General features: G+C 35.2%; 25 protein-coding genes, 1 long non-coding RNA gene and 1 other non-coding gene across 39 annotated transcripts; 17 read left to right on the forward strand and 10 right to left on the reverse strand.

Moving 5' to 3' along the window:
• The first annotated feature begins 1,002 nt into the window (after window positions 1–1,002).
• On the forward strand, window positions 1,003–5,092 carry LOC127794544 (nuclear transcription factor Y subunit C-1-like). Its single transcript, XM_052325720.1, has 3 exons — window positions 1,003–1,903; window positions 4,267–4,299; window positions 5,002–5,092. The coding sequence occupies exons 1-2, from the start codon at window positions 1,257–1,259 to the stop codon at window positions 4,268–4,270; spliced, it is 651 nt and encodes a 216-aa protein (XP_052181680.1). The 5' UTR covers window positions 1,003–1,256; the 3' UTR covers window positions 4,271–4,299; window positions 5,002–5,092.
• Window positions 5,093–7,690: 2,598 nt separating this feature from the next.
• On the forward strand, window positions 7,691–11,520 carry LOC127796013 (uncharacterized). The gene is made up of 3 exons (XM_052328043.1): window positions 7,691–7,917; window positions 9,803–9,959; window positions 11,228–11,520. The coding sequence occupies exons 1-3, from the start codon at window positions 7,915–7,917 to the stop codon at window positions 11,272–11,274; spliced, it is 207 nt and encodes a 68-aa protein (XP_052184003.1). The 5' UTR covers window positions 7,691–7,914; the 3' UTR covers window positions 11,275–11,520.
• A 744-nt stretch (window positions 11,521–12,264) lies between these two features.
• On the forward strand, window positions 12,265–14,765 carry LOC127796012 (protein transport protein Sec61 subunit gamma-1-like). The gene is made up of 3 exons (XM_052328042.1): window positions 12,265–12,668; window positions 12,764–12,879; window positions 14,596–14,765. Exons 1-2 carry the CDS (start codon window positions 12,575–12,577, stop codon window positions 12,877–12,879), a joined length of 210 nt encoding a protein of 69 aa, XP_052184002.1. The 5' UTR covers window positions 12,265–12,574; the 3' UTR covers window positions 14,596–14,765.
• A 9,663-nt stretch (window positions 14,766–24,428) lies between these two features.
• On the reverse strand, window positions 24,429–25,312 carry LOC127796014 (protein indeterminate-domain 16). The gene has a single exon (XM_052328044.1). The coding sequence runs from the start codon at window positions 25,091–25,093 to the stop codon at window positions 24,617–24,619; it is 477 nt and encodes a 158-aa protein (XP_052184004.1). The 5' UTR covers window positions 25,094–25,312; the 3' UTR covers window positions 24,429–24,616.
• A 2,295-nt stretch (window positions 25,313–27,607) lies between these two features.
• On the reverse strand, window positions 27,608–27,688 carry TRNAL-AAG (transfer RNA leucine (anticodon AAG)). Its single transcript has one exon. It is a non-coding gene; the product is annotated as a tRNA-Leu (tRNA).
• An 839-nt stretch (window positions 27,689–28,527) lies between these two features.
• LOC127796015 (ribonucleoside-diphosphate reductase small chain) lies at window positions 28,528–30,144 on the reverse strand. Its single transcript, XM_052328045.1, has one exon. The coding sequence runs from the start codon at window positions 29,680–29,682 to the stop codon at window positions 28,687–28,689; it is 996 nt and encodes a 331-aa protein (XP_052184005.1). The 5' UTR covers window positions 29,683–30,144; the 3' UTR covers window positions 28,528–28,686.
• Window positions 30,145–38,545: 8,401 nt separating this feature from the next.
• Window positions 38,546–43,221, forward strand: LOC127796016 (F-box protein At5g50450-like). Of its 2 annotated transcripts, XR_008021905.1 has the most exons (5): window positions 38,546–38,887; window positions 38,986–39,148; window positions 39,255–40,064; window positions 40,335–40,459; window positions 42,657–43,221. XR_008021905.1 is itself a non-coding variant. In XM_052328046.1 (4 exons), exons 1-3 carry the CDS (start codon window positions 38,736–38,738, stop codon window positions 40,032–40,034), a joined length of 1,095 nt encoding a protein of 364 aa, XP_052184006.1. In that variant the 5' UTR covers window positions 38,546–38,735; the 3' UTR covers window positions 40,035–40,064; window positions 40,335–40,557. The 2 variants fall into 2 exon arrangements, 1 of the variants encoding a protein (XP_052184006.1); XM_052328046.1 differs by lacking the exon at window positions 42,657–43,221 and having other exon boundaries at window positions 40,335–40,557.
• A 2,163-nt stretch (window positions 43,222–45,384) lies between these two features.
• Window positions 45,385–50,327, forward strand: LOC127796017 (uncharacterized). 3 transcript variants are annotated; one of them, XM_052328047.1, is made up of 6 exons: window positions 45,385–45,696; window positions 46,166–46,201; window positions 47,063–47,311; window positions 47,695–47,773; window positions 49,566–49,644; window positions 49,993–50,327. In XM_052328047.1, the coding sequence occupies exons 1-6, from the start codon at window positions 45,433–45,435 to the stop codon at window positions 50,054–50,056; spliced, it is 771 nt and encodes a 256-aa protein (XP_052184007.1). In that variant the 5' UTR covers window positions 45,385–45,432; the 3' UTR covers window positions 50,057–50,327. The 3 variants fall into 3 exon arrangements, with proteins under 3 accessions (XP_052184007.1, XP_052184008.1, XP_052184010.1); XM_052328050.1 differs by having other exon boundaries at window positions 45,429–45,696; window positions 46,159–46,201; XM_052328048.1 differs by lacking the exon at window positions 46,166–46,201.
• Window positions 50,328–55,319: 4,992 nt separating this feature from the next.
• On the forward strand, window positions 55,320–55,911 carry LOC127795549 (nucleotide pyrophosphatase/phosphodiesterase-like). The gene is made up of 2 exons (XM_052327309.1): window positions 55,320–55,464; window positions 55,607–55,911. The coding sequence occupies exons 1-2, from the start codon at window positions 55,449–55,451 to the stop codon at window positions 55,909–55,911; spliced, it is 321 nt and encodes a 106-aa protein (XP_052183269.1). The 5' UTR covers window positions 55,320–55,448.
• Window positions 55,912–60,796: 4,885 nt separating this feature from the next.
• Window positions 60,797–67,352, forward strand: LOC127794541 (probable inactive purple acid phosphatase 27). The gene is made up of 12 exons (XM_052325718.1): window positions 60,797–61,293; window positions 61,978–62,069; window positions 62,295–62,364; window positions 62,462–62,584; window positions 62,837–62,929; window positions 63,731–63,860; window positions 64,561–64,642; window positions 64,727–64,859; window positions 65,438–65,643; window positions 65,736–65,861; window positions 66,032–66,341; window positions 66,795–67,352. The coding sequence occupies exons 1-12, from the start codon at window positions 61,021–61,023 to the stop codon at window positions 67,098–67,100; spliced, it is 1,944 nt and encodes a 647-aa protein (XP_052181678.1). The 5' UTR covers window positions 60,797–61,020; the 3' UTR covers window positions 67,101–67,352.
• Window positions 67,353–67,445: 93 nt separating this feature from the next.
• LOC127794542 (uncharacterized) lies at window positions 67,446–76,150 on the reverse strand. Of its 2 annotated transcripts, none has more exons than XR_008021697.1 (7): window positions 75,726–76,150; window positions 73,138–73,324; window positions 72,770–73,020; window positions 70,863–70,977; window positions 69,360–69,452; window positions 68,512–68,690; window positions 67,446–68,104 (listed from the first exon to the last, which is right to left on the reverse strand). XR_008021697.1 is itself a non-coding variant. In XM_052325719.1 (7 exons), exons 1-7 carry the CDS (start codon window positions 76,088–76,090, stop codon window positions 67,988–67,990), a joined length of 1,272 nt encoding a protein of 423 aa, XP_052181679.1. In that variant the 5' UTR covers window positions 76,091–76,150; the 3' UTR covers window positions 67,446–67,987. The 2 variants fall into 2 exon arrangements, 1 of the variants encoding a protein (XP_052181679.1); XM_052325719.1 differs by having other exon boundaries at window positions 68,512–68,655.
• A 4,711-nt stretch (window positions 76,151–80,861) lies between these two features.
• Window positions 80,862–86,812, forward strand: LOC127793817 (uncharacterized). Of its 6 annotated transcripts, none has more exons than XR_008021494.1 (7): window positions 80,862–81,199; window positions 83,400–83,570; window positions 83,664–83,753; window positions 83,911–84,030; window positions 84,157–84,229; window positions 85,600–86,263; window positions 86,364–86,812. XR_008021494.1 is itself a non-coding variant. In XM_052324558.1 (6 exons), exons 1-5 carry the CDS (start codon window positions 81,017–81,019, stop codon window positions 84,181–84,183), a joined length of 591 nt encoding a protein of 196 aa, XP_052180518.1. In that variant the 5' UTR covers window positions 80,862–81,016; the 3' UTR covers window positions 84,184–84,229; window positions 85,600–86,812. The 6 variants fall into 6 exon arrangements, 3 of the variants coding, with proteins under 3 accessions (XP_052180518.1, XP_052180519.1, XP_052180517.1); XR_008021495.1 differs by having other exon boundaries at window positions 85,600–85,837; window positions 86,157–86,811; XR_008021496.1 differs by having other exon boundaries at window positions 86,157–86,263; window positions 86,364–86,810.
• Window positions 86,813–90,008: 3,196 nt separating this feature from the next.
• LOC127795526 (exocyst complex component EXO70B1) lies at window positions 90,009–95,181 on the forward strand. Of its 2 annotated transcripts, none has more exons than XM_052327274.1 (2): window positions 90,009–92,207; window positions 94,836–95,181. In XM_052327274.1, the coding sequence occupies exon 1, from the start codon at window positions 90,245–90,247 to the stop codon at window positions 92,183–92,185; it is 1,941 nt and encodes a 646-aa protein (XP_052183234.1). In that variant the 5' UTR covers window positions 90,009–90,244; the 3' UTR covers window positions 92,186–92,207; window positions 94,836–95,181. The 2 variants fall into 2 exon arrangements, with proteins under 2 accessions (XP_052183234.1, XP_052183233.1); XM_052327273.1 differs by lacking the exon at window positions 94,836–95,181 and adding an exon at window positions 94,409–94,734.
• Window positions 95,182–98,946: 3,765 nt separating this feature from the next.
• On the forward strand, window positions 98,947–110,089 carry LOC127795122 (uncharacterized). Its single transcript, XM_052326580.1, has 6 exons — window positions 98,947–99,187; window positions 101,860–101,905; window positions 108,064–108,190; window positions 108,358–108,434; window positions 109,385–109,488; window positions 109,721–110,089. The coding sequence occupies exons 1-6, from the start codon at window positions 99,071–99,073 to the stop codon at window positions 109,757–109,759; spliced, it is 510 nt and encodes a 169-aa protein (XP_052182540.1). The 5' UTR covers window positions 98,947–99,070; the 3' UTR covers window positions 109,760–110,089.
• A 1,192-nt stretch (window positions 110,090–111,281) lies between these two features.
• On the forward strand, window positions 111,282–114,164 carry LOC127795120 (60S ribosomal protein L17-2-like). Its single transcript, XM_052326579.1, has 7 exons — window positions 111,282–111,414; window positions 111,537–111,573; window positions 111,736–111,776; window positions 112,933–113,163; window positions 113,280–113,382; window positions 113,447–113,514; window positions 113,849–114,164. The coding sequence occupies exons 1-7, from the start codon at window positions 111,412–111,414 to the stop codon at window positions 113,912–113,914; spliced, it is 549 nt and encodes a 182-aa protein (XP_052182539.1). The 5' UTR covers window positions 111,282–111,411; the 3' UTR covers window positions 113,915–114,164.
• A 1,763-nt stretch (window positions 114,165–115,927) lies between these two features.
• On the forward strand, window positions 115,928–121,991 carry LOC127796059 (UPF0235 protein At5g63440). The gene is made up of 7 exons (XM_052328110.1): window positions 115,928–116,095; window positions 117,437–117,551; window positions 119,222–119,375; window positions 119,790–119,886; window positions 120,712–120,800; window positions 120,906–120,974; window positions 121,719–121,991. The coding sequence occupies exons 1-7, from the start codon at window positions 115,981–115,983 to the stop codon at window positions 121,776–121,778; spliced, it is 699 nt and encodes a 232-aa protein (XP_052184070.1). The 5' UTR covers window positions 115,928–115,980; the 3' UTR covers window positions 121,779–121,991.
• Window positions 121,992–133,065: 11,074 nt separating this feature from the next.
• On the reverse strand, window positions 133,066–137,040 carry LOC127793709 (elongation factor 1-delta). Of its 2 annotated transcripts, none has more exons than XM_052324394.1 (8): window positions 136,892–137,040; window positions 135,173–135,283; window positions 134,956–135,072; window positions 134,714–134,801; window positions 134,310–134,433; window positions 133,698–133,811; window positions 133,393–133,554; window positions 133,066–133,257 (listed from the first exon to the last, which is right to left on the reverse strand). In XM_052324394.1, coding segments are annotated over exons 2-8 (693 nt in total). In that variant the 5' UTR covers window positions 135,259–135,283; window positions 136,892–137,040; the 3' UTR covers window positions 133,066–133,255. The 2 variants fall into 2 exon arrangements, with proteins under 2 accessions (XP_052180354.1, XP_052180355.1); XM_052324395.1 differs by having other exon boundaries at window positions 136,864–136,965.
• Window positions 137,041–141,827: 4,787 nt separating this feature from the next.
• Window positions 141,828–170,951, forward strand: LOC127793889 (uncharacterized). The gene is made up of 28 exons (XM_052324668.1): window positions 141,828–142,035; window positions 142,179–142,365; window positions 142,474–142,592; window positions 142,734–142,850; window positions 143,059–143,202; window positions 143,354–143,743; window positions 143,855–144,012; window positions 154,456–154,577; window positions 154,689–154,780; window positions 155,003–155,249; window positions 155,342–155,405; window positions 155,858–156,006; window positions 156,099–156,169; window positions 156,261–156,434; window positions 158,330–158,401; window positions 164,967–165,068; window positions 165,146–165,235; window positions 166,065–166,140; window positions 166,250–166,343; window positions 166,444–166,513; window positions 166,650–166,829; window positions 168,113–168,235; window positions 168,335–168,418; window positions 168,524–168,708; window positions 168,804–168,942; window positions 169,035–169,094; window positions 170,189–170,293; window positions 170,408–170,951. The coding sequence occupies exons 1-28, from the start codon at window positions 141,940–141,942 to the stop codon at window positions 170,519–170,521; spliced, it is 3,624 nt and encodes a 1,207-aa protein (XP_052180628.1). The 5' UTR covers window positions 141,828–141,939; the 3' UTR covers window positions 170,522–170,951.
• Window positions 162,104–163,619, reverse strand: LOC127793891 (uncharacterized). Its single transcript, XR_008021501.1, has 3 exons — window positions 163,584–163,619; window positions 162,935–163,185; window positions 162,104–162,191 (listed from the first exon to the last, which is right to left on the reverse strand). It is a non-coding gene; the product is annotated as an uncharacterized LOC127793891 (long non-coding RNA).
• Window positions 170,952–171,651: 700 nt separating the features above from the next.
• Window positions 171,652–172,254, forward strand: LOC127794278 (RING-H2 finger protein ATL8-like). Its single transcript, XM_052325258.1, has one exon. The coding sequence runs from the start codon at window positions 171,652–171,654 to the stop codon at window positions 172,252–172,254; it is 603 nt and encodes a 200-aa protein (XP_052181218.1).
• A 145-nt stretch (window positions 172,255–172,399) lies between these two features.
• Window positions 172,400–180,095, reverse strand: LOC127793890 (cycloeucalenol cycloisomerase). The gene is made up of 8 exons (XM_052324669.1): window positions 179,955–180,095; window positions 179,662–179,810; window positions 178,668–178,749; window positions 177,978–178,021; window positions 175,736–175,846; window positions 175,448–175,639; window positions 173,436–173,533; window positions 172,400–172,926 (listed from the first exon to the last, which is right to left on the reverse strand). Exons 1-8 carry the CDS (start codon window positions 179,959–179,961, stop codon window positions 172,737–172,739), a joined length of 873 nt encoding a protein of 290 aa, XP_052180629.1. The 5' UTR covers window positions 179,962–180,095; the 3' UTR covers window positions 172,400–172,736.
• Window positions 180,096–188,099: 8,004 nt separating this feature from the next.
• Window positions 188,100–194,567, forward strand: LOC127793794 (argininosuccinate synthase, chloroplastic-like). Its single transcript, XM_052324527.1, has 10 exons — window positions 188,100–188,352; window positions 188,686–188,744; window positions 188,865–188,925; window positions 189,879–190,017; window positions 190,323–190,371; window positions 191,263–191,445; window positions 192,743–192,817; window positions 192,905–193,090; window positions 193,588–193,676; window positions 193,775–194,567. The coding sequence occupies exons 1-10, from the start codon at window positions 188,280–188,282 to the stop codon at window positions 194,319–194,321; spliced, it is 1,461 nt and encodes a 486-aa protein (XP_052180487.1). The 5' UTR covers window positions 188,100–188,279; the 3' UTR covers window positions 194,322–194,567.
• Window positions 194,568–196,746: 2,179 nt separating this feature from the next.
• Window positions 196,747–201,570, forward strand: LOC127795020 (probable adenylate kinase 7, mitochondrial). The gene is made up of 4 exons (XM_052326419.1): window positions 196,747–197,222; window positions 198,180–198,320; window positions 199,391–199,621; window positions 201,144–201,570. Exons 1-4 carry the CDS (start codon window positions 196,833–196,835, stop codon window positions 201,252–201,254), a joined length of 873 nt encoding a protein of 290 aa, XP_052182379.1. The 5' UTR covers window positions 196,747–196,832; the 3' UTR covers window positions 201,255–201,570.
• A 398-nt stretch (window positions 201,571–201,968) lies between these two features.
• On the reverse strand, window positions 201,969–206,231 carry LOC127795019 (probable inactive leucine-rich repeat receptor-like protein kinase At3g03770). Its single transcript, XM_052326417.1, has 7 exons — window positions 204,250–206,231; window positions 203,962–204,095; window positions 203,512–203,755; window positions 202,854–203,065; window positions 202,700–202,725; window positions 202,503–202,614; window positions 201,969–202,402 (listed from the first exon to the last, which is right to left on the reverse strand). The coding sequence occupies exons 1-7, from the start codon at window positions 205,583–205,585 to the stop codon at window positions 202,172–202,174; spliced, it is 2,295 nt and encodes a 764-aa protein (XP_052182377.1). The 5' UTR covers window positions 205,586–206,231; the 3' UTR covers window positions 201,969–202,171.
• Window positions 206,232–212,379: 6,148 nt separating this feature from the next.
• On the reverse strand, window positions 212,380–214,021 carry LOC127795963 (uncharacterized). Its single transcript, XM_052327955.1, has one exon. It carries the CDS (start codon window positions 213,977–213,979, stop codon window positions 212,600–212,602), a length of 1,380 nt encoding a protein of 459 aa, XP_052183915.1. The 5' UTR covers window positions 213,980–214,021; the 3' UTR covers window positions 212,380–212,599.
• Window positions 214,022–215,721: 1,700 nt separating this feature from the next.
• LOC127794956 (adenylate kinase 4) lies at window positions 215,722–220,485 on the forward strand. The gene is made up of 6 exons (XM_052326295.1): window positions 215,722–215,972; window positions 216,662–216,807; window positions 216,895–217,014; window positions 217,119–217,286; window positions 217,683–217,772; window positions 220,169–220,485. The coding sequence occupies exons 1-6, from the start codon at window positions 215,861–215,863 to the stop codon at window positions 220,268–220,270; spliced, it is 738 nt and encodes a 245-aa protein (XP_052182255.1). The 5' UTR covers window positions 215,722–215,860; the 3' UTR covers window positions 220,271–220,485.
• A 514-nt stretch (window positions 220,486–220,999) lies between these two features.
• On the reverse strand, window positions 221,000–233,511 carry LOC127794955 (probable aspartyl aminopeptidase). Of its 2 annotated transcripts, XM_052326293.1 has the most exons (11): window positions 233,301–233,510; window positions 233,000–233,135; window positions 227,116–227,194; window positions 226,794–226,996; window positions 226,616–226,685; window positions 224,650–224,772; window positions 224,325–224,480; window positions 223,762–223,935; window positions 221,925–221,999; window positions 221,700–221,840; window positions 221,000–221,464 (listed from the first exon to the last, which is right to left on the reverse strand). In XM_052326293.1, exons 1-11 carry the CDS (start codon window positions 233,389–233,391, stop codon window positions 221,243–221,245), a joined length of 1,470 nt encoding a protein of 489 aa, XP_052182253.1. In that variant the 5' UTR covers window positions 233,392–233,510; the 3' UTR covers window positions 221,000–221,242. The 2 variants fall into 2 exon arrangements, with proteins under 2 accessions (XP_052182253.1, XP_052182254.1); XM_052326294.1 differs by lacking the exons at window positions 226,794–226,996; window positions 227,116–227,194 and having other exon boundaries at window positions 233,301–233,511.
• Between the last annotated feature and the right edge of the window lie 2,947 nt (window positions 233,512–236,458).

Genomic DNA, 236,458 nt, shown 5'->3' on the forward strand with positions numbered 1-236,458 from the left:
ACTTAAGCTTGGTTTCAAGGCTTGAGCTCATACAAGTACTCATTTGAGTTCAGCCCAGGTTCATCGAAGCGAAGCTCGGCTCAATGGCAACCCTATTATCTCATTTTTTTTTTTTTCATTTCTTTCTTTCCATCCTAGCAACTTGAATTATTTCTATTTGTTAGGGTAGGTTGTTACCCCGGTTTGTTTTGAACTCTATTTTTCTGTTGGTACGAGTCTAATGGTTGATTTTTATTTTGTTTGTTTTCAATTAACCTGGTTCTAGCCTGTTTGTAAATGAGTTTGGTCTTGGTCCGAGTGTGTTGGGTCTGGATTGGGTTTGGCCCATTTACAGGGCCGTGGACCCACAATATGGCTCACAGCCCACTGCTTGAAAAAGGGGCAAAGTGCCATTTGAACTCAACTATAAACTAGTAGGGCTTACCAGAATTTTGGTGCTGTATTTGGAGCTTAATGGCTCGTAGATAAAAATATTTGTTCGATTAATATTAAAAATATTTTATTTTATAAGACAAAAGAATTATTTTTAAATTAATTAGAATTATTCTCCCAATAAGACTTTTGCGAGTCTCTGTAAATACAATAAAAAAAAAAAACTACAAAAAATGTTATTTTGTCATTTTGTGTTTCTCTGTCGAATCATAATGTCACTTAAATATAACTAACAAAAATTAATTTGAATTCTATAATAATATTATTATATACCGTAGTTAAATATCTTATAATAGGTGTTGTAGTAAATTTAATTAAATTAAAAGAGAGAATAGAAGAGCAAGTGCAAAATGTTTTTTTTTTTAAATAATAAAATAAGTAGAAAAATGTAAGTTTTGAATTCGGAATGGCTGAATCTTTAATGAACCAATAATGGTTATTTTGTACCATTAGATCTATAATAATAATAATAATAATAATCATTGTTTGAATAACACTCTAGCTAGTAAAAGGGATTAGGATTATTAAATAATGATGAGTAAAGTTAGAAGATGTTTTGCTTGAAATATCTTTGAATAATGAATGAATGATTATGGATCCGACCCGAATAAAGAGATCAAATGAAATGAAATAGGCTTTTGCCTTGCCTTGCTTTTTTTTGTCATTTTGGCCTGTGGCTTGAGGGGGTGAAGTGTTGAACAAGAAGACGACAAAAAATAGGGGTGCAAGAGGAGCGAAGCGGCACGGCACGGCTACTAGAGTTCCTCCTCAAATACAATCCTTATCTTCTCTCCATCTCTCCCAATCACATTCCCAATCCCAGCATGGACAACGACCAACAACCTCCGCCCCCTCCACCGCCCGCCGCGGCCCCCCCGTCCTCGGCGTACCAGCACCTGCTGCAGCAGCAGCTTCAGATGTTCTGGACCTACCAGCGCCAAGAAATCGAGAAGGCCACCGACTTCAAGAACCACCAGCTCCCCCTTGCCCGCATCAAGAAGATCATGAAGGCCGACGAGGATGTCCGCATGATCTCCGCCGAGGCCCCGATCCTCTTCGCCAAGGCCTGCGAGCTCTTCATCCTGGAGCTCACCATCCGCGCCTGGCTCCACGCCGAGGAGAACAAGCGCCGCACGCTCCAGAAGAATGACATCGCCGCCGCCATCTCCCGCACCGACATTTTCGATTTCCTGGTAGACATTGTACCTCGGGACGAGATCAAGGAGGAGGCGGCCGGTATTGGGCTGGTTGCCCCCCCGGCGAGCGGGGTGCCCTACTTCTACCCTCCAATGGGGCAGCCGGCGCCGCCGGGGGTGATGATTGGGCATCCGGCGGTGGATCCCGCCGGCGGCATGTACGTGCAGCCGCCATCGCAGGCGTGGCAGTCCGTCTGGCAGGCGGCCGATGATGGGGCGTTTGCCGTTGGTGGGGGGAGCTCTGGACAAAGCAATCTCGATGGCCCACAACAAGGGTAACCTTATTTTTTCGCTTCTTCAACTATTTTCAGATCTGATTTTCAGCCATACAATTTTTGAAATTTTTTCCTTCATGCTGGTTAATTGATCATGTAGAGATTACTGACCTATTTCTCTTGGGGTGTTGGGTGCTTAAAGGACTGGAATTTCTTTTGTAGATTGTGGAATGTGCATTCCTTTTCTTGCCAAAATAGTTGAATACTTGAATGTTCTTGTTCCAGGTCCCTTTGGTGACAATGAAAATTTTCGTATATATAATGGTTGAAGGCAGTCCCTGTTCTGTTCTTTGGTTCCTTGAACTTACATTACTGTTATTTTCAAAGAGCTGCAGATTAGACATATGCGAGTTTGTTGTATAAGGTACTCTAGCAGATGTCTTATAATTGACACAGGAAAGTGCTTAGAATCATTTCTTTGGGTGGTTGTTACCTACACTGGAGCACTTTGGAAACCATGAATAAAACATTGGATTTGTTTTCCATGGTAGCAATATGGCCTTTCTAAACTTGCCCTCCCCACTTCGCCCCTAGCCCCCAGTGTTGGTTTCAAGAATGATCAGTTCTGGTTTTTGATAAGTTAAAATGTCAACTTAATGCATTTGTGTGTGTACGTACACTTTTGGACACTTGTGCATGATAGCGACAAGGAGGAGTGGAGTCGAGGAGACAGAGAATGTCTTTGTAGTTTACCTATTGGTTTGAAACATCAGAGATTCTCAAATAACGGTCGCATGTCTGTTAGTGACAAAGAAGTTTCTATTCTTTGTCTACTTTATATATTTCAAGTCCTTGTTGCATTCAGTCAATTATAAATGCTTCAGCTGCATTATAGCCCTGGTACATGAAGGAGGTGCAATAATACATGTGATCCTGCAATTGGCAAGAGAAGTGATTTTATCAACAAAGTTGATTTTGTTGTTTTGTGATGTTTTTCTTATTTTTCTAAAAAAAGGGAGGCTGATTCTGACAACCTTGTGTGGACATAACCATAGTAATCTCTTACAATTGGGTAATTGGACTTAGAATGCAGAGCCTCCTGACCATGGCTCTGCTAAATCTAAAGTCCCCACAACGCAACTGATGCATGAGATAAGAACTAAAGCTCTAATAGTAATTGATGGAAAATCCTATGAGTATGCCTTAGACCACTCAATCAACCCTCTTTGTAGTTGTGATTTGACCTCTTATTTTGGTCAATTCTTTCTTATAGATGCTCAGATCCGTCCAGAAGTAGAGCTTTTGAAAGCATGTTTTCTTTACTAACTTGTATCCAACTCCAAGGTGTCACAATGGAGATTTTAATTTTTTTCAGCCACCATAATTCCTTTCCATTGGCAGTTTAGTGGTTTATAGATCTTGGGCAAGCTATTCACCCGTCCTTGGATTTGATGATTCTTAAAAGGGTAGACTGAATGTGGACCTGATCTTTGGCACACTATGTACAAAGTAGCTCCTCTACAACTTGAAACCCTAATGATCCAAGCATTTATAGCACAAAGTGAGGGTACACTGATATGGTTGGAGGTTGCTTGATGGTATGAAGCATGGATGCCTTGAAAAGGTTCTATGTGCAAGACTTATTGGATACAATATTCGTTTGGACATGTTAATGTAGGACATGGCACCCTGTGAGTTCAATGGTGGTGATTTAATATATCTTATAATCGGACTTTCTCTCTTTGATGATTACTTCTAATTACTGAAATTAAATGCATCACTAGTGGTAAAAAGGCATAACTACTTCTAAGATTAGTAGTTTATTTTGTATGTTAAAGAATGTTTTAATATATGGATTGGATCTCATGATGTTTTAATATATTGCAACTGTAGCATACCGAACAAAATATGGAAAATCATGATTTTTCTTCTTATATCCATTCCATATCTCATTTTTATCAAATCTCTGAGTGCATATCCATATCCATGTCATCTGTGCTGAATAAGACTTACTGGAAAACAACTCCACGTGATGCATGACTGATGTCATAATCCTCCTGGTCACTCGACCAAGATAAAGTTGATATAAAAGCGCCCCCCCCCCCCCCCCCGCATTAGATTCCTGCATTAAGTCAACGGGTTGTAAAACCCTTTTACTGCATCGTCATAGAAAAGCACAATAAATACCCTGACAAAATATTTCTTTGCAATGGCATTGGCACCGTGAATTGCACAACTGTTGAATCTATATCTCCCCGTCCAGTTTGCATCTGATGGATTTAGGCTTATGAGTATAATGTGTCACTAATTATGCAGATACAATTCTCCCTATTGTTGTATCTACCAGTATCCTGTTCTGCCTTCTTGATTCCTGAAACATATCAAAAACGTGTTCTCACACTTGACATTCTTCTCTTGTGCAGATAATCGGCTCAGGTCCCAGATGCTGCAATGCTGTAAGTCACATAATGGAAGCGTGCTTGCCTTGCCCTTGCATTCTGGGTTTTCGTTGTTAGTTCAACTATAAACGACCCGACTGGTTCTATTTCGGACCAGTGATCGTGTCGTACTGTTAATACCCCTATGAAATCTGGATCGTGTGCAGTGTTAGAGAAATGCTTCTAGGACTAGTCCTATCATAATTAATGTGCAGTTATGGATTTTGAGTCCATATAATCTCTTTTTTTTGTTTTGTTTTTACTTTCTCATTTGTGATGATCTATCGTCTGAAAGTTGTCTGTTATTCTGCATTCATAAGCATCCCCTGTTCACATCCAACAAGTAGCATGGTTGCATTTGTTTCATTTTGTGTGTGTATATACACACACATGGGTGGATTTAACAGGTAGTTTCATACAGAAAAGACTCCATGTATTCTAACAATTTTGTTCAAAGCATGCCCAACTAAGTTTTTGTTCTTCCTGGGATATCATCACAGAGGATATAGTAATGATAGATATTTAGAATTCATGTAGTACTCCATCTTGACAGATAGAAGGCTTATGATTGTTGTTATGCTTCGTGGGATATTATTATGGGCCATTTCTCCTTGCAACTGTTGTTGTACATTTTATTTTTCATGGTTTTAGATTCCATGTAGCTATGAATCCCAATTAGTAGAAATTAATGAGTTGGCGATTTTGTTGTAATTGTCTCAGGATTGATGATTGTACCACATCTCTGTACATTTGTGTTTTCACGGCTTTAGATTTTATGTTGCTGATAATTAATAAAATTAAGGTTTTGTGATTCCTGGTGTTATTATTATTGTAGGGTTGATTAATTAATGTACCATTTCTCCGTACATTTATATATACATGATTTTATTATATTTATGCGGTGTTTGGAATGGTGTTTGTGGAAGGAGGAAAGGAAAGAAAAAATTATTGTTGTGCTGTGCATTCAAAGTTATGTTCTTTTCTTTGTATTAGATTTCTGTATATAAAATTGTTATAAAAAAAAAAAGATCTGTTTCTTTCAATCTAAAAATATCTTTTTATATTGATTGGTTGACAGTTTTAAAAAATAAATAAATAAAAATGTTAATTTTGTGTTAGTACATATATTCATATTTCATGTATCATTCTTAACATGGTTAATGTGTGTAGCATCATACTTTAAAAAAAAAAAAAAAAATTAAACCACAACCTCATTTACTGCCCTATCTATGTTAACATTTGGCACGGTCAAACTGTGAAATTGACTTTTTTGGACTTGTCATTTAAGCTACAAAGTGATTGTGAGAAAGACTGAAAGTTAATAATGTAAGGGCATATTAGGAATCTAAATCATTATTTTAGATTAAATATATAAAGAAAAAAACATGATAAAAACACTAAATAGACGAGATTTGAAATTTTGTATAAATCTTAGAAAGTTAGTTTTGACTGCATAAAACATAATAACAATTTTTCATTCTATTCGTTCCCTTTCTCTAAGAGATCAAAAAAATAATTTAAATACAAATGAAGAGAGAGACTTCTCATTAGTAATGTTATATTTTAGAAGTTATATAATTTTAAATGTTTTTTAAAAATAATAAATAATATTTTTTGTAAAATTATTAATTACTTTTAAAAATTATAAATATTTTAATTTTAAAAACATTATTAAATTAATTAAAAATATTTATAAATTTCTAAATGTGAAATTTAATATTTTGTGTCAGCCTTGTTATATCCATATTCATTCCACATCACATGTGGCCTTCGGGCAACATTGATTTTTTACCATGAGTCGTATAATATGTTAAAATGAGTAAGTTAATAGAGTATGAAGATAAGATTAGAATATTGTTTAGATCAAAATATGAAATATTTTAGATAAAAATAGAAAGAATTACAAGATTTATGTTAGATTATTTGTTACTTTTTTTGCGATATATGTTAAATGCATATGATAAGAATCAAGATGAGAAATAATTTAGATAAAATTAGAAAGGATGACAAGATTTATATTAAATTATTTGTTATATTTTTCAATATGTGCCCCACAGTCATAGCCTAGCGATTGAGACCATACACGAGTTAGAATCTAAGGAGTCCTGGACTTTAGTTGTTATATAGACAGCGTTAGGTCCCGTGTTCGAATCTTGTTGCTGAATTTCGTGATTTACCTTTTCGACTGTAATCTTAGGGTTAAGCTACGGAGACCCTTAAAGTGAGGACTTCACCTTTTGGAACCTAAAATAAAAAATTTTTACAAAATATTCTTATTATCAAATTCATTCAAAACTATATGTTAACATCAACAATAAATTTATAATTAAAATAATATTTTATAATTAATGTGAATTGTCAAAAAATAAAAATGAAAATTAATATTTTATTTTCTAATTTTATGTTTGAAAATATATACTAAAAAGACTCAACAAGTAAAAATAATTATTGGTGGAATTACAATCATTCCACATAGATAATTAAAATTTTTTTAAATATATTTTCATAATAGATAATAAAATATAAAATTAAATAAAATAATTTAAAAATAGATTAAAGGAATTTATATTAGATAATAAAATATATAGAGAGAGAAATTTAAATTTTAAAAATTTGTGAAAAGAATAATATTATTTAAATTTTAAAAATTATCAAAATATATGATAATTTAAAAATGTATTAAATAACATTAATTATAATATTTAAATAAATAAAGTCTTTTAAAATTAATTTTATTTTAAAAATAAGACTTAATAAATTTAAATTTTAAAAATATATTAAATGATATTAATTCTATTACAAAGGTCATATAGATAATTTAGTCAATAAAATATCAGATAAATTTAATTAGATAAGAGTAAATAAATTTATCTATAAAAAATAGAATTAATTACAACGATAATTACTCAACTTTGCATTCTGTTATTATTTAATTACTGAACCTTAAAATGTTACCTATTAGTTACTGATATTTTAAAAGTATTATTGTTTAGTCACTGAACTTAAAAATGTTACTTGTTAGTCACTAAACTTTAAGTTCAAGAGTGAAGGATGAGAAATAATTTTGAAATATTAATGATTAACATATAACATTTTAAAGTTTAGTAACTAAACAGTAACAGTTTTAAAATATTAATGAGTAACAGATAATATTTTAAAGTTTAATGATCAAAGAATAACAAAATATAAAGTTAGCGATTATTAATGTAATTAACTCATAAAAAATTATATAAATATTTAAAAAAACAAATATTCAAAATAATTTTTCTTCTTCTGACCTCATATATTAATTAATAAATATTACTTTAGAGAGGGAAAAAAAAAAAAAAAACAGAAAAAGCGCCACCTGTTTTGGTACAAGAAAAACAAAACGCCAGTTGTACGCGTAAAAGATAGATAGATAGGTAGACAGATTAGGAGGAGAATGGTTCAGTTGCGATGCCAGTTGTTGTCCAGAACTTGCTCTGAATTGGACGGCACGCATTTAACGTTCTGCTATTCAACACCACCGCTCTCTATCGTAGAAGCCGACCAAGAAACAAAAATCTCCGAACCGCTCCCCAGAAAAAAGGCAAGAAAACCAGAAAAAATCCCTCCGGCTTCCCACTGCAGATCTCCATTACCGTCTCAACCATGGTAACCTCTCTCTCTCTCTAGTCGCAGTCGAATTCATGTTTTGTCTCGGTCTTAATCGCAAAATTCCAGTTGAATTTTCGTGTACAGATCAGTCAGATCTGATGAATCTTTTATGATCTGGCTCTGTTTTTCTTCCAGTCATCGATTCCTTTTTCTTCCCCCTATTTTATCCATGAATCTTTTATGATCAGGCTCTGTTTCTGTTTGCATGTTGAATTGATGATACCGTAATGAGAAGCATTCACCGAATGCTTGTGTGGCAGGGTTTTATTCGGGGAGATATAGCATGTTTGTATTTGCTTGGAGATTGATATTTAATTTTGAATTGTAGATGGATGTTGGTGATCTATTGATTGCATTCAATTGATCATATTTGATATTCGTAAGGTTGTCAGGAATTTCTATCGAAATTATATTTGACATCGAGTTCTGTAAAACTGTTTATGCATAAGAGTGTGCAGGAACTAAAGTTAATCTTCTATACAAGATAAGAAATTCTCTGCAGTGCACACATCGATATTTAGTGGGATTTAAGGGTTGTAGTTGTTGTTGTACAACTATATCCATATTTCTAATGAGATGAAGTTCACAAGATTAGAATTATCTCCTTTCTCATCCTTTGACAGATTATCTTACTCTATTGTATATTTGTATTCTCAGCTTTTCTTCCTTCATTTGGAAATTGATATATCACAACCAACAGCCGTCTGCATAAAGCAGATGGCTTAGTTTTGATCACATTTGGTTAAAGGGCAATTAATGTCATCTCTTTTTTAGATGTTTCATATATTTGGAAATGAGATGTTGGACAAGTAATATCTTAATTCTCCATTGAGTATATTTTCATGACCCTGGCTTCGATGCCAAGGCCTAAATGAAGAGAATTTGTCATGAGTTAATGCTAGTAATCAGTGTACTCAGGAGTCATGGGTATATCACAGTTTTTAGGATCTCAAAAAAATAATTCAACTAATTATTTTGGGTGAAGGTTGTGGTGATGCATCATGCATGATGGCTCTTGTGGTTAATAAGTAGTCACCCCAAGAACCAGTTCTTGTAAGTATTGTCTATTGAGATTTTTGCTGAAATTTTACTTAGGGCTTACTTCTTCTTTGAGTGTATGTGCACAATTGAGCCAGTATGCGAAGATGCATACTCGCAAGCTATATTATTTACTTCTGAGTGCCTCACTTTTTAAATGCTCACTGTATTCTTTGTAACTTGAGTGCCTGGTTCTTCACCACTCAATGCACATAGCTCATTTTTATCCTTCATAATTCTACCATCCGGGTCTTCACCACTCCATGCACACATGTTCCTTATAGTGACAAGGGTGATCATGGAATTCTCATCCATATGTCAGTGTATTAATTCTGCATCATTCCTTCAAAAGAAGTTCTCATGGAGTCATGGTGCACCTGAATTTCAAGTTCATGGCATTAAATTGTTAAACGTTATTCAGAGCCCAACCCCACACATTCTCTACACAATGAAAACAAATGTGCAGGAGGTTTCTGTGTACCTTTAGTGATGATACGTGGGCTATTTGAAGGTTTTGTGTTTTATTTTGTTATTGTTTTTGTTCACCTCTAATATCTTTTACAAATTAGAACAAGTTAACTTGCTTCATATGTTTGTCTATCCTGGAACAGAGTTCACTGGGAAAAAGACAAGACTGCATTTACCTGTTTATTCCATTTTTTATATATTGCTAGTGCTAGTTGAACCTCAATATTTTTGCTGTGCTATTATTCACAAACCTTAGAAAAACTAAGGTTATTTTCCTATTCCATTGGGTTCTGCCATAGTTTTTTCTTATACCAACTATTTGTCAGCTCTTATTTTTTCTAATGCATTTGCTTTCTCTCCTTTGCTACATCTATAGACAACCTCAAGGCGACTTGCAGATAGGAAGGTGGAGAGATTTGAGAAGAACATCAAGAGGAGAGGTGCAGTTCCGGAAACATCAACAAAGAAAGGAACCTCTTATCCAGTAGGGCCTCTTGTGCTGGGGTTCTTTGTATTTGTTGTCATTGGATCCTGTAAGTTTCTTTCTTGGTTAAACTGTAGTAGTGTTCTAATGTTGATGCGCCACTGTGTATGTGATGTGATACACAAAGTTTATTTTACATAAAGCAATAATGAGGTGTGCATTAGCCTCCCATTGTTGATAGAAAATGTGCACCCGTTAGCCTTAGCATTTATGCGTTTGACAGTTTGTATTATCCAGGAAACTCGCATAATTCTGAATAGGAGGGTCCACTTTGCCCAATGTCCAACTAACAAATATCTCAAAAATTCATTATTTGCACAATTAAAATTGCTAACTTGTCTATAGGTCAGTTATTCCCTTCTCCCTGATGCACCTCCTGAAGTGCCAGGGACCTTCAGACTCTGCCAGTATCCTTTCTTGCTCAAATTACACCTTCTTGAACTTTGAAGAACCTAGCTATAGTAAGCACTTTGTTCAAACTTTCATGAAAAGGGTTTATATTAGGATCCGAATTTTTACTCAATTTAACCCATATTTTGTATAAATACGGAAGTGCCATTGTCTCTCTAAACCTTTGATGTAGACAGCCAGATTCACTCCAAGGATTTCATCCAACTGTATGTGGGAGAACATATGTTTAACTTCAACCAACCTGGAATTGAAATGCATCAACACATGTCATACGTGGTTTCCCATACATTTGCCTGCTGCTGTTGGACCGAGTCCCAGGATAAAGGTGCCATAAATATATATATATATATATATATAAAATATAAGTAGAATGTTCATTAAGGTGCTTTTGTTCAAAAATTGAAATTAATTCCTATAGTGGGGAAATCACCTGCTAGTTCCTATATCTACTGACTACTGGATAAGCCTGGGGGATGTCAAAGAAATCTCTAGTGGTGGATTTGTTGTGACCTCTGAATCTGTGGAAGAATCGCTCTGATGCATACGATGGAATTTCACTACTTTCTGTGTTGGCTGTGACTCTTAAGATGCGACAGAGAAGAAGTTTCGGTATCATATCAACTTTTTGGTTTAGGGGATTGTTAGAATAGTTAAATTCACTACCCACTCTCTTCATACTTCATTTTGCTTGTAGGTTATTCTGAAACATTTTCCTCTTGAACACACAATCTCTTCATACATAAATTTGCTTGAACCTTTTACTGCTAATAATTTGTCTAAGGAAACCAAACGTGGGACTTTCATTGCTCAAGTAAATGGTTCACATACATTTGTCAGTTTGTCCTGTTTATATAGCAACCGTTATGGTTTAATTGATTGGAGTTTCTCTTTTTTCCTGTGTGCCAGCTTTGTTTCAGATAATTAGGACAGCAACAAGTGGAGGCATGGCTTGAATGATAAATCTTCCATACGTAGGAAATGTTTGCAGCTTTGGGCTCGTGTTGTCTGGCCATCTCTTGGTTTTGTGTAGGATCGACATGAACTTTTTCCCCTAGTTTACTTGTTCTTGTTATGTAGTGAATGATTAATGTGATACCGGGAGTGCATGCCTCTCCTACTGGGGAAGCTAAATAAAGTATGTGTTCCTCCCTTGCAACTAAACCCCTTTTGCAACTACTAATTAATCGTTATTGTTCTCATACGGCCCCTTAAACAAGACTTGCTTTGGTAATTAATGTCGAAACATATCTCCCTCTAATATTACGGACGCTTGATTATGACAGGTGAGCACTAAAGCTTTTTACCTAACAAAGAAAACAAAGTACTAATAGTTCGGCCAAAGTTGAGGTTTTGATTTCAAGCGCAAATTTCAATTGCACGCACATAAGCTTCTTGTGATGGTTTAAAGTGAAGAGCAGTGCGCATATAGACCTACAGCTACAAGTGCACCCCCGATCCCATTAACATTTTTACATCATTTATGTCAATTTATTAATTACTAGAATAAATAGAGAATTCATAGCTTCACAGTCAAATCAAAATTCAAAATTTTATAAATAATTATAAAAATTTTAATTTTTGTTTGAGTGATCGATTAAATTGGCAGTTTATCAAAAATTAAAATTCAAAACAGACTACTTTGATTGATTTTTAAATTTGTTAAATCATAATTGATCGCTCCTTTTACAGGATCTTATTTCGAGTTAATTTGATGTGATAAATTTAAGTGAACATTTTTTTATGGCCCGCCTCTATCAACTGTTATTTTTGTGTTATTGAGGAGAACTCATAATTATGTGACTTGAATTAAAATAAAACTATGAATATGTGCAGCAGGGAGATAATAATGATGGGACTTCCATCTCATTTGATCTGATTTTCGGACCGACTAACATTAGTCGGAAACTATTAAAGTTCATCATGAACCGCGTGCGATGATATTCTGTGAGCCTGAACCTGATGCCAGCATCCATTTGCCCTCATACAAGGCCACGGCGATAATTGGGTCAAACTAGAAATAGCCTCCAATTTTGACTTGGAAGCTTCTTTGATTTCCATTCCATCAATATATCTCCCGGACCTAGACGGTGACGGTTTTAAGCTGACCTGTTGTTTGTATTGTTACTCACGGCTTTAAGCTGACCTGTTTGTCACTTACACGTTTATATAATTATATTGCCGTCTCTCTCGATCTCGATCTAGATCTAGATCTGGGGTTGCGGCATCATTTCCCGGCGATTGAGGCAGAGAGAAATGGACGCGTTGGACTCCGTCGTCTATCCATTGCGAGAGTTCGCGAGGGACAGCACGCGCCTTGTCAATAAGTGCCACAAGCCCGATCAGAAAGGTAACTGAATCTCCTTCCTTCCTCTTTTCCCCCATTTGTGGATTAATTGATTAATCTCAGTCTCGGCTTCTGATTTGCTGCGTCATTTTGTGTAGAATTCACCAAGGTCGCGTCCCGTGTTGCCGTCGGCTTCGTCGTGATGGGGTTCGTTGGTTTTTTCGTGAAGCTGATCTTCATCCCCATCAATAACATAATTGTCGGCGCTACATAGGTGAGGAAGTGTTGTCTACGTTGTCATATTGTTGTTAAAACTCACTGTTTTGTACAATTTGAGTCTTGTTTGTTTATAATTGCTCATTGATACGGTATATCTCGGCTTACAGACCTGATTTGGGATAAAATCTGGATCCTTTTGTTCTTTCTCTTTTTTGTTGGGATAAGCTTATCGTTGAATATATTCTGGGGACCAATGAAAAGAGTGATTTTGTTAGTGATGTTTATCAGCTTCCATTCCATGTGATAGAATTGCATCTTACATAAAAGGTATATATGGATGATACGTGACCACTTAAATTTTCATGAAACTAGGGAGAAAAATGTTATCTGAATTTTGTATTCTTGTGCTAGAGAGAATATTAGGCTAGAAGCTCAGAAGCAATCAATTTTAGGTGTAAGCATGTTCAAGATCTTTTTGCAGTCATAGACGATACAGAATACTGCTAAGGTCTTCTTTGTTAGATAAATGCACACAAACAATTTCACACTAGTGCTCAGACACGTTGATAGATACAAGAAGATATTATCTTACTTCCTTTGCAAGCTTATAAGTTTCTTACGTATCTATAACTGTTGTCTTGCGAGGGTTGAATAAGCCAAGAACAGGATTTACTTTTACAAATTTGAGACAACGTTTACACTGTGGTTTCAGTAGGCTGATTTTGCATTTAAAATACAATCTTGAATATTAGAATCATTGATATTTTGAAGATATCTCCAAGTGAAACAAAAATCAGGTCAGTCCAATTGTTGCCTTGCTCTTCCCTTCATTCTTTGTAAACCATGGGTCCTTGGTTCTTGTTCTTCAACCCTCTTCTTGGTGCAAGCAACAGATGGATTAATTGAATTAGGAGTTTGAGATTGATGATAAAAATGTGTGAGCGTTTGAATATTTGATTTTAGAATAACTACCTTCTCAGAATTAGTTTAAGGTAAAGTTGTCTCTTGGTTTTACGTGCTTAGTTTGTGTTTGAACCTAGTCAGCCCAAACAACCAGAAATGCCAAATGCCCTTTATATATTTGCCATCAAATTGCTCAATCATTTAATAAGTTTTTGATTGCTTGCTGCCTTTATCTAAAGGAAGACTTTATTCTTGAAGCGAGTTCTTTTTTTCCCCCCTTTTCTTACCCCCAGAATTTTGTTGCTAATTTCTCTAGCTAATTTGGGATTTTTTAAATTTTTATAAATAAATTAGGCAATAACATTAAGTTGTTTATCAACTTTATGGTTGGACACAGGGAGCGTGAACAATTAGGATGCTATTATGCTAATTTTTTATTGATTTAGCTATTGGTGGTATATATTGTAAAACAGGGCAATCATTGGATGGCAAAGATAGTTTATCTACATCTGATCTGTTAAATTGCTTATGGAATTACAGAATTTATGAAACCACTTTTGTGGTGGCATGCAGCCTTGACATTCTAGATTAAGTTTCTACCATAATTGTGTTGTTTTTGAATCATTTTTCTGGCATTTCTTTAGAACATGTACAGAATCTGCTTAGTAAAAACATGAAAAACCAATATCACAAGCTAAGGAATGAGACTTCTTATTTGATTGTGTTAAGTGGATAGTTCAAATGAAATGCTTCGTTATGCCGGTTTGTGAATGGAGATCAACAGGGTTATAGTTGTCATAATATTTCTTGCATGTATGATCTCTGACTCAAAATGGGTCTGAATTAATCCTTTTAATTGAATACGCAGGCCTTTTGGACTATGAATTTTGCAGAAGGATGGCAGGTTTTAATTGAGTGCGCATTGGGAAGAAAAGGTTACCACCGTAGATGTTAGGCTTTATATACATTCCTACTTTGATTATATCATGGAAAAATGAAGAGAATCCAATTTCAATTTAATATTCTACACTTTCAGTATCATTAGCTTCCTGAATTGTTAGTATGGATTAGTTGATGGACCTTTGACTATCCCGCATCCAATCTTGGGGTGGTGCTTACCTGTCTGGTATCTTGTGGCACTTTCTGTTTGCCTAATGGCACCGAGGCAACCCACCAGACACCCACACCCTTGAGCTCTGACTTGAGGGTTTAGTTCAGATGGAGCCCTGTGGTGGTATTGGCATATGAAACTATTGAGTTCTGGCTGTTTCAGTTCAAATTTTTTCAGAGCTGAACCATTAAGATTATGAATCCACAAATTTTGATGGGGCTGACACTGTGGTAACCGTCACCTGGGAGACAATGTGCTCACATTATTTGCATTTTGAAATTTTGTTATGGTCATAAAAGCAGTTAAGTTTCTGACTGTTGAAAATCAGGCTTAAGAGGTTGCATCTATTTTCTGTTTGTCGATGCCTTGAGCTAATCATAAAGAGTTCTTTTTTTTGGTATGATTTAGTCACTAGCAAAAGCAGAATCGTTTTTCATAAGGGAAAAGGTTTTTTGCTTATGCTGTAAAAGAAATCATAAGGCAAAAAGTAAAATTAGTTTGGATGAAGTGTCAGTGGTCGTGTATTTTGTTCTGGGTCAAATTGATCTCTTATTATCAAAAAATAAAAAAGTCAATAAAATCCTTCTACTTTCAAGCTATGGGTTACTTTGGTCTTTAGCCCCTCCACATATTTGGCACAAACGACGTTTAAACGCCTTCTAAGGCCGTTTGAGATCCTCTTTCGGGTAGCAAAGACGATGGCACGGGGACCTATACTAGGTCCGACCATGATTTTTAAATTGACGGTGCTAGTTTTACTTTTTTAGTGGAATCGAAATCGAACCATCTCTTTGTCATCTGAAGAGAAAGAAAAAAAATAAATTAAATTTTTTTACGTATTCTTTTAAAATTTAAAGGTATTAAAATGTATGTAGTTCACTTACTATTTGAATTTATAATTTTGTTATTTTAATTAAAATTATTTTTAAAAATATCAATTATCTTTTTGATTTTGATTCAATTTTTAAAATAACAATTTCGATTAAAGAAAACGATTCGATTCCCGACCCAAATGAACCGAGGTTAGGACTACTCTGGCAGGCAGCACCTAAGTAAAGTCTCCTTTGAACAATGGCGATGTCTTTGTTGTGGAACAGTGCCACAGGCCCACAGTGGTCTTTTACGTATAGTAGCTATCATCTGGCCGACTTCCATATGACTTTTGACTTTTCCACAACCGCGGACAACGAAGCTCAACAACCATCTTCCGCAAGAGTAGTGGATTTGCAACAGCAAGGGTCCACAATTTGGCTGACTGACTCGTCTCTTCTAATTTCCTCCGACGACTGCAACACAGCATCAAGACGATTTCTCTAATCGCTACTGATTTGTTTTCCATCAATGACGACGATGAATCTTTATCCCCAGACCTCCTCACGGTTGCAGCGATGGATATCATATCGGCGTCTTCAACAATGACGAGCTCTCCTCCTCCCTTCCAATGCAATGACCTGGATGGAGGCTTTTGGTCTCGGCTTAATTTGGATTTGACTATGGTCCATGGACTCTCATTCTCTCTAGTCTGGCGGCGAGGCGATGATGCTCTTCCTCTCCAGGGCTGGCGACCTCCTCCTCCTCCCCTAGTCGTATTCCCCAGTTCCAGATGTTGGCCGGAATGGTGCCTTCTCTGCTGGCTGCGATGGGTTTCCCACACCTGGAGCCCCTCTAATTACAGTAACAAAAGTAAATAGATAATAAATTGCTTTTACAAACTAAGATTAGGAAATTGTTTTCAAGATACTCTATTTCTAGAAAATAACAAAAACTAAAAAAAATATCTTTATTAGTAAAAATTATTTACCCTACATAAATAAAAATTCCATAAAAAATTATTATAATTTTGAGTTTCAAAAGGCAGGCGATGAAAATAGAGAACAAAAATAGAGAAATTATGCTTATGCAGGTGTTAAAGTACTTGAGTTTTACATAAATATCGAGATTCGAATAAGTGTGATAACTTAAAAGACAATATTTCATTAAAAGGTAGTACTAAGGTTGGAAGATAAGTCTTCGCATAGACTGCGTTAAATGTCTCGCTCTAAGTGTGTATCTACGTCCGCATTTGAATTTACTCAGGAAATGCATCAAGGAGAAATGTCACTTAACTCTGAGGATTAATTAGACAAAAGTCGAATACTCCAAGTGAGTAAAAAAAATCATGATCAATCAAACAATTTCACAAGTATTGAGTATGGGTTGCCCCTAGGGACATAACTCAGTGGTCAGGATGAGTATGGAAAAAGATTTTTCTCTTTCATAACTCAGTGATCAGGATGAGTATAGAAAAAGATTTTTCTCTTTCATGTTTGTGATGTGTCAGTGTTCGAACCATAAGTGTTACGATTCCTTCATTTATATCCTGCGCTTAAATTGTGGGGTAGAATAATGAAAGTATCCACGATGAAACATCATCTAAAAAAAAAAAAATTATTGGGCATGAGCCAACCAACAAGGAAAATGATGAAATAATAACAAAGGACCTTGTTTGGCTCCTTGGGAAATGCAGCTGGATATTGCAGTATATGTGGAGGAGGAGGCTTGTGATGTAAACCTATTAACATTTAATTGCCCGTTTCTTTTTGGCAAGAAGCCTTTGGCCTTACATGGATATTGGTGTCGTTGTCAACTACTTGCGTTGCAGTCATTTGTGTTGGTGAATTATGATTTGTACTTACATATCTTCAAAAGATTATGATTGTGGCTTTTCATTTATAACCAAAATAATAACAAGCGCAATGTTAAACTTTGGTTCTCATTTATATTCAAAGTTGTGGTTTTTTATTTATTTTCTTTTAAGTGCAATAAATATATTTTATTCTTATATAATATGTATTTATTAAACTTTATCTTCAGTCTGAAAATAATTTTATTGATTGACAAATTATTATAAATTATGAAGCGTTTATTTATCAACCATTAAGGGTATTTTAGAGTTGAAATTAATATGTAATAAATATACTTTCTTTAACAATAAAATATATATATATATATATACTGCACCTTAACTACTGTTCTTCCACACTACTAATAATAATGTAGAGTTGTAATTAATTTGTTTAGGCTTTTAATTTTTCTTTCTTTCTTCGTTTGGGAGAGTTGTAATATTAATAATTATAGGATATTCAATTCACAATAGAAAAAAAAAATATGTATATATATATATATTGGCGAATATACCTTAATTTGTTGCTTGAACATGGAGGTGAAACAACAATGCAGATTTACCTTTGCTTCATGACATAAGGATTCACAGCCGCCTGATCTATCTATGTTACATAACATTTAATAAAATATCATATTTGGCCAAATAAATCTATATATGACACAAGGGTGATCATAATTCGCATGAGTCAGTCAATTTTAGCCTGGTGCTCATACTCGTGCGTATATATATGCTTTAATTTGATATATATATATATAATGTTCAGAATAATTATAAATTTAAATAAATAATACATGTTTAGTATCATTAAAAATGATTAAAGAACAACTAACTCATATATATATATATAGTTCAATAATTAAATCACAAAATTTTATTATCATGCATGTGTGGAAATAAAATACATCAAACAATCTTACATATTGACGTAGCACCACCTAAAATTACCAAAATACCCCTACGCGTCAATAGTCTTACCCTGTCACGTGGATTGCTTGAGAGACTGACACGTGGCAAGTCAACAATCCGGAGCGGAGCCCGAAAAATTCGAACCAGGCCGCAAGACCCGTTCTAACTTGGTCGAGATCCTCGGGAGTCGTGCCCCCGCTCATCACGGGTTTATCTTGGGTACCTCATAACGGGTCTGCATATAAAAGACAAGAGTCCTCACCAGGTATGACCAAACTCTACAGCTCTCACAGTTATTACAACTTACGTTTATTCTATTGATTTGAGACGTCGGAGTCCACTCCGGGAGACCCTAGCCCTGCCACTCCATTGTCTTGCAGGTCCTATCACCGAGGTCTGACATCGCCAAGTCCGAGGTACGATTCCCGAAGTCATTCGTAGAGATGACACGTGGTGGTCAGTCCCAAAAACCATCATCACATATATATATATATATTTATACTCATTTTAATTAATAGAGCATGGGTGGGTTCTAGCTAATTTATAAGATCATCAAAAGGAATTAACTTGATCATCGAGACACCACCAATCAAGTCACAAGCGAAAGCAAAAGTGACATATCCAAGATTTGAAACCACCCCCGTTAATCACTTGACCACTATCTAATTAATTAGCAATCATACCCTTCATTTCAAATACAATTAAATAGATGTTGTTTTTAACCATAACAAGCAGCATTTTCAAATTATTACTAATCAACCATAAATCATCTACCTATATATATATATATTGAAAAAATTGTGAAGCTCCCACTAAACCTTTTCGGTCGCACGCAAAATGGTCTCGATCCTTTTCTTTTTTCTTTAGGCAAGTTTAACAAATTTGACAGTATCGAATAAATATAAAAGTAAATAAAATCAGATTGGAGTTTTGCATGCACGGCCATGATTATGAGTGAAATTGAGTTCGATTAGCATCTTAATAATTTTCTTAGTGAGCTAGCTAGCTAGCTAGCTCAGCTAAAATTAAAAGTCCCTAAGGAGGCCTTCCGCAATTGCCAATTCAACGAGACTGGCTAAGTACGGACCCTTAAAAGCTCTCACTCAGTGCCACTTTAGATGACAGAACATCTGGCGATGGCGAATTCCTATGTATCTCAAAGCAACACTTTCACTACTGTTACCCAATGTAGATACTGGAAACACAGTACTCAGGGCTGGAGAGCCCTAAAAAGCTTGGTTTTGTTGGTGCCAAGCATGATTGGAAGATTACAACTTTTCTACTCTTTTTTGTGGATATCACTTTTCTTTTTACCCGGATTTGATTGTTGCAAAAGATGATAAAAGTTACAAAGGCAACTGTTAGATCTCTGGCAAACGTTGTGGTGGAATTATTCACATCTTGCAGGGGCTGGCCTGGCCTAGAGATCAGCAAGAGTTTTGTTTTCTGAAGATCCCAACTTTCCCACAACCCAAAAGCAACTCTCCCCTTTTCCCTGCTGGATTTCTTCTCTTGAAATGACTTGAGACTGAAGAATCTTGCTTGACCACCCATTCAATTATATCTTCCTTCTGTAATTGGTTGCCTGGAAAGACATCACCCAGTTGGTCTAATTCTTTATGGAAACACTAGTTAATCTCCTTCCACATTATACCTCAATTATAAACTGATGACCTGCTGAATCCTCACGTGAAGAAAGAAAATCCTCCACTATTCTTTGTCCCTTCTTTTTTCCTTCATGTCCCACTGCCACCGTTCAAATCCTTATCACAATCCAAATTCTCACTCTATCATATCCATATATATATATGGGTTTTTTCTGCCCTTTTCTCTCTTCATCCGTGAACAATATTTGAAGAGATTATCATATATATATATATATATAATGCCAGCTTACAAAATTCAAAAACTTTCATGCAATAGAAAATGTATTGTGTATTGGGTTCCAGTTTGTTATTCAATAAATGATGACCATTTGAACATCTTTGAGGTGTTCTTACTTCTTACTCGGTCGTGAGTTTCCATCCAACCTTTGATTCTCTACCTAATATTTGAGACTATATATTAATCAGGTAACCAAGAACTAGTATAAAATTTATTGGATCAAATATCAAAATAAATATAAAGTTAATACATATAATTTTACAAAATAAATTGAGCAACCCCATCAAATATCAAAATAAATATGACGCTAATATATATAATTTTACAAAAGAGATTGAGCAATCTCACCTCAGGCGGCTCTTATATATGTAGGGAACACTAGGAGGTGCTAATTAATTAGGCAGTAGTGATGTCCATAGAGACAGACAATATGGAAGGACAAATGTTAGGTAGTCAAGAATTAGTGTAAAATTCGTTGAATTAAATATGAAAATAGATGCGAAGTTATATTATTTTACGCAAGAGATTGAACAAACTTACTCAAATTTTAGTTGAAACGTCAAGAAACAATAGAATAACTATATATCAGACAATATATATAATTAAGAAAGAACAAATGTCGATCGAGCTGGGGGTTTGCGTTAGCTAAATAATAATTGATATTATTCAGCGTAAGTCTCATTGACTCAAAGGTCAAAAGTAGATCCGAAAATTGCGTTATTTTTATGGATGGCATTGAACAATGCCCACCTCAAATTCGATCCTAGTAGGGAACAGAAAGAGTAGTAGTATATTGAGCACTGACATATATAGGGACAATATGAAACAACAAATTAATGCTAAGAAAGAAGGTTCAATTAGGTACTCGATCGATAGCTAACATAAAAGTCGTAGGATTAAAAATCAAAGTAGATCATGCAAAGTTGCATTATACCTCATCAAATTAATTCTAGTACGTACTGGGTACACACGTAAAACTAACTAAGAATATTTAGTAGATTAATTAGGCACTTACATATATATAGGAAAAATAAGAAATAAAGAACAAAGAATGAATGAATTAATCGACATATATAAAACTTGTCAGATGAATTAATTAATTAGATGCGGAATTGCATTATTTTTTACAGAATGGTGGAAGAAAGCCCACCTCAGATTTGAGTAGGGAACCACAAGAGTGGTAGTAGATTAGTCACTGACATAGGGACAATATGAAAGGACAAATGTTAAGGATTTATCATAATAACCGGTTTGAAGATTGCTCCCGCCAAGAGGTCCTACATCTCTTTTCTTAGTGCTCAACTTTCTGCAAGAATTGATGGCTCTTGTATTTCTCTGCGTGTATCCAAATGGAAGATAAACGACAAGGAATCTGGAATATGTATGTTGTTGCACTCATTACCCCAACCTTGCATTCAATCATCAACATGATAATTAATCCACATCTTCCACATAAATATATATATATATTGCTTCCATTTCTTTAATTTTGATCAAAAAGTGTGAATCTTCATCACTTGCCATCCAACTTAATTATAATTTTCTATGCAGAAATTAAAGCATATATATATATATATAGATGAAGTTGCATGCAGTGTAAAAAATTAATGATCAAAACATTTTAACTTCTTCCTATTATTTTCCGTTTCTCCATGTTAAAAATTTGTTGGTGTAGCTCTGATTGCGAAAAGGGCTGGTGTTTCCTCTCGATCCTGACCATTATTGTCCTTTTTGCTAGATGTAGAGAAAATAAATAAGATTATGATTTACATGTAAACAAATTAATTAAATAATGTTATGATATACATGGTTTGACATATATTGTGCATATTTTTAATATTAGAAAGAGAGTTTTGATATATTAGTATTTTACTACCAAGATTAATTTAAACCTTAGGAAATGTCGTTAATTGATTTTTTAGAGATTTTATATGCGATGTCAAGATTTTTTTAACAAGAACGAACCTAAACTTTGTTTCGAACTCCCAAAAAAAAGAAAAAAAAAAAAAAAAAGGATGTTGGCAGAGAATTTTTTCCAAATTTTTTTTACCTTTTCCTCCAGATATACAAAACATTTAAAAAAAAAATGCTTAAGATATATAGTAGATTGAGTAGAAATGAGAACAAAGGGCCAAATACAATTAATTCCTCCATGGAAGCCCCTTAATATTATCATATCAAATAAGGGTGACGCAGTTTGCAAATGTGACTTTTCACAAGACTTGATATATGATTCCTCCATGGAAGCCCCTTAATATTATAATATCAAATAAGGGTGACGCAGTTTGCAAATGTGACTTTTCACAAGACTTGATATATGAACACTTTTCAGATCTTTTACCCCACTACTAGATTTATGTGACGGACCAAATGAATGAATTATTGGAGCCACCTCTACAAGATTTTCCACCTCCTCCAGGTATTAGTCTGCCTGCAGGTAGATGACAAAGAAGAAAAAAAGATGTCTTCCATACACGAAACAGTTTCTTATAAGTGTCGAGAGTAAGATGATTTTTTTTGTGTGCAAGAAGTTGTTTCTCAAACATAAATATGTTGTAATTTTCTATTCACAAAGAAGCAATCTTACCTTTACTAATTGTTAGGGGGAACAAACATGATCAACCGGCCGGCTGACTGGACATCTTGAATGGAATGCATGCACTGGTGGCTTCCAGCGAACACTGATCCGTCCTATATGTATGTATGTATGTATAATGTATGTATGCAAAGACATGAAAAGTAAAGAAACTAGGAAAAATAATTTGTTTGCTTCTGGGTTGGATTCCAGACATGAACAGTCGGTGTTTGGTGGCTGAGGAGCTATAAAGTCGAAGAAGCCGAGTACAGAGGTTGAAAGCAAAGCCGTCTTCTTCTTGATGAATTTGCTTGCTTTTTGTTCTGATTCATTTGCCTTTTCTATCGACATCTAGGTTCTGAACTTCACTCTTGTCCACATCACAACCGAAACAGATCATAAAAAGGAAGAAGAAATCTTGCATCTATGTTCCAAGTGCTGCTGCTGGATGCTGAAAGCCTACCAGATTGAAATGATCTTCTGGTTTTACCAGATTTGCAGCCTTTTCAACATTGATGCTTGAATATTGAGACTGTTTGTTTTGTTTTCTTCATGAAGCTTTGACTGCCAGATTTGGCTCATGAAAACTCCACACACACACACACACATATATATCCTTAGAATTCAGTGCCATGGCATGAAGATTTATATATATATAGGGTCTTTGATGATGATCAATTAATGTGGGCTTGGTTCAATTTGTTAACTTTGAAGGCAGATGTCCTATCACCCCCAACGCGGGAATGAAAAGATATCGGTTTGCGTTAAGGATCGGATTACAAAAGGTCAACAAAATGGAGTCCCTCACGAGTTCAGACTTTGAGCATTCTCCATATGGGTGTGTGTGTGTGTGTGTTATGATTAAGAATTTTTACGGAGTTTTCTTTTCTTTTTTTTTTCTCTCTATTATGTTATAAATTTCTTCTATTCTATTCATTTGTTATGGCCTACAAAATAAACATATAAAAAGATTTGAGGAGTTATAAGGTTTTATCATCAACTAATCTGTGGTCCTTAATAAATATTGGCCGGTTGTATGGGAATTATCTATTAAAATATATATAAGCATTGCCCATAAGTTAATTATATAATAATATATGCATGTAATTAAAAGTAATACATACCAGCAAATCTGATTAATTAATATAAGAACTAACAAAAACCCATAACGTTGATGAGACCAGCTAACTTTATCATGTTTACATTCAAAAAGCTCTGAAGCAGATATTAAGAGAAATAAGTATTTGCGCTGCCTGCAGTGTGAAGAATTATGAAAAACAGTGTTGCGTTGTTTCTGCAATCATGACCCAATAATTTTAATGGGATTTTTTTCTTCGGAATGCATGAATTAATATGATCGTGAAAACTATATATACAACTACTTTAATTATTACCCAAATAATGAATTACTGCAACTAATGCAAAATGCAGCTCTCAGAGCTAACTGAAATTTAAAATATTTTTCATCCCAAAATGACTTGAATTAAGCTGAAATATATGATGGTATTGGTAACTATAAAAAATATATATATATCAATGTGATAATCAGTCGATCGGAAATCTTTGAACTTTTTGATGGAAAGAGAAGGCATGAGAATGACAATCCAGGCAATCAATGGATTGATAGCGCTTGTTAAAGATGGATGCCAAGTTCCAACCCAAAGTTTATTAGTTATTCTCTGTCAAATTGGAAACATTACAGACTTACAATTAAACCCCAGCTGGAACGCTCTCTGGATCTCATTAATTCATGGCAGGAATTTTTGCCGGCAAGCCTGGCAAGTGATCTCCATGCCGGTGGAGTCTAGCCTCCTAGTCGCCTTCTCCTTCAACCGCTCGGCCTTCTCCACTTCCTCCCTCGCCCTCTCCCACATCTGCCTCGCCCTGGCGAACTCCGACTGCGCCATCTCCATCTCCCGCCGCGTCAGCTCCCTCACCCGCTCCGCGTACGCCTTCTCCACCGCCGCCAGCCGTATTTGCTCCGCCGCCTGCCACTTCACAGTTTCCACCTCCGCCGTGTACTCGCACAGCGGATTCATCAGCACCCCTTCCAGCGCCGCCGGCCTGCTGATTGGCCGCACGCTGATTGACAATTGGAGGTCCAGCGATGGCTCCCCTGCGGCTGATCTGAATTTGGGCAGTGGCTCGGCCGGCCACGGGCGGGATGATGAAGCTGTGGGATGTGCAGTGGGGAGAAGCTGAAGTTCCTTTAGATCTTCTTCCATTGGAGTCTGGAGAGTAGTAGCAGTAAGGTGGTGGAGGTGGCTGAGCTTTTCTATATATAAACAATGGATAGTGGCATATATGTAATTTCATACACAAAATCTCTTCCGGAAAAACATGTGAAGGAAAGAAATTGAATTTTCATAAATAAAGAGAGAGTGTGAGTTTTCATTCAAGTATGTATGTATGTATGAATATGAATCATATGGTGACTCTCTCTCTCTCTCTCCCTCCCCACCTCACTAGCAGCAACGTGGTGGTAGTACCAGTGCTTACCATTGATAGAAGATATCCATGAATTCCAAAATTGCCCACTTCTCCTATCCATAATTACTTAACCAACTCAAGCAAATGACAAAAATACCCCTCCCTTATACCAATGAATTCACAAGTAAAAATCTGATATTTAAAAAAATGCAAAAACTTTATCTATTTATTTTTAAATACAAACATAATTATATTTAAATAATATTTTTATAAAACATTTCTAAGAATGATTTTAAACGAAGGGCCAAGTTCACTTCTGGACTTTTCAAAATAATTCAAGTTGTTCTAAAATTCTTAATTTTGATTTATTTTGTCCCTAAAAATACTATTATTTTTTTCACAAATTTGTCCTTAAACTAAACCATTGAAAAGATTGAAATTTAAGCCAAAAAATTCTAAGAAGTGAATTAATCCTTTTTTTTTTCCAATAATTTTATTTTGTTTTATGAGGGCAAGGAGGAGGAGGGAGAGTAATAATTACGAAGGCACGTGCGAGGGAGGTTGCGTTGGGCCTTTTAGAAGGTGGGGGCTGGCTTTATGGTGGGCCTCCAGCTGTCGGCCCTCAATTTACAAAGCCATTAAAAAAAAAAAAAAAAAGAGCTTTGAACTTTCTTTCTCGCTCCAAGCCCACTCTCCGGGTCAGGCTCGGCACGTGGGAGGCGCTAGCCTGTGACGGGGGTACCACCGAGTCCGCGACTTGGACCGTTCATCACGAGGGTCCCACCCGCCACAACTTTAAATCATAGCGGTGATTTAGGATCAGAACAATATCTCCCCTTACACGTGGCGCTGATCGGCAAAATCGAGCGGCGATTCTGCGCCGCTGCAACCATACCCATTTTAGTGTAAGCCCCTCGAAGTATCGACAAAAATGGTTTTCATTATTTGTTGGGGGCTAAATCTATTGTACTCGCCAAAACCACGCCCCCTCGCCTCTCTCTTTGGGGTAAATTTATGGGTGGGTCCACCTTAATTGTTTCTTTTATTTATTTATTTTGGAGAGGGGGGGGGGGGGGGGGGGGGGGGGGGTGTTATTACGATGATCTTAAGTGGGGTAAAACAAGAATAATTGACAATTTGCAAGTGAAGTGACGGAGTCTGAAAGACATGGAGCCTAAATAGATTTTCATTCTGGTTTGGTGGTGAAAGAATTTTCATGTACTAGCAAAAACCCACTCCTCTTTTCTTCTCCTTTTCAAGAAAATTTATGGGCCCACTTTACAAAAATGCTGACACTGAAATCTTAGTAGACTAAGATTTAAATTGCAATTAGGATCAAGGAGTCTTATGTTCTTTCTAAACCGATTCTTTTCTTATTGTTTACAACTCTAGTAGTAGTGTTGTTGTATTACGAAACACTTTCTATTACAACGAAATTATAATAGAGAAAAATGATGACTATAATTGAGTATATCAAAATAAATAGATCCAAACACTTTTGTTTTGGTAGTATGAGAGTTTATTTCATTATTAAATGAGTTAAGAAGAAGAGGGAGGACTATATATATATATATATATATATAAAATTTAGGAACTAAAAAGGGATGATCCAAGGAATGGTATTGCTAGCTAGGGGATGGATGGCGCAAGTGGGGATTAGGATTACAACAACTTTTGGGAAAAGTCATAGCTTTAATTTTCTAAGAACTTTTATGGGCCAAGCTGCGATGTTCTTCAATAAAGCTTTTTTTTTTATGATGCATGAAGATTTAGAGAGGCCTAAAAAGTGGAACGAACATGTGACGGGAGAAACTCGGGTCGGGATAAATGAAATGAAATGAATCCAGCCATCAGCACTCAGAAGCATGCAGCAGCAGCAGCAGCAGTTAGGAATGCCCTTTTTAATTATGTGTGTGTGTGTGAGGTTGGCAAAGCTCTTAAAGACTCCAAAGCTGTCTGCTCTTTCTTTGCTTTTTAAATGTGTCGTAGTAGAAATATGTCTGATTTTGGATCATCCATCCTCTATTTCTACCCAATCATACAAGACTTGTGTCTTTAAAAGCTGCGAGAGATCGATGATGCTTAGGATACTACTGATATGATTTTTTTTATTATTTTTTTTTTTTGGTAATTTTAAAGTATAGAATTTAATTTAATTCCAGTTCAATAAGCAGAGAAGTTGTACGGAACATTCTAGCCCAGTCCGCTGCAATAAATATTGCTTTACAAAACATTAACTTAATTTCATAAATAAATCCTGTTGTGTTAACCAAATGAAAAAAAAAAAAAAGAAAATAGCACCGGAAAAATGTGGAAAGTGGGATTTGAACCCACGCCCTTTCGGACCAGAACCTTAATCTGGCGCCTTAGACCAACTCGGCCATCTCCACGACTTGACCAGTGGGGGGCAACTCAAAATGTTAAGCTCGTGACTGGTTATGACTACACCATTACACTCGCATGACATGACCCCCGCCTTTCTGTCCGACTTCTCTCAAAGGCTGCTAAACTGCATCGCATGCATAATATGCGTTGCATTCCCCCCAGCAGTAGTACGTTTCGTTTAATGCACATGTATCGTGTATGTATGTTTTGCCTCCTTTGCAGGCCAAATACATATTTTATTTTTTATATATTTGTATATTTTTTTATTTAGACATTCAAATTTTTTATTATTTTAAAAATACTTTTAAACCATACAATTTCAAGTTAATTACATTCTTAATTTTTTTGTTATTTCAATTACACTCTCTAACTAAACAATTTTGAGTTAATTATACACTTTAATAAATTTATTATGTAATTAAAATAACAAAAAATCAAAAATATAATTGAATCAAAATTACAAGTTCAGATATATATCTTTAAAATAACAAAAAAAATTAACTATTTAAATAAAAATAATGTACAAATATATAGTTTAAAATATATATTTTGCCTACTTTGGTATTTAAAAATACTCACTTACCATTCCCTACATTCAATCTAACCTTTCATTAATAGTTTATGGCCGCAGATGGTATGGAGAAATAAAATCACTCTTATTTATTACTTGCCCTAGGAATAAATGCTTTTGTCATTTTATTTTTAGTAAATATTATAGTTATCAAAAATAAATTGAATTTTGATTAACTTAGGTTATACAATAAGTAATTGTATTAATTTAGTAAAAAAAAAAACATGCAAAAGTAATAGATACACATTCTCATCAATCTAAAAAAAAAAAATAAAAACACAAATATTCATCATAATATTAATAATTACAATTTACAAAACATCAAGGTCAAACCCTACAATTAGAAGAAAGCTATTCCTTTTACTTTTACCTTTCTCAATTAAAACAATCAAGAGAAAAAGAGATTCAAAAATTTAAAAACAAATTATAAATCTAAAAATCTTCATCAAGCTTGAAGACGTGGGCCCCACCACCATTGCCATTCAAGCTGGACATGACAGAAGCCTTCTGATACTCCCCAACCCTCTTCTCGAAGAAATTGGTTTTACCCTTCAAGCTGATGAGCTCCATCCAATCAAACGGGTTCCGAGCATCGTAAATCTTGCCGTACCCCAATGCCCCCATCAGCCGATCCGCCACGAAATCGATGTACTGCCTCATCAGATCACCGTTCATCCCCACCAGCGCGCACGGCAGCGCGTCGCACACGAACTCCCTCTCTATCTCCACCGCCTCCCCCACGATCCCCCTCACTCGCTCCTCGCTCGGCCTCTGACTCAGCAACTCGTATAGCAAGCAGGCGAAGTCGCAGTGCAGACCCTCGTCTCTCGAGATCAGTTCGTTCGAGAAGGTCAGCCCCGGCATCAGGCCCCGCTTCTTGAGCCAGAAGATGGCGCAGAAGCTGCCGGAGAAGAAGATCCCTTCGACGCAGGCGAAGGCGACGAGCCGCTCGGCGAAGGACTCGGATCCGTCAACCCATTTCAGCGCCCAATTGGCCTTCTTCTCGACGCAAGGGATGGTCTCGATGGCGCGGAAGAGGCGGTGCTTCTCCGTGGGGTCCTTGATGTAGGTTTCCAGGAGGAGGCTGTACATCTCCGAGTGGATGTTCTCGATCGCGATCTGGAAGCCGTAGAAGGCTCGGGCCTCGGCGACCTGAACCTCCTTCATGAAGCGGCCGGCAAGGTTCTCGAGAACGATGCCGTCGGAGGCGGCGAAGAAGGCGAGGACGTGGGTGATGAAGTGCTTCTCGTCGGCGGTTAGGGTTTCGTCCCAGTGGCGGAGGTCCTGGGAGAGGTCGACTTCCTCGGCCGTCCAGAACGAGGCCTCCGCCTTCTTGTACATCTCCCAAATTCGGGGATACTGGATGGGGAACATGCAGAAGCGATCTGGATTTGGGGCGAGAAGAGGCTCCTGCGGAATCGACGGCATTTTTTCCGATGAATTCACGGACAAATTCGAGAAGACGTGAAAGAGATTTATACAGAATTGTTTTGGGGTTGGGGGCGGGGCGGGGGATTTAAATGCGGCGAAAGCTTGGCGGGGAAGTTGAAAAATTTGGAGAAGCAACTACTACTATTACTACTACTACTACTACTACTACTACTATAAAAGTAGCAGCAACTAGCAAGCAAAGGAGGCAAATGCCGAAATTTGATTTGTTTTGAATTTTGAGTTTGGAGTGAAGAGGCGGGTGGGAATGGGATTTGGAGGCTTCTGTGTCTGTTGGAAGAATATTTGAAGCGGCAAATTTGTGTGAGTGAGTGAATAGTGATGTTTCAGTTTCGCAAATGTTTGTGGTTGGCTTTGCTTGGTAGTTTCTTGCTTGCTTGCTTGCTTTTCTATCTTTCTCTTTGTTTGCCAATTGCCATGTTCAGATAGGATGATGAGCATTTAGAAGAGAAACCACCGTACCGTGCAAGGCAATACCAATCTTTTGAGTCATGCCCACTTCTATCTCTCTCTCTCCAAATTTTGATTATTGGTGGTCAACAAACTACCAAATAATCAATCTTGTAATCAAACCCAAATAATTGTGCAAAATTGTTATCTTATATATTCAAATTAAACAACATAATATTTATAGGAGATCAAAATCAAAGAGGGGCATGACATGAGTCTCACCCCTGCTGCATGCCCGCGTCAGATTATACCGGCAGAGAATATTTCTCCATAATAATTGTGTTAAAACCAAATAAAAAAGCAAATTTCTTTTGATTCCCAAAATTGATTTCACTTTTAATAAAATAATAATAATAATACTCTCCCTTCCTCGGTAACTGAAAACTTCACTGGTGGTCAAGATAATTACATAAATCACCTTCAACTTTATTGCTATTCCCTGCTGTAATTAAATTAATAATAATTTATGGAATTTGTCTTTGAGGTAACAGTGAGGGCTTTACAATGAATGAATGAATGCACTTTGGTTTCAAGTTTCAACCAAGCACGTAAAGGCATCTTAGATGAGTCTACTATGAACCTTCCAGGCCCAGACACGTTAGGTTCAATTGGGGCCATCCATTATAAACCCAAGACGAATTACAAATCATGGGAACCTGGAAAAAGAACGCACATATATATATATATATATATAAATAAATATGATGGAAGTCGTCGAGTCATGCATTTGAATATTTATACATCTGCAATTAATTCATTCATTCCTTCCTTTTATTAGTAAAACACTACTACACATAATAATAAAATTTAAGAAATGTTTTATGTATTTAAAAATTTAATTAAAATCGGTATTTATGTAATTGGATCTATCTATCTCCTTTAAAATTACTTATTATAGAAAATATAGTGATGAATAAAAATATATAAAATTTATGTAACTGATGAGCTGCTGCTGCTGCTGCTGGTGGAGCCAAATAGTGAATTGGATTAAAACTTAATATTATTAATATGGTATTATGAATGTGGTTGGTTTGAATTGAGGCTGTCTTTTAAATGAGCAAGTTCTTGGTTGCAGTGCATGAAAGCTTAATATTGAATTTTAAAATGAATGTAAATAATTAATTTATCCTTCTCCTTGGATACCCTACCCTACCCTACCCTACCCCTTCCTGATGAGTGGAGTGATGACTCCATTGGCCATTGGGTATCTTAAAGATGTCTTTAACTATGGAGTGGTTATTAGTTTGGTGATTATTATGGATTAATACTCATTCATGTTGGCTAATTAACAAATTACTTTTGCTACTCATTAAGCTGTTGTTGGTACTGTTGGATGATGGATGGCCCTCTCTCTCTCTCTCTCTCTCTCTCTCTCAAAAGCTAAGCGTAACATGGCGCCGACGGTGTTAAAGTAAAGCCACATGGTCTCATACAACTGTTTTGTTTGCTAATTTGGAAGATTTGGGCTCTTATGAAAGGTGGGGATCAGATTTATTTAGCTGTAATAGTAAAAAAAAATATTAACATTTATAAATTTAAATTATAAATGTTAATTTATAATTTTGGGAATATAAAATTATAAATTTAAATTGTAAAATTAACATTTTATAAAATAAGATAATAATCCCAAAGTAATTTAAAACAAATAGATGGATCCGTGGAGTGGAGCCGTGACACACTTTTCAATTGTTATAAGAGAGCATGTTCATTTAAAATTAAACCAAATCTAAATATTCGGACAATTCTAAGATACGCATATATAGGCTACACCACACACTCTTTTTTAATTATACTACACCCCCCCCCCCCCCCCCCCCCCCCCCAATATTCAATAAATACTGTAGTCGCTGCCTTATCAAGAAGATTCATACTGATTTCTAGTAATGTGTTAATTTATTATTTGATTTCTTTTAAGATTTGAGAACCATGTGTACACATTTAATTGTAAATGATTTTTTTAGGGTAACTTCTGGTAATAAAAATAAAATTATTTTTTTGGAAAATAAAAAATTATGCATTTAAAATGGAGAAATAAGGCTTAAAGACTAAAAGTGTTAGGGTATTTTTGTGTTATTTAATGAAGTCATATAAACAATGCACTATATTTGCTCCTCACTGCTCTGCTCTTGTCCTCTTCTAATGTTTTAAATTTATTGTTGTAATTAAATACATTAGAGTTTGATTAAAAAAAAAAAGTTTTTTGGATTTCAAATGTGCATAAACTTTTTGGATTTCAAATGTGTAACGTAATAATGAACCTATTTAAACATATACTTTTTTTTATTTAAAAGATAATAAAAGGGTAGATTTTTGCAACGTTACAATATAACTTCAACTATTCTTATTTCTTATTCTTACTAGAATTTGGGGGATGGAATATATACAAGTCTGTTACCAGCACAAATTACACAATATTGCTAAAGTAGATGGTTTTTGAAATATTTTTTTACGAGGAAGAATGATTAAATTTTAATAAATACACTTTGTTTATATAAGGTGGAGTATTTTATTTTCAGCTTCATCATAATTATGGTCAAGCCTATATTTTTTAACTTAAACTTTATATAAAAAGCCTATCAACCCCCGGGGGGGCAAGAACTTCAAATTTGACTTAAATACTTAACTTTTATAATTTATACATATTAATTATCTAATTATTTAATTAACATTAAATGTGTAATAAATAAATTATTAACCACTTAGGGTGTGTTTAATTGCACACATTTACCATATAACATACGATATGTTATAGTCCACTATAAGGTATGGGACTTGTGCCACATTAAAAGTTCAGCCTTCTGGTGTGGGGTTTATAATCTCTTAGATACCCTCCCCTTAACAGCTAACTTTTGAGAGTGAATTATACTTGAGAGTTGTAACAGTGGTATCAGAGCCAGCCCCATGGCTCCCAGTGCAAGCGAGCAGCGACGGAGGTGACGTTGGTATTACAGTGTTCACCTGAGACCACCAAAGGCTAGTGCATAACCTGCCGTCATGGGCCTGGGTTGCAGAGCGTGGTGGTATGTTATGGTCTACTGTAAGGTATGAGACTTGTTCCACATTGAAAGTTCAAGCTTCTGATGCGAGGTTTATAACCTCTTCGACACTCTCCTCTTAATAATTAGTTTTTGAAGATGAGTTCTACTCGAGAATTGTAACACAATCGTGACTCACAATTCATCAATCGAAGCAAAGAAAAAAAGTTGGGATTGGTCAAGACAATGACAACTGACAAAATACTCGATTCTTTTATTCGAGTCAACAAGAGTAAAGACAACAACTGAAAGTGATGGAAAATGTGGAAAGAATTTTTTTTTTTTCTTTTCTTCTATTTTATTTCTTTCCAACTCACTTTACCTGCAAACTCACGTATTATTTTAGATAGTCAATAGATATAAATTATAAAGGTTAAATCTTTAATAAATCATATTTAAAATTTAGGGGTGATAAGTTTTTTATATAAAGTTAGGGAAAAAAATATGGGTTTGGCCTAATAATTATATTAGTTGATAAAATATTTGAGATATTTATTACTTTAATAATAAAAATAATATATCTTATTTAAAAATAATGTTAATCATTATTCTTACAATAGTAATTATTAAAACTTAATAAATAAAAAATAAACCTCATAATTATTTATTTTTCAATAATTTAAAGGAATAGAAAATAGTTCCGTGTACTGACAAATTTTTATAACTTGGTATAAAAAGATTTTGGAAAGTCAAATTTGCTTTCAGAACAAGTTAAATCAAAATTCTTACTATTTTGACAAGTAATTACACACAGATGTGCACACAAAATATTGTTAGAGTAATCCTATTTGAACGGGAGGAGTTTCACATGTGGGTTTATAGGTGCAATATTATCGCGATAAATTGGCGATATTTTAGATCTAAATTGGAGCAATTTCTCATAATAAATTTGAATGACCTATTTTGCCATTTCCTCTCATCTCTCTCTCTCATCTTCCCCACCAACAATTGCCTCTCATTGCCTTTCTCTCACACAGTGGCGAAGATGCAACAGCGAGGCGATGAGAGAAATAAGAGATGGAGGATCCAGCAAAGACGGAAGAATAGGAGAGAGATGAGATGAAGATGTTGCCTAGTTGATCGTTGCGGAGAGGAAGTATGCAAAGGTGAGGCAGTGGCGACAAAAGGAAGGCAGTTAGAAAAAGGAGAGATGGAGGATGCGGGGGAGAGGGAAGAAGGAGATGGATAATGCAGCGAAGATGGAGGATGCGAGGGACAGGAAGGAGGGAGAAAGGAGATGAAAGGGCCGTCGTAGAGAAAGAGGAAGGAGAAAAGAGATGAAAGGGTCGTCGCAGAGAGGGAGGAATGCGAGAGGAATGAGAGAGAGAAGATAAAGGGGTTTCCTTGCCAACTGCTGCAGCGGGCGATGAGAAGAAGAGGAGAGTGAGGATGCAATGAAGAGGGAGGAAGAGGAAAGAGGAAAGAGGAGAGAGAAAGGGGTTGCCTTGCTGACCACCGCATAAAGAAAAGGATGCAGCAATGATGCGGTGGCAATGAGAGGAAGACGGTGAGAAGAAAGGGAGAGGGATAAGACAGAAGAGGAAAGGACAAAATGGTTATTCAACTCACTTGTAAACCAATATTTCAAACTCTTTATATACAAATAGCATATCTCATATTGTTAAATCTTTTAGTGAAACACAGCAATGGTGAATTGAAATATTTAACTTTAAAGTTAAGACGGGAAGTAATTTCTCTTACCAAGCATATTTGATTTCCAACTAATTATAAGTAATTGATTAAAGTGGAAATGTCGTGCATGTCAATGAATTAGCCAAAATACTTGCCTCTACATAATGGCTGAATTGAATAGATATTTGGGTGATACTAAATAAAAATTTATTATTTTTTATAAAATAAATATACATAACATTTAATATATTACGTCTTTTAAGCTCAAGAATAACATGTATAAATTATTTTAACATAAGACAAATAGAGTTATAAACTTTAAACAAATTAAAAGCTTGGTATTAATATTAAATAAAAAGAATTTGGTACATAATTAAAAAATAAGTAGTCTATTTTTTATAACTAATTTTTTTGTATATTAATTTACTATGCATAATTAATAAATTATTATATTATTGTGGGTTTGCTTAGTTTGAGACTTGAGATGGAAGGGGAGAGTGAAAGATTTATGCTGCACCAACTCCACATCTTGCAACCTTATCCAAAACCCTACTTTCCAATTGAACATAATGTATGATGATATATATAGATATATAGATATAGTAGAGGCAGCTGATTCCTTTTCTTTTGTTTATGGGTACCCACAAATATCTCCCTTTCCTTTAGCTTCATTTGCAAAATTCTCAAAACTTGTCAACTTGGCCTTGTCACAAGTTGCCCCCCGTGCGTAGCCGTAGCCATTGCCATTGCCATTGCCATTGCCATTGCTTTGCAATAGATGATAGTGATATGATCCCGCGCGCACACCATTGTGATTTGTGGTGTTTACCTACCTTAATCATACTCTCTTTTTCTTTGCACAAGACTCGTACAAACATGATTATGTGTTGAATTTATTTTATTGTTTTAAACGTGGCTTAGCTTGCATTATAGTAATTGGGACAATGGATTGCGTTTGCACTAAAAATCCCTTCTCTCAGTCTCCGACCTGCTTTCTTCTTCTCCATGTCCCCCTTTTCTGTTGGGTAATGGTAGAGAATTTGATTAGTACTGGTTTCGTAATTATTGTGGAGTAATGAAGTACAAAACATAGTTCACAAAGTATTATAGACACAAATTTCATTTAAATTTCAAAAATTTATACGATAAATATTTTAAAAACCCTTAAAAAAATACTTAAAACTTAAACGTTAAACCTTAAAGAGTTGTTGACGGAACCATTTAGTAATCTATTTTGTCGTTCTATTTGGGAGAATTGAAACTAGCTTACTTTAAGAAAAAAATTTCGAGAACACAATGGGTTTCCAAAGCCAATTAAAATTTAATAAATTTTAATATTTAATAATTAATTTTAAGACTTGCTACTTAAAATTTATTAAAATATAACATCTAAATGATGACGCAAATATATTTTTAAAAACTCATTAAATACTCCAAATTTAAGTATCACTCGCATAATGTCAAGAAATGGGGTCAATTGATGTAAGAGGCTAATTAAATTGTTATTCGATGTGTCTAATATTATTTGTGAACATTAGGTTTGACTCTTTTGATATTTTAATTTTATCTGCGACCCTTTATCTTATTCATACACAAAACTTAATTATAGTTATTTTTTTTATTGATGATTAGATATAACAATTAATTTATTTATATTAGAAGAATATCACGGTCAAAATTTACCAACGACTTGCGAGGAAGAAAATTGATGAAAGAAAAAGACAAAATGAATTTGAGAGACCATTTAACTTTTTCTTAAATCGACTATTGGCTCGACAATTGACTAACCTCAAGAGGCCATTCTTTTTTTTATTTAACATTATATTTGTTTTTCAAAAGTTAAGGAGATATTTTGTGAAATATTTATTAAATAAAGAAAATATTTTTTTTTTCCACGTGACAAATTATCATCCAATTTGGGAGGCACGCCTCTGCGGGAACTTTCCCTCACTGTCTTCACGCCTACGACCAAATTGGAGATTGGTGGATTCACTCTATTGAAAGAAATTAAAAATTCATGAAATTTATTTAAAAAAATGATATTGGTTTTGGCATATAACAAAGGATATATATATCATATATGTTGGGTTGGGTAAATTGCTTCGTTTGAATGAATTTTTCTATTTTGGATAATGAGTATAAATGTGTAATTTAAGATAAATACAAATAACATATAGTTTGTTAATTTTTAATTGTTTGAAAGGCATAAAAAGTGATAAATATAATAAAAATATTATGTTATTCACGTGGATCGAAACATCATAACATTTAACATTTACCCGATGTAAATAAAATGAGGGGAGGGGCATAGACCCCACCCCTTCCTTTCTTACATGTTCACGTCAACTAAATATAAATTTAACGCACTTAGAAGAATAAATTTATAAAATGTAAATAAGGATCATATAATATAATTTTATTTGATAGAATCATTTCGGATGCTACGTGCTAAGCTAGTAGCACACCACCATCCCTGCACTTCGTCTCTGGCCTCCACCTCCATCCAAAAAAATAAAATAAAAAATAATTAACAAATAATATATATATATATATATACACACGTTCATAGTCATGGACTTGCCAATGGAGCTTCAAAGAATCTCTTAAATAATAACGATATATAATAATAATAATAATAATACAATGATTTGACAATTGAGACCACCCATTTCTATCAAAATTATATAATACAAAATCCAATCAGGTGAAAATTTTAAAATGTTGATTGAATTAATTAAAATATAAACATTAGTCAATTAAATAACTGACATTCAGAAAGTTTAATGAAAATTTACATTCACACTAACTTCAGAGTATAATAATGACATTTTTAAATATAATTAAAAAATTAGTAATTTTTTTTGTAAAATAATAATATTACGTTTCCATTTATTTAGTTAAAAAAATGAAACATTAATATAAAAACTGGTTGTAACATATTATTTATTTATTTTATTATATAAACAAATAAATTATAATAAATTTATTAAATCTTATTTTTATTTTAACTTTATGTTTTATTAAAAAAAAGAAAAAAAAGAAAATTGATATAAGATAACGAGTCATTGTTTAAAAGAAGTAATTAAAGATGATTTATAAATCTATATTTATTTATATATATATATATCAAAAATATAAAATTTAGTCATATCTCATCAGAAATTATTGTGTTCTAATATTAGACGTGGTGTTGGTAAAATTAGAAATTTTATATTTTAATTTTATTGGATTGCACCCACAGGACACGGAGTGATTTTGAGGTGAAGTAATATAAAATATTAATTAAATATAATTTATAGATTTATAATAATATATTTAAAATTTGGTAATAAAGTACTAAATGCTAAGTTGAATTGTGAGATAGATTGGATTTAATAAGAATGAATGTGCGTAAACTCCAAATAGGGCAGGGGGAAGGGAATGGGGGCAGTGGTGGGGTATGGTCCAACCTCGGCTGACCGGTGCTTTGCCTTTCTTAACACGAAAACTTAAATCAATAATGTCAATTCGGATTATTTTTACCTAAATAAATCAGGAATCCGATTAAAATTCTCCACAAGTTCAATTACCATTTCGCCCCTGAAGGAGTGGTTAGTGGAATTCTAGGTTTTCCTTCCTTTCTTATTAAAAATAAAAAAAAAAAAATTGTATTTTATGTTTTAAATTCCTTTTCTTTTTTAGTAATTTACGTTCGTGGGTCTCGCCGTGGTTTCTGTTTTTCGATTCTTTTTCCTTCTCTCTCTCTCTCCCTGTATAAAAGCCGTCCTCTGATTCCGCAAAAGAAGAGAGATAGAAAAGAAGGGGAAGACGAGAAAGAGAAGATGAAACTGTAAAGCCGAACAAGCAGGGTATGTTACGTATTCTCTGAGAGAGAGAGAGAGAGAGAGCCAAGAACAGTAGAGCCAGAAAGAAGATATGTTTCAGCGGAAAGAGCCGAGGAGTCTCCGTGAAAGATCTGAATCATCTGATCTCTTTGACGGTTTACCTGATGACATCGTCATCTCTATCCTCGCCAAGCTCAGTTTCTCCGCTTGTTCCCCTTCGGATTTCGTCTCTGTTCTCTTAACGTATGTAGAATATTTTACGTATAATTGTATAAATGTATAGTCATATATATTTATGTAGTTGCTAGGGCCATGGAAACTAAGCTTTCTTTGCTGGCCAGATGCAAAAGACTGAACCGTCTCGGTTTCCACCCTCTGGTTCTGTCCGTAGCCGGTCCGGAGGCACTCGCTATCAGAGCCGGAAACTGGTCGCACCACGCTCACCGGTTCTTGCAACAGTGCGTTAACGCCGGCAACATTGAAGCGCTCTATACTCTCGGAATGGTTAGTTTATATGATATATATTTGGATATGATTCTTTACATGTACTTGGAAATGGTTTGAAGACGCGCTTGGAGTTCTGAGATTTCTGCTTTAATCAATGGCGCAGATCCGATTTTATTGTCTACAAAATCGAGGGAGCGGATTGTCGTTGATGGCGAAGGCGGCGATTAGGTCACACGCGCCGGCGCTGTACTCCCTCGCCGTGATTCAGTTCAACGGCAGCGGCCGCTCGAAGACCGGAAAAGACCTCCGAGCCGGCGTCGCCCTGTGCGCCAGAGCCGCCGACCTCGGCTACAACGACGCCCTGCGCGAGCTCGGCCACTGCCTCCAAGACGGTTACGGTGTGCGTCAAAACGTCGCCGGTGGCCGCCGGTTCCTCTTCCAGGCCAACGCCCGAGAGCTCGCGTGCCTCTTACGCGCCGTCGAACCGGCGGCGCATCCCTCGCTGACGTGGCAGCCACAGGACGACTCTCAGCGTAGTGGAGCTCCGGAAGGCTCTCCTCCGGGTCTGGGCCTGAGCGTCGAGGTCCCTCTGCTGAGGTACTTCGGGTGCGACGTGTCGGCGCGTGTGGCCCACCCGGTGAACCGATTCTTGCGGGATTGGTTCGGGCTGCGGCCGGGCAACGAGGGGCTGAGGATGTGCTCGCACTCGGGTTGCGGACGACCCGAGACCCGGCGGAGCGAGTTCCGGAGGTGCTCGGCGTGCGGGACGGCGAACTATTGCTCGCGTGGGTGTCAGGCCCAGGATTGGAAGCTGCGCCACAAGGCCGAGTGTACGCCCATGAACGAGTGGTTTAATCGAGACGGTGGTGATGATGGTGCCGACGCTGATGATAATCCAATGGCCGTGATTGAAGAAGCGGCCTTTGGTGGGGCCGACGGGTGATCCATGAATATGACTGTGACTATGGGCAAGGCAAGCCTTAAAACCTTTCGATTTCAATTCGGTTCTTCTTTTAAACGTTTCTGTACAGATCAGATCTCGAATCAATTTTGGAGCGTCAGAAATTGCGTATGGAATGGAAATTGCATCATCTATATAATAATAATAATAATAATAATACAAATTAACAAGGCATAACTTAAAAAGAGTATGACGTGTAATTTTTATAAATTAAAATTAAGAGTAGTAAATATTTTAGAAGAATATTAATTTATTTTTTGTTTGGATTGAGGTCATAATCAGGTGGCACGTGAGGGGGGGGAGGTTGAGGTGGGCAGGTCACGCAAGGCAAGCCCCTCTCATCAACTACAGCCAACGCCTATGTGGCCGCGGCCGCGGCCGCACTTCTCGCACGCTCCACCTTCCAGGTTTAAACTAGGAATAATGAATTTTGATTATTATTATTAGTGCCTTCAAGATATCACTCATTTAGCGGTTATTTATTATCCATAACAGTTTAATTGTTTGTTTGTTTTGTTTTTTATCTTTGAAAAATACGTTTTTTCATAATATATATATATACTAGTGTATACTTAGTGTATACGGTGTAAATAATATTAAGATTAAAATATAATAATATTTATTAATATTATAAAAATATATATATAAATATATTTAATTTTATCACCATCACACACATACACTCCTTGGCGTTGGTTTACACCAACTTATTTTATGACACCGAAAAGTAAGTTATTAGGTATCAACTTTTTTATTTACTCAAAATTTAAGCCAAACACCCTCTTTTCCAAGTCATCGACAGCGATGACTTGTGGGGAGCGGGTTGGTTGCTGCTGGGGACTTGAGTGACTCTTTAATTAATTAAATGATGACACCAGATGTTACTGATTGAGATTCCAAGTAAATACAAAAATACAAAGGTAAATCTAAAATAAATATAGTTACGATTAACCCGTTTGCCCTTTTCTGCAAAAATTACTTGATGATAGGCATAGAGTCCATCACATTAGGCTTAGTTTGGCGTGACTACTTTTCAACAATAGTAGAGAATTTGATTATTATTAAAAATAAATAAATAATTTAGAAAAATAATAAACAGTACTCGTGGAATAAGGTGAACAATAATATATGTCTTCTGAAAGAGTTGCGTAAAATATAAAAATCTATCCTATCTCCTTTCAAATTTCAATACAGTGATTGTGGCCTTTTCTTTATTATTATTTAGTGATAAAGGCTTATGGTTTTTAAGTGTTTTGTGATTCGATCAAACTTACAAACTTAATAAATAAATAATTTATTCTAAAATTATAAGACCTAAAGCCTCGTTCCATTTTAAAAAATGTTTTTTTTTTAACTTTTATTTTATAACTAAAAATATGGTAGCATTCTCATTTTTATAAAAAAATTAGAGAACATTAAAAAGAATGTTTAAAAATTTATAGTATAAAGTTAAAAAATTAAAAAAAAATCTAATTTCTAATAAAAATTAGAGATAAAAATATAATTATTTTTATACAACTGAACAAGCTGAAAAAGTTCAATTTTTTTTTTTTTTTGACCTTTTTTGATACAAGCTTTATATTTGAAAGTTACAAAAATAACAACCAATTGGACAGCATCTCTTAAAGTGACAAAAGGCCTGTTTGTTGCAGCTAAAAAGTTGTAATTTTTAACTTTTAACTTCATAAAAGTTGGGATGTAGTGTTTGTTTTAGTTTATAGAATTCTAATTTATAGTTTATACTAGCTTTTAAAAGGGGTAGAAGTTGGTTTTTTCAAAGTTAGGGTATCCCAGCTTTTACAATTTCTGTTTAAATTATTACATTTTTATGATAATTTTGCCCTTATTTTTAACAAAAAATTACCCTCTTGTCTACGCAATCATGGGTTTTTCTTCTCCACCACCATCTCCATTTTTAGATCTCTTCCTCTCTCTCTATACTTTAATTAATTTTTTTATAACACTTGAAATTTATACATATACACTAATTAATTTTTAAATTTTCATTCTATAATTACTAAGGGTATTATGGACAATTATACAAAAATAAGTTATTTTATAGTTTATGATATCAAACACCACAATTACTTAACTACAACTTCTAAGAAGGTGCAGCAAACAGGTTCACAACTTATTCTAAGTTTTAGAAGTTATAATTTAAGAAGTTAGAAGATATAATTTCTTTAATTAAGCTGCAACAAACAGGGCCAAAGAGGCGTTTGGCTAATCCTTTTTTTTTTTTAAAGTAGTTTTTAAGCTGTTTAGTTTTTAATTTGTAAAGTTGAAAGGTTGATTAGCGTGTTAACTTATTTGAACAAATATATTTTAAGTTATTAATTATATAATTATGTGTTTAGTTTAAAAGAATTGATAAATTATCAAAATTTAACAAAAAGAACAAAATAGATATGTTAAATAATATAAATAAAATGTATCAAAATATTATTTTTTAATAAAAATAAATTATAAATTGATGTCTAACTAATAAAATTGTATCATTAAATATTAATAAATTATATATAATTATTAAAAATATAAATTAATGTAATGTTTTATTAAAATTACTTTATATTGTGTTATATATATATATTTATATATATGCAGTGAAAGGTGGTCGGTAATGACATTAGGTTAGAGACAACAATGAATTCTCCATAAAAGAGGTGACCAGAGAAGGAGATGGGAAAAGATCAGAAGGAAGTGGCAACGACGCAAACCAAATAAGGGGATGATGAACGGGTTGGCCATGAAAGAGGCAACCGAGATAGGAGATGATGAGAGTGTAAATATCACAATTGTGTAAGGACAATTTTGTAATTTATTTTGTCAACGCAATAAGTTGTTAAGAGCTTATTTGGAGAAGTTAGGAAAGAGATTTTGAAAAATGCTATTAAATTAACTTAAAAACTAGATGGCATTTAAGTTCGTAAATGCTACTAAATGCACAACAAAAAAAAAAGTTACATTAACTTATAAGTTATTTCACTGGTAAGCCAAACACCCTCAAAGTTATTTTAGGAAAAAAATAATAGAATGAACCAATAATAATATAAATATTGTTAGACCAAATTGAAATATGTCACACGTTTGGCATGATGGCTGAGGGATGATATTTTTCATATTATTTTATTTTTAAGGGTATGAATTTATTAATTTTTGATTAATTTATTTAATATATGACCAAAACATTTAGATTAAATATATATTTGGATAGTGTTTGTTAATCAAAATATGAAATAAAAAAGTAACAGATGTAAAAAGTATTTTGGATGTTTGTAATTTCTAATGTATTTGTTAAATTTATTTAATGACTCTTAAAAAAAGAAGTCACTTGATTTCTTATCTTGATTTTTTTAATTTAGTTCTTTTATTTCAAAATAAGCATATTTTAATCTTTACATATAAAAAAAAATTAATGCTTATGTATTCTAAGGCATTTCAAAAAATTTAAGAAATCGTTTGATAAAAAAATTAAAATATTTTTTAGTTTTATTTTGATTATTTTATATTTTAGTTAATCCAAAAAATATTCTGAGGTTATCTTATCAATTGTTTATCTTACCAGCCTTAAAATAAAATAAAAAAAATGACGCGTGAATATCATCGTAGGTAAGACATATCATCACAAGCAGCTCATTAATACATAGAGCACAAGGTGAAGGAGCTCATAATTAATAACGCCAGGGTTGCACGCACTTTGCCTTGTCCCGTGCCTCTCTCTCTCTCATTGCAAAGCGGGCTATATTGTGCGTGTAAATACTAACTAAATTCAAAATCAAATTTTTACTTAAAAATCCAACCGAAATTTATAAATTAACTAAAAATAACTGATTTAAACAGAATAATAATACTCACTCTTCGATATGCGTGCATTTTAATTTCTTGGGCGTAGATAAAAATGTACATTTTCAGGTGCCATGTAATTTAGAAAACTGTAATCACCTGAGATTGTCCTAAAAAAACAAAACTTTTAATGCATATTTAAGCAACTTTCTGTATTATTATTATTATTATTATTATACATTCTGTGAGAAGATACAATGATGATTAGGTATATAGTTACGAATGATTAATTCAATTTAGACTTGACAAAAATATGGATCGTTTGTATTATTATGTTATGAAAAGTTCTTGTTATTGCGAGTCTCTTTTTAATGATTTATATTCCGCCGATCAATTATTAAAAGTCCAACCTCTATATTTTCATAATTATTAGTTGTCGAGTGTAGTGTAGTTAGCCTCTAACCAATCCAATGAGATGGATGACTTAGTGCTTATTTTAAAATAGGTCTTTGGTACCAAGTCAAAAGGGATTGATAAAAGTTGCAAATTCATTTATTAATATTGATGGAATGCACACACAGAGAGAGAGAGAGTATTTAGATATTTTGAGATATCGCATTTGTAGAGTCATTAATTCCATGGTAATTTTTGTGAGTTTGATGTGTTGGACAAAAGTGTTGAGGGCTAAGACAACACCTAGATCTTGCTATCCTTATCCTAAATTACACAAATATATTTACTTGCTTGATTGTTAATCTTCTAGTGATATGATCTCCGTCCTTCTTAATTTTAATCTATAACTTATTACATGGGTTTTATTGTGTGGACAAATATTTATTATGTGGATAAATTTGATGTGTTCTTCTATTTAGGTATCGGTATTCTTAGTGTTAGATTTGAAATGAGTGGTATGATAAAAAAAAAAAAATAGGAAGAAGTGCACTTTAACTTAATTGCTAAATTAGTTGTTACTATACTTTAATGAGGACCAAATAAGTTATTATATTTTTATATTTAAAGATATTGTGAATATTGTACTTTAATAAATGTTAAATAAATTATTATACTTTTAATTTAAGGATTATTTTAACTATTATAGTAATTTTTTTAATATTATTCAATAATATTTTAATTCTATTCACAACGCTAATCTTAAGTTCTATTTATATACTTGTAATTTGTGTATTTTCAAAATATATATAATAATCAATGGGTCCTCGTTGTTAAAGTACAACAACTTATTAAACATTTTTAAATATATGCAATAGCTTATTTGGTAATTTACCTGAAAATGATATGCGGAAAAATCATTAAATGATTAATAATATTTGATAAAAAAAATCAAGATATTAAATAAAAGCTTTGAAAATATAATACAAAACTTGAAATACTAATTTAATAAATTATAATGACTATTTAAGTTTTTTTTTTTTTTAAAGCTCGCATATAAATAATTAGATAAAGTTTTTATTTTTTATTTATTTTTGGTTTTGGCGAAATTCTTAATTCATCCCATTTTACCTCAAATGGGTTGCTTTTCGTTCATTAGAGCTCCGAGTCACTGTTGTCAAACTGAACACGAGAGTTTCAATCTTCGATGCCGGACCCCGAAAACCTAACCCTAGAACGCCAGACGCCCGATCAGAACCCTAAACTTGGCGAAGCAGACCAACAATGGGAGGCAAGGGTTCGAGCTTGGCTCTCGACGATCCCGGAGGGCAAGACGGTGACCGTGGATGAGTTCGAAGCTTGGATCAACGCCAACCATGCCCTTCTACCTGACCAACTCAAGTCCATTCCCTTACCAGTGCTCTACGAGCGCTTCATCCCTATCCAAAACAGCACGGGACCATCCGTCGAGGTGATTTTGTCTTGCATTGTTTATAGATGTTAATTGTGATACTTTTATTTGGCATGGGCGTAATTGCACGCATATATGTGCATATTCTTATTTGGACGACAATAGAGAATATCTCTGAGAAATTATGTCCATTAGGCAGGGGAAATGGAGCCTGATGTGAAAGAATTAGAAAGCTTGGTTGGTAAGAAAATGAAGGAACACAAGATTCTTCAGATGTTGTGTGAAGGGTGTAGTTTTATTTGTATGGCTATAAGGCTGGTCATAACTTCTGCATTATCAATTTCTTGTGATATGAGCGGATATAAACAGTTATATTGTTTACTACGAGCTGGTAATTGCCGTTTGTTTCGATTATGATATTTATTTGTGCTCATGTCTTTTTTTTTTTTTTTTTTTTACCTTAATGCGTATGTGAAGGCGAGCCTTGATAGCAATTTAAGCTTGTTCCTTTGTAATTGAAAGATTGCAGGTTCCAGTTGTGAAAACAACCTATTTACCAAGCAAGGTAAGGCTGCTGACAGAATTGATCCTCCCCAACCTCACAAACTGGTAGAATCCAATATTTCCCATGCAAGGCCAGAAGGTCCCCCACTCTTGTAACAAAGGAAAGAAAAAAAAAATTAGGAATAAATGAAAGCAAGAGAAAGAAACTGCTGTACAATCAACTGGCTGCATTTTTTAGTTAGATTTCCAGAGTAATGATCTGTGGAAGGACTGTATTTGTGTTACTTATCATTCACTAACAATGACTTAAATTTGAATTGAACAAGGATTTCTTTTTTTTACAATATTTACTAAATCAATAAATTTTAGTAACTAGAGAGTTTGCATGCAGAACTGCATCACCAGTTACACTGTTTTCAATAAGAATTTAAGATTTAGGCATCTTTGTCTAAGATAAATGAACAGAGAGGAAAGTGAAATAGATTGTCTGTTTTTTCTCTAGAACAAGTTTCTTCTAATTAGCATGATTCTTTTGCTTTCTAATGTGATGTTTAAGGATTCCCATTTGTTGATCATTAATAAACTGCAAAAGTTATATACTTAATGAAGCATAATTTAGCTCTGTTCTATGTTGGACAAAGTTTAAGGTATCAAAAGAGGCAGAGGTCTTGAACATGCTGTCACGTTGCCTTGATGACTAAAATGTGGAGGAAAGCAGACCTTGCTATGTCTATCCAGCTTCTTTGAGCTCTTCACTTTCCTTTTTTTTTCCACTTTGTGTTTCTTTTGTTTCCGCATCTGTTTTTTTCGTGGGAGTTGGGCATTGGAGGGTGCTAGGATTACTGTGTCTGTGTAATGTTTTGGTGCACTTGTAGTTCTGCAGAGAAGTAAGAAAAACATTTTTCTCACAAACACATTACAGGGACAAGCTAGTAATCTAGTTGATCCTCATCATGCTCGATTTCAACGTACTGACCAATGGATGCCAGTTTATTCCTGGTTAGAATCATTGGATACAGATGAGGTGGTCAAGACAAAAGATATTTTAGATTGGTTATCTGAAAATCCAGAGGTCAAAGAGCAGTTGTACTCAAGGCATTCCCGTTATCATTTGATGCACTACGTCAAGAAATGCCATGTTAAAATACTGAAGAGAAAAGAGAAGAAGAAGGTATGAATTGCTTCTTCCGCTGCCTACTATTTTAAGATCTGTTGTTAATGTTTATGCTATCTGGGTTGTATACGGGGCAAAGGCAAATTAGTTATCCATGCATGCTTATGTCGAGTTTTATGGTTGTCGTATTAACTCTACTACTCGTTGCTGATTAAATGACCTTCTTGGATCTGTTGAATGACCTTGCCTCTGTGTGCCTTGCATCTAGGCGTGCCTTTGATAACTATGGTGTACCATTTATTTTCTTTGTGCTCTTGGTGCAGGCTCCGAGATCCATGTTTGCAATTCAATACTTGTGTTATAACTGCTAGTTGCACTTGAATTTTTTATGCGTTAATTTTATTATTTCACTAATCATGTAGTCCATTTTTCTTGAACAGGGCTTGCAACCAATCAACAAAACAAATTCTGTACAGGTTCAAAAAACTGGGGACGCAATAGTACCAGTACCACTTCCATGTATGACTCGTTTACTGTGTTTTTTCATTTGTTTTATGGCATATATCACATCCAGTATCAAAGCAACAGATCTATACTGTTTCAAGTGTGGTTCTTGGGCAAGTCAACTGGGATCACTGGGTCTCAAGTACAGCTGTCTACTTGAGACTATCTGATATAACTGGTGTGTCTTATATAATAATGCATGCTGGCAGACATGTTAATGTTACTGTGTTTGCCTGTTCTATTAACTCACTAAGAATATAGATACATACTTTTTAGATATGTATCCTAATTTTTGTATATATCTAAACCTGGACGACATAGATTAAATAAAAAGTGGTTAAACTAAAATTCCAAACTCTGTTGTCTCTTGATTATAAGAATCTCTTTATTAAATGGATTAGACCAGCATGGTTATGCAAGGTTTCTTGAAATAATCATAAAAACAGATTGGTCATATGAGTATGCTGCAACTCTTGCCTAAAGTTGCTTCATGCTAAACCTGAAGGAGCATAAGGTCATAATTATTGGTTTACTGATCCCCAAAGCAGGACAATCAATCTCAGGCATTTGCAGACATAATCCCTATAACTAAAGGTGCTGTCACAAGAAATAGTGTCATTACCTAATTCACTTTGGAAGCTTGAAATGCTGTTACTTGAAATGATATAGATGCTTATATTATATTGTTTCATCTCAATAGATATGTATACACTAAACAGTGGATGGCAGGGTAGTTGCCTTCTAGGTTATGCAAGTGCATGGTATGATATTGTTTCTTTTATAAGAGGCTAAAACATGTATTTCTGTCTCTGAAGTCCAATCTATGTTTTAGTACAGCAGCATAGGAATGTTACTTTCTTTATGGCTCTTTTTCTTGCTGTCTTACTCTCTTTTTTTATTTCTGAGAAGTGAAAGTAAGGTTGTTTAGAAACTCCATTCTATGTTTGTTATTGCATGTAGATTCTTTTGTTTTTTGTTATTTTGTTGGTGGTGTCCGTATAATTATTTTAAGTATATTGCAATCTACGGTTAAGCCTTTCTGTTTGGAGTGTAAGAAGTTCAAGAATTTGTATACTCTTAATCACTATTCTGGCTGTATCTTCAATAATAGTTTTGTATTCTTATCTACAGGTCGAGAGGTTGTAGCCTTTTCCGCTACAGAAACCTAATTTTGATCACTAATTAATGCTTCTCCCATGTTAGAAGAAAAGGCAAAGTTGCCATCAGTTTGCTCCCTTTTCCTCCGCTTTTTTTCTCAACTCTTTCCATCCCAGCCTCCTGTCGTTCATTTTCCTCTCCTACTGATGAGGACACTTGAACTTTTTCTAGCGTTTTCTTGCCCAACCTACTAGCTGTCCATTGAAATTAGGAGGCTGCTCAACCCACAGTCACTATCTTGTGTTTTGACTTTTCATTTATGTTCTCATCTTCTGGCGAAACATACAATCTAGGAAATTTCTGAGCCCTGTAGGGATTATGTCCGGAATTTTTGGACGGTTTTTCTTTCACAAGTCCTGTAAGGCATAAGCTAATCCACGCCGTTGTGTATGTTCTTGGGAGTGTTTTTAACTCCCTATTTATGAGATCCAAGAATTAGGCAGTCGGCTTGGGTGCCCCGAGAGAGAGAGAGAGAGAGCTATCGTTTTGGATTAGACAGCCGGAAAATATTAGACTTTACTGCTTTCTTTTAACTTTTTTTAGTGTTCACCTTTTCACCAAGTTTTTCAGGTGGCTTTCTTCTAATAATGTGCTTAGTATTTATTGGTTACTCGATATTGCCCCATTCTCTCACGAATCACTTATGCAGGCACTGCTTTAAGCCATTTGCCCAAAGATGGCGACTTGTATATGGCAAAACGAAGTGAAGCGCTTCGCAAGTACGAAATGTAAGTCGATATAATAATCTATATGCAATTTTAGATAAACATAAAAACATTTGTTTTCTTTTCCTTCCACATAGTGTTAGTGTGAGCAGTGAGTCTTGGTGGTAACAATAAAGTTATTTTTTTTGTGACATGAGGTTGACGGGTTCTAGTTGTAAAAATAACATAGTTACAAAAAAGCAAGGGGAGGGCTATGTACAAATATGACCATCTCCGGACTCTCAATGAAGTGGGGAATCTTATGCATTGGGGACACCCTCGTTTTAAATCTAAGATAGAAACATTGGTTGTTTGCAGTTTTCTGGGCAGTAATTCTAAATAGGATTTTTTTTTTTAAATCTTATTTCATAGTCTGCTGGAGTTGGAGAAGGAGCTTTACACCATCTTGCCAAACTGTGAAAGGGCCAAGCAGTAACTCAAGGGGTCATGATTCAGTGGAAATTTATGTGGAAGAAGATATGCATAGAGCTTTGGTAGGGGAGTTAGTTGTATAGCAGCCTTTTGTAATCAACTGAGCCTCTCTGTGATCTGATGATTCTGGTGGATCCCTCTTTTTCCTTTCTTTCTGATCTATCTGTCTTAAAAATCATCAGAGTATGCGTTTTGGTAGTTGGTTATGTAGTTTTTTTTTTTTCCTTTTCTTTTCATTTCTGTTATTTTAAAAATAAAAATAGGATTGATGTTTTCATTACTTGTTTTTGTTTCAAAAGTTGTAAAAAATTCGAAAAGAAATTCAAAGAAGAAAATGATTTTTTTACTGTTTGATACGAATAGAAATTTATTATATCTTTGTATTTTAAAATAAAAATAAATGTTCTGAAGTATAAAGAATTTATTTTTAGCTATGGAAAAAGGCATAAAATTGAATTTTCTTGCAAAAATATTGTTTACATATATGCCTACCGTGTAGTGCAACAAATTTTATTATGTTATTACTATTTTATTTTTGCAATTGATGAGAAGATGTAATTATACCTAATAGAGCCCAAAAATAAACTCAATAAATATGCCCAATAGTGGTTAAAAATTATTTATACTTGGTTCACGGTGTGTCAACCTTGGGGCGTCAACTTTTATTGTCTCAATTATCACGATTTAATGGATTAAAGGTCTAAAATATAATGAGGGTCCATTAGAAGGTTTTATTTAGATGTAATGGAATCTCACCAAAATACCGATAATGTTGAAATTATTTATTTACTTATTTAATTTCTAAAAAAAGTCAAGTCCCAAAAATCGCAGGTAATCCGAGAAACCTGTGACAAAGTTAGAACACTATCCAACCGGGGGAGTTAGGAAATCGAGGGAATATACTGATGGATATCTGGCGTTAAGTAATAGTTTGTTTGCATTGCACCCCATCCCGTCGCAATCACATCACATATCCAAAATCTGGAATCCGAACGGGCGGTGTGGTGTCCATCTCCGTCATCAACCAACAGGACAACAACTAAACATATGCTCTCAACAAATCCGCCGCTCTTCAGAGAAAGGAGGACGGCAATGGCCGGCACGCAAGCTGCATCAACAACTATTCAAGCTAATTCCACGACCTCTGTATTGGGTTTTGGAAATTCATTCCATTTCCAGTCCAGAGATGGGTGGTAGCTTCTCTTCCCTGAGGCTGAGATTCCTATTGATCAGGCTATTGTTGTTACAGTGCCAACCCAACTGGGGGGGTGCCATTGCAGCAGCTCAGGGTGAGAGACATGGCGGTGGTGAGCAGCCAGCCACTCTCCTAGATTGCAATCCACAGGGCCGTTTATGCCCTCGATGCCTCTGCCCCATGTCACAGCCTACCCACTTGTCCTTGGACAAAATGTACATTTGTTCTTATAAATCTTCCTCCCAAGTCGATATTGCAACACAATGAAACCCCTACTACTTTTTTTTGTTTCCCCATATTACCGAGCACAAGTCACTATCTTTCAATTATGTATTGAAAAACTCATCGAGTATACACACATTAAGTAAGCGACATAAATTTTAAATGATTCAAAACTTTAAATCTTGCAAAGAACACTACTATAATCTCTTATTATTAGGTCAACCCATAAATCTGATCTTATATAAATCTGATCTTATATATTCTTGATAAGATTGCAATCCACAAGGCCATTTATGCCTTTGCCTCAATCGCAGCCTGACCAGTTGCCTTGGGGAAGTAAGTACGCAGGCGCTCGTATAAATCTTCCTCCCAAGTAGATATCCCAACACAAGGAAACTCCCAGTAACATGTAAGGCAATTCCACTATTAATGACCTAGCTTGTCTCTTGAGAAGCAAAATTAATTATCTCTTTATCACAAACAATGAGCAACTGTATCGTTGCGGTCATGATCTTTATTTTTTTCTTCAACGTTGCCTTATTTCATGTCTTTCTTGAACTGGAAACACTTTTTTTTAATGTATCACAGTATGCACGATAATGATATTCTACATTTTTGTAACTAAGCCTTGACTTGCTTCACACTTTATCTTTACCTTTTGGACCTATACTTTTACTTCTCCCCTATCTTCAATAATAAAAACCTCGGATTGCGAAGGCAAAATTTGAGATCTTCTTCTCATATCTTCATTCAAAACAACACCCTTAACAAATTCTATCATCACTATACTACTATGAGCGGAGTTATAAAGAGACATTCTGAATGTCTCTCAAGAGTCTGGTAAAGTACCGAGCAATCATAAAACTTGAATCTCATCGTTAAACTTTACACCCATAGAAGACAACTGCTAAAAAACTCATTGAAAATCACTCAAATGATCGAAGATGGTACTATCCTCCTTGTAGTGTAAATTCATCATCTTCTTAATCAAGAAAAGCTTGTTTTTGCCAGTCTTTCGAGCATATAGAAATTCAAGTTTCTCCCACAACAATTTGGCATATGTCTCATCACAAATATGATTGACCACGTTATCATCTATTCTGTAACGATCCGTTAGTGAGTCTAGATTATTTTGGTATTTTGGTATTATTTCCATGTGCGCTATATTGTGGGCACGAATTGATTTAGATGATTAAAGAGATGTCCCCATATGTGAACTTGTAATTCGAGGTTGGTTGTTCAAGGTTCAGGATGTTTCTACACCATTATTTATGATGATCTTTTCACGGATCTTCTATGCTAGCGGGGGCTCCAGGAGATGGGTCGTCACATATCCATTGCTAAATAAAACCACATACTTGGGTGTGTCCGAATTCTCACTCTTCATCGATTTTTGATTTGGGCTTTTGTGTTGTAAATATTGGTAGATGTCAACTTTTCACATAAATGAGATTTTTCATTTTTCCCTTCCATACATAATAGTTGGTTCTGTTTAGACTAATAATTTTGCTTGTACTAACCCTTATCAAATTTAAACTAGGCTTCTACTATTCATTATGAATAGTAACTATATACTAAAAATGTGTGTACATAAATAATACACCAGGTAAGTTTCCAAAAAAGAGAGGTGAGTCACAAATAAATACACTTAAATATCAAATCTTTACTTGGTCATAACTTTTCATAGACATGCACTTCCACACATCACACTTAAATCCAGTATCTGAACATACAAAAAAGATGCTTTTAGCTAAGATAATTCTTTTTTGATGTGGAAGATTAAACAATGTTGCGACCACAGAACATACTAAGAATTTCCTAAAAAAGACTGATACTTTCACAACCAAAAGCTCTGATACCATTTGTCGGGAAAATTAGATAAAGATTTGATAAACTGCGAAATTATTTTTTTTCCACCACATCACATAATATAATACAAATAAAAATACAAGAGACATAATTTTAACGTAGAAAACCCTTCAATATTGAGGAAAAAATCACGGAGTAAACTCCAAGAAATATTCCACTATAATGAGGATAATTACAAATATCCTTACACACTTTACTCTCTTTCAAGTGATACAAAAAATATAGTGGTACACTCTCAAAGACCCTCACTTTGAAGCCTTTGGCTTTCTTGTCTCTCATCTACCTTAAACTTGTTTTTGCTTCTTGGATCCTCAAATTTGGATGCATAAATCTTATGAAAATGGGGGTATTTATATTTGGGATTACCGCCCTTGCGCTATCATCCGTCGCTCGTGCTCTCAATATTAGCAGATGAGGTAAATTACAGATAAACCTTCGACCCTTGTCTAAACTAAGTATCGAATTCGTGATCTACTAATATTAATCCCAATGTATCACTTATCCACTATTTGACTTATGCACCATGGGCAATAGGAAGTATTTATGCTTGAAGCTTAAGTTGGTGGCTACCTAACCTTTTGACAATTTAGGCACAATTAAGTTGGATACCAACACTTCAATGTGAAAAACCTCCTGCAATTTTGGTGGCTACCTAATTTAGGCCGGATCCCAACAAGTTCCAGGTCGAGGAAATACTTGATATCATTAAGGTAGTGAGCTTAATTTCCTGGATCATCAAAGAGTTAATAAACAGGGTTCAAAGTGAGGGCTTTCCCCTCAAATGACCAAACCGATGAATTGCAGGCTCCACTCTCCCTGTCTCTCTCTCTCTTCATTGCTCCCCTATTGGGATGGGGTTTGGTACTGGTTTTAAAATCTGAATTGGAAGAATGAAAAATCTCATACACAGGCTAAAGAATTGGAAGAATTCTTTTGTGGTACTTGATGTGAAGCTTTACTCTAATTAATATATGCGTACAAAATGTTGCTGAACAAAAGGCCACTCTACGATGGGAGCAAGTTGCTCTTCCTCCCTGTTGCTACCAATGATGAATGGAATTCATAGTTTTAGTTTTACTCCCTGTTGCTGCCTGGTGAGTGTTCAAACTCTTGAAACTCCATGGAAGAACTTTCAAGACACCATAGTTACAAACCAACTGCTGGAGACATCTTTAGACGCTAAGGGTGTGTTTTCTTTGCTTTTTAATTTTTAGTTTTGAGTTTTGAATTCATTTTCAATTTTCTGTTTTGCCAGTCTATTTTTAAAAAATTGAAAACGCGTTCTCTTTATTATTTTAAAAAATTATTTTTCAAAACAGAAAATTAGAAAACGCGTTCTCTTTAAAATTTTGAAAATATTTTTTTAATGATATTTTATTCAATAAATTTGATTATTAAGTAAATTATAAATATTTAATGTTAATATATTATTAAAAATATATATATATTTTAAGTTAATGAATTTTGTAATATTTTTTTTATTATAATAATAAAATATAAATAAATAAATATGTTTTGAGTTTTGAGTTTGTTTCGGATGTAAATACTCAAAACAATTTTTTGTTGTTTTGAGTTTTCTTTATAATTTTTTTTTATTTTTAAAAATATATTTTTAAAAACAACAAAAAGAATGTATTTTTATTATTTTAAAAAATTAAAAATTAAAAATTAAAAATGACTTGACAGCGTTAAAGAAAACGCAACCTAATTTTTTTTTGCTTTCCATTTCCACCGATTGGCATCTGTAAGAAGGTTTATCACATGCTCTTCCATTTCTCTGGATTACTCCTATTACGGATTGCGGTAATGGTTTCAGGTATTCCACAGATTATGGCATGTTCCGGTTCTGTATAGCTGACACTGAACATGACTGAAGAGAAGGTTCTGAACAGTACAGGTTTCTGGAGAAGTGCCTTGCAACAGCAGACAGGCAAAAGCAACCTTGGTTAATCTTTGCGGCTCATCGTGTGCTTGGCTATTCCTCGTCTTAGTTTTATGGCTTGCAAGGCTCATTCCAGGAGCCCATGGGAAGGGAAAGCTTGCAGAAGCTCTGGCAGAAGTACAAGGTAGACATCGCATTCTTCGGCCACGTTCACAACTATGAGAGGACATGCCCCATTTACCAGGTTAGCTCTCTCTGGGTAGTATGACTAGCCGCGAAGCCCGAGCCGAAACTTATGCACCACCAAGCCTAAAATTCATTCATCATCAGAGTTCGACTTTTCTTTCTTTTCTTTCTTTTTTTATTTGCTTGCTTGCTTGCTCCAGAACCAGTGCGTGAACACAGAGAGATCTCACTACTCGGGCACCGTGAACGGGACAATCATGTCGTCGGCGGCGGTGGAGGGAGCCACTTATCAGATTTTAGCTCACTCCAGACACTTTGGAGCCTTTACAGAGATTATGACTATGGATTCGTCAAACTGAAGGCCATCAACCACTCATCCCTTCTGTTTGAGTACAAGAAGAGCAGCAATGGAGAGGTCTATGACTCCTTCACCATCTCAAGAGATTACAGGGATGTATTGGCCTGTGTTCATGATGGCTGTGAGCCAACCACTTTGGCTTCATGATCCAAACTTTGTATCCAGCGGTGTCTTGTTTTGATTCCATTCTAGTGTTTCCTTCCCTAAATTTGTACCTAAAAAAAAAAAAAGGAGAATAACTCTTTACTGCATCACTTCAGATGAATTACTCTTTTATCTTTATTAGTTTTGAGATACTTAAATGAATAATAGTTATATCTCCCTCTCCATCCTCTGCAACTCATCTTTAACTGACCCTCATCGTTGTCAACCACCTCCCCTACCTCATCACTACAACTGCCTACTCTAACCTTGTCGCCGACCACCATCTCCACCATAACTTTTTTCAGTGAACAACGACGATGGGGATACTGATCATGGAAAAGAAAATGGGTTAGAAAGAAGAGGTTTTGCAGGGAATGAGGGATTGGCAAAGATGGTGGTTAAATATGACCCAAACATTGTAGTTGTGTAATTTATTTATAATTAATTTAGATAACTGTACCTTAGTCAAATATACATAATAAAAAAAATATTGATCCTACAAATACTAAATCACAGTACCAAACCAATTTTAAACTAACTTAAGTTGAAATAATTTTTAATTGGATAAACAAAAAGAAAATAAATACTAACAAGAAAAAATTGATGCAAAAATAATTTTTTTTAAAACAATTAAAAAAATGAATGCAATTAGTATTTAGATTTCATTTAATCAAGATTATATAATTATCTATTCAATTCAATTTAAAATAAAAAAAATTCTCTAAAATATTTTAAAATTATTTACATAACGGTGAATTTCTCTTAATTAATTAATAAACTTTCTCAAGTTATATTAATCTTTTATTAATTCAATTCTATTATCAAATTTTTATGCAAATATTAAAAAAAATATTAAGTTCTTTAAAAATTTCTAATATTTAGAAGGAAATTTAACTTATTAAACTTTCTCGATTCTTACACATAGGATAATTATTTTTTGATATTATAGTTTAATATGTAATTTATATTGTCTATGAATTTAATTTATAGTAATTTTTAATCAATCATATATATATAAATTATCAAATCATTAAAAGATAACCAATTCTTTTAAATAATAAAAGGATTTTGAATCAAATTAAATAAATAATGACATAATTTCAAAAATAAAAATCCATCAAAATCTTAGCTAAAAGAATTTAGTTAGATATAACTAAAATAAAAATAAAAATTGAATGAAGAAGAAAAAGCTCCCTACCCAGGTCTGGGTGAAACGGTCTGGTCCGCGTGCGCCTGCTTGCTTCCGCCGCTGTGCCTTGCGTGGGCCTTGCAACGCCTTACGGCTGTGCTGATAAGCGCCTGCTTTGCTGTGCGTGCGAGTGGCTGTGCGGGCCAAGCCTTGCGGCTTGCTTGCTGTGCGCGGGGCAGTTGTGCGGCTGCCTGCTGCTTCTGCGTTTTTCTCCAATTGCCGCTTCAAATTCCCACCAGAATCTCCGGGTGCCCTTTATTATATTATATATGGCCGCATCCTCCAATTCCGCCGCCCTAGTCGTCCTCGACCTTGCGTCGCTTGCCTTTGATCTCCAATTTCTTCCTTTTTCCCCCCTCTGATTTGATTTCTTCCTTTTAATAATCTTTTTCTTCTCTTTGCTTTATCTTCAAGTTCTCTGCTTTATCTCCGATTTCTTCTCTATACTTGATTATTAATTCTTTGATTATATTATAATATTAATTTTAAAATTAATATTATAAATTAATTTATAATATCTTCTTTTAAACTTAATTATTTAAATTTAATTCATTTTTTTATTTTTTATAAAAAAATATTCAAATTATATATAAACTTACACTTCAAGTTAGAAAAATAATATACACTTAAAGATAAAAATTAAATAAAAATATGTATAAAATTAAATTTTATTAACATATCGTTCAAATATTATTATTAACTTATAAAAAGTCATTATATATCATGTATCGCATCTTTATTGAAAAAAGTGTTAAGCAAAAAACATAAAGACATATAATTTTTTTAGTCTCCTCCAATGAGAAAGTGCCATATGACTTATAACATTCTCGGTATTGTATTATATTGCCCACACTTTCAATTCTATTTTAATGCACACTTCTTGTCAAAACCCTCCCTCAAAGATTTCGCTATCAAAACATCTTGAGAAAAAAATCTCAAAAAGATTGGTACAAATAAACACTTAAGTAAATAAATTACTTTTTTTTTTAGCGGAAGTAAAATAAATATTAAAACCATAAATTTATTTAATACAAACATTAAGGGCTTATTTATTTACAACTCTTAAAATGTTCAATTACTACATAATAGATTCTGACAATCTTGTCCCTACACTCAAAATACTCCCAATGATCTTTTTCGATTAGGATTGCTCCGTACACAAGACTATCACACGAGAATCAAACTCTACTGGGTTCACCCTCAACCTTTGCTTTCCCCTTTTCTAAAATGATATTAAAGCAAGTATAAACCACAAAACTCAACAAATATAATTTAAAAGTAACGTGAAGTAAAAAGAATCAAGTATTACAGAATAACTCAACACATTATGTGCACCCATGCCATACTTTTACCCAATCACATAACCTTATGCATATGCATAGATGCACACATACAGTCTTTGGGGCCTACATAAGATATTCCGACACCCAAGACCATGAAATACAAGTGAAAATACATAAATGCACACATACGATCTTTGGGGCCTACATAAGGTATTCCGGCACCCAAGACCATAAAATAAAAGTAAAAATACATATATGTAAACAAATCATTAAATTGTTGAGCAAAATCATTCCTCGTGCCAGGCTTACGTCTACCGATCTTATAGCATAAAAACCATCAATTGTGAACCAAAACTCCTTCGCGTCAGGCTTTTATCTACCTAGCTTAAGGGCACCCCGTAAACATAGTATATCACGCAAAATAATATATGCGCAAAATAATAATCATGTACACGTATCAATTCATAAATATATATAAATTCGTGCATGATCACATGTTCTCAAATATTTCACACACATGACCATATATAACCAAATGATATATACATCACCACACCTATACTTGTACATTAACAATACACATATAACCTCAACGATGGTCAATTATAATAATAAATTTGTAAATGCATGTATGATTGACTAATACCTATACAAGATACATCTACGCTTACTCTAAATGTGAGAATCCAATATGAGAGAGGCATCATTCATTTGGGAATATAAGGTAAATCAAACTCTATTTAAGCTTTTTGGATAAGATCATCAAGTATTTAAGAAAAAATAATAATTAATTTTTTTAAATATAAAAAAGTTTAGAAACTTGCATGCGAAATAATAACGATATAAAAATTTACATTCGAAAGAAAAGATAGATATATAGAACTTGTCTCTAAAAAAATAAAAAAATAAAAAGAATTTATCTTAAATATTTTTTTATTATTATTAGGAGTTGTTAAAATATTAAAAGTGAATTTGAACTATGAGAATAAGAAGAGAGTCAGGCGTAGGGGAGGAGGGGCAGCCAGCTCCCTTCTTCTTCTTCTTTTTTTAATATATATTATATAATATTATATATATATATACACACACGACACACGCACACAACACGTGACTCCCCTTGTCTTCTCTGTTTTTTAATAATAATTATAATATATAATATAATAATATACATATTGGGCCTCCCCTCAATCAATTCGCTTGCCAGCCGTCTTCCTATATTAACTTCTCTTTCTCTTTCTTTTTCTTTTTTTTTTTTTCTTTTATAATAATATATAATAATTTATTATTATAATATTATTATATATATATAGATGACTTCCCCCAATCTTTGTTATTTTTATTTTTTTATTTTATATATTAAACTATTATTATATAATAAAATATTATATATATATATAGATCATGCTACATGTACATCATTTTTGTATATCTTGGGCTACACAAGGGGTATTATGACCAAAATACCTTGCGCCTCTCCATGAGCCTCACGCGCCTCTATGCGTCTCATGAGGGGTTTTTTGTCATAATACCCCATTTTATAGCTCAAGATGTACAAAATAAATGTACCAATAGCATTTTCTTATATATATATATATATATACCAGCACAAAGGCCCACGTCGACCTTTCCCCTCTCCCCTAATCATTCTCCCATGCTCTGATTCTTATAATTGCATGCGCCTTCCCTTGTTTTCATTTCTTTCTTTTTTTTAAATTAAATAATTTTTTACCTTATTATTTTTTTAATAATATATGTATAACTATTATACATATAATATTTTATAAAAATTAATAGACAGTAATTCTCATAACTAATATTTAACTTTTTAATAATATATTTTTTTTTATTAACACTTTTATACTTAATAATATTTATTTTTTTGTTAATTATTGATGAAAGAAGTATAGTCATTTTGTCTAAAAATGGAGAAGTAGTAATCAAAATATTATAAAAGATGGACAATTCTAATTATGCATCAAAAATATGTTATTATGATTTAAAAATCTAAATTTTCAAATTCTTTATTATTTACACTCTAATCCTTAAATTTTTACAAAATTACAAAATATGCTAAAAAATCAATTTTCATGAAATTTCACACACAATTCTACTATAATTATCCATATTTCATTTTCAAATATTAAATATAGTGGCTCAAATTCATTGATCAATAAAAATATACAGCATATGCGAAAATATTAATAGAATGACTCAAATCCACTTATATTTGAGCCCTATTCATTATTTTCTATATAATCATTGATTATTATTATGTCTTGTTTATTTTTTTAAAAAGTTAAGTGGAGAATGATAAAAATAATAATTATTTATTTATTTTTTCACAAAATAATAATTACTTTGCTTAGTTTGACGTTTCCTCCCTACCAGTCAGAGTCAATAAAAACGAAGCCAAAATAGATGTGTTTTCATCCCTCTCTGAACTTTGAATCTCCAGATTTGAGAGAGAGCTGAAGAAGCTCATTAATGCGAACCGACTTCTGTGATTGGTCCATCATAGATATCTCCATCATCGTTCTCTGTGGATTATTTGCTCCAGCCAAATCTGGAATCTTTCTTAGTAAAGAAAACGGGAATTCTCTTTAGAGTTTCCTCTAATACTTATACGCGCGCGTCAACGCTATGCCAAAGCATAGACGAGCAAACTCTACAAGTTTACTTGTGAATGATATGGAAGTTCAGAAAATGGAGAGATTCAAGCTAACTCTAAAGATGTTCTTGCTTTTGATGGCGTTTTCGCTTGTTTTGACTTCAAATCCAGCTTCGGCTCACAGAATTGCAGCCAAAGATGTACTCGGCGTACAGCCGCTTTCGCAAATCGCAATCGAGAACACTGTTCTTGCGCTGCGTGATTCTGCTTCCGTTAAGGCTCACCCGTTTGTTCTTGGCCTGGAGGTAATTATGCAATGAATTCTACGTTGTTTGAGATTTTAGGTTCGTTCTGCCTCCGCAATTTTTCGAGCGTGTTTAGTGTACGAACTTTGAGTTAATTACGCCTTGTCATTAGCTTGTTTTCAGTACTTATAAATGTTGCGCTGGTTTTTCTTTGGAGAATTAACAATATGTTCACAAATGTGTTGCGAGAGAGAGAGAGAGAGAGGTTTTTTGCTTATGCTAAATGCTTGGGATTTCGAGTTAGCAAAAGTGTTTGTTTGATTCTTGTCACAGTGATTCCTGTCCAAAAAAAAGAAAAGAAAAGAAGAGGGGGGAGGGGGGGGGGGGGGGGGGGGGGAGTATTAAAAGGTGAGAGCTTACACAATTTCTTTCAGTAGAACCTTGATGGGATAGGGCGATGCCACTAAAAGTGAAAAAATCTTTCCCCAATTGATGAACACTACACAGGGTAATACAGATAAGACCAGCACAAAAAGGAGATGCTCCATTCGTTAAAGAACTGAGGTTTTTATGATTTCTATAACATCATGTTGGCAATTAGTGTAAGTTTACATTTCCTATGTTGTTAAGTTTTGAACTCATAATTTCAGCTTAGCAACTCTTGTCTATGAAACTTGCAGCAGTGATTTTTGAGTTTGTGACGTACCAACTTGATGATGTTTATTTCTTTCTTTACTATTATAGGGTCAGAATTCGGAATGGGTCACTGTGGATCTTGAGTATCCAGAACCATCTGAGAATGATTGGATTGGAGTGTTTTCCCCTGCAAATTTCAAGTAATTTCCATCTTTGGGCCATATAAGTCCCCTTGCTGTTCTAGATACTTGAAAAGTTAAAAGAAAGAAGTAAATTTTATTCATTAAGCCTATGCAATCTGTACTTTTTCTCTTTAATATCACACTCCAATTCTTCTAAGACCATACCCATCCATTGCTAATTGTATGTGCTAGATATCTTGCATCTTCAATTTTAACTAACTGAACAACTGTATTATCTGGCAGCTCATCGACTTGTTACCCAGCAAATGATCCCAAACAACAACTTCCATATATATGCTCTGCCCCTATAAAGGTTTGTGTGCTTTTATATTTTGAGATAAAAATATAAAGTGTATTATTGATTTTAACCTCACTGACCTATTCCATATCATCTAAAATGTTTTTGGCAGTACAAATATGTCAATTTCTCCAATCCTGGTTATATGAAGGCAGGCAAAGCTTCAGTAAAATTCCAGTTGATAAATCAGCGGGCAGATTTTTCCTTTGCATTATTTATAGGCGGTTTGTCAAATGTGTGTTAAAGTAAATCTTTCTACTGTTTTTCTGAACTTCAATGTCTTTTGTATGAATATGTTGTATTTCTCATTGTAGATCCTGGGGTGTCTATCTTCACGCTTATGCTTCTTTCTCACCTTTTACTTCCTAATTTACCTACTCTTAGACAACATTTTACTTTTTTTCATTTGGCACATATATATATATATATATTTGTTTCCAAAAGTGTTTATGCTACTCGCGGACTAATATATGCATTCTTCTTGCAGCCAAAGTTAGTGGCAGTTTCAAATTCTGTTACATTTGCAAATCCTAAAGCACCTCTTTATCCACGCCTTGCCCAGGGGAAGTCCTGGAATGAAGTAAGTTTAGATAAACTGATCTTTTTGTGTATATTATTTCAAGGACATTACTATTGCTTGAGAACCTGCTGACCTGACAGATCTATCAAAGCTAAATTGGCTCTTTATCTACTGACTACTGTACATGTGTCATAATATATGTTCATATTAGTTGGGCTTATCAACTATAGTACATATTGTCATAAAGCATGTTCTTTGAGGTTAAGAGGGAAGTTTTATTGGACTGTTTATAAGACTATCTCTGTTGTATGGGTGAGAATGTTTGATAATATATGTTCATATTGTACATGTGCAAAATATGAACATAATTAAGATGAGAATGTTATATGTAATAAGGTTGGACACTTGGACTGGTATCTACTAAAGATTAAATGCATGAGATGTGATTAAGATAGTTTATGCATATGAGAAAAAGACTAATTGACACACTTACCAGGCGAGTAGATGAAATGGGAAAAGTTTGTAGCAAAAGAGCTAACTGAAGAAAACTTAGTAGAAAACTCTTAAGATATGACATGGGATGTAAAAGCCTTAAAAAAGAGGCAACCATGGATAGAGATGAGTTGAGAGCTAGAACTCATGTAATGAACTCACCTAGTGGGATTGAGGCTTGAGATAACGATAACATCATCTTTAGAATCTTATTGGATTTGTGTGTATACCTTCAGTTGTTGCTGACACCCTTGTAGATTCTTTAAATCTTTAACGACTTAGTCACAACTGCTTTGTTGCCCATGCTAAACATTCTTAAGTTGTGGAACATGTTGGTCCAAGGTTCTATACTATATGTTGGCTGTGCAGATGACAGTAACCTGGACAAGTGGATATAACATAGATGAAGCTATCCCTTTTGTGAAGTGGGGTCTAAAGGGGTATCATCAGAGGCACTCACCAGCTGGCACATTGACATTTGGCAGAAACAGCATGTGTGGTATAATTCTTCTTATGAGCCCATGGCATTTCTATGTACTTCTTGTTTTGTTTAGTACAAGTGCAATATAACATTCTGAATCTGATTGACTATTTATCTACTTGTACATTTAGTTGATCTAATACCTAATTACCAAGTATCAAAAGCCAGCACAGAAACATGTGCTATCAAAATAAATAAATAAATAAAATTGACAGATGCCTAGTTATCTATATCTATTGCTAACATGCAACAACAATACATCATGGTAAATATGCTCTGTTTGCTGACATCTCCATTGTGTTCTGAATGTTTTGATGGCATCTCCATTATGCCCTAACTCAACTTTTTCTAGGTCTCTTTCTTTCTGAATCAGTGCATGTTTCTTTTTCTTATCTCCCCCTGATTGTCTTGCATATTAGTTATTCCCACTGCACGCTAAAGTTATGTGATTCAACTCTTCTTTGATGGAGGCTCTAAAATTATTGATGGAATTTCATATGTGCTTTTAGATTTTTAATAAAGTCCAATCCATGATTTGGGACTGCAATCATGCCTTGTTATTCTCTGTTCACTTTTTTCTTCCTCGTTGATGATATTGAGTCTCATTGTTAATGCTCTGGAATCCTGAACTTTTTTCACATCCGATGTCTTTTTCTGTTCAATTCACCTGTTTGGGTATTTACATACTAGCATTATAAGAATGCTTCATTACCTGCAGGCTCACCTGCACGGACAGTTGGCTGGCGTGACCCTGGTTTCATACACACCAGTTTTCTAAAGGATCTTTGGCCAAACTCCTTGTAACCATCTAAAGAAACATTTTCTCCTTATATGGATATATAATAGCAATTATGCTGTTAACATTGTGATGATAATTCTTTCAGGTACACTTATAAGTTAGGTCATCTATTGCCCAACGGTTCATATGTATGGAGCAAGATGTATTCATTCAAATCATCCCCATATCCAGGCCAGGACTCATTGCAGCGTGTCATAATTTTTGGTGACATGGGAAAGGTAGTAGTGGCTGTTTTTGGTTCAGAAAAGATAGCTATAACTTTTCACCAGACTACCAATTAGGGCCAAGAGCTTTATATCACTTAGTGATGGCTTAGTTCTCATGAGAAAGACATGCAGTAATGTGGGGAATATTCTATGCATATTAAACAAACGCAACACCAAGTCGTAATGGCTAGGGTCCAGTTAACATGGGTTTAGCTCACCATTCCATGCATATTGCGTAATTAAAATACGCTCATGTTGTATTTTTGTTACATTTCCAATTATTTTGTATGCGAAAAGGATTGAGGTCAATAGCACCACAATGTGAGTGGCACTGTCAAGAGCAAACAAACTGTTAAATCTTTGCTTTATTTATGGGATATACCATAGGCTATAAAGATAATCATGTTATGTTGTCAATGGGTGGTAGGGTGAGCTTGGAGTTCACGATCTTGTCAGCCCTTTTGAACAAATGGCTATACCAGCAATTAAAAATCCATCATTCCCGTCAGCAATGGTCCTTTTACTAGCAACTGTACAAATTGAATGGATGTGTTTTTCTCACAGTAATAATCCATTCCTTGTGTCCTCAGGCAGAGCGCGACGGTTCAAATGAGTATAGCAATTATCAACCAGGGTCGCTTAATACTACAGACCAACTCATCAACGACCTAAAGAACATTGATATAGTTTTCCATATAGGAGATATAACATACGCAAATGGATACATCTCACAGTGGGACCAATTCACAGCACAGGTGGAGCCCATTGCATCAACTGTACCATATATGATTGCTAGGTATGTGCATGTTGCTTTTAGTTAAATGTTTATAAATTAACATGATATCTTTGGAGACTGTAGAAACATCTTTGTCTCAATTGGTCCTGCAGTGGGAATCATGAGCGTGATTGGCCTGGCACAGGATCATTTTATGACACTACAGATTCAGGTGGGGAATGTGGTGTGCTAGCTGAGACCATGTTCTATGTTCCAGCAGAGAACAGAGCTAAGTTCTGGTGATATATTAGTTCTTCTCAAGTATCATAGAATGGATTTTCGAGAGAGAATTATTAACTTTTCAGCCAATATTCGGCAATGTTTCTTCTATGTTGCACTGCTGTTCAATTTTTCCAATATAATGTTCAGAATTTGTCTTCCCTAAAGCTGTCTAATATTGGATGAACAGGTACTCAACCGATTACGGAATGTTTCACTTCTGCATAGCAGATTCAGAACATGACTGGAGGGAGGGTTCTGAACAGTACAGGTTCATTGAGCATTGCCTTGCCTCAGCAGACAGGCAAAAACAGCCATGGCTGATCTTTGCCGCTCACCGGGTTCTTGGGTATTCTTCTAACAAATGGTATGGCTTGGAGGGCTCATTTGAAGAGCCCATGGGAAGGGAAAGCTTGCAGAGGCTTTGGCAGAAGTACAAGGTGGACATTGCCTTTTACGGTCACGTCCATAATTACGAAAGATCTTGCCCTATTTACCAGGTAATGCTTATTTTTCTTGTTTTTATTGTATGCTGCTTATTCACGTGGATAATTTTTTTTTTTTTTTTTGCATCCAAATGAAAAGTGCGACTTTAAGAGTCAATCTACAAATAGAATTATATATTCATATATATATTAGTACATGCTTAATTAAAATATAGTGCTTAAATGAAAATAAAATAAATATATATATGTGGCATCTTATTTTTTTCTTAATATAACACATTGAGAGGATCATCTTAATAAAAAATATAAATAAAATTTAAATATCAAGTATGTGAAAAACTTATAAGTTGGAGGTAACCCCTACACAATTAGGCCTCCACTCTATTTACATTTATGATAACATTAAAGTTGAATTGTCGTCACCTAAAAAAAAAAAAATAGTAGTCATACTATCATTATATTGAATTGTCATTGGCCTTAATTTCATGTGTTTTTGGTGTGGTATAGAACCGATGCGTGAACGAAGAAAGATCCCACTTCTCCGGCACCGTGAACGGGACCATTCACGTCGTCGTCGGCGGAGGAGGAAGCCAGCTGTCGGAGTTCAGCCAGGTTAACACCAGCTGGAGCCTCTACAGAGACTACGACTTCGGGTTTGTGAAATTGACAGCATTCAACCACTCGTCTCTTCTGTTTGAGTACAAGAAAAGCAGCGATGGCAAGGTTTATGATTCCTTCACCATCTCAAGAGACTACAGAGATGTCCTCGCCTGCGTGCATGATGGCTGTGAAGCAACCACTTTGGCATCATGAACTCATATATGTACGTTTCTCAGAGGAAGCCCTCTCTGTTGTCTTTCTTTACAAAAATAGCTTCCTGTAGTTGCTGTTTTGTTGTAACCTATAGCTGCAAAATAAAAGTTACCGTGAAATAATAATAATAACAATAAAGAAAAAAAATCCTTGCAGCACATGTATTTTTTTTTATTTTTAATTTCTATTAAAATAGTTTCATCTTTGTCCCAAGTGGCAATCCAATGAAAGTGAACGAGATCTTGAATTCAAGTGTTTTTGACTTTATCACCCGTCAAATTTAAGTGGGGCTTTATAGGCAAAGGTCCTATTGTCTCCTGGGATGGCATTGAAGGTGCTCGTTCTAACATACAATGAGCCTTTAACACTGGTTTGACCCGTTTCCAAATTTACGAAATAAGAAAAAAGAAAAACCACTTCATATAAGCCATAAAATGATCCAATGCGAGCCTTAATATACAGAACAGAGCATACAATGTATCAGTTTCAAGATTGCCATAACTGTTCAACAAAAACCAAGAGATAAGAAGCCTTATCTTCTTATAAACACAAAGATAACAAGCCCTATTTTGCAAGTATTATAACACCGATACCAAATTACCAATAAATACAAAAGAATAGCCAGTGAAAAGAGGTGCTCCATAAAGGAGAAACCGCATTTGCATTCCATCTGCTGCTGCTAAAACGTATCCTATGATGAGTCTCCAACAGCGAGAACTAATGGCCAAACTTATGCGTCACAACCAGCTGCAGAATCAGCGCCATGGAGCTCAGATGCAGGCCATGTAAACTCTCTATTGGCCTTTGACTGTTCTTACGAATTCATGCCAAGGGCAGTGCAGTTTGTCAGGATGGCCAACCTAGAAAAAGTCTTGTTGAAGTGCTCGTCAACCAACCATCTCCATGTCATTAACTCCACTGTCATCTTCACTTGATGAGCTAATGGACGAGAGGAGATGTTCTATTCTTAAGGGAGAATGTCGAACTGTGTACTGGAACATAACCTTGAAAACACATATCACAACCAACTAAATTAGTTCCGGTAGGCTTCTACATGAATGTAAAAGTAACAGGGACGGAGATCAATTTCATCCTGAAAATGTTCTTCTTCTGTTGGAGAAAAAGAAACTGAGAAGAGTGGCATTTTCACTCACAGAGAAAGAATCAGAGAGAAATGGAATCACACAGAATTTCTGCCTTTTCTGCCTTATTTGACACAAATTTTTCATTTTTGACGAGCAAGAATATCTACTCAAAAAATTGCCGGGGGGGACATTGTAGGATTTGAACCTAATCCTCTATATAAATCATTCCTTAAAAATCTCAACAGATATGTAACTTCTATCTTGACACAGTTACTGCTATATGGAATCAGCTAAATTGGGTTGAGAATTTACATTTGTTAACTAACCTTTGAGTAACTATCAGCAAAAGCACGTGCACGGTTAGCCTTGCCAATGTACTGCAGATCAGCTTTCTCTAGTTTCCCATCAACAAAATTCAACCCCCCATCACTAACAGCAAAGCGTAGGAGATTCTCTGGTCGCAGCCCGGACTGAAATGGAAGACCATCATGCAGTTCAAATATGTCTGATAAAGGAACAATTTTGCAATAAAGATAAGAAACCTTAAAAAGTGGGGAGCCCCCTACCCAAGGGGGGGGAAAAAAAAAGTCCTTAAACATAGCTAAGGCACGGAAAAGCAATCAAAAGGGAAAAATGGACCACAAAAGGAATGAAAAGGAAAAAGATGTAATTCTCAATCTTCTCCACCTTACTTTCCTCATGATGAACAAAGGGGGCTCTTCTAAGACGGTCTTCCATAAATGTCCACATGAAACTGGGATTAAGCACCCCTTTCACCTTTTCAAACCTTACCAGTCAACTCTAGAATGAAAGAGCTAAACTTGGAACAAGGATTTCCAAACAGTGTGGCATAAGAAACTCTAAAGAAAAAGGCCCCATATATCTTCCAAGCTGTGAGGCTCACACAAAGCTTGTCCCGTGGTAAGGAAAACATAATCTAGGAATGTGGATAAATTATCATTCAATTCTAAAGAACTCATTTGTCTGAATCTTCACTGCTTGTTAAGGAAACACACAAAGCTCCAGCAGTAACCTCACCTTACTCTAGTCATTCTACTTTTTCTTCACTTTTTTCTGCTCTTCCATTTTATACTCCATTCAAAATTGTATAATAATTCCACAGCCAAGTAAATCACTTGGTGTGCTATGCATTTAAAGTTTACAAGGACCTTACCTTTTGCATGAACTCCATGTCTAAACAGCCAAATATGACAGGTGGGTCATCTGAAGTTGTCAGTTTCCCATTATATTGTAGCTCCAGAACCACCTGATTATGAAATATAATGAAATGTAAATTAGAGAGTTGTATCATTCTCAAAAACACAAAAATTATATAACTCTATTATATAATTATTGGTCCCTCCCAAACACCCCCCCCCCCCCCCCCAAAAAAAAAAAAAAAAAAGAGCCTGAAAATGAAGTAACTTCCACAAGAAAAAAGAATCCTTTCAAAATATTATCTTGTCAAAGAAAATACTGTCAGAATCTATCCAGAAAATTGTTAGAATCTGTCCATGGAAATGCAGGATATTAAAAACGAAATGATCTTATTTACTAAGAGTACCTACTAAAAGAGAAGCTAACATGGCCAAACAAGGCAGAACAGATAGTTAACTGAATAAGCACCTAAATTTTCATGCAGGACTTTGCATCCGTCAATATTTGCAGAATAGTTTTTTGACCAACTCTCTCAATCATTCTCTATTTTCAACAAGTAAAATGCTTGAAAGATCACCAAATCTGTGAATATGATTTAATTAGTCAATTCCATCTTCCACCTATATCACTGTCTCAGGACAGGAGAGAGCTCATAGTGCAATTTATGTAACTTGACTAAGCTCTTGCTATCGTATATAATATTCTACAGACCACCAAAAACATGGAACAGCTAGCTTAATCTGATTACAAATTTAGTCTTACTGAATGGTAATATCAATGCCCAATAGTGAAACACTAAAGATGCCATAGCATAAGCAGAAAATGATATTCAATGATAACAGTCTAAGGGGATTATAATTCCTGACTAGCAAAGGGAGTTGGGGTGAAGGAACAAATACTACAATGGAAATGAACCTTCTGCAAATTAAGAAAAAAAATTCAAACCGTTAAAGTGAGGCCAGGAGGCATCTGACTCAGAAGCTGCTTTAAGGCTGTGTAAAGGAGAGATTTAGTTATGGAATGGAATGTAATGAAATGAACTATAAATGGGTGGAATGGAAATGAAGGAAGTGGAATGAAAGATTTTTTCTCTTTGTTTGGAAGAGGATAGGATGAAAAGTAATGGAATTGAATGGAAAAAATGGATAGATGAGTCTATTTCCATCCAATCTCCTCCAATTTGGCAGAGATAAAAAATACTTATTTGGAGGAGATTGGATGGAACAGGGTTCCACTCTTTCCATTCCATTACTAATAGGCCTACCAAACAAAGAAAATTCCTTTCCATCAAATTCCATTACTTTACACCATCCCCAACACACCCTAAGAGTATGCCAAGCTCATGAAGGTGTCTTTTCAAGTTTTGCAGCTCACTTCCTAATTAAAAACAGAATGCAAAAGCAGCACAAATTTGAAGTATAAAGCAATGGAAATTTTGTGTGCAATATGGATATTCAATCAATTAGATGACATAATCAAATAAAAGCAAGGATATGTATGGCATGAGAAATCGAAGTACCTGTTGTTGACTTGGAATCTGTCCTTTACTGTCTGTATCAATAACATATTGACTACATTTCTCATCCTTCCATACTAATGCCAATGGTGTATTACCTGCTTGATAATGGGCATGCCTACAGAAGATATAATGCAAGCAACATAAGTAAGAAACCAATAAATTTGAGCTAAAGAAGTACAAAACAAGATGCTAAGGACTTGTTTGGTTGGGCTTTCATTCTCAGTTTCTGCTTTCAAAATTTTGGAAATGAAAACAGAAAATGATGTTTGTTTGTTTTTTTTTTTTTTTGGTTCCATTTTTAAAAATTAAAATTAAAAAAAATTGACAACTTAGTAAAAAAAAATGAAAACACTATTTTAGTGTTTACACAATTTTTCTTTTCTTTCCGTCACTACAAATCTCTCTCCTTCACATAAATGGTGACCTGTCCACCCCCTCCATCCAGCAAACTTACTTGTGACCCATTTCCAGCACTCTTGGCAAACTCACCAGCCACCCTTCCCTGGTGAAGTCTTCCTCTTATCTCTCTATTTCTCTCCTCATTTCTTCTTTTTTTCTTCTATCCTTTTATTCTTTTTTTTCTCTAGTGACTCCAAGAGCAGTTGGGAATCAGGGAAGTCTAGCAACTCCCGCCGACAATGGAGAGAAGGAAGAAGAAAGAAGAAAAATAAAATAAAATCAATAGCAAAACTGAAAACAAAACAAAGTTGTCAAATAACATTTTTTTTTAACTAAAAATAAAATTGTGCATAAAAAATTAAAAAAAAAAACTTAAAATTGAAATCTTTGTCAAACAATCCCTAATATTGTAAGTTTTAAGTGGGTAATGGTAGGACAAACAGAACAGTGTTGAATATTTGAATGAATATCACATCTGAGCACCAAAGGCACAATATGTCTTAGCAAGCAGGGACTAATGGCCTTGAGTTACTAATTCTAGAAAAGCACAAATTGCTCACTCCCTAAATTTGGTAGATAGACCATCCCACTCCTGCCCATAACCATTTCGGAAATAAAGATGGCCATTCAATGTTGCTAGGTGAACTAGTTTTACCAAATAATTTATAACTTAAAAAAAAAAAAAAAGAAGCAACAATTAGAAGCCTTAATCCCACTATAGGGGTAATAAAGATTTCATTTCTGTTTGATTCAATTATCTTTATATTTTTTACCAACATTTCTAGTTACATTCACATAAATAGCAGGGGTACCATAAAAATGTCATGTCCTGATCCACACAGCAGAAGATGAACTTAAGCACTTTCTTTCTTTCTTTTTTTTTTGGAAAAAAAAAAAAAAACTAATTACTGTGGGGAAGTATTCAAACTTTCCTTGAATTTCCTTATTAGGAGGACAAACTTAAGTTTGTTGCTTCCACATGACATCCAACAAAGAATATTGTTTGATTTTCCCGTCCTCGGATACAGCTTAATATCAGGGGTAGGCTGATTCAAAAGTATTTAAGGCTGCTAAATTTAATGTAAAAGCAACAAAAGAGTATCATGTTCTTATGGATATCCTTGAAGGGTGTAGTGAATTGAAGTAATAGTAATTCATTTTTGATACATACACATGAGCATAAAACTAGAAGCTCAAAGGTATTGGAACCTGGTTACCTAATTGCAAGAACCAAGCCAACCTAACCAAGGTGGGATCTTACATAACACCAATTACAGCTTAGTGTACATCTAATACCACCCAATCAGGGTCATGGTATATCCATGAGACCCACATAAATACAGTAATTGACAGACACAAGTTGGAATTCTCTATAAGCTAAAACCAAGAACATAACACATATTTAAGATGATAAAATTACTCCGGCAATATTTTTGCAAAGATAATTTCAACCAATGCTGTTATGAGAACATCCAGAACCAAAGAAACATGGAAATAAACATGCTTACTTATTGTAAAACAATAGTCCATCCTTGATGTAAAGTACTGCTCCCGTATAAGCAGTGTGTAGACCTGCTTGATCACAGTTGCATATGGGAACAAGACCAAACCTATATTTATGGTAAAATGAAGGAGGCTCACAAGCCCCTGACTCGACAAGCTTGCTACTCAACCAAAAGAATCTGAACTCTGCAGTGCATTCATAGAGAGAGTATCCAGCCCAGCAAACAAGGTCGATCACATAGTAAGTTTGATCCAGCTGTAAGTCATCCACAAATCATGTTACTGACATTATAGATGAACAGCAAACAACTCCAACTCATATTCACATATCAAAACAAAATTGCTGATACTATCAAGACAATTTTTGTATTACCTCGTGAAATATACAATCAAGTATACAATATGATTGGGCAGAACAAGAGTTTCCTTTGGTCTTGGCACCGCTGGGTAGAGCAGATGGAAACCGGTGCAATAGTGAACCATTACGAAGTCTGCTAACTGTTGTTCCATTAGAAGAAACAACAAAGCACCGTTTCCCTGCTGGTCTAGCAAAGACATACCTACAGAAACCAATTCACTATTTTAAATTCTTTACCACATCTACATTGAAAAGAAAGAAGGCCAAATTTAAAACATGACCATTACAAATATGAATCGTGTAAAGTGATAAGAGAAGCATGTTAAACATTATATTGTCCAATATAAAAGGATCACCAAATAATAATAGTAGTATTATCATAGTTTAGTAACTAGGTTGAACAATTAAAAAAATCCTAATAATTACAGATTTTTTTTTTTTTTTTTTTTTTTTGGGGGGGGGGGGGGGGGTGGAGAGATGACGATGCATTGAGCAGCAAATTATCTTATCCGAACTCTTCTTTCCCTTATGTATTATGTGCCACCAATATGACAAAGGGAAGGTATATAAATTGTATCCAACACTTGCACCCAAATTGGACACTTTGAGTACTCTAATTTTTATGAAATTTGAAAAAAGAAAATTCATATTTCATAATAAGGAAAAATTTTAAATATCTCATATGGATAAAAGATAGAACTCTCATTTTTCATCCAAATTCAAATTAATTTGAGGTGAATCTCCAAATAATAACATCAATTTGTTTGAAATATTATATAGTACACATTATTTTTGAACTTCATAGATTTTTCCTCCAAGTTCCATTTTTTAATATATATCACAACATCCTAGTATCCTACTATTATAGAAACACTTCAACTTTAGGACAAATACCCAAACTTGATAGTTAATACTCGTATTCGACCTCATGAAAAACCACAATAATCAATTGTTACTAGCTGAGTACTGACTTAACTTCAAATGGCCTTGATAATGGAAAAGTATAAGTTATATGCCCTTATGCTATCTTGTCTTTTTGTGGGAGTATAGGCATATATAAAGACATTCAGTTTTATTAGGACATAATAATAGGAGGAGAAGATTTTGAAATAGAACAACTTAGTTGGCCCAATGGCCTTTATTTGGGTTTCTGGGGTTGATGAAGTGAAAGGTGTCACTTTGGCTCTTACAGCTAGCAATTCATTACCAGCCATGTATACTAATAACTAATAAGGCAATTCATCAGGGCCATTAACCCTAATAAACGAGGGTAACATCAAAGTTAACTTCATGGAGAATCAGTAGTTAGGTGAGCAACATTCTGAAATTCCATAGGAAACACTAATTTTTTTCTGAATTTCCACACAGTTTACATAAAAGGCATGGCAAAAAAATACCAAATAATCCCTAAAAATAAATCTTCATCATCAAAATTTCCAAAGGTTTCTTGTTATTTTATCCACAAAACCATAATATAAAACTTTTAACCCTAAATATCCAACCTTCAGGACTAATGAACTCTTTGTATATATACCCAAGAATTCCAATAATGATGGCAATGAAAGTGAAAACATTAACAACATATTTTCATCGAATACCTTACCTTCATCAACCACACTATGGAAAGGCTTTAGGGCCAGGTCATCATCACCTTTGATTGACCCCATCAATATCCTCTTTCTATGGAAGGGTGGAAGCTTGGGTTGAAGACCCAGGTGAAGACATACTGTTGGAACGCAACTACATAAACAAGTTGTTCTTTTATCAAGTTCAAGACCTTGATCCGACATTCCCACTACAAACACCTAATAATATGAGTTCTTACTGTTAACCTATTAATCAAAGTGAATAGTCATTTAGCAAGTGTTTATGGTTTATATCTTGACACTCAGTAATGGACTAGGTAAAACAATAGCCTTTATGAGGTTGAAGTTATTAGGAACTATCTGGTGTTTTGCCCAAAGACCTACCTCGTTCAGCAAGCTATTGATCTGCCCGATGATGATAATAAAAGGCCTATTTGTTCCTCCATTGTCTAGAGAGTTTTAGAATTTAAATATCAACTTTCAAATTTTTAAGTCTCTTCACAAGCAAGAAGAAGATTCTAAAACCAGAAATCCGTAACGCTGTTTTGGTACACAGTATGAAATCCATATGCAGTTTGAATGGATGGTCTATTCATTTTGTTCCCTTTTTCTGAGTCCATCAAAGAAGTAATAATCTAACTTCAATTCATTGTCTTCTTTTCTTATCTTCGTTCTTTCCATTTCTTTTCCCCAAAAAATTCATGTTAAAGTGGCGTACAAACTTAACTTTCTCAACTCAACTATCTGTTCGATGATAATTCCTTTAGATACAAAGACGTAATATGGTTCTATTCAAAAACTTCGAAGAAGAAAAACCTTGGCTGACCATGATTACTCGAAATAAAGACCATCCTCATTGTGCAAACCAGCTTGTCATTCTCACAAAGGGAACTTGTGATTGTATATAACACTTGAATGGATCGTTAATATCTAGCTCGAAATACGCATGAATCGATAATTAGTATCTGATAATTAGACCAGCAGAGAAAGATAATTAAGATAAAAACAAGAACAGACCAATCTTGACTTAATCGATCGGGAACGTCGATCATCCACTCCGGAAGCATGAGCTGTCTGGCGAACCATCGCCGAGCTTCGACTCCCCTAATCTTCGCCGCCTGCCGAACATCAAGATCACCGGTCTCGTGCTCGGTCTCCGGCTCCGACTCCGGCACCTGTTCGGTGACGAGTTCTAGGTCTAGGGACTGTTGCTGCCCGGAGCCCTCGGTCTGGAGCGAGAGAACAGTGGAGGCTAAACAGCGCGCTTGGCGCTGAGCGTCTTGGCGGTTCTGCTGCTGGCGGAGCAGAGAGAGGTCACGGCGCTTCTGCTGGTCGGAGATCGCCGGACGTTTGAACGGACGGCGGATTTCGTGGGGCGCCATTACATAATAGTTTCGTTTCACTTTACCCAAGGACCTCGTTGGGGCTGTTTGGCTCACCGATTTTTTTTACAGCTTTTAATCTATTTAGCTTTCAAGATAAAAGTTAGATAGTGTTTAAACTAATATTGTGTTTGGGTAAATATACTTTTAAGCTATAAATTAATATTTATGTGTTTGGTTTGAATGAGCGGATAAGCTATTAAAATTTGACAAAAAGACTAAAATAGACATAATGTTGAATGATGTAAAATTTTATTATATATGTGAACAAATTATACATAATTATTAAAAATATATTAATACAACATTATTATATATATTATATATAATAATAATATATATTATTTATGTTATATATATACATATATATATGTACGCTGCACACAGAAGAATAGCGGCGAAGCAAGGAGGCGACCTACAAGGCGACGGCAACGGCGGATCTGGAGGAGAAGGAAGATCGGGAAGCTGCAGCCGAGATGGGCTATGGAGACGACGGTAATGGAGGAGGGTTGTTCGACGGCGCTGAGCGGCGGATCTGGAACCAACTGCTGTGATGGCGCGACCCACCAACACGAGGCTGCTTGCGGCGGCTCAACTGGACGACGGGGGCAACGCAGTAATGGCGGAGGGGCGACGGCGACAGCGCTGTAATGGCGAAGGGGCGATGGCGGCAACACAGTAATGGCAGACCTTCTGGCGAAGATAGGAGAAGATGACGAGAGAAGGAGCTTCGGGGAAGAAGATGCAACGGTAACAGAGGGCAAAATGGTATTTGTCTTGGTCAACTCTCTAGCTTTTTTTCCCAAAGCTGGGGGGCACCAGCTTCTGGCCAACGCTGTTAAAACAGCTGATAAGCTATACAGCGTTAAAGCTATTAATGCTTACCAAACACTTCATCATAGAAAGCTGTATAGCTTTAAAGCTGCATATGCAACTTGTACGCTGTCAAACTGCTAAGCCAAACAGCCTCGAAACGGTGAAGCACTGTTTCGAAATTTTGAAGGCTAGAGAGTCCAAGGTGATCTAAATTAGGGTTGCAATCGAGCCGAACCGACTTATCGAAGGTAATCTAAATTAGGGTTGTAATCTAATTGGGTTGACGCATCGAAAGTGTTCTAAATTAAGGTTGCAATTGAGCTAACTTAGCAAATCTAAGCTCAAACTCGAGTTTGGTTAAGATAGTCCGAGCTCGAGCTTGGCTTGTCAATTCGATTAACAAGCAATTGACAAGTCGAGCTCAGGCTCGCCACCATATAAATATGTGTATTTTGGTCATACCTTAGAGCAAGAGAGGCCAGCAAATAAGGAGGATGCAATGACGAGAGCAAATGATGTAGTGGCAATTAGCGATGGTGGCAACAAGAGCGATGATGGTGGTCAGGGGTGAAAGGAGAGGTGGCGATCAGAACGGCAAGAGATGTGAGGCAGTGAAAGAGATGGAGGATGTAGCAACGATAGACGGTGAGACAGGTCAACGACGAAAGCAATGGACACTCTGGGTTAGCAACGACTGCGATGTCTCTTTCTAACTACTCTAAACCTTCATGCATCAGCAATGCAACCCCTATTTATTTATTCCAACTCTTGTAATTTTAACTATTTTTCACGTATATCCCTTTTTTTAAAGTATTTTTTATTCTATATATTTTTTAAATATAATGATAATCAAGAACAATTATTATAACATCAAGGTATTTAAGAAAAAAAATTAATTAAATGAGAAACATGCATATAAATAGTAAATTATAATATATAGTTTGATTAATTTATTCATTTTGATTAATCAATTAATTTTTGTGACCTTAACAAGCATTAAACATATTTTTTCGATAATACATTTATTATAATAAATTTAATTACAAATAAACAGTTATACTTAAAAAAAATAATATAATAAAAATGTATAGTCCAAAAAATAATGTATAGTGTTGGTGTGTTTTGCAACATGTAATATATAAAATAAAAAAATTATTCTATATATTACTCAAAATATGTACAAATTTTCATATCTCTTAAATAATTACTGTATTTTCATGATAATATTATTTATATATATATTTATGTAATATTACATAATTCATAACAATCTTATTTAAAATTATTAATAATTTTAATCACCATCATGAATTATTATTATTTTTTTGTTGAACTATTATTTATTTTAGATAAATTTATTATAAATTTGACAATGCCATGCTATACTAGTTTATAAATTTTGTTTGTTAGATAAATATTTGATATGTGCATTTAATTATATCTATAATAATTAATTTTTTTAAATTTAATATAATATTAGTCAAGTAAATTATATATTATTCGAGTGAGTGGAATATACAGTTATTCGAATAAGTCTTTTTGATACTCGAGTAAATTATAATTTTACTCGATTAATATTTATTCTTAATCAATTAATGATACATGTATAGAGAGTTGTCATTTTAATCAAAATTTCCTACTCGGTTAAATATTATAATTACTGAACTAATGTATCACTTAGTTGATTAACTATTTGGTTATTTAACTAATATTATTCTATTATATATTTGAGTAAAATAAATATATATAATCGATTAATCTCTTAAGGTAACGTTTGTTAAAATGAGTAATATAATGAAATATTAAGATAAAGTCATAATATTTTTCAAACAAATATATGGAATGACCAATATAAAGCTGTGAAGTATTATAATATTTCTATAAGATTATTTGTTAAGATTTTATAATTCATTGAGAATTGTATTTTTTATTTTCATATGTTTGTGTTAAATGTATATGATAAATACCGAGATAAAGTTTTTTTTACCAGAATATTCCTATTACTAAATTCATTCAAAATTGTATGTGTATCAATAACAAAATTATGATTAAAATAATATTTTATTATTAATGTGAATTGTCAAGAATGAACAAATTTAAAATTAATATTTTATTTTCTAAATCAATGTTCAAAAATAGATTTTAAAAGTATAAATAATTATTGATAAAATTATAATAATTCTACTTAGATAATTAAAAATGGTCAAAACACAAAATTAAAAAAAAAAAAGACTAGCGAATGTAGGAAGATTGAAGAAGAAAAAGAAGAAAAATAAATAAGAAGATATGGAAAGTCGAAGGAAAGGGAAGATATAGCTCCAATCAACTCTAAATTTTAATTTATATTCATTTTGAACATTGTAAATTTCAAAGCTTGAATGAAACCATGTTTTAAAGATATAGAGCAGGAGAAATGAGGGGAAGATTGTGCCTAGACACCATTCCAGCGTCTTTGTTCATCCTTATTTGCCAATGACATAATATTATTTTTCGACAGTCGTGTGATTTTGATGCCTGGGGATTGAGTCGATTGACAATGGCAGCAAGTACTATGACAAGTTCTACAAATGCCAATATGAAGAAATTGGTGAATGGTGAAAAGTTTGGTGGCGAGAAATAATATAAACATGTGAAAATAAATGAGCAAGGGTTTTATACAATGGCCCGTTTGTTGTAGCTTAATTAAATAAATTATAGCTTATAGCTTTTTAGATTGTAGCTTCTAAAACTTAGAATAAGTTGTGAACCTGTTTGTTGCAGCTTCTTAGAAGTTGTAGTTAAATAGTTGTAGTGTTTGATATCATAAGCAGTAAAATAACTTATTTTTGTATAATTATCCATAATACCCTTAATAATTATAGAATGATAATTTAAAAATTAATTAGTGTATATATATAAGTTTTAAGTATTATAAAAAAATTAATTAGAGTATAGAGAGAGATGAAGATGGTGAGAGAGAAGAAGAGATCTGAAAATGGAGATGGCGGTGGAGAAGAAAAATCCATGATTGCGTAGACAATAGAATAATTATTTGTTAAAAATAAGGGCAAAATTGTCACAAAAATGTAATTATTTAAACAGAAGTTGTAAAAGTTGGGGTATCTCAGCTTTGAAAAAGCCAACTTCTACTCCTTCTAAAAGCTAGTAGAAGCTATAAGTTATAATTCCATAAGTTGAAACAAATACTACATCCCAACTTTTTTGAAGCTATAAGCTAAAAGTTACAACTTTTAAGCTGCAACAAACGGGCCCAATGACATATGGGTAATTTGAGTTTATATGTAAAATGTCAGATAAATTTATTTGAGAGGGAGATCAAATAAATTTATATATAAAAAAATAAAATAAGAGTCATGTAAGGATTTTTTCGGATATTATCAGATAAGTTTAATAAATATGTTAGAAAGTTAAAAGTCCGAAATGTTTTCCATTTCTTTTTTTTTTTAGTCCCATAAGCGGTTAACAAATACTATCTAAATGTTTAAGTCTTACTTGATTAAAAAAAAAGGTTAAATATAATATTTGTTAGTTATTACTTAATTAAATATTTATTTATTTTATTAAAATGATAATTATTCTATTAAATTCATATATTAATTGAGTAATTTTTAAGTGATAACATATATTATTATCAACATATTTTATTAATGATATTATTATAATAAAATAAAGATTGATAAATTTATATTAAATCATATTTTTATAAAATTATGAATAAATTTATTAATATATTTATAAATAAATATATTTACAAGTTATTTATGATTCAATAATTGAATCTGCTCAAATGACCCAATTTGCGAGTCTATAATTAAATTTATTTGGGAGCCTCTATTCGAGAAAGCTCAAAACTATAATTGATATCAACCTTGCTAGAAACGACGTCGTTAGGTATTATTAGGTAATTGCGATTTGGCCCCTTGCACGGGGAACAGAATTCAATTCACCGTGACGAGGTCTTGAATTTCTACTTTTCAACCGGAAGCGAAATGAACCGAAGGGAGCTTCAGAATCTCGAACTCTCGAATTCCTAAACTACCGATTGAGAGCCAGAGCTTGCAGTGCAGAACAGAAAGCTTCCTTTCTGCCGCTGTTTCTGAAGGTAGCGTCATGGAGCATCACCAACAAACGCTGTGGGGGCATCTGCCCTTGCTCGTGAGGGCCAACTCGAAGGAGTCGGTTGAGCACATTCTTCAGGCCCTTTGGAGGACCCGCAAGACGGGCCTCGACGGCGCCGACCGCGAAATCATCCGAGCAATGCTCCAGCTCGACAACGACTCCGACCTCGATCCTGTTTGTAATCCCTCTTTTATTCTTTCTCGCATTTTTGTCTAGTCAATCAGTAGATGAACTCGCTGTTGCACGTAATTGGCATGTTATTGTTGGTCATTTAGTTTACTTGATCGGTGACTACCATCTGTTTGTAAGAATGGCCCTGGTTGGGAATGCCGGTGGATTTTTGCTAGGATATTTGAACACCACAGGTTCTCACTCGAAAATGCTAGCTGGAGGTGAGTTTTGGATTTAAGGGGCAAAGTCATATTACGTCTTCCCAGTGATATTGGGTCGTGACAAAATTTTCTCTTTTAATTTCCTGATGTCCTCGGGGTTGTGGTATTATGTAAGATAGGAACTTAAGTCGAAGAGCACATACCCACGCTAGTTTTGGGAGAGGGAGCTCAGAAGAGCAAGTCCAGTGAGTACATTCTTCAAGCAACCTGGACTCATTTTGAAATAATGATAGTGGCAGCATCCAGATGCTGCAACTTGGAACTCTGTCAACTGCACTTTCATAATCATCCACCTTCTATCTGTTGCCTGTGAATATAGCTGTGATGAATTATAGGGAAAAATCGGAGTTGAATGAATTCAGCAGCCTTATGGTTGAAATTTTGTTCCTACTCATTATGTAACAGTAAATTGGGAGGCTACGCTTATTGGTCCATAATACCAATTATCCAGCTAATTCAATTGGCAAAATGACAGGGTTCAATTGAGTTTTGGCTGTTCTCAGATGCGAGCTGATTACATAAAATCCCTGAGAGCAGTGAAAAGAAGAAACGGAAAAAGGTCTATTGGTAACAGAAATTATACGGAGCTTTATTGTTGAGACACAAGATATGATAATGAGATATAATGGCCCATGTGAAAGAAAAAGAGGTAGGAAGATTATAGAAAATACGGTGGGAAACCCCTAGACATGACATGGGGATATAATCATTACTGAAAATATGGTCATGGATAGAAATGATTGATAGAGCTAGATTTTGTGTAACCAGCCCCAACTTGTGGAATGTGGAATCAAGGCTTATGGTTACAATGACGACAACGACTAGCTTTCAAAGTCCCAACTGAATATTTTTAGTTTATCATTACAAATGCTGTAATTCATTTAATTGATAGCCTCTAGGTTCAACTCAAATTCACTGTGATTGGGGAGAACGTAATCACTACTTGCACCTGTTATCACCTTACAACTTTACAAGGGACTACCTCATATTAACACACAGCCATGTTCCTTTTTTGGGGGGGGTGGGGTGGGGGGGGCAATTTATAGGCTTTTATATCTGTTATAACTAAAGAAGTTAAGGCTAAATTGAAAAAAAAGGTAACTGCAAATCTTGGCTTGGTTTTAGGGCTTTACACCTTCTCACAATTGATTCACGGAAAGGTGCAGAAAATGTCCCCCACAGTTGATTAGTGGGACTTTTTGGAAAAATGATCAGTACAATTATTTTTATGTATTGACTACATTTGTGGAAGGTGAGCCTTTCTATAAATGGTAAGGTCACTACTTTGTGAATGACTGGAAAGTCATGTGTTCGAGTTGTGAAAATGGTCTCTTTACAAATAAGGTTAGAGCTGCATACAGAAAATGACCTTCCCTCGACTCTTGCAAAGTGCAGAGCTTCATGCATTGGGGACACTTTTTTATTAACATAGGTTTGTGCAAGAAAAGTGTAGTGAAATTTAAATGAGAAATTATGTGTTAGGAAAAAGACTCATTTAGTATAGAAGAGTTCCAGCTCTATCGAACAAGTGAATTGTGGCCAGTTGATTTACAATTTTACATGATCTCTCTTAAGAAAGGTTGTAACTTGTAAGGCATTGGCATTGAGTTTTCTTGCATAAATGATGACTCAAATGAAATTGGCGAACCTAGTGTCACTTCGTTTAATATTAAAATGGAAGCAAGCATGCTAGTATTTGAGTCCAATACACTCAAGTATATGTCCAGGTTTTGTGAGAGCAATAACATAAATTAATGGGTGGTGTACCCAAAGCAATTGTGTTTTAAATGAGATCCAATCATTCACGTATTTAGTATCTTGTAGCACAAGCAATGCATATTGCAGAGTTTGGGTTTTGCACCTTCTCCTTACACAAAATGCAGACAAGCAGAAAGGCATTCTCGAAGCTTTCAAGCTATATCAATGTGATGATACAACTCAACTTGATATATCTAAATATAATTTGCTTATCCTCTTTGCAGCTTTTGGTGTGCCTTCGCATGCTAATCCGCAGGTGTGTATATGAGAATATCAATAAGGAAGACATTCAGAAATTGTTTCCCAGTGAGGTCCTTCCTGAATTACAGAGATTATTGACACTTCTGCTGCAAAAGTTCCAAAGGGAATGGCAAGAAGATGTACAGAAGGACCAGGTTTGATATTCCATTATGATATGGGTGATCACATTTATCTACCTGTAGGATTTAAGGGTCTATTTTTTTGATTTTTTTATAAATTATGTTTAGGTAACCTTACCTCGCTTAAAGGCTATGACATGGAAGGTGGAAAACCAAGAGACAGAGTTGACAGATCCTGTTGCAGTTATCAACTTGAAGGTATCTAAATGATTAGTTGAACTTGGAGGCATGAAATGCTTGGCACTAGTCCACTTCATGTGAACCTATTTCAAAATGATATTAAATCATTGGCAGAAGTAAGATGTAAGATGACATGCAAAATAGATTGACATTAATAATTCGGTACCTTGTGCAGCTTCAAAATGATGGAGAGTCCAACGCTGTAGACATGGATGTGAAATTTCAGTTGTCTAAAGATACCCTGGATACCATGTTGAAGTCAATGTACTGTATAAGAGACCAGTTATCTGATAATGTAAGTGTTATTCTAGAGAACTTATTTTTCTTCATGGCACTATGCCATTGAGTTTGGCAGGTTCTTGTCGAAATTGCATCTCTTCACTGTTTGTTTTCTGAAATGCATTATGACTTACCTTTCCAGGTTGAAACATCAAACAGAAATGCATAAAAGGAGACAGATATGGTTTGAGATTAGATCATGCCGTACTCGAAATGTATGTCCTGTCTCTATCTTCTGCTTCAGGTTTCCTTTAATCCAATGTGGATGCTTCATTGTGGACAAATTTGGGTGTTTGTTGTCTCTGTTTGGTTATCAGACTAGAGATCCAACAACTCCTGGTCAATCAAGCTTTTTGCTGCTCATGTAGGTGGTAGATGGATTAATGACATAACTGAGTGCATTAAATCTTAGACATCTGGTGAAATACAGCATCTAGGCTGAGCCCTTTCAATCTAGAACTGCTTTGGATAAATTTTTTATGGCAATAGCAGCATAGCTACACAAGGTATTATTTGCACAAAGATGCGATGAATCTCTGAGACGTTAGAGATAGGGCTCATGGAAGATAAAATGAGAAAAAATCAGTCGTGATGGTTTGGATGCATGCAATGAAAATCAGCAGGTGCCATAGTTAGGAGAATTGACTGTATCCATATTCAGGGCAGTGTTAGAATTCATGAAAGGCCAAAAGTGACTTCAGTTGGGACTTGAAATTTTATAGAAATACATGATATATTGTGTTTTATCCAAAATTATGCACCTTTAAGCTTTAACAGCCTGTGTATTTTCTGGAACTAGTTATATTTGTACACTTATAAAGCCTTTTTGTATTCCTTTGTTACAACAAGGGTGCCATCAGTGTTAGAACATGGAATTAGATTATTTGTTCCCTTCCTCTTCCGCTGTTTTCTTTCGAAAACTTGTTTTTCTAAGGTTATTTATCCTCATTAATATAAGTAGTGATATTTCGTCAAACCACTAGCATTTTGTTAAAACATTCAGAATTGCTATCACTTAGTTGTAGGTGTCTATTTTGCCATGTTGAGCCAACAAAACCCCTCTTTGTCCCCAATTCTAAATGCATTCTGTTCCCGCCGGAATGGAAAATGAAAGTTAAGAGGATGCTTTTATTGTTCTTGGGGATCTTGAACCTCTGCATTTTGATTTGAACTTGGTTGGCATGTAGTTATTGAGATTAATATATTTGTTTTGCTTGGCATCCCAATTTCATTGAAAGGGACCCTTTGACATTAAATATCAGCATTTTTCCATTAAAATAGAATAAGGGAATTGTATAAGTACATTGAATTTCTTTGTAATTGGTGTTTATGTGGCTTTTGTATCTTCTCTTAATCCATGGGCATCAGACAGAGTGCTATCAGTAAATGGGATAACATATCTTATGCTCATTCCAGATCAGTTTCTATACAATGGGATCCTAATTTTGGGAAATTCTATTTGTAGCCAATTTTTTTCCTCTTTGCAGCCAGTAGAAATTCACTTTTCCCCTTCTACTCTTTGCAACTACGTTAATAACTCTTTGCAGTTAATATTTTTCAAAAATATCCTTTTTTTTTCACACAGCCACAATCATCCCTGAAACACATCCTCAAACCCCAACAACTCGAATCACCGGCCGGTGTTTGTGACGAAGACGAGCTTCATAAGAGGTGGAAGACTGCAAAATCAGAGGTAGGCTGCGTGGGTGTGGGCCGCCTCTGCAAAATCAGAGGTGGCATTGCGGCTGCCGCCGACTACCACCATCACGGCTGCAGTCACCCTTGAAGGCCCCGAACCCCTCAAGGGCAGTCGCCACCGGCGGGTATGACCGCTTCCCCAGCGATCTCTGACCACTTCCCCGGCCATCTCTGATTCTCCAATTGTGTGTGTATGTGTGTGTGTGTGTGTTTATGCGTATATATCTGTGCCTGTGTATGTATATGTGTGTGTGTGTGTTTATGCGTATATATCTGTGCCTGTGTATGTATATATGTGTGTGTTTGTGTATGCGTTTGGATGCATCACCATTATTCTTCTACTCCATGGCTGTATTTCCATTCATTTTTTGTCTTCGCCATATCGTATCTGGTGTTTTTGATTGTATCTGGTGTTCTTGGCTGCATCGTCTCTGACGTGAATAGACAGTTGCATATGGCGGCTGGCGGGCAGTTCATTGAGGGAGAAAGTGGCTGCAATAGTGAGGGTAAAATTGGGTTTTTAAACGAGGGTATTTCAGATATATTGAAAGGTGGGTGTGGTGAGCAAAATAGGTGGCTGCAAGTAGAATTTTCCCCTAATTTTTCCTTACTTTTCAAGCTAAATGTTCAGTTTTGTGCCCGTCCATGCAGATTGAGATCGAATTTCTTGAACTCGGTCCCTGTTGTTGACTCATGGAAGAAAACCGGGCCAACTCAAATCAGCACCATATTTGATCTGTTCATCATCGTATTAGAGCTGAAAATGGGTATTCTTCTGTCTCCTCCTTGCTATAGCTTGTCACCGGCAACATATGTAGTTCAATAGCAGGGCATAACAACTGGTATAAGGCTCCGTTGCTGTGCTTCTGATTCTATGAGAAATTCTTGTTCTTTTCAGAATTGCTTGAAAATGTGCCTTAATTTTAATTTCGCGATCATTATCATTACATTGGTGAAACTAAATGTTAAGAGTAGTCATTTTGACACATACTTCTTATTCCCTGTCACTTCCTTCCTTTGTTCCGTCTATTGCGCCTGGCCTTGTGGGTTCTCAGTTCTTATTTGATATCACTGTGGTACATTAAGTTTTTACTTTTATTTCTATACAAGATATAATGTTTGGTAATTGAGTACAGGATTGTGTTGTACCTATTAATATTAAAACTAAAATAATAAATATTGATTTCACCATAAGCTCCTTTGATGTTTAAATATCTTTTGGAAAGGTCAATCTCGTCCAAATAGAATTTGCATGGGAAACGAAACGGGTCCAATCTCTCTAGTCAATTTCACACTAATAATATGTACAAATTTCCTGAAAACATCATTTTCTGTTGGTAAGTCAAACATGTGGTAAAACCGAAGAAACTTCAAGTTGCCGTTATCTTTGTTTTGTTTATTTTTTATTATTTTATAATTGTCTTATGGCTTGAAATGCTGATGGTTACTGAATACATCTCTCGGCTTATTCAATCTATCTAGTACTATTAATAGAATATAGTTTACCAAACGGTTTCCTACATTCGTTCACATTCATAATTATTAAAGTTGTGCTGATCCTCCTCCACTCAGTCCAGATGCTGGATTCGTGAGTTGAACCGTTAGTTTAAAAATTTATATATAAATATAACGATGTTATTGTTCACGTTATGGGAATATGTTATTGGTAATTTTTATTTTTAAAAATATTAAAGTAAAAATAATGCGTAAATTAATAATTAAAAGTCTTAACATGTACAGAATGTAAATATAACTTTTAAATAAAAATCGTACATTAGATCATCATTATCAATTGCATCTTTTCATAATCAAATTATGAGAAATGGTACAATGTTGATAATTTTAATCAACTTCTAAAAATTAAGTTAACAATACAAATTCATGAAAAAGAAAAGTTAAGGTAGGTGACAAGAGTTTATGCTGCATATATAAATACGTTCTAACATTACCCACTAACAAGATAATGTTAATATTAAGTTCTAATATCATTTTTGTATAGAAAATTTTATGAGATTGTAACAAATAAAAATAAGAGCCATATTACTTTGTTCGGGGACTCACTGAATAGGGGGTTAAAAATATCAAAATGTTATATGCTCAAAATACAAATTTATAAGGGATGCCACTACATTTGCCTATTTCCTCTCTTCCTTTTCATGGTCGCGATGCGATCGTCGATCGCTGCTTGACTTGCCAACTTGTCGTCATCGCCTTACTGCCATCATCTCGTCGCCTCTCTGATCATTGTTGTATCCTCCTACGGCTGGCAAGGCGACGAGGCAAAAATAGTAACAGTCGACAGTCACATAATGGCCATGAGATAATAAAGAAGAGATAAGTGAAGATAGTGGCATCTCTTGTAAATTTGAATTTTGAGTTTGGGCATTTTGATCTTTTTGATCCTATTCGGTAAGTCCTGAGGCAAAGTAGATTAAACCTAAAAATAATTGTGTTGATTGAAGACAATATTTGAGTTTGAGTTAAAATAATTTATGTATATAAAAAAGATTAATCAATGAACAAGTGAGTGAAATAAATAAATTATAAAAAAAACACAAAAGAAAACTCACTTAGAACCTATAAATATTACGTGGTACAATGATCTTAATAAAATATAAATAAATATTATTAAATATATAAATTATTTCGAATGTGTTTGATTGCACACATTTACCATAAAAAATGTATAATTATTATACACATTTTCTATGAAATCAATCAAACACTCTTAATTTTTTTATAGGAAATATGTATATGGTATAAACATTTAAATGTTTTTTTCCATGAAATTCATTTTCAATGCAATCAAACACACTCATGTAAATCTTAAGGTGTGTTTGATTGAAATTATTTTCCATGAAAAATATCACATTAAGAGTGTGTTTGATTGCACACATTTTTCATGAAAAATATGTAATTATTATACATTTTCTATGGAAAACAATCAAACACTCTTAATTTTTTCATAAAAAAATATGTATGGTACAACCATTTAAAGCTTATTTCCATGGAATTCATTTTTCAAGGGGTGAGATGGTTTTTGTTTTCTAGGCAATATTACCTAGAATTAAATTCTAAATAATGCAATCAAACACACCTTAAGGGTGTGTTTGATAGTATGGAAAATGTTTCATCCAAGAAATTGAATTTCATCTTTGATATTTGACATACTATATTTTTCATAGAACTCAATTTCATGGTACAATCATTAAACCATATTTTTAGCTATTTTTTATGAAAAATTCCATATAGGGGGAGATAGTTTTTGTTTTCCATGTAAGTTAGAAAATATTTTCATTTTCACCTAAATGCCATCAAACACATCCTAAGGGAAAAATTTTCATGTTTATATGTTTGATTACTTAACATTTTTTATAAAAAAAATTTAATGGTACAATACATTGAAGAATGTTTTGATCTATTTTTTTTATAGAAAATTGGAATTAGGGGAGGTTAGAATTATTTTTCATGGAATTGGAAAATATTTGATTACTTTAATGAAATTAAGGTGTGTTTGATAGTATGGAAAATACATAAAAAATGTCATATCCAAATAATTAAATTTTATCTTTGATATTTGACATACTATATTTTTTATGGAATTGAATTTCATAGTATAATTATTAAAGTATGTTTTTATCTATTTTTCATAAGAAATTTTATCTAGAGAGAAGATGATTTTTATTTTTTATATAAATTAAAAAATATTTTCCCTTCCAACTGCTTCTGACCGTAATTTTGCTTCTGACTGTAATTTTTTATGTAAATTAAAAAATATGTTTTTGCTTCTTACTGTAATTTTGTCGGTGTATGTATATTTTATGGTACAAGACTTTTAGGGTTGGCAATGAGCAATGCCTCGTGCGCTTTTATAATTTGAATTTTGCAATATAGAATTAGAATGTAAACGCTTCACAAATGCTCAAGTTTTGAGGCAGCCCCCAACCAGGAGTTTGGAGTTTGGAGTTTGGAGTTTGGACTTGACTTTCACCCCAAAAGGTTTTTTTTTTTTTTTTTTTGAGTCTATTTGTTACATTAATGAAACCTCAAGCCCGCGAATGGCGTAAATTTTAATTTCCTGTCATTAAGGGTATGATTTCAGTGTGTACCACTTGGGATTAGAACTGTCGGCCATCCAATAATATTGAGAAACGTGTAGATCTGAAGTGAAAAATACCTATGAAGATGGCCTCTGATTGGCGGTCCACGCTATGTCCGATGCACTCTCTCACATCCAAGAAAAATCCTCCTGGTTCCAAACATTCCCTAGTCCTCTTTGAAGCAAAGAACAATTGAAACAAGGGGAGAGAGAGAGAGAGAGCAGAAGGCCCTCTTTAAAGCCGGCTAAACAAACAAATCCGGAGCATCCAATCCAAACCAAGCAGGACTCCAACTCAGAGCCAGAGAAAACGCTCGACAGTCGACATGGCCTCCACAGCCCTTTGAACTTTCAACGCTCTCTTCCCCCAAATCCGATTCCAAATTCCCAAACCCTAACCTATACATACACATATATTGTATCTGGAGCGGTTATGGCGGCGACGATCGAAGGGCAGGACAGAGTGATGGCCACGGCGCAGCAGATCGTGAAGAGTCTCAACACGTCCAAGGACGCGACGCAGGATATGATACTGATCTTCTCCAGCTTCGACAATCGGTTGTCTAATATCAGCAGTTTGATGTCGAATCCTGACGGTGCCGGCGACGGCGAGGGGGATTCTCGGTTCGATTGCGCTGAAAAGGTGATTCTTCGGTGGGACGCGGAGTCCGAGCCGTCGCGGCACTGGGAGGACTCTCCGGACGACGCGGCGGAGTACCTGGCAGCCGTCGACGAGATCCTCCATTTGACCGAGGGCCTCACGATCCAGAACGAGAGTGAAGTAGTGGATCGAGCTGAGAGCGCGCTCCAGCTGGCGATGTCGAGGCTGGAGGACGAGTTTCGGCATATTTTGATACGGAGCACGGTGCCGCTTGACGCTGAGAGGCTCTACGGTTCCATACGGAGGGTTTCCCTCTCGTTCCCGACGAATGATGTCGAAATTGGGGATTTCGAGAGTTTTGCCGAGGACGATCAGGTGAGTTGCTATCACGAGAGAGGTGCGAGCTTGGCGGATGATGTGTGCGTGGACATGGTTCATCCTCATGCTGTGGTGGAGCTGAAGGAGATTGCTGATCGGATGATTAGGTCTGGTTATGAAAAGGAGTGTTGCCAAATTTACAGCTGTGTCCGCCGGGATGTGCTCGACGAGTGTTTGTCCATTCTGGGGCTTGAGAAGCTCAGTATCGAGGAAGTTCAGAAGATTGATTGGAGGTTATTGGATGAGAAAATGAAGAGGTGGATTCAGGCTGTTAAGATTGTGGTTAAAGTGCTTTTGCCTGGTGAGAAGCGGCTTTGCGAACAGATATTTGATGCCTCTGAATTAATAAAAGAGGTCTGCTTCATCGAGACTGCCAAGGGATGCGTGATGCAGCTGTTGAACTTTGGCGAGGCAGTTGCAATTGGAAAGAGGTCGTCTGAGAAGTTGTTTAGGATACTTGATATGTATGATGTACTGGTGGATGTTGTGCCGGACCTGCAAACATTGTTTAGTGATGAATCTGGGGAACTAGTGTGCACTGAGGCCCAGGGCGTGCTTAATGGACTGGGGGAGGCAGCTATTGGCACATTGGTGGAGTTTGAATATGCCGTTCAGGGTGAAGCATCTAAGAAAGCAATCCAAGGTGGTGAGATTCACCCACTGACACGGTATGTGATGAATTATGTGAAATTGCTAGTGGATTACAGTGCTTCCCTGAATTCTCTTTTGGAGAACTGTGCAGATGAATCAGTTCATTTGCAAAGGGATGAATACGATAGTGTGCAGTTTGGAGACATGTCTCCAATTGCAGGCCGTTTACTTTTGTTGATGGAGTCTCTGGAATTGAACCTAGAGGAGAAGTCAAGAATGTATGAGGACAGCGCAATGCAATATGTATTCTTGATGAATAATACACTTTACATAGTTCAGAAGGTGAAAGATTCCGATCTTGGAAAACTTTTGGGAGATAATTGGGTTCGCAAGCGCCGTGGTCAGGTTCGACAACATGCGAGGAGCTATCTCAGAGCCTCATGGAGCAAATCTCTATCGTGTTTGAAAGATGAAGGAATTGGTGCTAACTTGAGTAATGCTGCCAAGGTGGCTTTAAAGGAAAGGTTTAAGAACTTTAATTCCTGTTTTGAAGAAATTTATAGGATCCAGACAGCTTGGAAGGTCCCAGATGCTCAACTTCGTGAGGAACTTAGAATATCCATATCAGAGAATGTAATTCCAGCATATCGGGCATTCTTGGGAAGGTTCCGGAATCACCTAGAGAGCGGACGGAATGCTGGGAAATACATAAAATACACAGCAGAAGATTTAGAGAGCTATTTATTGGATCTATTTGAAGGGACACCAGGAGTTCTGAACCACATGAGAAGAAAAAGTTCATAGGACAGAGCTTTTTTTATTCAAGGTAAGCGACTCATTGAGGACTTGTTGGAACCAGTTCACTCCTTAATCTAGCTTGATGATATGCTTTGTATTTTCTTGGTATCAACGGTTAGCTACTGGTGAAAATGCTCTGTATAATATTGTAGTAACTTTGTACATGTATCATATATAGATCCTTTGTTTGTGAATCTTATCACTAGTCATGTTTTTAACATCACAAACTGCATTTGGAGTTGTACATAGGTTCTTGCCTAAATTTTATTGCACTTAAGGAGCTACTTAATAGACTGATTATTGTTCCAGGTGTGTTCTGTCACTGTGTGGTTTTAGATTGTACGCTGTCTTAACACCCTGCCCCCTACCCCTTACCCCCTTTTTGCACCCACGAGTAAAAAAGGTGGAAAAGCTATCAAAGTAGTTGAACTTTCTTCTTAAATTCAAGTTTGTCCATACTAAGTGTATTAGGAAGAAGAACAAAGAAAGTATCAAAGACAATTTACTTTGTTTAGCCTTACTCTCACCAAAATTCATGCAGAACAAATTAATTTTACTTGTTTATGCTCTCTAATTTTGAGGGGTCCTTGTGTAATTGCTATTCCTGTAGAATTGAGTCTATCTGTTCTGGATAATTTCTTGATCTCTCTAGTCATGTGCTCTTTTCTGGAAATGAAGATGGTGACCCAAACATGTTGTGAGTATTGTGACAATGTTTGAAAATTTAGGATACGGAACAATGGGGACTGCCACTAGTTGACAAAATATATTTCTATATATACTTCTAATATATCATATATAGATATACACATATTTGATTCAAAGATAACAAAAGGGTAAATTATGTCTCAGTTTAGATATGGCAGTCCCTCAGAATCCTTTAGATATGGCTGTATATGAATTGAAAGAAATATTCTGGTAGTCTGAATGTTAAGAAATTAATTTCAACATTCTTCATAAGTATACAAAAAGTTAATTTTTTTTTTCTCAGAAAGCTCTTTTCACAAACTAAATGGATGTTTTGAGTTTTAGGGTTCTTAAAATTAAAACTTCTAGGAAAAAAAGGATTTAGTGAACACCCATGCTTTTATTTTATTATTCAATGTAAATATATTGTCCTCAAACTTGTCTTTTGTATTTATTTGTGTTTTAACTGATGGATACATGTGCGAAGTATCTGAATGTTAAAAGATACAGATAAAAAGGACATGGTTGGACATGTGTTTTGAGTCTTTTGACACTTCTTGATAAGTGTTGGATGAGCTTTGCGACTATGTTGGTGTCTGATATAAAAGACATGGTTGGACATGTGTTTTGAGTCTTTTGACACTTCTTGATAAGTGTTGGATGAGCTTTGCGACTATGTAGGTGTCTGATAGAAAGGGCATGGTTGGACATGTGTTTTGAGTCTTTTGACACTTCTTGATAAGTGTTGGATGATCTTTGCGACTATGTAGGTGTCTGATATAAACATGAGAGGCATAATGCCCAAGTGTGTGTGCCCTTAAACTGTAAGTGGAATGGATACAGAACATTTTTTCTACTTATGAAAGAATTCTCCAAACCTCTAGTGAGTCTACAAAAGAAGTTACAATACACGTAATAGTAAAGAAAGGAATAATGTCTTGTACAATACAACACAACCCAATTCAGTGAACCTTACTCTCAAATGCTTGGTAATGGCTATGTGTGGATCAGCTCTTTTCAGTTAACTATATTAGAAGTTTATCATTAATTCAGTCCGCACTGGAGCAATTGTGTTATTTCTTGCCATCAGTCCTTGTAGACACCTTAATAGCTGCAGGTTGTGCATGACCCCAATATCTAAATCAGCACAACTTTTGTCAATACTTCTAGGGTTTGAGTTCTCCTATTTCCAGCTGGTCTCAAGCCCCCAAATAAAAGAGTAGGTTTGTGTTAGGTAGCCAACAGTCAAATGTAAAATTGATTGGATCAAATATCATGAATTCTAAACAAAGTTAATTGCATTTGTGCAGAGAATTCTATGTAGTATTTGTAAATAAAAATGATGTGCTATTTAGAAGCTTGTGTCGTGACTCTTTAAATGTATATCTTTATCTGAATAGTTATCACAGGGCCATATGTTTTTTGAATATTGATTTCGTCATTAAACGATATTATGCTCACTTGAACATTGTGCTTTCTTCAGATTCTTTTTGACTGGTGTTTTGGTAGTCTTCTTTATTCTTTTTAATTTTTTTTTGCTAGGTATTGTTTTGGTATAGGCTTGTTCCCAGTTGCCCTCCGTACAAAATCCTTTCAGCACCTTTGGTTCGAGAATTATTTTGTGATGGAATTAAATTAAAGATAGAATAAAATAGTGATGGAATTATTTGAACCAAATGGGCTGTTATTCTCGCTGGCTTTCCTTTCTGTATTCTGCAATTTGCTAAAAGTTATATTTATTCACGTACCTTTAACTTCTTAAAGACAAATCTTTTATGGGGTTGGCATTTTTATCCAATCATGTATTATCCTTCATCTTTGTAATGGTTAGTAACAGTAAAGTTGCTTCTTTTATGATTGTTATGCTGTGGGTTCAAGTTGTGTAAACAGCTATTTGAAAATTAAGGATAAGGTTATATATGAAAAGCCCTCCCTTAACTTTAGTAAAGTGGGAAATTTTGTACATCAGGAGCACTCTTTTGTGGAATCGGAACAAAAGGGATTTGTAGAGATATTTAAGAAGAAGCTTGAGAAGAAGAAGAAGAAGCAAAACTGGGAGAAAGATGAAGCAAAGCCAGGAGTGAAACTGAGAAGAGAGAGAATACGCAGAGCGGAAATCAAAGCAATTATATTCGATAATCAAAAGCATGAATAAAGGAATAAATAGGGTTCGATAAAATGATTATGAATCCAAATCCTAATCAAAATAAAAAAATAGAATTGCCTATATTTAATCTAAATATGATTTCTAAAATTTTTAAAAAATAGATTTTATCACAATATGCCTATATTTATCCCTATCAGTCTCTTGTGGAGGGAGAAGAACTCACCCTTAAGTCTTGGCAGATTTGCACTTCTCAATTGGGAAACCATAGGGATAGTGCTTGGGTGGCCTTCTGTCACCATTTTGTGTACAGAGTCAATTGGAGGTTGCGGTCTATCTACACCAACTTGCTTATGTAAGGAAGAACTCACTGCTGGTATGTCTTAGACCTGTTAGCTCTTTTGTAACTCCAGCAAACTAGGGTCAAGCTGTTGTAACTTTGCTCAGGTGATCCAAGTAGAGTCAAAATTAGAATAGTTCTTCCAACGTACTAAGAACCACTGTACCTTCCCATCCCTGGTAGAAATAATCTGATTTTTATTTGAAAACATCAATTGTATCCATGTGTGCAGCAGTTATATGAGGTAAAGGGAATGCAATGTTAGGGTAAGGTAATGAAGGGGTAGGTTCGAGTTAAGGACGACCAGAAGGAGAATCAATGTTAGGTGGAGATGTGTGGCCCCCTGTATACACCGATATCCTCCACATTAAAATTAGAGCTAAAACTATAGTCAAGTGGCTTAATCAATGAAAAAAGCATTTACATGCTAAAATTGGAGTTAAATTAAAATCCCAGTAGAAATTCTCTTGGAAGCCGCACTGCCGTACTTCTCCTTAATTGTCTCCTTGACTTGGAATCTTAATTTCTCCTTACTGATCTTATAATTCTTGTAAAGCAATTCAGCTCGAGATGGAGCTGTTGGCATGTGTATGTCCTGCCCTTTCTCAATTGTTTCCCAAGCGTGTATATTGAGATTTTTGAACTCCAAAGCCCACCCGCGCGCACCCTCCTCAACCTTTGCAAAACCCATCTGTTTGCTCTGACAAACCTTGGTTTCATCTACTTTGAAAGCGTTTTCATTGTCTTCATCATCCTCTCCATTTTGATTACCATTCTCCACTAATTTCTAAACTTTCTTGCTCCTTCCAAGTATTTTCTTCTAGCGTCATACCTCTCAATAACATATGCATAGCTAGCAGCATCATAACCCTTCCAACGGCCCCTTTTGCCATCATAATCCAGCTCTAACGTCTCAATGTTCTCATCTGGTGCAATGTTTGTGTCTGTAGTCTTTCAAGATGTCAAGCTCCTTCTGCTTTGATGCTTCGATTAGCGCAACTGCTCCTAGATATTGAATTCTTAATTCACTTTGCTCCCAATTTTCGTGGCCTCTCCATGCATGACTTTGCTGTATGTGTGTCATGGCCCCAGAGTTTTCACAAGCACCTTATGCTGAATTTGTCTGCCTAATGAATTTTCGCACCTCTGTCGTACCATGATTTTGTATGGTTTGGATCTGACTTCCGTTTCCTACGATGCTTTAAACTTGGTCTCTCTGCACTAAGATGCCATGGAGCTGATGACAAATATTGAGGAATGTGAGGATTGATTTCTTTTCCATCCTCTTCGACCTCGGCTGGGGCGAGACCTGCCTTGCGTGCTTCTTCCAATTCTAGCTGCTTCCTACGGTCCTCTCTAGATTTGAATGCCACTGATGCAGTCGCCATGGAAGAGGAAGAAGAAGAAGAGCCAAGAGAAGCACTTGTGTTAAATTAAATATTCAACAGCGTTACCTTATTTATAGGCAAAAAAATCTAATCCTGTTCATAACGTGATTATGAATCCAAATCCTAATCAAGATAAAACAAGATGAGATAGCAAAATAAAGACCTAATCTAAATATAACTTCTAAAATCTAAATAGGGAAATTTATCAAAATATCCCTAGCAGGTGTGACTAAACTTCTGATCTAATGCTTCCTCCCTTTTGACTTTCCTAATGACGTGGGGCCCAGCGTAGTTTTCGGATTTACTGATACAATAGCTAGTAATTGTAAGTATGTGCTTTTGGCAGTCTTGTTATTTGTGTTATAAGCTTATGGCCCAATCCGTCTAGGCCTTGCACAAAAGTATTTGCATGTGTTGGCAACATTATCTGGATGTAACAATTTATATTTATATTATTTTATTTGTTCAATCTCTATTTTTACTGATTTTGCCAACAATAGCTCTTTGAATTGAAATTGGGGGCAATGGAAAGGACGGGAAATTGAAGGCATCTTCATCCTCTTCTACGTCGGGCATGAGAAAGTAAATGGAACAATTGTTTAGTTAATACATTTGAGACAGAAATTAAAGCAATTAAAGAACAGGTAGATTTCAATTATAAAATATAATTTTGTGGTTAACTTATTAAAACGATTATATTTAAAAGTATCCTAAGTCAGGAATAATTTACATTCAAATAATTTTAAAACCTTTTTGAGGTGGTCTAGTTAAAGATATCTCAAAATTTATTGTTGAGGTTTTAGATAATTGTAAAAAATATTTCTAACACGTGAAAAATGTAAAGAGTTTCCCTTAGATTTATATTATAATTTTTTCTTTATTGTTAATTGACTATCATTAAATTTTATAAAATAATTAAAATACCCTTATATTTCTCTTCTTTTTTTTTCTTATTCTCCTTTCTCTATCTTTTTTACCTCTTTTGTTGTTTTCTCACTCTTTCTGTAACAAACGAAAGATGAACAATGAAAGCAATGATGGGGCATCCATTTACAGTGGTATATATTGGTTTAAGATTATGAATTTCACTTTTTTTTTTTTTTTTTTCTTTCAAACACACTTAGGTATATATTGGTTTAAAATAAAAAGTTTCACTATTATATATAATTTCTATATCTCCTTCAAATCTAGATTTGGTTTCATTATTTATCTCAAATTCAAATCTGGATTCAAGATGAAAGGTTTCAATTTCTCTTTACAAAAACTATTTAAATTTATTTAGGGACGGATCCAAGAGGATCCAAGGGGAGGGTTGGAGCTTTAATTAATTCATTATCCTTTAATATTTAGTTATAATTAAGTTGTTAAATTTGAGTTTTCACTTAATCAGTGAACACTTTATAAATAATTATTTATTTATTAAAATTTTATTATATTTTCATAAAAATATTCTTAATTTTTTTTTCTCGTAGATAATGAATTGTTGTATCAAATAGTCATATATTATAAGAAAATCAATTCAACAAATAGAGAACATATTAGTAAAGAAAACAAGATTTCTTTCTCCCTTTTCTCGTTTGGAATAGAATAAACGAAAGACTATATATCTTTTGATAAAATCATTAATGGGATGAAAACTATGAGTTGAAGTCCTTAAATTCGTTGGAAAACAAATTTGAAAAATTTTCCTTTTTTTTTTATTTTTCAAATGAATTATATTGTTTTAAAAATTCATAAAACAATATTCTCTTCAACTTCATACTTTTCCTCTCCCTCTGTCAAAGACTTAACTTGTCTCTCACATTGCAAGGATAACATATTCTACCCCTATACCTCTATATATTAAAGAAAAACGAATCTCTTTAATTAAAATGAGATGCATGAAATTATTTTAAATCTTCAAATATAATATAAATTCTCACAATTTTTTTATAACTTTACAAAATTTACTTTTTATTATCAAACTCACATGATCTATTTGCATAAAAATTATTTGAGTTTGCATATTTTTCACTTACTCCGTCATAGATTTGTTTAAGTGGCCAATTAAGATAGAAGAAAAACTAAATAACTACCAACATGTATGCGATGATGTGATGTTGCATAAAAGAGATGCGCATAAAGTAGCCTTTTTAACTCTTGGTAGCCCTGAATTTAAAAAAAAAAAGAAAAGATAATTACTTTAAATTATAAATTTCCGCGAATACATACGGCATCGCCAAACCCAAACCCAAAATCCCGAATATATATATAAGGAAGCGGAAGCGGAAGCGGGGAGTGTTCGTGAATTGCAAATATAAGACGGCTAGTCAGAGAAAACGAATTCATTTGACTCTCGTTCGGGTTGCGCTTTGTCGGAACTTGGAACCGCCATGGTTGGCTCTTCCGATTCAAACCCATTGCCCGGCGCCGGCGGCGGAGCCTCTAAGTTCCTCGCCGACCTTCCCTCCCGCGGCCTTTTCTCCTCCACCGTCATCTCTGCTAATCCGGTCGGTAGTCACATTCTCTCCGAACTTCAACAAATACTTCTCTTGTAAACCCTAGTTTTTATGCTTTCCAATTCCGCGTGCTTATCTGCGTACAAGTTTCCCCCACGACTCCAATCCACACTGGGGACTGTTGACTGGCGATTTCATAAATTCTGTGCGTGTACTTAGTCCGGAATGTTTGATTTCGGTGGTGGTGGGTACGGGAGCAGAGTTTCTTGACTGCTATCGCGGCCGCGAAGTGTTTAGATGCTATTAGGTTTACCTTTTGATACTTGTTTTCTGTTTCAATACTAAAGCCTGTATCTTTTATTTCCCCAAAATTCACGAGTCGTTTTCCTGCCGCTGGAGAGCAATTGCAGTAGAATTCTAGACTGCTTTCGGGTTGGCTGTAATTTGCGATGGTACAGAGAGTGATTTTGATTTTGTATTGCTTTTATCGGATTGCTCTGCCCTTGCTGATCTAAGCATACCGAGGATTTTACCGATTTATCTGCGTGCTATATAACTATAAACACGTGTGTACTGTTTGTTTATCTTGTATATGTATTTTTATTACTGGGTGGGAGGTGTCAGGCTACCTCAAATTGGGCTACACATGGTTTATTGATTTATTAAGCAATGGTTGATCATTGCATTACATGTTGGAAGTCATGTCCTATTGCCAATTGGGAATCACGTCCTACTGCCAATTGGTCTGTGAACTCCCTCTCTCTCTGTCACACACACACACACACACACACATGTAGTTGTCAGTATTTCTACAGCATTCCAGTATTGCATTGGAAGAGAATAGCCTTTTGCTTTCTCAAAGAGGGTAAATTGAGCTTTAACTAATGTTCAGGCTGATATGCTTCATGCTGCACGCACACAGTGTATATAATTGATTTGTGCCATGATGAGTACAACTATGCGGTGTACTGGTCTGGTTCTGTTACAACCTTTTGTGTCAGGGTTAGATTTCATTATGCATTGGGGCTGTAACACAAAGCTATGTATCGCAACTAAGGATTTTGTAACTATCTGGTTATCTCAGATAGTCAGATTAGGAGGCCCATTGTTAAGGTAATTAACAGATGTTGGAGATATGAAAGGAACTGATCTTCTTCCTGCATATGGTGCTTTGATGGAGGCTCTTTTAGTTTGGGGGATGGCTAGGAGAAAAAGTGGCATATAAGCACAGGAAAAATCTCATCATGTAATATGTGCAAGTATGATCATAGGAAAGACACGGGAACATAGACTGCTTGACATTTTTGAAATTAAGATCAAAGGAGTCTATGAATCCTGTAAAGTAAGTGGCCCAACAAATGAACAGTGTTGAATATTTTGAAAAATAGGATGCACGATGGGCACATCTTCTGAAACTAAATTGGTTACTTGACTGTTAATGAGATTTCTTTCATCCAACATGAATTGTAGGAAGCCCAATTTTTGTGGAATCTATTTTCTATTGTAAAGTATGGTGTCTAATTCCATAACATTCATGAAAATGACATGATGATGGGTAGGGTATTATTGCATATTGTAAGGCAGCAAACTATGCAATAGTGTAGGGAGACCATATACCCCTTCAGCAATCAGTTTAGGTGCCAAGATTTTAGCTGTAAATTGAGCTAATTTTTCATAAAAGGTAAGTGGGGAGAGTGTATCGTTACTTATTATGAATTCTTGTCTTGCATATGAGACCCCATTAAACATGGAATGGACATATATATGAGATAAAATGGACATATGGACATGCTGATTGTAGAAAATACCACACTATGCTAAGGACATACTTAAAATATATACTTAATATATAATAGGGTGTCCCCAGTGCATAAGGCTCCATGTTTTGTGAGAATTGGTGAAGGTCGCATTTGAATGGGGCATAGAAGGGGGGAAAAAAAAAGAAGCTGCTGTAGCAGAAGAAAGAAAAATAAGTAGGGAAAAAATATGGTAGAGAATAAAACTTGTTGTGAGAGAGGTGATGAGGAATAAGAAGAAGAAAAGAGAAGAAGGTAAAAAAAAAAGAGGCAGGAAAAAAAGCTTCTGTAGCAGAATAAGGAGAAGTGTAGGAAGAGGAGGAAAATTGGTCTAAGAAGAAAAACAAGGAAGAAGAGGGAGAAAAGGTTGAAAAAGTTAGGGGGAGCCAGGTTTGTCATTGTTAGCTTCCTCTTTGTACTTATGCTGGCTGGTTGCTTATGTATTACTACAACAGGCATAATCAAGGCATTAAATTACCAAAATTTAATGATTCCATTTAAATCATCCTTCATGGATATTCTATATGAGAACTCATGAACAAGGATTTCCAAGTGTTTCTATAGCATGTCCGATTTTTGGGCATGCATGACCATCGTGTACTGATATTTGTGTCCAACATAAAATAATAATAATAATAATAAGAGATTCTGGACAGTGTGCCTGACATGTATTTGCTGTGTCACACGGTGAATTGTGTCTGTGCCCACAACCCATTTAATACTTGTATGTGCTCCTTTATCGAAAGCTCTTGCTTTCTAGGTGAAACTGCTAGTAATCAATGTTTTGGAATGCACCTAACCTTCAATTTCATGAAGTGTTTGAGGTGTGTTTATGTATTGATATGCTTGAATAGTGCCCATGTAAGTGAACATGCTTGCTTTTCTTTCAAATATGATTTTATTAATGCTTTGAGAAATTTTGTACAGGGTGGAATGCGGGTTTATCTTGGTGATCATGACACATCACCTCCAGGTTTGTTTCATGACACTCTAAATTTTATATTATTTAATTTGATAATTGATATGCTACAGTTGGTACTTGAATTCTTCTTCTTTGTTTGTGTATGAGTATGACAGAAGCTGCTTATTTCTATCTTTTAGTATGGAGAATAATGCTAACTTAAGCACATCTCCATCATGAATTTTTTAATTTATACTTACTCTTAGTACTTTTTTTTTTTAAGTCCTTGAAGTGTTTGTGGGTGATCATTAAGGTTTCTAAAATTCAACTCGTCATGACAAATTTATTGGTCAAGTGGAAAAGTTTTGGTAATTCTTTTAAAGGTAATTTGATTTGCTAACCACTATGAATAGTTTTTTCTTCATACGGGAAGTTGATAAAGATGTGGCCATAGATAGAGATGATTGGTGAGGTAAAATCTCCTCACCTACTAGGATTAAAACTTAATAACTTGTTTATGGGAACTATATTACCAAAAAACGTTAATACTCAAGTGAACTATGAAGTGGTCATGCTTCTTTTTGTTTGCTGGCTGGTAAACATACTTTGACATATGGTAATTTTAGTTTAGTGAATGTGCTATCTTATAGATCCCTTTTCATGATTGTTCTTTTAAATGTTTCCTTAGGGGGGCAAAAAACTAAGCATAGAAACTCCATAGATCGTAGAGTTTTAGCTAGACCAATTTTTAAAAATTGGTCATCATGCTATAAAATTGTGCTATTAGATAACTAGTTGATGAAATATGTAAATTTACCCCTATTATACCATATTATAAAACCAATGGTGTACCATATTCATGTCTCATTGAGCTTGCCACAAAGATTTGTGTTCCAAGTTGCATTAAGTGGTGTACCCTTGACCACTAAGCGCATGGGGGAGCAAATGGATGTGCACTATTAGTTTTACTTGACTTATTGTCCAAATCATAAGTGCTAAGGTTGTGTTGGCGTTACCTTGGAATTGCGACTAGGTTGAACTTATCAATTCGTAAAAAAAACCACCTAGGTTGTTTTGGGTCAAGCAATTGGAAGGGCTCGATTAAAAGGGGTAAGGGTTTGGTCCCCATTTATCCAAAAGAAATAAAGAAAAAGGGGAGAGAAAGGGGGGATATGACAATGACAAACAAAGAAGAAGACAATGATAGTCCAGTGCTTGGCAGAGAGAGAGAGAAGGGGAATAAGACGATGAAGAAGAAGAAGAAAATGATGATGATAATCTGTTGCTTGATGTCAAAGAAGAAAAAGATGACATTGTGCTACTTGATGATGACGACTACAACGACAATCCATTGTTTGACAACAATAAAGAAGTTAATAGTTAGCTACTTTACAATGACACAATGCCTCTTTGACTTTCGCTCTAATGAACATCATGATGGATTGGGAAGGTAGTTCTGCTCATTCAACTTGTGGCCAGTGATAGTAAACATATTGTTGTCTAAGGCTCCCGTGTTGCTGGTTGGACAGGGGATGATCTCCGAAGACAGATTGCTTTTCCCAGCCATGTTGTGATTCGCAGATCTGAAGATTGCAAGAGTGATCAAAAGCTTGAAAGACAGCGTGGTAGTCACTGCATAGGTGTGACAGTTGCTGCCGGTGTGGATGTGGTGGTAAAGGAAAGATAAGAGCTGCCTAGGGTTTAACAAAAGAGAAGGATTTTTCCTGCTCTAATACCATGCAGAAATTTTAGGGAGAAGAACTAATTTCATTCATCATAGAGAACGAAATATATATACATCATACATCTTTCTGGTTTCCTAATATATACACTACAATTAAGAAATTATATCTATACTACTTTTGGAAACCTACAGCTAACTATGAGGGGGAGAGAGAGATTTATTCTCCCTACTCAAAGTAGGAAATAGGTTGACTTTACAGAAAAGGAAAGTTAGAAAATGGGAAACAGAATAATTAGTTGGCTGATATTCTTGAAATCTCCATGAAATATGTAATGGAGGAGTGGTAACCGCTCTATAGAAACTGTGGATAGCTTATATGTAAAGCTATGCACCTCTTTCCTTTTCTCTACAATTCTCTCTTACTTTCTCTTGGATTCTCTTTGTTTCTCCCTACTATCTGTCTTAATTTTCCTTCATCTCTCTTAGTTTTCCCCTCTTATTCAATCTAATCCCCCTTGTTTCTCTTTATTTCTCCTACTCTTTCAATTCTATTCTCAAGAAAATAAGAAGTTAGGACTAGGGTCCTGACATCTTTTTAAAACAAAAAGGCTTTAAAACATCAATGAAAGTATCAATTTTTATTAAGAAACAATAAGATATATAATTTGGTTAGTATAAATTTAATATCAACTTGAGTAAATGTTCAAAACGTATGATGGCCCCAATAACATACTAGTGAAGCCTATTGGCTGTTATACTAAGATACGTACCTTGTCCCCAACCTTGTACCATAAACCCTAGCATATGGCAATCCTCCGAACTATTGTTCAGATGCATTGTGCGCAAAAGAGCCATACTATGAAACTTTGTGCACAAGTGCTTGAGCAAAGATGAAGAAGAGAAACTGAGAAGTGAGGTGTCTGAAAACCAATTTGGTTTCATAACTGGTAGGTCAATAACGAAAGTTGTATGCTGATTGAGGCACCAACCTCGCCCACCACACAGACTGCCTCCAAAATTGGTAGGGCGGGACAATTTATGTCACTTGTCATAAGGCAAAAGAGTAATGGGCATAATATAGTGTTGTACACTCTACTTCTGGTACCACAATCTCCATGGCAAGATGTTAGCATGAAATTTCTTGTTGAGGGTCCATGTCATATTGACGCAACGTGTGTGAAAAAAAACATACCAAAATAAACCCTTGAAAGAACAAACTTCAATGGCCAAAGTATAGGTGTCAAAAGGGCCGGCCCGGCCCGAGTCGGCCCACGGGCTTTTTAAACGGGCCGGGCCGGCCCTTTTACTAAAAGGGCCGGGCTGGGCCCGGGCCCTTTTATAATTGATAGGGCCCGGCCCGGCCCACGGCCCCCCTACAAAAGGGCCGGGCCGGGCTGGGCCGGGCCAGCCCGTGGGCTAGAGGGCCGGGCCGGGCCCTTAGCCCACAGGGCCTAGTGGGCCGGGGCCGGTGGGCCCGGCCCTTTTTTTTTTAAATAATTTTTTTAAAAATAATACATATAATATATACATATATAAATATCAAAATAATACATATATAAAAATTAATTTATTTTTTTTAAATATTTTCTATCTTAATTCTTAAGTTTTAAATATTATTTCATTATTTTATATTTCAAAATTCTATATGCCTTATAATTTTTGTTGTGAATTGATATGAAAAATAATGTACATATAAAAAGGAGAATGTTTATTTATAATTTAAATATATAGAAAATTTAACTTAAAAATTTTAAATAAATTAATTGATGGTTATTATTTATATATATTGCAAAATTAAATTTTTTAGCATCCAATATCAATAATTACCTAAGAATAACAAAATTAAAAAAAAAAATGAGTAAGGGCCTTACTGGCCCATAAGGGCCTCATGGGCCCGGCCCATAAGGGCCCAACGGGCCACGGGCCGGGCCGTGGGCCCAATTTCTTTGGCCCAGCCCGGCCCCCCAATGGGGGCCGGGCTCGGCCCGGCCCGTATGAACAGTAACGGGCCGGGCCAAAGCCCGGCCCTTTTGACACCTCTATGCCAAAGCTTGGCTTTCAAAAAGACGCAAAAATAAGACTGTTTTGCTAAAAAAACCTAAATAGATTGCCGAAATTTGTATTGGGAAAAATTGATTACAAACTCTAGGTTTAAGGCATATTTATAGTGTTTGGTTAATCCAAATCCATCTAATATTTATAAATAAAATCCAACTAGAATCCTAATAAAAATAAAATGCTAATCAAACATGAAGTAGAATCCTAAAATATATGAAGTATTAAAATACTGTTTGCTACTGTTTCTATTTGGTTGGGTCGATCTTGGGCCGGGCCTTGACTAGTGACCACATCATTCACCTCCACTTGATCAAAATTTGACCTCGAATTTTGATCTAGGTATGACAACTCCATGTCCAGGCAAGTACAAGGAGAGATTACCCACCTTGAATGTTTGGAAATACCCAAACCCTAACTCATTATAAGGATCAAAGGCTGTATAGTATCGTGGAGGCCACCCACAACATGAACAACTGGAACAGTACCTAGTTCTGAACCCTTGGAACTTTTTTGCTATGGAAACATGAGCAAATACATTCCTCCCCCTCTTAGCCCTATCTTCGTTGGCATGGGTCCAACCATCACCGTGTTTGTTGCCCTCTGCCTTCACTGTATTATTATTGTTAGAAGGACGTTGAACATTCCATTTTGAGCTTTTCTCTAATCTAGTAGATCTTATCACAAGTCCTTCTCCTCTCATCAGTTTTCTTGATTTTAACTCCTCAACAACTTCTGAATTCATCCGTAGATTTTTCTTACTTAGAGAAACATTCTTTTGCAACTGTTTCGAATAAAGGCTTATTCCATGACTACTAGCAATCTCTCCATCACTTAAAATATTGATGCTTGAATTCTCCTTTGGTCCAAGCACTTGATCAACTATAGCAACAGCTACTACAACATTCTTAGTTTCAGAATCTAATTTCAAATTAATACTGAAAGCAGTTGCACTACTTGAGTTAACTAGCCTGGGAGATCCAACACCCCTATCCACTAAGAGACCCCTATGACCATCTTGCTTTTGCAATTGCAAAAGTGAATATGTTCTTATTGCCTTCGATTCAACCATGTCAGAGCCTGAATAAACTGTAGAAGGATCTGCTACCATGGTCTCCATCTCCTTTACAGTCGCAAGCTGATTAGAAGAAACACCACCATCCTTGGATTGCGAAGCAATGCCTGAGCCCTCAGACTGGAAAGTTTCCTAATATGAGTCAACAACCTTGGAGTTTCTGTCATGTTAACATCATAAACCAGAACTGAGTTTGCCAACGTTGAGGTTGTTGGGACAACATAATGTTCGAGATCAAGCTCCAAACTCACTGAAAAGCCATTCTTTAGTGTATACTCATTGTTTCCCCAATGGTTATGTTGTTGCGCATTCCTCCTAACTCCTCTACCACTAGGGTTGGCTATCATGCGATCAAGATCATCCTCATCGTCACTATCATCCATCATTGGTCTTCTAGGATTAACGAGGATAGGATTAATGGCTGGTCTTCCCGGTTTAACGTAACCGGCTTGATTCACACCATTAGTCCAGTTTCGATTATTATTAACTAGTTGTAAAACGCTTAATTGGTTGCAGATTTGCTCCAATTGATGCTGCATTGTACGAGTTATTTATCGTTGTTCTTCGATTGCTCTCCAAATCGCAGGCAACCCCTTATCATCATCATGGGGCTGGTTGCTACCGTTACTTTCAATATTGGATATCTGATTGGTTGATTAACTGCTCTGATACCACCTAACATAACATGTAGAGCGCGTGTGAACAAAAACACACTAAAATAAACCCTTGAAAGAACAATCTTCGATGGTCAAAGTTTGGTTTTCAAGAAGACGCAAAAATAAGTCTATTTTGCTAAGAAGACCTAAATAGGTTGTCGAAATTTGTATTGAGAAAAATTGATTACAAACTCTAGGTTCTAGGCATATTTATAGTGTTTGGTTAATTCAAATCCATCTAATATTTGTAAATAAAATTCAACTAGAATTCTAATAAAAATAAAACCCTAATCAAATATGAAGTAAAATGCTAAAACATATGAAGTATTAAAATATTGTTTGCTACTGTTTCGGCGCTATTATTCCGGTTTGGTTGGGTCGGTATTGGGCGGGGTTTGATTAGTGACCGCATCACATATTGTCTGATCCATGCTTCTTTGGCCACTGTGTTACGATGTGTTTGATTACTACCTTTTTACCGAAAAAGACTTCTATGCTCCGTCAAAGGTTTCTAATATTGATGGTTTGTTGGCCAGGTAATCAAGGAAGGGGCTTATGCCTGTTTGTAAGGCCAAATATTTATACTCTTGTGTGTCATCCATGAGTAGGACCTGTTTTCTGTTTACATTTTTCTAGAGTGTCATACCATCTTCAAGTAATTTCAATGTAGATTGTGACTTCTTCCAGAATATGGGGTTTGGTTTAAGAATCATTTATATCTGAAATTAGATAATCTTATGTCATCCTGTTGTATGTCCAGAGGACCAGCTGATAAAGACAAACCAAATGAACATATTGATTAGGTCTCTTATGCTTAAGAAACAGAAGGGTGACTCCAGTTCAAAAGATGCAAAGGGTACAGCTGCAAATGAAGGTTCTAGAAAGAGGTGTTACATTTATTTCTTTCTTGGATATATTACTCATGATGTATCATATTTATATTTGATGTTGATGCGTCTGAATTTCTATTCATGTTTTCAACGTCCTAAAATGGCTTGTGTCTGTTTATTTCACACCTGCATGCATATATGATCTCCCTACTATCTGTTATCAGGTCTGCTGAAAGACAATCGGATGGCAGGGCTTCAGCCAAGAAGCCAGTGACAAGCACTCAAATTGCTTCTCAACAAGGTGAGTTCTATATTTAGGCATCTTGCATCACTGGTTAAATTAAATGGGTAAGTCAAAAGTAATGGTGAGCAAGTGCAAAAAGGACACCTTCTATTTGTTTTAAGTTAATGGACAAATCTATCAAGTATTAGGATTGCATTATTCTCAAATTTATATAAAATTTAATGCTCGAGGACTTTGGGATTGGTGTTTACATAGTGATTCTGAGTATTTTATGTACAGTAGTGTGGGAGCTTTGTGGATGGTTCTTTGCAGAAAATTTCTAAACAATTAGACATTACCTAGTAGCGTGCCCAATTGAACATCTTGTATATATGAAGATATCAAGTGTCTAATGCATATACTTAACATATTGAGAAGAGTCTATGTAATACTTTGTGGTATTGGCTCACCCCATCGCTTGAATAACTTATTCATCCTTATAGCAATTTTGGTTTTCTGATTAATAATTCCCTTTTGATGGCAAGGGAATTATATCATGATTTTCTTGTGGGGTTTTTTGGTTTGGGGCTAATGAAATAGTATTTCATTTACAAAATATGTTTAATTTGCTCTTGTGGCTATGGTTGTCATAATACAATTTCATGTTTGCCTGTCCTATCATGGTGAAAGATAAATGCTCAACGCAATGACGCCTTAATTCCACTAGGTGGAAATATTGGAGAGATGAAATTATGTTCTAACAGCATGAGTAGAAATTACCTGCAATTCTTTTTCAAAAATAAATTTATCCAGTTGCATCCCTGGGATTCTTTTGCACTTCATTAATTTCCAGCTATCTGCACCTGTGGACATAATTTCCCATTAAAGCATGTGTATGCATATTTCCTTCTTTCTCTTTCTTTGGCCTTTTCTTCTTCTTCTTTTTTTTTTTCTTTTTTGGTGGGGGTGAATGTGGTGGGTGTTGATTGACTGTCATTCTGAACTTCTAATGGCTTTTGAGCATGTAGGAACATCAAAGTCTCGTTTACCTGAAAAGGACTTGCAGAGTTTGACTGTTGAGAGACTCCGGGTTCTTTTGAAGGAGAGAGGTCTTTCCTTGAAGGGAAAGAAGGCAAGTACCAAAAACATTTCATTTCTGCACTTTTTAAGATTCTTAATGCCGTCGCTCACTAATTCCATCCGTTGTGGACGCATTGGTGGAGTGAATCTAGTTCATTTAATGAGTACATCCAATTCATGGTCTTGATGGACCACTAATTGGTGCCACTAAAATTGATTTTCGCTGGAAGGTTTGCCCTTATTTTCTTATTATATCAGTCTCATACATGGAAGCGTGTTGGCAGGATGAACTGATTGCTCGATTAAGAGGTACAAATGGCTAATCGTATGATGGAAAAGTGGAAAGTGTCTACATCAGAAGCTAGGACGGGCGTTTTTCTTCTGATGTAAGTGCTTCTTGGAGATAATTTACAGTGAGAAGAGTCATCGTCCTCCCAAGACTGCATTTTGTATGGTTTTGTGTGTTAGTGCTTTGGTCTAAACCAGCAGATAGTATGTTTGTAATGAGAGAGGTTTGAATTGATAATGCTCAGAGAAGTGCAAACCTGATCACCATATTCTCATTTCTAAAGACTTTTTGCAATCGGCTGTTCATGTTCTTTTGCCCCTAAGCTCTATAGAAAGTCACAGGCAATGTTCCAGTGTTGTTGTCCTGCCACTTCTTTCTTTCCTGAGGTTCTTGGGTCCGTCTCTTGTACCTCATCTTTGAATTGCTTGTATCTTCACAAAGTGGGCGCCTTGCATGCTAGGGACACCTGCTCTTTCTGTGCCTTGCGATCGATCTTCATAGCAGTAGTTGTTCCTCATGCCCCCTACAGATTGCGCTCAGAGAAACCCCCTTGAGCAAATGCTTTGCCTTGGTTCTTCATGGCAGAGTAGCCTATTCATTTTTGTCTTTTTGACAGAAAACAGACTCTTAACAGAGCAGCACATTTCCAATGTGTAGCCTGGATGGATGAAGTTGCCGCTGCGTTTCTTTTCCAGGATGCAGGGCAGTTAAATGCTGGGAACTTTAGAAATCTCGTCTTTGATGGGTTATTTTGAAACTTGGCTACACTTTGGATTGCTTGTTAATGACGAGCTTTCAGAATATGTCCTTGTAAATTCAATTTTATTGGGGGTATAATCCCCTTATACGTAAGAGTACGGTCATGAAATGGAGAAAAAATTGTAGAGCTGAAGATCATGGACGAGGATGGTTGTAAATAAGCAAGTCACGTACTAATTCTTTGATGTTGTGATGTAGCTGTTGTATTATGATATATTGTATTGTGTTATCAAAATAGTGTTAAAAAATTGTGTTTGATAACTAAGTATGATGTTGTATTTATTACTATTAAAAATAAGTAATAAACGTCGGTTGCTTGTAAATTATTTTGATTTTTATAAAAAGTGGACGCATATTGTTTTTTCTTTTAAACAGCTTAATTTTTTTTTTTAGAGAAATAACTAATTTAAAAACAAAGTCATGTTTTATCCAATAATTTATTTTTTGTCAAAAAAAAGTATACTTTAAAAATATATCAGTATCAAATAGTCATTACTCTTTTGAGGGCTCGTGTTGGATGCGAGTGTTTGGGTCCCCCCGCCCCCTCCGTTCTATCTTAATTTGTTTGTTTATGTTGGTCGAAGCAGATAAAGAGTTTTGTTATTTTATTTTTTTTAAATAAAAAAAATTAATTTAATGTTATCATGTGTAATTTGTAATTTTTTTTTTAAAAAAAAGGACCGCAACTGCCAATTAACTTTCAATACTAAAAAATAATTTTTTACTAGAAATATTAAAAATAACTTTTTACTAGAAATCCAATTTACCATCACACAATACATTGGGCCCCTCGGAACCCCGGTCCAAACTCGAGCCATAAACCCTGTCTAGACGCGGTAGGGTTTTGCGGTCTCTTCTATTCCGAAACCCTAGTTCGAATTCCCTTCAGTCGGGATCCGAAACCCTTCCAGCAGTAGGCTAGTAGCCATGGTCAATCTCTCTCCTCTTCTCGTTTCTATATCCATGCATATGCACACGTGTACGTATATATAATATATTTATGCGAATGTATGTTTTTTCTTATCCCTTGTTGGTTTATGTTCGTTTTTTAGGTGAAGTATTCGAGGGAACCGGACAATCCCACCAAGTGTAAGTTCTCCTGATGTTGTCGTTGAATCTGAGTTTTTGGATGATTTGAATTCTTTCCCTCCATTATCTCCGTGGCCAAACAGCGAATTTTGCGTTCTAAACCGTTGGTTTAATAATTTACTCTGGTTTTTTATGTTTTAAGATGTATTTTTTTTTTTTCAGCTTGCAAAGCTAGCGGATCTGATCTCCGAGTTCACTTTAAGGTATGCAGATGTTATTCTGGCCTTTGTATAATTGTGTGTGTTTATGAAAAAGATACTCGTGTAGATTTGTGATCCCTTGATTTATAGTTTTATTTTTCATTTTGTATATGAATGAAAGATGTCGTTGTCTTTTCTTTTTCTTCGGGTCTTGAATTCACATTTACCGCCGTATTGCTTGGGGATATATGCCTTTTCACTTGAAATTTTATTTTGGGTCACTGATCAGAACTCAGAATTTTCCTGAATTGACATCTAGATAAATGCTTTGTGTGAGACTGTGAAACTGGTGTTGAAGATGGATCCGTATGTTTATGTGCTTGTAAGATTCATGGGTTTGCAGCTTTTATTTGATTAATAGAAACATTGGGAAGTATAAATGTCAGCATTTGTTCTAGAAGTTGCCCCAAGTAAAAATTATTAAGAAGTGATGAAGGATGTTTGAGCCCTGTATACTTGAAATGTAATGATTATACATCTTGGACTGTTCATGTGTATGGCAGAAAACGTGTTGATAAGTGCTACGCCAAACTACAAAGAGAGAACTAAGGTAGAATCAATTACGTGCCATAACATATTTGTGAGAAATATATGTTAGCTAGAGGACTGTTACTGGGTTGGGATGTACAATATCAAAATGGAACTCTGAAACCCAAGTTCACAGTTCTGATTTGGAAAGGGATGTTTTTTAGACATCTCCCTCACACTGGAATTGAAATCAAAACGGGGATATATCTGCACAATTTGCTAGTCTGCTTGATCTTGGGCTCTACTTCGTTTGAGTCTTCCCCTTTAAGCAAGGTAAGAAATAGTTAAGGAAGGTCAAGTCTCAAGATTAGTTCTTGTTTCTTATATCTATATGTTTTTTTAATTGGCTTTATGTTGCATTTCTGCTGTCCTAATCTTTGAGGTCCACATAAGAGCTGATCTCAATTTTCTTAATTCTGGAATTTTTTGGATTTACAGTGAGGTGATGAAGATAAAAAAGATAACAATTTTACTGTAATTGTTGTCTTTTTGTTATCTTTTTATATTTTTATTTACCAGCTGTATTATCTGGTGTGATTTACTTTTCTATCTTTTTATCATTGAGTCTTCTTCTGTTTTGAGTATGTTCTCTTGTGTTTGTAACTCCATTGTTTTTATTCTCTCCTTGTAGAACACAAGGGAGACAGCCCACGCCATTCGAAAATTGCCTCTAGTCAAGGCCAGAAGGTATTTGGAGGATGTTCTTGCCCACAAACAAGCAATTCCATTCACACGATTCTGTGGAGGAGTTGGGCGAACTGCTCAGGCAAAGAACCGCCACTCAAATGGACAAGGACGTTGGCCTGTTAAGTCTGCGAGATTTATTCTGGACTTGCTTAAGAATGCCGAGAGTAATGCAGAAGTATGCTTTAATTTTAATGCCTCTCTCTCCCTATATATACATATATATATGTATGTATGTATGTATGCCATTGCTTGCTCTCCACTGAGGTACTATTCATATCACACATTCCTCAGGTGAAAGGCTTGGATGTTGATTCACTATACATATCACACATCCAAGTAAACCAAGCTCAAAAGCAGAGGCGTCGCACATACCGTGCTCATGGAAGAATCAACCGTAAGTGCTAGACATCATTAAGTATATCTATAATAATTTTGCATGTTGTTTATGTCTTGTGCAGCCTACATGTCAGCTCCCTGCCATATTGAGTTAATTTTGTCCGAGAAAGAAGAACCTGTCAAGAAGGAGGTACTCGATCAATGCATTACATCCATACATATTGAATTGTATCTAGAAGTCTCTTACCATTGAGCTTTGCTGAAAGGAATTAGTTGTTTTCATGTGCTATGTGCCTAGAACTGGCACCCGCGCATGCTTATTGACATTGGTCGAATTTATTTTTGGATGATGATAGAGAGTAAGAAATGATAGGTTGAAATGGCTCAACTTCTAATGCATGGTCAAGATGAACTTTTTGTTGTGTTGGAACACTAAATCAGCCTACCATTTAGTTGAAAAATTCATTATCCTTTATATTTTATCTGATTTCCGCGTCATCTTACGGAGCTGATTGATACTGCAGCCCGAGATGCAAGTAGCTTCAGGGGCCAGGAAGGGCAAAGCTTTACGCAGCGATGTTTCTTCTTGAAGGAGCCGGCTTGCGGGTGGTTTGGAGATTATTCTGTTCTTGCCCCATGTCCCGGGAGACTTTCTCTTTTCTTTTCTTTTTTTCTTTTTAATTTTTTGTTGTCTTGCTCATTCAAGATACTGTTCTAATTTTTGGCTGTTTTTAAGTTAACACTGTTTGAATATTTTACATGGGAGTAATTTCCCATTTCTGGGAAAATCTTGTTATAATGCATCAGTTCTTATGTTCAATCAATTGTGATCTTGCTTTTGTCTTGGTTTTTGTTTTTTTTTTTTTTTTTTTTGGTTGCAAGTTTTTAAAATCATTTGATTTGTGATTCAGAGATGCTGCATGGTAGCCAATTATGTTGTATTTGTCATGTTCACTTGTACCTGTTCGCAGAGTACTCTTAAGTCCTCCCAGAAATATTTTTACTAGGTTATGACATTAAAGCATATAAAATATATATTATGAAGGAGAGATTGTTTTGGTCTTTTATGTGTACAGGCAAAATCATTCACAATGATAAGTATAGGGTTGTAAATCAACCTAGTTACTTGTGAGTGGTTTGGTCTTCAGTTCAATAAGAGTCCTGTTATAAATAATATTGTCTATATATATATATTATATAATTTTTTTATATATTGTAGAAAACTAAGAAGTTTTGGTAATTATGCATTGGTTTTGTTAGGGCAACCCACGCACAATGACACAAACATCACAAAGGGTCAAAAGACACAGCCTGCGTCTCTTCTCTTTTGCTGCTGCCCTACTTAGCTGCTCTCTCTTCCGCCGCTGCTTTATTTTCTTCTGGGTAGCAATTCCTCTATTGATTCTGTCCTTTAGTAAAAAAGCTCCCCCAGCAACGATATTTACTTTTATCTTAATAGAATAGTTTATTTAGTTTTACAAATTTGATATACCATAAGAGACCATACGTTCAAATACTTTACACTGCAAGTCATAGAAAAAGTTTATGCAAGTAGGCAATTCATTAAAAATGTTTACGTTTGTTTAAATAATGTTCTTATATTTGTTTTGACTTTTTGAGAATTTATGTTCATATATTCTATATTTTTTGTTATGTAAAAAAAAAGTTTGAATAGTTTTAATTAAAAAAAATGTCAACAAGCTTGAGCTTTAACTTTTGGCTAATTAAGTTCAGTGTCCAAAAAATCTTGAGTCAACTCAATCTCAAACAAAATTTTTAGACCCTTTTTATTTATAAGTCGAGTTTGAATAAAGTGAAACTCGATTTAACTCAACTCGATTATAACTCTAGATAAATAATAAAATTAAATTATTCACAGGGGGATAATTTTATTTTACTAAGAATGAGAGAAAATTTTTAAAATAAATTAATTTCACTTGAATATAGTATTTCAAACATACAACTATCACATTTGAGTGTTATTACTTTTATTTTTATCCTCTTCCTAAACGCCCCTTTGGAAAACTAGAGTTGCCAAAACTATTTATTAACTTGCATATATAAATATAACATTTATAATCACACTAAGTGTCAGTAGGTCCATTTTGATGCATTGCAACAAGTCAGTGGGTATTGCTCGTAAATCAATCCACTCAGCACTGACTTGGCATTTCCCATTTAAAAATTATTTAAATATTCAAATTTTACAATTTTATTGATCATTTATATTAATATATTATATATTTAGATTAATATAACACACAACACGAGACATTAATATAAAATATTATAATAAAAGTATCCAAATAGCATTTCTGTTAAAATTATTCGAGAGTACTTTCCTAAATGATTTGTGAAAAAAAAATAATTTACTTCATAAAAAAAATCAATAATTTAAAGAAAAACTCCAGATTTGATATGTTATCGTGTTTATTTTGTTATTTATTTATTTATTTCTTTTGTTGCGATTGTTGGAAGCCATGAAAACAGGAGCCTTAAACGCCAAAATGGGCCGGAATATAAGCCCAAAGGCGAAAACAAGCCCTCTTGCAGTAAAATAAGCCCAATGGGGCCCGCCATTCAGTGGTTAGCCATCGCCAAGCCAACAGAGAGAGAGAGAAATAGAGAGAGAGAGCGGGAGGGAGAGAGAGAGAGGATGCCGAAGAGGACGACGCACACGTATTCGAGCGAGGACGCGGTGCCGGACGGTCCTGACTCCGATCTCTTCGTCTATTATTGCAAGCACTGCGGATCTCACGTCCTCATCACTGGTTTCTCTCTCTCTCTCTCTCTCTCTCTCCACCTCCCCGGGCTTCCTTTTCCATTTCTTGTTAATTTATTCTGCTCTTGAAGAATGCCTTCTCAAATTCATCTTGCTAGACTTGTGTCTCCAATCCATGCGTAACTTAGTACTTCATCGCTGGTTCCTCTCTCTCCATCGACTTTCTTGTTAATTTCTACTCCACTTGAAGAGTTTCATCTCAAATTCATCTTGCTGGACTTGTATTTTTCAATCTCTGTGTAATTTGATTCTTGACTAATATTGGTATACTTGACAGTGCGGTGGAACTAATCTAGCATAGAAATATTGTTCCCCTCGTCATGGATTTTGTTCTATGCGCTTCACGTCGCCTCAACTCAGCTTTATTAGGTTCATAATAATGGAATGACTTTAGTTTTTACTTGTGGAAGCTGGGCTTTTTTTTTTTTTTTTTTTTTGTGGGGGGGTGGGGGGTGCTAGTTGTAGTTGCGTTTTTATCGGTAAATTATGGTTTATCTCCTGGTTTATGTCCGAACTTAGAGTGCCTCCTTGAATTTCCACTTGCGACACTTTCTAGGCTAAATATGGTGGATTTGTATAGAGAGGAAAAGGATGGTGGCGGCATTTGTGTAATTGAGTATAGAGGAAGAATGGTTCTGTTTTTTTTTTTTTTTTTTTTTTATTAAAGGAAGAAAAAGTTAACTAACTAGTGGAGCATCTTACAGGAAGCCCTTATGATGTTCATAACCTAATGTAAATGCTTCCTCTTATTGCTGAAAAGTGAGTAATTACTCTGAAAAAGAAAAAAGAGAAACAGGACTGGTAATTTTCAGCTATATCTTCTAATCAGTTATAGGTCAATTGTTAAATCAGGTAATCACTAGTGACTATTAGGAGAAACAACATGGGGCTCGAAGTCAATTCCTCTTTATTAGTCTGAAATTAGCGACAACATTTCAGAAGCCCTTTGTGCTCGATAACTGACAATTTATCATGTCATGTCATATATGTTTCAGTTTCCTCTATTTTGGAGACTCAAGCCCCTTATATACTGCCTTTTTATTGAAATAAAAATTTACTTGTAATATGCATCTCCATTTGCCATAGAATTCTTGTGCCTGAAAACTTTGTTTGTGCTTGATTTCGATGCTCTTGTAATTACCTATTTTTAGTTCTATTGTTTCAATATAATGCCAAATCTTATTTAATTGAACTGCTAATAAGTGACAGATAAGCACTGTACTCAAAGAAATTCACAGCCAGTGTTATATTTAAATCTCCCTTGTGCACCAATACTGCTGCCTTTTCTTTCTTTCTTTTTTTTTTTTGGCTAAAATATCTTTTTTGCAAGATACCCAATTGCAGAAAATGCCAAAAAGGAAAACTGACAAGGCATATGTATTGGACAAGAAGAAGCATCTTGCAAGGCTCAACCTAAATGAGGGAGGAAAGGTTCTCTTAAAGCGGTAATTCCTTTTCAGCTCTGCGTGGCTATTGCAGTGTTATGTGCTTGGAGTGTTGAGTGCTGAATTCAATAAAGCAAAAGAAGTATTAATATTTAGGGTTGTGTATTGATACGGTCACCAATCAAGACCCAACCCAAGGCCGACCCAACCAAATCGGAAAAGTAGCGTTGAAACAATAGCGCTGAAACAGTAGCAAACAATATTTTAATACTTCATATGTTTTAGGATTCTACTTGATTTAGGATTCTATTTCATGTTTCTACTTAATTTAGGATTCTACTTCATGTTTGATTAGGGTTTTATTTTTATTAGAATTCTAGTTGAATTTTACTTAGGATTTATTTTTAGGATTCTAGTTAGATGATTTTATTCTAGTTGGATTTTAGTTACAAATATTAGATGGATTTAGATCATAGTTGTTAAATCGAAATTCTTATTTTATGAATCGTGAATCGAGAATCGAATCGAATCGTAAGATTTGGTACACATTCTCAATTTCAACTATAAATAATATATATCCATAGAAAATAAATAATGTACCTACCATGATCAATTCTTTTAAATATAAATAGATAAATAAACTTCTAAATATATTTGCTAAGTTTAAAATTATACCAAAAGGCAAAAGTATATTCATGTTGGCTTTAAATTCAAATTATACCAAACCAAACCACTTTCAAAATAACAAATTAGAAAAAAAAAAAAACCTACAATTTTAAGGTTACTAATAAACTCCATTGTCCATAATCTTCACTAGTTATCAATAATCTTCATCTTCAAGTTCAAGAGCATCACCATTTTCATCATTTTCATCATCTTCTTTGTTTTCAAAGATAGCCAAATAGAACAAATATTTGATTAAAGCGCACATGGAGACGAAGTCGCACAAATTGGACGAATCATGCTATTCATGCAATTCACGGTTGATTCGTCCGATTCATAGTTGATTTTAAGGGATTTTCGATTCACCCTATAAATTCGACTCGATTTCTATATGAATCGAGCCGAATCGTACGATTCGAATCGTGAATTGTACGATTCTAAGGGATTTTAGATTCATCCTATAGATTTGACTCGATTTCTATATGAATCAAGTCGAATTGTACGATTCGAACCGTGAATCGTAAGATTCTAACAACAGTGATTTAGATTAGTCAAACACTATAAATATGTCTAAAATCTAGAGTTTGTAATCAAGTTTTCTTAATACAAATTTCAGCAACCTATTTGGGTTTTCTTAGCAAAATAGTCTTGTTTTTGCCTTCTTGAGAGCCAAGTTTCGGCCATTGAAGTTTGTTCTTTCAAGATTTTATTTTGGTGTATTTTGTAATCAAGTTTTTTCAATACAAATTTTGGCAACTTATTTGGGTTTTCTTAGCAAAACAGTCTTGTTTTTGAATCTTCTTGAAAGCCAAGCTTCGGTCATTGAAGTTTGTTCTTTCAAGAGTTTATTTTGGTGTGTTTGTTTCACACACGCGCTACACGCTGCATCATGTATGGTTGGGAGAAAATAGGTTATTTTCTCTGAATGATTGATCACCTAGTCTTGCATTTGTGCCTAACTGCCTTCACATTGTGATTGTGGTTTTTGCTTCTTTTTATGTGTTAGGTTGACTCTCCTGTTTATTTCTTCTTTGTTTTTGTTTATTGATTGCTATTTCATTAACCAGTGGGGAAGGTAAGTTGGAGAAGCAATTCCGTCTGAACTGCATGGGATGTGGGCTGTTTGTCTGCTATAGATCAGAAGAAGATTTGGAATTTGCCTCTTTCATATATGTTGTTGATGGTGCTCTAAGTACAGTTGCAGCTGAAACCAATCCACAGGTAAGGATAGGGTATAATTCCATTCATCACTACTCTCTTAGGTGGCTATGCACATAGAGGCATCATGCAACTCATTCTGTATGGCTTTTAATTACTATAGCAAATCACTTGTCCAGAATGTTCAGGATTGTTAAATTGTTAACCACCAACTCATTTAAAAGTTTAAGCTGTTTGATAGAGGGCTTAACTTTATTTCTTGTATTATTATTTTACTCTCAACAAGGACGGTGGCTTGTCATTTGATTAAAATGCTGCCATTGCAGCAGAGTGGGATCTCTGTCTAGTTTCACAAAGTCCTGTTATTTAATCCATAAGCGGAGACATTCACTATTTAGTTTTAGGTGGATTATATGTTTATGCGTTATCTGATTTCTTTATACCTGAATATTGGTTAATTCATGACAACTGCTTTAGGATGCTCCTGTACCACCATGCATATCACAATTAGAAGGAGGACTTGTTCAAGTGGCAATAGAAGTGGAAGACCGTGCACAACGCACAGCAATCATGAGTAAACTTATTTCTTTATTTGATCCCCTTTTAATATGCACCCGTTTTTTGTGCATGCTCAATCTGTTTGGTTTGCTTTTTCTTTTTAACTAAGAAAATCTTTGATTAATTTGGACTAGGTCTGTGATTATAATTTCCGTCAACTGACGGAATCTGCTTTTGGCCCTCCAAGTTCTTTATTTCTTATTTAATCTTTTTGTGAGATTTGAAACAATTCTATACATTTCTTAATAAATAATGCATTTAAGTGATACACACTGCACCTAAGTTATTCTTTTCCTTTTGAGTAAATTGTATTTTAACCGACTTTTTCAATTTAACACACACAAACACAAATTTCACTTGAAGAGAACCAATCTAGGGTGGGAAAACATGTCCATTTAATGCTAGTACACATCCATGGGAGCATGGCATTGGGAGGAAAGGGACTGCTGATGGTGGAGGCCAGGTCATTTGACAGAAATGGAACCCTTTTCCCCATTAGAGGGGCCAAAGGGAAGCACATAAATTTTTAAATAAATTGAGATTAATTAAGTTAATGAATAGATGGGGTCAACAGCAGGAGAGACAGGTCTGTCAACATGCAAATTAGCTTCCAAGGTCGAGCAGTCTCAATTTCACTACAGGGCTGGTCCACCTCATATGGCATGAGTGCATGCTGGAAGACCTGCTTCCACTTTTCCTATTTATTGTGCTTGAATAGATCAGTAGACTTTATGTGGATTAACATCCAAAATGTCTCTAGATTTGTACATTTACAAAGCATCATTAAGTGGTAAACTTTCACTAATTGTAGAATCTCTTTCTTTGCATTCATTCATGCCAGGGGTGAATGCTGATGATGTTCGGGTTACTGTAGCTGCACCTGCAGCCCGTGGAGAAGCTAATAATGAACTTCTAGAATTCATGGGGAAAGTAAGCATTGTTAATCTTGGACTAGAAAAGCCCAACCCCTCAATTTGTACTTCTACAAAATCTATGGTGTCAAGCCAAGACTTACGTAGTACTTTCTTTTTACAGGTACTGGGCCTGAGACTAAGCCAGATGACCCTTCAGAGGGGGTGGAATAGCAAATCAAAGCTCCTTGTGGTGTGTAAAATTGCTTGCTATTCATAAATTCTCTTTATTCCTCATTGCACTGGTTCACATACTTCTTTTTTGCTTACTTCCCGATGGGAGTCCGATGGGAGTCCAATTGATGATTGTTACCTGCTAACCTCCAGTTTAGATGCACAATGAGTTTCTTATTCACACCTGCATAAGGTTCTGTAATTTCATGTCCTCGCTGTAATCATATGAAAAAGTTCTTTTGCCCCCTTATCAACTTATATTCTTGATTTTAGTTATTTTCCATGGTACCATAAATCCAAATATTACTCAACCCTTAAACTGCAAAGCAGAACTGAAGTCAGGGCTAAGATCTTTACTTGGAAGTCCATTTATTAGAAATCATGGCAAATTTTGAATCATAAGGAGTCTCTCACTTTGCCTTCCATCCAAGTCTTGCTTTTTGCCCTATTTTAATAGCCACGTGATATGCTAATAGCCACGTGAAGTCAGGGTTAAGATCTTTACAGGAAGTCCATTTGCTAGAAATCACGGTGAATTTTGAATCATAAGAAGTCTCTCACTTTGCCTTCCTTCCAAGTCTTGCTTTTTGCCCTATTTTAATAGCCACGTGATATTTTACACCACCACTGTGAAATCGAGCAGGGAGAATTATGCCGTCTTGTCTGTTTTTTGTCTTTGTTGGTTAATTATAAGATCTTGTTCTGGTTATCTTTTACTCCTTAAGAAGTTAACTTAATTTCCTGTTCTTGACCTGCAAATCAGGTGGAGGATTTGTCCGCTAGGCAGGTATACGAGAAGCTCCTAGAAGCTGTACAACCTTGACACTGCTTGACTGGATCAGCTCGAAGCTAAGCTGTTTGAAGGGTTTTCTTCTTTTCTTTTTTTGGTTATATTTACACTGAGATTTTATTTATTGTCAAAAACTAAATGGTTGATTTTCTTTTTTACCATAACTGATGCAGACTGACTCATTTAGATGATATGTTTATTTACTACTACAGTACCAAGGTACCATAAAATTTTGTTTTTCTCATCTGTCTTTTATTTGTCATTTGTTTTCTTTGAAGTAAATTGAAAAATAAAAGTAGCACTATAAAACATTTAGAAAGGCCCCTTTTTCTCACGTTTTAAACAGTTGAAGAGATTTTGAAATTTTAAACATGCTTATCAGATGTTTAATTTCTCATTTGTTCAAGTTAAATTGTGATAAAACCAGTTACAACACTGATCATCTCCTCGATTGAAACTTAAATGCTAGTGAACCCATAAATCTAGGTTCGATTTGGATTCTTAGCGAACTCGGATTAAACCTAAGCTAGGTTCAAATGAACAAAAGAGGTAACCGGAACACTAGTGAACCTAAATCAAACTTAAATCTAGGTTCGATAATTAAGAAGAAGAAGAGACGAATAAAAAGAAAAGAGTGGATAGGATGGCTGATGTTGTTGGTGTATGGGTTCTCCTTCCCCTCCTCACCCATCCCAACAAATGGTTCTTTGGCCTAAACTTAGATTTTGTTGGAAAACTGCTGCCCAGATTTTGCCTCCTCTATACGTTACCTTTTGTTTTTCTTCCCCCTTCTCCTTCGCCTTCCTTGAGTTTGGTTTGTTGAATCCTATATGTGTTCACTGGGCAATTGAATCCAAATTTGGGTTTGGGTTCGGCAGATCAGATTGAGGATAAGACAAATGAGATAAAAAACAAGAGTGAAAAAACAAGAACGTCGCAGAATCATTAGTCATGCTAGTTTGTCATGATGAAGAGGTGTAGCCAAATGAGTTTAATTGTGGGAGGAAACTATGGTGAAGAGGGGTTGATTTATAATTGGATTAATCTACAATATCTAGGATTTAGGTGGACTGAGTCTATACAAAAATTTCTTTCACGTGTTGTTGCTCTAGAAACTTCCACTAATTGAAAAGAAATATGTGGGATGTGAATGAGGCCGAGATTGATTGGCATCATGAACGATGGAGAAAATCTCTCCCTAAAATTAAGATCCTTCAAAATCAGAAGATGTGATCTCATTGAATCAGGCGAGATTAGAGCCTCTTGAAATTAGCTCCTTCGACTGTAAAAGGACACTAAACATATAGGATATATAAGTAAAGAGGTTACTATATCAACTCTTGATTTTCCCCGACATACTACGATTAGCTTAGTGGCTTCTGCATTTGCTAACTTAGGTATTCGAAAGCCCATCTTGGACAATTCTCCACGTGTTTTATAGGCTGTCAGAAAGTCATCCCACTCGATCACTGTTCTACTCTCTTATTGGTCCAGGTCTTAAGGGTGCACCAATTTACATCATCAATTTTATATTCTGTTCTACTCACTTTGTGTGCATTTCATTACCATCTCTCTTACACAAAAGATTTAATCATAATGTTGGTTCATACATAACGAGCTTACAAGTAGGGCAATAATGGTCTGGATCTGGACCAAATTCACTTTAGATCTGCTACATCCACATTCAATAGGTAATGATTCGGACCAGATTCATTTTGGACTGGATGGATCTGGATCTCATGGACTAGAGCTAATGCAGATCAATTTCTTTCAAACCCCATCAATTGATCCGTGGTTCAACAAACACGAGAGAGAGGGGGACGGAAAGAGAGAGAGGGGGGAGGATGGCGCGTCGCTGAAGATGCCTTCAGCAGTAGATACCGAGAGAGGGAGATGTTGGGTTGGGTTGTGAGTCTATGAACTCTTGATCAGGCTACACGGATTTAAGAGGGGCTGAAACCCATTGGCTGTCTGGATCCGGACCATTAAAACTCGGGTTTGATGGATTTGTTTTTGGTCCAGATTTAAATGGGATGGATATAATGGGAGTGGTTTGAGCTGGATCTAAACCAAATCCAGCCTGTTGACCGGCCTACTTACAAAATGATAGTGTCATAACTAGAATTTTTAAGATTATTTATTCTAACTCGTGACAGTGTTACAAATTTGTCACATCTATTTCTATTTCATGTGAAATTTATTTTATTGTGCTGAGCGCACGCTGGGCCTGCAGTTAGCAGAATGCGACGACCCGTAGGCCCCCAAGACTAATTAAAAAAAGGTCAGGCAAATATTTTTAGATTGCCTCCAAAAATTGTTCTCTGCAAAAAACTAAAATTATTTTCACGTCTGAAACCGGAAACGCGCTCCAGCTCATCTCATGGAACTATAATTTATTAATTTCACTCAGAAATTGCAATCCATAAATTTAAACACCTTTTGGCGTGGGTGGCTTTGGTGGAAAGTTCTAATAAATTGGAGGGGTAAAGTCAAGTCAAGTCACTCTTGGGAAGATCATAAACATAAATTTTTATTAAACAAGCCAGTAGAATCTTTCACGAAAATATTTGACATCAAAAACATTAGAGACTAATATTTACATTACAGGAGGTCTTAAGATACCATTATCATTGCAAACACAGCCTGCACATCAGGAGAAGCGAGCTGAATCCGTACGAAGTTGATTGTGCTAGCTCCATAGGAAGAGTTTTACGGGGCCTAATATTTACAGAAACTTTTGAGAGAAATCATATAATTGCAAACAAGCCTGTACAATAGGAGAAGCGTAGCTGAATCCATACGAATTTGTACGTGCTAGAACCATGAGATTGTAAAGCGGCAGTTGCAGATGCAGATTACAAGCAAAGCAAGTGCGTAAATGATCCAAGATATGACCTTCAACCACAACGGAAAACTAGTTGTTATGGCTAAGAAGAAAGCCGTGATCCCAAAGAGCCCACCTACATGCTCCAACACTCGGGCTGCATTAAGGCTCTTGTGAGCGACGTGTTTAGCCACGAGGACGGAGGAAAACGATAGAACCATCCACAAGCGTAGCAGGTGGGAGGCTGCTGGGTCTGCCATGTGAGTCTGGACGGCGATCTCTGAAGCGGTCGCCAAGCAGAAGCCGACCATAAGCTTCGGCCAGTCGAGATGGTCGTACTTGTGATGCAAGTGATCAGTAGTATTTGGAGGAACATGATGTGGTTGTGGGGAGGGGAGTTCAAGATCAAGTGGGGGAGGCAGCGGTGGATTCTGCCTTGACGGGAGAAGCTGGACTATTCGACTCGCTAGTCCCATACTTTCTTCTGATTCTTCTGGAAGAAATATGAGTCGGAATTAGGAGAAGAGAGTATAGGATCACATGCACTCACACTGAATATATTTACAGAGAGAGAGAGAGAGGCCCATTGTCATTTGCCTTTTTAGACTTGGTTGAAGTAACAAAATAAAATGCCCAAATTATTATTAGTTAATTTAGGTGTGAGCTCAGCGGCTCAGGGAAGTTGGAACTCGAGTTGGAAATCTTTGGAAATGCAGGAGTAATGCCATTTATGTTTAAGAATTAAACAAAGGAAGGCGGCGAAACTTCCTTGGTCATTCCGGTGTTGTCCTATATCCTTGCGAGAGCAAACCCAACAAAGCATATATATATATATATATAGATGATTATTATTATAACCATCCAACCAGCAACCTTGACGTTTGATTTAATTGTAGATAATAGTTTCGCATGTTGAAAACAACCATGGTTGAAGGTTCACCACCGAGGGTTGACCCGTTCACTGCCATCGGTTAGGAAGGAAAATTAACCCAGAAAAATTGGAAGTGAAGATGTAGAGAGAATGAGCCTAACCTCCTTGAGTGAAATTCCAAGAACCCAAAAAATTATTGAGCGGCAAGCAGTTGAAGGAAGGCAATAGAGGAAAGAAAGGCCCCAGGAAAGGAACCAGAGTTGGCGCTAGAGCTCCATCAATAGTGAATTGAATTGCAGCACTATTATTTACTTCCCATTTCATCTCGTAGATCACCACCAAAGACTTTAACATAGAAGTCCTCATAAATCATCCATCCCGATACCATCATTGTTGATAAACCCCTGCCCTTTACCGCTTGTGACAAAAACGCCCAATTTCATATTTCATACCCTGAATGTTTACCCCGATTGCTTCACCTCTCATTCCTTCCTTGTCGTCCTGGAGTCTCCTCTCTCTCTCTCTCTCTCTCTCTCTCTCTCTCTCTCTTTCTCCTTCCAATTTTACTTGCACCAAGCTAGACCCCGTCACTCACTCCGCCATGGCCATCGAACCCCCACTACCCACCCTCATTTGGAACCTTCAAAATATGTAAGGATATTTTAATTATTTTTAAAATATTTAACGAAAGAGGTTATTAGATTAGATAGATCCTAAAATATCTAATTGAGATGATCAGATTATTAAGCAGATCCAAAAATTCAGAGTAAATAAAATATTGTTGATGGAAGTATCATAGGCATCTTTTATCTTGATAAAAAAAGAAAACAAAACGTATTTAAAATGAAATGTTTTTATATTGGAATGGAAGGTGTTTTAGCTTGTTACTACCGGTCCCCCGCCGACCGACAGAGACAAATAAATAGCTGTGCTTGTTGCCGCATATTACATGGTAAAATTCAGACGAAGCTACATTTTCTTATTAATAAAAATGGCAGCCGCCGCCGCCGCCGCTGCCGCTAAAAAGCCCTTGAGATGTCATCATGCGGTGTGGCGTGGCCTGCTCCACGTCCAACGAATGACTCAATTGCTTTAGAAAATAGAAATATTAAAAGATATTATTTTTTATTTTTATTTTTATTTTTACTTTTAAAATATAAAGGATTGACATCAACGCAACCGTTTGCAAAAGTTTCTTCAAGTTCTGTTAGGAAACCAAAAAAACTGAACTTCGTATTGACGTAAGAGTATAATCCAACACCATCAACTAGGGGTATTTGTGGTGCGATTTGACTGGTCTGAATCATTTTCAACATATCAAATCGCTAATGCGATTTTTCAACCAAACCAGACCGTAGTCTGGTTTGGGTTCGGCCAAACTACACCAAATCAGACCGCATTTGCGGTCTGTTTTGGTGCAGTTTACCGTGATTTGAAATGCTATTTAAAATCACTAAAAAAGATATTTAAAAATGATAAATAAAGACACAAATATTAGTAAATAAAGACAATTAAATGTAAATAAATAAGAGAAAAAATAAAGACAAAATAGTGTAAAAAATAAATAAGATGGGCTGCCAATTATTAGATTTTTATAATAATAATTTTTTTATTATTTTCTTGGGCGGTTCGGTTTAAAATCGAACCGCAAATTGTCTAAACCGCAAACCGCGCGGTTTGGACAGAATCCAAACCGTTTTCAACCGCCGAAAAAAAAAAAAAATAGATCGAATCGATTTGGTTCAGTTTGATTTGATCGGTTTTCGCGATACACCGATTTTTTTGAAGACCCTACCATCAACCTTTATTATGTAATTTAATCCATTTAAAGGTTTCACCATTACGCGCTTTTAGGGCTCAAAATAACTTTAACAAAAATATTATATATATATATATATTTTTTTATTTTCTTCTATATTTTTTCTCAAATTAATTATAAATTGGAAACATTTTCCTCTACTTAGTTATTATTATTATAGGTAAGTTTAGTATTTTTATTTTTATTAAATTGTAATAATAGAATTATTTATAATTACTTAAGATTAATTGAAGCTTGTAGTTTTTTTTCTAACATGTGAAATTATAAAAATAAATAAACGTCTTAAATAAAAAAATTTAAGCAAATTTAGTAAATTTTAACATATCAACTAATTATTCATATCTATATCCACCATTTAAATAATTACAAACTGAGATATGCTCAAATTTCAACCCATGTAAAAGTCCCGTTTGGAAGAGGCAACGTAATTTTAGTTTCTACCTCAACTTTCAACTTTCGAAGTCTAGAGTTTTAAATGAGTCGAGTCGTTCGGGACTCGATTTGATGCTCGGATCGATAAAAGTTCGTTCGTTAAGGTAAATAACCCGAACTTGAGTCTAACTTTAAAACTTGATTTATTAACGAGTTGAGGTTGTACTCAACAAAATTCGACTCAATAAACTCACGAGCTAGCTCAATTATAGAATCACAAGCTGGCTTGTGAATAAGCTTATTTATAAATATATTAATAAAATTATTTATAATTTTGAATATACTTGTTTATAAATACATTAATAAAATGATTAATAGAATGTGTTGATAAAAAAATTATTGTGGGTTAAAATTAATTAATTAATTAATGTATGAGTTTAATAGTTTAATTATCATTTTAGTCAAGTAATAAAATATTTAAATGAATAACAACTAACAAATATTGCACTCGACTAATTTTTTATTTTTAATCAAGTAAACCTACATATTTAAAGGATTAACCGATTATATACTTGTTTTACTCAAATATATGATAGAATGACATTAATTGAATAACCAAATAGTTATTCGACTAAATGGTATATTAGTTAAGTAACGATAACATTTAATTTAAGTATCAAGTAATAAATATAGATTAAAATAACAACTCTATATTTATAATTTTGTATCATTAAATTTTAAAAATTTACTACTTTGGTAATTGTATATCTCACTCGAGTAATACTAGAATGTGTTGATGAAAAGATTTATCGTGACTTAAAATTAACCAATTAATGTGTGAGCTTAATAAAATAATTATCATTTTAATCAAATAAAAAATTATTTAGTTGAGTAACAACCATCAATTATTATACGTACTCGACTAATTTTTATTTTTAATCAAGTAAAATCTAAACATTTAAGTAAATAATCGATTATATATTTCTTACTCAAATATATGATAGAATGACATTAATTGAATAATCAAATAGTTATTCGACTAAGTGATACATTAGTTGAGTAACTATAACATTTAATTTAAGTACCGAGTAATAAATATAGATTAAAATAATAACTCTATATTTGTAATTTTGTATCATTAAATTTTAAAAAATTACTACTTAGACAAATTTGACATTTGGAGCCAACTATTTTGAAGTTAAATTGAAAAAGTCTTTGATGTGCTGTAATTTTCATTATGTGTGTATTTTAAAAACAACTAAACAAATATTTTGATTATCTTATTGTATGGTGAATGATATTATTATGTTTATTATAAATTGTAAAATTATTATTACTTGATTATTATGTCGATGTTATATTTCTTAATTATGAGATTAGATTGATTTAGGTATATTTGTTAATTATAAATTGATATTTTTATTACACATCAATTTATTAAGTTTTTTTTAAAAAAAATTAATAAATTTCAAGATGAGCTTGAACTCGAGCCCAGCCAAGCCCGAGCTTGAGAAATGTTATCGAGCTTGAGCCAGTGCTAAAATTTATCGAACCAAGTTGGCTTAGCTCAATTGCAACCTTATCAATGTTTGTCTGATACATATTATTTTCGTGTTATGTTTATTTTATTAGTTTTTTTTTAGGTGTTCATGATAATTTTTATTTATTTATATTTTATTTTATTTATAATATTTGGTGAGTGAAGAGTGTTTGGAGTCTAAAAAAATATATATAATAAATATATTTTATTAAAAAAGGAAAAGAAAACTATGCTTTCACGGATGGGTTCCCGTTCATGTGATTATGTGAACTAGCTGGGCAATTTTAGGGACTCAAAAAATTCAATTTGTTTAAAATACTTTCATTTTATAAATATAAAATTATTAATATTAAATTCTAAAAATAAAAATAAATCAATATAGGAGGTTTTCTTTTAATTTTTCAAATTTTAGAGTTGAAATATTAAAACAAAAATGTGTTACTAGCCAAATTTCTGAAGCACTTAAATTTTTTTCCCACTAACTCTTAGGACAGTGATAAAAATTTCCGAGTGGCTGGTGCTTGATCCCCTACACCTAGGCTACTGTATTCCATTGGTCCGAAGGAGGATGGCTCCTTGCTCCAGTATAATGGGTACTTTATTTCTCCCCTATCATCCAAAAAGAAAGCCAGCTTGGACTTTGCGAAGGGCCCCCAGAAAAAGCTAACCTTAAATTCTTGTACGAACTATCGAAGGCTTGCAATAGGTTTCTCTTTGGGTTCCTGCCCAGTGACACCTACCTACCCTTACTGACTCCTTTTGGCTAAAAGAAGTAGAAGAATGCCCTGACATTTGCATATTAGCCAAATAAGCGACACAACACTTTGAACACCCAAACGAACGCCTAGTTGTTCAAGTGCAGTTGGGTTGCGGCAACGTTTAGTATCGCTAAAATCGAGCTTTGGAATTCAATAAAAGGAAGTTGTAGACAAAGTAGCGGAAAAAAATGTCTCGTACATGAAGATCAACTCGGCATCCGCTTTCGAGTCCAGCTCCTAAAGACTCGTTATTCTTCCCCACATGGCTCGCATTTGAATAAACTTTCATCCCTCTCGATCAATAAGAAAATCCGCATCCCCAAGATGGCATCATCGTCTAGAGAGTTGTACATCAAAATGACTTTGACTACATTCTCACTCACCCAATCATATTTGTCTCTCGCATCAGAAGAACTCGTTGCGAGGGCTTTCTTAGCCATGGGCGAAACACCTGCACTGTTCTCAAAAGAACCAAGGAAAACAGAGTAATCAGAACTCGGCACCCAACATAAGTTTCAGATTCACGCCCTGACTTGGCCCAATAAATCTAGCCTTGGAGACTCGGCACCAAACTAGGCGACGAGCCCATCGTCGACAAATCGCTCTCCCTCAGACTCATCGAAAACTCCCTAGTTTTTTACAAAAACAAAAAACCAAAAAGGTTAGAGAATTAACCTTAAGGAAGAAGAAAGCTAAAGGAATCAAATAGGAGCAAAACTCGACCACCACCGGAAAAGCCCGACCTCGATCAGAATCAAGCACATGGGAAATGTGGAAGACTTGCAAAGAAGTAAGAGTTCAGAGATGGAAGCAAATGCAAAAGGTGGGATGACAAGCGAGAAGGAAACCTTTATAGGTACCGAATGACACATTCGACGGCCGAAGTCCATCCGTTACATAACAAACACTAGAATCATGCCACTTGTCGCTTATTGAAGACGGAAGGGCGTCTCTCCACATGCTGCACGTTGCCTTGTCCCTTAGGCCTGACGCCTTTACTCTCAGGAATGTGTGTGTTATGCCAGAACATTAAATGTAATTGGGCTCTACGTGAGCTTTTCAAAAAATTAATAAACACTTAAAAAACTCGCCACCTTAAGCGTGCTGACCTCAATCACCTCAGTTACACATTCCAAGCTTGGCCTCTAACTAATTACAAAGTCCTATATCTTCGGCTAATGCACCCCGAGCTCTTTTACGATGACTTGGCAATCTGAGCTCGAAAACTCGTCCTCACAAACATCTGACTTGGGGTCTCATCCCGAGCTTAACTGTCTCAAACTATCTTGATCTTACACGTCAAGAGTTCAACCGTCATCTTTGCATTACGAGCTCAAATGTTCGTCCTTGCAAACATTCGACCTAGAGGGCTATGAACCGTACTAGCCCAATGAAGGCCCAAGAGCTCTATCGACCTTTCGACCCGATCTCGGCCTCATGCTTGCCGGCAGTGATTATCATTACCCCTATACTTGCAACACTCTCGCACCCACTATAAGTTTCTTCAGCATTCAATGCAGCATTTAATAAAGGTCCTGTCGATACCACATATCCGTCAAAAAGTCCTACCGATGTTAGATATCTCTGTCTCATCCCGCTGCAAACACCCAAGACCAACTTGCGTGTCAGGGAACCTCTTTTTTCCCTCTATATAAGTCAGTTTGCTCACATGCCAAGGTATGTTCTTTGGAGTCCATTGACACTCTCCCAACTAAATATCTTACTCACTTAACCATCGAAGTGTTTGTAAGTGTCGCCACCTCCCCTACTCCAGTCATCGAAACTAGCTCCAACGTTACCAAAGTCTCCCCGTTTGGCAATCATTTGGGTTGAAAGGAACATTTAGCACCCACCATGTGTTGTTCTCCTAGAATGAACATTTACATTTGCTAGCCCAAAGGATTGCCAAACGAGGAGATTCTAGTAACGTTGGAGCAAGTTTTGCTGATTGGAATGGGGGAGGTGGCAACACCTGCAAACACTCCGATGGTGAAGTGAGTAAAAGATTTAGTTGGCAGAGTGTCAATGGACTCCAAAGAACATACTTTGGTATGTGAGCAGATTGACTTATATAGAGGAAAAAAGAGGTTCCCTGACATGCAAGATGGCCTTGGATGTTGCAGCGGAATGAGACGAAGATATTCAGCTCCGGCGAAACTTTCTAACAGAGGTGTGGTGCCGATGGAATCTTCATTAAATGTTGCATTAAATGCCGATAGAACTTATAGTGGGTGCGGTAGTGTTGCAAATACAAGGGTGATGATGATCACTACTGACAAATATGAGGCCGTGATCGAGTCGGAAGGCCGATAAAGGTCTTGGGTTGAGCCTAATTGGGCAAGTATAACTGGCTTATATAGAGGGGAAAAAAAGAGTTCCCTAACATGCAAATTGGCCTGCTCACAAGTCAAGATATATTCTTTGAAACTCATTGACACTCTATCAACTAAATCTTTTACTCACTTCACCATTAAAGTGTTTACAGGTGTCACTACCTCCCCCACTCCAATCATCGAAATCAGTTCCTCGTAATCAAAATTGCCTCGTTCGGCAATTCTTTGGGTTGGAAGGAAGAGCCGGCAATCTCGTGGATCAACATTCAGTACATGAACAAAATAAGAAGTTCATAGCATCGACTTACGAGCCATGGCCAATCGCCTTCTTCAACAATGATGATAGCGGCAGCGGCCGCGGTAGGCCGTTCTCCTTCTTGCCTCTCATGTGTACATCTGCAAACCCATTGTGCTCGATGGAGTTTTGGCCTCCACTGATTTATTTATTTTTTAATTATTTAAAATTTTTCTTCCTCATTGGATTTAATAAAGGAGAGCGAAGAGACAACAGAGGAGAGAAAAAAGGAAAAAGAAAAAAGAATAGTTTATTAGATTGGAGAAAGAGAAAGTTAAAGCCAGTGTAAAATGGTTTTTAAGAGTTTCACTCTAAAGCTCCAGACATGGGGGCGAAATTGGGATTCCCAGGATCAAATCCAGCGCAACCAGATGCATTTTCTGAATGTTTTCCTGACAATAAACGAGCTCCAAAAAACAAAATAACAGCAGCAGTCTTTTAATGGTTTACCATTAAAAATGCTAATATTGATATATATAATAAATAAGATCACACGAGCAGGCTGCAATTAAATAAAGCTGTTTCCTCATTCTCATTGCAAATGCCAACTTACTGCAGCAGTACCAAACTATATCTTAAAATCATCTCCTACGTTTGTATCAAAATTCAAAACGGCATTTCTTAAATAGAAGAAAACATAACAAGAGAACATATGAGAAAAGCTCCCGCTCCTGAGAAAGCCAATCAGAGTCTTCAAATCCTGTCAAAAGAACAATTCAATAATAATGAGAAATGTGAAGAGTGCAGGACGCATTATATATGCCGATTAAGTTGCTCAATAAATCTGTGCCCAAACAACTGTGTAATAGAAGAAGCGATATTACATTGAACTTACATATTTTGTTGAAGGCAACAATATCACAACTCTGGACATACTCATTCACTGGTTCAGCCGTGAGATAATCCTCTATGAGATTATCAACAGACACCAAATCGTCCACAATGGTAAGCATTATCTGCAATTTCTTGATACCGTATCCAACGGGCGCAAGTTTGGCTGCAATATATTACATGTTTGTCAATCATTTTTAAAAATATAACTTCAACATTAGATCAGTTGATATTGAGTATAGACAGTTAAAACATCTGATATTCCATTTTTTCTAATTTAACTATTTCAGCAACAGGAAGAGAACATACACGCTCCCCAAAGCAATCCATCCAACTTGACGCTTCTAACAGCCTCCTCAAGTTTCTTCATATCAGTTTCATCGTCCCATGGTTTCACATCCATCAGCACTGATGACTTCCCAGCTGTGAATGAAAAGGAGATCAAATTGTTACGTGACTATTAAAAACATATGTAGAAGCAGAATGCAGCAGCCCTGAAGTAATAAAAACATAAAACCAAAAATGACTAACAGGCCTAACACCAAATGTTGAGGGAAACTATACATGGTGATGGAATTGTCATCACGTGGACAAACAGTTATGCCAAGGGTTGCATATCAGTCACCCAGAAGAAGGGATTGAAACGCATTGTAATCCTGTGGACAAATAGCTATCCAAGAATTCCCCAATAATAAACAAAAGTAATTCAGTTTATGTATATAGGCCACAGATATTCAAGCAAATCAATCCATCAAAAATAGTAAAGGGGCATTCTCCAGTGGGCAAGTATCAACACTTTGCAAGTACTGCGGGAGGGTCATTCTTTGTACACAATGTTACCCTTGTTTTATAAAGAAGCTGTTTCCACAACTCAAAATGGAACTCATATGTATATATATATAATAAGAAAGCAGAACTCACACTCTTTCTTTTTTCCAGATGCCTTCACAGCTGCTGCACGTTCTTCAGCGGCCTTCTTTTCCTCCTCAGTCTCTTCACCAAACAAATCCACATCATCATCATCATCATCCTCGGCCGCAGAAGTCTGAAAACAAAGGCTTCCATAGTCACTTTTTTTCCTCCTCTTTTTTTTTTTTTTGGGGGGGGGGGGGGGGTATCAATGAGCAAGAAAACATGACAACTAAATTTACAATATAAATAATAACACACTGCGTGTTGTCCTGGCTTTCCAGTAACAGGATATCTTGCTGATCAGACATCAACCAAAAGAAAAAGACAGCAACTAAGAAATCAATGAAAACCATACCCCTAAAGCAGTAACATGAAAACATGAACTTACAACAGGCAAGCATATTAACACTTGCCTTAGTGTCAGCAGCAGGAGGAGTTGCCACGGCCTCTGCTGGAGCAGAACCCTCTATGGTGACACCACAACCTTCTCCAGATACACCACTGGGAAATGGAAATTGATAATCCAGTCAAATGGCAGAAGAAGGCAACAATCAAAAAGGAAAGCAATATTCAATTGAAATATAATCATGAAAACAATTGCACATCCAACTTTAATCAAATAAAACTAGCAACCAATTATGAACTACGAACTTACGAAATCCTTAGAAGCGCTTCAATGTGGTTGTACCAACGAGCCACATTCACATATTCAGGTGGTGGAGGCTTGGAAAGAGCTGCATGCACAGTGATATCATCCTTTGAGGCCTGGTACCTGAGAGATTGAACAAAAACCCAAAGACTCATCTTCAGAAGAAGAAAGATTGTTGCTGCTTGCAACAAAGACAACTTTCTGGCAAAAGAAGGAAACTCACCCAGTGATGTAACTACGTGTTAGAAGGCATTCATCCAGCTTCTTCAGGCCAGATTCGGAGTTAACACTGAAGAATGCAACAGCCATTGCTAGATAATGATGTGGATTCTTTCTGCAAGTACATAAAAAAGAAGATAATAAGTTTTCACAAATACTATCATAGTGTAATCTTTTTGTATGTCATAGTACATAAATTTAAATTATAATTAACAACTTGCCACATTCGGGTAGCCTGAAAACCACATAATTGGAACAATTGATCTATGACAAAAATAGATAAAGACCAACAAAACGTTAGATCTAGGACATGATCTAGGACATTTCCTAGCCATTAGTTCAGTATGATAAAAAAAAAAAGCCTAAAAATTTCTCATGCATCAAATTTGAACAATAAATAAGAGACACACCTATGAAAAACTAAGTTGGATTATGAGAGTAAGTACACTCCAGAGACAATAATCCTAAAAAAAGTGTAATGCTACTTGCACACCAAATGGCACATGCAACCTAAATGGACCAAGAAGTAAATAATAAATAGGCTTTCAAAACATATTAGCGCAAATGGCCACAAAGAGCCTGTAGCACATAGGATTACAGCAGAGGGCTGTGCAAGGGATTTGAAGCCCTCCTCACCCACAGTGGCCCAAAACAGAATCTTCAATTCTATACTAACAATAAATGGAGAATACCAATTTGGTGTAGACTTTTTAAATTGCATATCTTCTAAGTGATAATTTGACCTTCCCTCGATTAAGTTAAATTCATGTTGAAGAAAGTTTTGTTTTCAACAACATTAGGGTAAAATACATTAAAACGAAAAAGAATCATATATCCAGTTTTTACAAAAATAATAATAATAATAATAATAACTACTTTAGCACTCACTATCAGTAGACGTTCTCATTCCATCTATCCTTGTCTCTCCCCACTCTTCCTCAGCCATGTCTAGATGAATATAAGATGCAAACAATTATTTTCATTCAAGGGAAACTATTATGTTCAATTTGAAAAGCATTTCCATATTTTGCCCAAAGTTATTTAACAGAAAGCTCGTTTTAACATGGAGTAACTTAATCGAGTAATATTGTGCCCCAAACGGCAGTACAGATCAAAAAAACAATTTTGCCTTTACATGCTAGAATTGAAGATTACACATAGAAATAACAGCTTTAGATACTATGTTTAAGCCCCTCAGGAAAAAAAAAAAAAAAGAAAAGAAAGAGAGGAAGGAGAAAGTGGAATAAAAATAATTCCAGAAAATCTCTGCCTTCACCAGGAAATACAATGAAACCTGCAACGCAGTAACCACACTCACAACAGGCACTTAATAAAAACTAATTCACCGACACAACTTCCCTTCAAAGAAAAATCTAACCATTTGAGGAAGACAACTATGTCGCGTGATTTTCTATTAGCGACTCTAATCAACAGTTTTGACTTGAGAAACCACCGAAGTATTTTCGCAAATCCACAACCATTAAACCTTGTAGTTCTAACTTCCAAATACACACACACGCATAATTCTACAGATCGCTCGTGATAAGATACACAGAGAGACAACAACATTAATCTGTAACAAATCACAGGCATCAAAGAAAACACAAAATCCAATCCGGCAAAGGCATCGATATATACAAATATGCATATAGGAGTTACAGTGTTGGAAGCTAATGCTGAGAGTGAGAAGGTTACGACGGATCTGGAAAAAGGAGGAGCTTACAGGCTACGGAGCTGTTTCTCTCTTCTCCGGGGCAAGGTCGTGAGCTCTAGGGTTTCTCGCAAGCGGTGGAAGCCAAATGAGCTAGTTAGTAAGGGTTTTTATATAGGAATGGAGATTATTAGATGTTCCGCAGTTTCTTCTTATGATGGTGCACTCGGTTCCATCACCGTTCACCATCGACAATTTTGTAAAAGAATGCTGATAAATTTGAGAAGATGACTAAAATTTCCAAACACGAAAGAAAGTCACTTTATCCCACATCTTAACTTCATTTGGCCTCTCCCCTTTCCTGATGGGTTTCATTCATCAACATTGTTTTTTTTTTTTTTACTTCTTTGAATTTTTTCATATTTTTATTTCACTTAATTTAGCTCCCGTGTAGTTCAAGTAATAGAGTTTATAATTGAAGAAGCCTTTAAACAAAATAAATTAAATCACAAAAAAACTATAGAATTATCTTTAAATTACAAATGACCTTAATTACAAGGGGTTCAAGAATTTTTTCCCCGTATACATATCTATATCTATACTATTATATAGGTAAACACCATATTTTAGTATTATAGAACTTTGTCCAAAAAAATATTTTTCTAAAATACTTTTTATGTATTTTGTTTAAAAGCTTAATTATATTAACAGAACTTGAACTAATAACATTTAAATAATAATTAATTTAGGAATAATTTTATCATTATATCAAGACATTTTATTTAAAATTTTACTTAAAAAAAGTAAAAAAAGTAAACTTTAACCCTCAAGTATTACCTAATCAAATTTTACACTCAATATTCTTTAAATTTACCTAAAAACAATCAATAAGTTTAAAATTCTAAGTTAACCCATAAAGGTACAAATTTTATAGCCTTGATGATGCAGAGCTGATCACCTTATTCTGTCTCGAATTAAGTACCTACAAAAAGAGTGGAGATTTGTTTCTCGTAATCACTTTAACGTTTAAGTCAGTTTATAGGATTATAAATTAAAAATAATAATAGAAAAATAAAAAAGTCCCTTAGGGGTCAAATCCCCCTGACTTGTAGAGGTTGTCATTTATTTATAGATGACATTTAGCCTATCCTGAGGAGATCAAATGACTTTTAAATGAAAATAAGATAACTTTCGAATTGAGAAAAATCTTGGAGTATTGAAAAGATTCTTGTTTGACTAAGTCTTCATTTCTATCTCTTCTAGTTCAAAATCACAATGGAAATTTATAAGGACATATAGAGCTCTTAGGAATGGACACGTGATGATTACATACTAGCCTCTACTGGTACATGTGGCTCCAAGTTAATGGTATCCTCTCGAGGGTAGTAGAGTAAATTTGTTTCTGTAAATTATTCCCTCGTCGAGCCTATTTAATTGTAGAAGATAATTTTTATTTTTCTAATTATAATTTTATAATTAAACGTGTCTTAGTATTTTTAATTTTAAAAATAAATAATTTTATTTTCAAAAAATAAAAAAAAAATATTTTTCTAGCCTAAATATAAGATAAAAAATTTGAGTTTTTATTTTTATTAGAGATTCAATTAACTTAATAAAATTAAATTTAAAAAATTAAAAAATATTTATTTACAACTAAGAGTAACTCCAACATTAAATATCAAATTTAGTGCCAATTTAGTGTCTTTGCACCAATTTTTTAAACATTAATTTGGTGTTATCTCCAACGTATAACACCAAATTGGTGTAAAGACAATCTTTAAATAATATTTCATATATAAATATTTAATAAATATTAATTTATTTATTTAACTTAGCATAAATATTAAATATTAATTATTAATTAATTAAGTTTTTATATTAAGTAATTATTAAAATAAAAAACTTTCATATACATAAACAAACTTACTTCATTTTATATTAACATGCTATTTATAAAATATATTAAATTTTTTAAAATATATTCAATATTATACTTATTTTATAGATCTTAATAAAATATTTTCATTGATATATACTTTTTATAACAATTTAATTTATATTTATAATTATTAATCAAAATATACAAATATAATAAAAGTGATAAAGAATATAAAATGAATAAGTTATTTTGAAGTTATACAAAAAGGGACAAAATTGGAAATAAAAAAAAAAATTCGGCGTCAAGTGAATAGTGTAAAATTTGGTATTATACTATTCACTCGACACCAAATTTGATGATTGGGAGCTATGCCCAACACCAAAATAGTGTATTCGTCAGAGAGCTCATAGACACTAAATTGAAGTTGACGCCAAGTTTGGTGTATTCATTAGAGTTGCTTTAAACAGTCCATAATGTTTATATTGAAAAAATTAGGCACAGTCAGGGGGAAAATTTTATAATTTTCCTTTTATCTTTTATTTTGCTTTCATAGTGATCTATTTTCTAATCATTTCACGGATTATCTGGTCAAATTTTAGCCAATCGTTTATCTTTCGTCACCTAATTTGATTTTATGATATGTTTTTACTTTTAGTTAATCCAAGTATTTTGCCAAAAAGATGGATTAAAACCATTAATTAAAACTTTTAAATATTATGCAAATTTGTGTGAACAGTGATTACTTGGGTGTTTTAGATGCCGTTTAATTGGGTAATAATCTTTATTTTTTAATTTATAATACATAAATTACTATATTATTATTTTTATTCTACGTGTAAGTATGAACTGCCTTTATAATTTATTTCTCAAATATTGTTTTTTTTTTTTGTCCTTTTCTCGTGTGTTAGCAAAAGATATGTTTAACATCAAGTCAAATGGCCCTCCATCTTATACCAAAAGGGCCTATTAGGGTTGAAAATGAAGGATGTACTTTTTTCAGATTTTTGTCTTCATCTTGGGTTTTATTTTTTAATTTAAATTTTAAATTTAAACGTTATTTATAATTTTATTTATTTTATTTTTCCCTTCTCAACCTTTTTGAAACCAACACAACCCAATCAATATGTATATATAAATAAATGTAAAATACATAATATAAATATATAAACATTCATTTCCATATTATTTGGCATGTTTTATGAAATTATTTGTCGTTTACTTAGATTCAAATTATTTATCGAGTAGTTATATTATTTTTTAAATTTTTTATAACAAAATGTTAAGATTAATAAATTAATATATGTATTTGAGATTGTCACCCAAAGTGAACCAATTTGACTTTTAGGTTGATTCATTTGTATATAAGGATTTATTAGATTTTAGGTTCAATTTAATGGAGTTAATAAAGATTGATTTGATTGTAGGTTAGTGCTAAATTTGAACCACCTAAACCCATTGACACTTCTTGGAGCTTATTAAATCAAAATTATTATTTATTAATCAATAGGGACTCACTTGCAAATTCTTTAAATAATTTCATATCATTTCAATATAAAATTTCAATTAATTTGTTTTAAAAACTAACAAAATTCATAATTCATTATCATTATAAAAGCACGTATTAGCACCCATAAAAATATATATAAGGACAAGAGAAACGAAAAAAAAGAAGAAATAAATAACTGATTCATATATAATGATACATAACGTAAGTTAGTTGACTTCCAATTACATTTATAATTAATTATTAAATTGACGATGATTTCTTTTTTGACTTTAAAATTCTTTCCTATATCTTATTAAAAACAAAGTATCGGTGAATTGACAATTGATCAATGCTTAATTCATAATGCATAATTAATGAACGCCATTGTGGCTTAGGTTAAAGAGGCTTCCCGTCGAATCAAGTTCGGATTTGTATAATTAAATTTAATATTAAATACAATCCAATTGCATATATTATAAAAGGCTTTGAAATAATAATTTATTAGTATTAAGATTTGAAATTATTTAAAATTAAATATGTAATAAAATGTTATATATATGGTAATATAACACTATCATATGAAAAAAAATAATTATCCATTCATAACGATCTCACATATTTACGTTGATTTATTAATACATTGGCAAATTGTGCAAGTATGTATTATTGTTTTGATGTTTATTTTATTTTATATTATTATTATTTATTGATTAAAGAATAATATGTTAACTCTCCTTCTCCCTAATTACGTATGAGACAGATACGGCACCCCCCCCCCCCCCCCCAAAAAAAAAGTCCATGAGATATAATTAATTAATTATTTAAATACACACCATACATAAACTAAATTATGAATTAATTTTGAATAATTGAATTTATGAACTCAAAAGGAATTTGCCTACTGAAAGTTATTAAATAATTAAAATAGATATTCATTCTAAATTATAATTAGATCGTACTGATACATTATGTTATATCTAGGTAGCAGCAGCCCACAACTTGGCACATAGCCTGCTCTCTAGGCTAGATCTTGCCACATGAACTTGGATAATGTTTTTCCATTTAGATTGAGATTTCTGCTGTAGTAATGAATTTTATAAATCTCAAACAACTCGTGTATTAATTCTCGTTAATTCATAATTTTATGAAATTCGAGATTTTTAAGAAATTTTTTTATCACTATCGTGCATTTTGACCATCTATTATTTTACAATGGTCAGTGATATATAATGTACCTTTATCTCTACATAAATTATCCTAATTACATATTAGGATATGTTATTTCAAAATTTTACCAACACTATAATATTTTGAATATTGACTTGAACAAATATTTGTAGGTGTCGACCACTCCCATCTCACGGATCACCGGATCAATGCACTTTGTAACGATTGTAAGTAGTCCGATCAATCTCATGGGCTCAAAAAAATAATAATTAAATCTAGGACCCCGAACCCGACCCATTTCCACGAGGGATGAAAAAAATAATAATTAAATTGAGCACCCCGAACCCGACCCATTTCCACGAGGGAGGGGAGGGGCTCAGCTGGGCAAGGAAAGGAAATGTAACGCATACCATACTTGCCGTGCACCTACCAGAGAGGCCTATAAACAAATTTGAGAACTAAAAGTGTAATCACACAAATATAATATCCTCTATTGTCTCTCAATATCGCTCTCTTTCGCATAGTTTCTCTCTCTAGACTCGAAGAGAGAGAGAGAGAGAGGTCGAAGGGAGGAACGAAGCAGAAGAAATGGTTTCGACCAGGCGCAGTGGATCTCTTCCCGGAAACAACGGCAAGAGATCGTCGTCCTCTGAAGATAAGCCTGCGTCGCCGAAGCGGCAGAAGGTCTCTGTTCCGCGATCCTATCGAAGCTGTTGATTTCGAATAGTCTTCCTTTCTTGGTTTTGGCTTTTTCTTGGGGGGTGAGGGGGCGGATTTCCTGATTGAATCGTGCCTCTCCGTGACGGTTTGATTTGGTTCACTTTCAGGTCGAAAATGGCGGTGCGTCGGAGAAATCGACGCCGGCGGAGAATTCGAAGGAGCCTTGCTCGCCGGCGGCGGCGGATCCGCCGGAATGCGGGGGTATCGATCAGGCGACGGTTGGTGGTGAGGGTGGGAGCACCGGGAAAGGTGAGGCGGCTCAAGCGGTTGCTGTGGCGACACCGATCGCTGATGGTAAATCTGTTGTTACTGGTCTTTTTGCATGTTATTTATGCGTGTTGTGTATGTAAGTGTGACTTAGTCCTCTGAGACTGAAGTATTGTTTTGGGTTGCGTTATTGAGGGTCTTCGCCGGCTGTGGTGGATAAACCAAGGAGTTCTATCCCTCCGTGGACTACTTTCAAGCATGGCACTTTTGAAACTGCAACACCATGGTGTAGGCTTTTATCGCAGTCTGCACAGGTTTGAACCTTCTTCTTGTGAGTTTTTAGTATGTAAGTGTATCTTTAGGTGATCATAGTGGGTTTAGCAGAAGATGAAACCACATTTCTTTTCATTGTGATTTTTTAGCATGCAAATAATTGGTCGTACTGTCTCCTGCAGAATTCAAATGTTTCGATTTGCAATTCATATTTCACAGTTGGTTCAAGCAGACACAACTGTCTTATGTTGAAAGAACAAACTATTGGTTCGAATTTGTGTGTGATCAAGCACGCACAGGTATTTCTTAAAATTAAGCTCAGGGCCATGGGGATTGGAAGTTCAAACAGTAGCTAGTTTACACATACACACAGATGTTATCTGGATATGATGGTCTGATGGCCCTTCGTTTTCTGTCTATTTTTTTTATATATGAACTTCTTTCTCCGTTTGCTGTCTATTTTTTTTTTTTAATATATATACTGATTTTTTGTGTGGAAATGATCAGAGTGAAGGCACTACTATTGCCGTGCTTGAAAGCAAGGTAAATAAGGGAGTGCAAGTAAATGGGAAGGTTCTCAAGAGGGGTAGCTTCGTAGCCTTGAATTCTGGTGATGAGGTGCTTTTTGGTCTTCTGGGGAACCATGCTTATGTATCCTTCTCTTTTCATTTAATTGTGTTTCCTTGATCAATTCGAAATTTTATTTCAAGCTCTTAATGCTTTTCATGCTACTCTCTGCATACTTTTTATTGTGTGTTGCATTTATCTATGTGGAAAATGTCCTTAAGTCTGTGCTGTATAGATTTTTCTGCAACTAGTGACTGAGATGGTTTTCAAGACCCCCTCTTCTGTAGGTGGCGTAGAGGCTCAGAGTAGTGTAAGTAAGGTGCTACATGTTGAAAAGAGGACGGGGGATCCTTCAGCTGTTGCTGGGGCTTCCATTTTGGCCTCTCTTTCTAGTTTGCGGCAAGATTTATCACGGATGAAGCCTAGTTCTTATGCCAGTGGTAAAACACAGCAAGGATCTGAGCTGCCCCCTCTCCCTACCATTCATGACAGTATGGAGGTTGACCTTGATCTGGAAGTCAATTCAACAACAAATACTGGGAATGATAAAGCTGCTGAAGCTGCAGTGACCAGCAAGATCATTTCTTTTGACATCAACCCAGACTCTGGCATAGAGGCAGTTAATGTAATTTTTTTAATTTATTATTTGTGCATGGTTTGCTAAAGGTCCTTATTATGGATATTAGCTTGGGCAACTAGTCATGACCAGGAATTGAGTACAAGCATTTCTAAACAGGTAATTGAAGAAAGAAATGAGTGGACCAGGGATTCACTGCCAGCATCAACGTCAGGGATATCTCCTAGATGTGCAGTATTCAAAGAAGACATCCATGCGGGGGTTCTTGATGGAAAGGACATGGAAGTGTCATTTGACAATTTCCCATATTATCTAAGGTATGTATTTCTTCTTTTGGTCATGCTCTAACATGGGTGAATATCCAGTTTTGTGCTAAATATTTACTTATCTTTTATATGCTTTCACTGCTTGGGCTGGTAAATGAGGCCAGAGGACCTATCAGAGTTAAATTAATAAATACACTTTTAAGCATTTGGATGGTGTTGAGCTGATTTAGGCATTATTTCAAGAACTTACTGGTTTTGTGATGGCAGGAGAACAAAGGAAGATCTCCTAAGTTGGATTAAATCTATCAGATGTCATAGATGATGGTGATTCTTGGTTATTGGGCATGGGGGAGGGGCAGCTGCATGGTTCTTAGAACTGGAACGGGATCTTGATTGGGGTAGAGAACCTTACTTTTCAGTGGTTCAGTTATTCTATGAAAATAAAAATTGTTCAAGTTGGTCATATGTAGGTTAGACATGTGTGAATGTATTTCTGGATAAATATTTAGCTTAGTAACAGGCTCTGAAGTATAAGTAAAATTTTGTTGGTAAAAGAGTATGTTCACCAGGTACAAAGTGCCCTGCCTTAGACAAGGGAAATTGTTTCAAGTGAAGAATGAAACATATCATCAAGTGGCTCCAGTTCAGCTGCTTGATTTAGATAACTTGTGGATTGATGAGGTTCATGATTAGTAAGGTTGTCAATGGCGGCATGCCACATGTTTCTGGGCCTAGCCAACCCTTTTTAAAAAGATGACTGTGCATTCTTGGGTTCCTTTTCTACTGGGCCATGGTTGGTTGAAAAATATCTTGTCAAAGCAGAGGTAGAGTAGACAAAATTCAGCATTGAAGGCAATGTCTATGAGCAAGCCTTAAGCTCAAACAAAGTCAGTAAAGTGTATATGGGGTATAAGCTAGGTGGCCTAACCTAGTTTTTGGCTGGAGGTGTGCCACTTGTTTCTGATTCTAGGCAATCCTTTTTAAGAAGACAACTGCATATTTTGGTTTCTTTTTTTTTGGGGTTGAGGTTGGTTAGTAATAAATTTCCTATTAGAGTGAGGTAGAGAAGCAAAATTCAGTGTTGGAGGCAATGACAACGAGTTAACTTCAACCTCTAGTGAAGTTAATAAAGTGTCTATGGGCATGGAGAACAGCTAGGGGGCTCAATTCTAGTTTTGGCTGGAAGCATGGCTTTTTTTTTTTGGCCTAGGCATCCTTCTTAAGAAGACAAAAGCTTATCCTTGGTTTTCCTCTCGCTTTGTCTGAGGTTGGTTAATCATAAATAACCTGTTAAAGTGTAGGAAGTGGAGACAAAATGCAGCATTGCAGGCAAAACTGATGAGTAAGCATCAAGCCCAAGGAAAGTAAAGTTTTTGTTGGGTTTAGACAGGGGGTCCAACCTAGTTTTGGCTGGAGGCATGCAAAGTGTTTCTAGGCCTAGCCAGCCCTTTTGAAGAAGATGGCTACATATTCTTGGTTTTCTATTCTATTTGGCAGAGGTTGGTAACCTTTTTTTAATAGTAAACACCCTATTAAGGCATAGGTAGAGGAGACAAAATCCAGCATTGGAGACAATGGTGATGAGTAATCTGCAAGCTAAAACAAAGTCAGTGAAGTTTATGTAGGGTATAGCTAGGGGGCCAAACCCAGTTTTGGCTGGAGGTGTGCCATGTGTTTCTGGCCCTATGCAACCTTTTTAAGAAGCCAGATGCATATTTTATTGGTTTCATATTCTATTGGTCGAAGGTCGGTTAATCATAAATCTCCTACTATTATAGATGTAGAGGACAAAAAGCCTGAAAGTTGGAGTTAATGGAGATGAGTAAGCCTAAAGTTCAAGCCCCAATTACGTGTTTTTAGGCCTAGCGAATCCTTTTAAATAAGATTGTTGTATCTTCTTGGTTTCCTATTCTATTGGTGGGAGTTTTGTTAATCATATATATACTGTTAAAGTAGAGGTGAAGGAGACAAAATTTAGTGCTGGAGACAATTGCATAGTTTCTAGGTTCCTTCCTACCTTCCTAGAACCGTGATCCCGATCATGCATTCAGGATCGTGATTCTTTTTCGTCTCGGGATGTCAAGGAATGCGATCTAGATCCCCAAGAATGGGGATCCAAAGCATAACTTAAAGACAGAATAATTTTCAAAGAATTAGAAAAAAAGTAAGCTTGCCTACCTCACTTTCTTGTATATTCTATTGCATTTTGAATTATATTCAAAAGTACCTTTGCTTGTGTTGAATCTAGGACCGATTATCACACAAGAAACCCCACTCTCTCACAGCCAAATCTGACCCGATAGGAACATAAATAGAATAATAGATATTAGAGTAAATCAAAACAATAATATAAAAGTAAAGAGGCAAGAACTTATCCTGGTTCAGGCATAAAATGCCCTACATCCAGACTGCCAAAGCCTTTAACATAATCCACTAGAAAGCGATCAAGAGTACAACACTCCCTCTCAGAAAAATGAATGTTGAATGCCCTCCTACGAACCTATTCACCTCTATTTATAAGATATAGAGGCGGTTACAAATAAGGACTAAAATGCAATAAAAGGAATAATAAGGACTACCGGTATTAACCTTTAAAGGGTTAGTTACTGTTACATTTTAAACACATAAAATATAAACAAGCAAAATTATTCCCAACTGTATTCTAAAGCCCTCTTCTGAGATTAGAATGCCTAACTAATACAAATCCTAACAATTTCTCCACCATTTGCATAGTTGAATCTTCAATCTTCAGTCTTCCAGGTTCTGCTTCCTTTCTTCCATCTTCTGGCTTCCTTCTAAGCTTGATTGCTTAGACTTCTTCAAGCTATGTTGAGTAGCTTCATGCAATGCTTCATCTTGGCTGTTGGAACGACCTTGGTGAATATGTCCACTGCATTTTCTTCTCCTGCCACTTTTTCTAACTTAAGCTTTTTTTTGTCAAGAATCTCCCTAATAAAATGCAAACGCACATCAATGTGTTTTGTGCGTTCATGGTGTGCCTGATTTCTTGCTAGGTGAATTGCACTTTAGCTATCACATTTTAGGGTTGTATCTACCTCCCTCCCTAGCAATTCTCCTATAAGCCCCTTTAACCACATAGCCTCTTTTATTGCCTCTGCCATGGCAATGTATTCTGCCTCTGTGGTTGATAAGGCTAACATATTGTAAACTTGCCTTCCAACTCAGTGTGGCATCTCAAATCTTAAAGACATAGCCTGCAGTTGATCTTATCCTATCTTGATCCGCTGCATAGTCTGCATTGGAGTATCCTAGGATTTTAGTTCTATTCCCTTTTTTTCTCCACCATAAATCAAACCAGTGCCTAATGATCCTCTTAGGTACTTGAACATCCACCTAACTACACTCCAATGAGCTTTTCCTGGGTTTGCCATAAACCGGCTAACTACACTCATGGCATGTGCAAGATCTAGCCGAGTACAAACCATGTTGTACATCAAACTTCCTACCGCTCTAGAGTATGGTACCTCTCTCATTTCTGCTTTATCTTCCTCATTTATAGGAGATTGACTTGCTGATAGCTTGAAATGCTGGGCAAATGGTGTGCTGACAGCTTTTGCCTCAACCATTTTAAATCTTTGTAATAATTTCCTTAGATAATTTTCTTGTGACAGTCCTAGGGTTATCTGTTTATCCCTCTTAATTTCAATTCCCAATAGCTTCCTTGCTTCTCTTAAGTCTTTCATTTCAAATGCTGACTTTAAGTCCAGCTTTAATTGCTAGATTTCCTCCCTTGATTGACTTGCAATTAACATATTGTCAACATACAATAGGAGGTACAAGGATATGCTGTTTGATACTTTCTTAAAGTATACACAACAATCATATGAACTCCTAACAAATCCATGTTCAATCATAAAACTGTCAAATCTTTTATACCATTGGCGTGGGGATTGTTTTAGTCCATATAGGGATTTCTTAAGAAGACAAACTTGCTCTACTTTTCCTTTAGAATTGAACCCCTTAGGCTGCTCCATGAGAATCTTTTCCTCTAATTCTCCATGTAAAAATGTAGTCGTGACATCCATTTGTTCCAACACCAGATCCATGTGGGCTGTCATTGCAAGGAGTATTCTAATTGAGGTGTGCCTAACCACAGGGGAAAAACCCTCATTATAATCAACTCCTGCAACCTGTGTGAATCCTCTTGCAACCAGCTTAGCTTTATATCTAGGTTTAAAATCCTTCCCAACTCTTTCTTTTATCTTATAGAGCTATTTACAGCCCACTATTCTTTGTCCTTTAGGCCTTTCAACTAAGGTCCAAGTCTCATTCTTTCTTAATGAGTTAATTTCTGATTTCATAGCCTCAATCCACTTACTTGAGTCCTTTGAGACTATAGCTTCCTCATAAGTTAGGGGTTCCTCCCCTGCTACCTTTGATGCACTTGTAAATGCATAGAAAACCAGGTCTGAAAAACCATATTTCTTAGGAGGTTTGGATGGTCTTTTCTGCCTGTCCCGAGCAACATTATGCCTATGCTGGTCAGGTTCATCTTCTGCATCTGATCCCTCCTTTCTTTCTACATGAGGGTCAAAGTCTTGGTTAGCTATGGACTCCTCTAAATCTACCTGATGATCCAAATCCTGACTTTGAGAGCCAGATGTTTCTGCACTAGGTATATTTTCCTGCCATTCTATATCTACATTTTCTATTGTAGATGTCGACTGCTTACTACCATTATCATGCAATCCCTTAGCTACAGATTTCTCATAAAAAATGACATCCCTTGTAACTATGATCCTTTGGTTTTCAAGTTCTAGACTCCATATCTTATACCCTTTTACCCTAGCTAGATATCCTATAAAAATACATTTTTGTGCTCTAGGTTCTGGCTTTCCTTGTTTTACATGGGCATATGCAATACACCCGAATACTCTTTGGTGTTTTAGGCTAGGTTTATGTATTGTCCATTTTTCGTAAGGGGTCTTAAACTCAATAGCTACTGATGGAGACCTGTTTAGGACATAGGTTGCAGTGTTCACAACTTTCCCCCAAAATGCCTTTGATAGGTTTGCATGAAATAGCATATACCTAACTCTCTCTAGGAGTGTCCTATTCATCCTTTCAGCAAGGCCATTTTGTCTAGGGTTTCCTGGGGCAGTCAAATGTCGGACTATCCCACTATCTTTACATAGGTCTGTGAACTCTTTGTTGCAGAATCCAAGACCGTTGTCAGCCCTAACGGTCTTTATCTTCCTTCCCCTTTGATTTACTTTAGTGGCCTTCCCATATATATAAGATTCACACTTATCTAAACCTGCCACTTGGTTTCCTTTTAACATCCCTTGTTTGGCTCATTCTTTAAGGCCAAACTCACTTATATGAGCCATCCTAAGGTGCCACAATCTTGACATTGTGGCTGCCTTATCACTTGCCACTGCTGCTTCCCTATTTAACCCAGCAGCTTGCAGAACATATATCTCATTTTGCTGGCTGGCCTTCAGGCATACTAGGGATCCTTTGGATACCTTAAGTGTATCTCCCTTTCCCTTAAAACTATAGCCATTTCTAGTTAATTCACCAAGAGATTAAGTTTCTTTTTAATTTCGGGTTGTGTCTTATAGCTTGAAGGGTCCTATAGGTATTGTCATGCATGTTAAGCCTTACATCTCCTATTCCAAAGATCTTATATTCATGATCATTTCCTAGAAGGACCTTGCCTTAATTTACAGACCAGTGTCTATTGGGTGTCATGTGGAAGGAACAACTGGAATCCATAATCAATATTTCCTTCGTTGAGTTTTCACACACTGTTAGTGCATTTGAACTATCATAGACATACCCAAACTCACACACTGATGCTCCACCATCCGAGACATTCTTCTCCTTGAAACCATTCTTTCTCTTTGGATAGTTTCTCTTAAAATGCCCTTCTTCTTGGCAATGGCAACATTTAACAAGATTCCTCCCATTTCTTGACTTATATCTAGATTTACTTTTCCCTTTGGAATCCTTTTTAAAACTCTTAGATCTAGCAGTCAGAACATCACCACTGGAGGATTTTTCTTCCTAATTATACCTTAAGTCTTTTGAATTTAGAGCTCCTATTACATCTTCTAAAGACAATTTATCCCTGCCATGTTGCAGAATATCAACAAAGTGCTCATATGACTGAAGCAAAGAGTGCAATAAAACTAATGCCCTATCTTCATCATCATACTTTACATTGATGTTTTTTAAATCTAGGCAGAGTTTATTGAACTCATCTATATGATCTTGCAACTTTTGATTTTCTTTCATCCTAAATCTAAATAATTTTGTCTTTAGATATAACCGACTTGATAAGGTTTTTGTTAGATAGAGACTATCCAATTTTTTTTTCCAGATTTCTAAGGCTGTAGTCATCTTAGATACTTCCCTTAATACCCTATCTCCTAAATTGAGAATCAAAGTATTAAAAGCTTTCTACTCTATATCCGTTCTCTATTTTTCTGAGAGAGTCTTAGCTCCATCCCCTACTTTCTCTTTATCCCTTGGTTCCTCTTTTAGTGCCTCCTTTAATCTAAGATTACTGAGGAGGGCCTGCATCTTTATTTTCCATAAAGAAAAATAATTTGAGCCATTAAACTTTTCTATATCGTATCTAGATGCAGATCCGGACAGTGCCATTTTTCTTAGGTTTCTAAGACTGTTTTAAGGGTTCTTGGATGAATCTTGAAAGTGATTGTGTGTGATCCTATGCTCTGATACCAAATTGTTGAATCTAGGACTGATTATCACACAAGAAACCCCACTCTCTCATAGCCAAATCTCACCCGATAGGAACAGAAATAGAATAACAAATATTAGAGTAAATCAAAACAATAATAGAAAAGTAAAAAGGCAAGAACTTATCCTGGTTCAGGCATAAAATGCCCTACATCTAGACTGCCGAAGCCTTTGACAGAATCTACTAGAAAGTGATCAAGAATACAACACTCCCTCTCACACACTCCTGGCTATGAACAATAGCCTCACCTCTCGAGAATACAAGGACCGAGCCTTTGCTCTCTCAATTCTCTAGAGCTCGTGCAAGATAAAATATAGAAGAATGAATGCTGAATGCCCTCCGAGAAGTTATCCACCTCTATTTATGTGATATAGAGGCGGTTACAAATAAGGACTAAAATGCAATAAAAGGAATAATAAGGACTACCGGTATTAACCTTTAAAGGGTTAGTTATCGTTACATTTTAAACACATAAAATATAAACAAACAAAATTATTCCCAACTGTATTCTAAAGCCCTCTCCTGAGATTAGAATGCTTAACTAATGCAAATCCTAAAAGTTTGGTTAGGATTCTTCATTTGATTAGTTGTATAAGAACATAGAAAATAAGTCAAAACAAAATAAAATAAATCAACTTCTATAAGAGCAAAGTATCAATCCAAACAATTTTGACTCGAGAAGAACTATAAAATGTACCACAACCCAAAATAAAGAAGAAATTTAGACTACCTTCTCCATACCACAAATTAGCATAACGTTGCACTTGTTCCTGTACCACAACCGAAAGCATACCATGCTCCTAGTAACCATGGACAATTGTGATGAGTAAGTCTAAAGCTCATGCGAAGTTAGTAAAGTGTATATGTGGTATTGCTATGGGACCAACCTAGTTTTGGATGGAGGCATGTCTTGTGTTCTAACGCCTAGACATCCCCTTTTAAGAAGATGGTTATGTATTCTCTGTTTCCTATTTAAGGTTAATTAATCATAATGTCATATTCATGCAGAGTTAGAGGAAACAAAATCCAGCATTGGAGGCAATGGTGATGAGTGAGCCTAAATGAAAAGTCTAATAAACTAATAAAGTGTCCGGCACTCCATGTGGGCGTGTCTTCCATGTAGTGGAGCCGTGTTGGTGTGTGTAATGTTTTGAAAAGCGCTAAGCACACTTAAGTGTAGAAGGCCTAGGAAGCTTAAGCGCAAAGCGAAGTGCATGCTTAAGCAAAATGAAGCGCATAAAAATAAAATAAAGACTATAAACTTTTATAAGCATAAAAAATATGAACTTTTAAAAAAAGAAATAATTAAAAAACAAACTAAATAATAATGAGGGTGGCAAATTTAACAGAAGATAAGATACCATGTTTTATTTATATTTTATACTAGTTTATAGATCCATGTAACCATAGCAAAAACACATATGGGATATATAAAAGGATGCAATCTGGTTAGTTGCTTGTCCTGATGGAACTTGGAAGACAAATTGGTCCGAACTCTCAGTTGAAAGAATTTGAAGATACTAAGGCTTCTTTTTTAATTTTTTGTCATCAATTTTGTTGAGTTTTTTTTTGTTGACAAAAGTTAGCAACCAAACCCTTTCTATTTTAACATGGTTTATACAGAGGATCATAGAAGAATAAGGAAAACAATTGTCCCTAATTTAAAACAATCCTCAATTAATTAACCCTTAATTTACAGCAATTCCCAATCAATCAATCCCTAATTTAGGGCAATTTGGAATCAATAATCAATCCCTAATTTACAACAATTAGGAATAAATTAGTAACCCATAATTTACACCTAATTACATGTTTCCTTCAATATTTTTTGCTTGGCAAATGGCATTGAGTCTTCATTCTTTTAAGCAAATGTATATATGATTTTATTTAGATCTTTCTAAGATTTGATAATAGCTTTTTTTGGTGTAAGGATTCCATACAAGGAACCAAACTATTGCAAAATTTAAACAAATCCATCCATTCATATTGCTTGATAAAAAAAATAACCAAGTGCTTCGGATCTCAAGTAAAAGTGCATCTTAAGTGTGCTCAGCTAAAGCTGCTGAGCTTCACACAAGAAAAGCCCCAAGCATGCAGCACTTTCATACTTTACTCTTAAAGCGCGCTTTTTTAAACACTAGCATGTCAAAGTGCTTTGACATGCCAGCAGCACCCATACAATAGTCCCTGGGGGGGAGTGTTTTTGCTTTATAGGTTGGAGGCAATGGTGATGGGTATATGGGGTATGGCTGGAGGGTGCTGTGTGTTTCCAGTCCTAGCCAACCCATTCTACTCCATATTCTTGGTTTCCTATTTTATTGGGTTGAGTTTGCTTAATATAAATGTCAAATAAAGCAGTGGTAGAGTGCAATGTAGATGAGTTAACCTCAAGCTCGAGCAAAATTTGTAGTGTGTATGTGGTGTATAGCTAGGGGGCCGAACCTAGTTTTTCTGGAGGCATGCCCTGTGGTTCTGACTTCTGTGCTTAGCCAAGCCTTTTTAAGAAGATGGCGGCATATTCTTTGTTTCTAATTCTATTGGGCTAAGTTGGTTAGTCATAAAGCCCTATTAAAGTGGAGGTATAGGGGACAAAATCCAGCCTTGGAGTCAATATTGATGAGTAAGCCTCTAGCTCAAGCAATGTTAACAAAGTGTATATGGGGTACAGGTAGGTGGCCCAACCTAGTTTTGGCTGGAGGTGTGCCCTGTGTTTTTGGGTATAGCCAACCCTTTTTAAGAAGATGGTTGCACATTCTTGGTTTCTTATTGTATTGGGCCTATGTTAGCTAATAGTACATTTTCTATTAAAGTGGAGGTAAGAGGAGACAAAATCTAGCTTTGGAGGCAATGAGATGAGTAAGCCTCAAACTCAAGCTACTTAGTAAAGTGTATGTGGGGCCCATCCAAGTTATGGCTGGAGGGGTGCCATGTGTGACCCTTTTTGAGAAGACAGCTTAATGTTCTTGGTTTCCTTTTTTATTGGGCTGAGGTTGTTTGATCATATTTCTCCTATTAAAGAGAAGATGGAGACAATCTAATGTTGGATAAAATGGTGAAAAGCAAGCCTCATACTCAGGCGAAGATGGTAAAGTGTAGGTGCGGTATAGGCTTATAGCTGCAGGGTCCAACTGAATTTTGGCTTTAGTCATGCCAGTTGTTTCTGGGCCTATGCAACCCTTTTTAAGAAGACAACGGCATGTCATTGGTTTGCAATTCTATTGGGCTTAGGTTGGTTAATCATAAGTCTCCTATTCAAGTGGAGGTAGATGAGACAAAATCCTCTGTTGGAGGTGATGGTGATTAATAAGCTTCAAGCTCAAGCAAAATTAGTAAAGTTGCCAAGCTTTGTTTTTTTCTTGGCTAAAAGCTTCACGTAAGTGAGAGAGGAGTATGAACAGACTAGGGATGATTTAGTATTATGGAATAGCACATTGGGTATGTGGAGAAAGACTGGTACTCTGTTGTCTGGCACCTGGCTAAGATATGCTTTTGTGGCTGCCTATGTTTTTTTTTTTTTTGTTTCTGGTTTTTGCAACACATTTTATCCTTTTAAGTTTTATCAGTTGTTTATTTGTCTTTTACCTATCGAATATGATATTTTGTTGATTATTGTTCTTGGTGTTTGCTTTCTTTCTTTTATGAACGCATGCAATTGTCAATTTCATTTGTTTGACTGCTGAATGTTTGCATTCATTATTTTTAATCTTGAATTGGACAATATTAACACATTTTATTCCATTTCATTTCCATCTCTTCTCTTGCAGTGAAAACACAAAAAATGTGTTAATCTCAGCTGCATATATACACTTGAAACACAAAGAACAAGTTAAATATACTTCTGAACTTCCTACAGTGAACCCAAGGATTTTGCTTTCTGGTCCAGCAGGTTTGTGACTACATTTAGTTCTGATATTTATTTGGTGGTTGAAAAATTCTTCACTTCAAGAAATGCTTTTGCTGAGGTTAAGCTCAGTTCTAATAATTGTTTTCTTGGCAGGGTCAGAGATATATCAAGAGATGCTAGCAAAGGCACTAGCAAGATTCTTCGGGGCTAAATTGCTTATTTTTGATTGCCATTCGTTTTTGGGTGTAAGATTAAAACCTCCAGAACTGAATCTGATATAATAACTTTATCTTTTTATAAATTTAGCATCATGGCATATGGTGAATCATTACTTGTGATTGCTTGTTTTGGTTCTAGTGTTAGCTTGTTCAGGTATCAGTCTTCATTGTCATGGTTCTGTTCACCTGCCAGCCAGGAAAAAATAAAGATTAGTGAGCAACTCTGTCATTGTCCATGCATTATTGCAGGGTTTATCCGCAAAGGAAGCAGAGCTACTGAAGGAGGGATGTACTACAGAAAAACCCTTCAATATAAACAAGCGAAGTGCTGGAGTCACTGACAGTGCTATGGGCATGGGACCGGCAGCAACTGAATCAGATACACCTAGCTCTTCCAATGTTCCTTCTCCTTGTGGGCATGAGTCACAACCAAAAATGGAGAATGATGGTGTACCCTCTTCTTCTGGAACATCTAAATCTCCTTTGTTTAAAGCAGGTATGTTGCTTCTGGTGTTATGTCATAACTACTGTTTTGTCTTGATATCAACTCAAGAATTTTTAATTCGGTTTCAATTGTAAAACTTTTAGGCGACAAAGTAAGATTTATCGGTGCTACTTCTGGCAGCTTATATTCAACATCGCCACCTTCGAGGTATAGTTTTATATGACCTCTTTTATCTGTTTTCTGTCTTCCTTTTGTGTGTGTGAGCTTGCCTTATAAATTAAACTTAAATCAGAGGCTCTTTTGTTTTTGATAGCCTATACTCCTCTCAAGTAAAATAATTTAGAGCATGCTAAAAGTCTTCTTTCCTCATGTCAGTTTCTTCATCATTCTTCCCTTTCTGTTCAATTTTTTAATTTTCTCTCTGTCCTTGCCTAAAGCCTAAAACAAAAAGAAAAAGAAAAGAAACTGATGCAATTTACTTATAATTGATGCAATTTACTTATAATTGATGCAATTTACTTATAATTGTGATAGACCTTTATTTATCACCATTTTACCAATCTCTATTATATTTCAGGTGTAATATGAAATATACATTGATCTTCTTCTTCTTGTTTTTTGCTAACTAATCTTGTTATTGTTTACTTGTAAATTTATAGGGGACCAACATATGGATTTCGTGGGAAGGTTCTACTACCATTTGAAGATAATCCTACATCAAAAATTGGTGTAAGATTTGATAAACCCATACCTGATGGGGTTGATCTTGGAGGTCTGTGTGAGGCATGTCATGGGTTCTTTTGCAATGGTAATGGCATAGCTTGCTATTAATTTCCATATACTTGGGTCCTTGGAATTCTTTTATTTCTTTTTTGTCTCATAATTTCTTTGTTTCTTTAGTTAATGATCTTCGTTTAGAATCTACGGGGGTGGAAGATCTTGACAAGTTACTCATTAATACATTATTCGAGGTGCTTTTTTCACCCAAATAGTTGGCGTCTTTTGTCGGTGTTATGCATTTTCACCAATTTATCAGCTAATACTTTTCTTTCCTTCTTTCAGGCTGTACATTGTGAAAGCAGAAATTCTCCTTTCATTTTGTTTATGAAAGATCCTGAGAAATCTATTGTTGGAAACCCAGAATCGTACTCAACATTTAAAAGCAAGCTTGAGAATCTTTCTGATAACATCATCGTCATTGGTTCGCACACTCAGACTGACAACCGCAAAGAAAAGGTTAATATTGTCTGATCTCCAGAAGTTTCCAATTGTATTATGTTCTTTGGTCTTCAATTCATTTACTAGTAGGTTTCGAACTTGTGAGTTTATAAAATCATAAAAGTATGCAGTATGCACAGACCTGGGAGTCAAGCTTTAAAGTGCACATAATATTTTGCATGTTGGCGTTTATGACTTTGACACAAGCAAAGGTCAATGGTGGTAAATCATAAAATTTTCTTTTTAGAATCAGATCTAAATGGTTTGCATGGAAGTAGATTTCCAAATAAAACAAAAGTTGCAATGGTTGGGTAGAAGTGCTTATTGGAATAATTGCCCAACTTTTCTTAATGTTGTGGGAGAAGAAATCCAAATTAGTTTTAATGAAGAAGATAAATAGGGATATGGGACTTAATGGAATTATATTAGTTGTACTTGCATGTTTTTTTTATTTGGACACTCGAATTTTTCATTGTTTCAATTACACTCCCTAATTATACAATTTCGAGTCAATTTTACCCATGTACTATGAGCTTTTTTCATGTAGACACTCGAACTTTTCATTGTTTCAATTACACTCTGAACTATGCATTTTTGAGTCAATTTAACCCTTTCTCAGGAGTAATATTTTATGTGATTGGTGTATCTAGCACTTGTATTGTTTAGACATGCAACAAAATGCACAAATCAGAAATGTTACATTAAATGTCACTTTAAAGTGTCCAAATAATATATTTTTTAAATTTTCTGTAATTTTATGTTGGTATTTTAATGCTTAATTATTTAATTATATCTGAAAAAAGTATTATATAATTATTTATTTAATTTATAAGTTTGCTAAACATATTTAAAACAATGATTTATAAAAAAAATGATATTTGGACACTTTAAAGTGACATTTAATGTAACACTTGTGTATTTTGTTGCTTGTTTAATCAATACAAGTGTTAGATACACCAATCACACATAATATTACTCTTCTGAAGGGGTTAAATTGACTCGAAAATGCATAGTTCAGGGTATAATCGAAACAACGAAAAGTTCGGATGTTTACATGAAAAAAGGTCAAAGTACAAGGGTTAAATTGATTCGAAATTGTATAGTTCAGCAGTGTAATTAAAATAAAAAAAAGTTTGAGTGCCTAAATGAAAAAAATGTGTAAGTACAGGTGCAAAAATATATATTTGGCCAAATTATACATATCTCTATCCATCCATCATAACCAAAAAAAAGAAAAAGGAATTGAATGGAGCCTCTGCGAATTCCCTCTAGGTGGTTTGCATTTAAATTACATTTCCAAAGCAAACAAAATTGCAGTGGGTTGGGAAGAAGTGCTTACTGGAATAGTTTTGCCCAACTTTTCTTGTGGAAGAAACCCAAAGTAGGTTTCATTAAGAAACGACATAATGAAATTGGACTTGGACATAATGAAGTTATATATATTTCTCCCCCTCCATCAAATTAAAAAGAAAAAAGGAAAGAACAGAGACTCTTTAGTGTCTGGGGAATTCCATGTGTTGTCGCCCACCAATTAAATGTCTGATTTTAAGAAAATAGTGTTGAGGTATTTATCTGCTAGATTTAATGATGTTAGATGGTCAATTTATCAGAGAAGAAATCATGCCAATGGTGTTTTCTTTTTTCATTTCCAAAGTTATCACCTTTCTGGTTCTAGAGGTAATAATTTAATGAAAAATTGTCTTTCTTTTGCACTTTTTTCCTAAGTCAGATAAGAGAGGTGGTGAGCTGGTGTGATGCAAGCCTCCAGAATCCATTGACTTTTGAGGGTCTAAATTGAATTATTTTTTTACTTTTAGCCTCTCCTAGAAGAGACTCATACCTTTGTTTTCCTGGGCGAACAAGACAGTAACTTATCTATTTCCTTAATTGAATTCCATTTACTTCTTTTGCAGTCACACCCTGGTGGCTTGCTTTTCACCAAATTTGGCAGCAACCAAACTGCTCTCCTTGACTTGGCTTTTCCGGTAATGCTTGCATTTTTGGACTTGGCTTTCCCTGTACTTGTTCTCTCTTATAATAGCAACTGCTTTACTTTCTAATTTTTTCATGTTAAAGTCCTGTTTGGGATTATTATCGTTACCATTTGCACATTTTCTTCCTTTTCCCTTTTAACAAGTATCCTGGGTGTTTTCTTCTTATTGCAATCACCTCCTTTATTTCATCTTAAGCTGTCATTAAAGTGAAGCAATGTTGGGAACCCAGTCAAATTTTACTTAACTTCTGTTCATGCCGTGTACTGTTCGATAATGAATACGATATTCTTACATGAATGAGATATCCTCGCATGCTGGTATCTCATGTTGATGGGAAGGAATGTTTACATGGGGGAAGTACCCTGGATGCATTTTGATAATGAATGAATTTACCTGTAAAAGATACCAAATATCAAACTGGTAAGTTTTCTTTGCAATGGACATTAATTTTGTTCCTTAGACTTCCTAGATATCTGATGCTGGAGTTTGAGATATCCATCTCTGATTACAAAAATGCACTCCTGGTTCATATGAATACCTTCTATCATCTTATGATTATGAAATATCATGATTTCTTTAATTACCAATTTTAATGTATCAAGATTACATGTTTTATCCTCTTATTTACACAAGGGTGGTACCCTCTTGACACCTTTTATATATATATTCTTTACTCACTAAAGAATCATTATTTGTTTCAATTATAGTTGTCATTGTTTAGTTGCTGATAATGAGATTGCTGAACTAATATTGATTTGGGTTGGAAGGTTTATGGTCTTTAGATGTCCTTTTGGTTGGGAAATGCAATTTATTATATGTTTACAACATACCAAGTCTTTATCTCATTATGTGAGGTCGGTACATGAATTCTAACTCTCCATTCATTTCTATCCATGGCCTTATCTTCTGTAAAGCCCATATACTTAATGTCAAACCAAAGTGTCTCTCACCAAGTTTCTTTTTGATCTTCCTTTACCTCTTCTAGTAGCTACTTGTTCAATCTATCCATTCTTCTCGTAGGAGCCTCTATTGGTTGTCTTCTCACTTGACCAAACAATCTTTGTCTCCTGCATCTTATCTTCAATAGAAGTTGTAATGCACCACTCTCTTGGGGTGCTACTAATAATTAAATTATTGAACTTGGTGAAAGTAAATCTGTTTCATTAACTCATTGCTTTTTAGTTATCAATTAATAAACTTCACTTATTTAAAATTTTCCACTAGCTCACCTAGAGATGTAAGATTATTCCATTAATCAATCACATCTACCTCTAGTAAGTCTCACATTTAATCTTTCTTATCATCTTGCCACTCATGATTATTAAGAGTGTTTCGTGCAACAGGATCGTCACCTTAAGTCAATTCTACTTCTACAATACAATTTCTTCTACCCCCCCCCCCCCCCCCCCCCCTGGAAATGATTTGTTTTTCACCGTTTAAATCCCACCATCTAGTTCTTGTGTTGGGCTTTGTTTTCTGAAATTTTCTCTCTTATTTTTTGATATGGACAATAAGGACCAAAAGCCTGTGCTCGAGTGTAACTTACAATCCTTACAACATAAGCGGTCCTCGTCTCATAAGAAAGTAGTCTATTTGAGTGGTTGATATGCCAACTTTTATATGTTATCAAGTGGTCATCTTGTTTTCTAAAGTTAGTTTTGGCCATGGTGAGCTCTTATGCTGTGACAAACTCCAATATAGCTTTATCCTCATTATTTATTTCCCCAAAGCTATAACCTCTATGTACATCTTTATACCCATTCTCTTCTCTACCCACATGACCATTTGAGTCACCTCCTATAATGATTTTCTCTCCTCAAGGTTTATTTTGTATCAACCCTCCTAAATCTTTGCAAAATTTTGCCTTTATCTCCTTCCCTAATCCAACTTGCAGGTGCATATGTATTAACTATGTTCATAGTTATTTCTCCTTGGAACAACTTTAAATGCAATATCCTCATCTATTTTATTCACACCCACCTCCCCATCCTTTAATGTCTTATCCATAATAATCCCCACTTCATTAGTTTTCCATGCAATTTTTGTTTTTCTACAAGAACAAGTTTTGGAAATAATGAAAACACATTTTTGTTTCCTAAAAACTAGGGTGTTTTTAGCTGAATTTTCTGGAAAATTTTGTTGGAAAACCAGCTCACCAAACACGTTCCACATGTCAGTCGGACAACCACCTCCCAATATCTTTTAAGCTCTTTTCTTAATAACACTTTTGCTGCTTATAATTCCCTTCTGGACGATGGAATCTATAGGTGTTAGCTTTATTTCTAAGAATTTCTTATTTTTGCAGTTATGTCCTTAAAGTTTCAGTCCATATGCTATTTCCCGTGTTTATTCTCTAACATATGCCTACCAAGCTTGGCTAATGAGGTGTGATTTGTGTTTTAATTAGAATCTTTCTTAATAAGTCATTAAGACTAGTACTATTTACGCAAAATGCCAACACTGGGTGCGTTTGATTGCAAGGATGGAAAGAAAATATTTTTTAGGCAATTGAATTGCCCAGAATTAAATTCTAGGGAAAATGTCAATTAAATGTGTTTTAATTTTCAATCTAGAAATTGTTGTACTTTTCCATCTTTTGATGTTTTGATTGCCATTATTTTTTATGGAAATAGTCAATTTTTTCGACTTTTGTTGTTTGATAGCCATTATTTTCCATGAAAATTGTATCTTTTTAAACTTGAAATTTGATGTGGCCCACACGATGAAATCCCAACATGCAAATTTCCTACGATGGAATTCCATCGTGGGAAATTCCCACTATTCCCACGTAGCATGCACAAGCAAATCGAAGGGGAACTATTTTGAGGGTTTGCACGCAGAATGCACAAGCAATGAAGGTTCCAGCAAACAAACCCATAATAACACAAACCAAAGATGAAATACAAAAAAATCGAAGGGCAAATCAGAATCGACAGAACAAATCGAAGGGGAACTCAGAAACTAGAACAAATCGAAGGGGAACTCCAAACCTTATTGTGGTAACCTTCATATGGCTTAATAACAGAAAACGAAGGGGAACTTGGAATTGACGGAAACCAGAAAAGGAGGTCATCGAAAACCTTACTGTGGACAAAGATGAAGGGGAACTCAAAATCGGAACTTAGATTCAGCAAAGACAGTGATGAAGACAAAGGGGAAGGGCCGATGGCGGACATCAGCGAAGAAACCCTACCTATCGTGGAGGATGATATGAAAGCGTTGTGGAGGAACTGGCTGGAGACGAGCTTGATAGAGAACGCGGTGGGCAGCGTGCAAACTTCCTTGGAAAATCCAATCTACCCCCCCTCCTTACACAACATTTTATGGAAAATTTGATCACGTGACCAAAAGTGAAAAAAAATTTCCTAGAAAATTTGGCCAATCAAACACCTAAAAAGCTGGAATTTGGATGGAAAATAGCCATTTTTCATGGAAATTTTGGCTAATCAAATTCACCCTAGGATCCTATAAAAGGTATGAAAGCTAAATGGCATCCACAAAAGCCTCTTGACAACCAAAAATGAGCATGGTCAATAAAACATATTTAAGCCTATAATTAAGTCTTAAATCAATATCTTTAGAAGCCCAATTATTCTATTCCCTACAAATGCAGCTAGTGATATGCATGTATGCATGCAACCATGCCTCCCTGAACCTTCTGACCCTAGAACAAACTGTAAAACATGACACCCCCGTCTGCGCACAACATTTCGTGGAAAATCTGATCACGTGACCAAAAGTGAGAAAATATTTTGCCTAGAAAATTTGGCCAATCAAACACCTAAAAAGCTGGAATTTGGGTGGAAAATTTGGCCAATCAAATGCACCCTAGGATCCTATAAAAGGTATGAAAGCTTAAATGGCATCCACAAAAGCCTCTTGACAATAAAAAATGAGCATGGTCAATAAAACATATTTAAGCCTATAACTAAGTCTTAAATCAATTTCTTTAAAAGCCCAATTATTCTATTCCCTACAAATGCAGCTGGTGATATGCATGTATGCATGCAACCATGCCTCCCTAGAACAAACTGTAAAACATGCCCCCCCCCGGGCATAACATTTCGTGGAAAATCTGATCACGGGACCAAAAGTGAAAATATTTTGCCTAGAAAATTTGGCCAATCAAACACCTAGAAAGCTGGAATTTGAGTGGAAAATGGCCATTTTCCATGAAAAATTTGGCCAATCAAATGCACCCTAGGATCCTATAAAAGGTATGAAAGCTAAATGGCATCCACAAAAGCCTCTTGACAATAAAAAATGAGCATGGTCAATAAAACATATTTAAGCCTATAATTAAGTCTTAAATCAATATCTTTAAAAGCCTAATTATTCAATTCCCTACAAATGCAGCTGGTGATATGCATGTATGCATGCAACCATGCCTCCCTGAACCTTCTGAGCCTAGAACAAATTGTAAAACGTGACCTCCCTGCCTGCGCACAATATTTCGTGGAAAATCTGATCATGTGACCAAAAGTGAGAAAATATTTTCCCTAGAAAATTTGGCCAATCAAACACCTAAAAAGATGGAATTTGGGTGCAAAATGGCCATTTTCCATGGAAAATTTGGCCAATCAAATGCACCCTAGGATCCTATAAAAGGTATGAAAGCTTAAATGGCATCCACAAAAGCCTCTTGACAATAAAAAATGAGCATGGTCAATAAAACATATTTAAGCCTATAATTAAGTCTTAAATCAATATCTTTAATAGCCCAATTATTCTATTCCCTACAAATGTAGCTAGTGATATGCATGAATGCATGCAACCTTGCCTTCCTGAACCTTCTGACCCTAGAACAAACTCTAAAACATGCCCCCCCCCCCCCCCCCCTCCGGCACAACATTTCGTGGAAAATCTGATCAGATGACCAAAAGTGAGAAAATATTTTGCCTAGAAAATTTGGCCCATCAAACACCTAAAAAGATGGAATTTGGGTGGAAACTGGCCATTTTCCATGGAAAATTTGGCCAATCAAATGCACCCTAGGATCCTATAAAAGGTATGAAAGCTAAATGGCATCCACAAAAGCCTCTTGACAATAAAAAATGAGCATGGTCAATAAAACGTATTTAAGCCTATAATTAAGTCTTAAATCAATATCTTAAAAGCCCAATTATTCTATTCCCTACAAATGCAGCTGGTGATATGCATGTATGCATGCAACCATGCCTCCCTGAACCTTCTGACCCTAGAACAAACTGTAAAACATGAACCCCCCCCCCCCCCCCCCCCGCGTCCACGCACAACATTTTGTGGAAAATCTGATCACGTGGCCAAAAGTGAGAAAATATTTTGCCTAAAAAATTTGCCCAATCAAACACCTAAAAAGATGGAATTTGGGTGGAAAATGGCCATTTTCCATGGAAAATTTGGCCAATCAAATGCACCCTAGGATCCTATAAAAGGTATGAAAGCTTAAATGGCATCCACAAAAGCATCTTGACAATAAAAAATGAGCATGGTCAATAAAACATATTTAAGCCTATAGTTAAGTCTTAAATCAATATCTTTAAAAGCCTAATTATTCTATTCCCTACAAATGCAGCTGGTGATATGCATGTATGCATGCAACCATGCCTCCCTGAACCTTCTGACCCTAGAACAAATTGTAAAACATGACCCCCCCAGTCTGCACACAACATTTCGTGGAAAATCTGATCACGTGACCAAAAGTGAGAAAATATTTTGCCTAGAAAATTTGGCCAATCAAACACCTAAAAAGCTGGAATTTGGGTGCAAAATGGCCATTTTCCATGGAAAATTTGGCCAATCAAATTCACCTTAGGATCCTATAAAAGGTATGAAAGCTTAAATGGCATCCACAAAAGCCTCTTGACAATAAAAAATGAGCATGGTCAATAAAACGTATTTAAGCCTATAATTAAGTCTTAAATCAATATCTTTAAAAGCCCAATTATTCTATTCCCTACAAATGCAGCTGGTGATATGCATGTATGCATGCAACCATGCCTCCCTGAACCTTCTGACCCTAGAACAAACTCTAAAACATTGTAGACGGTATACCCCAAGAACTGTTATAGAAAGTCGCTTGCTCCACATTCATGAGCCAAAGAACAACCATTGTAGAAATTAGCTTACTCAACAACTGCTAATCAATATCACTATACAGAGAATATTATGCGATCTCTTCAGGTCTACATGACATGAAACATCAGTGAGGAAGTGTATGTGATTTTCATGTAGCAAAAAGATTGACTATGATTGAGTAAAAAGAGCTTGTATAGAAGAGGAACATAATGTATTACTTGTATTCCTCAAGATGATCATATTCAATTTTTCTGCAGTTGTTTTTGGTGATGTTTAATTGAAGTTTCTCTATAAATGATTATCTATTATATGTTGAATCTAGAAGGTTTTTTTTATTGGGGGGGGGGGGGGTGTTTCTGGATATATATTCTCTGGTTTGACTTTTCTGTTGATCTGAGAATTTGGGTAAGGCATTCCTTATGTTTGACCATACCGTTTCCATGTTGTTTTAGCTATCCGTTTTCAGGGACTTAATGGTACTGTATGTTGATTTTCTCAGGATAGTTTTGGGAGATTGCATGAGAGAGGGAAAGAGGTTCCCAAGGCAACAAAACTCTTGACAAAACTTTTCCCTAATAAAGTGGCCATTCACATGCCTCAGGTGTGCCCTTGTTGTTACGGACTGGTTGCTTTATCTTCACTTTCTACATTCTATAACAGTAGGTACTACTGTTGCAGGATGAGGCACTTCTTGTAAGCTGGAAGCATCAATTGGATAGAGATGCCGAGACCCTTAAAATGAAGGGAAATCTGAATTACCTGCGCACTGTGAGTAATTCTTATTTAACTATGCTCATGATTGTGTTATGCAATATTCCTGTGTGACATTGTCAGATTAATTTTATAACCGTTCTTGTAATGGTTTTTTTTTTTTTTCTTAACAAAGTATTTGAATTCCTAGTTCTGTTCTGAACCATTGACTGCTTGAAACTGTTATCTTATACTAAACACTTTACTTAATTTTGGTTGCCCATTCATTGATGCATCCGTGGTTTCAAAATCAACAAGAGCTTTGTAGGACTTGTTTGGGGTTGTAGACCAAGATCAACCCAAAATTATATGTCATGAATTCTGAGGCCACTAATCAAAAACAGCAGCCCGGAAATTGTTAAAGAAATGATTAACTAGTGGTACTAGAAATTTAGTTTTCCCAAATGTTTTGTTATATCTACATTTTATTGCATATATATAATGTACAGAGAATGAAATAATATTAGAAGTAATAATGTTTATGTGAATAGTAGCAGTAATAGCAACATAATTAATGATGCCATTTCATAGTTCTCCGCCTTCCAATTTTTTAACTTATTGGCTGTTGAAATTTTGAGATATTGTTGACATTGTTGTCATGCTATTTTTTTAACAGAAGTTTCATCATTCTCTCTTATGTCTTGGTTGGAGTCAATAAAGGAGTTGAATATATGAATTTAGTTAACTTGCTTTCATATCAATTCCTGGATCTTAGAGAGTTAGAGTTCTATGATTTACTTTATGATATAGGGTACTCTTTGTAAGGGTTGATAATTAAACATGTCATGTAAGATGACAGTCATATCCATAATCTTTTTTTTTGGTGTGTTTGTTCCCCATCTTGTAGGTATTGAATCGGATTGGGTTGGAGTGTGATGGACTTGAGACATTGTGCATCAAGGATCAAACACTTACAAATGAAAGTATGTTTTGGTTTTTGTCATTTAATGATGTATTGCATTGCGATTTTCAATTGAACAATTCCTGAATAAACAATAAAATGGTAAAATTTTGTTTTGGCATGTATGGAAGCTGCTGAGAAGGTAGTTGGGTGGGCTTTGAGCCATCATTTAATGCAGAACCCTGAAGCTGACACCAATGCAAGGCTTGGTTTATCCAGTGAGAGGTGTGGTGATGTTGCTAAGCACCTTTATTAAACCATTTTGTTGAACGATTCATTGTCGGATGGATAAACATGTTTAATAATAACAATTACAATCTGGCAGCATCCAGTATGGGATTGGCATTTTACAGGCCATCCAGAATGAATCCAAGAGCTTGAAGAAGTCTCTAAAGGTAATTTTTTTTCCTGGCTTCTTAATACCAAATGGAATTTCCATACATGCATAAATATAAAAGCACTTTTATTGAAACATTATGAATTTATCTTCTGATAGCTGCTGATGCATCAATTTTCTTTGTCTAATCTCAGGACGTTGTAACAGAAAATGAATTTGAGAAAAGGCTTCTAGCTGATGTTATCCCACCCAGTGACATTGGAGTCACATTTGATGATATTGGGGCTCTTGAAAATGTCAAGGATACATTGAAGGAGCTGGTGATGCTTCCCTTACAGAGGCCCGAGCTTTTCTGCAAGGGTCAATTGACCAAGGTTTTAGCATTTCTCTTTTTCAGTGTTGATTAGCTTTATCTGAAGATTGATCTAGGCTATTACACATTATCGTTGTTATTTGGACTTTTTAGGATAATGTTTTTCTTGTATTCTTGTTGATTCATCTGGCTTCTGTTTCATTGCTACGTATCTTGTGCTGGAATCTCTTTGTTGTGTTCTCTGAAAGTGGTGAGATGAGATTTTATAATATGGAAAGATATAGTGACATGTACAGCATCTGCTTGCACAATGAAGGAACTCCTAGATAAATGCAGTAATCTGATTTATGGAACTCTGTTCTGTTGCAAATGCCTTCGTTGACCATGTTTGTTTGATAATTAATGTTCTGATAACTTTCTGTTAGGATTCTTTCTGCTTGAAGGACTACTGATGTAGGACAGATCTGGTATTATGAGAATACGTACTAATTGGAGGCTTATTTAGGGTTAGAAGCCTAGGAAAATTGTTGAAAAGGCTAGGTTTTACATATATAATGGGTTGGTTGGCAATTTAGAGGTAAAAGAAGTCTGAAAAGATGAATTTCGGGGGATAAAAGTAGGTCTGCAAGCAAGGTTAATAATATTCTGAAATTGAAGATTAGGGAAGAGTGGGAGAAATAGCTTCTATGTGTCACACCTAGGGTTCTGCAAGTATCACGCCCAGGCTTAGAATTGCATCACAATTCAAAGAAATATAACATGATTAGAGAAAATATAGTTTGTTGAGATTCACTAGTAAAGTTAAGAGATCACAATTGTATTTATAGAAGCTCTAGTAATGCTATTCCTACTATGATTAGGAAAATCTCAAAAGGAAAACTAAACAAAAACTGAAACTACTAATAATAAGACTAGAAAAGATCATAAATAAAACCTGAACACATAAGTAATTACTAAAAGATCGTAGGAGTTACATAGAATAACAAAAATACCCTTGATTCATAAAACATCAAAACTAAGCCTAACAAAGCCCCCAGGAGGTTCCTTCATCCAAAGCATGCCAAACCAGTGCTTGGGCTTTAGAACCAGTTTTAGGAAGCCTCTTATATGTCTTCAGAGGCTGTTTTAATAAAATCCTGACATTTTAGGCTTATTGGAGACTTCTATTATAATCTTTGATGCAGTTGCTAGAAGTATATAATTACTTTAAACATGATTATAGAAATAGACATACCTTATTATATCTATGGTGTTCATTTATTTGTATATTGACTTTACTTGTGGCACTTCATGTCTGTTATTTTAGTCTCACCCAATATCTAACCCTGATTATTTAATTTGTAGCCTTGCAAAGGTATTCTTCTATTTGGTCCCCCTGGAACAGGAAAGACCATGCTTGCAAAGGCTGTGGCAACTGAAGCTGGTGCGAACTTCATCAATATTTCCATGTCAAGCATCACATCCAAGGTTAATAAAACAGGAGCTTCTGTACCTACTATTGCATTTTGTTGATTGTTTCATTTGCTATTCTTTGACTTATTTCATTCTCCTTGATTGTTATTGCAGTGGTTTGGAGAGGGTGAAAAATATGTGAAAGCTGTCTTTTCTCTAGCTAGTAAAATTGCCCCTAGTGTCATATTTGTCGATGAAGTATGTTGCTTTTTTCTTTTCTGTGGTGTATATATATATATATATAGATATATTTCCTTAATTTGTGTTTTTGCATCAACTTAATTCTTAGCCCTTTTCTAAAAGGTTGATAGCATGTTGGGCCGGAGGGAAAATCCAGGGGAACATGAAGCCATGCGTAAGATGAAAAATGAATTTATGGTGAACTGGGATGGCTTGCGAACGAAAGATACCGAAAGAGTTCTGGTACTTGCTGCTACAAACAGACCATTTGACCTTGATGAGGCTGTTATCAGAAGGCTGCCACGGAGGTAGAACATCTGTTTAGAATGGGTCAATAGTTTTCATGCTAACTCTTTTATGACTGCATTTGGGAGTTTATTTATCTATTTATTTATTTGCATAGGTTGATGGTCAACCTGCCAGACGCTCCAAATAGAGCAAAGATCTTGAAGGTGATCCTAGCAAAAGAGGACTTATCTCCTGATGTTGATTTGGATTCAGTTGCAAGTATGACAGATGGGTATTCTGGGAGTGACCTTAAGGTAGCCTATGCTTTCTCTTTTTCCAGATATAAGATGATCTCTTATAAATGTTCAATGTGGTGGTGTTTCTAAGCAAGTTCTCTACATTGCAGAACCTATGTGTAACTGCTGCACATTGCCCAATAAGGGAGATTTTGGAAAAGGAAAAGAAGGTCTGTTTCTTTTATTGAATGAATGAACTACTTGGATTTGAAACTGACTTGATGATTTGATGTTTGCATTGGTATCACGAATCCTATTGCAAGCTCATCTTTTACTTGTTCTGGGGTTTGGTGGTAATTATTGTCTTTATGATATTTTCCATGTTACATTGCAATCATCCTTTACTTGTTCAGGAGTTTGGTGGTAATTATCGCCTTAGTGTGTTTTCCATGTTATGTCTGTTTGGGAAGAAAATATTTGTGCTGTAGCTTGTTGAGAACCATGTGTTCAGATAAATTGTAGTCCTGGTTTATGATTTCAACTTCTGTAGCAAACATCCAGGTTATCATAAGGCTAGCCATCCTAGGAAATTAGCCCTAATTGGTTATCCTGAATCCTGATGAAGTTTTCATTCATCAACTATGCCAGCCACTTACCCAATCCATTTTCCCTACATTATCTTCTTCTCCAAAGATTATACATAGTGACGGGTTGTTCTTTTAATTATTTTCACCTGGGTTGCATGGATTCTTCTATTACCTCTCTATGTCCTGGTTACCCAATCCATTTTCCCTACATTATCTTCTTCTCCAAAGATTATACATAGTGACGGGTTGTTCTTTTAATTATTTTCACCTGGGTTTCATGGATTCTTCTATTACCTCTCTGTGTAATAAAGGTGTAACTGTATATGATGTGTCCGACCCCAGATCTCAAATTGTGTATACTTGTTCGATCCTTCAATATTGTCTATATTTGGAAAAGAAAATTTTCATTTGGTAGTGAAGAAAAACGTTTCTATCCTTACACTAGTAGAAATCTTATTATATTTCATTTAATTTCAAGCGTATTCCAATCCTCTTATACTAGATTCTTCTACAGTCTAGATAACGTTTGATTGTTAACATGTCTCTGTGTCTGTTTTAAGGAGGTCCAACGTCTAGAGATTTACTCATGCTCCACCCTCATATTTAAGTGATATTACAAGTGTTCATACATGTTTCTATTGTTTGTATGGGTTACTATTCTGTGGAGCGTGATACTTTTTTTCCATGAGCATCTTTGATGTGATATAACAATTAGTTGCTTACTGAACTAATGACAGGAGCGAGCTGCAGCACTAGCAGAAGGTAAAACCGCTCCAGCTTTGAGTGGGAGTGCCGATATCCGGCCTTTAAACATGGACGACTTCAAATATGCTCATGAACGGGTAAAGAGCAAATAACTTGTGTATTTACAATTCATTCGATCATCGTATGCCATTGTCAACTTTCTGTTTTTTTCCACTTCAAATTCACATTTTAGCCAACCATATCATACCCAGGTTTGTGCAAGTGTTTCGTCCGAGTCTGTGAACATGACTGAGCTCCAACAGTGGAATGAACTCTATGGCGAAGGGGGCTCGAGAAGGAAGAAAGCTCTGAGCTACTTCATGTGAAGGCTTGTCATCTGTACAAATGGTTGTTTTGACTTAGTTCTGTAAGTTGCTGCTCTCTCAGGGCTGCCGAGAAGCCATTTTGTTCTGTATTTTGAGGTATAGGTTCGTAAGTTATATCGCTAGTTTCGGAATGGTTGGTATGAAGGTGGTGTATCCTTGAATTTTTTTTTTTTTTTTTGGTCAAACTTTGCTGCCCTTTTGTTTTTGTTACTCCATTCTCCTTTGCTATCAACATGAAGAGAGAGGACTGAAATTCTGGTTTATAATCTCAAAGAGGAAAAGAATTCTAGTGCACATGTATTTTTTTCTTAGAATCAAAGCAATAAGTATGATTTTGGATTGTCAACTTCATACTGTCGCTCGTTTGGAATCGCTTTCTGATTGTATTTAGCTGAAGTATATTCAATTCTATTTCTTTCCTTCCTTTTTTTTTTCGGCTACACAATTTTATTTCAATTTTGTGTTAGTGGTAAGGTTGCTCTCTCAGTGACTGGGAGGGAGGTCTTGGGGGTCTAAGTTGGAAAAGCAGTCTCTTCGTAAAATAAAATAAAAAGCTAGTGGACAGTTGGGGTTAAGTCCTTCGATTTTTGTTTTTAAAAGGAGCCTCATGAAAACAAGAATTCCATAACGAAGTAAATAGAGAGGCAAATTATGGAGAGTCTGTATATTGATCCTCACGTACTGCTTTAAATCCTTCTCCAGAATGAATCGATGGCTATTGGAAGTAAACTAAAAGATCCGTACTTGAGCTTCATCTCTTGTTTTTGTGATCGGTTGGTTACTCAAAGCTACAGAGCAAAATATAAACACAGCATATATGTCCATATATATATGTGCGGGTCTTCTTGAATCAATAAAATACTCTCTATGACGACTAGGATTGGGCAGTTTTAATTATGTGCTGGACCAAGTCCTATTAAGCCTAGGATTAGGATTTCTATTTTAAACTAGGATTAGGCCTGCCTGCCTTTATTTCCAATCTCACTCTAACTAGGATTAGGCCTATTCATAAAATGCATGCATACACACACACACACACACACACACAACTCCTCCTCCTCCTCCTCTCTACACAGCCATCTCTATTCTCAATTTTTATACTACTAGTTCTGTTAAAGACCGCATCCGGAATGGCGACGATGATGGCAGGCTACGGTGCCTATGACATTGTCCACCGCCTTGTTTTCTTTCCCGACGATCAAATCCTGCCCAATGACGACCCAATTAATCTAGAAATCATCACTTTTTCTCTACATCGGTTTGGTGGTCAGAGCAGAAATTCATACATAATTCGACGACCAACTACCCCCTCTGAAGATGCGAGGGAGATGTTATTGCCTCTTCTCTTAGCTGCAGGAGTCCCATTTAATCATTCTACTCAATTGGTCGGCGACATATGTGCCCATGCGATGGCTTTGGGCGCAATGAATGGATGTCATTGTTGTGGTCAGCGCACCATACCCGCCATTCAAGTAGCGGTTCATGTCCATTCAATGGAGCTCGATAGTGGAAGACAAGCGACAATGCAAGGCCCGGAAAGCGAGGCGGTTGATAGGACTGCCTCGGCGGAGAACTGCGCGATATGTTTGGAAGAGTTGGGCAATGGGGTGGAAGCTACTCAATTGCCATGCTCGCATGTGTATCATGGTGGTTGCATTGGTCGATGGCTAGAGACAAATTCAAGGTGTCCGCTCTGCCGCTGCGAGCTGTGTCGGCTTCCTAGTAGTATTTGATTCAACATTTGTGAAATCTGATCCAAATCAAATAGATATGTGAACAGTCTTCTAGCCATGGAAAGTGTTCTTCCCCAAACCCACGGCAACATTGCCAAACAGACCATGAAGTTCTAGCTGTATCGTCATCTAGGGGAACAAACCCTTATTTTCTGTCTAAATCACTCTCTTATTTCCTTTTGCCAAATTGGTATGGTATGGTATTTACCATTTGAGGGATCATCAGTGGCAGCAAGTTCATGATCATCAAGTATAAGGATACAAAACCAAGTTGTAGGGAGACGATCACAATGGTATCTATTATCCTATCTGTTCGGACAGAAAGGCACAATGGAAACCCTTGGTGAATTTGAAAGTGTACAGCTACAACAATGACCTAATCTAATACAGCTAACCTTACAAGGCGAACAACAGAAAATGCAGAATCCGGTTGCAGCGACACTGTGGTCCTCTACGTATGTCCTTGTTCTGCCGCAGTCGGCTCAAGCCTGAATATGTCCAGGAAACCATGGCAGTCCTGGTTGAAGGCATTGTTTTGTATCTGGAATGGGAATGATGGGTCCAAGAAAGATGCGCCATAAGTCGAGGATTATAGTTACAAGCATCGCAGCACCCAACGCATCAACGGCCACTCTGGGTATGTCCCATGGATCGCCAGGTTTCTCGTCAATCCTGCATAAGTGCAAACCACATTTAAGGAAATTGATACATGCCAAAGAATGTAGCAGTAACTGGGCATAGAGGCTCATTTTAGAGGCATTTTCTAATGCAGCGTCACTGAAAGCACAACTCATCGCGTATATCCAAATATGCTATTAGACCATACACATATTGCACTATTAGATTGGCACTTTGTTTGACAGTTTCACCTTTAAACCTTGGAGGGATTCTTCTAAAATGCCACGCAACTGCAATTGCCATATATGCATATAAAAGGAAAGAAGAACGACCCAATATGACACAATTTTTGGATAGACTGAAACGGGCTGTACTGACAAAATAGAACATACAGAGTATGTATAGGTGAGTGTAGGACATAAGCTTGCATATGATATAAGACATAAAGATGGTTTGAAGTCTTTAAAGAAAATATCTGAAATTCAAATTCATACAATGGATCAGGTTATCAAGTCCAAAGTCGCAGAAAGAGTGCAAGAAGGAAAAAAACATCAAATTTTTACCTCAAAAACATGGGGAAGCTTACGAAGAAATAAATTGCATAAAACAAGGAGCCAACTTTATACATGGATGCTCGGTCCACAAATTCATAATAAGGGAACTGCACATGTACAGAGCAAAAACATTAGTGCAATATGACAGCATTTTATTAAACCTGTTGCAAGGTTGCATCACTAGATAGATGAGCTATTGTAGCATTAAATCCTGAGAATTTCAGAATAATTAGCAATGTGCATGGCAAGAAAGTAGAGTTTTTCATAAACTTTTGCACAGAAAATCAGATGTCCTATTATTGCTATATCCTAGAAAGCATTAAAGTACAATGTAACTGAGATAGATAACATGGCACCTCCTAAGATTAAAAAAGACGCGAAGAGTCGAGAGAAGCAAGACTTGCATCTAAACTGGTTTTAAGAAAAAGATTTAGAGAAATGAGATGCAGGATTCATCTGATTTTTCATAACAGATACAACCTGAGATGAGTCAAGAAAATCTGACCCTCAGAATAGAAAAGTTTTATGCTGAAGCCAAACTATGGCCTAATATTTTAAATGGTAAATTCCACCCAGACCTGTGTGGTTTGGAACTTTTGGCATTTAACGTCCATGTGCTTTACCTTTTTTTTTTTTTTTTTTCATCAAAGGCACCCTTTCCATTTATAGAGAACAGTTGCAAATATACCAGAACAAAAAAAGCAGAGTACAGAGAAGGGGATGGGGGGGGGGGGGGGGTCTTTGAAACAACCCCCCCCCCGGCCCCCCGCCCCCCCAAAAAAAATAAAAAAAAGAAAGAGTAAAAGCACAGGAACCTTAAATGCCAAAAGTAAATCACAAGGGTCTCTTTGAAAATAGCCCAAACTACAGGTGGTCTGGATGGAATTTGCCTTAGATCCCAAGTACCGGTGGTTTCAGAGCTCATTTTTATGTCAAACATGCCACTCTTCTCAACCAGAAGTCAGAGGAGGTTAATATTACCGTATTTCTCAAGAGAGCTCCACACCATAGTATAGCAGGTTATAGTTTATGGACCCTAGAGGATCAGTGTAACTAACTTTTCATGGTAAGAACATCTTGAGCAGAGGTACAATAGCACCATCGGTCCTAATGAAGTGCAGTCTACACCTGGATTTAAATGCTAGCTAGTTCCACAATGTCTTTGTGAGATTAAAAAGGTGAAAAAAGGTCAAGGCTTCATGAATTGAAAAAATATTGGACATGGGAATTAGTTTGGCTCTAATTAGGCACTGAAAGAAAAGACAACCACCAGAGATGAAATATTATCTGGTTTGCATAATAAAACTGATGACAAATAAATGCAAGGAAGATAAATCTTTTATTCAAAACGAAAAAACATTAATATCTAACTCAAAAAATACCCTGGTCAGGAACTGAATTTAATTTTGACAGTTTCTAATCCCTGAATTATTTTCTATGATAATACAACTAATACTTACCACAAGAATAACAAATAGTCAAAAAGCAATGTGGAAGACATTATATGAAATAGACTTGATTAGGTCTTAGATGGACACCAGGTTGATGAAAAAGTGATGCATTACCATTTTAGTCAGTGCTGGATCTATACCTTAAGAACTTAGTATAATGCCCATGATATTGTTTTTCAAAATCATTATGAAGAGTTGGAGTATTAATACTATTCTGGTAGTGTTCCGACTGTCTTGGAATATGCTTCTCCAATCATCATGATCGTGAACAGAAGTATTAACTATACCAACTGATATTTTCTCTTTCAGCCTAACCATGTACTTAAAAATAGGGGGCATTCCTGATGCACAAAGCTCCCTGCTTTGCAAGGGTTGGGGAGGGTAGTTTTCTATACACAGCCTTTTTCTTGATTTTCTACAAAGAGATTGTTTCAACAACTTGAACCTGACTTTTCAATCACAAAAAAACAACTTTAGCATTGCTACCAAGGCCCGCCCTCTCGACCATGCACTTAAAACTTCCAAAACGTAACAAAAATAAAACAGTAGAGTATCGGCACTGCTACTTACATTGGAAATAGCTAATGTCTCCAAGTAAGCTATGAAATAAGAAAGAGAGAAGATCCAAGCTGCCTTGATAACCCACTGGCTTTTCTCTGGAAAGTCAGCAACAAAATGCTGTAGTCTGCGAAGTGTTATGTTTGATGTTACATGATAAAATAGGAAGCACACATGAGTGAGAAGAAAAGTTGTATGTGGTACCTGCACAGAATAACAACTGTTTAGATTGCATTGCTGTCAAACTGATAAAGCTGAGAGAATTAAATGGAGACTAAAAATTTTTGTGGGTTAACTTACATTATTCATCTTCCATGATGGGAAGGTATATGAAGCTCCTAAAACTGTGAAGAAATAATGGGTCCAAAAATAATTCCCTACATAGCTGAAGATTATTATCCAGATACTGGCCTGTCATGGTAACAAATCTACAGGTTACAACCAAGAAGAGAGAATCACCATAGCATCACTATCTCATTCACATAGCTTGGTCAAAAGGTTCAGTTTCTGTAGCTTCCCCTAACCACTAAATGGGCTAAAAGAACATTTAACAGAGTAATCAAATACTAAAAAAAATGTTGGACAATGAATTGCTTTTTAAGAGTGTAATTCTATGCCTGATTGAAGGCTTAATGAACTGGCTAGATGGTGCCTCCTAATGCCCAAATTCTATGTCCAGGAAATACAACTCCAATTTGACACGGCCTTCAGCTCATGTAATGCAACAAACACTCAAAGTTATCTTCAATTGAGTGGTCTACTCAATCAGTGAAAAGGGAAAAGCAGTTGGATTTTCTTCAGAGTTATATTTTCTTGTATGATTAAGTAGCATTCTGGTTTAAGCTATCACATACTTAGCAAGTGTACTAGTAATTTCATAGCCACAAGATAGTCTAGTTAGCAAGTCACTGCATGTGACTTTAACTTTGCGGTGGTTGCATGTGGGATATATGAATAAGGTGCCTAGAATGGAAGCGATATGTGTCTTTTTAGTAGATAGTCGCATCACATAAATGCCGTATGCAACTGGTATGCTAATGTGACAGCACATTTCCATGTCACTATGATGTAGTTTAGTACTTTCTTATCAGTAATTCACTATGAAATAACCTCCTTAAATTTTTAGTTACAAATGAGGCTGTGATCTTTGTTATGAACAAGGTTTTTTTTTTTTTTTTTTTTTTTTGGGGGGGGGGGGGGGGGGGGAGTATTGTGAACAAGGTTGTGGAGGAATCTTTTGTACAAAATTTCATATTTGGTTTCTTTGTTCTAGTTGTGCTACTGCAGAGGGCTGTTTAACCCCAGGGACATAGTTTTCAACCCATACTACTAGTGTTTTGATGTAATCAGTTGAAGTCTTACTTTTGCATGCTTTTTAGCCTCCAATCAACTACACTAATTTTGGTAGCAAAGAAAATTGAGATCCTCAATTTTCTTCACCATAATGTACATTGATATAAATAATATAAATAACAAGTAGACATGGTCCGAAGATTGAAAACAAAGAATAGGCCGATGGGACAAAGAGTACAATTGAGGATCAAAGAAAAGAAAGTAATGATAATTTCCAAATAATGGAAGTATCCTTCTCACGCTTTTCAAGAGAAGGATATATAAAGCTTATGAAGAGGTTTGTTGGGTAAAGGAGCTAGGTAAACAACAACAATGATAGCTACATGGATTCTAGCTCTAGGTAAAGTTAAGAGAAATAGAATTATGGTTAAAAGGAAATTAAAAATTTAACACAAGAACAACCACAACAAAATGAAAGGTATAGATGCAAAAACAAAAACTTTGTGATCCAACATAACAAACGACGTTAAATTGCTAGTTAACCACCAAGTCATCATCAATGCCATCTCCAATGCTACAAGTAGGATGATCTGTGATGGAATCGGATAGAGATGGCATTCATTTAGCTTCCACCACCCCCCCCCCCCCCCGGGAAAAAAAAAAAGGACAAGTAAACTCCTTAAAGGGACAAACTCTACACATAAAAAAAGAAAAAAAAAATAGCAAAATACAAATGGTTCCAATTACCTAGGCATAACCAATAGTAAATAATCTAAAAACTACAAACAGACTAGTACACAAGAAGGATTGTCTTGTCTCAACCACCAAACAAATAAAATATAACATTCTACACCTTTGAATGCTGTCCCATTCCTTACTTTCAAGATCAGGAATTGAGTTTCTTTCAAACGATTTTCATAAAATTTTGTTAAAAGAAGAGGTATTGGGGAGGTACCGGTAACAAGGACAAGGCAAAGACACAAATTTAGTAAATGATTTGAAATTTATCTTTTAAGGCAATCCATTGGACTTTGTTTCACTCCTGTGAATTAGATATTATGGATAAAAGTGATCTCAACAATACTACTATATTTCTTCTTGATTTTATAGAATCATATATCATGATTGAGTCACAGACCATAAATCTAAAAACTGCAAATTAACATATAGTCAACCTATTCACATTTCTACAGTTCAGAACACCTTACAAGCATATGGTCAGAGTTTTATTATGCTACAAAGTACTTGCCTTCACCCAGTAGCGATCCTTCCAACATAAACTGCTATCAGCCTGCAAAAATATGCCAATATCCAAAATATTAGTCCATCAAAATCCAAAATGTTATCTTAGGATATCCAGCTGCTAAACTGCTCCACCAGATTGTACTTTTAGTTAACTGTGAAGCTGTACTCTGGAGGTACAGATGAGTTCACCAATTTCCATCATCCTTTGTAATGTTAATCACAGGTAGATAATTCATCAAGGAAAGGAGGACTGCCAGATTTTGATGCCCAATCAGGAATGTATTCCTTTAAGAAATTCAACTGCTTGATCCATAGGAGAATTTTCAATAAACAGTCACGAAACCCTACATTCTAGACCTTGACAAGATCTCCATGAATATAATGCGGGTAGTAATTCACAAGAATCATTTGAATGCATGAATAAAGTCTTAAATATCTGAAGAGAGAAAATGCACTTTGAATGAATAGAAAAGACACACAAACGTAGTGAATAGACTTGAGTCATGGTTATAACAATTTGACCATTTTTAGTTGAGGGACATTTTTATCTTGTTGAATAGATTAAATGAAAAACAGTTGGACAATCACAAGGATGTGACCCTTACACAAACAAATTGCACATTCTTTCAAAGCCTTTCAACTTTCCGTCCAAAAAGTGAAGTCTCAATAGGACAATGTGAGATAATAACTTACCTTCCAACAACTAGCGTTGGTATCAAGAAAGAAGGCACAGCTGAAACCAATCCCAAAAGCAAATACTCCAATTCTGTAAAGCTCTGCCCATCACAGTATGCTACTGTTAGATAACATTTAAATATTTGACTGCATGTATGTGTGTGCCTATGTGCATAACCTTGCTGTCTGGTGGACAGGGAGATTGTTCTCCAACATATATGAAATTGACCCATGTGAGAGTGCGGGGGCGGGGGGGGGGGGGGAGTAAAGCAAATAGAATTTTCTACACAAATATATATTTAACTATGATGCACAAATATACATACATGAGAACACTAAATGTAGCAATGGATATGAAGAAGTATCTTCAAAAAAGTAGAAAATATAAATTCATGTCCTTTCCCTGTCATTTCATTCCATTGCACTTAAATCTGGCAGCTGCCCAAATCAAGAAATTCATATTTACTTCAAACTAGGACAGCCACAAATTTATAATTTACTCAAACAAGTCAAAAACACATAAGAATTGAAACTTCAAAAAGTCAAGATGCCACTGGCTTTGTTCAGGCTTCTTAGAAATTAAAACAAACAAAACACTGGATCTAATATGTTCCTCTGCTGGTCCTCCTTCCTCAATTTCCAGCAACCACCCACGCAATACAATAGACCACATTTACCCCTCCTATTTTGAGCAAAATAAAAAATGACAAAGATATCATCTATTTAGGCCATAAAATAACTCCAAAATAGTTCTCTTAGAACAATCAGGAACATTATCCAAATACCAAATGCAGTCCACATCAGCTATAACAATGTCCAATTCGTTAGTAAACCGGCAAAATAAAGCCATCAAAAATGGAAAAAACCGTTTCAGTCTCACTAGCCAGTCATCATCACATCAAATAATTCAAATCTTCCAAGTGAATTTAAATAGCTTAACTTTGATATTATATATATATATATAGAGAGAGAGAGAGAGAGAGAGAGAGAGAAAGAGAGAGAGCGAGAGAGACCTCGTAGAGCTTGTAAGGGATGACAATGCCGAGGCAGAGGGTGAGCCAGAAGGGAGTGTAGAGAAGGAAGAACAATTCGCCCCACCTCTTGCTTGGATTTGAGGACAGCCAAAGATTCGAACTTGAAGAATCATAATTGACTCCCTTACCTGTCGCATTATTACCTTAGATAAATGTACAGAGTCTTGTATACACAGATACATGAATATACACACACATAGAACTGTCAAAAATCAGGCTTCGAGAAAGCAAAATTGGGGGCCAGCACAAACCCTGATTTTGTGTGAACTTACCGCCCATTTTGATTGGATCTCAAGACTAGATGGCGCCGATCACTGAATCTATGATCTGGGTTTCGAGTGTGGAGTGGCTGTTGACTGAACATTATTGGTTCGGAGGCTGGTGAACTCTTGGTTTTATGCGGAGCGAGGCACTGCCAGATCAGAAGAGCCGAGCTTGCTATCGCTAGGGCCCACTACTATTTCAATGCGATATTATGCTTGCAAATATTTTTTTGTAAAAAAAAAAAAAAAGGTAATCACATTAATATTAATATTAATATTTTCATAATTATAAATAGTTTTACTTTATATTCAGCATTTTAGTTTAGTTTTATTTTATTTAAATATTTTAAAAAATAAACACTGAAGTATAAAGGTAAAATTATTTTGAAATTAATTGTGTTTGGTTCAAGTTAAGATGTAATTTTTTTTTTCAGTAAAATAAAAAGGGGGGTTTTAGAAAATAAAATGTAAGATTGGATTTTAAGGTTTTGTTTTGTCTTTATTACTTATAAATTATAATTCATAAATAGATAAAGGCTAATGCTAAGAGCAATGACTAAAGTTATTATTAGTTGATGAAATGTTACAAAATATAACATATTTATCATTAATTAATAAAATTATTTTAAAATTAAAAACAATGCACCTCATTTAAAAAAAAAGTGTATTAATTTATTGAAATTTAACCATTATCTTTAAGATGATAATTAACATTATTTATAAATAAAATAATAAAAAATATATATAATAATTAATAGTACAGGACAGGGGACTAAGTACGTAGGAGACTCCATCTCTACCCAACAAGCATTTCAAATGCCCCATCCATTCTCAGCCTTCCATTCTATTCGGCATTCTTTCCTCCTATCTAAAACACAAAAGGGGCGTGGGCTATTAATATTTAAGCCCACTGGGTCTACGAAAAAGCAAGAAAAATTAGGTCCACTGGGCCAACTAAGCCATGGGCTTTAAGGGTTTTCCTTTGTATTAAGAATTAAGTTCACTGGGTCTATTAAAAAAAAGGGAAAATTAGGCTCCATGGGCCAAGTCACCTTGGGGACCCTTTTACGCAGTTGGGCTTTAGGCTTTAATGCAGTCCAATCTGTGTAGTTAGTTACCCTTTCACCCGCCCTCTTGTTTCCAATGTATTCTCATAGATACTACATGCTGTGAGGTCTACATTTTTCCCTGAAAATTCAGGAATTTTGCTGAAAAGCTCCTAATTTCAAAAATTATGTTTGTACCTCAATAAATTCCAAAATTCACAAAATATATGTATATTTAAAATTCGGAAAATATTCTCCTAAAATGTATGACTATTGAAAAACACTTTACTAGAAACAAAAGTTATTTTCTATTATAAATTAAAAGTAAAAATTTAGAACTTCAACCATAAAATCCTCTCCCTTTCTATCTCTCAAGTTTTATTGGTGAAAATAAGAGATTTCGGCCAAATCTTGGCATGTTTAAGCATTAATCAAAAGATAAATTCCTTCTTCAATAAGAAGAAAAAAAAAAAAAAAAAGAAGCTTACCCTTTCGTACTATGACCAAATTTCTAAATAAAAAAATTTATAACAATGACGTTGACACATTATGACAAGTTAAAAAGTGTATTGATAAGGGGATAAAACATATAAATTTCACTAAGTGTTCAATCTGAATGTTACATTCAATTGTGTTTTAACTAGTGATGATATTTTTTTCATACAAATGGTAAGTGGAAGGTATCACTTACCCATCCACCACGATAGAGTACATCTTTATAAGTTAGGTATGGACCTATAGTTAGTCTTTTATCATTTTATGGCTGTGGGCTCAAACCCAAAGCCAATAAAGGCATCGTACCTATGGAAACATATCGTCGCATTGCCCAGTTTTTCTTTATAAGTGGGTGTTGCCGTTTGGGCTTTCCCACTCAGAGTCACAGCAGCCGTACCGCCAACCCTCAACGCCCTCCATACATACATGTATACACTCACAGCCATCAGGCAGGCACACACCCAGTGATTCAGCTTCTGAGAAGGGCGCAATGGGTAACCCATTCATGCAAATTTTCATTTGTATTTGCTTGAAACTTTTATGTGCCCTTTGATGCCCCAAATTTATGGGAAAATATATGAGAGATTTAACCATGCTGCGTGGTCTTCAAAGAAGTGCTCTTCATGCCAATTAATACCAGGTAGCTAGGGTTTTCTCCTGTTCCTTTTCTTTGCTTCTTTTTCTTAGTTTTTTTTCAATTATTTTTTAAACTTGTTTAGCTCTAATGCATCATCGTCGCATCTCATTAGCATCGAGAGAATTTTAATACATCAGTTAAAATAGACAATATTTAATAATTAAATACTAGTTCAATATTAATTGTTGAATCTTGAATTTAAGTTTAGTGAATTTCAAACATTGTTTCAAATTTATTAAAACATGTATGTAGCACCTCTTGTGAAATGTTATTATAATATTAAATTTTAATATTTTGTATGACTCTTAACATTAATAATAATTATTTAAACACTAACGTTGAATGTTCTACAAAAAAAAATTAAAATTTAATATTAATATTTTCTATGACTTTTAACATGTGGCGGCTTTTGAAGTCTACTCATGAATGAGCCACTAAATTCCATATTTTTAAAAAAATCTGTTTAAAATTTTTATTACACATCATTACGTAAGTATATATTTTATTTTAACTTTATTTAATTTAAATATGCACGATATCGTTCCACTTTTTATTTTCATCCGGCAATAAAGGCGAGTGGACCCCATGGTGACCCAGCTCTTGCAGAGGCTAGCAATGGTCAACGTCACGTACGTACCGTACATTTTTTCATAGCCTTAAATGAGAACTATTTGTGTATAATATTTTTTTTCATAAATTAAATAAGTTCGTAATTTATATAATTTTTCTGAAATTATTTAATGTGACTAATGTAATTATAACTTGTGTTTTTTTTTTAATTAAAGAGACAAAAGGCCCTCATATTGCAAATTGGGTAATTTTGGTCTATAGTGGTGGGCTCGATACATCTAATGTGCTTAAGATATATTTTTTATTTCTTACATAATTATTATAATCAACACGTGAACCTCATAATTATTATAATCAATGTGCCTAAGTAAAATTATGTTTAAGCGAAATGGTTATTGAGCATGTAAAGGCTACCTACTTGCACTTGGTGAATCAAATTTTATGTCTTAACAGTAGTGCTTTTATTGAGTTTTTATATGGGTTAGCAAATGAAGGAGTATTTGCCATGGGCTTTACTGTGGGCCCATTATTATTTGTTCACTTGGACACTTCCCTTGGCATATTTGAGTGTAAAATATGTTCTCAAAAGAAAACTTCTTTGGAAGTAACAAGTCAAAAAGAAGTTTCGGAGGCATAATTCAAATGATAAAGAATGAGATGTGATATGTTGGTGCTATTTCAGTAGGTAATGAATTAGAATTCTGACTTCTCTGAAATACATCTTACGATTTATTTCTTCTTATAATATTAAGAACATGAACAGAGAAAATTACACAAAGACAGTAATTTTAATAAATTAAAAAGAAAAATAAATTTATTGGAAGAATCTTAAAAATTAAATTATATCAGTCAGGAAGGGCATGCTACTGTGCTCTGGCGTCGCATTCTGTCATTGACGGATTTTGTTTGGTGGCGGCCGGCCCAGGACCCAAGTGGGTTGGGACAAGGACAAGGGCACTCCCACATGCCCTGAAAAGCTCTCAAGGATAGGACTCTGCATCTAGAAAGAGGGTCCTTATTTCGCTTTTCGGGACTCACATGTTTTCTATCCGTTTTAATCGTTTCTTCGTTTGTGGGCCAATGGTCCTGCCCACTGCAGTACAAAACCTGTGGTAGGGCTTTAAATATAAAATTTATTTACGGTATAAGTATATCAAAGCTCATAAATTTTAAATTTATTGAGTTTTAAATTAAATTTTTAAAAAATAAATTTTATATCTTAATCATATTTTGAGTTGGGTTATTTGAGTTTGAATTTAAAATAATTTTAACAACAGGCCTTAAGGTTTATGTATTTAAATAGGTGTAACAATTAGTAATAAGGTAAAGAAAAACACTACTTGACCCGAATTGATTAACGGACAGGATGACTAAAAGTATTAGAAGACAAAAACACCCTCACCTTGAAATTGTTACTTCACCTTGAAACACGTGTCCAAATAAAATCAGGCAAACTTCATCATGGATGAAGCCCACCCAAATTGAACGGACGGACTTCAACTGCCTTGCGAGCAGATTTAATTTTAATTGTTTTTTATATTATAATTTTAATTATTTTTTATTTTAATTTTAATTTTAATAATAATGTGTTAGGCAAATTTCATCTTAAATGAAATTCATCAAATCTTGATTGAGCGGGTTTCATTTCATTTGATCATTTCGTACACCAACCATTCAAACACTCTAAGACGACACGTAAGGTAAAAGTTGAGGGGTGCTTTGAGAAAAACATATGAGATTTATTAGTTTTCAAACCCTCTAGATATTCTAATAAGGCTGCGTCAAGCCGTCACTAAGAGTACCTATCAGAACACTGTATTTATAGAAATGTCATTATCGTATCTTTTTTATTGACATTCCTCATGTATTTTAATTGGTTGTTTATAGTTGTCAACATTTAAAGCACTTTGTGAAGGAACAAATATAAATAAATGTTATTCATAGGACCATGCTATTGGTATGTGAATAAAAATCGTCAATTTTTTTAGTCATGCATCATCACTTATATAATACATCATAAATAATAAAAATATTCATCACATCTTATCATTTTGGATGAGAGATGTTTTAGTTATGTTCCTCACCGTTTTACATCGTCTTACCGTCTACTTTATCATCTTAAGTGAAAATATTTTAAATATTTTAACTATATTATATAACTCATAATGTAACTCATGATATATCAATAACATTTTCTTTATGCGTGACGCGAGAGACTACTTGTCTCCCTTAATTATAATAACAGATCTATTTTTTTAAATATCTTTCATGGAAAAAAATTAGAAAACAACGAAAAAGTTCCTTTCATATTTTCTTCTAAAGTCTTAGTCTACGCGTCCCTCCAAACCTATTAAAGCTATTATTATTAGCAGAATCTCCCTCTTCTTTTATTTCTCTCTATAAAAAGAGATAAAATGATAAAAAAAAATTATATATCTTAAAATTTAAAATGATGAACCACAAGTTTAATGACAGGGTGCCCTACTTCATTTGATGTAAATTTTTGTATAAACAAAGACGTATCATGATTCGTGAGTAATTGATGTCTTATGTAACAATTGAATAAACTTACTAGATTAATCTTAATCTTAAGATTTAAGAAACAAAACAATAAAAAGAATAAAATGCAAATAAAAATAAGAACAAAATTGGAGATAGTGATCGAAAGTTCCGACTCTCCGTGATCTGGATCATGTGGTTGGGGAGAATGGGGCAGCTTTTACGGTACCAATATTGTACTAGTATTGACGAATTTGGGCCATTGGATTGACCCGGATCAAATTTCATTTGTTGGCCTCCTTGCTTGGTGACCTGCTCAGATGGTAATAAGATAGGGTCTTCACGAAATTTTGTCAAACATTGGGGTTCTTCTGTAAATTTGCAAAATTCATCTGCGAGACCTGCACTCTCTCTCTCTTTCTCTCTCCTTGCCAATTCAATGGTGAATCCCCTGTCAGGACCAAATCGGTGGTGAGAGGCAGCGATGTGACTTGCCGAGGTTTCAAATGGTGACGAAAGACAGAGGAACCGCAATGGCCGGCAGCATACTTCTTCGGCCAGAGAGACGAAAAGGGAACGAAGGGTTGTAGAACGAACCCAAATGGTTTGATCATTCTCCTCCTATGCCCCCCCCCCCCCGTCCCCGTCTTTCTCTTGGTTCTCTGGAACTGATTGTGGTGGGTTGACACACTGATAATGAGCTTTCTGGCCGGTATGTTAGCTCAAGCAATGGTGCTGGAGCTATTTTTTCTTTTTTAAAATATATTTCTATTTGTATTATTATGTATCAGTATATAGATATTGAAAGGCATATTAGCATAATGATACAATAATTTTTATCACAAATAGATTTTTAGTAATTTAAAAATAATTTCTTTTATAATTGGAAAATATTTTTTAAGAGAAATACATGTTTTTAGTTTAGAACTAAAAAATATATATATTCTTAAGTATAATTTTAATAATAATTTTATATAATATTCATATATATTTGAAGAAATTAAATAAGGTGAAAGTCGAATATATGAAATATGGGTTTAGCAAAAGTATAAAGGTAGATTAGAGATGACTTATTTTAGAAATAAAGATAATATACATATTTAAAAGAGAAAATCTATCCAAAACATCTATCAAGTGAAATCTCAAATTGATCATGATATTATGTTACGAGAGCAGAATTGGTATTTTAAAAATGGCCAAAAGAACTAATATATTTTCAAAAATTGGGACACAATAGCCATTAAATAAACGCTATTACTAGACAATATGTCAAATTGATCAACGCACTTAATTTGGTGTATTAAACATAAACAGATTCCAAAGTACCGCAACTCCATAATTATAATATTTTTATAATGGAATTATAATATTGTACTATAATTATTATTTTTATAATGGAATTATAATATTTTATAATTATTAATTATAAAGTATGAACTAGAATAATATTGTAACATAATTAGTTATAACATTGTAATGTAAGCATAATAATGTAAAAATTACTAATATTGCTAAAATTTACACACACACAATGTGTATGATATCTTAATCTTAATATACTATTACATAATAATGTTTAAAATTTTCTGAATTGTAGTGTATTTAATGTGAAATCAAAACGTAATTATTATAAAATTCATGGGGTCTCAAGGCATTTTATTGAAACTATAAAGAAAGACAGCCCAATAATAATTAAAAATAATTTAAAAAGTGGGAAGCTGACACCTGACTTTTCAGGTCAGGTGGCAGCTTCCCACTTGTGGTACGGAAAGCGATGGTACTACGTTGGTAGCCAAGCATTTTCCCTTGAATCTTGGGTGGGGACAAAGCAGTCCTGGTTGAGTTAACAGAGCCGGGCGTGATTGAACGGTTTGATTTCTCCACGCAGGCAGGCAGGCAGATGCAAGAGCAGAAACGAAAACCAGAAGCCAGAAGGGAAAGGAATCAAAATAATTACAAAAGTTGATTTTGTACTGACCTATACGAATCTGTAGGGGTCGGCGGCTTGCGGGCTCTCGGTCGGAACCCTAGATGGCAGTGGCGGGAGAGATCTTTCCTGTCTGGGTAATTAGGGTTAATTTGAGTGTGGGAACGGGCGATTCCAATCCAAAGCAAATCTCATCGTTGATATGATTCAATCAGCAATGCGCAGTTTTGGCTTCTGGCCAACTTAGCTTGGGGCTCTTTGGTTATTGTCATGTGATGAAATTTTAGTAAAAGTTTCAATTTTTTTGTTTTCCGTTTCTTCTGTGTCTTTAAGTGGGCTGAATCTGAATGTGGGGTTGCGACTGCCAGTGACTCATAATTAACTTAGCCTACAAATACTCAATTCTGCTCGTTTTATTTAGTTAACAAATATATCTTCATTAGTGCAGTTTTAAGCTTTTTGATCAATAGACCTCTGAGGGTCCTCTTCACACCCTTCCCTTCCCTACTTCAATGGGGTGCACTGCAAAAATATACTAATTTCGCTCTTAATTGGTATTTTACCTGCTTAGAACACCACACCTAGTACTTGGCCACATTCTATTTTGACTAGAATGTGCAATAACAATTTGTACATCTTTTGATAAAATATATAATAGCTACCTATCTGAACAGGAATATTATTTGGACACTAAAAATTGACATTTATTGTAATATTTTATATTGATATTTTGTATTATGTGTCATATTAATATAAAATGATAATAATAATAAGTATTAAATTTGAGTTTCTAATTTAACATTTTTAATTTTAAAAATATCAGAATATTTTTAGAAATAAAAATATCAATATAGAATATTACAATAAATGTCATTGGGCTATAATTTCTGTGGTCCTTGCCATAATTTTCATTTGCTAATTTTTATTTCCTTTTGATAATTCAGATTTTATTTAGTTAGCAAAGATTTTCGGAAACTTAGAAGAGAAAAACAAGTAGGAAACTCCACCCCACCCTAATCTACACTCCCCTTTCCATTTCCTTCCGGCCTGGGCCTGCGGCGCTTTTTGCCACCCATCCATCACCGGTTATATATAATCCTCCATCCAAATCCGAGGCCGCACACAGAAAGAAAGTCCCTATATTTCACGCTCCATTCACAATGTCACAGTTACAGGCCATTGCTTCTTCTTGTTCCTCCGCCAACCTCATCCTCTTCAATGGCCCCAAGCGAGGTACCCTTCTCCAGTACCATCACGTCTACATATAATATAATATATATGTATATATGTATCGCTCTGTGTGATATGAGTGTGCCTTATCTGTATTCACACCGTTTCTTGGAGGAAACACGGTTAAGGTTTTTATAGATCCGGGGGTGAAATGCCCAGTTCACTCCTAAAAGCCCTATCCTTTCTCTTTTCTGGTGTCAAATTTTGCCGGAAAATATTCTCTGTCAAATCAAAACAACCCTTCTTCTGGAACCTGATAGGATGAGAGGTTTAACTACTTACTTGAGGAAAAGGACACAATTGATAATATTAATGTGGATTTGGTTTCGTGTGCAGAACCATTCTTAAATCCTGATAAAGTATGCGGCTCAAGGAAGTTGTCTTCATTCCAAGAGGTACTCTTCTTTTTTTTTTTTTTTAATATTATCTGGGTTCGTGTCTTATTTGTCGGTGGCATGGAGAGGATAAGGTTAATCTTATTTTAATTTTTACTTTATTTTTGTTTCGAATTTCAGTTGGGGGGGAAAGCAATTGTTTATAGCACTGGAAATCTTACAAAAGCTCGCCATGGTCAAGGTATCATGCTAAGTCCTCTTTCTCCTGTTTTTATCCTTTATTTTATTCGGAAAATTTAGAAGTTGGGTATATAATATTTTGGTTTGTTGTTAGTGAAAAAAGCAATTCATGTTCTTCTAATTCCACATGGTTTATTGGCCAGATTTTCAAGAGCTTTAATAATATCCAGTCTTCCAAAAGCTGCACAATTTTGGAAGTTGTGGCTTAGATTTTGGGATACTATAGTTGCGTGATTCTGTGATTTGATGTTATACATATTGCTTTGCGGGCCTAGTTAAAAAGAATTAAAGTTATTGTGCGCTTTTATTTTGGTCATGTTTCTTCTTGCTTGTGATGACAGAGCTAGCTGTAGAGTGAAAGAATAAGTGGGGTTGTGGTGTTTGGATTTCTTCTTTGCACTATTAAGAGGACCCCACGACCTTGGTTTCTTTATTAGTGACAATAATTTTTGAAGTGTAATTTTATGCATTTTGCTATCTGAGTACTGGCTTTTGTCTTTGATGTTTGATTGTCTGAGTGTTGATACTTTAATTTCCACCAAAACATTGTTTATTCTAATTTATCACAAGTTTTGACACAGTCACATATATTCAATGGATAACTACAGTTTCCTCCAGTTGTTTCTTCTCCTTTTGCCAAACATATTAATGCTATAATATATTTCAGAAAGGCTCTAATTTTTATATTTTGGCTTACATTGTTAATTCCATTTGAGGTGTATTAAGCTTTCTGCTAGTCTGTTTGATGTATTGTTTATACTTGTTTTTATGATGTGATTCCTGTTCTGTCCTTCAATAATCCATCTATCTAGTGGTTTTGACAAGTTTCAATAATTCAGCTTACTTTCTTGTAAAATACGTTTGAGGTGCATTAAGCTTTTTGCTTGGGTGTTTGAGGTATTGTTTTCCCTGTAATCTACGTTATCTTGACTGTTCTTCCCTTCAATGATGTAGCCATTCGAGCAGTTTTGACTAGTGAAATGGAGACAGAACCCTCTTCTGCAAATGGGAATGTCTTGCGCAAAAAATTAAATAAAGTGGTTCTAGCCTATAGTGGTGGCTTAGATACCTCGGTCATTGTGCCATGGCTAAGGTATGTCCTTTCTTTTTGTTTGGTTTCTTTTAAATTAAAATGAGGCATGTCATTTGAAGAGGACCCGCTTTTTGGGGACTTGGGAAAGGGTTTTATATTTTTTTCAGTCCCATGCTGTTGAAGTATAACTACTGATCTCATGTTTTGCTGTTCATGCGCGTGACATGTTCCATAATGTTGCTTATACTTGTTCACAGTGCTTCTGCCGCTTTGAGCGCTACCATGACCCTGTAAAAATGTTCTCTTATATAGTCTCGTATTATTATTTTTTATAACATTATAATATGTTCATTTTCCTATTGCAGGGAGAACTATGGCTGTGATGTTGTTTGCTTTACCGCAGATGTTGGTCAGGTATGCTGCAATTTGAATCATTGATATACTTTTTTTTTTCCTTGATTGTCCATTTGGTGCTGAATAATGTTTAAATAAGAAGAGTAGCTTAAGCTTAAGTGATAGGATTAATTACACCTAGACCACCTCAATTATCACTGACTTTCAATAAACCCTCTAAAAAGCAATTTGCTTTTTTTTAATTATTATCCTTCTCTCAACCTTTCATTAATAGAAAATGATGGAATTAAGCCATCCACAGAACATGACTAACCTTTTGCACACGTACCGCATATACAAAAAACATATTAGTATATGTCATATATTTAAGAATAGGAGGAGAGGGAGGGGGTGGTGGTTTTGGTTCTGCTTGGTCGTGGTTGGTGGTGTGGTATGAATGATGGTTTTAGGTGTTAATTTTGGAAACAAATGGATTAGACAGTGGTAGTTTGAAGAGATGATGGTGGTGTCGGCTGTTGGTGGTGGTGCTGGATGTTTGTGGTATTTTTGGACGTTGGTGATGGCTTGTTTTCGGGGGTTAATGGTGTAAGTGGTGGGTGTGAGATGGCTGGCTATGTGTGATGGTTATTTTGGGCAGCAAGTGGTGAGGAATCTCAAAGAGAGAAAAATATAAATAACATGGTAATTTTTGCACTGGATTTAGAGGCTAAAGAGGTAGCTTATTTTTTCCATCAACATTGCTAATTGGATTTATCTCTTAACATAGATCATAGGGTGTAAGTGTAAAGGTCCTTTTGTTTGGATGATTACTTGAAAAACGGTGATAGCGGAGGATCTTGAAGTTATCATCCCATGTTTATATTCTTTCATCAAATATAAAAGCATGGTTTTCTTGAATAGCAGCTTCCTCTTTTGTCCATGTGTTTGATACCAAAAGTTGAATTTCCACAGGGCCTCGTTGAATTGGAAGGTTTAGAGGAAAAGGCAAAAGCAAGTGGGGCTTGTCAATTAGTTGTGAAGGATTTGAAGGAGGAATTTGTGCGAGACTACATATTCCCTTGTCTGCGAGCTGGTGCAATTTATGAAAGAAAGTACTTGCTGGGGACCTCAATGGCCCGCCCTGTTATTGCAAAGGTGAGCAACTGGGACTAGTAAGCAATAAATTAAGAGCCATAGCATGACATTGCTTCCATTGATTATGATTTCCTTGTGCTTTTATTTATTATGATTTACTTGCCTAAATGTGTGGCTGCTGCTGTTGAGGTTTCCTCATTGACATTGTTAGACGTTGTGGTTGGACATATCTATCCCCGTTGACTTCTCATGCATGCACTTCTTCATGCAAAAGGAAAGATGGACATGGATTATTGCCCTTTGTCTAAGGTGGCTTAGAGCTTCTGTAATCGATGCATTCTCCCATTCTCTTGTTCTCGTCACCTTCAAGTATAGGCTGTGTTTTCTCCATTATTTTCGAAAGGGTCTACATCATGCTTTCAAATCAAATATAGTGGCCATAATTTATGTTCTACTTCATGGGTTCCATGCCTGTCACGTTAATTCTGATCCCTTTTCCTAAAGGTCTGGCATTGTTTATTTGTAAGTAAATGCATTTATATTTGTGGCAAATGATGAACACTTTTTGACAGTGGGGAAGAAGTGTGGCTCTTTGGCATGTGAGATATCATGTCTCAGAGACGAAGGCATCATCCTATAACAAATTGTTTAGTCAGTTGATTTCAAATTGACTTCTCAAAACCTATCCAAACAGCTTGGAGGCATACATATGCCTCATAGAGACAGGCATGTGGTGGATGTATGGGTTGATGGTAGAAAATTAGTTTTTACTGTTTTGCTCAACAGTTGTAAATTAGTTATCAGTGTAGAAGAAATGCTCTTCGTCATTTTCTGCAAAGAAATGCCTCTCCAATGACTTGAACTGTCAAGTCTAATTCCTAGGAAATGTGTTCAGTTAAGTTGTTTTGATTATCTACGAAACCCGTCAAGCTTGGAATTTATTGTACTTCACATCAATGCCAGCTTTAAGGATTGGCTTATGAGGGAGTATTACCCTACCAGGGCTAGTTGACCATCCACTTACCGTTTTATGAAGCGGAGTTTCTAGTTTATATTAATTTATTTAGATCTCAAATATAAACAGCAACTTTTAACAAATTATAGGTGGGTTTCTCGCTTATCTTCTAATGCGGTTTAGAACAAAGAAATTTAAAGAAATCTGTTCATCTTTGCATGATCCTCTTTTGGTGTTCAGAACATGGAAAACCTCTTCACATGTTATGGGAAAGTTTGCTGCATTTCCCTCTCTGCAAACAACTCAGTGGCACTTCCTTGTGCACTGGATTGTCCCTTGATATATCTGTTTTACATTCTAGCATGAGCGCCATGTATTCCTGGCATTTGTTTCCAATTGCAGGCCATGGTTGATGTCGCTAGGGAAGTTGGGGCTGATGCTGTCTCTCATGGATGCACTGGGAAGGGAAACGATCAAGTATGCTTCTTGTTTTTTAATATTTCTATATGTTGTCATATCAGCTCCTGCAATTAAACAAAAGTTCTGCCTGGTTTATATGCACAGGTCCGGTTTGAGCTCACCTTTTTCGCTCTAAATCCTGAACTCAATGTTGTAGCTCCCTGGAGGGAGTGGGAAATCACAGGGAGAGAAGATGCTATTGAATATGCTAAAATTCATAATGTGCCTGTCCCTGTGACAAAGAAATCCATCTACAGCCGCGACAGGAACCTATGGCATCTCAGTCATGAGGTATTCAGCCCCTTTTTATGTTGGCTTTTGGGGTTATCGCAGCATATAGTATATAATATATAGCCGTCTAGTCTCTTACTCTTTTTTTTTTTTTTTGCTTTAATATCATGCGTTAAGTTTGCCTAGGTTTGCGAGCAAAAATTGTTTGGAGTCCAAATTACTCATATGGACATTTGCTAACATACATTCTACCTTTTTTGCTTCTAAATCTGTACTGTAAATTTGTTAATGTACTGGTGGGCAATATTTATAAGATTAAAGTAGAAATGTAAATCAATGGAAGCAGATATATCTTAACCTGTACTGTAAATCTGTTAATTGATGTTTGCTTTCTTAAGTCAACTTTTCAAGCTTAACCAGATCTTTGATTCTTCCCATGTTATTTTTCTGTCACTTCTTTGGATGATGAATGGGATTTCCATGGTATTGTTCAACTATTTCATAAACTAACATTTCTTTCACCTCTCTCTCTCTCTCTCTCTGTGTGGCATTTGAAGGGAGACATTTTGGAAGACCCAGCAAACGAACCAAATAATGATATGTACATGATGTCTGTCAACCCGGAAGATGCACCAGACCAACCTGAGTAAGTTTGCCCGTTTGGTATGCATTTGCATTCCTTCAATTGCTCTTTCGATTTAACCCCCCGCCTTATTTCTTTCCAATGCTTAAAACCCTTCGTAGATACGTAGAAATTGGGATAGTTTCAGGACTTCCCGTATCAATCAATGGAAAGAAGCTCTCCCCGGCATCTCTCCTCTCCGAGATGAACAAAATTGGCGGAAATCACGGAATTGGGCGCGTCGACATGGTCGAGAACCGGCTTGTCGGAATGAAGAGCCGTGGAGTTTATGAAACTCCTGGGGGGACTATCCTCTTCACTGCTGTCCGCGAGCTCGAGTCTCTGACCCTTGATCGTGAAACCATACAAGTTAAAGACTCTCTGGCGCTCAAATACGCCGAGCTGGTGTATGCAGGGAGGTGGTTCGATCCACTTCGCGAATCCATGGACGCGTTCATGGAGAAGATCACGGATACTACCACCGGATCAGTGAGACTCAAACTTTTCAAAGGCTCGGTTACTGTAACTGGCCGGAGGAGCCCCAACAGCCTGTACCGGCAAGATATCTCCTCGTTCGAGAGCGGGAGCATCTATGACCAGGCTGATGCTGCTGGATTCATTCGGCTCTATGGACTTCCGACGAGGGTTCGAGCAATGCTGGGGAATTGAGATGGAAAAGTTTTCTGGGCGGATGATGCATGGAACATTATTATAGAGTTTGGCTCTTAAGTTCATATATGACTTTTGTAGTCTTTGTCCGTTCTACAGTATTTATTAAAACTGGGGATACTGTAATCTGGGTTAGATCTCTAGTTTTGTTCGTAAATAGTTGCTCTTTTATTTATTTTATAAAGCTTGGTAATTATTTCCTCAGGCATTTTCAATCAATGTTGCCGGTTCTTCTTTTGCTTCCCTCCCTTGATCTATTGCATGCTTCTTCAAAGTAAAGTATCCCTCCATCTTAAGTTTAGCGTTCAGAGTTTAAATTCTATAATTTTTTTTTTAATTTCAAATATAAAAATTAAAATAAATTTCACAAAATTATATAAAATTTAACGCATTCTCTTTGTCATTTTAAAAAATTATTTTTCAAAATAGAAAATTAGAAAACGTGTTCTTTTTGAAATTTTGAAAATAATTTTTTAATGATATTTTATTTAATAAATTTGATTATTTAGTAAATTAAAAATATTTAATGTCAATATATTATTAAAATATATATATACATTTTTGTTATACGCATTTTTCGCACCACTCCTTATGGGCCAAACTCGGTCCAATTGGCAGATCCAATCGTCCGGAGCCTAGAAGGTCCAGACAATCTCATCAAAGAAAGTCATACACCACCGAAATCTGCAGCTCATAAAGCGAGCTCCTCACGAGCTTCCAGTAAAGCCTCTTGCGAGCTCTCTGCGATCAACTAATGAGCTCCCAGTAAAACCCTCAGTTCGCTTGACCGCCCATATCGCTGGCCTAAAACCTCCAGCTCGCACAAATGGCAAAGCTGCTGAGAAGTCAGAGGTAGGGTTCATTTACTTTCTCTGCAACAGTCCATGCCCCTCGTGATGAGGATCTCACTCCTGATTTTGTACAGATGATAAGGACTGTTTGTCCCCCGTTATATCATATTTATATTTCTATATGTTATCCAAATTGTAAAGATCTCTCATTATAAATAGGAGTCAGAGATATCATGAGATGAGGACAAGGAGAATAATCAGACACTGTCATTCCGAAAGAATAATCAGAATGCGGTCGTGGAGTATGTATCGTTCTGGTCGAATCACGTGAAAATTGCTTGTGCTGACTCATATCTGGAACCTTTGTTTTCTTCCTCTTAGCATTTTTGACTCACTGCGGCCCAAAAACGAATCATAGTCGGTTGAAATTAAACGTCGACAATTTTAAATTTAATGAATTTTGTAATATTTTTTTCCATTACAATAACAAAATATGAATAAATAAATATGTTTTGAGTTTAGAGTTTGTTTTGAACGAAAACACTCAAAATAACTTTTTTTTGTTTTGAATTTTCTTTACAAATTTTTGTTTGTTTCCAAAATTGTATTTTTAAAAATAGTAAAGAGAATGCATTTTTATTATTTTAGAAAATTAAAAATGACTTGAAAACAGCAAAAAAAAATGCAATCTCATGTTGCGTTCTTTTTGTATTTTCAATTTTTAGTTTTGAGTTTTAAATTTATTTTTTATTTTTTATTTTAATAGTCTATTTTTAAAAAATTAAAAATATATATTTTTTGTCATTTTAAAAAACTATTTCTTAAAATAAAAAATTAAAAAATATGTTTACTTTAGAATTTTGAGAAAAATTATTTATAATATTTTATTTAATAAATTTAATTATTAAATTAAAATAATAAATTTAATTAATAAATTATTGACATATGATAATTTATATTGAATATTATTATATATAATATGTATAATATAAATAATAATAATATACTATATGTTATTTTATATTTTTAATTATAATATCGATATATATTATATTTTTAAATTTTAATTAAATATATAATTTTATTTTTAAAATTTAAGAATATTTTTTGTTCTTCTCTTTTAGAGCTAAAACATGATAAATTGATTGTGTTTTTATGTTTTGGATTTAAAGATTATTTTGGCTAAAAATAATCAAAATAATATTTTGTTGTTTTTGAATTTTTTTTATAAAATTTATTTTTATTTTTGAAAATATATATTTAAAAATGATAAAGTAAATGTATTTTTATTATTTTAAAAAATTAAAAACTAAGAATAGATTGAAAACAAGAAAGAAAATGCAATCTTAAAGTCTAAAAATTTTACCGTGTTATAAAAAAATATATATCAGGTTCACCCGCTTCAGAATTCGGACTCGACCCGATAGCAATTACTGGGTTGGGACCCGTGGAAATAGCAGGCCAATCCAACTGAGCCCGTCCTCTTCTGTATTCTAACCCAAATTTACTTTCAAAGCCAACCCAGCCCGGCGGCTTTTTGCTTTAGGTTAAACAGCAGGCGGGCCCATCCATGTTTCGGGTCGCCTTGCACTATTCGGGTTGGCACCAAATAACGAATCACAAGTTCACAACACACTCTCTCACTCCCCCCTCCTCTCTCTCTCTCCCCAAAACCTCTGTTTCTGAAAAACCCTTCACCGGCTTCCTTCCCTCCTCCACCATGGCCAGGATCGCTCCCCTGCTGAAAGCTTCCGCCGCCACTCTTCCTCATGTCAGAGCGGTGGCGCCGCGTTTTGTTCGGATTCTCCGACTTGTTATTGTTCGATCTAATGCAACTTTGGCACAGCCGCAGCTTGACCACGATTACAACTATTACAAGCAAAATGAGTACGAGTCGAATATTCGCCTTGAGAACATGAGATCAGCTCCAGTGAACGATTCCGAGGGATGGGAACCACCGAGAGGAGTGCAGTGGGTGTTCATGGGCGGTCCCGGCGCGAAGAAGAGCGTCTACGCCAAGAAGCTTTCGGAGCTTCTGGAAGTCCCTCACATTTCCATGGCCAGCCTTGTTCGCCAGGACCTTAGCCCGCGTTCTTCTCTCTACAAACAGGTTGAGTTGGTTTCCGATATTTCACCTTATATCGCTTCTGAATTCTCTCTTTAGTGTTCTTAATTGATTTTAGGATTTTTTCAATGTTCAATTATCAAGAATCTATAGTCAAGAAACAGGTTGAGTTGGTTCTCCAATCATTCTCCTTCTCTCGCTTCCGAGTTCTTTCTCATTTGCTAAAGCTCTTAATTGATGTTAGAATTTTGTATTGTTCAGTTGAGCTGGTTCCGGAACCTTTCACCTTCTCTCGCTTGTGAACTCTCTCTTTACTGCAGCTTTTACTTAATTTTAGATTCTTTTTTTTTGAAGTTCAATAATCAAGAATCTATGATCAAGATTCCGTTGTTTCGGGTACTTAAGAATTTGAGTCTGTAATTAGGGTTGTTCTGGCCTATTTGGACTAGCTGAGCATTACACGTTACACTCGTTACTTGCCACAGTTACTTTGTTTGTTTTCTAGATTAACGATGTTTACATTCTACTTTTCTATAAATACTGGTGTTGTTACAAATATATAAGTATAGGGATGGAGACTTGAATAATTTTGTGCTGGTCCTAGAGGTTGATGCCTTATATGCCGAGATTCCTAATAAATTGTCCCAACCTACTTTGTCCTGCTGTAAATTTATTCATGAAGATCAATTTGACAGTCCATATGGTAACATTTACAGTATGCCATCTTACATTTTGAACTCTGTTTGATTCTCTGGATCTACTGAATGATCAGTAATTGCCTTGTTGTGCTAACTTTTTAATTCTGGATTCAAGTTTCATGCTTACAAGTTTTTCCTGTTGCCTGCCCACCATTGTGTGTGGGTGTTATTGCTGACTGACACCAGCGCCTAGGACCATCAGACAGAGATTTAATGCTGGCTGCTTTTGCTGTTTTGTTGTGGCTCCCTCTATTGGGATTCCTATCCAATAATTAGATAGTTTTTCTTCTTCCTTGTGCTATAGATTGCAAATGCAGTGAACCATGGGGAACTTGTTCCAGAGGAGATTATTTTTGGGCTGTTGTCAAAGAGGCTGGAATATGGGTATCGCAACAGAGAAACTGGATTTATTCTTGATGGAATTCCTCGAACTCAAATCCAAGCTGTAAGTAAAAAGTCCTTGGTAATAAAATTTTCAACCTTTTCTTCACTTATTTAGTTGTTATTTCCTACCTTTAGTTCAGAATTAGGGTTTTACAGGTCAATAACACAACATCCCTTTTACTGGCATTGAAAGACATTAAATTTTCTCCGGGCAACATAATGCTAGCAGGGACTTGTCTAGGATTTTGTGGTCAGAAAACAAACTTGTGAGCAGTTATTTGATAATATTGATATTGTGAAATGAAAAGAAGAAATAAAGGAAGAAAATTATACGAATCCTACCAAAAACTCTAGAGTTACTGTCAAAAGTAAGGTTGCATAAAACATCATACAGAATCATAAAAGCTTCACCTCTTTCTCAAAATCTTCGTTTCTTGGAATAAGGAGATTAATACACACACACACATTAACAGACTGATGGATAGTCTAATTGGCTAAATTTACCTTGATTGTTGCTTAAAAGATTAAGAAACTCCAACTGGATCACTAGAATAACTGCTACATTTGTGAAGCCTAGGAATAACTCTACCATGGCACAAAAATAAAAAAGAAAGAAAAAAGATTCTACCTGTAACTGTAAGTCCATTCATGGATGTTCCCCAGAACCGATGTTCTGCAATTGAAAAATTTACCAATTTACTGTGGCTACTAAAAACCTGATGAAAAGGTAAAATCTTGCCCCTGTTTTTTGGTCTATATGAGACATAAAAATATATTCTAATTGAATCCAAACATAATTGCATAAAGTCCATACAGTGCCTCACTTGAAATTCTGGACTTACCCTTTCCTTTTTCTTTTTTTTGTCATGGTGCTGCGTCAAAATGCTAAACATGTTTCTTGCTCAGTCTTGTTTTGAAAATGGAAAAGGAGAACCAAATTATCAACATAAGTTTGACACGACTTCTGTATAATTGCTGAGATGATGTCTGATAAATGATGTCTATGGCTATTTTAAAGAAAAGATGTGATGGAGAATTCATTAAATCTGACAATTTGATGGTCGATAAGATTTGTAAACATAATGGCACTAGTAAATCTGTGTCATTGCCATTCCTCTCATTTTATTGCAGGAGATCCTTGACAAACTTGTGGATATTGATCTTGTTGTGAATTTCAAATGTGCGGAGAATTGCTTATTAGAACACCATGGAAATGGCATCTTTTCAAACTCTTGTCAATCTGATAGCTTCAGCAGCTCTGCGTGTGCAAGCTTTGATGTGGCCCAGGACATACAGTCAAAATTTTCCTTGGGTAATTCAGAAAATTCCTGGAAAGAAAAAGTTTCTGTCTATTCCAAGCAGGTACCTAAAATCTGCCCCTTTTCTTCTAAGAAAAAAGATATTAATCTGTTTTACTTTATACTTTGCTGTGCTAGAATCTGCATGGGATCAACAATTTAGTTTCCAGAAAGTTTCTTTTGTTGGTCCTCACTTCTCACCAACAAGAAGCCCCATTTAACTCTTCTAATTGAAAGCTTTTCCTTAAAGTTTTGATTATCTTTGAACTGTAAATATGCATTTAGAAAGCCAACTTCTCAGGGTGAAACCTAAAATAAACTTTCAAGTTGTTGAAACAGCCTATTTGCGCAAAAAGCAAGGTTAAGGCTGCAAATCCTTCCCTGCAAATAAGGGTCTCAATCCATTAGAAACAGATTGATCAGCTTATTGGGATTTTCTCTTCACTGCTGCTCTCTGTATTTGATGATCGCCTAGCTCTTTCCCTTCTCAGCTCTAGTGGTCTTCACATCCTTGACATCTACTGCAATCCCCAGTCCATGACCGCAACTCTCTTCACTCTTTTAGTTCTTCCTTAACAATTACCTTCTTTTGGTAGAAATATCTAATGATCTTTGTGACTTTTTTAACTCAATGATCATTTCAACATCGATACAAAGATCTTCATTTGGAATTCACATTCCTTTCAAATTTCCATCAGCACCTGCTCTTTTGGAACACACATTTTCTCTTCTTTTTTCTCTTCTCAAAGACATCCTTAAATATTCCACTTCAGGAATATAAACTATTTTCTGTTGTTCCAAATCGATTAAAGCCCTTAAATCCGCATACCTATATCATCAGATTGGAGCCTTAAATTGTAGGCAAAACAGTTGAAACCTCAGCAATTTGCTTATTTGTCTTTGACTTGGAACCATGTCTAAATGTAAAGATGTTTGATACAATATTTGGCATTAGATGCTTAAATTCTTCATATGCTTATACTACTGGCAAAATTTTGACTTCTCACACTTTCCTTTTTCATTTTTGAGTGTCAGTTTTGACTGCTCTCTTCTCTACTAGTTAAATTTTACTTGCTGTCTGTTCTAGTTTAGACAAATATGGTTTAAGTCCTTCAAGAAGATTTCTTTACCGAGGAGAGGACAGTTTATTATGTTGTCAAGATTTTGTTTTTATCACTTATTCTTATTTTATGTTATGTTTCGGAACTAGGATTCTTAGAGGGAAAAGAAACAGAAGTGAAAACACAGAAAGAAAAATTGTTACTCAGCAAAAAAATAAAAAATAAAAACTCAGAACGAGAAAAAGAAAAGAAATTGAAGGAATGGAGAATAAATTTATTTATTTTTTGGGTTGAACTCAAATTTCAGAAGCAAATGAAGAGATGACTGGTAAAAAAAAATGAGATATAATTTTCCGTAAAAATTGAAATGTGAGTAATTTTATTTTACATTCTCTTAACATTGTAAAACTGTTAAGTTGTTAGATAGAGAATTAACTTTATTTTTTTATATTATCATTTTTACTCTCAATAGACATCCTCGTCCCAAGTCATCAGCCATTTCTAAATAAATAGAATTTCTTCCAGGTGAAGTCACTGGAGGATTACTACAAGAAACAAAAGAAACTCATTGATTTTCAAGTGCGGAGCGCCCCTGGAGAGACATGGCAGAAGCTTTTGGCTGCACTGCATCTCTAGCTTATTAATGCTGTTTCTGGGTTAACCTTAGGATCCTGTTGGCTGTGGCCTTCCATTCAAGCCAGCATTGCTGTAATACATGTAATGCAAATAGTCGAGTTAGCAGGGGAATTTCCCAAGTTCCAGTATATACTCCTTCCTATGCTCACTTTCCTCTTTCATTCTCTTTTTGTGGGGAGGAGTTATGCCTGTGAGTTGGAAATCCTGTTCTTCCCATTGTCTCAGTCCTGTAAATAATGTCCACCAACCAAGAATGTAATATGACTTTGGCAACTAAAAAGGCATGGAATGGGCTTTGTGACGTTTAACATTTTCACTTGCTCGCTTCCCTTCTGCACTATTTTCAGCCAATATGGATGACATGCATCTGCAACGAAATTGACAGCAATTGGTCCATCTTCCAGGTTTAGAGCATATTTTTGCGCAAAGGAATCCTGTAATCAACATGATTGCTTCGTTTTGGCGGACGAACTGCCCTTAAGGTCAGTAGTCGATCCATCCAAGTAGGCATCTGAGCTTCGTTCTTCTATTGCAGCATTACATGATCTCATGTAGTTAGGTGCAGCTATGGAGGTTTATATTAGGCCTCAAATTAGCATGCCCAAAGGTTACACTTTTTTGTTTTAAGTGTTTGAACATGTTTGATTTATATGAACAACTACACTCATTCCAAATCTTTCCCTTGGAAAAGTTGAAGATGCGACTACTTTCAAGTAGGGAAACTGCTTCTATTTGGAAAATGACGCATGTGATATAGTAGCATTCTAACAGTACAAATGATATATGGTTATCTTAGCTAAACCATTTCCCAGTAACACATAAAAGCTACAAAAGGTTGAGGTATTTTCTGTGTGTTTACAGTACAAATGATTTGGGTGCTTCGAGCAACTTAGTGAGGATGTTGAAGCAGAAACGATTTAACAATATAACAGTGTCTCAGATCTTTGGCCACCATCTGCAGTTGCCTGCACTTGAGCTGCATACTGCAAGTTCCAAATCACATCCTCGAAAGATGGCCTAGTGGATGAATCGGGGCAAATGCATTTGTTTGTTACGGAGATAACAATCGACAACGATTCTTGCGAGCAGGTGGCAAGAACAAACGGATCCGCTATTCGCCTCTGGCCATCCGGGCTGCCAAACGAAGCCTGCGAGATGCAGAACACAGTTTCAGAATTCGTTCGTCTGACATAATGCCAATAGACGCATCTTCTTATAACATTGTGGAAGGGAGATTCAAATTGATACCATTTGATTTATCAGAAATGCCTCTCTCCTTGCAGCTATAGTTGGCCCTACAATTGACTCCAGCAATATGAATCCGAAGCTATAAACATCGTCCTCTAGTGATTTCATTTGCCTGCAAAGACAGATGGATATCACAACTTGAGCAGATTACGTACTAACAAACTCAACCAACTTAACTGATCAGAGCAGGCCCATACCATGTTTTAAGACTATCCCCATTTGCCTACAAACCCAGAATGAACTATTAGATTTAGAGGTACAGAGAGAGAGAGAGAGAGAGGGAGGGAGGGAGGGAGGGAGAGAGGTCTATTAGAAGGCCAAATAGCCACTGTGCATGCTAGGGAGATGTACCTCAGATTTGTCAATTTCGTCTGCCACAATTGACAGGCCATAGTCGCTCAGCTTTGCCATCCGGTGCTCGTTCAGCAGTATGTTGTTTGCTTTCAATCGGTTGCTGAAGAAACCGGGAATTATTCCAGTGTGCAGGAAGTGCACAGCCTTGGCAACTCTGATTAAAACTGCCAGTCGGTCTGCCCATTTCAGAGCCTTTTCCGGGTCATTTTCTGCGTGAAAAGACATCTCAAAGTTGAAAGAAACTCCAACATTCATAACCGTTGAATATTGATTCAAAGTTGCTGGTTTAGTGGATTGATTGGGTCAAAATTATTAGTTATGATTGAGTTTTTGATTCTGTTTACTAATTTAGTGAGTTGAGATAATTTTGTTATTTTTAAATTTAAGTCCAGCAATAAATCCTATTTTCTTGTTATTCAATTGACATGTATTATCTATTTAAAGACATGATGATGTGAATAAAAATAATAAGATTATAGTCTTCACATTCATGTTTTTTTCTTTCTACAACTTTTGTTCGTTAATTTCATAACTACCAATGTCTCTAAAATTCCAACAATAACCTTTTAGAGTCTAAATAACAGAAAACCACAAAATCACAGGAGTAGACCCCTGGGGTTTCAGCCACTGTTTCTATTTTGAAGTTCCAGCTAACCTGATAGATACGAACGATAGTTCCCATTGGCGACATATTCATATATAAGATAGACTCTGTTTGCATTAGATTCTTCTCGGCCACCAGCATCGATGCAATGTCCCAAGAGGCAAACCAGATACGGGTGTCGAAGCTTTGCAAGTAAGTCCAGCCTGAGTTTAAGATTCCGGATAATGTATTTTTTTGAAACAGTCAGGCATCTAATAGCTACTTGGTTCCCATTCTCTAGCCTGCCCCTGTAAAGCTGCCACAACAGAATGAAGTAAATCAAATTTGGTTGTTCTATGATCTTATTTGAAGTGTTATTAGATGCCTTTAATGTATGATCCCGTAAGAACTAATGCCATTTTAATATCTTGCAGTTGCCAGCCAGCAGCACAAGAAGCTCGCTTGCAGAGAAAATATCCACATCTCTCAAAGTTAGTACATTTATTTTCTTTGAGAAATTACCTTTCCATATGAACCTTCTCCGATTAAGGTAGACTTATCAAAGTTTTTTGTGGCTTCTGCTAATTCTTCTGAAGAAAACAGCCGATACATTGGCAAACCTTCCATCCCCATCTTTGCTGATTGAGAAATGAACCCTGAAGAAAGGAGTAAACCAGTTAGAATTGTAACTGAATATCAAACCCTTAGAAATTATCAGCGTAGTAAAGATTGAAAAATCTATTGTCTGAACAAGAAGTGAAAAAGAGAGAGAGAAGAGTTTGGACAGAACTTTGATTATTGATAACCTACTTGCATTTGTCAGGATATCCGAAGAGAACCCTGTGGCAGAGTTGTCGTGCACTGCCTTACGCAGTAACTGTTGATCTGATGTTCCTCGAGGACAATATTGTCTGCAAACAAACAAGAGCACCACAACCACAAAAATTCCTCCAATGACACCCACCAATAAGCCCACATCCTTCACTCTGGATTCTTTCTTCTTGATTTGCATTTCTACACAAAATGATTCAGGACGCTGATGTCTTAAACCACTTGACATACAATTCCCGTCATATTGAACAACTCTCTTATCTGATGCATTGTTCAAACAGGAAGGCAAAAAGCCGCTTAGCCTGTTATTGGAAATGTCAACAAACTGAAGTTGACTGCCACAATTCAAATGGATGGGAAGTGATCCACTCAACATATTTGATGCCAAATTTAGATAACTGATATTGGGCAAGGAGAAGAGTGTAGGAGGAGGTGTTCCTTTCAGAGAATTGGATGACAGGTCGAGGTGATGAAGCTGAACCATTCTGTCATACTGATGCGGGATCAAGCCGGAGAAAGAATTGTTTTGGAGGACAACCACGGACAAACCTTTGGGCATGGCAGGCAGTTCTGAACCTAATTTGTTATCACTTAAATCCAGAACATGGAGCCTAGTTAAGCTACTTAGGTTGGGTAATTTACCGGATATCGCGTTGTTTGACAAAGCAAGAACACTCAGAGTGGCGATTCTCTGAACTGATGATGGTAATGAGCCGCTCAAATGGTTGTCTCTTAAGCTTAAATTGGTTAGATTTGGTAAGGAATGAAACCAATCAGGGAAGGTACCATTGATGAAATTGCCATCCAGTGTAAGAGTTTTAAGCTTGACCATTCTGGAAACCTGAGGAGGAATGGAGCCAAATAGAAAATTTGAACTCAAATCCAAGTACTCCAGTGAATATAACCTATGGATCTTGTCAGGAAGTGGACCCCAAATGCCCAAAGACACCAAACTAAGAACTGTCAAGCTGTTTAGCCTTGCCAATGTAGCTACAAAAGAATCCATGGAGAAGCTCTCTGACAAAGTTTGATTAGGAATTGCGAACCCATCAAACTTGGACACCTTTTTTGTCTTGTCACCCAAAATCCTGAGCTCAGTGACAAGATTGTCCTGGCATGTAATGTTTACTTGTGGAGAAGGGAAATAGCAAAAATCTATGCTCCTATTGTACCAAATATCCAGCTGCTTTGGGAATTCTAGATGTTTCCTAAGCTGAAGAAGTACCTGAGTTTGTGAGGACTGTAATTGATGGCTATCCATGATAAAGAAACTCCAGGAAAGGCATAGTAGAAGGAACAAGCTAGACATCTCCATGAATGTACAGAACGCAACACTGTGCGCAGAGAGGTTAAACACAAAGTGGATATTGCAGAAGAAGAAAGGCCCAAGAGGAAAAGGAAGGAAGATTATGCACTGGCAGACCCATGAAAGATATATAAGCAGTGGTTGGTAGAAATATCTGGTTGCATAATTTCCTTGGAGAAAACCAACAACAAAGATCAAAGAGAAACGAGAAAAGCTGCCTTTGAAGGTGAGGTCAGATGCTTTAGAATGTTGAGCAGCTGATCAACTTGGATAGAATAAAAAGATTGAAGCAAAAGCACAATATCCGCAGCTCAACTTACAAGATCCAGGAGTTTCAATGGATAGGATGCATAAGGAGGCAAGTTGGGGAAGTCAAAGTGAAACTTCATTCAGCAAACGTCTGTTCTGTATGAGAGAGAGAGAGAGAGAGCTAAAATTCTTAGGATTTTGTGAGGTTAGATATGAGGTTCATTGTCTTCAGTGCTTCTCCTTCCACATGGTTGCTTTTCTTCCAAGACTGAACTGAGCCACCGAGACATACTGCATTACTATTAGGTCTTTGCTTATAAGACAGATGAATGTTCAGACCTCTCTCTCTCTCTCTCTCTCTCTCTCTCTCTCTATTGAACATTCAGCAGGGAGGATGGAGGGGGCTAACAAGAAAACAAAGGAAGAACAGGTGTCGTCGGTTATGTCCTGTCGGTTCTAGTTTTTCTTTTTTATTTTTCTAAGTGAAAAATTACAACAAAAATTCAAAAATATTTGTATTTCATATCGTAACAGTTCTTGAAACAAGTAAAAAAAAATATTTTTTTTTGTCTTTCAAAGTAGATGTTACTTCCTTAGAAACAACCTTCAGAATCAATTCTCAACAGCACTTTTACTTGATATTTTATCTGATTCCGAGACCAAAACAACAAAAAAAAAAACAAAAACAAAAAATTCAGAAATATAATTCAATACATTTGGAAGCAGTGACAAAAGTTGTTAGAATAGAGAATTAAGAGTTGGACATGTAAAAAATATCTATTTATAGAACCAAACGTAACGCTGTATAAAAAAATGAATCTCTATTATCCTGAATACTAATGTCTCATCTCATCCACCTTGTCGGTTGATTTCACGGTTCCTATTCATTTTGGAAGAATCCGAGTCGTCCTAATCTGGGGCCAAACACGTCTGTGAAGTGACAAAATATTTTCATAATTTCCTTTGCATAATTGACGACTCATGCCAATTGTCAAGACTTCTTCCCAGACAACTATGTCATCCAAAATTACCTTCTTTTTTTGGTTCTGAGTTATGGATTCAAGCACATACATCATTAACTTCTGCCAGTTACCGCCGACAAACTGCACCAACATTGACACCATGAAGTTTACTTCGTGTATTTATTTTAAATTTGATACTGATGTCCATATAGTTTCTATATCAAAATAAATATCATTAAGAAAGATGATATATAATAGATTTGGATTATTGCAATATTTTTTCTTGGCCAGAGGTTTATTTTAATTTGTTTGAAACCATTTTTTGTGATTTGCACAGCCTTTTTAAAATGGGATTTAGTTGTTTTACAAAATTATATAAAAATACCATTAAAAAAATATACTTTTGTTGTTTTTATAAATATACATTATTATTACGTTATGATAATTTTGTTCTCTCTCTCTCTCTCTCTCTCTCTATATATATATATAAGATTATCATCTCGTAGAAATAAAATAAGAATTTGGTGAGGGGTAAAATGGGAAGTTAAAGGGTATCCTTGGAACTGGAGTCCAGACTGTCTGCCCAATAATAGTGAAACCATTTGATGCGCTGGACTCCCATGCAAGAGGGTTTTTGGTTTTGGGCGTTTGGAGACATTTATTTGGACAATGGCACTTCCAGAATCAATCCTCCACTGCACTGCAGCTTAGAATTTGGGAATTTCAAAGGGAAGAAACATGGAAATTGGAACAGCCATCACAAACAAATAATTGAATTGGGCGACAATATGCTGCACCTCCCCATCCTAATTCCTTGAATGTAAGTAAATATGCATTAGGTTGTCACCAATTACATCAGTTTGAAGATAAGAGTGTCCCGGGAATATAGAATTTTAAAATGAGAGATCATGACAAAAGTGGCAATAGAATGGGACCTAAGTCTTTGAAGTGTTTGTTTCATATTTTACGAGAAAAATCTGGTTTAGAATTTGAGTTGTAGTATACAATATCACTTTTCATCAATTATGCCTCATTATTAATAATGCTTGATTAAAGCATGACTACATGAGGAGCAGCAGCGGTCCAATCAGCTGCCCTGCAGTCCCTTGTAATGTGACTGAAGAGAAGGACAGCCGAGTAATGAATTGAGGGCAGCCACAGCCACAGGGCCCCTTTGGCCCTACAATCAATGGCACAGCAGAGCCATTTTCAAAGAGGATAGGATAAGCCTTTTTCTGTACCGATAAGTATCACAAATTAGCTTTGGCTTTTCTCTGGGTCATGCACTGTGGTTTACTGTTTGACACTAAAAGTATAGCTTTGATATTGGGAATCAAATTTGAGAACATCACTTCGCTCTAGGTTTCATTTTCTAGGGGCAATGTTAGAAGGTATATTGTTTTTATGTAAACAGCACAATGTGTTTTTATTAAGGAGTGGTAAATGTATTATGTTTTAAAATATTTTATTTATTAATAAATTTGTTTTGAATTTAAAAATGAGATTCAATAACTTTAGCAAGTGTCCATAACACTATCTTTTTTATATTAATGTTCAGATGATTCCGAGTCATAAGATTTATAAGAAAAAAAATTAATGAAGTTACCAATAAAATTAATATATATATTATTTTTTGCCTAAAATTAATAGAAGAGTCTTGGTAAATTTTTTACCTATCAAAACAAGAAAAGAAAAAAAGATTGTCTTTTACCATGTTATGTGCAATTTCCCCTTTATTCAAAGGGAATAGAGCACTATAGCAGACTACAAAGTTAAGAATAGTCCTCGAAAGGCCATAAATATAGAGGGAATTGGGTAGGGCATATCATACCATGTTGACCTCTTTGAAGAAGCAGCACTATGAGTGGACTCTCCACTAAGCCTCTGGTACATGTTATGTTGCTGATGACTCTCCTTCTTCCTAAGAGAAATTGATATTAATCCTCCTTCTATCTTCTCACTTATGTGAAATGACTATCTTAGTCTTTTGGTTAGCAACTTATTAACTAATATATAAGTGATCAAAAACTTCATGATAGAAGTAAAATAGTTATTTCATATAATATAATAGAGGAAGTTTAGTGTTCAAATTTTCCTGCTAACTTTTTAAACCATTCATTTTGGGCCAAAAATGGAGGCAGCCTTAGTACAGATATATTAATGATGCCTGCACTGTTCTTATGTGGCCCACATATCAGGGCACTGTGACCTAATCTTGCCAACATGGATTACTGATGAAACTGCATTCATTATGAAATAAATGTCAAAGGTGTTGTAGTTGGGTCCAAATGACTGATGTTGAATATCTTCACAAATTTTATATAATAAGTTTTTCACAAAAAATTAAATCTAACGACACTTAGTTGCCTATAAATATGTTTTAGAGTGCACATTTTGTGTACCCACAATTTAGTAATATTTTATTTGAGAGATTATGATCAAGTTGTTTGAGTGGTATGAGTTAGAAGATTTGATAATTTGTAATATTATTGGTATATTTCTTTTACAATTTGTAGTATTATTGATAATTTATAGAATCATCTCCTTTTGAAATGGTGGGCATAAGTTTATTAAGAGAATAAATCTCATTATACTTTATGTTCACTTTATTTCTTATGGTTGTAATTTTCCTTCCAATTTTTGTGACCCCTAAATCTTAACAACCGGTGTCCAAATTGTTGATTATCATTTAAGATTTAAGTAGTCAAGAGGAGAAAAAAAAATAACACAAAAAAAAATAAGAAAAAGGAATTGATGATGCCAAAATGTGCTCAAATAAATGCTTCTCTTTTAGTTCAAACATTGACTCATCCATCCATCTAAGCTCATGTCATAGTCAAAACAATAATTCACTCAATTATGGGCATCATTGAATGGGTGACGCCTTCATAGTTATCATCACAGGGCAAGGAATAACAATCAAAAGCTCTGATCAATTATGGGGAAAGATTTGTAGGTGCAACCGAAAGGCTTTTCCGGTACGGATTGCTGTTCATGGATGCTAATTTGATTAGAGGTTGCAGGCATTTCCAAGTTCAAAAGATGGGTGTAGAGAATTAACATGACTACTCTGCTCCCAACACTGCTGAGTTCATGGCCAATAACAAACCAGATTAATGCTTTTCTGGCAAAAAAAAAAAAAACCAGTAAAATTCTGATAAGAGCGAGCAACTCTACTTGCTTCCCAGTTGCTCCTCCAAATTTTATTCCTAATAGCAGGAGTTTTAATATAGAAAAGCTCATTTTCAAACATGTGCGTGCAAATCATATTAGTAACAGTTTTGACAAAAGCCTAAATGAAAGAAGGAATACAATAACATTATGACAAATGAGAGGTGCTCTAGTGATGGGACTCGTAGTTGAAGAGAAAAATTGTGACTAAGGTCTCTCATTCCACGAGCAGTGGCAATCTAAGTCATGGAGAAAAGAAAAACTAATGGCATGCCCTTTAAGGTGTAGATAAAAGGTAAATGGCATAAGATGTGTTTTACACAAAAGAAGAAAAGGATCAGACAGGGAAAAGCCACTGATAATTACACTTCCAGCACCGAATGGATTCTCATGATATAAGGAGAATTTTACTTTTACTTTTTCTTTTTCCTTTTCCTTTTCTTACGTTTAGAGTGGGATTGGGAGCAATAGCATGCTTTTGTGGCTAGTAGGTCACCCATTCAAGTTGTGCATATAATCTATTTAGAAAGCAATAAAAGACATGCACACAAAAATGACTCTCTCCCAATACTTGCAAAGGAACGATTCCCGTACATTAGGGATGCCCGTTTTCACATAGTGAGTGTTAGTACAGCAATTACAGAGAGTTCCTGGTTCAGTAACTGAAAATCAATGGAGAGGCTCCTACCAGAAAACAAAAAGGGCAAGGTTAATGAATTTAGGACAATCATATACAAGCAGAAACTTTATACAGGACGATATGATTCATTAATGACCATATATTGGAATAAATAAACACCTTGTAAAAATATCATGTTACCAGAAAGTGAAACAAGTTCCCCTCAATTTCTTGTCAAGTAAAAGCTACAAGTCAAAATCCATGGTCTAAAAAGAAAGCTGTAATTATTAACATGACATAGCATGATAAAGTACAAGAAACAAACAATGACATGAAGGCTCCTTAACAATGGGGCAGTCAGTTGTGCAGCTACTAAGAACAACTGGTTCAGGGGGCCAAAAATGTTCCTTGCGAAGAGGCAGAGCTCAAAATAGTTGTAGCTCAAAACACTGCAAGTTACTAGTAAGCAAGCAATCTCTAAATCAGTAGGAAAATGCGAGTACAACAAGGTCTAAACACAGCCAGACAAATCATTGTGAAGCAAGTCTTGAGTATCATTTCATTTGATATAAGGTAGGATTCTTAACCTTCAAACAAGTTTGAAGAAATAAACTACATTAGACTGCCACAATCAAGCTACCTCTCAAGAAGAATAACAAAATAACTTCAACCCTTCAGTATAACTTTCTTCTCCAATCTAAGAAGACAAAGATTGGAGCCCAGAAATTGCTAAAGGCTTCAAGTCTGGTGTTCAAATGAACTCGCTGTTTTCTAGGTTTCTCTGCATAGATGCTGCTATAATATAATGATAACTTCAAAAAGTTAGCCAGTTTACTCATAGTTGACAATAGAAAGGATGGCCACAAGAAGTAAATTGGTAGAGATCGTCTTTATCAAGAAGATGGCCTTACAGATGTCACAAAAGTATTTGTAACAGGAATAATGGAGAACAAATCTGAAAAGGAAAAGGCTACCCCAGGGGGTTATAAGATCTGCTCTGATCTTCTCAGTACAACTTCTCTGATAACCAAGAGCTTCAAATGATGGTGCATGTGCTGAAAGGGTAAACTTTTAAAGTTGAGCTCCAGAAAATGTCAGACACAGCATTCAAGATGGAGTTTAACCAGCAGTCAAATGAAACTTTTATATTTTTTAAAGGCAACACTGAAATGAACATATTACAAGAAATACTTATGTTCCTCTCCATTCTAATACAAACAGAATTCAGAATAGTATATCACAGAAACAAAATCTCCATCTATCGTCTAACAAATAAGCATGATAAACAATGGCAAAGTTGCTGCTTGCATAATTGTTTGAAGTGAAAAGAACAAAAGGAATACGTTGGATGGTACACGGGCAGATCCAGAAATCTATGTAGGGGGAGACTGAATTTTTTTTTTTTTTTTTTTTGAGGTGTAGAGCTGCACATCATAAATTTTGGGGCGGACTGCAATTTTTTTTTTTGCTGAATTATTATTTTTAACAGAAAAAATAATTTTAATTATTTTTCTTACACTGAAATACCAACTTAAGAGAACAACTTTGAAAAGCATATGTGATGCGAACTTACAGCAAGCAATAGCCCATTTTCCCCTTAAATGAAAAAAGTAAAAGATTGTATGGAAGCCCAAGACACAAACTACTACAGAGTGCTTTGATTTTTTGGAAAAATTTATGGGGCTTCTTCATGAATATTTCAGTCAATCTCATTCTTCCTTCACAAAAACAAGTTGCCTAACAAAAATTTCCCCTTATGTTGCAGCACTTAAGATTTCAAACCAGAGTCATATGGCATTTCTTTCTGTGAGACAAATACTCCATTCATCTAAAATTCATTATTTTCCATAACTCATGACAAAATGCCTACAAACAAACTATGAGAATATGTCTATGGTTCCCCAAGTAACATACCCCATGGTAGATGGGATGTTTCTGTCCTAGTAACCCATGCTGGAATTAAACGAATCAAATCATAAAACATCATCTCCATACACTACTATCCTTGACAACCTGCAATTTTCACATTGTTAATTCCTTCAGCTTGACTGTAAATCCTTGAAACTGCACCTTGCCTTGATGTGCCTCAACAACTTCAGGGACCAAATCCTGAAATTTCCTCACATACATCTCCAGAAAGAGCTTTTCAGTCATTCTTAATGCATTCACAAGGCCTACACATCGTTCAATTATATGTTTGGACGCCAAAAGTTGCACAACAGAACACCTTGGGATAATCCTCTTCTCCAAGCTAAGTTGTAGGAGGCATGGGTTTTTGGAAATCAAGGAAGGCTGTAACTTCAACTCTTTCACAAAGAACTCCATCATCTTTTTAATCTTCTTATCTGATATAAGCATACACATGGGTTGCAATTTGAATGCTAAGAGAATCTCATCCTCTGACAAACCAAAACTACGATAAGTTTCCAATTTCTGTTTCCAAAGTGATTTCCCCACAGTTGACAGGGAACGGACAGCATAAAGAAACGTCATATTTCTCGGATTAAAGCCCATTTTCTCAACTTCCTTGACAATCCCAACAAATTTCTTATTTCTTGAGAGTAGAGACCTAGGTTGAATCATAATCAATTTCAAAGCATTTAGCTCAGGTACCCCATGATTCATCAAGACTTTGATATTTTGCTCAATCACCATCTCCAAATTAAAATCAAGTATTTGGTAGCATGACTTTATCACTTTCAAGACATTGTCATTGGAGCCCACAAGACGCCTAATAACTTGAACACACGGAATAATATGGTTTTCAAGGCTCCGTCGCAGGATATAAGGTTCAGAGGACAAGATCTGAGCAACTTCTTCTCGAGAAAGGCCCATAGATTCTAAGTACTCCAACTTTGGCTTAATAATGTTGATGGGATCATACAAAAATAAGCTTGGGTGCTTCATAGTTATCATAGAAACTTGTTGCTCAGTGAAGCCATAAGCTTTCAAGAACTCAAGACTTGCATGTACATCAGTTTCAAGAATGCGTGGATCTTTGTTGAGTACTTTGACAAGGTTAGTGCCAGAAAACCCCAGAGAACCAAGCAAATCAAAATTGGGCTTAAGGGTTTTGTTTGCGTCAGCTACTAGTATCATTGGCCGATTAGCTACCAAATTCCTTATGTGTGCTTGGTTCAGCCCATGGGATCTCAACAGGTTCAAGACAGAGTCTGGTTGCTCTGTGGTCTCAAACCGCAGCCTCTTGGAAACTGAGATGGCTGATTCCACGGACAATCCACAAGAGTTCAACAAGTACGAAATAATGACAGATTGCCGGTCACTTGAGTTTAAGCCATCTAAGCTTTGATTAACAGATGATGTAGAGAATAAAATGCCATGAACTGAAATTGAAGCTGTAGAACTCCTAGGTTGAAGTCTCTTGCAAAGTAAATGAATCATTGAACTGATATATACGAATACATATATGGAGATACACTTACGAGGTTGAAGATGTGGCCTTGATATGGGTTCTGCTCTCCCCAGCGGCGTCCCTCCGCGCTAGGGTTTCCTGCCGCTGAAATAATGAAATCGAAAAACCCTAGCGAGAAGATTGGCCATTACCTTAAACCCCCCAAAATAAACCATTTTTTCTAAAAAGGATAACTTTTTAAAATATATATATATATATGAAACTTTAAATTTTACCAATAGAAAATATAATTTTAAAAAATTCACACCAAATTCAGAGATAAATTTGTCTTTTCATCTAATTTTTGTTAACAATTATAAATTTTTAAAAATACAAAAGCAACTTTAAAAAAAAAAAAAAAACACAAGGTTCCTTTCACTTTTTTTTACCCCTCATTTATTTATATATACAATTTTTTTACAAATTTTTAAATGTCTTACACGCGGGCGCGCATTGCTAATGCTAAGCAAACACTTTGTTTTAATATTTTAATTTTAACACAGAATTAATAATATTTCTATACAAATTATTAATTATTCTTTCAAAAATTGTAAATATTTTTTATTATATGTAAAAATTATAATTTTCAAAAATTAGTTAATAATTTGAGAAAAAATATTATTAATTCTGTTAATATTAAAATTAAGTATCAATCTACTCATGTTTGTGTATTATTATTATTATGTTCTTTACACATAATGCTATAATTGTCCTCTTAAATTCATTCTTTATATATACTATCACTTCATATTTAAGAGTGTTCATTATTATATTATCATTTTATAACTAGAAGTATTCATTCAATTAAGACCAAATCCCACTAGTCTTATAACAAATTAGATTGGAGCGAAATTGAAATTTTTAAAAAAATTTATCCAAAAATAGGATCGGTTAAGGTCAAGATCGGTTGGATTCTTCCAAATCGGTCTTGAATCTTTTGTTTCAATCTAAAATTTTTAAAAATATACATATATAAATCTATAATTTGTATAAATTATATGTATATTATTAATAAATAATAATATTATATTATATTACTTGCAAATAGTTCTCTTAGATTCAACTGATCCAAGACTAAATCAAATTGAAAGTCGATTGAAGTTTATAAGTGAATAAAAAGGTAAAACCAAATTGAAATTTAAATACCCCTATTTATAGATAATAATAAAAGGGGGGTGGCTTGCATTTTTCTTTGTTTACAAAATCACAACCACCAAATGAGCTAAACTTAATTATCTTTAAATCACAATAAACCAAAAACATTGTTAGTATTAGGTCAATACTCATAGTCATTTAAAAATTGCTAAAGAAAATTAAACTACAAATGCTAAATGACACACTTTAAGAAATAAATTTTATTTAAATTTTTTTATGACTACCTACATAATACTGATTGTCCTTTTAATAGATAAAAACTTTATTATTTGATTTTAATTTTTATGACAAAATCCAGACTAAATCTTAGATGTTCTTTTTTTTATATATAATTTTAAATTAAATAATTTTATAAAAAAATAAATCAAACCACATTAAATGAAGCGAATCGCTCGTGGGTGGGTGGAGGAATAGGAATTAATATAATAAAGATAAAAGTCAACGATCTCCACTCCATCCAAGGAGAATCAAATAAATAAATAAGGGCGTCATTCTGAATAATGTTTAAGGGCAAAATTGTCATTTAAGCTATCAGATGAAGCTGCGACCGTGCGTGCCGCTGAATCTTCGAGCCTCGAGAGGTCCGAAGAACAAACAACAAACGCATTCGCACAACATTTCAACGCAACTCTCTCTCTCTCTCCGTGTCTCTCCCTCTTTCTCTCTCGAACTACAGGCCTTTCGGAGAAGGAAAGCCTCTGCGGAGAAGCTTGACAATGGCGTCCTCGTCGGTGAACTTGGAAGACATTCCGTCGCCAGATCTCATGACCGAGCTCCTGCGCCGTATGAAATGCTCCTCCAAGCCAGACAAACGCCTCATTCTTGTTGGTAAACAACATATTCCTTCCTCTCTTTACATTTCTGTATAGTTCTGTGTTTATGTTTGTAATCGTGTTTTTTTTTTTCTTTAATGTGAAATTTCACTCGACCACTTCGGATCTAGGATTTTACTTTTTCTGCTTTGGTTGAACAAATTGACGATATTCGGAGTATTTCAAAAGTTGTTAGGGTTTTCCTGCTAGGTATCGTAGGTTTTCAATTGCTATTTTCTTGTTTGAAGAAATTTGGGAATTGTGATGGTTGAAACCGGATTTGGAGCTGTAATTGGATGGGAGTATTTTGTTGCGTGCGGTGTTTACATTATGTGGAATTTGGATATTTTCATTCTCTTAAATATCTGTTTGGCTCGCCAATGAATCTTTACTGAAAAGTTCTCTTAAAGAAAAACCTTGAGCTTGTTTTGTCCCTTCGCTATCTTTCGGACATGATCTGAACTGTATTTCATAGCTTCAAGATATCTTTACTAGCTTAAATTCATAGAAAATGGCTGTTGTGTGTGTTTGTATCTGCCCCTCCCTTTCCCACTGGATCTGATATAAACTTGCTTGGTGGGGAACCAAACTATCACTAACATTGTACGGAATAATTTATTATAAAGTGCGAGATTTTTTGTTTGCAGATGAGTGATTGAATATTTTATGTATTTTCATTTTTATTAAAGTAATTAAATTGGACAGGTCCACCTGGATCTGGAAAGGGCACCCAGTCACCAATTATTAAGGATGAATATTGTTTGTGCCATTTGGCTACTGGTGACATGCTGAGGGCTGCTGTTGCGGCTAAAACTCCTCTTGGGATTAAGGCTAAGGAGGCTATGGACAAGGTAAATATCAGGTTTTTGGCTGCATAAAATTTGTTAAAATGCTACATTGTATTTCTCCTTTAAAATGTTCTTCTAATATTTTTTCAGGGGGAACTTGTTTCTGATGACTTGGTTGTTGGGATAATTGATGAAGCATTGAAAAAGCCTTCCTGTCAAAAAGGTTTCATCCTTGATGGATTTCCAAGGACCGAGGTCCAAGCGCAGAAGGTATTTTCTTTGTTAAAGTAATTCTTTGAATGTCACTTTTTCTTCCTCATTGGTGTTTTTTATTTATATGCTGCAAACCTTGCTTTTGTTTTTGTCATGTACAGCTTGATGAGATGCTTCAGAATCGTGGGGTTAAGATTGATAAGGTTCTCAACTTTGCAATAGATGATGCGATCTTGGAGGAGAGGATTACAGGTCGCTGGATTCACCCTGCTAGTGGTCGGACATACCACACAAAATTTGCACCTCCAAAAGTTCCTGGTGTGGATGATGTAAGCCTATCAGAAACAATCTGTAGTCTTTTGGTTTTATATATATAGATAGATAGATAGATAGATAGATAGATAGATAGATAGATAGATAGATAAAAACAAGAAAAAAAAAAAGCACCACCAAAAATGGGAAACCATCTCTAAGTTCATTCAGTAGTAACTTGGTGCTATATATACTTGATGCTATATGTGTTTTTGTAGTCATGTTTATGTTTGATACATGACTGTGAACTATATAACAACCCGCTTCTGCATGTAATTTTAGTCTCTCTTTTACCGCTTGGCTGATTAGTATGCAACCTTTCTGACCTCCTATACAAGCTGCTCCTTTGTTTCATCTCTTATTTAATTGGTCAATGATTTCAACCAATCCATTTTGAAAATAAATTTTTGAAGGTCACGGGAGAACCTTTGATTCAGCGTAAAGATGATACTGCAGCTGTTCTCAAGTCGAGGCTGGAGGCATTTCATAGACAAACTGAACCAGTATGGTTTCCTTTCTTCTTCTTGCCCTTTTTAATAATAAATTTGGTCTTGTCATTGTACAGTAACCTATTTTTCTAATAGTACTTGATGGGAAGTGGGAGGTTCAAGACCAAGTTTTTTGCTTGCTTAATTAATGAATTTGGAGTATGGTTATTATTATTATTTATATAGAATCTTCTGAACATTTACAAATGAGATTATGTCATTTCCTACTGTTTGGAACTGAAATGTTCTATTGATAGAAATTGGGATGAAGTGAGTTGTACATCTCAATGGCATGTGAAATATTTTTTGAGGGTTATGCACTTTTACTTTCCCATATGAACAAATTTCTGAAGTGGCACAATGTTAGTTTCCCAATCTAATGAACTATTGGCCTAGTCATTTTCACCCAATGTACTTTCTTGTGTGTGTGTGTGTGTGTGTGTTATAAACTGTAGTTCTTAGTGTTTGTAATCTCAAGTGATGCGGAAATGGAGGCTTATCAAAAAAAGAAAAGTTATGTAGAATTGGAGCAGGAAGATAACATGATATGCTACTCCAAATTTGTGTCGGACATGTAAAGCCAAGTGGTTAGTATGTGACAAGGGAGATGTACATGCAAGAATAACTCCCATCAATCATTCTATGATTACTATGTCTACTTATAAAAAAAATACTGTTTAGTGAAACGTTTTGTAGTTGAACCCATAATATTTCCCCTACAATACCTTGTGTCATTGGGGCATCTATAGAGTGGTGAAGTGATCTTAAATGCTTTATGATAAGAGTGTGACAATTTACTTCATGCAAATACAAATGTGAATTTAGCTGCAAGAGAAATAAATGATTCCCTTTTCAAGTAACCTGGACATATTGCCCTAGATTGAGTCCAGAGGATGTATGTCTAATAGATGCAAGTCTTGGATTTACATGAATTCTTTCTGGGTATGGCAAGACAACACAATTTTTTCTCTTCCACTAATGAAGCCAACCTATTGAATTTTGTAAACTAATGTGCCCATGTGCCTCTATTTTTGGGTGTGGCAGCTCTAGATCTTTTTTTCATGTTGCACTTTTCTCAGTCTAGATTGCTTCAAACAAGTCATTGGATCATGAAATGTTGTTAGGTTTTAGTGATCTAAATCCATATAAAAGGATAGAGGATTATATCATGTGGCCATTCATTGCTCTTTGTTTTTTGGGATAGTGCTGTTCTTCAAATAATCTGATGGCCATTGAGCTACCTGTAGGAGCTGCTAGTTGAGGGCCTTTTAGACTTCCTGTGAAATAAGTAGACGGCTCTTTTGGTCTTCCATGCTTTCATCAGGGGGTTTGGGGTGGGGGGGAGAGGGTTTGAAGACCAAGATTGATAACAAATAAGCCAAGTGAAACAAGCATCTGGTCTGGATCATCAAATATTTGATTTATGCTTGAGGGGGTGCCCATTGTGACACCTTCAGAGAATCAAAATTACTAAAAAAATTTATTGTTAACCAAAAATGTATGCTTAGAATTGTTGTGACCCTTAAACAAACATCTAGTCAACTGTAGTCAGGGTTTCCATTTTGATTGCCATTGGTAATGTGCAACCTTTTCTTGCAGTGACATGCTAAATCTGTTTCAATACAATTGGTAAGATTTTGTCTAATCATCATATAAACAAAACATTAGAAGCCTCTGTGCACATTCCATATATGTAATACATAGTCATGGATTATGGCCGGTTGCTCTTTTGTTATTGTTTACATGAATGTATTTATGTATTTACATGAATGACTTGCGCAGTGCTTAGTTGATTTACTTGATTAGTGCCATTAAAATAGGCATATGATACTGTAAAGGGTACCCTTTTGGAATGTCTGGATATTGGATTTTTTAATGGAAAATAAAAAAATGAAAAGAAATAAAGTTATATATATGTATATTTATCTTTTAAAGCTAAAAAGAAAATTTTATAAGGTGGCTAAAAGACTAGCTTTGTTGTCACACAAGATGTTGGATAATAAAATGGCAATATGTTCAAAATATCAGTGTAACAAAGATAACAAGGTAACAATGGATATGGTCATACAAAAAAAAAGAGATTTATTAATTGGGGCGAATTGGTGGGGAGAACGTGTGAAGTCTCCTTTACCCTTACATTAACACTCACATCGGACCAAAAAAAAAATGTATGTTTCAGAAAGAAGAGAAGGGGGGGGGGGGGGGGGGGGGGGGCTGAAGGGAAAGTCTTGATACTTGGTAGTTTCAGATGACAGATTATAGAGACCATCTGTTTGCACAAAACTTGCAGAGATATATACGTATATGATTGCTGGCCTCCTCCCTGTGGTTGATTTGTGCTGCTTGTTATCGGCGTTGGGCACCAAATGTCTTTCTGCTGATTTTGTACCAAATGTCCTGAACATGTGCAGGTAATTGACTACTATACGAAGAAGAGTATTGTTGCAAACCTTCACGCAGAGAAACCCCCCAAGGAGGTCACCGATGAGGTCCAGAAGGCGCTCTCTTCATGAGGAGAAGCCAAATTTATTTAACTTGAAAATTTCAAGATTATTAAGACATCGAGACTTGAAGATTTTTGCTGGAATTATCGGGTGTTCACTGTGTTGTTAGATCACTTGCATGCCGGCATTTCATTTTGCTTTGTTTGACTGTAGGCGCTGGCTTTGTATCAGCGCTCGAGTTTTACTTTTATTCAGTTAATGGATTAACTACAGAGGTTCTAATATCTCAGTGTTGCCGGGAACAGCCTAATTTTTGGATTGTCTATGCCTGTTCGATTGTAGAAAATATTTTTTTATTTTTTAATAATTTTTGAATTTTTATTTTATACTATAATTAAAAATATATTTTCTGATATTCTTTATATTTAAAAAAATGTTATAATTTTTATAAAACATAAAATGCCAGAATAAGTTTTATTAAAAATTAAAAATTATTTTTAAAAACTAAATGAGACTTTAAATTTTTGTTTTTATCACGCAAAAATTAATGATAATGGGGACAGAATTAATTTTTATAAACATAGAATGTAACGACATAGTTAGTTGTAAAATTAGAATTAAAAAAATTAAAACATGTTCTTTACAACTATAGAGGCAGCACAAGATTTCTATCACGCCTCGCCTCAAACACAAATTAACATGAGAAATTCAAGGCAAGCTTTCCACAATTTCTCTCTACCTCAATAAAGCACTACTATCTATCTATAAGTAGCAAGGTTCCTGCACATATTCAAGTCGGATACCTAGAATGATAAGTTTGATTCAAATCATGTTTATAACCATTAATTCTACCTCACAATAATATCCTTAAATGCCACAGCAAACGCAGTTTGGTACAAGCATAACATGAGCAATTAACTTCACAAAGGCGAAGTAATAATAATCCAACAAGTCGCACCGGCTGACCTCACAAACCCGTTATGGAAGTATCTATCATTTTTCATCTTATTGTGTCTCACTCAAATCATATGAAACACACAGCTAAGCATCCACTAATATCTTCGCATCCAGGTCAGAGAACTCTTGGAAGAACGCCTTGAAATGCTCGTAGGAATGTTGCACGTCGTCCACTGCACACATTTCTCTAATGCTGTGCATTGATAGTTGCGGGGCACCAACGTCAACTGTTCGAATCCCCGTTCCACTTGCCAGAATGGGACCAATAGTTGAGCCACAGGGCATGTCGTTGCGAACCACAAAATCCTGCAAAATAAATAAACAAAGCCTTCGTTTAAAAAAAACATGTTTTACATGCAAGAACACGTCACTCCAAATAGTCCAACTTTGATCTTCAATCATACAAAAGGTTATAAAAAGAGGGGGAAATGCAACGATTCATCCCAAGACTTCAACAAATCAAATCAAATATATTTTATTCTAACAAATGTGTTCTAGAACTTTCTCATCAACCAAATTTAGTGGGTAGGGAGAAATTGACCTGGATAGGCAGGTTATGCTTGGCTGCTATCTCCCTGAATATGAAGGAAGTAACGGCATTGGTCGCGTAGCGTTGATTTGCATTGTGTTTGATAACAAGCCCACCATGCAACTTGGGCTGATGGTTATCTTCATGCTTATCCTGGAAAAGAAACACCATGTCACCACATTATAACGTACAAAAAATACAATTTTAATTAAAAAATTAGCATACAGAGCAACGTACCATGTAATTTGGATGCAAGGCATGTGCCATGTCAGCCGATACAAGGAAACTCTTCTGGATTGCCTTCTCCAGCAACTGAATGTTAATTAACAAATTGCACAAGAAATGAGGCTCCCAAAATTGATAATATATGGTAAAGTAGGCGTTCAAGAAGCAGAATATGGCACAAGCCAATCAGTAGCACTTGCCAATGTTTTCATACTAAACACATATATTGAAGTACATGAGAATAGCCACAGTGAATGACATCATCAATAAGGCCATACCACTTTCATAGCTGTTTCTCTTATGAAGCGTACTACGGAAACACGGGAAATATCTGAATGAAAATTAAAATAAAGAAGATATTGGTTATTAGCCGTTAGCAAATTCAGTATCTTCACTTGGGCCCACTTCACTGTGTAATTTTTCACTTGCATGCACATGACATGACCATGTTTCGGTTTGCAATTGTTCACTTGTGTCATGGGTACATTTCAGAATCATCATATCAGAACTTCGAACTGATAGATTTTTCAAATTTGTTAATTCCCCATAATGCTCAAGCAATAAAAAAAATCCCCATAACATTGACAAGTTTGATTATTCATTCTCTATTTTTCTTAAGTTGCATGCATATGAACTATCCACTTACAAACCTTAAAAGACCATACCATCATATATTCAAATTGTAAGCCATTATTTTATTTATCAGGACAAGTGTGAAACAAAGATATTGACAGTGTCAGTGGTCCTGGCATGATTTATTGTAACTAAGTTTACCACAATGAAGCCAAAATTCATCCTCTCCTACTACAACAGTGATTTTCTATCTTAAAATTGTCAAATCAGAGATACATTCAAGAAATTTCTCAAGTCATGAAATGGAGGCTAACTCATTAAGAATTCACAGATCTTACTGAGGCACTTAGGAAGCAAAAAGAGCAAACAAGACAATCTTGTATAATAGAGGAGCGCAGACATTCCAAAATGAGTGTCACATCCACATTTGAAATGTATCAGAAACCAATAGTCATCAAATACATGAAAATATGTATTTTAAAAGTTCAAAATTGGAATGATCTTTATATATATATATCCTGGCATGATTTTCTCGACTTGCTACTTTATCCATTTCTCTTTGCAGTCTGATGGTTGGTATGCATATGATGGCAAGAGACAAATTTGCTCGTTGTGTGTGTTTTTATAAATTCTCAGATAGAATTAATCTAGTGTTTTCTTTTTCAACTTTTTGATAGTTTGTCAATATTATATTTATAGATATAGATGATCAGAATACATAAAAATATAACATTTTTGTTGTATCCTAACCATGACCATACCGTTGTTTCCTCCAAATTCATTATATCCCACATATGTATTCTTTTGTTTTTATATGCATCAGTATCTGTATCATCATGCTTCTTAGCGACATGTTGCTTCAGCATTAGAACTATAAAAATTCAGATTGTATTTGAACAACTTGATTGATGTCTTCTTTAATTAATTAGTTTTAGAAAAAACACATACCTTTTTTTAGGCACGGGGAATTGATTCTCTCTCTCTCTGTCTCTGTCTCTGTCTCTGTGGAAGTTGAAAGAGCAAAGCCCATATGGGCCCATTTGCAACTTCATTTTCCAACATAGTTGCAAACTCATTTGTTTCTTGACTTACTTTGAATTAACATGTTCTTTTCGTTATTATGTGAAACTAGGAATCTACTAGGCTGAATTAGCATTTCAAAATTGCAACAATAAAATTGGAACAGTACTACCATAGAATTGGAGCTGAAGGAACACGTAACTAGGCTGTATGGGAGCATTTAAAAAATGTAGCAATAAAACTGGAACAGTACTACCTTAGAATTGGAGCTGAAGGAATATGTAACTCGTGATAGAGCATCAAACATGACAGGAGATCCAGCTCCCTGTGCAGAATTAGATCCAACCTCCTCATGATCAAACAAAGCCACCATTCTCACACCAGCCTCGTCCTCAAGACTACTCTCAGAAGTGGTAGCATCTATCAGTGACTGAAATTGAAACCAAGTTTTTCAAATTAATTCTTCATCTAATAACACCCCCATTCAACACAAATAAATAAACAGATAAATATAAGCAGCAGCAGCAGCAGCTAAAGATAACGTAAATATTTCAATTCTCTTTGAACAGATATTTCTGTTGGATAGTATTTTATGGCACACACACTTACACACCACACCAACAGCAAACACGGTATGCTCTGCAATCTGGGGTTGGCATAAATGGTCCCACCCCAGCTATAAAAAAGGTGAAAAAGATGAAAAGAATAACATGAAAACCAGATAATATCATGTGCACAAACAGTAAGAAAAGAAAATACGAACTCAATCATGCCCCTTTAAGTTGCAGGCAAAGGAAAGACAGCTATATAATCACACACCTTTAAGGAGCAGAATGACATGCAGAGATTATCAAGTCTTCCTGAATATACAAATTCCTTTACAGCCCCCGCAATTATACTTGGTTGTGTATCACATGCTTGCAACTCAAAATCACATATGTCATTAGGTTCACAACCAACCTCATCTGCAAGGAGCTGGAAAGAAGGGAGAAAGGGCATATGATTATCACAATTATAGCATAACCTCAAAGCTGAGATTCGGTTATAGAAAGAAAATCCCTAACAAATACATTTCCACACAGATGTTAAGTCATAATATCAGAACAAAAATTGCATACAAGAAGCCTAGATGTGCATTTCCTACCTGCAAAAGAAGTGAATGGTGCTTTTGCTCATCAGTTTTTGACTTTTTACTAGACTTCTTTCCATCAGTTGAAATTCCACTTTCAACTGGACCATTCTCGGAAATCACTTTATCAAGTTCTGCCTGTCCAAAGTAGATTATGTTCAGTAAAATGAATGGAAACATGAATATAAAAAGAAGAATATTTTCAAGCACAGCCATGCAAACCGACCCCCCCCGCCCCGCGCCCGCGGGGGAAAAATTAATAAATAAACAAAATGTACCGTAAGCAAATATAAACTTGTCTCTTATCAGTGTGGATGCTTTACTGTCAATTTATAACACATGAGATAGAGTGATTTACATACTTGATACATCCAAGAACAAAAGTTATGTTGGTCTCTGCTCGGTGTGGATGCCACAGTGTCTTTAAAGAGATATAGCATCTCTCCTTTTTTTTTTTTTTTGTCAATTTGGAACACATGAGAAAATAGAGCAATTTACATATTTAATAAATCCATGACCAAAAGTTATGTTGGTCTCAACAGGTCGTGGGTGCCCTTTCATGTTCCACCACCCATACAACATGATTTCAATTGCCACAATATAAGGTCACTTTGACAAGGGAATAAAGCATTTGCTCTTGAATCAGACAAATGCATAATTCTTGCCCAAGGCTGGTTGCATGGAGCAAATAGTCAGTCAAAAACTTCAAATAAAGACTGGAAATTGCTTTAAAGATGCATAATCTAAGATTATCAATTTGTAAAATTTCAACTTTATTGCTGCAAAATGGAGAAACAATCCAACAACAAAAGCCACCCAACTCCTGTCATCCACATATAGGCCCTCTGCCTTTTAATTCTGCCTGTGGATTCTATCTATAACGGGTTCCAGATTTGCAAATGACATTCTGTTGGTGAATGAGATCAAGAAGGCACGATACTAAGCTTGAGATACAAAAGAACACTTTAGAATCTCGCAGTTTTAAGTTAAGTATATTGAAAATCAAATATATGGAATGTAAATTTAGTAAAAATATAAGTATGGATGATGTTATGATAAAATTGAAAGATCAAGTCACAGCAGCAAAAGATCAGTTCAAATATCTGAGATTAATCATCCAAAAATATGGGGAGAATAACAAGGATGTTACATGTATAATAAAGGCATGATGGTTAAAATGAAAAAATGTATCCAACATTATTATGTGACAGTAAGATTTTGTTAAATTTAAAAGGAAATTTGAAAGAAGGTTATAAGACTAGCTTTGTCATATTGCACAGAATGTTGACAATAAAGCACCAACATGTGCAAGATCTAACGGAGATGAAAGTGTTTAGATAGATGTGCAACCAATTACAGTTGCAAAGAAGATATTTTCAATGTCTACCACTTCAGGGAGACAGCAATCACAAAAACTTACAGTATTCCATCTTCCAGCTTTTATCAATCTTGCTCATAAGTTCACAAATAGTGGCATGATATTGTACTTGCTTACTTTCTGTAAGCAATGGCTCTTTTCCTTTTTGGGTGCTAGTATAATTATTTTCTTTAAATCACAAAACATATATGGATGATCTCAGAGCAACACCAAATTTGATCCTAATCACCTTAATATAACTTCTTCTTCTTCATCATCAACAAGACATCAACTGCACTATCCAAACCAAGTTAGAGTCAATGGCTTGACATTCATAATGTCAATTGACTTCAAAAAGTCGCATTTACATTATTTTAATATAACTTCATTTCCATATAATGCGTTCAAAATGCAAGTATTAAAAGGACTTAATCAACCCTTCTAATAATTGGTCTAATATCCTAGACAAATTGAAAGCAATGTTCCACTTCCTCATCCTTTTAAATGAACTATAAAAGGGATAACTGACTTAATATAAACTACTTACTATATTTAGATAAACCCAATTCTGCTTCTTAAATAAAAAATGACAAACTTCGGTAAATCAGCACTGTCCACAATTACCTTGATTGATGTTGCCAAGACTGGAACAAGATGAGTCTGTGTGTTCACCTTAAATCCATCATTAACACCCCTGTCCAATAAAATGCCAAAATTGAAAATTGCAAGCACAATAGAATTACCACAATCAAACAACACAACATCCAGCAACCATATTGAATTAATCATAACAAGAGTTTACCTATCCAAGTGAATTGCCAAAGTTGGAATTCGCATTATGGGATCAGCAATTCTAACAAGTCGGTGTGAGTAGGAAACAGAGTCCCCTTTCCCTTCTCTGATTATCATCCTTCCAGCAACACTTAAGTCTCTATCAAACCATGTGTGCCACAAACCCCCTCCATAAGTTTGCACACTTACTTCCAAGTATCCACATTTCGTTACCTAAATGATCCATGAGATTTAACAAGAAGACTGAACTTGGAGCCCGGTGTTTGCAGTTTTCAACTAAATCATCTCATCAATGTGCACTCCAGGTCAAGAATACAAAAATATGAAATTACCTTTGAAACGGGCTTCAGTTTCAAACAAGGACTGTCGGTGTGAGCACCAATAATGTGGAATCCATTTCCGGCAACATATCTGAACAGCAATCCAACAATACCAGCCAAATTATCCAAAATACAGTAGAACCTCATCCACTCTAAAGTAGTAAGGTGTAGTAACCAAGCCATGGTTAGGACCGTTTGGCTCAAAACGAGATGTGGAAAATACATTGTTAGGGATGCTTAAGTCAGAATTACACTCAACTAAACCTGATGTTTAGGTTATGAAACAAGCCGGAAATAATCAAAAGGCTTGATTAAATTCTATGAAATCAGTGGAAAAATATATACAAGTTATTTCCTAAATGTTCTCCTATAATTTAGGAGAAGATTAGGATTATCAAACTCCAAGAAAATAGATAATCTATCTCTAAAACTTAGGAGATAAATTTGAACTCTACAACAAACTTCACAACTTAAAATTACAAACTTTTAAATATCAACATTATCAGATTCTTCTTGTGAGTAGCATCCATTGACCTGATCTCTTTCTTTGAATTGTAAATCTTTTTCGGAACTCCTCATCCAACACTCCCCCTCAAACTGAAGAATAGATAGACATCATTCCCAGCTTGCCAATCAATGCTTCAAATACTAGTCTTGTAACAACTTTTGTGAACACATCAGCTACTTGATCAATGATAGGAACATAGGATAAGTCAATCCCTCCTTCTTCAATCTCTCTTTTTATGAAGCTCCTATCTATCCTCACATGTTTCATCCGGTCATGCTGAATCAGATTTTTCACAGTGTTGATGGCTGATTTGCTATCACTAAATACCTTTGTTTTATGAGATAAAGGTATCTCCAAGTCTTCCATCATCATTTCCAACCATATTACCTCACATATTCCTTGAGCTATGGCCGAAATTCGGCTTCAGCACTGCTTCGTGCTACAATCAATTGTTTCTTGCTTCTCCACATGACAATATTACCTCATAGCTTGGTGCAATAACCAAAGGTAGACCTGATATCTTCTCTAGAACCAGCCCAATCTGCATCCACATAGCCTTCAATTCCTCTTTCATCTATTTTTTGAAACAACATCCCTTTTCCATGTGTACCTTTTAGATATCTAAGAACATGAATCACTGCATTCATATGCTTTTGAGTAGGAGAATGCATGTATTAACTGATTATACTCACTAAATAGGCTATGTCTGGCCTTGTTAGTGACAAATAAATTAATTTTCCAACCAACCTTTGGTACCTTTCCTTTTCCACCAGAGTATCATCTTTTTCTTCAACATTCCACCATTTTTCTAATGGAGTAGCAGCCGGCCTGCAGGCTAGCATTCCAATTTCCTCTAGCAGATCAAGTGTATACTTTCGTTGAGAGATAAATAGGCTTCCTTTGCTTCTTGCCACCTCCATTCCAAGAAAGTATCTTATACTCCTTAGGTCTTTGACTTGAAATTTTGCCCTCAATTTTTTCTTCAAGTTTTCAATCTCTTGGAAATCATCTCATGTCACAATAATATCATCAACATAAACTATTAATATTGCTTTCTTTCCACCAGTTGAGGATTTTATGAACAATGTATGGTCGATCTGTCCTTGTTTATATCCCAATTGATTTAGGGTCATGTTGAATTTCTTGAACCAAGCCCTTAGTGATTGCTTCAATCCATATAGAGATTTTTTCAATTTGCACACATTTCCACTGCCAATTTTTTCCTCAAAAACCTGGGGGAATTCTCATATATATTTCTTCATCCAAATCACCATTAAGAAAAGCATTTTTAATGTCAAATTTAAGTAAGGGCCAATCTAAATTTATAGTAATAGACAACAATACTCTTAAGGGCGTTTGGTATAGTAGAAATTTTAAGATTCCCACGAATGTTAGGTTGGGAATCTGTATTTTCATGTTTGGTATAACTTTTTTATAAAAAGAATTATGGGAAATAGGATTTCTAAAAATGATTTTTAAGCAACTTTCCCACAAAAAGATTTCCATAGGGGGGTTGGGAATCCATGTTTCCCATGGACTTGGGAATGTTTTTAACAAAGAAAAAAACTAAAACACCCCTTACCTTTTTATAACCCCATACAAACATATTATATATATGTAATATATTTATATATTATAATATATTTATATTATTTATTATAAAATATTCTATATATACACACACGCATATATATACATAATGTATAAAAAATGACATTTTTTTGACTTCCTAAAGATGTTGTGGGTCCTAATATTTTATATAGTAGAAGGAATTTATCATTTTTAAATAAAAAATCAAATAAGGGTAATTTTGGAAAAATAACATGAATTTCCAAGAATGTTGCATTTAAACCAAACATAAGAATGTAAGATTTCCAGAAAAGAATACTCAACATTCCTGAAAATGTTTAAATATAACCAAACATAAAATTGCATAAATTCTAGAAATCAAAGATTTTCAAGAGCATTCCCAGGAATTATAAATTCCAGAAATTTAAAAACTTCTCCCGTACCAAACGGCCCCTTATAGAATTCAGCTTAGCAACAAGAACAAATGTCTCCTCATAATCAATTCCATAGGTTTGTGTAAAACCTTGGGCCACTAACCTTGCTTTATACCTTTCAATACTCCCATTTGCCATATGTTTAATAGTGAAGATCCACCAACAACCAACTGTCTTCTTGTTTGGTGGAAGTTTCACTATCTCCCAGGTTTGATTTTCAATTAAGGCACCCATTTCTTCCATAACAGCCTCCTTCCACTTTGGATCACTCATGGCACTATGAATATTTGTTGGAATTGCAATGTTATCAAGCTTGGCAACAAAACCCTTAAACTGAGAAGACAACTTTGTATAGGTTAGGTGGTTAGAAATTGGGTATTTCACACATGATCTTACCCCTTTACATAGGGCTATAAGAATAGCCCAATCTAAACCATCTTCCCCGCTATTAGTACTGTCTCCCCCTGCTTTTGTGACACTGATGTTGCCAACAACCACATCTAGTTCATCCTCCACTGGACCGGCATCCAAGGACAATGGGAGGCCGGCATTAGGTTCAGGATGGCCTTTGGGTCTTCTGGAGTAAACAAACAAAGGGTTGTTAGCTGCTGGATTTGGGTTGTTTTTTCATGCCTAGATTTAGTAGGAGAACACTTTGAGGAAGAGCCAGAGGGACTTGAAGTATGAGAAGGGTCAGAGGTGTGAGAAATAGGAGAGACAGGAGCTGTAGGAACTGCTGCCAGTGTATTATCAATGGCTGATCCTTGAGATGCTCCCCCTTGAGAATACACTGGCAGGTTAGGAGCAAGCAGAGGCAAGGAAGGAATAGGGTCATGATGAGTACTAGGTGTTGTTGGAAGAGAATCGAGAGAGGGATAAAACGGTAAATGCTCATAGAATGTGACATCAATGGAAATATAAAATCTGTGGGTGGTTGAACAGTAGCACTTGTAGCCTTTTTGGGATGGTGAGTATCCAAGAAAGATACATTTGTGTGCTTTGGGATCTAATTTGGAACGAGATGGATTATGGTTATGAACATACACAATGCATCTTAACACCTTAGGATCAAGAGAAGAAAGATAGGGTGTATTCGGATATGAGTCACAAAAAATGCTAAGGGGGGTTTTGAACTTCAAAGGTTTAGATGAAAGCCAATTTATTAGGTATGCAGCTGTGAGGACAACTTCACCCCAATAAAAATGAGGAACATTAGTGGTGAACATTATGGCTCTAGCCACTTCTAGAAAATGGCAGTTTTTCCTCTCAGCAACCCCATTTTGTTGGGGTGTGTAAGGACATGAGCTTTGGTGAAGGATACCATGCTCGGCCAAGTAGTTGGTGAATTCATTAGAAAAATACTCTCGGATGTTATCAGTTCGAATGATATGTATGGAAATTTGAAACATATTCAAAATGAATGTATGAAATCTTTTGAAAATGTTACTTTCTTCTGATTTTTCCTTCATTAAGTATACCCAACAAGCCCTAGAATGACCATCAATGAAAGTTATAAACCATCTAAAACCATTGGCATTAGGACATTTAGAGGGGCCCCAAATGTAGATGTATCAAATGAAAGGGTTTAGAGGGTTTATAAGATTGAATAAAAAGTTATTAACCATCTAAAACCATTGACATTAGGACATTTAGAGGGGCCCCAAATGTCACTATGTATCAAATGAAAGGGTTTAGAGGGTTTATAAGATTGAATAAAAAGTTATAAACCATCTAAAACCATTGACATTAGGACATTTAGAAGGGCCCCAAATGTCACTATGTATCAAATGAAAGGGTTTAGAGGGTTTATAAGATTGAATAAAATGGTCATTTTAGGGCTTGTTGGGTGTACTTAATGAAGGAAAAATCAAAAAGCAAGTAACATTTTCAAAAGATTTCATACATTCATTTTGAATATGTTTCAAACTTCTATACATATCCTTCGAACTGATAACGACCGAGAACATTTTTCTAATGAATTCACCAACTACTTGGCCGAGCATGGTATCCTTCACCAAAGCTCATATCCTTACACACCCCAACAAAATGGAGTTGCTAAAAAGAAAAACAGCCACCTTCTAGAAGTGGCTAGAGCCATAATGTTCAACACCAATGTTCCTCATTTTTATTGGGGTGAAGTTGTCCTCATAGCTGCATACCTAATAAATCGGCTTCCATCTAAACCTTTGAAGTTCAAAACCCCCTTAGCATTTTTTGTGACTCATATCCGAATACACCCTATCTTTCTTCTCTTGATCCTAAGGTGTTTGGGTGCATTGTGTATGTTCATAACCATAATCCATCTCGTTCCAAATTAGATCCCAAAGCACACAAATGTATCTTTCTTGGATGCTCACCATCCCAAAAAGGCTACAAGTGCTACTTTCCAATCACCCACAAATTCTATATTTCCACTGATGTCACATTCTATGAGCATTTACCATTTTATCTCTCTCTTGATTCTCTTCCAGTAACACCTAGCACTCACCATGACCCTATTCCTTCCTTGCCTCCGCTTGCTCCTAACCTGCCAGTGTATTCTCAAGGGGGAGCATCTCAAGGATCAGCCACTGATAGTACACTGGCAGCAATTCCTACAGCTCTTGTTTCTCCTATTTTTCACACCTCTAGCCCTTCTCATACTTCAAGTCCCTCTGGCTCTTCCTCAAAGTGTTCTCCTACTAAATCTGGGCATGAGAAAACAGCCTCCAAGCCCAAATCCAGCAGCTAACAACCCTTTCCTTTAATCACCAACATAACTAATTGGAACCACTCTCTAAAATTACTCCCATTTAACTTATGTTGAGTAATTTGCAAAGAGTGATTATCAATGGAAATTATGGGATTGTTTTGCTGAGACGGAGAGGACAAAGAAGAAAAAGGACTCGAAGAACTAGTGGCTGATGCCTCGGTTAGGGTAGGAGTAGCTGGGATGTTGGTCATTTGTTGAAGGCACAAACTTGGATGAAAAACGAGAGAGTCTGATTCAAGATCGAAGAGCAAGCTCTGATACCATGAAACAAGCCGGAAATAATCTAAAGGCTTGATTAAATTCTATGAAATCAGTGGAAAAATATATTCAAGTTATTCCTAAATGTTCTCCTATAATTTAGGAGAAGATTAGGATTATCAAACTCCTAGAAAATAGATAATCTATCTCTAAAACTTAGGAGATAAATTTAAACTCTACAACAAACTTTACAACTTAAAATTACAAACTTTTAAATATCAACATTATCAGATTCTTCTTGTGAGTAGCATCCATTGACTTGATCTCTTTCTTTGAATTTTAAATCTTCTTCGGAACTCCTCATCCAACAGGTTAAAAATATCATTTTTGTGTATTTCGCACGAGCAAGTAGAAAGTTGGGTTTTTGTCGCTTACTTTTTCCCAATTGCAAAAGCAACGATGGTAGAGTGATTCCTCGTAAAGTAGTACTTCTTTCCGGCTTCCAAACTCCAGTCTTTTCTCTCCGATATTTGCTCATAGCCAGCATTTTTGAGTATCTTCTTCGCTTCTTCTAAAAGATCATTAAACAAAGCGAAATTAAGCAAAACATACGAAACTATTCTCATACTCGGCCTGATACGACTCATATGAAGCCGCAACACTGTACATTTTCAGTAATCACAGAGACAATACAGCAACACAGAAAAAGCAGAGGAGGAGGAGGAGAAACGATTACCAACGGCGTGAAAGGCCGTAGGAGAGGCGTTCAAGAAATCGATAAGATCCGCCGCCACCGAGCTTCCTTTGCTGCGTTCGTCTCCCGCCATCGGAGGTGCTGTGATCGTGTTTCAGGATGAACGGCTTGGTGTGTGTGCGTATATATATATATTCGATTCGATGGATGGAGGCCCTCTCTCTCTCTCTCTCTCTCTCTCCTTCTCCTGTCAGCGTTGATTTACAGCGGTAAAGTGAATATTCTTTCCACCTTCGCAAGCGATAACAATCATAACATATCCAGGGTTCCCGGTTATCCCACGCCATTATTATTATCATTATTATTATCATCTAATTACACTGAACTATATAATATAATTTAAGACTATTAGCACCAAAAAATCAATCAATTTTAGGTTTTGATAATTTTATCTAATCCTTTTAATTTTAGTAAGAAAAACCCAATTTATGAAATTAATTACAATTTTAACCAATGTTGAAATCAATTTAATTTTGACCCACAGGTGACTTTACCCAAATGGTACGTCACTTTGACATTTAATTTATTTTTTATTTTTAAAAAAAAAAAACTCTATTTTTTCTCTTCTGTCATGGTCGCCTCATCTCTTCTCTGTCATGGCTATTTCTAGCCTTAGGCTCTCTACTTTGCACGAATTTATTAACACACACAGTAACATATATATATATGCGTACACACACATAAACATGTACACACAAAACAAACATATATACACACAACAAAATATACAGTGATTGGCGACAACAAAAGGTGATGGACAACAGATCGAGATGAGGTAAGGGGCGACAACAACACTACCAAAAAGGAGAAAGAGAGTGAAAGAGACGATAAAGTCTGATTCGAAGTCCGATCATACTTCATCGAATATCAGACTTATCCGATAAAGACTGAAAAAGTTCAATCGAAAAAAGTCTAATCGGATAAATCAAATAATGAAAGTTGTAAAAGTCCAATAATGAAGGCCGAATAAGTCCAGTCAAATAAGTCCGATAATGGAGGTCATAGAAGTTCAATAATGAAGACAGTACAAATTCGATAATGAAGATTGTAGAAGTTCAATCGAAAAAGTTCGATAATGAATGTCGTATAAAGAAGTTCAATTGGAGAAGTTCGATTAGACTTATTTGATGAAGGCCGTCAAACTTTATCATTCATCTCTCTCTTTCACCCCCTCTCTCCCTCCTGCTAGCACTATTGTCACTCCTCCATCGCCACTCAATCAGTTATCCGTCGCCTCCTAATCGTCAAGCACTATATATTTTGTTATGCGCATGTGTATATATATTATTGTGTGTATGTGTATATATAAATGTTGCCATGTGTAAACATTTTTGTATATGTGTGTGCATATATATGTTATTGTGTGTATATATATATATGTTATTAGGTGTGTGTTAATCAATTCGTGCAAAATAGAGAAGAAGTGATCAGGTAATTAGGTGGTTCTGGGTGACAACAAGGAAATGTGAGAAGTAGCCATGGCAAAGAAAATAAAAGAGAATATTTTTCTTTAGAAAATAATGAAAAATATTTAAAAAAATATAAATGACAAGTGACATGTCATCTACATAAAGTCACACACCGATCAAAATTAATTTTAACATTGACTAAAATTGCAACTAATTTCAAAAATTGATATCTTCTTGCCAAAATTAAAAGCATTAGATAAAATTGTCAAAATTGAAAATATTTGATTTTTTTGTACATAAAGCCCTATAATTTGTCATATAGTTCTTATGATTATTTTAACAAATTATTAAATTTTGTCTCTTCTATTAATAATATAATGAGTATTAATTTTTATTAAATATATATTTAGACTTATATAATTATAATAATTACTTAATATTATTATTAAAATAAAATAATATAGTAAGTTTTTATTTAAAAAATTAATTTTTTTATTTTTATAACTTTCCAGATACAAACAATTTGAGAGAGAGAGCGTGAGCCCCATGAGAGTAGGGCCTACACACCTACCCCTATTAGCTCGCATGTTACCCAATGTAGGCAATATATCAATTATTTTTTATAAAATTTAGAAAGTAATAAACTACACTTACACCACTCTGTCCTTATTAATTTATGTCACTTAAATATTAAATAAATTAAATTATAATTAAATATATTTAAATTTAAAATAAAAAATAAGAATCCAAATAAACCTCTGAATTGTGTAGCCGTTTTGTTCTTTGACATTTTTTGTATTTATTTTTTTTTTGGGTTTTGTTTGGTTAAATATAATTTTAATTGTTAAATAAAGTTTAAATGATGGAATTAATAAATGGAAAGGGTAAAGTAAAATTTGATGAATTTATGTAAAAAAAATTGGAACACTAATTGAGGTAAGAATTAGGAGGGGTCATAAATAAGCCGAGCCTCTTGTAAACAGCTCAATGCTTGACTTGTTAAAATCTCGTTCGTTAAGGTAAGTGATGAGTTTAATTTTAAAACTTAATTTGTAAATGAGCGAGTTTAAACTCAGTAAAACTCAGTTCAGTAATTCATGAGTTGACTCAATTATATGCTCGTGAGCAAGCTCAATTTTTGGTTCGTAAACAACTCATGAATATAATTGTTTATAAATACATTAATAAATTTATTTATAATTTTATAAAAAAATTATTTAACATAAATTTATCAAAAATTATATTATTATAATAATATTATTAATAAATAAAATGTGTTGATAATAAAATGTGTTGTAACTTGAAAATCAATCAACTAATGCATGAGTTTAATAGAGTAATTATCGTTTTAATCTAGCAAAAAAATATTTAATTGAGTAACAAGTATAAAATATTGCAATCAATTGATTTTTTATTTTAATCAAGCAAAATCTAAACATTTAAGAGATTAATTGATTATATTTGTTTTACTCGAATATATAATGGAATAATATTAATTAAATAATTAATAGACTAAGTTGTACATTAGTTGCGTAATTATAACATTTAATTGAATAATAAATCTAGATTAAATGACAAGTCTCTATACTTGTATCATTAATTAATTAAGAATAAATATTAATTAATCAAATAAAATTATAATTTACTTGAATATAAAAAATACTTATTCAAATAACTTACTCAAGTAATACATATTTTACTCGACTAATATTACATTAAATTTTAAAAATT

This window comes from Diospyros lotus, chromosome 2 (assembly GCF_014633365.1).
Source record: "Diospyros lotus cultivar Yz01 chromosome 2, ASM1463336v1, whole genome shotgun sequence".
Taxonomy (NCBI): domain Eukaryota; kingdom Viridiplantae; phylum Streptophyta; class Magnoliopsida; order Ericales; family Ebenaceae; genus Diospyros; species Diospyros lotus.

Bases quoted from the DNA above. Each gene is read 5' to 3' on its own strand.
- LOC127794544 (XM_052325720.1), top strand. From the start codon at position 1,257: ATGGACAACGACCAACAACCTCCGCCCCCTCCACCGCCCGCCGCGGCC.
- LOC127796013 (XM_052328043.1), top strand. The intron at 9,960-11,227 runs GTAAGTTTCTTT...CCTGTGTGCCAG, and splicing joins ATTTGTTGTCATTGGATCCT to CTTTGTTTCAGATAATTAGG.
- LOC127796012 (XM_052328042.1), top strand. From the start codon at position 12,575: ATGGACGCGTTGGACTCCGTCGTCTATCCATTGCGAGAGTTCGCGAGG. The intron at 12,669-12,763 runs GTAACTGAATCT...CATTTTGTGTAG, and splicing joins CCACAAGCCCGATCAGAAAG to AATTCACCAAGGTCGCGTCC.
- LOC127796014 (XM_052328044.1), bottom strand. From the start codon at position 25,093: ATGGAAGAAGATCTAAAGGAACTTCAGCTTCTCCCCACTGCACATCCC.
- LOC127796015 (XM_052328045.1), bottom strand. From the start codon at position 29,682: ATGCCGTCGATTCCGCAGGAGCCTCTTCTCGCCCCAAATCCAGATCGC.
- LOC127796016 (XM_052328046.1), top strand. From the start codon at position 38,736: ATGTTTCAGCGGAAAGAGCCGAGGAGTCTCCGTGAAAGATCTGAATCA. The intron at 38,888-38,985 runs GTATGTAGAATA...TTTGCTGGCCAG, and splicing joins TTCGTCTCTGTTCTCTTAAC to ATGCAAAAGACTGAACCGTC. The intron at 39,149-39,254 runs GTTAGTTTATAT...TCAATGGCGCAG, and splicing joins CGCTCTATACTCTCGGAATG to ATCCGATTTTATTGTCTACA.
- LOC127796017 (XM_052328047.1), top strand. From the start codon at position 45,433: ATGCCGGACCCCGAAAACCTAACCCTAGAACGCCAGACGCCCGATCAG. The intron at 46,202-47,062 runs GTAAGGCTGCTG...AACACATTACAG, and splicing joins CAACCTATTTACCAAGCAAG to GGACAAGCTAGTAATCTAGT. The intron at 47,774-49,565 runs GTATGACTCGTT...TCACTTATGCAG, and splicing joins AGTACCAGTACCACTTCCAT to GCACTGCTTTAAGCCATTTG.
- LOC127794541 (XM_052325718.1), top strand. From the start codon at position 61,021: ATGCCAAAGCATAGACGAGCAAACTCTACAAGTTTACTTGTGAATGAT. The intron at 62,070-62,294 runs GTAATTTCCATC...ATTATCTGGCAG, and splicing joins TTTTCCCCTGCAAATTTCAA to CTCATCGACTTGTTACCCAG. The intron at 62,930-63,730 runs GTAAGTTTAGAT...TTGGCTGTGCAG, and splicing joins AGGGGAAGTCCTGGAATGAA to ATGACAGTAACCTGGACAAG.
- LOC127794542 (XM_052325719.1), bottom strand. From the start codon at position 76,090: ATGGCGCCCCACGAAATCCGCCGTCCGTTCAAACGTCCGGCGATCTCC. The intron at 69,453-70,862 runs GTACTTCGATTT...TTTCATAATCAG, and splicing joins AGATTCCAAGTCAACAACAG to GTGGTTCTGGAGCTACAATA. The intron at 68,105-68,511 runs GTTAGTTAACAA...TGTGTTTTCAAG, and splicing joins TTGCTGATAGTTACTCAAAG to GTTATGTTCCAGTACACAGT.
- LOC127793817 (XM_052324558.1), top strand. From the start codon at position 81,017: ATGGAGCATCACCAACAAACGCTGTGGGGGCATCTGCCCTTGCTCGTG. The intron at 83,754-83,910 runs GTATCTAAATGA...TACCTTGTGCAG, and splicing joins TTGCAGTTATCAACTTGAAG to CTTCAAAATGATGGAGAGTC. The intron at 84,031-84,156 runs GTAAGTGTTATT...TTACCTTTCCAG, and splicing joins GAGACCAGTTATCTGATAAT to GTTGAAACATCAAACAGAAA.
- LOC127795526 (XM_052327274.1), top strand. From the start codon at position 90,245: ATGGCGGCGACGATCGAAGGGCAGGACAGAGTGATGGCCACGGCGCAG.
- LOC127795122 (XM_052326580.1), top strand. From the start codon at position 99,071: ATGGTTGGCTCTTCCGATTCAAACCCATTGCCCGGCGCCGGCGGCGGA. The intron at 99,188-101,859 runs GTCGGTAGTCAC...AATTTTGTACAG, and splicing joins CCGTCATCTCTGCTAATCCG to GGTGGAATGCGGGTTTATCT. The intron at 101,906-108,063 runs GTTTGTTTCATG...TTGTATGTCCAG, and splicing joins TCATGACACATCACCTCCAG to AGGACCAGCTGATAAAGACA.
- LOC127795120 (XM_052326579.1), top strand. The intron at 113,383-113,446 runs GTAAGTGCTAGA...TGTCTTGTGCAG, and splicing joins TGCTCATGGAAGAATCAACC to CCTACATGTCAGCTCCCTGC. The intron at 113,515-113,848 runs GTACTCGATCAA...TTGATACTGCAG, and splicing joins AAGAACCTGTCAAGAAGGAG to CCCGAGATGCAAGTAGCTTC.
- LOC127796059 (XM_052328110.1), top strand. From the start codon at position 115,981: ATGCCGAAGAGGACGACGCACACGTATTCGAGCGAGGACGCGGTGCCG. The intron at 116,096-117,436 runs GTTTCTCTCTCT...CTTTTTTGCAAG, and splicing joins ATCTCACGTCCTCATCACTG to ATACCCAATTGCAGAAAATG. The intron at 120,801-120,905 runs GTAAGCATTGTT...TTCTTTTTACAG, and splicing joins TTCTAGAATTCATGGGGAAA to GTACTGGGCCTGAGACTAAG.
- LOC127793709 (XM_052324394.1), bottom strand. From the start codon at position 135,258: ATGGCTGTTGCATTCTTCAGTGTTAACTCCGAATCTGGCCTGAAGAAG. The intron at 134,802-134,955 runs GTAAGTTCGTAG...TCCATTTCCCAG, and splicing joins GAAGCGCTTCTAAGGATTTC to TGGTGTATCTGGAGAAGGTT. The intron at 133,812-134,309 runs GTGAGTTCTGCT...TTTCATTCACAG, and splicing joins ATCTGGAAAAAAGAAAGAGT to CTGGGAAGTCATCAGTGCTG.
- LOC127793889 (XM_052324668.1), top strand. From the start codon at position 141,940: ATGGTTTCGACCAGGCGCAGTGGATCTCTTCCCGGAAACAACGGCAAG. The intron at 156,435-158,329 runs GTTAATATTGTC...CTTCTTTTGCAG, and splicing joins CTGACAACCGCAAAGAAAAG to TCACACCCTGGTGGCTTGCT. The intron at 165,069-165,145 runs GTGTGCCCTTGT...CTACTGTTGCAG, and splicing joins TGGCCATTCACATGCCTCAG to GATGAGGCACTTCTTGTAAG.
- LOC127794278 (XM_052325258.1), top strand. From the start codon at position 171,652: ATGGCGACGATGATGGCAGGCTACGGTGCCTATGACATTGTCCACCGC.
- LOC127793890 (XM_052324669.1), bottom strand. The intron at 178,022-178,667 runs GGTAAGTTATTA...GCATATTTTTGC, and splicing joins ACCAACGCTAGTTGTTGGAA to AGGCTGATAGCAGTTTATGT. The intron at 173,534-175,447 runs GTAAGTAGCAGT...GTACATGTGCAG, and splicing joins AGACATTAGCTATTTCCAAT to TTCCCTTATTATGAATTTGT.
- LOC127793794 (XM_052324527.1), top strand. From the start codon at position 188,280: ATGTCACAGTTACAGGCCATTGCTTCTTCTTGTTCCTCCGCCAACCTC. The intron at 190,018-190,322 runs GTATGTCCTTTC...TTCCTATTGCAG, and splicing joins GTCATTGTGCCATGGCTAAG to GGAGAACTATGGCTGTGATG. The intron at 190,372-191,262 runs GTATGCTGCAAT...GAATTTCCACAG, and splicing joins TTACCGCAGATGTTGGTCAG to GGCCTCGTTGAATTGGAAGG.
- LOC127795020 (XM_052326419.1), top strand. From the start codon at position 196,833: ATGGCCAGGATCGCTCCCCTGCTGAAAGCTTCCGCCGCCACTCTTCCT. The intron at 197,223-198,179 runs GTTGAGTTGGTT...CTTGTGCTATAG, and splicing joins GTTCTTCTCTCTACAAACAG to ATTGCAAATGCAGTGAACCA. The intron at 198,321-199,390 runs GTAAGTAAAAAG...ATTTTATTGCAG, and splicing joins CTCGAACTCAAATCCAAGCT to GAGATCCTTGACAAACTTGT.
- LOC127795019 (XM_052326417.1), bottom strand. From the start codon at position 205,585: ATGGAGATGTCTAGCTTGTTCCTTCTACTATGCCTTTCCTGGAGTTTC. The intron at 203,066-203,511 runs GTTAGCTGGAAC...CTTTTCACGCAG, and splicing joins CTATCGTTCGTATCTATCAG to AAAATGACCCGGAAAAGGCT. The intron at 202,403-202,502 runs GTATCAATTTGA...TGCATCTCGCAG, and splicing joins CATTTCTGATAAATCAAATG to GCTTCGTTTGGCAGCCCGGA.
- LOC127795963 (XM_052327955.1), bottom strand. From the start codon at position 213,979: ATGATTCATTTACTTTGCAAGAGACTTCAACCTAGGAGTTCTACAGCT.
- LOC127794956 (XM_052326295.1), top strand. From the start codon at position 215,861: ATGGCGTCCTCGTCGGTGAACTTGGAAGACATTCCGTCGCCAGATCTC. The intron at 217,015-217,118 runs GTATTTTCTTTG...TGTCATGTACAG, and splicing joins CCGAGGTCCAAGCGCAGAAG to CTTGATGAGATGCTTCAGAA. The intron at 217,773-220,168 runs GTATGGTTTCCT...GAACATGTGCAG, and splicing joins TTCATAGACAAACTGAACCA to GTAATTGACTACTATACGAA.
- LOC127794955 (XM_052326293.1), bottom strand. From the start codon at position 233,391: ATGGCGGGAGACGAACGCAGCAAAGGAAGCTCGGTGGCGGCGGATCTT. The intron at 223,936-224,324 runs GTGTGTGATTAT...TTTCAATTTCAG, and splicing joins TGTCATTCTGCTCCTTAAAG to TCACTGATAGATGCTACCAC. The intron at 222,000-223,761 runs GTAGTACTGTTC...ATTAACATTCAG, and splicing joins CCTTCAGCTCCAATTCTAAG to TTGCTGGAGAAGGCAATCCA.